Source organism: Peromyscus californicus, unplaced genomic scaffold (assembly GCF_007827085.1).
Source record: "Peromyscus californicus insignis strain IS unplaced genomic scaffold, ASM782708v3 Scaffold_23__1_contigs__length_62951481, whole genome shotgun sequence".
NCBI lineage: Eukaryota > Metazoa > Chordata > Mammalia > Rodentia > Cricetidae > Peromyscus > Peromyscus californicus.
The window spans coordinates 51,567,880-51,856,237 of NW_026294534.1; the positions used below are offsets into that span (position 1 = coordinate 51,567,880).

At 38.8% G+C, this 288,358-nt stretch overlaps 3 protein-coding genes and 1 pseudogene across 4 annotated transcripts; 2 read left to right on the plus strand and 2 right to left on the minus strand.

The window, feature by feature from the left end:
* Window positions 1-18,618: 18,618 nt before the first annotated feature.
* Window positions 18,619-19,625, minus strand: LOC128119413 (glyceraldehyde-3-phosphate dehydrogenase-like; annotated as a pseudogene).
* Window positions 19,626-71,527: 51,902 nt separating this feature from the next.
* Window positions 71,528-179,601, plus strand: LOC128119147 (probable ATP-dependent RNA helicase DDX60). 2 transcript variants are annotated; one of them, XM_052752348.1, is made up of 39 exons: window positions 71,528-72,035; window positions 85,808-85,914; window positions 88,248-88,355; window positions 88,514-88,580; window positions 88,924-89,113; window positions 90,862-91,203; window positions 93,170-93,286; window positions 96,542-96,703; window positions 97,746-97,904; window positions 107,478-107,619; window positions 108,506-108,661; window positions 112,394-112,499; window positions 112,924-113,039; window positions 114,246-114,406; window positions 117,630-117,882; window positions 120,305-120,471; window positions 120,966-121,124; window positions 123,136-123,285; window positions 125,896-126,015; window positions 127,320-127,415; window positions 130,396-130,511; window positions 132,340-132,482; window positions 132,604-132,713; window positions 135,365-135,469; window positions 135,994-136,122; window positions 137,455-137,579; window positions 145,549-145,707; window positions 149,506-149,653; window positions 150,878-151,030; window positions 153,178-153,282; window positions 154,824-155,024; window positions 163,967-164,071; window positions 164,629-164,770; window positions 167,478-167,599; window positions 169,571-169,718; window positions 171,116-171,258; window positions 174,236-174,387; window positions 175,927-175,989; window positions 178,870-179,601. In XM_052752348.1, the coding sequence occupies exons 3-39, from the start codon at window positions 88,328-88,330 to the stop codon at window positions 178,967-178,969; spliced, it is 5,160 nt and encodes a 1,719-aa protein (XP_052608308.1). In that variant the 5' UTR covers window positions 71,528-72,035; window positions 85,808-85,914; window positions 88,248-88,327; the 3' UTR covers window positions 178,970-179,601. The 2 variants fall into 2 exon arrangements, with proteins under 2 accessions (XP_052608308.1, XP_052608309.1); XM_052752349.1 differs by lacking the exon at window positions 85,808-85,914.
* A 4,433-nt stretch (window positions 179,602-184,034) lies between these two features.
* Window positions 184,035-229,547, minus strand: Anxa10 (annexin A10). Its single transcript, XM_052752742.1, has 13 exons — window positions 229,534-229,547; window positions 228,092-228,155; window positions 224,012-224,093; window positions 218,649-218,743; window positions 206,754-206,867; window positions 205,178-205,268; window positions 203,456-203,535; window positions 192,534-192,587; window positions 192,345-192,438; window positions 191,085-191,180; window positions 188,834-188,892; window positions 186,579-186,701; window positions 184,035-184,103 (listed from the first exon to the last, which is right to left on the minus strand). The coding sequence occupies exons 1-13, from the start codon at window positions 229,545-229,547 to the stop codon at window positions 184,035-184,037; spliced, it is 1,035 nt and encodes a 344-aa protein (XP_052608702.1).
* Window positions 229,548-237,222: 7,675 nt separating this feature from the next.
* Window positions 237,223-238,213, plus strand: LOC128119414 (elongin-C-like). The gene has a single exon (XM_052752807.1). It carries the CDS (start codon window positions 237,333-237,335, stop codon window positions 237,669-237,671), a length of 339 nt encoding a protein of 112 aa, XP_052608767.1. The 5' UTR covers window positions 237,223-237,332; the 3' UTR covers window positions 237,672-238,213.
* Window positions 238,214-288,358: the final 50,145 nt, after the last annotated feature.

The window sequence follows — 288,358 nt, forward strand, 5'->3', positions numbered from 1 at the left end:
TCTTATTCTTCTTGAACATAGACTTGCTCTTTTATTTACTTAAATTTTTTTACAACTATCTATCATGTATCATCTATCTATAATCTATCTGTCTATCTATCTATCTATCTATCTATCTATCTATCATCTATCATTTATCTCTCATCTATCTCTGTCTATCTCTATCTATCTGTCTGTCTGTCTGTCCATCTATCATCATCATGATCTATCTAGTGTTGTATGTAGATTTGGGTATGCATTCCTGCACATCTGCACATGTGCCACAGTGTGCATGTGGTGGTCACTGGGCAAACTTTAGGCATTGGTTCTCTCCTTCTACCATTTGGGTCCTTGGAATGACTTTAGATCTCATCACTCCTGATATTAAATGCCTTTGCCTGCTGACCCATTTTGCCGGCCCTGAAGCTTGCTTCTTGATTTACTGAAACAGCAGCCAGAGCGACTTGTCATGGATATCATGAATGTGTTTGTCACACACCCTGGTGCTACCCAAGAAGAGGAAGTGAGACCCAGGAAAGGAGGTGAGGCAACAACAGCAATTCCAGCAACCAGGGGCAATATCTCCTGGGTCAGCAGTACCAAGCCATTCCATTTTCTTAAGATCTAAAGCAAACGATCCAATAGTCTCATCAATGACGGCCTTCTGTTTAAACTACCAGAGAGATATTAGCTAACATTTTAAAGAGAAAATTCTAAGTGGGCAGGTATTAGACAGGGTTGAGAAAGAACAGATGGATAGGAGATAGGGCAAGGCATCAGGTAGATCATGCATCTTTTATCTCTTGGGCACAGAAACTGTGTGTGGAGAAAGCAGAGAGAAGCCTCAATTTCGGCATCTGAAAGGCACTGCTCTGTGGTTTACACCTTTTGATTTCTAGTTCGACAGTAATATGATGCTCTGGGGAACATTTATTGACCTCTGCAAAACAGACAGGCCTTATTATTTTCAATCAATGAGGAATATGGAGAAGGAAAGAAAGATGTAAAATAATGACAAAAAAGTAAGAAACTTAGGTATAACTGGGTAGAGGAGGAGACACAATGTTGGTTTTTGTTTCTTATGGATTCTGCCCTATTTGAAGCTTGCTCTAATTCAAATGACGGGATGAATGGGAAGCATTTGAACTGGGGGATGGTGATGGGCAAGTCTTAGTAGACTGTAGATTTAATTTGGTTAGTTGTGTAAAGGTACATGGTGTGTGTGTGTGTGTGTGTGTGTGTGTGTGTGTGTGTGTGTGTGTGTGCAAATGCAAGTGTCTTAAGGTTGACTTTCTCTTTGAATCTTCTGTAGCCAATAGCACGTGTAGACTATCCCATAAAAGGTCTTTGGCATGAGACTGAATACATAATATTTTAATGGAACATGACAAAAATCAAAACAAAATATGGTTTTAAAAGTCCACAAATAGTCCGGACTTCCCTTTTGGAACACTGGTGAGTGGCCTTCCTTGCCCTGGACCCCATCCCTGGGCACCAGCCACTCCAGGGAAGACCTGCCCAACTTGGCCCCAGGTTCTGGCCACCGGGCAGGTTCCCTGCTAGCCCCACCGGGAAGGATCCCCTTCTCCAAGACCCCTGGCAGACCCTGCAGTCTCCACGCCCTGCCCCCACGCCCATCCGCCTGAGCCCCAAGCCTCTTCCTGAGACTTAGAGGCCGGCCCCCAGCTCCCATCTTGCTCCGGACTTCCCTTTTGGAACACTGGTCTGTCTGAACCAAGTGTGCGGATAAGGCCAAGAACGAACCACAAGGAGATGGGCAGACGTCAAGGCAGAAACATATACAACAAAATGAATAGCAATACAGCATCACCAGGCCCTAGCCCTCCTCCAACACCTAGACCTGAACATCAGAAATTGGAAGAAGCAGAAGAAAACAGCCTTATGAATGACATCATGAAGAAGCTAGAGGCTTGTGTAGAGGAAAAGACAAAAAAATGTGAAGAACGCTGTAAACAACTAGAGGAAAGGGCAAACAAATTAGAAGAAATCAATAAAGTCCTGGAAGAAAACAATAAAGTACTGAGAGAAAATCAAGAAAAATCAATGAAACAAATGAAGGAAACAGTCCAAGACCTGAAAAGGGAAATAGAAAAAATGAAGAAGACACAAACAGAGGGAATGCTGGAAATAGAAAATCTGAGAAAACGAATGGGAACTTCAGATGCAAGTATAATCAACAGAATGCAAGAGATGGAAGAGAGGATCTCTAGCGTTGAAGATACAGTAGAAGAAATACATTCATCAGTCAAAGAAAACACTAAAGCCAACAAAGTCATGAACCAAAATGTCCAAGAAATTTGGGACACCATGAAAAGACCAAACCTAAGAATAATAGGGGTCGAAGAAGGAGAAGAATACCAACTCAAGGGCACAGAAAATATATTCAACAAGATCATAGAAGAAAACTTTCCCAACTTAAAGAAGGAAATGCCTATGAAGATACAAGAAGCTTATAGAACACCAAACAGACTAGACCCCCAAAAAAGTCCCCTCTCCACATAATAGTTAAACAACTAAACGTACAGAATAAAGAAAGAATATTAAGAGCAGCAAAGGAAAAAGGCCAAGTGACATATAAAGGCAAACCCATCAGAATAACACCCGATTTCTCAATGGAGACTTTGAAAGCCAGAAGAACCTGGACAGATGTAATGCAGACACTAAGAGACCATGGATGTCAGCCTAGACTAATATACCCAGCAAAACTTTCAATCACCATAGATGGAGTGAACAAGACATTCCATGACAAAGCCAGATTTAAATAATACTTATCCACAAACCCAGCCCTACAGAAAGCACTAGAAGGAAAATTCCAACCTAAGGAAGTCAGATACACCCTCGAAAACACAGGCAACAGATAAAGCCACAGCAGTAAACCCCAACGTATAGAAGTACACACACATCACCACCAAAAAATAACAGGAATGAACAATCACTGGTCATTAATTTCCCTCAATATCAATGGACTTAATTCACCTATAAAAAGACATAGGCTTACAGAATGGATACGAAAGCAGGACCCATCTTTCTGCTGCATACAAGAAACACATCTCAAATTCAAAGATAGACACTACCTAAAAATAAAAGGCTGGGAAAAGACTTTCCAATCAAACGGTCTTAAGAAACAAGCGGGTGTAGCCATCCTGATATCCAGCAAAATAGACTTCAAACTAAAATCAATCAAAAGAGATCAAGAAGGGCATTACATACTCATCACAGGAAAGATCCACCAAGATGAAGTCTCAATTCTGAATATTTATGCCCCAAACACAAGGGCACCCACATATGTAAAAGAAACATTACTAAAGCTTAAATCACATATAAAACCCCACACATTAATAGTGGGAGACCTCAACACCCCACTTTCACCACTGGACAGATCTCCCAAATTGAAACTTAACAGAGAAATAAAGGACTTAACTGATGTCATGACTCAAATGGACTTAATCGATATCTACAGAACATTCCATCCTAACAAAAAAGAATATACCTTCTTCTCAGCACCCCATGGAACCTTCTCTAAAATTGACCACATACTTGGCCACAAAACAAATCTAAACAGATATAGAACAATTGGAATAACCTCCTGTGTTCTATCAGACCACCATGGTCTAAAGTTGGATTTCAACAACAACAAAAACTACAGAAAACCTACAATCTCATGGAAACTGAATAATACCCAACTGAATCACCAATGGGTTAAGGAAGAAATAAAGAAAGAAATTAAAGACTTCCTAGAGATCAATGAAAATGAAGACACCACATATCCAAATTTATGGGACACTATGAAAGCAGTACTAAGAGGGAAATTCATAGCACTAAATGCCCACATAAATAAGTTGGAGAAATCTCACACTAGAGACTTAACAGCATACCTGAAAGCTCTAGAACAAGAAGAAGCACAGTCTCCCAGGAAAAATAGACGCCAGGAAATTATCAAAGTGAGAGCTGAAATCAATAAAATAGAAACAAAGAGAACAATACAAAAAATTAATGAAACAAAGAGTTGGTTCTTTGAGAAAATCAACAAGATAGACAAGCCCTTATCCAAACTAACCAAAAGACAGAGAGAGAGCATCCAAATCAACAAAATCAGAAATGAAAAGGGGGACATAACAACAGACATTGAGGAAATCCAGAGAATCATCAGGTCAAACTTCAAAAACCTCTATTCGACAAAACTGGAAAACCTAAAAGAAATGGATAACTTTCTGGATAGGTACCACATACCTAAGTTAAATCAAGACCAGATAAACTATTTAAATAGTCCAATAACCCCTAACGAAATAGAAACAGTCATTAAAAGTCTCCCAACCAAAAAAAGCCCAGGACCAGATGGTTTCAGCGCAGAATTCTACCAGATCTTCAAAGAAGAGTTAATACCAATACTCTCTAAATTGTTCCACACAATAGAAACAGAAGGAACATTATCAAACTCCTTCTACGAGGCTACAATTACACTAATTCCTAAACCAAACAAGGAAACAACAAAGAAAGAGAACTACAGACCGATCTCCCTCATGAACATTGATGCAAAAATACTCAATAAAATACTGGCAAACAGACTCCAAGAACACATCAAAACAATTATCCACCATGATCAAGTAGGATTCATTCCAGGGATGCAAGGGTGGTTCAACATACGAAAGTCTGTCAATGTAATACACCATATAAACAAACTCAAAGAAAAAAACCATATGGTCATCTCACTGGATGCAGAAAAGGCATTTGACAAAATCCAACACCCCTTCATGATAAAGGTATTGGAGCGATCAGGAATACAGGGAACATACCTAAACATAATAAAGGCAATTTATAGCAAGCCAACAGCCAACATCAAATTAAATGGAGAGAAACTCAAAGCAATTCCACTAAAATCAGGAACGAGGCAAGGCTGTCCACTCTCCCCATACTTATTCAATATAGTACTTGAAGTTCTAGCCAGAGCAATAAGACAACATAAGGAGATTAAGGGGATACAAATTGGAAAGGAAGAAGTCAAGCTTTCCCTATTTGCAGATGACATGATAGTATACTTGAGCGACCCCAAAGATTCCACCAAGGATCTGATACAGCTTATAAACACCTTCAGCAACATAGCAGGATACAAGATCAACTCAAAAAAATCAGTAGCCCTCCTATATACAATGGACAAAGAAGCGGAGAAGGAAATCAGAGATACATCACCCTTTACTATAGCCACAAATGACATAAAATATCTTGGGGTAACACTAACCAAGCAAGTGAAGGACCTATATGACAAGAACTTTAAGTCCCTGAAAAAAGAAATTGAAGAAGATGTCAGAAAATGGAAAGATCTCCCATGCTCATGGATAGGCAGGACTAACATAGTAAAAATGGCAATCTTACCAAAAGCAATCTACAGATTCAATGCAATCCCCATCAAAATACCAACACAATTCTTCACAGACCTGGAAAGAATAATACTCAACTTTTATGGAAAAACAAAAAACCCAGGATAGCCAAAGGAATCCTGTACAATAACACAACTTCTGGAGGCATCACGATCCCTGACTTCAAGCTCTACTATAGAGCTACAGTAATAAAAACAGCTTGGTACTGGCATAAAAACCGACATGTGGACCAATGGAATCGAATTGAAGACCCTGACATTAATCCGCACACCTATGAACATATAATTTTTGACAAAGAAGCCAAAAGTGCACAATGGAAAAAAGAAAGCATCTTCAACAAATGGTGCTGGCAAAACTGGATATCAACATGTAGAAGGCTGCAAATAGATCCATATCTATCACCGTGCACAAAACTTAAGTCCAAGTGGATCAAGGACCTCAACATAAATCCAGCTACTCTGAACCTGCTAGAAGAGAAAGTAGGAAGTAGTTTTGAACGCATTGGCATAGGAGACCACTTCCTAAAAAGAACACCAGTAGCACAGACTCTGAGAGAAACAATCAATCAATGGGACCTCTTGAAACTGAGAAGCTTTTGTAGAGCAAAGGATACGGTCAACAAGGCAAAGCGACAGCCTACAGAATGGGAAAAGATCTTCACCAACCCCACATCTGACAGAGGACTGATATCCAGAATATATAAGGAACTCAAGAAATTAGACATCAAAATGCCCAACAGTCCAATTAAGAAATGGGCTATAGAACTAAACAGAGAATTCTCAACAGAGGAAACTCAAATGGCTGAAAGACATTTAAGGAATTGCTCAACATCCCTAATCATCAGGGAAATGCAAATCAAAACAACTCTGAGATACCACCTTACGCCTGTCAGAATGGCTAAGATCAAAAACACTGAAGACACCTTATGCTGGAGAGGATGTGGAGCTAGGGGAACTCTCCTCCACTGCTGGTGGGAATGCAAGCTTGTACAACCACTTTGGAAATCAATATGGCGCTTTCTTAGAAAATTGGGAATCCATCTCCCCCAAGATCCAGCTATACCACTCTTGGGCATATACCCAAGGAATGCTCAACCACACCATAAGAGCACTTGTTCAGCTATGTTCATATCAGCATTGTTTGTAATAGCCAGAACATGGAAACAACCTAGATGCCCTTCAACTGAAGAATGGATAAACAAAATGTGGTACATATACACAATGGAATACTACTCAGCAGAGAAAAACAATGACATCATGAGGTTTGCAGACAAATGGATGGATCTACAAAAAATCATCCTGAGTGAGGTAACCCAGACTCAGAAAGACAAACATGGTATGGACTCACTCATAGCAGGATACTAGACATGAAACAAGGATGACTTGTCTGCTACTCACATCACCAGGGAGGCTACCTGGAAAACAGGACCCCAAGAAAGACACAGGGATCGCCCAATGACAGAGAAATGGAATGAGATCTACATGAACAGCCTGGACATGAGTGGGGGTAATGAAAGGCAAGGGTCGAGGGAAAGAGAGCTTGGGGGAGCGGGAGATCCCAGCTGGATCAACAACAGAGAGAGAGAACAAGGAATAGGAGACCATGGTAAATGAAGACCACATGAGAATAGGAAGAAGCAAAGTGCTAGAGAGGCCCACAGAAATCCACAAAGATACCCACACAACAGACTGCCGGCAATGGTCGAGAGACAGCCTGAACTGACCTACTCTGGTGATGGGATGGCCAAACACCCTAATTGATGTGCTAGAAACCTCATCCAACTACTGAGGGATCTGGATGCAGAGATCCATGACAAGGCCCTGGGTGGATCTCTGGGAGTCCAATTAGCGAGAATGAGGAGGGTTTATATGAGCGAGAATTGTTGAGACCAAGGTTGGATAAAGCACAGGGACAAATAGCCAAATGAATGGAAACACATGAACTATGAACCAATGGCTGAGGGGTCCCCACTGGATCAGGCCCTCCGAATGGGTGAGACAGTTGATTGGCTTGATCTGTTTGGGAGGCATCCAGGCAGTGGGACCAGATCTTGTGCTCATTGCATGAGTTGGCTGTTTGAAACCTGGGGCCTATGCAGGATTGTTTGGCTCGGCCTGGGAGGAGGGGACTAGACCTACCTGGACTGAGTCTACCAGGTTGACCTCAGTCTGTGGCTGTGGAGAAGGCTTTGCCCTGGAGGAGATGGGAATGGGGGGGGGGCGTTGGGGGGAAGGTGAGGGGGATGGGAGCGGGGAGAACATGGGAATCCGTGGCTGATATGTAGAACTGAATTGTATTGCAAAATAAATTAAAATTAAAAAAAAAAGTCCACAAAATGGACAAATGCAACCCAGAAAATTGGTTAACAAATAACTTATAATGGAAAATGGCTACGATCCAACCTTTCCAATTCATGTTGCTAGACACCAAAACATTTTCATGACGGTTTTCTTCTGGTGTTGGGACTGAACCCAGGGCCTTGAGTGTGCTGGGCAGATGCTTTATCACTGAGCTATATATGCCTGGCTCTTCTGGGTAGTTTTTCTGGACTAAATCACTCAGAGTATCAATGCATACGTAGTACAGATAACAAAGGAAAATGAAAGTTTTCGGTGTTATGCATTAAAAATAGCAACTCACTCATTTTTAGATACAAAATATTGCAGACACAACTGGAGCCTCTTGTTTCTTTGTCTCGGTCATACAGCATTTAATGTAGCATTCAGCACTTGTGTGCTACCCTGTGTTCTTACACTTCAGCAGGTCTAAGATGGTGTCTTAAACCATAACTTTAAGGAAAACATTTATTCATGCAAAGTGTATGTACTCATGTGGCCCAGGCTGGTCTCAATCTCCTTCTGTAGCCAAAATGACTTTTATAATCCTCCTGCTGCCACTGCCTGAGTGTCTGGATTATAGTTCTTTGCCGTGTTTTTGTTTTGCTTCCAGTTCTGGGGACCAAACCCTGGGCTTTGTACATGGTAATCAAGTACTTGGCTAACTGAGCCACTATGTACTTCTGTGGTGATTTGAATAAAAATGGTTCCCATAGTTCCATAGGGAGTGGCACTATAAGAAAGTATGGCCTGTTGGGGTAGGCGTGGCTTTGTTGGAGGAGGTGTGTCACTAGGAAGTGAGCTTTGAGGTCTCAGAAGCTCAAACCTGGCCAGTGTGCCCTGGTGTCTGAAGATTCAAATGACAAGGAGTAGGGGATAAATAAAAGAGAAGATGCCTTATTAGTACCTGCCAGGAGAGTGTATTTCATTCCTTGTGAGATAAGAAGTCACTGTATGCAATGCTGTGATGACAATTTCATTAGAAAGAACTATGGTGGGCATTGTGTAGACTGATAAATACATGTAGACCCAAGCAAGTCTATTAGAGGGCAGTGCAAGTATCTGTGAGAAGGGATGAAGACTTGGACTAGGGAACACGAGAAGCGATGGAATGAAGAATCAGATTTTGGAGATTTGAAGGGGAGAAGCAACTGGGTTGTTGGGTGGACTGGAGATGGGGTGTGAGAACAAGAGGAGTCAAGGGTGACTGCAATATTGTTTTCTTAAACTTCCAGAAAGAAAGTTTTGACATTTTACATTTGATATGGTTAAAATTCTACAGAGATGTTATAAAGAGGTTTTATGTATGTACATCTTAAACTCACTGGTTATCTCAAAATTGTGCTCCAAATTATTTGTAACTATGTTTCATATTGTAGTAACAACAGACATAATTGTCAATTATTTTCATTTTGGTAATCTGGTGGTATATTGCTGCCCTTATCTGTATATTCACATTTATAACCTACTGGCTAATGGTGTTATTGCTATATTTTTCCAAACCATCACAGTCCACAAATGCACTGGTTCCCCATACAGATACCCTTACCAAGCTAAAGATCCATGGTATATATTTGCGATTGTTCTTGAGGGAATGGGGATAGCCACAGACATTGTTGCATGGATTTTATATGAATAATCTTGTTACTTTGGCTTCTGATAAGGATCTAGGTCTTGTTCATGTAAATTACTTGGAGGAACTGGAGGTGATGAGTTTTAATTTTAAAAAGAAAGAATTTAATTAATCATAATTGTGTATATTAAATAAAACTTTACAGGGCTAATAAGGATGATCTAATAATAGGCATCAGTTATGAGGAAGTACATCTGGAATATTAAAGCATGTGCTGGATCGCTTTTTACTGCAGTAGGTAAATGTTTGTGGTAGTTTGAATGTAATTGGCCCCCATAAGCTCATAGGGATTGCCAGTATTAGGATATGTTTTCTTGTTTGAGTAGGTGTGGCCTTATTGGAGAAAGTATATCACTATGGAGGCGGGCTTTGAGGTCTCCTATGCTTAAACTATACCTAGCATGGACACAGATTCCTTCTGCTGATTGCAGATCAAGATGTTTAACTCTCAGCTCCTTTCCAGCACCATGTTCACCTGCATGCTGCCATGTCCCATCATGATGATAATGGACTAAACCTCTGAAACTGTAAGCCATCCCAATTAAATGTTTTCCTTTGTAAGAGTTGCCATGATCATGGTGTCTCTTCCCAGCAATAGAAACCCTAACTAAGACCCTGTTCGAAAGTAGTTTCCCTTTTCATGTATGTATACATTTACCTTACAGTTATCTGAACATGAAAGTATACAGGCCACTGTTCATAACTAGAAGGTTTAGCTTTTTTACAGCTGCTAAGTAGAGAATATGCACACTCTTTTAAAGTTTATGTTGACTAATGATTGTTAATGTATTGAAGAAAAGGAGGCACAATCATGAAGAACAGTGGCTTTCTTTATGTAGAAAATATTCTAGGAATATCACACTTGCATTTTTTTTTTGAAAATATTGGGAATGTGATTTCCTCCATGCCTCGATTTTTAAACAACGTGTTCCCCTCACTTCTACTTCTGGAGGTTGTCAGTGAGCCTGAAACAGCCATTCAGTGGTGAGGCCTTCTTATGAACCCAGACCACAGGAAAAGGAATAAGAACACCTGGCTTACATTCCAGGCCCTGTGATTAATTAACCAGTTTTAATTACTTGATTCATTATCATATAGTTTTGTATCTTAGGCCTCTTAAAATTAAGTGGTTTAAAAGACACGATTGTCATTAAGCATCATTTTAAAAGCAGAAAGTGGGCCAAGTATGGTGGCACACACCTTTAATCCCAGAACTACAGAAGCAGAAGAAGGCAGATCTCTGTGAGTTTGAGGCCAGTCTGGTCCTACATAGTCCTACATAGTGAGTTCCCGGCCATCCAAGGCTACACAGTGGGACTCTGTCTCAAGAAGAAGAAGAAGGAGAAGGAGAAGGAGAAGGAGAAGGAGAAGGAGAAGGAGAAGGAGAAGGAGAAGGAGAAGGAAGAAGAAGGAGAAGAAGAAGAAGAAGAAGAAGAAGAAGAAGAAGAAGAAGAAGAAGAAGAAGAAGAAGAAGAAGAAGAAGAAAGAGGATGAGGAAGAAGAAGAGGAGGACTCACTTTTATAATACCGAGAATCATTTTGAGACTAGATTTTGCTATTTTGCTCAGGCTGACCTAAGACTCCAGAGCCTTCTGCCTCTATCTTCCCAGTGTTGGGATAATAGGCACGTACCACAACCTGGTGTCGTCGACTACTTAGCCACTCAAAAGTTGAGAGGAGAGAACGATGGAAGGTAATTGGTGTGGGGTGCCTTGTCCCTAGGCTCCTCTGAAGGCTGAAAAAAGGGGCCATTAAGACAGGACATAAATAGAGAAACTGATGATGTAACAGTCCAACTTGTATGAGACTGGAGAGACCACTCAGAGGTTAAGAGTGCTTGCTGCTCAATCAGGAGCACCAGAATTCAGATCCCATCAGGTGGCTGACAGAAGTCTTTAATGCCCTCCTTTGGCCTCTAGGGGCACCACACATACATACCACACACACACACACACACACACACACACACACACACACACACACACACACACACGTGCACAGACCCATACCCTGAAGCAGAAGCACACACACATAAATAAATAAATGAAAAGAAATCTTTAAAGATTTTAAATTAAAATTGCTAACAAACAATTTACATGCCATTTAAATCCCACTTAAACATATCGTCTCTTTCCTTTACTTGCTGAGATCTTCCTAGATATGTAAGAATAAAGGAAAGAAAGCATACCACTTTCATGTCTTCCTTGTGACATTTGTAGCGGTGGGAGGTTGTTTGTGTTTACGGTAGGAACGTCTTGAAATGACTGGCTTCTCATTATTATTCCTCTCACTCCTCCTCTTAGCTGGGGCTGCTTTACCTAATTTATTAGTATAATGCTCACGGTTTTCTTCTGTTTTGTATTTTAGTACGGAGTTTCACCATATAGCCCTGACTGGCCTGAAACTCACTCTTAGTTTGTCTTTTTTTTTTTTTTTTTTTTTTGAGCCCAAGACCAAACCCAGGGCCTTATATTTGCTAGGTAAGTGCTCTACCACTGAGCTAAATCCCCAACCCCCTGAAACTCGCTCTTTAGGCCAGTCTGGCTTTGAACTCAAAAGACATCTACCTGCCTCTGCTTTCCAGTGCTGGCATGAAAGGCTGGCACTATCACATCTGGCCCAGGGGGTTGGAGCACTCTCTATTTAGGCCTTATTTAAGGATCTCTAGCTAGCAGCTCTGTAGCCTCGCTACGTCATTGTAGCAAGCTGTTTCCTTATTCTGACCCCAGCACAAATGCAGTACTAAATTTCTGCCTCATTTCATCAGGACTGAATGTCTACTCCTTGCACACACACCTCTTGTGTCCTTCTGGAGCCATGGTCTTGCTGTTCACTTGCTCATACTATTGACAATTCAAGTTTCTCACTGTGCTCTAGCCCTGACCTCTGGATCCTGGCACCTGCTGCCATATCGGCCAACGGTGCATTCTTTCCACCGGTCTGCCACCCAGCTACACCCTGTCCCCACCCAGGATAGCTGCCAACGACTCCATACAATGTGCCTGTGCATTCAGCAATTAGTATCTTTTGGGATTTTGCCCATTGATTGCTTCAGATTCCTTGACACCCCCTTCTGTTTCCCAAGTAGACAATCAGCTACTTCTGGATCCTGAGAAGGGGCCCTGCCAACCCACTAGGTCTTACTAATATACAGGTCACTATCCCAGACTGATGCAGGCTGAGCCAGGTTCCAATGCCCCAGTGTGAGCACTTTTTATTAAAGGTTTTCTTCCTTACACAAAATAGCCTTCACAGAAGATTTTCCATCAAGACCATCGTATGTCTCATGTGGTCAATAAAATTTAATGAGCTGGGAGTTTGGTGTGCTTCCAAATGCATGATCAAAATGATCACGATCCCTAGAACGGGAATTAAAACAGAACATCCTACCTCATTGTGCATTTAGACTCTTCTTCTGAAAGCAAAATAAAACAAAAATGAACTCTAAAGGATACAAAATGATCAGCTAACTGAACAATGGGAAATGCAGCATTTTACCAAAGATTTAATGACTGCAGAAAGAGACAGTTTGCCACGTCTAATGAACATTGCTCATTGGTTTTGGTATACTGGGGGATGACTTGAGAAAATCGTTAATGATACTGTTCTACTAACTAACTTAATGTCTAAACCTAGAAAGGTCTCCATCCCAAGAATCCCAGGCATGATTTTGATGTTCCGTTAGAGTTACCAAGTGACTAAGTGAATTTTAACATATAATCATGACCTGCTCATTTGATTGAATTCTTTAGTGCTAAGTGTCATGCTTTTGGTCAGTTTGGAAATGTCTCTATTACCGTTGGGAGAAGCTCTTTTGGACATGCATGTAAATTGGACCATATAGCTTCAAAACCAGCTGCACTGTTTTGAATCTCATATGGATGTATTTCTCAATGATTATTTGGTCCTAAAACTGATAGGTTTTTTCAAAAGCTGAAATAGAATCTGAAAGAAACAAACTGCTATGGAAAATACATAAACGCAGACTACAGACCAGCCAAGCAAACACATTAGGAAGGTTTGTACTGCCCCCTGCTGTCAGTTTCTTGAAAATAGCAAACATTACAGTAAAAATGGACACCAAATTCTCAGGTAAATAACACCACTGCTTTGTTCTGAGCAATGATTGTGAAGTAAGAAACCAATGCCAGCCATGTGTGCATGAGCACACACCAAAAGACCCAGAGTATAAAGTCTGTTTTGACTTGTAGCCACCCTTGTCTACTTCATTATTTTCTAAATTAAATTATTTGAATTTGCTTTTACACATTCACATAGTTAGGCGAAAACATTCAAATAAGTCAGTGAATGCTCATTTTCATAGTCTAATCCTGACTTGCAATTAAGAAAGGCGATATAACAAAGAGGCCGCGTAACAGCAGGTGCAAAGCCACAGTAATTGATTATTGTTTTGCATATGATTTAATTCAACCATCATAAAATAGAATGTGACTTCTTATTATATGTTCCACCTCACAGATGGAGACACCAAGTCCCCAAAGTGTCTTGATTTAAGGGACAGAAGGAGTCCAAGGAAGACTTCTGGTTGTAAGCCCTGCAATATGGGTCTAAGGTTCCTTTCCTAAACGTTTTGTGCACAGGAGAAGGTATACATCCTGCAATTTTTTGTTTGTTTGTTTTGTTTTTCGAGACAGGGTTTCTCTGTGTAGTTTTTGTGCCTTTCCTGGAACTCACTTGGTAGCCCAGGCTGGCCTCGAACTCACAGAGATCCTCCTGGCTCTGCCTCCCGAGTACTGGGATTAAAGTAATTTAAAAGGAAGAGTTTATAGAAAGGATAACGGACATGGTGTGAGACTTTTTGGACTCTAGGTCTGTGCTGAAACTCACTGTCATCTCTGGCTCAGCTCTGCTCTGGTGTCCAGAACGAAGCTCAGCCGTGTTTTATACTTGGTTTATTACTGTTCTTCCATACAGAATTTCTGCCCACTCTGGTTGCATCGCATTGGAGATGCGAGTGTTGTGTTTGTCCTTAGTCAATACGGCAATCGGGTCCATGCCTTGAACTGATGTCTATGTGGGGTTCATCTCTGCTTGGTCTCCGTACACTTTCCTCTCTGCACCTCTGGGTAACTTCTAGCCTTGGAATTAAGTTTTACCTTCTTCGGTGACTCATGACCAAAACCCATACTTTTCTCCATACTTGGATAAATCATTTTCGCATTTTACACCCCCTAGGTTCTGTGAAATCCAGACTCCTCTATAACAGCCTGCTAGTGTTTCTCACTGCCTCCTCAAGCCCATTGGCTTTTCTCCGAGTATACAAATTGGCCCCTGGCAACAGCAAAGTACGTCCCACGAGGGACACATGGTCGCTGGCTATTTGGTTTGCTTTTGTCTGGCAAGTGGCGGAGAAAATTCTACTGCAGAAACCAGAGGACTAGCAATGCAAGAACTCGCTCCTCCTCTCCCTTGAATTAACACCGGAAGTCAACAAAATCACTCGACCTTCATAATAAAAGAGTTCTTACCTGACTCGGGGAGTTGGGTTTCCCGTGACTCGACACTCCAGATAAACTCTGCTTCCTTCGGCCACTTCTTGGCTCCTCAGCTTCTGGATGAACCGGGGTGCAGAGGACAAGTTGCGGGCTTTCTGCGGCTGTGGGTGAGGGACGTGGGTGTGTGGCAAGGCCTCTTCGGGACTCTGATGGGCCTGGTAGCAGAGGCTGCCCTGGGGTAGCTTGCCCTCTGCTTCCAGCTCCTGTTGGTCTAGCTGGTCTCCAGTGGGGCTCTGGCTGGCGGAGGCACTCATCAGAGTCGATGGCTGATTTTTAGGAGAGAGATACCCACTGTCTGGTGACGAGGACTCACCATTTGGACTCCTGTTTCTTGGCTTGGCTGCTTCTCTAAATATGGATGTCAGTTCCTCAATGAAGCTAGCCGCCTTGTCGCACAGTTGGTTCTGGGGGCCGGCTTTGCTTTGCTGGGCAGCTTTGGGCTTTGCATTTGGGTTGGGAATTTTTGCACCTCGTTTTTCAGCCTTGCGGAGGCTCCGGATGTAGCTGGGGCTGGCCAGCAGGGGTGATACTCCAGGTTTCCTCCTTGAAGCTGGGGAAGTGATCCCTTCAGCTTGCTCTCCCGCCAGAGGCTGGACAGGTGCTGGCCTGTTATGCTGAGGTCCTTCGGAGGGAGTCTGCTCGCTGGATTTGGTCTCCTGGTGGGAAGGAGTTTCACAGAGGCTTACAGGAGACTGGCTGAAAATCTGCGAGATCTCCTTTTCCGAGTCAAAATCTTCAGGTTCAGAGTTGTCTATTGCTCTGCGGGCCAAGTCAAGACTTTTGTTTATTTCTTCCTGACTGAGAAAAGCGGAGAGCCCTGGGAAGAAGTCAGCACTTTTGCCCTCTTCCTGCATGTCTGATAAGGAATCATAGAAGGAGTCGTGGGAGGATGCCTCTGACATATTTGAGCGGTCTCCACACACTCGTTGCGTGTAGTAGGAAGGCTGGAGGGAGACCCAGGAAACCTGTGTTCTTGCTTTCTGAAAGACAACACAGAATCTCCATCAGCGCTAGGAATCCCTCCCTGACTTGTTTTATATCACTAGTAACAACCAATGGAAGAAGCATTAAGGTGAACCAATATAACCATTTTTCTTTAGTCTGTAAATTGGAAGAATGGTCAAATAGTCATGTGTTTACAACTAATAAATTATTTACTTTCGGTTTTTGAGATAGTATCTTGCTATGCAGTTCAGCGCGGCCTCGAACTCGCAATCTTCCTGTCTCACTGCCAGGTGTCAGACCTAAAGGCATGGATTAACAATGCCTGGCATTGTTTGTAATTTCAGGTTAACGTACACCCTGCAAGTGAACACAAAGCATCGCAAATGATTTAAGAAGATGAGGTCTTCAGCAGGCCCACAGCTTACACATACACCTCACTCATCACACACCTCATCAGCGGTCTCATTTCAACAATGCTTTCAGATAAGTGTTTGATAATAGTAGTAATGCTGACTGCCCTAGTTTGGTTTCTGTGGCTGAGATAAACACTCTGTGAGCAGAAACAACATGGGGGAGGAAAAGGTTTATTTGGTTTATAGTTCAAAGCGATCATGGAGGGAAGCCAAGGGACCGGGAGGCAGGAACCGAAGCAGAGACCATGAAGGAATGCTGCTTGCAGACTTGCCCTCCATGGCTTGCTCGGCTCACTCTTTTACACAACTCAGGACCACCTGGCCAGTCGTAGCCCCACCCACAGTGGGCTAAGGCTTTTCACACCAGTCATACAACAAGAAAATGACCACAGACATGGCCACAGGCCAGTCTGATGGAGTCGCTTTCTCCCTGGAGGTTGCTCTTCTGCAGGGGACTCTGGTTTGCGCCAAGTGTGATCAGCACACTGACTTTGCTCATATGGACCTACTCCGCAAAGGACAATTGGACGACTTCAATTTGCATTCATGTAATAAGGATAAATGGAAAGATCAAATATTTGTGTGTTTATAACTTCTGACGTATTTATTAATTTATCTATCTATCTATTTATTTATTTATTATGTCTCAATAAATTGTCTCACCCTTTCTTTGTGTGCAGTTATCTTCACTGTACACATCCATCCAACATTATTCTAACAGATAGCAACACTCACTGACTTCCAGGTGCTGAGAGTATGCGTGTGCTCCCTACTAAGTATTCCCAAACTGTCCTCTCAAGGGACGGGTTGAATGAATGGATTGTGTTTTAAACTGTGTGACTGTAGCACCCCTGGTATACACTAACTGGCATGTTAGCATGAAACCAGCCACAGATGATACAAAAATGGACAAGCATGACCATGCCCACAGACCTTATTTGTGGATACTGATACTTAAATGTTAATTTTTTAAAAGTCATAACTAATACTTCTGTTTATTTTTTATTTGGAGACTTGTCCAACTATGTAATCCAGGCTGGCCTGGGATTTTCATTTCTTCAGCCTTAGCCTATCGAAGGAGTTGGGATTATCGATACATGTAATGTCTGGCCTTCGGATTATTTTTTTTTTTTTTTTTTTTTTGGTTTTTTGAGACAGGGTTTCTCTGTGTAGCTTTGCGCCTTTCCTGGAACTCACTTGGTAGTCCAGGCTGGCCTCGAACTCACAGAGATCCGCCTGGCTCTGCCTCCCGAGTGCTGGGATTAAAGGCGTGTGCCACCACCGCCCGGCCCGGATTATTTTTTTAAGGATTTTATTTTATTTATTTACTTTTTTTTTTTTTTTTTTGTGTGTGTGTGTGTGTGTGTGTGTGTGTGTGCAGGTGCTCAGTGCCCTGATTGGCTAGAATAGGGTGTCAGATTCTTTAGAGCTAGAGTTATTGGGGTTGTGAACCACCCTATATTGGTGTCCAACTAGAGTCTTCTGAAAGATAGGTAAAGACTCTTAACCACTGAGCCATCTATTGAGCCCCTAAGGGCTTTTGTTTTTCAGTGAAAAAAAATCAGTTTTCAGTTTTGCACATAAAATACCAGTAGGGTGGATTAATTCCAGAGGGTGATGTTTACTGACTGCCTCTTGACCCAGAATCGTGACATAGTCATTCCATTCCAGAATTAAAATGTCACATGGGGTAATAAAGTGGAAAATATGAAGTCATTAAACCAGTGACATGAAGTTAATAGAAAAATTTGATGGCGCTTCAAAAGAAAGTTGAAAGGTACCTAGGAGTAATGGGGGGGGGCGTGTAGCCTAGTCTTAAAGGACATATAAGACATTATTCTTGCAATATCATCAGAATACCACAAAGGGTACCTCAGTATCTGGGGCATCAGTTTAAATTCTCCTTTTGCTCACTCTGAAGCAATGGGTCTCCTGTCACTCTGTGATGTTTTTTTTCTACATGTTGCTTATAGGATCATAAGAGGGAAGGCTGGAACGTCCCCAAAGTAATCTTTCCTTCACAATTGAGTTTAGAAGTCACCAAAGGAAGCTACATGGTGAACTTCAATGTTGTAAGGTTTGCCAGTAGTAACCTGGAGGGATATACTCCAGAAATGTGTCTAATGAGGCGGGAATTGGGCCAATACTCTTGAAGCACCTTTCTATCTAAGGAAATCTGATCTCAAAGGACATCCTGATGATTTTTTTTTTTATGGGTGCAGTGAACTTTATTGATGGTGTTCAAGAGAGTAGGGCTCCCTAAGCCCCTCCTGTTGTTCTGGGGGTCTGGGATGGAAACTGCGAGGGAGATGCTTAGTATCGGGGGCTGAGATGGTACAGGAACTGCTGAGCATCTGAGGGTCTCTCTTGCTGTCCTTGCTGGGGTGGGTGATCCAGGGTGGGTTTCTTACTCCTTGGAGGCCATGTAGGCCATGAGGTCCACCACCCTGTTGCTGTAGCCAAATTCATTGTCGTACCAGGAAATGAGCTTCACAAAGTTGTCATTGAGAGCAATGCCAGCCCCAGCATCAAAGGTGGAAGAGTGGGGGTCACTGTTGAAGTTGCAGGAGACAACCTGGTCCTCAGTGTAGCCCAGGATGCCCTTTAGTGGGCCCTCCGATGCCTGCTTCACCACCTTCTTGATGTCGTCATACTTGGCAGGTTTCTGCAGGCAGCATGTCAGATCCACGACAGACACATTGGGAGTAGGAACACGGAAGGCCATGCCTGTGAGCTTCCCGTTCAGTTCTGGGATGACCTTGCCCACAGCCTTGGCGGCACCGGTGGATGCAGGGATGATGTTCTGGGCAGCCCCACGGCCATCACGCCACAGCTTCCACGGGGCCATCCACGGTCTTCTGGGTGGCAGTGATGGCATGGACTGTGGTCATGAGTCCTTCCACAATGCCAAAGTTGTCATGGATGACCTTGGCCAGGGGGGCTAAGCAGTTGGTGGTGCAGGAAGCATTGCTGATAATCTTGAGTGAATTGTTGTACTTCTCATGGTTGACACCCATCACAAACATGGGGGCGTCAGCAGAAGGGGCAGAGATGATGACCCTTTTGGCCCTGCCCTTCAAGTGGGCCCCAGCCTTCTCCATGGTGGTGAAGACACCAGTGGACTCCACAACATACTCGGCACCAGCCTCATCCCACTTGATGTTGGCAGGATCTTGCTCCTGGAAGATGGTGATGGCCTTCCCGTTGATGACCAGCTTCCTGTTCTCAGCCTTGACTGTGCCATTGAACTTGCCATGGGTAGAGTCATACTGGAACATGTAGACCATGTAGTTGAGGTCAATGAAGGGATCATTGATGGCAACAATATCAACTTTGCCAGACTGGAAGGCAGCCCTGGCAACTAGGCATCCAATTTGGCCAAATCCGTTCACTCCGACCTTCACCATTGCGTCTCAGGAACGAGGCTGGCACTGCACAGAAAGATGTGGCTGTCTCTGGAACAGGGAGGAGCAGAGAGCCGACATCCTGATGATTAATCTTCATGGTCAACTTGATAGAATTGGGACTTGCCCAGGACACACATCTCTGAGCCTGTCTGTAGGTGTTTACTGGGAAGATTAACTGAATGAAGACCTAACAGAGGGCAGTACCTTCTAACTGATGGCCCAAATATAAAGAGATTCTGGGTAGAAGGAATGTTGCTACCTGCCATCACATCTTCCCCACCAAGTACATCTATCTCTGGTGTTGCCATCCTCCATTGACAACAAACTCCAATTTCTTTGACCCTTTTAGGAAAAGTAAGTATCAGCTACTCTCCAGAGAATTTCCAGGTCTTCTGAAGTGGTTTGAGACACTAGAATTTCTGAGGTTATCTAACTTTGATAACTGAGCAAATCCTAAAACTGAGCAAGTCCTCTTCTTATCATTGTACCCATTTTATCAATGCCATGTTACTTAAGTTCAGTGGTTCTTGAACTGTGGGTGATGACTCCTTTGCATATCAGATATCCTGCACTTCAAATACTTATATTACAATTCAAAACAGTAGCAAAATTGCAGTTATGAGGTAGCAACAAAATAATTTCATGGTTGCGGAGGCCACTACACCATGAGGAGCTGTGTTAAAGGGTCTCAGCATTAGGAAGTTTGAGAACCACTGCTCTAGTTCCTGTGTCTTGTCTGTGCTACAGGATGGAACCATCTTAATTGTTCTCTTCATGGAGAAAGTTTATGCTCAGTCCACTTTGAATACGTAAATGAATTTGGTTTATGAGCAGCAGGCAGTTAAACAATAATTTCGAGATGACAGAATTACGGCAAAATAATCAAGCATAAAACAAATATGCATGTAAGATTTTATTTAGCTAATGAATGCTGAAACCATTAAGAGTTACAACCACTTCAAAGAAGGCACTGAAGACTAGACACATATGCAAGTGATTATGAATGCTTAAATTTGTTGGTAGACTTGCAACTGGTTAATATCTATAGAACAATAAAATACGTGTTTGGAATCATACAGAAAACAAGTCAGTATATTTTCACTATAAAAATAATTTGTATATCTGTGAACAAGTATAATTTGCATTGCCAACAGATTTCTTCCATGTAAATGTAAAGATTTATAAGCTTGCCTAAAGATAATGCAAAGGCATAGATCCCCGAAGAAACAAATGTCTAGCAGCAGAGCCCACCCAGTGTTTTATTGAAGGAGAACCCCAAATACCTGATTATTTAAGAGACATTTATCATCTGTCCTGAGAAGGCAGGTTGGTTTGTTCAGCACAAAGCTCCTGAGTATGATCATCGAGTATTGTTGATAACATTTGGGCACACTCAGCTCTTACTGTCAGGAGGAGCAATATCAAACAATGTGAACCTAGAAGATTCAAGAAGATTGGAAGGGAGAAAATCTTGGGCTAAAAGTATGCTTGGGCATTGTGCTGACTAGTTTTATGTCATCTTGATACATGTAGTTAGAATTACAGGAGAGGAGGAGCCTCACTTGAGATCTCCATAAGATCTAGCTGTAGGCCAGCCTGTAGAGCATTTTTTAAGTTGCAATTGATGTGGGTGGGTTCAGACCATTGTTGGTCCTGGATTCTATAAGCAAGCAGCCTGAGGAAGCCATGAGGAGCAAGCCAGTAAGCAGCACCCCTCCATGAGCTCTGCATCAGCTCCTTCCTCTAGATTCCTGCCCTGTTTGAATTCCTGTGTTGACTCACACCTGAAAGTGTAAGAGGAATAAATACTTTTCTCTCCAAGTTCATTTGGTCATGGTGTTTGATCATAGCCACAGAAGGGTAACTAAGACAAGTACAAAGGCAAAATAGATTGTATTTTTGTATCTTTGATATTTTCTTTTTCCTTGGAAGAGAAGTCAATATGGTTATGGTCTGTGGAAAAAACGATTTTATTTAAAATATTGAGCTTGGGACTAGAAGAGATTGTCTACCACACCTACAACAAACCAAGACAAAAATCCAAGTGTGGTGATATTGTGTTCCCCTAAAATATTGTGCACCTTAATAAACTTATCTGGGGTCAGAGAACAGAACAGCCACTAGATACAGAGAACAGAAAATGGTGGCACACATGCCTTTAATCCATCTGGATCTCTGTGAGTTCAAAGCCACACTGGAAACAGCTAGGCATGGTAAAAAGAGCCTTTAATCCCAGGAAGTGATGGCAGAAAGCAGAAAGGTATATAAGGCTTGAGGACCAGGAACTAGAGCTGGTTAAGCATTTAGGCTTTTAGCAGCAGTTCAGCTGAAATCTGTTTGGATAAGGACACAGAGGCTTCCAGTCTAAGGAAACAGAATCAGCTGAGGAATTGGAGAGGTGAGATAGCTGTGGCTTGTTTTGCTTCTCTGATCTTCCAGTGTTCACCCCAATACCTGGCTCCAGGTTTGTTTTTAATAATAAGACTCTTTAAGATTCACGCTCTATCCAAGTAGATTATTGAAACAAGATTTTGATTCTTGAAGTGGCACACTTGAGACATGAACTAGGCGCTTTCATAGATGTGACTATCCATGAAAAAGATCCACCTACTTAACGTGTGTTTACTGCACACCGCCACCTGCTGGGGACATACACACTGTGTGTGTGTGTGTGTGTGTGTGTGTGTGTGTGTGTGTGTACATATGTATGTATATTTGAAAAGGATAAGCTTTTAGCTTTTAGCTTTCATAAGCTTCATGGATGTGATTCAATCATAAACACATACAATTTAATGTGCCAAGTACATGATACAAGAAAAATAAAATATTATGATGCCATCTAGAAGGAAAAGGACGTTTCCCGGGAGAGATGGGGTTGACAGAATGAGACACGGTGAGTGAGCACAGAGATGACACAACAGCATGGATCATTTCATCAACTTATGTGCCACCTGCAGAGAAATGTGTTTTAAGGAACAAGTTCAATTTTGATTTGAGCCTTTTGTGCTTGAGGGGTCTCTGGTCTTCCCCAGAAGGCAACATGAAATACTGCCCTAGAGCTCAGGAAAGGAGAGCTGGGCTGGGAATCCTCAAGCCACAGGGTGGGAAAGGCTGGGAAGAAAGAAAGGAGGAGAGAAAAGAATTCCCCCAGAGCTCTGGCAGAAAACAGGAGAACAAGGAATCCCAGAAAACGGAAAAGATGGTATCTCTTAGAGAAGACAGTGGCCTTTTGACTACACTGCTGGGAACACTAAGCAGTGCTGGAAAGAGCAGTTTGGGTGTCTGCAACAGAGACTGAAACCAGGCTGCTATAAAAACACAGAAAGTACAGACTGTAAGTGCACCCAGTGGCTTGGAGATTTACAGAGAAGAGAAAAGACATGAAGAAGGTGGTCCCAGGAGAGAATCTAGCTAGGGGTTTTTCATTTATTTATTTGTGTATTTATTTATTTATTTGTTTATTTATTTATTTATTTATTTTGGGTTTTTTTGTTGTTGTTTTAGTATATAGCATTGAATATGTTTAAATGTTAATGGGGTTAGTGAGCCCACAGGAGCACAGGAAGCACGTGTGTTAAGAAGATGATTATAATATAAAGGGGATATACAGCATCTAAGGAGAAGAGAAGATTGGAGAGGAGAGGAGAGGAGAGGAGAAGGGAGGGGAGGGGAGGAGAGGAGAGAGAGAAAGAGAGAGGATTAATATCTGTATAAATCTGTAACTTAAAAAAAAAGGGCCCCTAGCTTGAAATTGCTGTGCAGTTGAGAATTTACAAGGACAGGAGATGCTTGAAATACTGGTCAGGAAAGGAAGGAGGTCTGTGAGGATGATTTACCAGCAGAGGCCTTAAGTGAAGTTAGATGTAGTGTATTTATGGTGGCATTCATTGGAGTGACCAGGAAATTCTCTCTAGCAGAGTTCAGCAGTCCAGAGACAGGTGTAGGGGCAGAAAATCCAGGTCTTGACATTCAGGTGACTTGGAAGGAGAGTGGGCACAGTCCCCGACAAATCAATGCTCCATTGGGATTCATGGGTAGAAGTTTGATTTTTAGATTAAGGTGGAATAAAATACATGTGCAGTGAGAACATTAAAGGGAGATGCTCAGGAGGAGGTATGGGCAGAGCAATGCTGTTCCATACCTTAGAGAGAGAGAGCCTGCCAAATTGAATCCTGGTTTCAATTTTTAAAATAATAGTGTCATTCCCTTTTAAATGAGTAAAAATAAGGTATATGATGTGACAGTTACAATAGCCTGTGTTTAAAGTGTGGAATCTGAGATTTGATGGGGATGGACATGGTGGAATTCCTACAGTGATCAATCATTAAGTAGACTTATCATTTTGTGGAGTTCAATTTTCTTTCCTTCTTGCTGAGAACACTTAAATTTACTAACTTTGCTGAGGTAGTTTAGGACTATGTCACAGACAGCCTTTTTTGGGTAATGTCAGTGCTGAGTAGTTGAAACAATAGTATATATATTATATAATATATGTTATATATTATATATATACACACATATGTCTGTATATTCCACAAAGGTTAGAAGTTTATCTAGATTTTTATTTTTTAAAAATTGGCCACCCACTGCTAAGAACATTAGCTACATAGTGAATTCATACATAAAGACTAATAATACTCAATGGTGACCTTACATTTTTTTTATTAAGAGATTTTCTATTCATTTTACATACCAACCACAGATTCCCCTGTCCTCCCTCCTCCTGCCCCCAAGCCTTCCCCCTCAACCCACTCCCCATTCCCCACCTCCTCCAAGGCCAGGTCTCCCATGGGGAGTCAGCAGAGCCTGGTACATTCAGTTGAGGCAGGTCTAAGACCCTCCCCCCGCATCAAGGCTGCTCAAAGTGTCTCACCATAGGCACCAGGTTTCAAAAGGCTGGCTCCTGCACTAGGGACAGGTCCTGATCCCACTGCCTGGGGACCGCTTAAACAATTCAAGCTGAACACCTGTCTCGATTATCAAGAGGGACTAGCTCAGTACCAAAGGGGGTTCCTCAGCTATTGGTCCACAGTTCATGTGTTTCCACTATTTTGGCTAGCTGTCTCTGTACTTTTTCCAATCATGATCTCAATATCTCTTGCTCATAACATCCCTCCTCTCTCTCATCAATTGGATTCCTGGAGCTCTGCCTGGGACCCAGCAGTGGATCTCTGCATCTGCTTCCATCAGTCACTGGATGAGGGTTCTATGATGACAGTTAGGGTATTCAGCCATCTGATCACCAGAGTAGGTCAGCTCAGGCAACCACTTGACTATTGCCAGTAGTCTATGGTGGAGTCATCCTTGTGGATTCCTGGGAACCTCTCTAGCACTCTGCTTCTCCCTATTCCCATGGTGTCTTCATTTATCATGGTAACTCTTTCCTTGCTCTCCCACTCTGTTCCCATTCCAGCTCAAACCTCCTGCTCCCCTAAGCTCTCATCCCCTGTCCCTTGCCCTCCATTACCCCCCTCCCCCACCTCCAGTTTGCACATGTAGATCTCATCCATTTCTCCATTGCTGGGCGATCTCAATGGTGACCTTGCTAATGACAATGGTCATGGCTAATGGTGTCTCGCTCACCTGGAAACAGGCATTGCACCAAGAATCGATGTGTAGACTATTTTACTTGTGATTCTCACAGCAAGCACCAGGCTTGAAAGAAAAACGCAGGCAGATCTGCACAGGAGAGCCAACACTCAGCCCCGCATGGTTGCAGATACTTGTAATCCAGCACTCAGGAGGTGGGAAGCAAGTGGCAGGAGGAATAGCAAGTCTGAGGTCTGCCTGCACTACAGAGAAAGTTCCAGGCTAGCCAGCGATCCACAAGGAGACCCTCTGTCTCAACATCCGCCCCCCTCAGAAGAGAACCAAGACTCATGGCCAGTGAGTCCAGAGCCCAGCGCTAATCACGTACTTAAGCATGATTACATTGTAGTGCTACAGGCAAGATCACTAAACCATGTATCATATTAATAAAACAAGCTCCATCCATCACTAACTCCCTTATAATTTGGTATAAGATGAGCATACTGTAATGTGTTTTAAAGCTTCAGGGAAAGCATTATATAAGGAAACTTAAAGCCAACTGAATGATGAAAAGCAGTAGATTTTTATTGTTAAGCTGGGAGTGTTTGCTGCGGGCACATATTATCTCACCTGCTTACTAACTCATGTTTTTATTTTAAAGAGGCTTCGCCTGATGGGATCCAGTTGTTGGATTAGGCGCCGTTTAAAAACTGCTTGCACAGTGAAAAGTGAAATAATAACATGATTGCACACCTGCTCCGGATTTAATTTTCAGTGCAGTTACTGCTGCTGGAGCATGTACATGGTCTAGGAAAATGCTCACTCAATGTGGGTGACCAAGAGAGGTTTCCACATGGCTCGGGCTCACTGGAAAATTGTGCTTCAGAGACTTTTTGTGTCAGTCAACACCCCAAAATAAAAAGTCTTTCTTCAAAAGGAGTGATATACATGGCTGCAAACATCTCCATTAATTTCCCCGAGACTTCATGTCGGATGCTAAGTGATGCTTTCTAATCCGGGGCTGTGGTGAGAGATGCAGACTATGAAGCAAACTGAGAAGATCCTCTTACATTGCTTTTGCTCAATAAAGAGGAAAGGAGAGAAATGGCACAAAAAGCAGTCATTTTCTTCTTTTTCGGTGAGGAGCACAGACGTCTTGGGGAACAGAGGGGTCCTTTGTAACTTTTGGCTTTCTCTGGTCCCAACTACTTCCTTTTCGGGAGTTTGAGTTGCCCGGAAATGCCTTTCTTCTTTTCATTCCTCTTCAGTTCAGTTTAGCTTAATTGTCATCTCTCCCCAAACTCCCCAAAGCTATGATTCTTCTCTGATTTTTTGGGATGTGTGCAGTTCTAGGTTCTTCCCCACAGGGGAAATGGTTGTTCCGTGGCCCTGTCTACGTTACTCATCGTCATGATCCTCTCTTCCGCTTCCAGTCATAGATGATAGAGTTCAGTGACAGTGGTGTACTGGTGCAATGGAAGCTTTCAGGAGGATGAAGCGTGGCAGGAAGTTTTTCTCCTTCAGGGATTTTTTTAATGGTTCAGCGTTAGGGATTGACCAAATATTAAAAAAAAATAACCATGTGGAGGAACATGACAATTGGCCGATATTAAAATCGGTTAGGCAATTTGCAACAGGGATCACAGATTGTGAGTGAGACCATATTTACAAAGTCCATCTTGTCAATGCCTCCTCATGGTACTCCCTTGGCCCGTGTGAAAAGTTTCACAGCCTATCTGGGATAAGAGTGCTGACAGACAATATGCCCAATGAAGACTCTCCAGCACACCCTCCAGCAACCTCACACAGCCTGCTCCCAACCCAGTCAGCTTCTCCATTCCTTGAACATTCCATGTACTTTTATATTTTCATGAATTTGCATGCACTGTCCATTTTCCTTAAAATGCCCTCTCCTGTATTTCTCCGCCCTTCAGCTTTTCTCACCAGTTCACCTGTACAAAGGATTTTCTTAAATTCCATTTCCTTTAAAGAGTTTCTAGAATTCTCTGGTTAGTACAATTTGATTCTGGGTACTTTGAAGAGTATTTTAGCATTGCATTTATCTTATTGTAAATATGATAAATGCAAATCTTTCTTCCTTTCTTTCTTTCTTTCTTTTTTTCTTTCTCTTTCTTTCTTTCTTTCTTTCTTTTCTTTCTTTCTTTTTTCTTTCTTTCTTTCTTTCTTTCTTTCTTTCTTTCTTTCTTTCTTTCTTTCTTTTCTTTCTTTCTTTCTTTCTTTCTTTCTTTCTTTCTTTCTTTCTTTCTCTTTCAGTCCTGGGTATTGAACCTAGGGCCTTGAGCGTGCTAGGCAAGTGTTCTATCACTGAGTTATACCCCTAACCCCAAATAAGTGTATATAGATGTTGGAGACCCTTTCCTCACTGAGCTGTGAGCACCGTGAAGGCAGATGTGGCTGGGTTCTTCTCATGGCTAGTGTTTACCACATTGGACCACAGCCTCCGATGAAGAAAAACTCAGAAATCTCTAGTATTGCAAACATGTTTTGAACTTTGTTTTGGGATTGTGGGAAGAAGGAGTGACAGAAACCAAGGGAGGGGACTGGAATTCTGTTATATTTCCCATGCTCTAAGGACCAGAACCCCATCTGTAGCATTTCAAATATATCTTCTTCATTAAATGCTCTTCTGCTGCAGACCCTGAATTTTAAAAATTCCCTAAAATGTTTCCTGCATTTACTTATTTGTGTGAGAGTGTGTATGTGTAGAGGTCAGAGGGCAACTTCTGAGTCAGTTCTTCCTTCTGCCACGCGGTTCCTGGGGATTAAACTGAGGTTGGCGGGCTTGGAACACTGAGGCATCCACTCACCCTAAAAATGCATTTCAAGTGTCCTATACAGACATTAAAAATGTCCATTTAGCCAGGTGGTGGTGGTCCATGCCCTTAATTCCAGCACTTGGCAGGAAGAGGCAGGTGAATCTCTCTGTTTAAGGCCAGCCTGGTGTACAGAGAGAGTTCCGGGACAGCCAGGGCTACACAGAAAACTTTTATCTTGAAAAACAAAAACAAAATAAAAATGTCCATTTAAAGGATACCTAGTAATATTTGACATATTCATACATCGATTAATGTTTTAATCAGACTAAACCTGTTTATTAATACTGTGGTAGTTTCTTTCTTCCTCTTTTATAGTGTTCCTTGGTACTCATGTTAGTTAATGTGGTAGTATGCTTTGATTCCTAGTTTTTTTTTTTTCCTCATATAGATTTCTACTTTGTCATTACCACAAGGCTTATCAAATACACCTTTCTGGGACTGAGGGGATGGCTCAGTGAATAAAGTGGCTGCTGTGTAAATGTTAGGACAGGAGTATAGATTCCCAGGGCCCATGTAAAGGTGTCCTGGGAAGGTCTGTAGCTGTCACCTATAAGCCAGCACTCAAGAACCAGAGATAGGCGAATCCCTGAAGCAAGTTAGTTTGCTAAATTAGCTAATCAATGAGATCTGGGTTCAATTAAGACACCCCAATCTCAATCAATGATGGAGGAAGACTCTCCCATCAGCTTCAGAATACACACACACACACACACACACACACACACACACACACACACACATGCTATGAACATGAGTACGCACCAGGATTCACTTGTGCACCCCCACACATGTGAGCACACCACCCCAAATACACACAAAAATATTTTGTTCCTAGAAGTCTATTTTTAAATAACAGCAAACTAACATGATTATTGAGATACAGACAGAAACAAAGAACAAGAGGCAATAAACTAGTGGAATACGGTTATATGATCTTAGTTATTTTCTCCCACATTTTGAATTTTAGTGTCCCATTTTGCATTTTTTTCCTCCTGCATATGTTGGGGTTGTTGGTAAACACATGCACAGTGTGTGTGTAGAGATCAGGTCTTCCTTCCCTTTGAAACAGGTCTCTCACCAGCTTGGAACCTTATCATATATACCAGCTAGCTGCCCCCCAAGCTTCCAGTGGTCCATCTGTATCTACCTTCTAATTCCCCTTCACTGAGATTTGCTGTGGAATAATCCTGTACACTGTGAAAATGTGTTGTTCTCATTGTTAATAAAAAGCTAATTGGATGATAGCTGGGCAGGAAGAGAGTGGATGAGGCAGCCTGACACAGGGAGAATGCTGGGAAGAGGAAGGGCAGAGTCAGGAGAGAGAAACAAGGTGGACAAGCCCTACTGGGAAAAAGTACCAAGCAATATGGCAAAGCATAGATAAGGAAACATGGGTCAATTTAAATGTAAGAGTTAGTAAGTAACAAGCCTGAGCTACCAGCCTAGCATTTACAATTAATGTTAAGACTCTGAGTGGTTATTTGGGAGCAGGCGGTAGGGACAGGGAAACTCCACCTACAGAAATTCCAAGTGTATGCCATGGGCCTACTGTTTTACATGGGGATTATTTACATTTACTCCCATCCTCACACTTTTGAGGCGAGCACTTTAGTGACTGATCGATCCATCCTGTTTAGTCCCCATTTTACATTTCTAGGTTGCCTATTATGTATTAACATAGTTATTGTTTTAATTATATTTTTAGGCTCCATACTAGGGATGGCTTATGCATCTCATTTAAATATTAGCATATTCTGGGTGGTGGTGGTGCATGCTTTTAATTCCATCACTTGGGAGGCAGAGGCAGGCGGATCTCTGTGAGTTCAAGACCAGCCTGGTCTACAGAGTGAGATCCAGGAAAGGCGCAAAGCTACACAGAGAAACCCTGTCACAAAAAACTAAAAAGTAAATAAATAAATAAATAAATAAATAAATATTAGCATATTCTGAATTTTTATAATTACTCTGTCAGTGAATTTCCTATGCCCTCTTCTTAGCCATTAGCACATTCTTCCTTCAGTTTAAAGTTCTTCCTTCAATATGCCTTATATATACGTGTGTTGGAAATATTTGCATTTATTATATTTTCTTTATCTGGAAATGTCTTTGCCATTTCTAAAGGATAGTTTTGCTGAGCACTGAATTCTTTGTTGAAAGCTTTTTCTTCAGTACTGTGAAAAATCTCACGCTACTTTCTTAGAAGACTTGGAGACTATCGGGTTTTTGTTGGGAAATTGGCTGTCAGGTAAACTGGGACATACCTGCATTACTACCTGTTTCTCTTTCCTCACAGTCTTGAGTGTTTTATCAGTCTTCTTTCCTCGAGACCTTTAGGTTAAGATACCTTCATTATAAGATGTCTTGGGTTAGACCTCATTGAGTTACATTTGACCTGTGACCTCTGAACTTCCTGTGTGTATGTGTATATTTGTGTCTTTCTCCAGGTTTGGGAAGTTTTCTGTTATTATTTCTATTTCCCCTCTTCGGCATTCTCAAGTCCTCTTTAATCTGATGTAACTGATCACTGCTGTCTTCATGTTGTACCCAGAGCCATGCAGATCCTCATTCCTCCCCACATTTTTCCTTTGTCCAACTGTAAATCTGGGTAGCCTGCCCTTACCCTACTATTTTTCCTTCTGTTTACTCTCCCTCCCATGGAAGCCTCTGTTGTCCTTCAAATTTTACTGAGTGTATTCTGAAGCTCAAGAAGTACTGCTTGATTTTCTTTTTAATTCTTCTGTCCTTTAAGTTTCTCTTTTAGACTGTTGAAACTTTCCTCCATTTTCTTCAAGCTCATTGAGCTCCATAATGCTGATTTAACTCTCTGAGACTTCTCCCATACTGGTTACTACCTGGTATCTCATTTTATGTGTTTTCTGGCCTTATTTTGATTATTGAGTGAGGGGATGGTTTTCTTTTAAAACCTCAAGATTCTTGTTGTCATGTAATATTGTCTTTACATTTGTCTTCCTAATCTGCCATTTGTGTCCATCCAAAAAATTCTAAGTCAACTGCTTATTTTCCATGTTTCTGTAATTACTTCTGTATTTTACCACTGGATGGCACCCAGGTCCAGAGTTTTTAGGGGAGTGTTGTTAATGTGTTTTAGAAGAAAAGGACCATCCAAACCCAGGGTTCCTAATACAGAAGAGTACCCAGAAAGAGTAGTCTGATACTTCAAGAGCATCGCCCATCCCATCCCAAGGTAATCTAGATGCATCCAAGGTTACACCTCTGTGGTAAGACATGATGAGATTCTGTTCAGCTTTGGGCAGTGTTGCTGTATATGGACCGCGTCAAAGTTCTTGTGTCACATACATTACCATCAAAGTCACCAAACTGTGTCCATCCCTGAACAAACAGCTTTCCAATAGCAAGCAGCACACACTGGGGTGGAGCCAAGTCCCACACTGCTGTGGGCTGACTGTTGCTGGGGGTAAGTTCATGGGCCAAGATTGTTGTACTCAGTCACAGGAGATGTTAGTCGGAAGAGAAGCCCAGCAGACTGGATGGTGTATCTCCCTCTAGCAATAGTTCCAGAAGCCCCCTCTCCCACAGATCCAGGGGCTGTAAAAGAAGATGTGGTAGATGCAAGACTGGGATATGGCAGGTGTGCGGACCCATGTCCTGATAACTCATAATGAGCTGCCTCACCCGGGAAAATTGTCCCTGAAATAGACCTCTGCCCCTTTCCAGACTCCATTTCAAATTGTTTCTCTTGCCTCTGACACACACGGAACATTTGAAGCTGACATTCACACTGCCTGTCACCCAGACCTGCAGTGATAATGCTGCACTCTAACAGCTCTGTGCCTGCGGTTCTTATCTAGTCTCTTGCAGAGAATTCTTCTTGCGTCTCTATCAGCTCTCTGCCCTGACCTCCAGTGTGGTTCCTCTGAATAGTGCAGCCTCTTCAGCCTCTTAGAAGAGCCATCTTGTCACACATACTTTGCAGAACACATGTAAAGACATCTGTAGTCTAATACACCATCTAGCAACTATTGTAGTGATTAACACTGGGGACCACTGGGGCTGGGGAAATGACTCAGAGATTAGCTGTGCAAGCCTGATGAGTTTGAACCCTGGGCATCACACACAGTGCTGGCTGCAGTGGTACACATCACAATGCCAGCACTTCTGTGGCATGATGGAAGACAGACTGCAGAATCACCAGAAAGCTTGCAGCCCGGCTAGCCTAGAGTACGCAGAGCAGCAGAAGAAGTGAAGGAGGTCTTAGAAGGTAGAAGATAAGAACCAGCTTTTCACAGCCATGCTCTGACCTGCACCTGTATGCCACGGCACACACAAGACTCCCCCACCCCCATAAAAAATAAATAAATATCAAGGAGAAAAAGATTGGGGTACCTGTGTTTGCTAATGACCATCAATACTAATCAGGAGTACTTCCTCGGTTAAAGCCAAAGAAATTGGTTTGGCTTGTAAATTTATTGTTATTTAATAAAGTTCAACATTTTGGAAAGACAAAAACGTATCCATCTATGTCACTGACAGAACTTGCTTATGTCAGGACTGCTGACACTTTCAGGTAAGGTGCACACCGCTTGCTCATTTAGAAATGTGTAAGATAGTACACTGAAGGTTTATCTCTAACGAGTCTGACTTTTATATTTCTTATCAACATCCAAGAAAGATTCTCATGATGAAAAGCATCAGAAGCAGAAAATTACTTATTCTGTTTTCCAGAAAGTCTAGTCTGTGTTGAGCAGCTCTACCCAAAATTCTGAAACCCACAGCAGTCCAAAAGTCTAAAATCTTTTAAGTGCTGAGCTAACATCACAAGTAGACAATTCCTCACCACGAAATTCTGTTGTATGCATCAAATTGTTAAAAGTGATAATTAAAAACATCATTAAGAATATAATAGAACATACTTTCAGGCTACATGTACAAAGTGTATAGAAAGCATAAATGGTTTGGCATTTAGAGTTGGGGTCCATTTCCTAAGTGCCACATTATGTATATACAAATATTTTAAAAAGGAAAATATGTAATATCTGAGACATTTCCAGTTCTAAACATTTCACATAAAGGATATTCAAGCTGTATGAGACAGAGAGAACTGTGTAAAAAATGGTACCTCTCTGTGACATGTGTGGCATGGACACTAGCCAAATTAGAATGAAATCCTGAGCTTAATATCTCAGCATCTAGTTAATAAAGTGCCTACTATGAGTTACACTTCTCTTTATAGGATAAGAAAATAGCCTTCTGAAGGACTAACATCCCAACACTCCTTTAATTTTTTTTTTTCCACTAGCGGTCCTGGGAATTGGAGCTCAGGAATTCAGGCGTGCAAAGTTCTCCACCACAGAGCTCCACGCCCATGATCTAACATCGTAATAGAAGGGGCATGAGAAGTACATTAGGAAAAACTTGCCAGGTTCTGAATTTCTTATAATGTCCTTTTATCTTTTGTGGATTGACTTTGGACAAGTATACTCTGTTTTTATGGCACACAGCTACAAATAACACGAAATGCATTAAGATAAAATGTCCATTTATATTTATCTGCAGTGTCCGCAGACCATGGGTGATTGGAAGCTCCACAGTTGTTGGAGAAAAGGGTGGTGACTTCCCCAAGCAAAGGCTGGGCTCAGGCTTCAGTTTCTCTCAGTCTGTACCACAGAAGCAGTGGCGGCTGGTGTCACCTCACAGTGCTTTGCAAACAACTTCTTGCAGGTAAATTTTGGCATGTATTCATGATGTCAATTTCTTGCTCTTAAGCCAGTATTTGGTGTTGCAAAGCTTTGGGAGGTGTAGCCAGTACCACAAGGTACCAAAGACACTCATCTACCACTACTTATGAGCAGGTTACTTATCAGAATTCTTGTTTATTCTAAACAGATATTGTTTCGACATGAAAACTCCTACAATCACATATTGTATTAACTTCCTGTGCATATTCCACTCATTTTGTGAATTTTATAGCACTTAATTTGAAGATTATTTATATATGTAATTTTATGGCTCTCACAGTTTCTCTTTGAATTAATATCATCTGAATTCTGTGGAATTATGTTATACTGCAATTATAGAGCATATGGTGTTTATATTGAAGATTTGTATTTGGTACATATATTCACACATCCTAACACATGAAATCATAGCATTACAATCCTAGTATTTGGGGAGACATTTATTTTTGAGATCCTAAATATGCAGTGTATTTGCACATATGCATGGTTAACATACATATGTGAATATGCAAATAAATAAAAGACACATCTATAAATTTTGAATAGCCTTGGCTTTTAAAGTTGTTAAGTTTACGCCTTGTTTATCTAAAAATTACATTCACGACACTTGGGAGAATCTTCTGTATTGTGAGTAAAATATACACATGTATGTTATATATATATATGTATATATACTATCTATATTATGTGTGTAAATATATTTGCGGGAAACTCTCCAGAATAATCCTGTTGACACAAGGCACTACTAATTGTTGATATAAGAATCGTTTCTCCAGCTTAAAGACTGCAGGAAAGACAAGGCAGACACACACAGCCAGCGTGGAGTATAGCAAAGAAAATTTCCTTCACAAACAGTAGAAGCAGGGCTTCCCATGACTGCTTCTGAGATACGCATTTTCAGAGTAAATCATTTGACCCTATGGACAACTGATGGCATATGCATCATCTTTCTACTTTAGTATTCTTATTACTCAAAACTGAAACAAAAAGGCCCAAATATTTGACCCAATGTGTAGGTAGCACTAGAGATAGCAGAACTCAACAATGAAGCCTGCATGTAATTGCAAAGTTCCCTCTGCCCATTGGAGATACTATGAGCAATTATCTTAAGAGGAGAATGGTTGTTATCTGTGGAATATTTTGAGAGACACCAGAGAGCTGCTAGAATCTTAAAAGGAAAACTGATGTTAAGAAAGAGACTGACTCCTAGATAATTTAGTCTTGTCTACTATCTCCAGGTGCTTTGAAGACTTCAGAGATGTTTCAATAATCACCTAAAAATGCTCATGTGCACAGCAATAAATACATGAGAAGGACTGGAAGAGTGCAAGCCAGTTAATCAATTCTGGTTAGCTCTAAGGTGGGATTTAGATAGGAGATGGAAAATTCAAGTCATAATTCTATCATAAGTGATTTTGATATTTAAAGTAAGCACCCTCATTTACTTGTTTGTAGACACCTAAAAAGGAATAGTAATTTTTGATTAAACAATTCAATGTTGCTGATATTATTAATAAAACCTATCTATGAAGGTCAGTTAAGAACAAAAGCTCTGAAGTTTATTTTTGTTATTTTAGAATCATGGGCTAACATTTAGACGAATTTCCTGCTTATTATTTCCTTCTTCATTTCTTTTTGTCTCTTTTTTTTCTTTTTTCCTTTCAGTAATATTTTTATTGTTGCAAAGAGTCCTGTAGGACAAAAGCCAAAGGTGAAAATATTCATAAAATCTTATGTTTGATGCAAAATGACTTTAATTGTATAATCATTTCTTAATAAATATACAAGCTCTTTTTCTTTTTTGTTATTGAATGTATTGTCATTATAGGAAGATATCTCAAATTTACCTATGGTTTTAAATACAACAATCCCCTTTCCAAGGTAAGACACTTTATTTTAATTTCCAGAACAAAATATGACAGTTGAATCAATTCCATCACATATAACATGTTTAATGGGAGGATTTGTGTCTCCCCCCCATGCCCTCTTTATTTTATCTTCTTTATATTGAATCCATTGGGAATAACTGTATATTTTATTTCTAATTCATCCATTTCTGATTTAAATTCAAAATGTATTTACTAAGTATGCTCCTTTGTTCTCTACGATGATGATTTGTTAGTTGCAAATTGTAGTCAGAATGCTTTATTTAGTCTTTATTTTCTTTGCTTAAATTTCACCAGGGCCTGGCCATTCACTCTCCATGGCGGTGATCCCTAGATGGACTCAAGCATTGTAGTGTCCTTTGAAGGCTCCTGCCCACTCTGTTGAAGCACTGGGGACTCTTGTCCTGGCCGTGCAGGTGTATCAGTAGGTATATCTTAAAGAATTAGGCCACACTATTTGGTAAACACAAATATTTCCTTTTCACGCTTTTTAAAGATGAACAAAACAAAACAAAACCAAGAAGTCGCAATGGTCCTAGGGTGATCTGGAGCCTCCCTGTCTTGTCAAGTGTGATCTGTGGCAATGTAAATATCCACTTTCAGCTGCAGAACAAAGAAGCCCAGACAGAGAGCAGGCACAGAGCCCAAGATAAAGGGACCCCGACCTACACTGGATGGCAGAAGAACAGGACTAGGAATGTGTAATGACATATTACAGAGCGGTTATGGCTAGATAGGATCCCCAAACCTCCTCTCCAGTTAGCGACTTTAAGATTCTGAATATCTTAGCAGAATATTCAATTCCTTTGAGAAACAGTTGGCCAGTATCTTTATCATGTAAAAAGGACTTGATTTTGGTATACACATCAATTGAACAGATTTTAAATAGTTTTCTACTGGCAAGTAATTGACTTTGTATTTGGCCATAGTATTTACACTAGAAGGTAGTTAGTATTTTTAGAAAATGCTAAAAAGTAATACGAGCCTGAAATCACTCTGCACCACCGTCATGTATTGGATTCAAGACAGTTTCCTCTGTAACTTAAAAACAGCATGATATAGACTGTGTTCTGATCTTTATATCTGACAGACGGCACTGTGGATGCCCACAGTCAGAAGTATTTTACTCATGTGCATATTAAAATTATTTTGTACATTACCTGGTGTTATTATGCCAACTAACTTAATTATGTCCTGTGAGTTATTTAAAAATCTTTCAAAAGTTAACTAATAACTCAGAATGCTATTTGAAACCCCAAGTCTATTACTTTAATCCATCAGTTTTTGGCTTAAATCTGGATGAGGGTCAAGATGGCTACAGTTTCATTGACTATGAAGTATAACACATGAGCACCCTTGACAAATTTGACTCCATCCAGAAACATATTTAACCCTTTGGAATTGATCACAATGGTTTAGAACACCTAAGATTATAATACAAAGGTAGATGCCTGACAGTGTGGGCAGAGAAAAACCCAGCACATTTATATGGGACCTGTTTGGGGAAAAAAATACAAAATTAACATTACATTTCTTATCCTTGTGAAAGAAAAATCAAGCATTTTCCAAATGGTAACACGGTCCCAGGCAAAGTTGCTGAAATACTTCCAACTCTAAAAGTCCTAAAATTGTCACCCTACTAGTAAGTGTGTTAAGGGTACCGTACAGACCTTTCCAATGCTTGGTCAGTTTGCAGCCTCCCCAAGGCGATGGATTTCACAGGAGCTTTTCTTCTTTCTCCCGGTGAGAGGAGGCTGGTCTTGCCTGTCCATTAAGGACAGCTTGGTCTGTGGTACTGAGACAACTGTGGCCTGAGACACTCATCTGTTCTCTTACTCTACTCGGCTATTTTTGGTAACTGAACTCAAGTTTCAGCTGAGTGCCACAATCAGGAATCCCAGGAGTGGGCTGGGAAGCAGCCCCAGATCTGTGGCTGGGTTCTTAGAAATTAACACCACCGAGTGTAGAAGGAACTGTAGTTATGATTTCAATAAGCATGGCATTTAAACATTCCACTCTGACCTTAGAGTTGGAAGTCACCACCTGGCCTTTTCGCATACCTTTAGTTATTTACTAGAATATTTTATGATTCCCAATAAAAAAGTGACACTCTGGAGGAAGACTCCTAGGATAATCCGTTTGTGTGTTTAACTTTTAGTCATGTTGTGGGTTCGCCTAAAATAGTAAACCCAGTAACTACTTAAAAATTAAGACACCTGCCAAATTGAGTGGAGATCACAACTGCTTTCTTATTTAAGCGTGTTAGTTAAAATTTGTCACATGACTACAGTGTGTATTAAAGATGTAGTCCAAGGCATGATGAAAGGGCGTCTGAAGAGAACAAATGTACAGCACATGGAGACTAAATCTTATGGGATCCAGCACTGAGCCTTAAGCATCAAGAACATTTAGCAAATAATTCACTGGAAAAACCAAACAAATGGTGAGTGAACATTGTCTAAGACAAGCATGAACTTCCCACAGCTGTGAAAAATACATCACGAACCCTTTTGTTAATGATTCTGTAGCAGCCCATTGTGTTGTTCTCTTGTTACTAACACATAGGGAGAGGTAGGGAGAGCCAACAACTCCTCGATCTAACCAGGATCGTCGACTAGAGCAAGATCTAACCAAGATTGTCTGCTAGAGCATGGGTCAAATCACACGAAAGGTCCCAGGTAATTCAGAAAGAAAGCACTGAGTCTTTAATTGGCTGCCATAACCTTTGGTCTAGTTTCCTTTCTAAAGAAGTCCATTCCTGATAGTGGGAGTTCGTTCTTTGTTTCTCGTTCTGTTCTGATCCTTGACACAGTGCTTCCATGGCCAATTCACCCTTACATTCATCAGTCAGTGATTTCACAACGTACTCTTTGTAGAACAAAAGTGGAAATCCCTCTTACGTCCTATTGTCTTAGTTTATTTTTGCTGCTGTAAGGAGAGAGAGTACAGATGGGATAATTTACACAGATCAAAAGTTGACTTTGCGTATTTCTCAAGGCAGGGAAGACGAAGGTGCCTGCAGGTTCATTGTACAGTGAAGATCCTTTTACGGCTTCTAAACTGTCACTTGATTTCGGTGTCCTCTGCTAAAGACACTTCATTACACAGTACAAAGTGGAAAGCAAGGGTGTTTTAATAAGGGTATCTAATCCTATCCACGATGTCAAAACTCTACATTTCACATCTAAAGGCCACACTGCCAATGTTGTTGCATTGGAAATACATTTCAACACATTTTTTTTCAGAACTAAGCAATTTAATTTTAAATCAGAGTTCGAGACAATAAAAGATGTACACAGTCAGCATGTCTGCCAAGTGAACATAACAAGGAATAATTTTTTTTTTAACAGATCTGCTTTTACAGATCACAGGAGGAAGAGTGACTCAGGCTGAGGTGCCCGCCTCAACATGAAACACTTGTTCAATATGCTTTTTATCCTGTAAGGAATGACAAAACTAGAGAGGGCAGAAAAGGGGAGGGAGGGTGATAGAAGATGTCTGAAAGTGTTGGGAAAATGGTCAATGTGAGGACCAGTTCAAGTTACAAAGCTTAAATGCTTATAGAAGGAAGTGTTGATAAGAAAGAAGTGATTTGCCCTGGAATCCCAGAGGAACTCAACGATGGGAGGCTTCAGACCTTATCTTGTATATGACTTTAGTTGATCACTCCATTATTGTTAATAATAATGGTACAGGTCCTAGGATCTGTGTTGGTTGTTGTTTCTTTTCCTCTTTTGCTCTTTGTCTCTTTGGGGGCCTGCTACCCAGCTCCCAAATAAATCCACATGGAGGCTCATTCTTAATTGTAAATGCCCAGCCTTTAGCTTGGCTTGTTTCTTGCCAGCTTCTCTTGACTTTAAATTATCCCATCTACCTTTTGCCTCTGGGCTTTTTTCTTTTCTTACTTCTGTATATCTTACTTTTACTCTTACTCCGTGGCTGGCTGTGTGGCTGGGTGGGTGGCCCCTAGTGTCCTCTCTCTTCCTCTCTTGTTCCTTCTTTTTCTCCCAGATTTCTCCTTCTATTTATTCTGCCTGTCAGCCCCACCTATCCTTTCTCCCCTCACTATTTGCTGTTCAGCTCTTTATTAGACCATCAGGAGTTTTAGACAGACATAGTAACACAGCTTCAGAGAGTTAAACAAATGCAACATAAAGGAATGCAACACATATTTGCATCATTAAAGCAAATGTTCCACAGCATAAACAAATGTAACACACCTTAAAATAATATTCTGCAACAGATCTGGATTGACTTGGAGAATCCCTCTGGATCATTAAATACTCCTTTTCCATTCCTACTTTAGATGGCTAGGAGGCTCTTTCTCATGCCTGGGAAGGCAAGAGGCTGCTTCTCTGGGACTTTAAAGCAGATTCTAGTCGCAGAGATGCAAAGCACAGATGTTATGAAGAGACTGTGGGAGAAATGTATGACTTACTCATTTTTTTTTGTCTCCTTTCTCTCTCTCTCTCTCGGTAGTTCAAGAAGCTGTGAACTTCCCACATCTCAAGGAGTTGGTCAGCTTATACTCTTTATTGAACTTCTACCTCTTATTGGACACATGTTTTCTTCTCTCTTCATTCTAGGAAAACTCCATCAGTAAACAGGCATGGTATGGCAGCAACAGAAATAAATGAATGGATAAGTCTGATGAAGATCCAGTTTCTATGGGTAACAACACTGAAGTTCACTAATGTGCAGAAGAGGATAAACTCAGTGTATGCCATACTTGATTCTAGGAACATCATCTAAGCCAGATATAATGTGAGAGGAAGATGTCAAAAGACTGACTGGGTTTGAAGGATTTATTTCTAGGCCAATTAATAGATCATTGACTAGAACAATCCTGAAAGCTCTTCATGTCTCCATTTTCATTGTTTCTTCATCAGACTTATCCATTAATCTACTGCACATATGCAGCCTGATCCTGTGGGCAGTCTTCTGGGCACAAGGCGCTTGACAGTGTTGTGTACAAAATGATTAAAGAAAAAGGACCCAACACCAAAGTAATGAAAATAGAATTGAAATTGTATGTGAAAAGTGGGACCAGATTCCATACTTTATAATTATATGTGAATTTTGGGCACTGTTGGGTATTATATGCTTTTCCCCCACTCAGTGCTGGGAGTTGAACCTAGCACTCTACCATAAAGGTATATTTCTAGCTCCAGAAATCTCATTTCTAATCTGCCTAAAGGGAGCAAGTGTAAGGGAAAGTTCTACATAGAGCTGAAAGAAACAAATATTAATTTCAATAGACCTTACTTTAAAAAATAAGCACATGTCTTTATAAAAACAAAATAAAACCATGTATTCTATTATAATCACATCATTTACTGAGTAATGTCGAATTGTATACAGTAAAAGAACATAGTATAGTGTTTTGAAGAGTAATATGTAATATTTGAAAGAATTATCAATAAGTAGGAAGAAATTGTATATTAAACCAAAAATATACAACTTAAATTTATCCAAATTGTAATAGTTGTCTTACCATGCAAAGATAAAGAGTTTAATTCAATACATTAATAAGCCAAAAAGGAAAAGCCATTATGGCTATTTCTAAAGATTATTAGCAAGTTTTTGAACAAAATTCAGCGTTCATTTTCATTTGAAATATAATTTTGAAGAGTGAGAAAAATGATTCTAACTTATTACATTTAAAAGTATATATGCACATGTGTATGTATGTTCATGGTATATATGTATACATTTAATTATGTACATATATCATGTTACGTAGTACTTAAACATAAAACACCAATGAACATGCAAGTCTTTTTTTTTTAAAAAAGATTTAGTTATTTAGTGTACATTGGGGTTTTGCCTGCATGTATGTCCATATGAGAGTGTCAGATTCCCTGAAACTGGAGTTACAGACAGTTGTGAGCTGCCCTGTGGGTGCTGGGAATTGAACCTGGGTCCTTTGGATGAGCAGCCAGTACTCTTAACCACTTGAGCCATCTCTCCAGCCTCCTCACAAGTCCTTTTAGAAATTGATTTTATTTTTATTTATGTGTATGTATGTGTATCTGTGTGTGTGGGTATGTGTACATATGTGCGGGTTCCTACAGAGGCCGGAAGTTGGAGTTACAGGTGGTTGCGAGCCTCTGGTTTGGATGCTGGGAACTGAACTCGGGTCCTTTGAGGAGCAGCAAACGCTTTTACTCATCAAGCCATTTCTCCAGCGCCTACATGCAAGTCTTAACAAAAGTGGAAGATGGGGATGCAGTACTAGAAGACACGGAATGGTACATCCCGTTTCTATCAGAGGAAGAATTGATTTAGTGGCAAGTCAGTTTTCATAAGAAAAAAATCTACAAATAACATCGACTCAATCCTAAAGGCACTTTGTCTTGTGGAATCAGAAAAGCAATACAAGGTTTTATTCAGATAAATGTCCGTAGCCAAATATTCAGGAAGATTGTGCAGAAGGGACACCTGAAATGGCCTTTGGTGGGCCACAAGACACGGGTGAAGGATTCAGTAAAATGACATATTGGATGCTTATGTGCGAACAGTCCCTTGAAATGGCAGCTGTTTTTTGGGTGTGTGTGTGTGCATAATTCCATTGATCTCTCTTTTACTATAGATTAAAGAACTGGATGTGGGGTCTAAAAGTTGGCTCATGTGTTAGCACTTGCAGAGGATCAGAGTTTAGTTCTTAACACCCAGGTTGGGGGGCTCACAACTGTCTGCAACTCTGTCCCAGGGTTTCCAATGCCCTCTTTTGGCCTCCATGGGCATGCACAGGTATATGTGCACACACACACACTAAAAATAAATCTGAAAAAGGAACTGTATTTATATTTCACTTTATTCAGCAAATGGTCTATGGGGGAAATGGAGTGGAATGCATAAATAAGCATATATATATATATATATATATATATATATATATATATATATATATAAAATTGCAATTTCTTTTCTGCTCCTGGTATATGGTACACTCAACATCCACAGTGCTTCATTTTTGAGAAAAAATGCATTAACTGGGGCCGGGTGGATGGAAACCTTTACTGCAGTGTGCATGCCATGTAATTACTTCTTAATATAACATCATAAATTATCTTGACTATTACTGTTTCTTACTCCCCATGATTTTCCTTATTAATAGGAAATATTTTTAAAGTGCATCTGAAAATAGAAAAAAAGGCGATATAGAAAAGATAACTTTAATTTATTATCTAATAAGAAAAGTACTTTTTTTTTGCCAGTTATTATAGCTGGAAAGTAAGATTTGAGGAATCTTTCTATTCCCCTCCCCCCATATTTTTTTTCTTTAAAATCTGTGTCTGATTGCTTACTAAGAGCATGACAAGGAAAGATTCCATTCACTCAATAAGCCTAAGTCACGTCAATCATTAGAATGTGTTTCATCGTGGATTAACTTATTAGCGAATCATAATTTTTCAAATCCTTTGGCTATAAAGTAGAGAGTAATCATTTAAAGAAACTGTGGGTTTTACATGTGTTGGTGTGGGGATTAAAAAGAAACTCTGTTGATTTTAAATAGCTTGAACGAGGTTCCCTCTCTTGCTGTTTGGCCCCTGTCTGCAATATGAACATCCATCTTCATTTGGCTACCTTTGAAATGTCAGATCCTTTGACCTGCTCTATCCTAGACCTACTGAGGACATAGTCCTAATTAAAAGAGACACGTCATATAAAAATATGCAATTCTACTTTATGTATAAGAGCATCCCCCCCAAAAAAATACACGTGCGATTTATGGAATGGCTTAGTAAACTCACGGAATTTTTAAGCAACCATAAAATGTGATTTTTCTGGAGCTGTTTATATTAACAAAGAAAAAAAAACACAAAGAAGAAAATTGTGGTTTGAATATGAAACTTAAACATAAAGAGTCTTCGCATGATTAAACTTTAAATGCACAATTTGATGTTGTTAAAATAAGAAGACTTCCCTAAGTTGTATGAGCCCCCGCCCTCCCCCCTCTAGTTCTATTCACTGGAGAAAAAGGAAAATCTAGCAAGATGTTCAGAAATGGCTTGGGCAAGTCGTTTGACTTAGAGACAAAACCTCACTGTTTTGCTTCCCCTGAAGTTCGCATTTTTCACAACTCATGGAAGGACTTGGTAAGGGCACAGCAAACTTGTAAGGGCAGAGGTCACTGCTGGACAACTGTAGACAGCTGTGTGGGCATTTCGGCGGCTGCTTCCAAAGAAGTGCCCCGTCGAAGGACGTGGCTGTCACTCCCTAGGAAATCAGAAAGGAAGAGTGGGACAAAGGAGGAAATCAGCTGTTCGACAGTGAAAAAATTTAGACAGTGAAAAAATGCCAACCATGAAAGACAGTTGCCGGGCGACGAACAGCCCAGAGCCCCGCCCACCACGACTTGCAGGCCCAGCAATTTGCACAGCTCTTGCTATTTTGGGAAGGAATTTCCACAGAGTTGGCTTATCTTCAGCTCTGAGGTTTCCTCTGATTGAATGATCAACAGGTGTCGAAAAAGGCTGTGGCAGAAATGTCGCAGACCCAGTGTGCTCGTTTGACATCTGTGGCCGGGACCGGAGTGTCACTCGGTGGGTCATTTCTTAACCAAGGAGCCGATCCGGAGAATAAAGGCTAAATCCATCACTTCACGATCTACTGGCCATTACTGTTCTGTGTATATGCCTTTGCATTTGGTAATAGTATACATTATTTTCGGTTTATACATTGAACATTGCACTGTGATCAATGAAGTCTAAATGAAAACTTGAACAGGAGCATTGATAAAACTGAAGATCAGTTTCCCTCTCAACAGAAGCGCTTTGTGGCAGACAGTTGGTGTTTCAAACGCTCACACTGCATAGAATTACTGTTGGAAGCTTTTCACAAAATGAATTTAAACCTGTGTCCTCTTTTACTCGCTTTTCCTGTGCCCCCATGCCTCTGAGACAAAAGAAAGCACATCTATCTCACTTTAGAATTTCCCAATACACAGTATCCTGCATTCGTCTCTGCTCTTCATTTCTCTAGAGTCCAACCCTGTTCCCGTCCACTCCTTCCTATTCATCTCAGTGTATCTGATCTTGCCCCATTAATATTCTCAGACACATCTGTGCTGAATCACTATTCTGTCTCCTATAGACTGGGGAAATCGAAACCAGGAAGGCTATAAGGAGGAGAAAAGAAACTGAAGCTCTTCCTATATGTATAGAAGCTGAGGTGCTGGAGGCACCCGGACTGCTGGAGTCCAAGGTCCAGTGTCTCCAGGAAGCTCTCAACTGATCTCTGTACTTGGTCTCTTCTCCTCTACTCCCTCCCCATGTGTGTGTCCAGGAACTGGACTTCCAAGTGAGAATCGGGGGATGCATGTGTGAACTGGTAATTATAAGGCACTTTTCATGATTGTGGAAGTGAGGAGGCCTAGAATCAAGCTATCCGTCTTTATGGGTCAGACTAGGAAATTAGGAAAAGGAGCTCCCCCTCTCCCATTCAGAGAATCACTTCTATATGACATAGCTCTTCGGAGACTCAAATATACTTCCTGCATGTAATGAATCAAAAGTTTGTAGGTTTGTAGAAAAACACAGCTGCTGCACATGCAAAAATAACTGAGGATGAGTTTTTGTAGGCTCGTGTTGACCAATTCCAAAAGATACCAGGAATACATAGATGTTTACCCTTCCTGATTTTTTTATTTGAAAAGTATAAAAAGAGCTAGATGTGGTGTAGTATGCCTGTAATTTAAGCACCAGAAATGTTCAGGCAGAATTGTGAGTTCTAGGCTAGGCTGCAAAGACAGAAAGATTTATATTTCTGTAGCTTTTATCTTCCATCATTTATCTATCCATCTGTCTATTATCTATCTATCTATCTATCTATCTATCTATCTATCTATCTATCTATCTATTTACCTATCATCTGTCTGCCCATCTATACCAGTTATCTATCTATGCACATCCATGTCATCTACAATCTCTCCAAAAATTATTCTATTCATTGTCTGCCTGTTTTTATCTGTTCATCAATCTATCTTTCCTTATCTGTGCATCTGTAATTTATATAACTTTTAGACATCTGGATTTTGTGCTGGTGTGCAACATGCTTTCCACACTTAACTTGTTGGTACACACCAGTTTCATTTAGCAGTCATTGGATGCTATCTGATTGTATACCATATCATAAATGATTGGTTTCTATTTCAGGCAGAATTGAGGGCAATAAAACAAAAATAAACACTCTTTTCTATATCCCTTTTTAAAAGCTTGTAGGCTTCAAGTTTTCATTTTCCTGATGGTCATCACTACAAATACATACTGATAGCTTTATTTCTTAGTTGCTTATACATTATATATTTACAATCCTATTTATTGGTTTACTATTTTTACAGTTGCTGACTTTCAGCTCTGAAATCTCTTCAATCCTGGTTGTACCCTTGTAGAACTCCTCCTGAGGTAAGCTTTCTGGCTTTTAACAATGCAATAGATTTCTTATTAATTATCCTCTAGTGCACTTGCCAGGATAGATCAAAATCTCTATCCTTCTTCCTACTGCAGGCTCCTTTGCTGCCCCTCTGAGGATAGCAATCATAGGGACATTTTATGGGCACAGTCCTTTTTAGGACAGCTTATGGTTTATTTGGAAATATTGTTCTTTAAAGATTACTGACATCTGATTTTGTTTATTTTAGTTGGTGCTTCATGACACTTTTTACTCCTAATGATTTAGATTTAGATTTGTTAAAAATAAAATGTAAAATTATTTTAAATGACATGTATGTGTTTGCATCTGTTTTGGGTTGGGTCTGTGCATTTAAGGGCAGGTACTTGTGGAGTCAAGAGGCACTGGACCCTCCAGGAGCTGGAGTTACAGGCAGTTGGGAACCACCTGTTGTTACTGTGAACAGAACCCATATCCTCTGGAAAGTGTATCGAATTCTCTGAACTGTTGAGTCAACTCTCCAGCCCTGACATTTTTGTTTTTTATTCTTTTTTTATATTTTTCTTTATTAAGAGTTTTTTCCTCATTTTACATACCAACCACAGATCCCCCTCTCATCCCTCCTCTCGCTCTCCCACAGCCTTCCCCCACAACCTACGCCCCATTCCCTCTTCTGAAAAGATAAGGTCTCCCATGGGGAGTCAGCAGAACCTGGTACCTTCAGTTGAGGAAGGTCCAAACCACCCCCCCCCCCAGCCCCTTGCCCACCTGCATCAAGGCTGGGCAAGGTGTCCCACCATAGGTAATGGACTCAAAAAAGCCAGCTCACGCACCAAGGATAGATCTTGATCTCACTACCAGGGCTCCTTAAACATACCAAGCTACACAACTGTCTCCCTTAGATCATCCTGTTCCCTTATGTTCTCATCTTCCATCCCCTACCCTCTATTGTTCCCCCTCACCCCCAGCTTCCTCAGGAGATCTCATCTATTTCCCCTTCCCAGGGCAATCTATGCATCCCTCTTAGGGTCCTCCTTAGCTAACTTCTCTGAAGCTATGGATTGTAGTCTGGTTATCCTTTGCTTTACATCTAGTATTCACTTATGAGTGAGTAAAACGACAGCCTACAGAATGGGAAAAGATCTTCACCAACCCAACATCTGACAGAGGGCTGATTTCTAAAATACATAAAAAACTCAAGAAACTAGACATCAAAATACCAAACAACCCAATTAAGAAACGTGCTGCAGAGCTAAACAGAATTCTCAATAGAAGAATCTCGAATGACCAAAAGACATTTAAGGAATTGCTCACCATCCTTAGTCATCAGGGAAATGCAAATCAAAACGACTCTGAGATACCATCTTACACCTATCTCATTGGCTAAGATAAAAAACACTGATCTCCAGCTTATGCTAGAGAGATGTGGAGCAGGGGGAACACTCCTCTGTTGATGGGAGTGCAAACTTACACAGCCACACTGAAAATCAGCATGGCAGTTTCTCAGAACTTTGGGAATCAATCTACCTCAAGAATCATCTATACCGCTCTTGGGCATATACCCAAGGAATGCTCAATCATATCACAAGGACACTTGCTCAACTATGTTCATAGCAGCATTATTCATAATAGCCAGAACCTGGAAACAACCTAGATGACCCTCAACCAAAGAATGGATAAAGAAAATGTTGTACATATACACAAAGGAGTATTATTCAGTCGTAAAAAAACAATGACATCATAAGATTTGCAGGCAAATGGATGGAACTAGAAAATACCATCCTGAGAGAGGTCACCCGGACTCAGAAAAGACAAACATCGTTTTTCATTCTTAATTCCCAAGAGTGAATATCAATATATATTGATAAATTATCATGTGTGGTACGGGCTGAGAAGTTAACCCTGCAGGTGAAGCTGTGACCATTTGTCATCTCAAACCCAAGTATGTCCATTTCAAGGTGTCCTCCAAGGCTCCTTTTCTGAGGCTGAGCTGGTGCGCCCAGCTCTGTGACAGGGAGGGAAAGAAGTCGAGCAATAAAAATGCTGTGCCTTTAGAGCGGTTAGAAGGTAGACTGTTTCTAACTGATGTCACCATTGCTTATTGCAAGAAATCAAACCACCTGCGCCGGGGCTGGAGGGATGGCCCAGCAGGGAAGAGCACTTGCTGCACTTGCTGCACTTGCGGGGAACCCAGTTTGATTCCCACCCCCATCACCAGGATGCCCACAAACAATTTTAACTCCAGTTCCAAGGGATCCGGTACCCTCCCTGGCTCCCATAGGCGCTGCACATACGTGGTGAACATACAGGCAAGCAGGCCTACGCAAGCACACAGGAAATAAAGAATTAAAAACGTAAGAAGTGGTTGCAGTATGCAAGAGAAGCGGGAAGCTCAGCCGTAGGACATCCAGCCTTGGGAGGCTCAGCCATGGGGACAAAGCTCGACTGGGAACTCCAATCACTATTTTCTACTGCATGTGTGAACCCCCAATTAGATGATGTGATCTTGACCTGTGGCTATTCCTTATCTTCGTTTCGAAGCTCCACCCAGTGGACACTCTGCTCTGCCTGGGGACTCCTTCTGTTGGGACCTCCAGCTGTTTGCTTTACAGATGACTTTCCTCGTTGATTTTTGCTAGATGTTTTCTGTTCTTACTCTGATGACATGTTGCCATCTTCCTACCTATCTATCTGCCGCTTGCACTTAATTCTTTTACTTTGGCTTGCCATCTACTCAGCAAAACTGAAACTATGGCCACTGTTGACCCTCCTCCATACTCCACAGCACACCTTGCCTGGTGCACACAAAACCTTTTTCTGCTTCAGTGCTTTGCATATTTAGATTTTAGGTTTTTGCAAGGCTGTTCTGTTCTTGCTGAGTGAGTTGAACCTGAAAGGTCTCTTTTGGTGGTACCTTCTTTTTAGGTAAGATTCTTTCTAACACTTCTGTTTTCTTAAATAACACTAAACACAGCTTGTAAATACTTGCTTTTGGCTATCTTCTCCTGGCATATACATTATCTAAGTGCAGTAGACTGCTCTTGTCCTCATTGAATGCCTATCGCCAAGCACAACCCCTGGCCTGTAGCAGATGCAGAATAGCTGTTGATTTTTCTACTTCCTTCCCTTTCTTACTTAACAGTCTTGCATTATCTTGGAGAACTAACCCCATTTCACATTTATTTATTTATTTACTTGTTTATTTATTTATTCATTCGTTTGTTTGTTTATTTTATCCCTAATTGTTCATTGTTGCTTTCTCTGGGTCTCTAGAGAATCAGCCACATTATTCACTGTGCTCAGATGTCTGTAAACATCTTCACATTTTCTTACTCCTCCGGTAAATTCAACAGATGCCCAGGCTGCTGCTGGATTGGAGCCTTGCCCCTGGGAATATTTCCCTTCATCACTTACTCAGAGTTACCTGGGGAATGAATCACCGACAGTTACACACTCTTTTTTTTTCTGAGACAAGGTTTCTCTGTATAGTTTTGGTGCCTGTCCTGGATCTTGCTCTGAAGACCAGATTGGTCTTTGTTTTGGATCTACTTCTCATGGACTATGGTTATCCTTTGAAGGATGGTAGGAGCCAATGTTCAACATGTTTATTCCCAGAGGACACTATACTCTTCTGAGCATCGCCCAAACCATACTGTTTCTCTTCATGGTTTTCAAATCTCACCATGCTTTTCTGCCACCTCAGGAAAATAATCTTTAGGGTTCAAACGAAGGAAAAAGAATCGGTGAGACAGGAAGAGGGAGGAGTTAAGCCTATAATGGAAAGTGTTTTCAAATAGCATGTGTCAAACACCACTAAGAAGTGAAATAGGCCTGGAGGCAGCCTATCTCTGAGTGTAAAAATAATGAGTTTAATGTAACACTTTCAAATGCCTGGATCAGTTCCCCTTGTTTTTGTTCATCCCTACTGCCCCTTATCCCTCCCTCTTGGTGGTCTCCTTCCCTCCCCTAGTCTGCATATGAAAGGAAGCTTGCAATCAGTATTTGTCTTTCACTCTGTTGCCTACTCTCACTCCTTTACCCAGACTCCTTTGTCTCACCCCAGTGTCTTCTTTCATGTCCTCTACACATAAGAAATTAGATTCTCTCCAGGAGAGAAACCGCTCTAGAGGTGAAGCCTGATGCTTTTACCACAGTGTTAACACTGAATTGTTTGTGGACTGAGTGCATGGGTGAAGGACTGAATGGTGATGTCATCACACACATGGAGCTGTGATGATTAAGGGTAATATGAAACTCATAAAGAAGCGATTCTTCTGCAAGTTTTCAAATCCTATTTTATTATCTAGCTTTTTCTTTGCTTCTTAACAACTGATACATGCCACATGAAATAAAACCTATTATCTCAGCCTTCCTTCACTCCCAACTCCATGCCTAAAATATAGACACAGGACAAACGCTCCGTTATTTTTAGGCCTTTCAATTATATTCTGACATATTCAGCACAGGACGTCCAGGGAGTTCTCCTGCATAAGATGGTAGATTCCTTTATATGGTATACTCTGCTTAGGTTGGGTGAAGACAAGTTATCTTGAAGCAGTGTGAGTACAGTAGCTTGGAGTACTTGATGAGATCATCATTTTGGGTCATGTGCCTTTTCTATTTCCAGTCGCTATTAATGGAGTGACTGGAAAGCAGCAAAGCCACTCAGTGTGCTCTGACCCCGAATGACACCCACAGCTACGTTACTGTGATGCTAGTTAAATCTTTGCTCTTGTGTGCCTGGAGTGAAGACACAAGGGCGTGATTTAAAAAAAAAAAAACTGGCTAAATTTATGAGATGTGTATTTACTTAAAACCTCCACGTGTGTCATTTAAATAAGCAAATTGCTCCTGTTCTAGTAGGAACTTAATCAGATCACATTAATTTTTGTTCATTTATTTATTTTGCACCCCAATCAATGTTTCCCCTCCCCTCTTCCCAGTTCCTCTATCCTCCACCCCAGCCGCTCCTCCTCCACTGTTTCTGTTCAGATACAGGCAGGCTTCCCATGGATATCAGCCAGCCAGCCATGTATATCAAGTTGCAGTGAGACTAGGCATCTCCTCTCCTGTTCAGGCTGGATGAGGCAATCCTGTAGGAAGAATGGGTCTCAAAAGCAGACAACATAGTCAGAGACAGTCCTTATTCTCACTGTGAAGAGTCTCATAGGAAGACCATGTTATATAACTGTAACATGTAAGCAGAGGGTTTAGGTCAGTCCCCTGTAGGCTCCCTGGATGTCAGTTCAGTCTCTGTTATCCCCCTATGATCCCTAGTTGATTCTGTGGGTTTCCTTGTGCCCTTGACACCACTGGGTTCTATAATCCTTCTTTCCCTTCCTCTGCAGAATTCCCCTAGATTCACCTAATGTCTGGCTGTGGGTTTCCACATCTGTTTCCATCAGTTGCTGGGTGAAACCTCTCTGATGACAGTTGGACTAGGCACCAGTCTATGAACAGAGCAGAATACCATTAGGAACCATTTCATTGACTCTTTTTTTTTTCTTTTGCTATTCGTGTTTGGTTCTATCCTAGGTCTCTGCGGTATCTCACCTCTGGGTCCTGGCCCTCAGGGGTGACTTCCCTCTCAGGGCATAGGTCTCCAGCTGGGCCATTCATTAGTTGGTCACTCCCACAATTTTTTCACCATCTTTACCCCAACACATCTTGTAGGCAGAAAACTTTGTAGTTTGAAAGGTTTGGAGCTTCGTTCGTGTCTCAGTCCTTCTGGAAGTCTTGCCTGGTTACAGGAGATGGCCAGTTCAGGCTCCGTATCCTCAGTTGCTAGCAGTCTTACCTAGGGCCACCCTCATTGATTCTTGGGAGTTTTCATTGCTCTAAGTTTCTAGTTCATCCCAGAGTCCCCAATGTTCCCTCCTGTTCTCATTCTCATTCCCCCTTCCAGGACCCTCCCCCTACTACTGGAAATTTCCATTCTATTTCCCCTTCCAAGTGAGATTCATGCATCACCATTTGAGCCCTCCTTGTTACTTAGCCTCTGGCTATGTGGATTGTAGCATGGTTTTCTTTCACTTTATGGCTAAATTTCACTTATGAGTTTGTGAATACCATGTTTGTCTTTCTGGGTCTGGGTTACATTGCTCAAGATGATCTTTTTTAGTTCCATCCATTTGTCAGCAAATTTCCCAATACCACTGTTTTTAACAGCTGAGTAATACTCCACTGTGTATATGTACCACATTTTTTTTTATCCATTCTTCAGTTGAGGGACATCTAGATTGTTTCCAGGTTCTGTCTATTACAAATAATGCTGCTATGAACATAATTGTGCAAGTATTCTTGTGGTATGGTAGAGTGTCCTTTGGGTATATGGCCAGGAGTGGTATAGTTGGGTCGTAAGGTAGATCGATTCTTAATTTTCTGAGAAACCGCCATATTGATTTCCAAAGTGGCTGTACAAGTTTGCACTCCCACCAGCAGTGGAGGAGTGTTCCCCTTGCTCCACATCCTTGCCAGCATGAGCTGTCACTTCTGTTTTTGATGTTAGCCATTCTGACAGGTATAAGATGGAATCTCAGTGTTGTTTTGATTTACATTTCCCTGATGGCTAAAGATGCTGAACATTTCTTTAAGTGATTCTTGGCTATTGGAGATTCCTCTGTTGAGAATTCTTTGTTTAGCTCTGTACTCCATCTTTTAGTTGAGTTATTTGGTTTGTTGATGTCTCATTTCTTGAGTTCTTTATATATTTTGGGAATCAGCCCTCTGTTTGATGTGGGTTTGGTAAAGTTCTTTTGCCATTCTGTGGGCCTTGTTTTGTCCTGTTGATGCTGTCTTTTCCCTTACAGAAGCTCTTCAGTTTCATGAGGTCCCATTTATTAATTGTCTATCTTAGTGTCTGCACTACTGATATTCTAGTCAGGAAGTTGTCTCCTATGCCAATATGTTCAAGGCTATTCCCCACTTTCTCTTTTATCAGGTTCAGTGTATCCGGGTTTGTGTTGAGGTCTTTGATCCACTTGGATTTGAGTTTTGTACACAGGGTGATATATATGGATCTGTTTGCCATCTTCTACATGTTGACATCCAATTAAACCAGCACCATTTGTTGAAGATGCTTTCTTTTTTCCATTGTATAATTTTGGCTTATTTGTTAAAAATCAGGTATCCATAGGTGTGTGGATTTATGCCTAGGTCTTCGATTCGATTCCATTGATATACCTATCTGTTTTTATGTCAATACCATGCTGTTTTTAATTATTATATCTCTGTAGTACAGTTTGAAATCAAGGATGGCTATACTTCTGGAAGTTCTTTTTTTTGTACAAGATTGTTTTAGCTATCCTGGGTTTTTGTTTTCCCATATAAAGTTCTGTATTGTTCTTTCATGATCTGTAAAGAATTGTGATGGAATTTTGTTGCTAGAGTTTTCCTGCCTGGGCCCACAGTCAGGGCAAATCTCTCTCACCCGCCAGTCCCAAGCCGCTCAAACCCGATCAAGTAAACACAGAGACTTATATTGGTTACAAACTGTATGGCCGTGGCAGGCTTCTTGCTAACTGTTCTTACAGCTTAAATTAATCTATTTCTATTAATCTATACCTTGCCACGTGGCTTGTGGCTTACCGGTACTTTACATCTTCCTTATCCTGATGGCGGCTGGCAGTGTCTCCCCCTCCAGCTTCCTGTTCTCTCAATTTTCCTCTGTTAGTCCCGCCTATACTTCCTGCCTGGCCACTGCCAATCAGTGATTTATTCATTGACCAATCAGCAACACATTTGACATACAGACCATCCCACAGCACCTCCCCTTTTCTTTTCTTAAAAAGGAAGATTTTAACCTTTACACATCTCCAAAGTCAGCTTGGTATATTTGGGAATTTGGGCGTAGCTTCTCTTACTACTTCCTGCTGGAGGGGGGCGCTGTATCTTCTGGGGAAACAAAGAAAATTTTAGGATCATGGAGTAGTCCGTGAGGCTGTATCATCTGAGCCAGTTGTCTTGAAACGGTTCTGGATGTTGGATCATCTGGGCCATGGTGTCATCGGAGACCTTTCAGGGGGTCTTGGCTGGTCAAACCTGATGTATCTTACTCTGGAACAAATCCATAGCCTCTTGCTTTCTGTGGAAACAAAAGAGACTCTTTTCCAAAGCAACATATCCTTACATCCAAATTTTGAAGTCAAAGTATCTTTAAAATATACGTACTGGTTTAACTCAGCTTCCTTTACAATCAAACATCTCTCTGTAGTTAAGAATCCCAAAGACAACACAATCCAGACTCTCTGTGTAATAGTCATCTCTACGTGGCTTATTTTTTATATTAATCTTACTGTCTCTTTAAAGACTTTATTTTTTAAACCCATGTATTTGTTTCTATACTGTATATATCACCTTTTTTTTGTCTCTTTCAAGCCTACGTATATTTTACACACATTTTAAACTATTACATCTGAATCTGTCTTATTGTGAATCTATTGCTTTAAGCTGCAGCAGCTGTGGCTGCTGGCTCCGCCCACCGCAGCTTCCCAACATGGCGTGGTACTTTACCACCAGCTCTGGGAGCTATCGTGGGTCTATGCTTTTATCCAAGCAGCGTGTAGCCCAGAAACCTCTTTTTTTGTTTGTACTAGCAAAGGCTAAATCCACAATGTAGCTTAATGTGCCACTTGCAGAGGCCTCATTCCCGCCATACTGCAGGTCCAGCGCGCACGCTAGAAACCCACCAGTAGCTCAAACCGGCAGCTGCCGCTCATTTGAGAGAGACAATTAGGAAGCTGTTTTTAGCTCCGTTTTAGAATCTTTTTTCTCAGTTTTTAGGTGGAAACTCTTGCCACCACGTTGGACGCCATTTGTAGCTTGAGTTTTCCTGACTGGCCCACAGTCAGGACAAATCTCTGACACCCGCCAGTCCCACAGCCACTCAAACCTGACCAAATAAACACAGAGACTTATATTGGTTACAAACTGTATGGCCGTGGCAGGCTTCTTGCTAACTGTTCTTACAGCTTAAATTAATCCATTTCCATTAATCTATACCTTGCCATGTGGCTTGTGGCTTACTGGTACTTTACATCTTCCTTGTCCTGATGGCGGCTGGCAGTGTCTCCCCCTCCAGCTTCCTGTTCTCTCAATTTTCCTCTGTTAGTCCCGCCTATACTTCCTGCCTGGCCACTGCCAATCAGTGATTTATTCATTGACCAATCAGCAACACATTTGACATACAGACCATCCCACAGCAGAATTTTGTTGGGGATTGCATTGAATCTGTAGACTGCTTTTGGTAAGATGGCCATTTTTACTATGTTAATCCTTCAGATGAGCATGGGCAATCTTTCCATCTTCTGATATCTTCTTCAATTTCTGTTTCCAAAGACTTGAAGTTCTTGCCATTCAGGTCTTTCACTTGCTTGGTTAGAGTTACACCAAGATATTTTATATTGTTAGAGGCTACTGTGAAGGGTGTTGTTTCCATGATTTCTTTCTCAGTCTGTTTATAATTTATATATAGGAGGGCTACTGAATTTTTTCAGGTAATTTTGTATTCAGCCACTTTGCTGAAGATGTTTATCAGCTGTAGAAGTTTCCTGGCATAATTTTTGGGGTCATTTATGTATGCTATCTTATTATCTTCAAATAGCAATACTTTGATTTCTTCTTTTACAATTTTTATTTCCTTGATCTCCTTAAGTTGTCTTATTGCTCTAGCTAAAACTTATGCACTATTTTGAATAGTTATGCAGAGAGTAGACAGCCTTGTTTTGTTCCTGATTTTAGTGGAATTACTTTAAATTTCTCTCCATCTAATTTAATATTGACTGTTAGCTTGTTGTATATTGCTTTTATTATGTTTAGGTATGTTCTTTGTACCTTTGATCTCTCCCAAAATTTTATCATGATAGGGAGCTGAATTTTGTCAAAGACTTTTTCAGCATCTAATGAGATGATCATGTGGGTTCTTTTCTTTCAGTTTGTTTATATTGCAGGTTACATTGACAGATTTTCATATGTTGAGCCATCCCTGCATCTCTGGGGTAAAGACTACTTGATTGTGGTGGGTGATCTTTTTGATGTGTACTTGGATTCAGTTTGTGAGTATGTTATTGAGTATTTTTGTATCTATGTTCATGACAGAAATTGGTCTGTAATTCTTTTTCTTTGTTGAGTCTTTGTGTGGTTTGGGTATCAAGGTGACTTTGGCCTCATAAAATGAGTTTGGCAATGTTCCTTCTGTTTCTATTTTGTGAAGTAATTTGAGGAATATTGGTATTCACTCTTCTTTGAAGGACTGGTAGAATTCTGTGCTAAAACCATCTGGCCCTGGGTTTTTTTTGTTTTGTTTTGTTTTGTTTTGTCTTTTTTTAGTTGGGAGACTTTTTTTTTTTTTTTTTTTTTTTTTTTTTTTTTTTTTGGTTTTTCGAGACAGGGTTTCTCTGTGTAGCTTTGCGCCTTTCCTGGGACTCGCTTGGTAGCCCAGGCTGGCCTTGAACTCACAGAGATCCGCCTGGCTCTGCCTCCCAAGTGCTGGGGTTAAAGGCGTGCGCCACCACCGCCCGGCTGGTTGGGAGACTTTTAATAATTGATTCTCTTTCCTTGGGGGTTATGAGTCTATTTAAATTGTTTATCTGATTTTTATTTAATTTTGGTAAGTTATATCTATAAAGACAATTGTCCATTTCTTTTGGATTTTCCAATTTTGTGGAATACAGGTTTTTGAAGTATGACCTAACGATTCTTTGGATATCCTCAGTGTCTGTTGTTATGGCTCCCCTTTCGTTTCTGATTTTGTTAATTTGCATATTCTCTCTCTTGCCTTTCAATTAGTTTGGGTAAGGGCTCTTCTATCTTGGTGATTTTCTCAAAGAATCAACACTTTGTTTCATTTATTCTTTGTATTGTTCTCTTTGTTTCTGTTTTATTGCTTTCAACCCTTAGTTTGATTATTTCTTGCTGTCTACTTCTGGGTGAATTTGCTTCTTTTGTTATAGAGCTTTCAGGTGTGCTATTAAATCTCTGGTATGAGAATTCTCTAATTTCTTTACGCAGGCACTTAGTGCTATGAACTTTCCTCTTAGCACTACTTCCATTGTGTCCCTTAAGTTTGGGTATGTTGTACTTTCATTTTCATTTAATTCTAGGAAGTCTTACTTTCTTTATTTCTTCCTTAACCAAATAGTAACTCAGTAGAGAGCTGTTCAGCTTCCATGAGTTTGTAAGCTTTCTAGTGTTTCTGTTGTTGTTGAAATCCAACTTCAATCCAAGGTAGTCTGATAGGATACAGGAGATTATTTCCGTTTTTTTATTTTATTTTTTTTGGTATATATTGACTTGCGTGATTTAAGCTTTAGCAGTGTTTCCTTTACAAATGTGGGTACTCTTGCATTTGGAGCTTAAATATTCAGAACTGAGACATCATATTGGTGGATTTTTCTTTTAATGAGTATGAAATGTCTTTCTCCATTTCTTTTGATTAATTTTGGTTTGAATTCTGTTTTGTTAAATATCAGGATAGCTACATCATCTTGCTTATTTAGTCCATTTGATTAGAAAATCTTTTTTCAACCCTTTACTCTGAAGTAAAGTCTATCTTTGATGTTGAGGCATGTTTCTTGTATGCAGCAGAAGGAGGAATCCTGTTTTTGTATCCATTCTGTTAGCTTGTATATTTTTACTGTCTATTTGAGTGCATTGGTATTGAGACATATTAATGACCACTGATTGGTAATTCCTATTAGTATGTTGTTGTTGGTTTTGTATGGGTGTGTACCTGTATTTCTCTTCTTTAGGTTTTGCTGGTGTGGAGATTTTCTATTGCCTGTGTTTTTGTGGGTATATTTAACTTCCTTGGGTTGGAGTTTCTCTTCTAGCATCTGTAGAGCTGGCTTTATGGATAGATATAATTTAAATTTGACTCTGACATGAAATATCTTGTTTTCTCCATCTATGGTGATTGAAAGTTTTGCTGAGTATAGTAGTTTGGACTGGCACCTGTGGCCTCTAAGAGTCTATATGACATCTGTCCAGGCCCTTTTGGATTTTAGCGTCTCCTTGAGAAGTTGGGTGTTATTCTTCTAGGTCTGCCATTATATGTTACTTGGCCTTTTCCCTTTGCAGCTTCTAATATTCTTTTTGGTTCTGTATGTTTAGTGTTTTGATTATTATGTGACACGAGGGTTTGCTTTTCTGATCCAATCTATTTAGCATTTTGTAAGCTTCTTGTACCTTTATAGGCATGTCTTTCCTTAGTTTAGGAAATTTTCTTCTATGATTTTGTTAAATATATTTTTAGGGTTTTTGTGCTGAGATTCTTCTTCTATTCCTATTGTCCTTAGGTTTGATCTTTTTATGGTGCCCAAGATTTTCCTGGATCTTTTGTATGGGGATTTTTTAGATTTAACATTTTCTTTGACTGATGAATCTATTTCTTCTGTTATATCCTCAATGCCTGAGATTCTCTCTTCCATCTTTTGTATTCTGCTGATGATGCTTGGTGTCTGTAGTTCCTGTTTGCTTACCCATATTCTTCCATTTCCTGAATTCTCTCAATGTGTGTTTCCTTTTTGCTTCTATTTCAATTTTCAGGTCATGAACAGTTTTCCTTCACTAGTTTGCTCATTTTTGTCTTGGCTTTGTTGGCATTCTTTAAGGGATTTGTTTATTTGTTCCTCTAATTTTTTTTTTCTTCAGTTTCTTTAAGGGAGTTTTCCATTTCCTCTTTGAGGACCTCTGTCATCTTCATAAAGTTATTTTTAAGGAAGTTTTCTTGTGCTTCAGCTGTGTTGGAATGTTCAGGTCTCACTGTCGTAGGATAGCTGGGATCTGGTGGTGCCATATTGCTCTGGCTGATCTTGATTGCATTTTTATACTGGCATTTAGACATCTAGGTTTGGGATGATTAATTCTGATCTCTGATTTCTGAGTTTGCCTTTGTTGGATTTTTTTTTTTTTTTTTGCTCGTTGGTTTCTGTTTACTCTTCAGTTTTCTAGTCTTTGTGGCTTGGATTTCTGGTGGCTGGTGTGACTTCTGGTCTTTGTAGTTCTTCACAAATACTCATAGAGAGAATAATTGGATCTCTCCCCAACCTTTGTTACAGTGTGTTCAAGCTGGTTTAACAAATTACTTTAGACTGAAGTAGCTCATGAGCAACACAGATTTATTTCTCATAGTTATGAAGGCCATGGAGTTCTACTTCAGGGTACTGACGGTTTGATGTTTGGGGAAGGCCTACCTCCCAATTCATAGGTGGATATATCCTGTCATTTTCATGGTGGAAGCTGAAGGAGTTCTCTCTGACATCTCTTTTGAAGGGCACTGATCTCACTCATGTGGGCTCCCTCTGTTGTGTGACTCTTTTTGGGAGACGTGAATAAATGTCTGTGCTCCTCAGACGAGGCACTGGAGGCAAACAAAACAAAACAAACAAGAACAACAACAAAAAACCAATTCCATTGTCTAGGTTGGTGAAATAATAAGATTATTAGATTGCTTACAGGATCATGGATAAGGGGGTCACTTACAAACAGCATGAGTAATTGGAACAGCTACAACAGGCTCCCAGAATTTAACACAATTGATGCCATGATGGAAGTACTATTCAGGCCATGAAACCCAGCACATAGGCAGCACCTGCCAAAAGAAAAAGAAAGACAAGTCCATCAAAGGCCATAGTTCTGAGAAAAGTCTCTAAATGTACTAACCTTGGTTTTTGGCTTCTGTAGTTTGCTTCTGGCTACCTGTTCTTGACAACTGAAGTGTGTCAACCCAGGATGTGTTTTATGTGTGTGTGTGTGTGTGTGTGTGTGTGTGTGTGTGTGTGTGTGTGTGTATGTGTGTGTGTGTGACATCCTCTGTAAAACCCATGGCCAGCAGAGTAATAATGATTACTCTGTGTGGATAAGGAAGTGTGGTTCAACACAACTCAGTACCAGGGTTAGGTCCAACTTCTAGAGTCTTACACTAAGCAGTTTGTTTCAGGCATATTTAAATATAGTACAATTTAGAAAAAGTTTCCTGGTGTATACAATCCTGTGTGCATAATTAATCTTAAGGTATAATCACATTGAAACATTTTCAAAGTGCATGTCACCTCTTCCATGAAGATGGATGATGTAGATAGACTACATGTGTTGTCTTAAGAGCTCGAGGGGGGATCTGATGTGGTCTTGGTCATTCAGATTATATGCAGAGATCACCAGGCTTTAACCATCTTTGGTCCTGTCCACAAGGGTCTTGGGGGTGGGTATGTGTAGCCTGGCCCTATGGAAAGCACAGAAGTCACCTAGGCTATTAACTAGCTCTGGTCTTGACTGTAAAGTGTAGGGGAGCCCCTGGCCAGACAGAGAGCCCAGAGGTCACTAGGCTATTAACCACATCCATTCCCAGAACTCAAGGTGGAAAATAGACTATGCACTTTTTCCTTTCAAGAGACAACCTGTGTGTTTAACATACCCGGTTTCCCTAGGGATGATCGGTGAGCACAAGGACTTCTGTGCCCACCCACTTTTTGTGCTTAAAAGCCCACCCAGAGAAAGGCTCAGGATTGCACTGGGGTCCCAAACACTGGGTGTAGTCACTGGGTGGCTAATAAAGACTTCCTATTGTCTTGAACCTATGTCCGAGTGATCTTCTTCAGTAGACACCCCCAACACAGCTGCATCACCAAAAAGCCCATGGCAGCATGAGGAAGGACTCACCACATCTGCATCTCTGGAGCTCCCTTCGTGACTCATTGCTGTCTCTACTCAAGCTTCCTCTCCCGAGCAGTTGGTTATTGACTACATACTGGGGTAGTAGCTTTGTGAGTTTTTTAACTTCAGTGACCATTCTAAGTTGTGTTAGTTTCCCTGAGTCTTTTGTTCCCCCCTCACCCCTCCAAGGTGCTGATGTTTCAATTCAGAGGAAGCAATTACACAACACGAACATATGTACCAATCACCCATTAAAGACTGCCCACTCCTAACACCGTTATCTTCAGGCTAGTTTTTAAGCATATTAACTTAAGATAAAGATGACATTTAACCCAGAACAATATTGAAATAGCTTCCTTGACCCTTATAGCATTCAGATATTTCCTACATCTCTTCTCTAGAGAGTGAAAGGAACAGCAGTTTCTATAAGAAGAGCTAGATCTCTGGCCTAGTGAAAAGGAGAAGGGATTGGAATCGCAGAGAGAACAGGGAAGATTTTTTGCTAACAAAGGACCTTGGTTTATAGAACCAGCAATGGACACACGTGAGAAAGACTGCCAGCCCTGTGAACAACAGAGTATCAGGATTGCATGCCAGGGTCAATTCCTGGGAGATGAAAGGTAATGGAATATGATTTTCTTTCTTTTTGTTTCTGAGGATATTCTAAGAGTTAGGCAAAGTCAGAGGAGCAAAGTTCACTCGAGTTCAAGCTGTATATAGTCACGAGGGCATGGTCACAGGAGTTTAAACTCTATATAGTCAGGACAACTTGTGCTTGGAAATATCTTTGGATGACAAAAGTATGATGATGATGGGGAATACAAAGCAAACCTCACCCCTATTCACACCTGGGAGGGGCACAAAAGCACGTTCCAAGAACAACCCAAGCTGTGTGGAAGCGACATTACAGGGCTCTTGTCTTGATTACTTGGAGCCTTCTTACAAGTCATCAGAAATCCTCACACAGCTTCCTTCATGGACCCTGTTCTGACAACAAGCAGACAGACTTATGGAGAGGGTTATTTGCTATATAATGACAATCTGGCATCTGTCCACCAACTCCCTAATCACATGGTGACCACATGGTGATGGGTGTTATTTGTTTGTTTTTGTTTTTATTTATTTATTTATTTGGACAATTTTTCCTGTATTTACTGTCCCATTGTCTTCTGTAACAACTCCTGATGTTACCCTTAAAAGGGCCCTGTGAATCAGACCCCGGGCTGCTCTCTTTAGTCAGACCTAGGAGGCAGTTGCTGTCCAGCTCTCAGGTACACCCCAATAAAAGTCAGGCTTGCTTCAGATTTGCCTCAAATTGTGGTAGTAGTCTTATTCTTGCCTGGTGGGATTAACATGACCTATGTTTAGGTCCCCAGGACCAATATAAAAGCCAGATAAGGTGGGGTATGTCTCTTCAGCTCCCTTGTAAGGCTTATTGGTATTTATGTTAATTCCAAAGACGAGGAATAAGACTCCTACCACAATTTGAGGCAAACTTAAAGCAAGTTTGACTTTTACTGGGGTGCACCCAAGAAAGAGCTGGCCAGCAACTGCCTCCTAAGTTGGGTTAAAGAAAGAAGCCCCGAATCCATCTCCTGGGCCCCCTTTTAAGGAGTAATATCACAAGTAGTTTTACAGAAGCGAGACAATAGGGCAATAAGGAATTACAAAAAAATCTTTAAAAAAAAATCATGTGGCCACCGACCACGTGATAAGGGAGGGGTCAGGAAGGGTCAGAGAGGGTAAGGGTATTCTCAAAAACAAATCAAGATCACAGGTTGGGGAAGGTCAGGTTCCAGGAAACAGAGCAACTCAGCTGCCACAGTAAGCAGAAACTTTTTTTTTTTTTTAAATACAGCGTAAGGGTTCCCTCCTTCCAAATGGAATCAGGCCTGTCCCTCACTTACATAATGAATGAATTACTTAAAAACATCAGCATCGTTTTTATGGCTGAAGTTTTAACATTTAAAATTGAGTGAAAATAAAAGTCATGAATGTATTGAGTGAGATACTTTGATTTTATTTATTTATTTTTTTTTCAATTGAGGAGAAGAATAAATCTACCAAGACAAATGGATATTTGGAACAGGCTTTGGCACTTCCCTGCCTTAAATTAAAACTGTTCCCTTTCCTTTTCAGTTCGCCTTTGGCCCTCCTCATGGATGGACTTGGTGAGGCAATACCTAACTCTTGAGTACCGTGGCCACTATCAGACAACTGTAGACAGCTGTGTGGTCATTTCAGTGACTGCTTCCAAGGAAGTGGCCTGGGAAGTATGTGGCTGCCACTCCCTAGGAAACCAGAAAGGAAGGTTGGAACAAAGGAGAAAAATCAGCTGTTGGACCAAAAGAGGATTTAGATGCCGACAAAACGCCACCCATTAGGGACAGTTGCTGAACCTTACAGCCGGGAGTCTGCCCGCCCTGCTGCTGCTTTTGGCCAAGCAATTTGATAAAAACTATTTTGGGAAGGAATGTCCACAGAACTGAAGCATCTTCAGCCCCCACAGTTTCCTCTGAATGGCTGGTGAACAGGTGTTAAAAGAGCCTGTGGCAGAAACGTTCCAGACCCATGGTCGTTGGTCTAATTTTACACGTGCCTCGGTGGCATAGTTTAAATGTGTTGCTTCTTAATCAAGGAAGCATTTTATTTGTTTCTGAAGGAAAAAAAAAGCGGGGTGGACACATAAAGTGTCTGCACAATAGGGTTTCCATAGATACACATATGAGTATATTGTGACCACCGACATTTTTTTTCTTTCTGATTTTTAAGTTGAATATTGAAGTTGTGATTTCACTACTCAATACTATACAAATTTTGTATAGCATGGGGTCTCTCTGGAAGAAAAGATGTTGAAATATTTTAAATTTGAATGTCACATGGCACTATCTTGGCTTTCTAAACTCTTGTTACAGATGCAGAATTAAACAGAATTAATTTTTTTTTATTTTAACAGCAGTACATGTAAGATAAGCTCCTGAAATGAGAATTAGTGCAGAATCAGAAAAATGCAAATGCAAAAAAACTACAAGAAACTTGCTATTATAACACATTGTGTTAATTCCTGGTTTAACTGTCTCTCTGTCTCAGTTTATCTTATCCATACAGGGAGCCAAGGAAGCCTTGATTAAATGTGTAAAGAGCAGATGAAGTCATGAGGGAATGTGTTTTGTTCACATTGGTGCAGCCATAGCAAAGTCCACTGTCTCAGACCCATGAGAAGGGAGAAGCACCGACTTGGTCCGTCTCAGAGGGATGGCAAGGTCTTCCTCTGGTCTGAGTGCCATTGTTGACAGTGTGTACAAGTGGTAGTGTTGACAAACCATTGACTAGTAGGCACAAAATTCACAACTGCAGTTTCCTCCTGCTTGTTTTCAGCCCATGACTGCTCACCTACAGAGACTCGAGACCAACCCACTAAGACAAAGTGAGGATAAGCCCTGTAATGTACCTAATAAACATGCTGAGTTCTGGGTTGCTGCAGAGTTGGTCTAGCTGTATCAGACTGCACATAGCCCACCGGACTGCAGCTTTTCTGCACCTGTTTCTGTGTGTCTGTCCTTCCATTCACTTGCCATCTCTGGTCGGGTTTCCGGAACCAATCAGGGTGGGATGTGCTGCCTCTGAAGGGACACAAAGCACCTTTAGCAGATACTCAGAAACCTGCCATTATACACAGATGCTAGGGCAAAATTACTGTATCCACCCTTCTCTGTAAGCACACATATGATATTGCACCAATGACTTCATCCTTTAACAACATTAATTTGAAACACCCATAGAGGACACATAAGCATCTATAAATACACTTAGCAGGGGCCATTGTTTCACATATGTCTTAGTTGGGGTTTCTATTGCTGTGATGAAACAGTATAACCAAAACTTTAAGAGAAAAAGGGTTTATTTCACTTTTTCTTATAACAAGTTATCATCAAAGGAATCAGAGCAGGAACCTGGAGATGGGAACTGATGCGGAAGCCATGAAGGAGTTCTGCTTACTGACTTGCACCTCATGGCTTGCTCAGCCTGCTTTCTTATAAGACCCGGGACCACCAGCCCAGGGGTGGCACCACCCACAGGGGGCTGGGCTCTCCGCCATCCATCACTAATGAAGAACATAACCTTTAGGCTTGCCCAGAACCAGATCTTATGGAGGCATTTTCTCAGCTGAACTTCCCTCCTCTCAGACCGTGTCAAGTTGATCTAAATCTAACCAACACAACACGTAGGTGCAAGGTCCTGCCAAACTGGCTAAATTCCTCAGAGTTATTTACTGAAGTGATGGTGGTTTCATTTTTGGCATTCTCAAGATCTAACTGCTGTCTGTCTTGGGATCCACAATATGAAAGTCATGCACTGTCTAGTTGTTTGAGGTTTGGAGATAGTATGGTCTACATTTGCAAATCTTATTGTATTTTACTCATATTAGTAAATCAGCTCATTAAATGGGGGCCCTGTCTAACCAAATGTTATGAAAATCATCTAGCCTGAAACCAGTGAGCACTTCAGTTAGTACCTTCAGAGAGTCTGTCACCGCAATGCCATTCACAGCTTCCTCTGAGGACTCACTGAAATGTACCAGAACTTGGTCATGGATTTCTGATACAAAATATGACCTTTGACAGCCAAGTGCTACACCTTCTTGAGGAACATCGATTGCTAACACACTGGATACCCCTGGACACAGGTTTTATAGATTACAAATCTGAAACCTTCTGTAGACACTTGCCTGTGATATTTATGAACAATTAATTTTTGGGGGTCGGGGTTTGAGACAGCGTTTCTCTGTGTAGCTTTGGAGCCTGTCCTGGGACTTGCTATGTAGACCAAGCTGGCCTTGAACTCACAGAGATCTGCGTACCTTTGCCTCCCAAGTGCTGGGATCAAAGCCTGCGCCACCACCTCCCAGCTATGAACAATTAATTTGATGGAACACAAATCCAGTCATTTTCCTCAATGGTCAGGTACTGAAAATTGACTTATTCATACTATCAAACTGCAGGTAAGTGTCGAGAGAAGACATGAGGCACCAATGGTTGAGTGTGTTAAGTAGAGGAAGGTTGAAACGTTGGCTAAGGCAGCTCACCCTGATAAGACAAACACTCAAGAAGTCCAAGAGACTAAAGTTCAGGGCATGAAGTCAAGTGGAAGTGCATTGTGTGATCATCAGACCTCAGGAGAAAGTACAGGGTGGGGCACAGGCGCAGATAATGGAGGCAGAGAAACACAAACAGAAACCCCAAACGCCATAACATAAAACGCCATCATCAATCAGCTTCTGAGAGTGTTTCTACACTTTGGGGTATGCTATGGTTTAAATGTGTCACCCAGAGTTAAGGGGGAGGTATTGGCTGATTTACAAAGGCTCCACCTTCACATGGATTAGAAGCAACTAAAGGGCTATGAGGTGCCTGCTCCCCCATCCCCCACCGGCAGTTCTTAATCATGGGTCAAACAACCCTCTCACAGTGGCCACATATCTGGTATCCTGCATATCAGATATTTACATTATGATTCACAACTGTGCAAAATTACAGTTATGAAGTAGCAATGAAAATAATTTATTTTGTGTTTGGGGGTCACCACCACATGAGGAGCTATACTAAAGGGTCGCAGCACTGGGAAGGTTGAGAACCCCTGCTTAGATGCTACTAAAGAGGACGTTTTGCCAGATGCTGGCATTCTGAAACTGGACTTCAAAGTTTCCAAAACTATGATAAATACAATTTTTTTCTTGTAAATTACCCAGGGCATGGCATGTTATTGTTGGACCACAAAGCAGATCGAGACTAGTGTCTCTGTGAGTGCTAGGCGATGAATCAAAGTTTATTAAATTCTTACCTGACAAATCTGAAGCCACTGAACCATGAGACACCACAGCATTTGCCGACCCCAAACTGCCCACCAAGAAAGCCCGAAATGATAACAACAGCATATGGGTCTAATCAAAAGGTAAATAAAAAGAAAATAATTGTTCTACTAGCTGGAAGAATTTCAGTTCTAGAATGAGAAGCGTTTGTCAGGGATCATGTAATTGAAAATCCTATAAGCAAACTTTTGGTTTACATCAAGTTTTGAATCTCGGCACCATTTATTGCCTCTATGTCGCTTTAATCCTTATCTCATCTATAAAGCAACACGAAAGTACCCATCTTGTAAAATGGTGGTAGGAATATGACAATAAATACAAGGATAGTCCCATATCACTGAGCTCAGAGTACCCTCCTGGGTTGTAATAATCTGTTAGTTTTGCCACTGGCAAATATGTCATGGTTTTTCTAGTACATTAGCTTACAGTCTTGTATTATGATTTCATTTTTATTTTTTGTTTTGGCTCCAGTAATGAATTATCACACACTTAGTGGCTTAAACCAAGGCAAATTTATTCTTAGACAGTTCTGAAGGTCAGTTTTACTGGGCTCAAATCAAGGTGCCATCCGGAGTGGTGTAGCAGTAAGTTTCTCCGGTCCTACCTGGCCCCGTGGTCCTGCCTGGCCCCGGTGTCCTGCAGCCGCTTATAAAATAATCACTCAGAGGCTTAATATTATTTACAAATTGTATGACCTATGGCAGGCTTCTTGCTAGCTAATTTTTTCATCTTAAATTAGCCCATTTTTATTAATCTATGTTTTGCCACGTGGCCATGGCATTACTGGTCTGCTGGTATCTTGCTGCTCCTTGGGCAGTGGCTAGGCATCTCTCTCTACACTCCTTTCTTCTCTCTGTATCTCTGCTTGGATTTCCCACCTACCTCTAAGCTGCCTTGCCATAGGCCAAAACAGCTTTATTTATTACTCAATGGGAGCAACACATATTCACAGCATACAGAAAGGCATACCACAGCAGAGTGGCTTATAGAAGATCTAGAACGGAACACATTTTCTGTAACACTAACCTGTCAGACAAGATGTGCCCCCTGGTGAAATATTGACATGACTGCTATGGAGGCAAACAATCACTTTCTAATTTTAGGATTTCAGGTCTATTCTACACGAGGAATCCATACCTGGTAATGTAAACTTGGGCCAAAGCCCATGACTGGGGGAGTTACAGGCTCTAAGGGGGAGTCCATTCCTGTTGTTTTGTTATATGGATATGATGTCAAACTTCCTTCTAAATATTTGTATATTTATCTATCTCTCTCTATATATATTTTCTCACAGATTTGTGCTGCTCTTAGTTTTGATCAGAGTAGCTTTTATTTGCAGTGGGTGATAGCTAATGCAGAGATTAACCAGTGAGTAAGTGACAGCCGAGTGCTCAGCATGAAATGAGACATCTATATCTTCCCCTCCAAGGCTCAAGGAACATCATGGAAGAAGGTGTGGAAAGAATATAAGAGCTCACAGTGGGAAAGAGTGCTGTGACACACTGTATTCTGGACACGACGTGGCTGTTATGCCTGTGACCTGTGAACTCACAGCAGCAGAGTCTACCTGCACAAAGACAAGGACCATCAATGTTCCATCATGGATGAGAAAGAGGGGCTCATGAGGTCTCCTCTCTTCCTGAGGACCAGCAAGCAGTTAATGTTTCCTGGGGGAGTCACATTCTTCAGCGGTAGCCACAGATAATTTGCCCTTGCTCCAGTAAATATCCTCCATTCATGCTCACTCCGGAAATCCCAATTAAATGCTGGGGGTCGGGAACAACAACAACAACAACACGACTGAAAAACAGGATGGGGACTCGGGAAAAAGACAGGTTCAGTGGGAGTTGAAGGACCTAAGAGTATAATATGACCCAACTAAGCTACATATATAGTTAATGAATTTGTGAAATAACAAGTTGAAAAATAATAATAGTGAAAAGGAAGAATCGACTCTGGTTGTCCCAGCCACTCAGGCTTGTATCCTCTATGTTCTGAATGAAGGGATTTTGTTTTCTATAAACCAATTGAAAGAGTCAAATAAACAATGAGAAACAGAAAAATCAGATCTATCCATTATGCCACAATGCAAAGTTTGACAAAAAGGCCCAGTGAGTGACAGTGAGTGTCCAAGTCCACCTTCACGGTAAGGTGTGAGGGTAAGGTTTAAACAGAAGGCGAGAGAAATACTCAACCAAGCAGTATAGCCACAGTGTGGTTCTCTGACCTTTCCCTCCCCCTGCAGGCTGTGTCTTCTGCAAGGCCTTATCTTATGGGTTTAGACCTTTGGAAATCCCGGAGGCAACCCTAGTTTCTTGGGGTTTCTCATTTCAATAGTCGGATTTCCTTATCCTGCATGTAAACAAATGGTATTTCCTATCTTCTAAACAAAGGGATTTCTCCTTCACTGCTGGGACACTTGGACACATCCAAAGGGTTATTCCTTACATGGCATTTTACATATCTAGGGGTCCCCCATTTCGTGTTTTAGGAGGGTGCATTGTAAACTATCCTCAGCCTGTACCCTGTGTGGTGTGATTGCAGCCTTTTGACTTTAAAAGCCCTACCCTGGCCTGTTTTCTCTTCCAAGAGCTTTCCTGAGGTGCTAGCTCACTCTTGGGCCTCCCAATGCTCATAGTTGGCTCAAATTGTGGTGATTTGTCCCCTTCTCCAGTGGATTATTTCAATTGATTCCTTGACTTGTGGTCTTTCCTTCTTCTCCACAGACTGTTGTTAAATGACTCCATTTGTAATCAGATTACCAGCCTGGATTCCCTGTTTCACCATGGTGAAACTCTGGTTAGGATTACTTTTGGCCCACCTGGGATAATCCCCCTTTCTCATCATCCTTCCTGTAGCCTAGTCTGCACAGTGTCTGTTAGTTACCACAATCCCAGGGAATTAGGACACTGACCTCTACTGGAGGAAGCGGGGAAGGGCAACATTCAACTTTTCAATACTATTGAAGAGTGAGTAAGAACCGAGGTTTGTTTAGAAAAGGTCAGATATTAATTCCAAGTCCATTGCTTTTCTTTCTCGATATTACCATGAATGACCATCCCTGATTTCCAAATAAACAAATACCATAAACACATAAATGCTTGATGGACCTAAGCAATGCCCTTTTCTTGACCATTCCTACCTTTCTTTATTGAAAGGTTGACTTTCATCATTCACTGGGGAACCAGGAGTCGTCTATTTCAGGATTCCCTTTTGTGGGGTTTCAGTCTTATTGATAAAGGAGTCTTAAGGATCTACTGAGAAGGAAGCTCAAGGAACATTTTATTAGGATTTGAGAGAAAAACAAGAGGATAGGTGAGCTGTAAATACTGGGCACAGCTGAGAAGAGAGAGGACAAAGATTTGCCACTCTTCTGAGTGAGCGTGTGTGGACTGGAGAGACAACAAGGAACACAGAAAAGAGTGGAGAGGTCTGCCAGTCAATGCCAGACAGCCCCGAGTTTATTTCACAGCCAGCTTATATACAGTTCTGAGGGACAGCACAGAAATTCACCAACTATCTATCCTGCCTTGCATCAAGGAGCAGGCAGTTTCATTTCCTATCTCAAAGTACCTCCAGCTGGCATCAGCAGACAGTGTGCTCCTACCTGTGGGCTAATCAGGACTTTCTCACAGCCCTTCAAGGAGACTTTGCAGGCTTGTCAGGACTTTCTCTCGGCCTGGAGCAAACAAGCTGGAACTCTATTGACTCAGAATAGACATCAGATTCAAACTGGGAAACTGAGTCAGTTGTGGGCTCCCATAAGAGAAACTGTGAGAAAGTCCAGAGTTTGAAAGCCAGTATGCTTAGGGTTTTGGTTAGTATCCAAGTAGATAGAAAGGCCAAAAGAAAAAGTTAATGCCTATTGAATTAGAACTCAGAAAAACAGACACTCTTAGAAGCAAAGATCTGTGAACAGCTGCATGTGGACAGGGCTACTTCAAAGTACAGTATCTTATGAAGGGGATGATTATTCCTCCCATCTTCCTAGAATGTCCTTGGGTGAGTCAGCTTTATTGAGAAGAGGTCTTCTAGCCAGGTAGTAGACATACTAAGACATTAATTAAGGTATTAACTCTTAAGAAGGAGACAATAATACATAATTTTCCAATCTGTGGGATGTATCAGAACTTCATGTCTCCACCCAGGCTCAGAGGAAGAACTCAGGTCGTGTTTTCTCAACCAGAACATAGCCTTCTGTGAATGGACCTTATACTTCCACCTCTTCATGTGGTATTTTAATGTTGAGGAGGATCAGAGCTGATGCTTCCCTTTCTGTTACCAAGGAAACAGGAGGTGTATGGAAAGTTGACCATGAGGGAGGGCCCATCCTTAATGACTTTCAAAGTGGTGAATGTTTGTGGAGCTAGGGAACATGTTTATGATTTGGAAATTTATTGCTCACTGCATCCAGTGCTCTTTCCTTGTGGAATAGAGTTCTGTCAGTTCCTTACTGAGTAGAGAGCCCAGCTTCTAGTCCCATCTTGGTCAAGATCACCCAAATGCAAGACTTCCTCACTTTCTAGAATCAGCATATTTAAAGCCTTCCCAAAGTCACAGGGATACTAAGCAATCCAGCTATCCAACCTAAATTGCAGCCGGGCAGTGGTGGCTCATGCCTTTAATCCCAGCACTTGGGAGGCAGAGGCAGGTGGATCTCTGTGAATTCGAGGCCAGCCTGGTCTACAAAGCGAGTTCTAGGAAAGGCACAAAGCTACACAGAGAAACCCTATCTCGAAAAATCAAAAAAAAAAAAAAACCCCAAAAAAACAACAAAAAAAACACCCAACCTAAATTGCAGGAATCAACAGGTGAGAGAGAGAGAGAGAAGAGAGAGAGAGAGAGAGAGAGAGAGAGAGAGAGAGAGAGAGAGAGAGAGAGAGAGAGAGAGAGAGAGAGAGAGAGAAGAGAAGAGGAGAGGAGAGAGAGAAAAGGAAAGGAAAGGAAAAATCATTAAGGCAGAAATAAAAATAAGTAGGCTCCATTTTCAGCTTGTTTAGTGGTGTTTATTGGCCAAAGAAGATCCCAAATAGACTAGTCACCGGCTTCAGTAATCAACTCAGGCATTCTCAAATTCCTTCCTGCCCCCACCTGAGGGAGCAAAAGGCACCACATCTGGTGTTCTGCTTCTATGGCCCTCTACACTGTAGCCAGGCTTGGATGTCCTCAGATTTCTCTGTCACAATTCCCTCCCTATTTACCTCAATACTCTCAAAGCCTCCGTTTTCCTTGTCTTACAGTTCTGACTTTACAGAGCAATGCTAAAAGCTACATTTCCCAAATCGGCTTCTCTGATAGGCGATGAATGGAAATCGAAACTTAAGGCTGCTTCTGGGAGCAGAAGGGAAACCGAAACTGTTCTTCAGGCATAAAAGGCGGCCAGCACAGCTTAGAAGCTTGCACTTTGAGGAGGGAGCAGATCCCAGGTCTCCCAGGAGCGCTCGCCCTCTCCCAGGAGCGATTCTGCACTCTCTCAGCACTCTTGCTTCCAGCAGAGCAGTCCTGCCGCCGCTCTCTGCAGGCAGCAGGTCCGTTCCCGGTGTGGGCTTTGCAGGGGATGCTTCTGGTCTGGCCAGGGGCTTGCAGGGCGTGTCAAGGTCAGAGGTGTCCGGAAGGAAGGAGGGGCTGCTACGGAGCTGAGGGAGCTGAGGGGACAGGACTAGGAGGGGCCTTCTTTAAAGGGGCAGTGGATCACAGACTTACTTGCCTATGCCAGAGGCCACAGCCCAGCGGATACAGAAGGAAGGGACTTCAGTGGTGAGCAGGAGGGAAGAAGAAGACATCGCGCCCAGGCTCTTGAGTGTTCTTCATCTTAATGGGGGACTTAAAAATAGGGATAAATGAGTAGGGACCTCTGATGTGTGCACAGCCAATGAAAGTCTGGCATTGGCATCAGAAGTCCTTCTCCTGGGTGCAGAATCAGGAGCCCTACTCCACACTTGCGGAGTGTGAATGTGGTGCAGAATCTCCTGGGTGCAGAATCAGGGGCCCTACTCCACACTTGTGGAGAAGCTGAATGTGACCAACAACTCAGATGAGTTCTAGGCGCTCTTAAATTTCAGTGGCTAAGACAATTTACGTTTTTACTGCAACAATACCCCACCCCCTAGCATGCTTCCTTTTTGAGACAATTTCCCTGTATAGCCTGGTACTTCCTCTGGAGTCCAGGCTAGCCCTGAACTTGGAATAACCCTCCTGCCTCAGTCTCCCTGTTTTAGTCATCTAAGATCTAATGTATTCATGTGTAAGGAGCAGGTATTGGTTTTGTTTCCGCATAACTAATTAGCACACTCTCAGTGACTTTAAACAAAACGAAAGTATTATTTTACAGATCCTGTGCAGGCACAGATGAACTCTTTTGCAGAGCCCAGGTGTCGCACCTGCCTGAACTGAAGGTGTCTGCTGGGGCTGAGCTCTTGTCTGGGGTGCTCATTCTGGTTGTTTGAGGTCAGCAAGAGGACTGGAGTTCTCTGTTTTCTTGCAAGTTGTTGGATATGGGTTACTCAGTGTCTAAACTTTGCATTGTCATCCCTCACAGGTGGCGGTGCCTTCCAAGCATCTAGGAAACTTTCTGTCTCATCTAGCATGATGGTAGCCCAATCACTAGGAAGACTGTCCTGTTAAATAAGGGTGGTGGGACAGACGGAAGGAAGTTATACAAGGCCAGAGTAGCAAAGTGGCAGAGGCATGGTGACCATCTTAAAACTTAAGGGGGACGAATCACCTCTTCTCCAGGTCTTTTATAGGAACTCAGTCCTTCTATCAGCAGCTCCAACATTCTGTTCCAGTATTTATGATTTCCTTGACTTCCCTGCAGCCCCTCCCCTTTCTTCCCCCCTCCCTCATTTTCTTCTTCCTTTTATTGAAGATTTCTGCAAGCATAATACAAACATAATTCTGAGAACACGGAGTTTAGACGATATGTCTTTTGGGTTTCCTCTATCCCGTTCTGATTTATAGGTCCTGAGTGGCAGGTGTAGTGTCCTGTAGACATCCCCTGCTGTGTCGTTTGTAGGTCTCTCTTCTCTACATGTCCTGTAAATTAGTCGTTGTGGCTAGAGTTCTGGGTGTCGACGTTTACCTCTATGTTTGTTCTCCTGTCTCAAGATCTCTTCCTGCCCTGGAAGAAGTTGTAAAATGGTGACACACTACTGATTCTTCCCTGTTTCGTAGCTGGAGTGCTTCCAGGGAAGGGGCTGTCCCTTACAGCATTTAGTAGCTTATTTACATAGTCCCTTTCAGGAAGGCAGCTGAACAACTTGGTTTTAGAAGTTGTTTCCAGTCCATTATCTTTAGATACTGTCCCTACTTACTTCGTGGAGGAGAAGGCACTTAGCATCCTTTCCTCCCTTTCTTCTTTAGTGATCTCCTCAATTCTGTTGCTCTATTACTATACATACACACACATATGTAATAAATATACACAGATGTACATTATATATTATAAAATATAATTTTTAATAAATTTTATAATTATATATATATATATAATCAAGATCTATCATGTTTTGCAGGATTTTGTGACAACTGTAATTTGTTTTCCATAGTGAGTCAAAAGTGGAAACCAGTATATAATTTTTAGATTTTATTTATTTATTTATTTATTTATTTATTTATTTATTTATTTTGGTTTTTTCCGAGACGGGGTTTCTCTGTATAGTTTTGGAGCCTGTCTGGGAACTCGTTCTGTAGACCAGGCTGGCCTTAAACTCATAGAGATCCACCAGCCTCTGCCTCCCTAGTGCTAGGATTAAAGGCATGTGCACCACCACCTCTCGGATTAGATTTATTTTTAATTGTGTGTGTGTGTGTGTGTGTGTGTGTGTGTGTGTGTGTGTGTGTGTGTGTGTGTGATGTGTATGGGGATGTGCATATGAGTGCAAATGTACTAGGAGGCCTGAGGCATTGGATCTCCTGGAGCTGGAATTACAGGCAGTTGTGAGCCTCTGGACTGAGTTCTAGGAACAGAACTGGAGTCCTCTACAACAGCAGTGCACAGTAATTATTGTGTCATCTGTCACCTTTCCAGCCCCTATGTACATATTTCTGAAAGGCACAGTGTGCTTGTGGGGATCAGAGGACAACTCTCAGGAGTGTGTTCTCTTCCTGTATCATATAAGTCTCAAGGATGGAACTCAGATCATCAGACTGGGTGGCAAGCACCTTTATCTACTTACTGAGCATTTTTATTGGCCCAATTATGGAAATATTATTGGAAATAATTTGAATAATTCAATATAATAGAAATATTGTATTAGAGATGCAATCTTCTTGTTTGGCTGGAAAATGGAGTTTTGTATCATTGTGACTACCACTGGAAATAGGCTTTTACAACATTTAAACTATGTACATAGCTCCATTGGATCTTTTTAATCTTGCATTGTTTCACTGTTTTCTGAGAATTCTCCTACTTTCTTTAAATAAAATTATAATTCAAGATACATAATTGGTGGAATTTCTCACTTTTTAATGACAAGTTGTATCTTTTTGCATTCTCAGTGAACTGAAATGTGTGTTTGGTGCAGAATTCTGGCTCTAAGGTACTTTCTTTTAGAAATTAGAAGATGTATTTTTTCCCATAAAACTATCCACCAATATTGCTTATTTTAATTCTTTTGAATAGCCTGCCAGACACACTTAAAACAGTTTTTTAAATGTGTACATATATTTCTACAGGTTAATACATAGAGAAAGTAAATAAATCATGTAAGTTAAAATTGTATAGTCTGATTGGCAATAAGTCTTAAAAACTAGGTGTTTTGTCTAAAATATGGATACCTCTGTCCACTTCATTAGGGTTTTTTTTGTTTGCTCATTTTTGTTTTTCTTGTTATTTTTATTGTTTACTTGTCTTTTTCCCCTTAATACGTGGGGAAGCTTTTCAACTGATTTTTTTAAAGCTCTATTCTAACAATGAATATTACTTTGAAACTACATACTTGACCAAGTTTATTCCTATTCATTTTGGTTTCTTAATCTGTCATTTTTTTTCTTAGTATTTTCCCCTGTTCGTTTTTCCACTTTCATTGTCTCAGAATTTTCTGTATGTTTATCTTCAGACTATGAACTCTGGGGAGGGGCACTTTTATATTTCATTTAATGGAGGTGCTTTTTTATTCCATATTGTAGAACAGAACTTATACATACATGTTGTTAATAGTTTGCCATGTATTAATGGCTTGCTTGGGATGAGTTAATGCTCCAGTCCAGGTGATTCCTGGAGGAGTACAGGCTTGACACTTGTAGACACTAACTAGTCTCAGTGTCCCAAGGAAGGCCTGTATCAGTGAGACATGAGTGAGATCTGGGATGACTGTCTGTCTTGGCCTTTGGTCTGTCTATCTATGAGGCCTGCTGGTTGGAGATGTGATATAAAGCAGTTTGTTTTTAGGGTGATAGCCAGCTGCCTTTTATATCACCAGCTCAGAATGAAACACCCGAAAAACAAACTTCAGAGATATACATGTTGACACACACACAGCAATCCCATAAAAACATAAAACCAGAAGCTATATTACATATGCGAAGGACCTGTAAGATAGAAAATAATTGCTTTGACTAAACATTATAAAGCAAAGAACCCCAAAGATGCCTTGAGTTTCTGTTGGCTGTCTACTGCTGGACATGAGATCTACCCTTAAGACTGGATTGTTTCCACAGTGAGACCCCCTCAGAGAAAACCAACTTTTCATTTGCAAGTGACTACCTATTAGGGATAGCTTCTATGTTAAGGATGGGGCCTGTGTTCACTTTTCTAGGACCCCATTTGGTGAAGACTCATGCAGGCCCTTGTGCATACTGCCACAGTCTCTGAGTTATATGTGTACCAGCCCTGTCGTGTCTGGAAGGCCTTGGTTCCTTGGTGTCCTCCATCTCCTCTGGCTCTTACACACTTTCCACCTCCTCTGGGAGTTCCCTGAGCCCCGAGAGAAGGGGTTTGATGGAGATACTCCTTGTAGGGCTACGTGTTCCAAAGGTCTCTCACTCTCTGCACATGTTTGACTGTGGGTCTCTGTACTTGCTCCCATTTGCTACAAGAAGATGGCTGCCAGGCATAGATCTGTGAGTACAGCAGAATGTCCTTGTGAGTCATTTTATTGCTGTATTCCTTTAGCAGAACAGTAGCATTTTGTTTTCCCTAGATCCCTAGCCTGTCTAGTCTCCTCTTCTTGGCCCTCATGCAGCACAGGGCACGAGTTCTATCTATCTCATGGCGTAGGCCTTATTGTTTGGTTACTCCTATAAGCCCCTATTGCACTAGCATATTGCACTAGCAGGTCACTCTTGTAGATCAAAGGGTTTGTAGCTGGTTTGGTGTCTGCCTTTCTCCTTTGGTAGCTTCCAGAGTACCTTGCAGTAGCATGACAACTAGCTCATAGAAATGAAGCCTCTAAGTAGGCACGAGCTTGATTTCTCCATGTTCATTGAGTTGTTTAGAGGTCGTCTTCAGCAGCAGGGCCTTATTGTCAGTGTGTGGAGAACCACCAACAGCCTTGGCAATAGCCTGGGTTATTTGAGGGTTCCCACGGGACTTTCTGACCAAGAACTAGATTAGCTGTAACCCATTCCTGGTACTGGAAGCTTTATTTGGTAACAGGAGATGTCAAGTTGTGGCTCTGTCTCCCCCACTGTTTGGCAAATTCATTTAGATTGACTTCATATATGCATTTATGATAGGAAGCTTATAGTGTATTAGGTTTCCATATGACCCCTTCAAGTGTTCCTTGGTTTTAGCTGTCCCTCTCCATTTTCTCTCTCTTGCCCCATCCTATTCCAACCCCCCAACCTATCCATCCATAACTAGCTATTCATTTCCCTTCCCTAGGGAGATCTCACCTTCTTCCTAGTCCCTTACTCTCTACCCAGGCTCTATGGTTATATGGATTGTAGCTTGCTTATCAAAGACTTAACAGCTAACATCCACATATGAGTGAATACATATCATATTTGCCTTTCTGGGTCTAAGTTACCTCACTCAGGATGATTTCTTTTCTAGTTCCATCCATATACCTGTGAATTTTATTTTTTTTATAATAATGAGTATAAATTCATTCTGTAAAATGTGAGTAATAATTCATTCTGTAAATGTACCAAGTTTTCTTTATCCATTCATCCATTGATGTTGTTTATTAATAGGTGGCAATTATGAATGCAATGAGTATGGTTGAGCAATTGTCTCTGTGGTAGGATGAAACATCCTTTGACTAATGGTTAAGAGAGGTATGACTAGATCTTGAGGTAACTTGATTCTCATCTTTCTGAGGAACTGCCACACTGATTTCCATAGTGGCTGTACAAGTTTGCATTCCCACCAGAGGTAGATGAATGTTCCCCTGTTTCCATATCTGTGCCAGCATGAGCTATCACTTTTAAATTTGATCTTGACCATCCTGATTGGTGTAAGATGAAACCTAAAAGTATTTTAATACGTATTTCTCTGATAATTAAAGGCATTGGACATTTCTTTAAGTGCTTCTCAGTCATTTGAGTTTCCTTTTTTGGGAATTCTGTTTAGATCTGTCTCCATTTTTGATTCTTGGTATTTGTTTTCTTGATAGTGTTTTGAGTCTTTATGTATATTGGATATTAGCTCTTTAGTTGGTAAAAAGTACTTTTCAGTTCTGCAGGCTGCCATTTTGTTTGAATGGTGATGTGCTGGCCATATAGAAACATTTCAGTTTCATGAAGTTCCATTTGTTAATTATTGTTCTTAATTTTTGTGTTATCAGTATTCTATGCAGAAAGTCTTCCTGTGCCAATGAGTTTAAGACTATTCTCCATGTTCTCTTCTATTAGGTTTAGTGTATCTGGCCTCATGTTGATGTCTTTGATTCACCTAGAGTTGAGTTTTGTGTGGGATAATACCTATGAAAATATTTGTTTTTTTTTTTTTACATTCAGCCATCCAATTTGACCATCACCATTTGTTGAAGATGTGTTTTTAATTGTTTTTGTTTTGATTTTAGCCCTGAGGTTGATACCATTCTGTGTCTTTTTATTGGAAAATTGTGATCATTGATTTTGAGAATTATCAATGAGTAATGTTTGTTGATTCCAGTTACTTTGTTATTGTGGTGTGGGTTTTATTTTATAACTTTTTCTCGACAGGCATTGGTGGCACACGCCTTTAATCCCAGCACTTGGGAGGCAGAGGCAGATGGATCTCTGTGAGTTCGAGGCCAGCCTGGTCTACAAAGCGAGTTCCAGGAAAGGCGCAAACTACACGGGGAAACCCTGTCTTGAAAAACCATCAAAAAACAAAACAAAACAAAACAAAACAAAAAACAAAACCTTTTTTTCTCCTTCTTTTGATCTGATATTATTGATTACTTATATTTTCTCAAATGTGCTTAAGCTTTTCAGGTTGAATTTTTCCTTCTAAAACCTTTTGTAGGGCTGGACTTATAGATACATATTGTTAAAATTTGCTTTTATCCTGGAATGTCTTTATTTCTTCAGTATTGTGACGGAATGTTTTGCTGGGTGAAGTCTGGGCTGGCATCTGTGTTCTCTTTGGACTTGGAGAACATCTTTCCAGACCCTTCTTTTAGAATCTCCATTGAGAAATCAGGTGTTGTTCTAATATATGTTTACATATTATTTCTTTGGTAGGGTTGCTAGACTCTAGAGGAGATGTATTGTCCTTGCTGTTATTGATTATGCTTTTACAGTGGCTTATAGGCCAGTTTGGGATCATTGTAATTCTAGGTGCTGATAACTGGTCTTGTCTTTGTTGAGTGGGTGTTCCATTCCTTGTATTCTGTTGCGCTCTCTGGGTGGTGGTGTGTTGCCTGGTAGGAAATGCTTCTAAGATCCTGCTTGGTGTGGCCATTGAGGGTTCAAGTTAGAATGTGTTTCTTGGTATTGGGGGCTGACACTTAGGGATGAAAATGGGCTGGGGAATGGGCTAATGGGGTCCCCAGGAGGGAAGAAATAGGCGATGCCACCAAGGTCTGCTCATTCCTCTGGGAATGGGGGCAGAGAGGGAAGAGTGGCAACATCCAGCAGTCTGCTACAAAGCTGGGAATGAGACTGGGGGGTTGGATTTGGAGCAGAGGAATGAGAGTGAAGATCTGGAGGCTTCCTAGCTGTCTCCCTGGCCAGCATACTTCTCTATATTATTTTTTGAAATCAATATACCAATGCTTCAGGTCTAGTCTGCCATCACTAGACCCAACAGCAAACTTCCTGTACACCTCATACTACTAGATACTCTTTTCCTTGGTCCAGAAAAGTTTGCTGTTTCCTCCAGGTCTGGAGAGGAACAGATATCTTTTGTATCCCACGCTGCAACTACAGGGTTATATAAAAGAATTTTTGGTTCTGTGTGTTTCTCTCTCCCGCCTCCCTTCTTGCCTGTGTAAGGTCATTGGAAACTTTGGTATCTGGGCCTGCTCTTGCTGGAGTATAACATTCTGTAACTCTCAGACTCATGTGAGTATATAATATATAAGGGGGATAAAATGTGTGAGAATCTTAAAACCCCAGAAGCTCTGCATAGGGACAACAGCAGCCTGGGAGTGTGGCTGACTATGGACAGATATTCTCAATTTGTTGCGTCATGTCGTAAGTGAGACTTGGATCCCCTTCTACTTTAATACAGTTTGTTATGTCGTTCTTTCTCACAGAATTGAGGAAGTCAAATAAAAAGGATTCAGTGAGTAGGAGAGAGAAGGATAGAATGTGAAGAGGGTGCATTTTCCATAAAAAAAAAAACAGGTCAAAATAAAAAGGGGATTTTTTAAAAAAAATTAAGAAAGATATTTGACACGGAGTAAAATACCATTTTATCCTTGGGCAAAGACTAGATTATTCCAAAATGGAAGGGGAGAGATGAAGGCATTATCAGGAGGTTCTCTTGACACCACAGGACAACCAAATGAGTTGTGAAGGCTTTGTGGAGGATGAGTCACGGGATGGATGCAGTGATTACTGAAGGTTATTAATTAGCAGATTGTATTTGTAAACTTATATGCATGTATGTAACAATTGTAATTAAAGAGTAAGAGGACATGGATTTGAGGGGGGGGGGAAGGGACAGAGGAGGAATTGGGCGAAGGAGAGGGCAGGAGAGGGGTGTAAAGAAAGTATTCATGTATGAAATCCTCAAAAGGAAAGTTTAAAATACCCCTAAGGTCAAGTCTTAGCTCGTTCTTATGAAACTTGAAACCAGTCATTTTTTAAAAGTTGGGTTAAGTTATTTATCTTCTCTGCTAACGAGTGGTTTAAAAAATCAGATTGTATGGTTAATCGAGATGATTATGTTTTTTGCTGTCAGACATTTTGGAAAAATGACTTTAAAGAAGTCGTTTATTTAAGGATTTGTTTTAATGGCTCAGCAGATAAGGATACTAGCTACCATGTCTGAGAACCTGAACTCCATCCCAGGACACACTTGGTGGAAGGTGACAGCTGACTCCAGACGTTGACCTCTGACCTCCACATTTATATGTGCACAGATGTGCATATACTCAAAACACAGAAATAAAATTCAATGAAAATTTAAAGAATCTCTTAAATGCCACTTTATAAACAATGATTTTGGTGCCACTTTGGCCAAAGATAACTCTATTGCTTTGCTGGTTCCTAAGCTTCCTGTAAAACCCTCATGGCTCAGCTAAGTCTATGTCATTCACTACATCTAAGTAAATAAAAACTACATATAAACAAACTAACAAATATAACTCTAATGAACATTTCTTTTCCAAGTTAGTTTTTACAAAATACTTGAACTTATTGGTTTTATTCTCCTTTTCAATCTTCGTTATCAGTCTGTTGACTTTCTACAGAAGTCCGCCCCCATGAGAACAAAGTGGGGTACACTTGGAAGGTGCTGGGTCATCACGCACCATTTTGATACTAAACTCAGATGTCCTGAGAATGGTGCAAGACAAATGGTGTTAACCAGAGAGGGAGCACGCATCACTAATCTCAGAAGTGTGGTTGACTTCCCAATCAGAATGGCAGCCTGAGCTCTGGAATGATCGCCTGTTTTGCCCTTCCTGTAAGGCCTGCTGGTTAGAGATGAGATGGAAGGCATCTTCAGATCCCTTTTCTCACATCACTATGTGGCTGTGAGGCTGGCCCCTGGGTTCTCCTCCTCTGACTACTTCTTTATTTTTTTTTCTCCCAGATTTCTCCTATATATTTCTCTCCTGCCAGCCCTGCCTATTTCTCTCTCCTGCCTCATTATTGGCCATTCAGTTCTTTATTAGACCATTGGGTGTTTTAGACAGGCACAGTAACACAGCTTGACAGAGTTAAACAAATGCAACCTAAAAAAATAACAGACCTTAGAATAATATTCTATATTTCCCCCTTTTGTCTAAATAAAAATAAAAGTTTTAACTTTAACATATTAAAATTACAAAATACAACAAAAACAATTATCAAGTAGGAATTACATTTACAAAATTCTGTCCATTTGTAGTTAGCCTATTCAAAGAAATTAACGCATTAGCTATCCTTTCTTAGTGAATCCAAAGTTTTACACCTAATTTACTTTCTATCATATCTGAGGAAAACTGCAACTATAACTATGTAGCCTCCATCTCCATCAAAGGCCCAGAAGGATGGGATATCACCTAACAACAGGGACATTTGGCTACCTGGACAGTGACCCAAAGTTCCTCTGCAACATTGGTGTATCCATCTTCAGCCTACAGGCCCAGAATATCTGGCAGACTTTTCAGTGAAGCAGGAAATTTGAAAGACTGCCCTTTGCCAAAACAAGGAAGGGCAGTCCTTCAGGTGTCCTGAAGAATATCTGGCAGACTCTTCTGTGAAGCAGGATTTTGAAGGCCTCTCCTGCCTTGCTTTGGCAAAGTTCAACAGTTTTTTTCCTCTGGGTCCTGCATGTCCAGTCTGCATAGCACATAGCCAAGCAGTCAAAGGCAAGAGCAGTTTCTTTGCCCAGTGGATAAGCTTGCCACAACAAAAGCAAACTCCATAAGGAGTTTCTTCAATTCTCATCATCTCTGAAGTAAATTTGTGCTGCCAGGAACAGATGTGTCTCATTGTCATGAAAAACTTTATGTTAACAAACCGTTTTAAATGCTACATTCTGTAGGTCTTTAAAAAGTTTGAAGATCATCTATCTATCTAAAATATATCTCTATATGATCTGGAAAGCATACCTAACATATCTACAAATTTGATTATTATAAATGACTAATCACTAACCTGTGTTTCCTGATTAGCCTATATAGTTTATTATAACAGCTTTCAAAAATGAGAAATTTATCTTCCATTTTAAAATAAACTGCATAGGTACAATACCTTAAACAAGAATAGAAACATATATACAATATGTTGTAACAAAAATAACCTTAAATTCTTATTAATATGCAAAAATTCTTTAAACAAGAGTAGAAACATATACACAGTGTAACAAAAATAACTTTAAATTTATATCAATATGCTGTATTCCCCTAAATGATAACAAACATCTATAGCCCACCAAATAATTAAAAGTCTCCCACACTCCTCTTGGGGATGTGGACATTGTGTTCTTCAAACTGCTACCTGCTGTCTGTGAGTGAAGTATCCTTAGGGGCCCAGAGAGAAAAATTTGAGATAATGACCAAGTCCTGGGAAGATCAGCAGTACCCTTTGCTAATAAATATCACCTGTCACGTTTTAGGAGGTCTTGCCTGATCAATCCTGATCCATATTAATGCTGAAAGAACCCACAGTCTTTCATCTCCTGTGAGAACAAAACTCCAAAGCATTTTTTATTTCCTCTTCACAAATATATTTTTTGACTTTTTAAAAGATTTAAGGCATTCTTAAGGTATACAGGCTGATGTATTTCAACAGTCCCTCTTTCAATTTCAGGTCTCTCTGCAGCTGTCCTTTGCTTTTCAAGAATTAAAAAAAAATCAAAATCAACACAATAACATACACTATCCAGAATTCCTGTGAATTTCCCATTTTACGTGGCTTTTTTCCTTTTATATTCCTTTTACTCTCTCTTTAAAGACTTTATTATTATTTTTAAACTGTTCATTTCTTTCTATGACTATACCCTTTTTCTTTTCTTAAGCCTATGCACATTGTTAAGCACACTATAACCTGTTCAGAGGTTTTCTGTCTGGACCTCTTTTATTGCACATCTTCAGCCTCTTTGACTATGTGTGAGTAAACCTTTTGACTGCTCACCTACACCTGGGTTCTTTGAATGCAGCTCTCAGCTGGCTTGGCCTGCTTCTCAGGTCCTGAAAGCCAAGCCTAAAGCTCATGGCTCAGTTGGAGTTTCTGACAGAGAACTGCCTTAAACCTTCCTAGCTATGGAATGCAGGTACCTGAGCTGCCACAGGTGTATTTTGCTTAGCTTGCCATTTTTCTTTAGCTGCTGCCTTACCGGCTGAACAGCAGCACCTCTTAAAGGAACCATGTCCTTTTTCTTTTACTTTTCAGGTTTCCCATGCCCTGGAGATATTTGAGGGCTGTGTTAATTTGCCAAAATGTTGTTGTTCGTTTTTGTTCATTTGGGGGCCCCGCCACCCAGCTCCCAAATAAATCACACACAGAAGCTTATTCTTATTTCTAAATGCCCAACCTTAGCTTGGCTTATTTCTGGCCCACTTTTTTAACTTAAATTATCCTGTCTGCCTTTTGCCTCTGGGCTTTTCCCATTCTCTTACTTGTGTAAATCTTATTCTTTCTCTGTGGCTGCTGTCTAGCTGTGTGGCTGTGTGGCTGGCCCCTGGGTGCTCCTCCTTCTCTGACTATTTCTTTCTTTCTTTTTTCTCCCAGATTTCTCCTTCTATATATTCTCTCTGCCTTGCTACTGGCCTGTTCAGTTCTTTATTACACCATCAGGTGGTTTAGACCGGCACAATACCACAGCTTCATAGAGTTAAACAAATGCAACATAAACTAAAGTAACACATCTTAAAATGATATTCTATAACAAATTAGTGTGTGTGTGTATGTGGGTGGGTGTGGTCTCTGTGTGTGTGCACACACACACACCTGTGCAGTGAACTCATTTAGTAGTTATTAGAGGTATACAGATAGCTGATTTTAATTTCCATAGCATGTCCCTTAAATGAGAGGGAGGCATAGGAGAAATGGGACAATGATTGGAAACATCTGTTTGCTTGTTAAGGATTGCATATAATTTCTTACAGAGCTCACTAAGGACACTCTCGCATACAGTATGTGAGAGAAGATTAGGCAGGTAGGTTGTGGGATGAATCACTTAATTGTAAAATTAAACATGATTTTATGCTACAAAATGGCTATTTTAATAGCAGTCCTGTGTTGGAGGCACCTGTGTCTCATTGATAGTTAAGACTATTTAATTAAAACTCTATTACTTCCTTCAATTTAGGTATTTCTTTAAAACACTTCTTTAAACAATTTCTGTGATGTAAGGACGTAGATACATGTATAATAATTTGTTTGGAATGAAACTGTCAAACTACTCAAAAAAATGTCACACTTGGCTCCTCATTTTGTTAGAACAGTTCCATAAAACATTCGAAATATACCATAGACATTCTGAATATGTAGGCACTTATGAACTGGCTTATATTATTGTATAGACAGAATTAGACGTTATCCTTTCTTGAAACTCTTTTCATTAAAAAAAATTGTGTATGTGTGTGTGTACAGATGTATGTGCAAGCTACGTGGTATGGGTGTTCTCAGAGGGTGTCAGATCCCCAGAGCTTGAGTTCCAGGCATTTGTGAGCTGCCTGAGGTGGATGCTGGGCACTGATCTAGAGTGCTCTGGGCTACACCATTCTCCAGCCCCCCCTTTTTTGTAACCTATTTAAGGCTTATTTTCCTTTGCCTGTTCAGTTCTCACTGACTGGTCATTCTCCTTTTGAGATTGGTACAATGTGGAGAACTCCATCTGATGCACAGTTACCAAAATTGAGACTGTATAGGTAATGGAGACTTTTTTTTCAGGAAAGTGTCTGGAATCCTTAACTTGAGGTACAAGATTCTTTAAAATTTGATTCTTCTTGTCTTTCCAATCTCCAACCAGTCACCCTGTGCTTTGCCATATAGAATGGACCTCGGAATCTCCAAATTCATGATGTAGTGCCAGATTCTTGTGTCTTAATTAACATGATGCTCACTGTTCTCCCCAGACTGCCATGCCTTACCTTCCCCAGCAAGCTTCCGTAGTTCATTATCTTTACACCGATTCTCAAATCCTCTGAGTATAAGGATCTGATTTTGCCTTTCTTATTAAAGAGCTCCTCGGTTCCCTGTGCCCTTGCTGTTGACACACTCAACACTCCATACTGTTATGCTTAACTTGGTTTCCTCTGATCTCTACCAGGGGCTGACGACCTGCTTTAGATACACTTGAGTACACTGTGGGCAAGTATGGCATGTGGTGATGAGTGATGCTCTATGAGACTCTGAAAATACAAGTAACTGGGTGAGGTAAGAGACCCATGCCTACACTCCTGCCCAATTACTTCTTAAGTATCCTGGGCCACAGCCATCCCTTCTTTCTTCAGATTTAATCATTTCCCCAGACACACATTCTCAGTCATTTTAATATTTGGTATCAGTGTTTGGCTCACCATTATATGTTCCTGTTTTAATATTATGGAATAGAAATCTCTGTCTTCTGACTTATTTGTTTATGTATCTCTTTCTCTCTATGTATCTGTGTATCTATCTATCTATCTATCTATCTATCTATCTATCTATCTATCTACCTACCTACCTATCTATATCTATATGTGTATCTTTCTATCTATCTACATAATAAAATCTACTTATTAACAGACTTAGACATACTCTGCAACAGATATCTGAGCATTTGGCTATGCTTCTAAAATATTTCTTTCTAGGTTATCTTTGCAGTCTCCTCTTTCTTAAAATTTATTAATTATTAGTAATCCTTGGATTTTGTATTTAGTCCCTTCACTTCTATGATGCTATATCTCTGTGTCCAAGCAAGCTCGTTTGGTCCAGTGGCCATTTTTTAAATCACTAATGAGATATCATTACAAATCTATTCCAACATGGTTGAGACCTTGTGTTTTATTTTATTTTATCAAGACTTTTTTTATTCATTTACATACCAATCACAGATCCCCCTCTTCCCTCCTCCCAGTCCTCCAGCCTCACCCCCCCAACCCACCCACCCCCATTCCATCCTTCAAGAAGAGAATTGACTCCATGAGGAGTCTGCAGAGCCTGGTACATTCAGTAGAGGCAGGTCCAAGCCCCTCCCCGTGCCTCAAGGCTGTGTGAGATGTCCCACCATAGGTAGTGGGCTCCAAAAAGCCAGCTCATGTGCCAGGGATGGATCCTGATCCTACAGCCAGGGAGTCCCTTAAGCAGATCAAGCTACACAACTGTCTCGCTTTATGCAGAATGCCTCATTCTGTCCCGTGGAGGCTCCACAGCTGTTGATCCAAAATTCATGAGTTCCCACTAGTTTGGTTTGGTCGTGAGACCTTGTGTTTGATGTCTAAGCCTTCCACATTTAAGAATCTACATTACATGGCATACAGTAAGTCTCAAAGCCAGTCAAATTTAGGTGGATCACACATGTGTTCATGACCTTGGCTTGACTTGTGTTCGTATTCCAAGATTCGGGCATCAGAGAATGGCCTAGTAATCTATGCTGTGGCATGAATTACAATGTGTGTGTGTGTGTGTGTGTGTGTGTGTGTGTGTGTGTGTGTGTGTGTGACTGTTTGTGTGATGCATGCTTTTTGCATGATTGCATCTATGTGCTGATGCACATTCATTTGGGGGACCAAGGAGGCTATTGAGAGAATTTCTTTTTGACTGCCTTGAGACAGGATCTACCACTAAACTAGGAGCTTGCTATTTTGCTTAGACTCACTAGTCAGTGGGCTCCCAGTGACTGCCTGTCTCCCTTCCCTAATGCAGAGCTATGCAGCTGTATCTGTGTTTTCACATGGGTGCTGGAGATTTGAACTCAGTTCTTCATGCTTTCCTAGCAAGCACTCTTGTGTATGTAAACATCTCTCATCCCTGAATTAGAATCTTCAGAGTCTTCCTTGACAGCCCATTTCTCTGCTCTTCTCTGCCCCCCCATACTGGGTTTGTTAATGACATCTTACTTACCTTTTAACACCTGTCAAATAAACTCACACCTTCCCAGACTTGTTACCTAGACCTCCCATTCAGCTGTAATTTCATCAAGCTGCCATCATTTCTTTGCCCAGCAGCGGCTTTCTCTCTCCCTGCCTGCTGACTAGAACTTTGCTCCTACCGCTGTACTGTACTGGAGTAATCTTTACGAAATGCAAAGCCATCACATCTCCTTAAAAGCCTTAGTAGCTAGCTATAACACATGCTCAAAGGACCTGCATGCTTCTTAAACCCTCTCCTGAACAAGCACACTTTGTCCCACTCTCCACTCCAGCCTCCTGGCTCCTATGGGAACCTGGTTCCGCATTCATTCCTTCAAGCCACAGGCCACTGCGTGTTACATATGACAGTGGTCTGCTCTTCTCTGCCTGGACCCTCACTTTTCCTTGTTTTGTTTAATTCTTGTTTAATCCTCTAGAAATACTCTTTGGCATTGCTTCTGTAGAGAATGTTGCATCTCTTTGACTTGGTCACATCTGTGATTTTTTTGGTTGTATGTGCGATCATATGATGAATGGTTCTTTTCTTGATTTTTGTTCCTCGAGAACAGACCACACACTGATTGTGGTCATTCTTGTATGCCCGCCACCAATGTTCTGTTGAAAGGAAAGTTGATCAGTTTTTCTTTTTCTTTGCAGATTTGCCATCTCATGAATAATGACCGTTTAGAGGAAACAGAGTAAAGGATATTTACATTTTTAATATTTCCCAATTCAGAATGGAGGCACAGATAGCAGCCAAAATGGGTAACTTTCAATTCAGAATGATATTTATAGCATTACAAAATATATGCTTCACAGATTGAACAGTTAAAATAACTGCATTACTGTTTCTTGTTTCTCAAATAATAACCCTGAGCTCCCTAAAATACAAGTAAAAATATCCCTCTTCTTTCCCTTTTTAGAAGAACATTGCACAGTGATTTTAGAGGAAATGTCACAATTAATCCTAGAAAATATGCCAAAGGCTGAGTAAGTACTTTTGTGGTAATCAAGATTTTGGAAACCATGTGTAATATTCCCCTATTCTGCTAGAGCTGTTTGACCTTATATGGTAATATTGATCTGTACCTGCATCTGTCTCAGCGTGTGTGTGTGTGTATATGTGTGTGTGTGTGTGTGTGTGTGTGTGTGTGTGTGTGTGTGAATGTACAATACATACATGATATAAGTATATGTAATTATTTGCAAGTATGTATTCATCAATTTAGGTTATTAATAACAATGAAATAATAACAACACTACTATTTTGGGGTATTATGCCATCCACATGAATTTTGTTTTAATACTTTGCTTTCTTTTGTTTGTTTTTTAGCTACTCCAGCTTATTCAATGATTTTGTTGAATCTGAGTTTTTCCTGATTGACGGAGACTCCCTACTTGTCACATGTGTGTGTGAGAATTCACTTCAGCCAGGACAGAGTCTCCATTTCTTCTACCTGGTTGAGCGCTATCTGCTGGATGTTATTAGCAAAGGAGGACAGTTTGCCATAGTTTTCTTCAAGGTAACACAGACCAGCTGAGTTTTCTAGTCTCTGAAGACTGAAACCAGAATTCATTAAAATAATTGATTAGGCACAAGGACTCTTATAGCAGAAGTGGCCTCGGACTTATGATCCTCTTGCCTCTGCCTCCCAAGTGAAAGGATTTCAGGTGTGCACTACCACACCTGGCTATGACTAAGATGGTTTTTATAAAATTGTATAAAGATTTCGCCTCTGACTGCAAAGTAAAATGCATTTTGAAAAGTTTAGAAGATGAGATGGAGGCTAAGGCACAGAGGATCAAAGTTTGAAGCCCATTGGAGCTCCCACAGTGAGTTGATGAGTAGTCTAGCCAACCTGGAAAGACCTTCTTAAAAGAAATAAAGATCTAGAAATGCAACTTAGCAGTAGAAGACTTGCCTAGTATACTCAAGACTGTGAGTTCAATCTCCAGGACAAAACAAAACAAAACAAACAGCACAAAATAAATAAAATTTCAAGGGAAGAAGAGAAGAAAACAATTACCCAGCATTGCAGTGTTCAGGAATAAACACAACTAGATTATTTTGTAATGTGTAATGATAGAATTTTACTAGATAGAGTCACAAGAGTTGGTCAAATTCTCAGCAGTGGACCCCCCTCCGACCTCAATTCTAGTCCTCTAACCCTGAGACCTACTCTGCCTTCAAAACTCAACAGGCAGTTTATTTGAGTACATTGTTAGGTGTACCTGAGCCCACATGAACTCACTAACTCTGTTTTGCTATTGTGTGCTCTGTTATAAATATCAATGAGAGAATACCATATTTGGTACAATTAATAAAATTTTGACAATTTCAAATACAGGTATATGTACCTGCTACCATATCTTCCTGTTCCTATACTCAGGGCAGCTAACGCTCTGCTCAAGGATTCTGGTGTGGATTTGTTCAATCAGTTTGCAACTCATGTGACTGTATATTTCTGAGCATTGATAGCCAGCAGAATTTTGTGCAAGTGGCCAGGGTTCTGCCCTATATTTGCAATTTGTTGTACCAATTTTGGTCTACTGAGAAAAACATATGCTATTTAAGAAATGGGAGAGCACTCGGGACTAATTCTGTAGAATAACATGTTCCCCTTCAGTTCCCAATTCCAGAAAATTTATAATTACAAATTACAATTTTCATAGTTTTTTTCTATTCTTTTTCTTTTTGAGGTGAGGTTGGACAGGAGAATGACTAGAAAATAGAAAGGCAAAGTGTAATGAATGCTGGGTACTACGGGCCTGCTTACACTTAAGTCCAAAGTGTAATGAACTCTGGGTACTGTGGACTTGCTTTCCCTTAAGTCCAAAGTGTGATGTACTCTGAGTACTATGGACTTGCTTACTCTTAAGTCCAAAGTGTAATGAACTCTGGGTACTATGGACTTGCTTACTCTTAAGTCCAAAGTGTGATGAACTCTGGGTACTGTGGACTTGCTTACTCTTAAGTCCAAAGTGTAATGAACTCTGAGTACTATGGACTTGCTTACTCTTAGGTCCAAAGTGTAAGGAACTCTGGGTACTATGGACTTGCTTACTCTTAGGTCAAAGTGTGATTTATAGCATATATTTGTGATACAACAAAATTCCAGGGTCAATTTACTGACTAAAGGGCAGAAAAAAAACCCCAAACCCTGCTGTATGATATTTCTTCAATGACCTTAATGATAGGTGTTAACTGCCTGAACTAATAAAATACTAAATGATACTTCTCCAATAATGTACTTTACCTCCTTCTCCATAGGATGCTGAATATGCATACTTCAATGTCCCTGAACTTCTCACCCTGAGAACTGCTCTAATTCTGCACCTTCAGAAGAATACCACCATGGATGTTTGGACTGACTTTTCTGGATGCTTGTCAGAAGAGTGGAATAATGTCTTGGGTCAGAGTTGCCCATATTTCTTGATTATTGCTGACGAAGGCCTGAACAACGAGCAGACACACCTTTTCAACTTCGTAGTCATTCAGTCTTGGGCAGTGAAGGTCAACATTGTGCTCTTTTCAGGGCAGAGATCTGACATCCTCCGCCTTTATGCATATTTTATGCAAAGCTCACATTCAAAGCAGATGTTTTTCGAGAAGGTAATGTATATCTAAAAGATGATGTTCTGAAATTTTATAAGCATTTCTAAATTAATTCAGGAGATAAGGCTCAGTGGTTAACTAAGAGTGCAGACTATTCTTGCACCCATGTCTCGGGTAGTTCATAACTGCCCATAACTCTGGCTCCAAAGGGATTTGACATCTCTGACCTCTGTGTATACTACACTTACATACACATACCTACATAGATACATACATATATACAGACAGACAGACAGACACACATACATACTCACAAAACTAAAAATTAAATAAATCTTTAAAAATAACTATCTTGATCCAATATTGACTCAACCCACAATATAGAAACTATTATAGATTTAGTAGGATGATATATAGGTTAATAATGATGACAATAAATTAATAGTAATGACATATAGTAATTTGCTAAGGACTTCTTGTCATATAATAGTTCTTAACACTTACGAATTATTTATATTTAATATTCACAGAAGTCGTAAGAGCCAGGCATAAAAATTGTCTATATTTAAAAATGATGAAATAGATACTTGAAAATGTAGCCTGTTCAAAAACACTACCAAATGAGTGATATAAAGGAATGTAGAATTGATGAGAAGCAGTGTTACTCTGTCCCCTGTGTCCTCAAATACGTGTGGTGTGTGAAATCCAAGTTAATGAAGGCCAGAAAGACATGAAATCAGAGGCAAAGGTATGTCTCTGTTGCTGAGATCTACTAGTCAAATGATACATTATGTGTTTGCCTTTAGTGAGAACACACCAGAGCAAAGTAAAATAAAGAAAAGAAAGTGATGGATTTACTTCTTCATGAATAGCTTCAGTCAATAATTCATTGGCTTTTCAAACAACCAGAATTCAAATTCCGTGATGGTATTATTTTTTACCTATGTTGGTATATTTGAGAACTAGTTTGTTGAAATTTTCAGCATAAAGAATGTTTTCTAACTTTATAAATAAATATAGTTTGCTTATTTTTCACTAGTTAATGATATATGAATATCATTCCATAGCTCATCAAAGTAGCTTTAGAACCAGTTAACGTGTGTCCCTCTTTGAGAATTGCATCATGCCCATCATTGCACACTGAATATGTGCAAATAGTTGTTATGACATGACAGGGTAGTTTATTCTGCTTTTATTAGGATTCCTATCATTAAAGTATTCCTAACTCTGACTGCCAATTGTGAGAAGAAATAGGCCTAGGCTTTATTTTATACCTGGGACAAATATTAAATACTGAGTTTATGTTGTGGTTATTTTTTCTTTTTGTAGACCGCGTCTCACTGTATAGCTTAGGCTGGCATGGAACTCACAAAGCTATACTTTCCTCTGCATCTCTGGATGTTGGGGTTGAAGGCATGTGCCACCATACCCAGCCCGAGGTTATAGTATTCTGTTCATAGCAGTTTCTGAATCAGAGTTCTGAGAAATCTTGCAATATTCTGCCTAGAATAAATTTTAATGGACAATTTTATTTATATATTAATTTATGCATAATTAATTAAAATTCACCTTAAAGAGGCTTTTTTTTTGCATTAACCAATTTGAGGGGTATTTAGAATTTAAAATACAATGAAATACATCTTACGACTCCATGTGTAGACTAGTAAATGCCCTTGAGACTGCTGGCAATGACTGTTTCCAGCACCACATGCCCATGGGGAGGAGAGTCTGGTCTCTTCTCAGGTGCTTGGTTGAAATGTGTCATAGTGAAACACACTGAATTTATATTATTTGTAACTTTGTGAAACTGCTAAAAATAAGGTGCTAAATTGCCAGATGAGATAAATAAGTATTACCTTCTTCCAAGGATTTCTAAACATTGCTGACCATCATCCTCAATTGCATTAGTGTAGATTTTAAACTGAGGACTCTATTGCAATATAATTATTTCTTAAATTTCTGAGTTTTATAGCTGGGAAATAGTAATTTTATTTATAGCAATTTATCATACTTTGTTTTGCAGTTTAAGAAGGTGGTTATGATTGCTTACAAAACCCTGATTCGACAGTTGGAAAAATATAGAGACCTGGATTTAACAACTCTGTTTGGAGATTTAAAATTCAATAATATGGTGGGAAAGGTAATAGAACTTGAAAAAAATGCTTTTTAGTTGAGCTATCTTTTCAAAAGTGTGTGTGTGTGTGTGTGTGTGTGTGTGTGTGTGTGTGTGTGTGTGTGTGTGTGTGTGTAGGTCAGAGTATACCTTGTACATCACTCCCAGTGTTTTGCCTTGAGACCAGCAAGCTTCCAGGATTTCTCTGGTCTGATGGGCATGACTACAGGCTTACTGTAGCAGTGGAGAGTGGGAGAGATACTAGCCATCTTCCCCCTGTTCCTGGTCTGAGTAGAAATGTCTCTATTTCCCCCTATAAGTAGGACTAAGATGTAGATGTGTCTAGACTCTGATGTAAAGAAGATGACCCCGAGCTTCTCCTACTGTTCATACCGTGAACACAGTAGTGTGAGTAGACCTCAGTACTGTTGCTTCCCCTTAGGTTCATTGTTGTCCTGTCACAGCACACGTTTTCTAAGGCTGCATGCCTGGTGTACGTCTACTTCATCATGGTGTACTGTTTTCTTAGTATGGTGTTGGTTCTGTTTGCTGTATTTCCTGTTGAATTTCTGCCTTGGTTGACATCCATGATACTGTAATATAATTTTCAGGTTTTGTCTTGTCTTACATGTATGTGTAAGGTCTTATGTGCTTCATAGAAAAGATCAGAATATTCACACTTTCTTTTTATTATTCTGAAATACTGTCTAGATCAGTGGGACCATACAGTCTTTGAAAATTCGGTAGAGTTCTCTGATTGAAGATGGTGCTTATTTGTTGGGATGGTTCCTTAGTCATTTTACCTACATCATGGATCTTGGTGTACTTAGGCCTACTAATACCAAGAGAATCAATTCTGTAATTTGTTCTGGGAAATCAGGAGTTTCACTCTTTCAAGTTCGTTTCCATAGAAGTTTCTAAAGTAGACCTTTGAAATGCTTTTCTGTCTCGGTGTCATTCTCACTTATTTTTATTTCATACACTTGTGGTTTCTCTTATTTGTTTAATGATGTTTATCTAATTCCAGCTTGAGTTTGCAACTATTAACAAGATATACAGACTTCTACTCTCTTAGTTTATGATTTCATCTTTTACTTTCTTTTGATTTTCTTGTTTCTTTTTATCTATTTTTTTTGAGCAGAGCATCTAATTGTTCTATTTTCTCACTCTTGATGTTAAACATTGTTTAGTCTGATATGTTTTTCTCTGAACAGTGCTTCCATTGCACGACATAGATTTTTATATACAGATAATAATCTTCATTGTATTCCATAGATTATTATATTTAATGATTTTATTATAATTTTTAAGAAATTATTTAACTTCAGTCTGCATTTTTTTTCACATGAATGACTTAATAGAAAGTTTAAAAGTTTGGACAGGAATGATGGGATGGTGGTTAAGAGCATTAAGTGCTCTTGCAGAGGACTTGGAATTTAATCCCAGCACTCACATGGTGGTTCACAACCATCCATAACTCCAGTTATACGGGATCCGATGCATAACATCTATGGGTACGAAGCATATATTACGTACAATTGTATGTGCAGGCATATACTCACACCTTAAAGTAACATGAATAAATCTAAAAAAATGAAAATTAAAAATTTCAGATTAAAAGATTACTTTTAAAAATAGCCTTTGCATATCTAGGGCAGATTCATTATTTCTTATGATTGTTCTAATTCACTCTTTATTGATATCAGTCCTTTGTATTTCCCATAAGATTGTAGGATCTCTTTGGTCTCTACAAAGTCTTGAGGTATCACAAGTATGATAGGGAACTGGATATATTCTCCAGATGGAATATATTATTTCTTGCTTATACATTTCATCATTGTTGTTTCCTGGTACTACTATTTTTCTTTTAAACTGATGCAGAAGAGGAGATTTGGTGCAAAGTATCTATAAAAGTACCCAATACATTCAGAAAGTTGATTGCAATGATATGTGTTGCTTCCAGTCATGTGGATTAGCCACAAAATTATATATGGATATACTTTAAGAAAATATAAGATGAGGGCTGGACAGTTGGCTCAGTGATGCAGAGATCTTACTCTCTTGCATATATACATGCAGGCAAAACCATTCATATTCATAAAATAATTTAAAATATAGTGTAAAGAGCATAAAATTTCTTGTGAGTAATCCAGTGCCTTGGTTAATATAGGAATGCGGGAGGATAATGTATCTCTAAATTTCATCAATAGAATTATAGTATTTAGATTCAAGAATGTGATGGTATTATTCTGAATACATTTCCTTATGTCTTACTTGCTTATATTGTCAACACTCAGAGGCAAGACTCACATATTTAGAATATATCCTTTAAGTGACATCATGTATTTTACAGTATTAATGGTATGTTAGATGCACACCCTTTTATTACTTTTCAAAATTGTTACATACATATTTTATGATTTCACTAAAATTCTAACAAGTAATATTTTTATGGACATATGGTGTTTCTTGAATGCTAGACATTTAAATTGTTTGAAGATTTGCTTTTACAAATCATTCTGTGATGAACACCTTGGTGTACATACATGTCTACAGGCAGATTTTGGATTGTTCCTCTAGGTTAGGTCTCTAGAACTTGAATGAAAAGTATCAACATATTGACTGTCAATTAAATGTGTTGTCATATGCCTTTGCTTGTTTATAACTTCATTAGCAGAGTGTAAGGAGTGACAAACCATGATTTCTGGTGCTGTCTGTTATTGAAGTAGTAAAAGATGAAAAAGTACTTTGATATCATGGAAGTTAAAAGTGCAATTTTTATATTACTAAAGAATATAAGCTGTTTTACTATTTTTCTCATTATTTGAGTTTCATTGGAGAATTAGTATGAAAAGAGTCATGTATTTCCTTGTTGATTTACAGGTGTTATGCATGTATTTGTTAACAGTTTTTTGAAATAGTTTTTACCACTCAAAATTTTTGTTCATAATTTTCTTAAGCTGAAATAGCTATATTCTTTTTTTTTTTTTTTTTTTTTTTTTTTTTTTTTTTTTTTTTTTTTTGGTTTTTCGAGACAGGGTTTCTCTGTGTAGCTTTGCGCCTTTCCTGGAACTCACTTGGTAGCCCAGGCTGGCCTCGAACTCACAGAGATCCGCCTGGCTCTGCCTCCCGAGTGCTGGGATTAAAGGCGTGCGCCACCACCGCCCGGCAGAAATAGCTATATTCTATATGGTCATATTCCCCCATTTCTTACTATAGGATCACTTATGAATAAATATAGTTTTCTAATTATCCTGACATTATAATTTTCTGCTGTGACAGGCTTGTGAGACTCTATCTCTGCTTAAGCAGCTCTGGCCAGAAGGATCTGACATCCGACGGGTCCTCTCTGTCACTTCGTGCTCCCTCTCCTTGGAAATGTACCACCATATTTTAGAAAACAGAGAGAAGAAAGCATCCAAGCAGACAGGCCAAGTCCAACAGGTGTAGTTGTTACACTGGGATACATGACTGCTTCTCTGTTTTATTGTTTTTCACCCACCGTTTTCCCCACTTGGCACTGGTATTTTCTCTTGTGTATATGAACTTTAGAAATAGGAAAATCCCTACAATTCATGTTATAGAGAAGTATGTTGCTCCATGATTTAGTGTGTTACCTACAGGTGTTTCATGTAGGATATATTCAGCCCCTGTCACCCACAGGCAGGCAAAAGGAGAAACCACCTACCATGCTCCTGTGCTTTGGGCTTTTCTGTGTGCAGTGTATGGAATGCTCAGGAAAGCCTTTGCAGGACTAGCTGGGAGAGACTACTGTTCTTAGGTTTCTTTATTGCAGAAAAGGTCAAGAATTTTGCTTTGCAGTATCTCCTTAAATATAATTTTCAATGAAACCTTTCTACATGATTAGTCATCCAATTTTAAATCATCCCTAAATCATGATAGTAAGTCAAACTTTTCTCTCTGGAACTTCTAACCATTAGACCTTCCCTGGGATCTTAGAAGTGTCCCAATGAAGTCTTCTTGCTCCCCAAACAAGTCAAATGTTTGACAATAACAAAGATGTTCTTGTCCCATAATGCTAAATATATCTACTTACTTATTCGTCTTGTCATTGTGAACTTACACCTTTTAGCTACATTGCTACCCTGCTGTCCTCATGCTGACAGTTCATAATATTGCCTTCAGAGTAGGTTGCTTAGACAGAAGAGAGTATTTAGCATGTAGCTTCACCCAGCCAAGGTCTGTGAAACCTCCCCTTCATCACCTGGTTTATTAGCTTAAACCTGTGGTCTCTGAAAATACTGAATCATGTCGTATACCAACATCTGCAAAGCTTCCTTTCCCCTCTATCTCAGACATGTTTAAACACAGCCTAGTTTTTGGGTAAGTGCTGTCTCCGAATTGGAGAATGTATAAACATGGAATTCTCACATAGAGGGCTTGGCTTCAGAGTTTGTGCTTCCACAAATTGAGTGTGTAGTCTCCCAGCCAGCTCTTCTCTACTCACCTTCTTTAATTTCCTCAGGAAAAGGGTAATTGTTTAACCCTGAAGGACATGGAAGACTTCTGTAAGCTACATTGCCTCAGTGTGGCTTTTCAACTCCATCTACCTCTTTCCCAGCGAGCTCGCTCAAGATTCATCACTTCTGGTTGGATTCAGGACCTCAAGACTGTCTTTAAAATGGTAAATATACTCTCCTTTCACTTCTACTTTTGTTTTAACTACTTCAAATATATGGACCACATTAACCTTCAAAACAGATTCATAGAGGGCAGTGTTAAATTTTGGGGGTCTTCAAAAGGTCAGCTTGCTTACATCAGTCACTTGACTAGTGTTAACAATTATATTAAGCAGAAATAATAAGCATCATGGCATGTATCCAACCCAAAGAGGAGCTTCTTAAAATTTTCCTTCTTAAAATTCTGTCAGCATTAGGGTTTTCTGTCATTAACAAGGAAGTTCCCAGTGACTACCACATTCTGCTTTGAGAAATAGCTGAGGAAATAAATGCAAGGCTTTATGATTTTTGTCATTACAGATTATGTATGGATAGAGAGATTTTGGAGAACTTGGGAAAACTGAAAGCAAAAATCTCTTTAGTCTTCCGTGTAAATCAGTGCAAGACTCCGTTAACACTTCAGTTTATTCTCTTCATTTTAAATGAACAATATATATATATATATATATATATATATATATATATATATATATATAATTTATATTAGCCATATATACTCTCTTTTAGGATCCTGAGATAAACAGTCAAGAAAAGTGTCTTATGCCCAATGGAATTAGGAATGTGCTTTTCCAACTTGGAAGTGGAGTGAGATAAACATCCTTCGTCATCCGACCCCAGCTCTTTCAGACAGTTACATTTTATAGAGAAGACACATATTAAATTTTAACAATTATCATGAAGGAAGAACTAGAGTATTTTAGAATTTGATAATGAAAAGATCTAGCCAAGTTTGCAAAGGTTTCTCTTAAGAAGTTATATGACTCAAGTCCTGGAGGATAGATAGAAGTTAGTAGGGTGGAGGGAATGGAAACCAGATTTTGGGAGAAGAAACATTATGCGTGATTGTCCTAACAATAGCATGGCCAAGGAACTGGGGTCCATCCAGTGTATCAAGGACAGAGAGTAATGGGGTTAGTGATGAAGCTGATGTAGTGGGTGAGAGACAAATCAAGTAGACAAGGGTACATCAGGGTAGATAAGTTTATCATAAGTTCATTGGTGCCTACTAAATGGTTTTAAGCAGGCTAATGGGACTTCTATTTTTTAAAAAGTGTTTTTGAGTTGTAATGTAGACCACACAGTGTAGACACAAACCTTGATTTGGGGTAATTAGGGGGTTATTTAGCCACATACCTATCGATGGTGTAGAGACTAAGGAAGTGACTTTTGAACACTCTAGACTTAAGGCTCTGAGTATGTGTCTTCTGTAGCATTCTGAAGAGTGACTTAAGCATAACTGGAGGCAGCTGAACTGCATGGAGAGTGTCCCTTTCTTACTCAAGGAGGAACAGCATTTGCATAAATGCCCTGGTCAAAGTACAGCATGGGAGATGTGGAGGGAATTCATGAAGGGCATTGATTTGAGTGTGACTAAAGAGGCGATTAAGTTACATTAATTTTACTTGGTAGTGCTTGTGTTACATTCACTACTACTTATATACATACTACTATATTAGCACAGTGTGAACTGTGGTTGGAAACTGAAGGTCAGGTATAGGGCACAAGAATGATGGTTCAGTTGGTAAAGCACATGCCTCGCAAGCCTGAGAACCTAACTTTAATCTCCAATGTAGAAGCATGTCTGAAATCAAGTCAGGTGCAGCAAGACTCACTTGTAATCCCAAGGATAAGCAGATGGAAAGAACACTTATTGGCCATCTAGCTGACTTGGTCAAGGTCCAGGCCAATGAGAGACCCCTGTTGCATACATCAAGTGGGATATATGTGGGAGCCCGTTCTCGGGTTCCTCGTGGCTTTACCCAGCAGGTCCGCATAGAGGATGATTAGACCACGGGCCTGAGTGCAGGTGTCTGAGATGGTCTGCACTTGGCTGTGCTGGGGGAGGAGGTCTTTTGCTCCACCCCTTGGCGTCTCTATAAAAACCCTGGGGCAGAGACAGTCGGGGCCGTTGGAAAAGGTTCCAGGCCCTCTCGAGGCTATCCTTTATTTTCTATCTGTTTATCTCCGCAAGATTCTCCGCAATAAATCCTTCTATCTAATATTTCCTGCTGCTCGCACTCAAGAAAACTCTGGGGAACTGTGGGGGTGGTGGGTAAGCGCCCCACAGAATGGCGCCCGAACAGGGACTAAAGAAAAAAGAAAAAGGAACTAAAGAAAAAAGGGGGGACTAAAAAAGGGGGGACTAAAGACAAATGAACAGGGACTAAAGATAAAGTAATAGGGACTAAAGATAAAGGAAAATAGTTTTATTACAGAGTTTTTGGCGAAAGTGCTGAGTCAGCCCTGCCAGTGGATAAGGCATGCCGGTGTTATGGAAAATATATATTTTTTATATATATTGAGAGGCAGGGGTTTTATCCTCGAGAGAAAAGGAAAGCGGACTGGAAGGATGTCTGATGCTGCAGCGAAATTCTCTTCTGTCAAAATTTTCTATCTTCTATCCCTTTCTCAATTTCTATCTGTGAAAAATAAGCATAAGGCATAGGGTAGTAAAATAGTGTAGGAAAAACTTAGAAATGTAAGATTGTGTAGGAAAAAATAAGTAAGGCAACTAGACAGAAAAACTCTACAATTTTCTAACTTTGGGGGCTATGAATGCAAACTGGGAAAAAAATCTTTCTTTGGGCTTTATGGGTAGTAAAAAAGCTCTTCTCTGAGCTTATGGGGAAGAAAAAGTTTCCTATGGAAGCTTTTGTCCTGGGGACAGCTGAAATGCAAAGTCCAAGCGACAGGAGAAAGTGATTTCTCCCTGAGGCAAAAATGGGGGTGTAAAAAGCCAAAGTTTAAAGTTGGGAAGTTTTGGGAAAAGTTGGTCTTTCTCCTGGGGAAAAAAATCTTTCTCTTAAACTATAAAGCTTTTCTTGGAAAATTTGGGGGGAAAATTTCTCTAAAAAGCCTTCATTTTTCTCAAAAGCTCTGAAAAACTAAAGCCTTTAACTTTCTCTCTCAGAAGGACAAAAATTAGAATCACCTGAAGATATTAGTATGGGGACCACCTGTGACTAGCTCAAAGGGAAAACAACAAGCCTTAAGACAGCAAAACCTCTCCAAGTTCTCTTTCAAGCTTTAAAAATCCTCCCTGCAATGCAGGAGGCAGGGACAAGTTCCTAAAAACCTCTTCTAAGCTCTGTCTCTTCAAGCTAGTAAAAGACAGTGGGTCAGAGTACCCTGAGGGAAACACTTGGGAGAGTGTGGGTAAAGAGCTACAGAGAGCCCAAAAGGGCCGGAAACTTTACCTGAGAAAAGCAAATGCCAAGCTTTTCAGTTACAGCCCAGTTGAGGCATCAAGGGTTTTGTTTCTGAGTGAGCGTCTTTGAAAAGGTGCTCTTAATCTTCCTAATGCAAAGATCCCCTGAAGCATGCAAACTGTTAGCATTGTATCCTCGCTTCTGACCAAAAACCCAGAGGTGACTGGCCAGCATCTCTGAGTTGGAGTGCGTTTCGGGGATTCTAGGGTTCCTGCAGTTGCAAACTTCCTGGAGCACAGAGCTGAGGCAGGAAGGTGCAGGACCCTGGGGAAGATTGCCAATGAACAAAGCTAAAGCCGGTGTGAACGGCACAGTTATCCACTTTCCTACAAGTCCCGGCTTGATAGGTCCACAGCTGAAAAAAAGAAATCCGAGAAAAAAGTTTTTCTATCAAAGTAAGGACCTTTCTGGGAAAACTGTAAAGCTGAACTGTGTCTGAAGCAGTCGTGCTACTGAGTCAGAACGCTGTCTGGGGAAAGAGCCCAGCCAAGGCAGAACAGAACTATCCAGGAGAAAAGATTTCTTTTCTGTCAGAGAAAGCAGCTCTTTGAGAAAAGCTTTGTTTCCACTGACTCCCGTGAGATGAGGGGGAGTGTAGCCCTGAGGAGTGATTGCCTCTGGCATAAGCTCTGTTCTTGAGCACCCAGACAAGCAAATGCAACCCACTGGGGGACTGGGCCAGGTGAAGGCCTGATAAGGCAAAACACCTGTCCTAATGGGAGTTTAGAAATGGCAAAAACCTCCCTTGTTAGATTTTCAGTCTGTATGCAAACCACACAGACCCCTTCGGTAGCAGGGAAAGCCGCCACTGTAGTGTCGGAAACTGTTTCTGGGGTATCGGGATAAACTGAGATCGAACTGGGAACTGTCTGGGAGAAAGACTCTAAAGAAACAGAAGGGACATAATCCTCCCCAGAAAAATGCATGACCTGAAAAAGCTGCTAGAATTTGAGGCAGATTCTGGGGGAGAAAAAAAAAAAAGCCCCTACCTCCAAAAGCAGATAGCAGAGGAACAGAGCCGCAGACAGATACCTGAAGCTCTGCATCTGGGGAAGGAAGGAACAAGCAAAATGAGATCAGTGGGAGAAAAATCTCTCCGAAGGAGCTATGGAAAAACTGTTGTGAATGTTTTTCACTGACTGGCTAAGACAAACACAAGCCCCGAGGAAAGTTGCTATCAGAAATTGCCCACCTCAATGCTTGCTAAGGAGGCAGGTACAGTTCTGATTTGGGGGCCAGTGTCTGATGAAGGAGAGACACCTGTTAAAGCCAGTTGAGGAGAGAATAGAAATCTCCCAATGTGCCATAGTTGAAAATGTAAAATGCTTGTTCAAATCTCCCGTTGCAAAAGCAAAAAACTTTGTTCAAACCTCCCGGGCAAGAATTTGTAAGCAAGTCTGGTAAAAGAGAACCAGTTGACTCTCAGACCCGAAAAGAACTATGGGAAATGACTGATATAAGGGAAATGATATAAGGGACTAATATAAGAGACTGATATTATGGACTGATATAAGGGAAATGCATTCTGGGAAAGGTAGTTTTTCCATTAAAGATGGCGACATTGCCAGGAAACACTTGTCAGCTCGAAAATACGTTCATGGTAAACTTAAAATACAGCCTTTAAAAGAATAAGAAGGAAAATCATCTAAGAGTTTAAGTGTCAGTTCCATTGGAAAAATTGAAAGGATATGGAACTAGGTGCTTCTTGGTTTGGGGCTCCATTGGTAAAATGCCTTATTTACCCTAATAGCTGTGCAAAGTTTTTACGGTAGTTGGATGACAAAAAGCTACCTTTAAGAGCAAACAAGCCACTTTAAAATCCTTAAGAAAGCAAGGGAAAGCAGTTTATACACTGAACGTTGTCTTAGATATGAAGAAACTTATGTTGAAATTAAAAAGTTCTTTGCCTTTTGAACAAACAGCCTGCAATGAGTGATTCCTTTGCAAATCTAATTAAAGGGATAAGAAACAGGCATTCAAAAAGAAATGACTGCTTTATAGATGGGAAACAAACTTCAGAAAAGCTGTCTTACAAAAGAGTTGCTTCACCTGAAAGTTCCTTGTAAAAAATCAATGCTAAATATTACAGCTGCTAATAACATCAGGAGTTAAAGCTAATGAAGTGAAAATACTAAATACAGTTCAGAGCTGTGCCACTTGTGCCTTTACTTGCTCCTTTAGAAAAATACTTCATATCACCTAATAGCTGTGCAGTATTTGGTGAAGAGCTTTACAGCAGCTAAATACGGTAATTTCACCATCAGCGTAAAGTGAATTTTTTCGGTAGAACAAACCAAAAATACTGCTGTAATAGAAACGTTTGTCTGAATTGAAGCACTTAGGGGAGCTATTATGAATTTGGGTGAAGGGACAGCCTCTAGTTAAAAACCGTCTACTACTGACAGTGCATCTCTGCCGGTCCGGAACGGCTGAGAGAACTGGCAACTTTGGAGTGTGGCTTCGTCCCGAAGATGTTACAGTCCCCTAGCAACAACTATCACAATTCTATGACAACAACACTCACTAAATTCCCAGTGCTTTATAACAAAGCTGACTATAAACTCTAAACTTTAGAAATGATGTACGTACTTCCTGTCTAGTTAAGAGAATCTTTCTAATAGAGATAATAATTAAGAGTAAGAAGTAGAAAATACGTAGAAAAAATTCTCTTGTTAGATCTCTGTGTTAAGAAATCTTTAGGTGTTTGCTGAGTTAAATATATGCTAATGGTAGCCCTATATAAGTTTGTAAAATAGATCTATAGAGTTCCTTTAAGAATATAAGCTTGCAAGAAGTATCTAATGTAGTCTTAAGACATATAGTAATAAGCTTGTAAAAAGTAAAGATGCTACTTGTAAATGTAAGTTTAAATAAGAATAAGATGGAGTGAATATAAGAAATATATAAGAAGTAATAAGAAATATATTTGCTAAAGTAGTTCTATAGTTTCCTTAAGGAGTATAAATAAGTAGATGATAATATGTTATATGTGAGTTTGTAAAAACATGTAAATGTTGAATGTGAGTCTAAATGCTTTGCAAAAAAAGTTATATGTGAGTTTGTAAAAAAGTGTAAATGTTAAGTGTGAGTCTATTCTTAATGTATATGGTGAAAAGAACCTGAGATACAGAAGTTAGTGTCCTAGCAGACTGCAAAGCAGGCAGTCTGAGCGGTTTGCAAAAGTTCCAGAAGCCGCTAAGAAGCTAAGAATGGCAGACGCCAGAACCAGCACAAGGCATCCGCAGCTGAGATCGTGGAAAATCAACGCAACACAGAAAAACCTGAGCTAATATCAAAAATGGTGCGGTTTAGAATACTACTGTACCTAAAAAGGTCTCTGGCTTGAGAATAAGTTCAGAGACGCTTGTTTGAACAAAAATTGTTAACTGCAAAAAGTTTTGGTTGAAAAACGTCTCTTCATATTTGGAAGTGAAAGCCTGATACTAGAATTTATTTCTTGTTTGAACTTTTTGAACTTAAAATGAGATAAAATTACAAAAAGATTTTGGTTATGGATTTCTCATATTTGGAAGGCTCGTACCAGAATTTATCATTTGTTGTAGAAATTGTATAAGTTTGGGTTCCTCTAACTAGGTTTGAGATTTTGTTTAAAAAATTATAAAGAAAAGGAGGAGTTATGAGATTGAATTACGTTTGTAGAAACCTATTGATATTAATACACCCTGATTTTGTGGAGTTAAGGAATATTTAAGTTTGATGTGAATACAGTGAAGTTTTTCCTATGTTCTGTTAGCAAGAAAATTCAAATGATTGAGTTAAAGTTGTAAGACGGAGAAATTGTTAACTATATATAGCACCGTATATGCTAATTCAAATGGTTCTGTTAAGAGTTTGCTTTGAGTTGTAAGATTGAGAGAATTGTGACTATGTATAGCAATATTTATGTTAACCTGTTAATGGTAATGATGAAGCTAAGGGATTCTTTAAGTTTGTAGTCGCCTTAAGAGTTTTTGGCTTAGAAAGGGCTTGAGGCAGCTAAGACCGCTGTGGTCACCTTGGACCTAATTCAAAAGAGAAATGCCATCTTTATCATCCTCTACTCCCATATTGGGAGGTGTAACAGCTATAGAGATTGCTGTAAGCCATTAATAGTTATTTTTTTATATATTAAGAAAGGGGGACCTGTGGGAGCCCGTTCTCGGGTTCCTCGTGGCTTTACCCAGCAGGTCCGCATAGAGGATGATTAGACCACGGGCCTGAGTGCAGGTGTCTGAGATGGTCTGCACTTGGCTGTGCTGGGGGAGGAGGTCTTTTGCTCCACCCCTTGGCGTCTCTATAAAAACCCTGGGGCAGAGACAGTCGGGGCCGTTGGAAAAGGTTCCAGGCCCTCTCGAGGCTATCCTTTATTTTCTATCTGTTTATCTCCGCAAGATTCTCCGCAATAAATCCTTCTATCTAATATTTCCTGCTGCTCGCACTCAAGAAAACTCTGGGGAACTGTGGGGGTGGTGGGTAAATGCCCCACAGATATACGAGGGGAATGTCTCCTGAAGTCATGCACACTCCTCCACATACCTGGACAACACACCCACACTACACCCATATCCATACAAAAGAGTGGTAGGATATATTGAATATCTGCATTTGTGAACATTCATAGCTATTCTAATGGCATTTTGAAAGAGTTTTGTGGTGCCGTAAATACTAGACATGACGAAGATGACTCTGTGTAGGTTCTACTGATTCATGAGAGAAAATTCTGTATCCTAAACCCCATAGAAGGTCATTCCTCTAGGTGCTTTGTTAGTCCCACAGGGGGCAACAGACTATATATTATTAATGAAATGGATATTAACAGATCCACTTCTGGATCCCATTTTCATTTAAACACTTTAATATGGGTCCCTTCAGGTTAATATAATAAATCTACTGATGTCTGAAATTTAAATAAGCATTGTGGCACCAGGAATGTGCTTTGGATTTTGTTATAAAATTTATTCCTCAGTTCTATTAATTTTTTTGTCACCTTTATGTAGTTGAAACCCTGGAACTCAAATGGGAGCTGGAGTGAGCACAATAGGTGTGATACAGACTTGTATGGATGCTATTGGTGAAATTATTAAGGCCACTCCATGTAGTTAAAAGGAAGATTTATTTAGTGGGTAACTTACAAATGAAGGGATAGGTAGGTGGCAGGTTCTGGAAAAGACGCAGTGCAGTCTGGAGGTGTTCTCTGGAGAACTCCCCTTCATCTACCTCTTGCGTCCAGGTCCAGGCAACAAGAGCACGCAGTGGGTCTTCAGAGCCCTCCCTTAGTCCTGCCTTGTAGGCGTGATAGTTACTGAAGCTTCAATGGGGGTTGGAAATTCCAGACCAAAGCTGGAATTGCTACCCACTACAGGATGCCTTCGATATATAACTGTTATTAGTGAGGAACTTTGGACTTTTTTTTTTTTAATACACAAGGAAGGTTAAAAGACATTACAAAAAGTTGTTCAATGTTTGACGACATTCTAAGATGGCCTGGCAGGATGTACCTGGAAATTCTAGCTGATCATGAACAGCAGCTTCATTTCCCTCATTTCATTGGGAAGCATTAGATTTTAACACCAAGGGAGAGTGGATGAAGAAACCTCCCACAGGAGGCTCTCACTTTAGCACTGTAAACCATACCATTGAAGAAGACTCATGTCTACCATGGCCAGAAGTAAGTGCTGTTAGTGCAGACATTCTGCCAGTGTTAAGATGGAGCATCCCTGCATAGCCTTAAGTTGGTGGAGACCTAACAGCTCAGGTGGATGGGAAACATTTTGTTGTTTCTAGAATGCTTAGTAGTCCAACACTTGGCAACTCAAAAGTAAACAAGGAAACCTAAATAAAGAACAGAGGCATATTCAAAAGCTGAAGAAATACGCAGTTTTTGAGATTTCAAATCACAATGAAAGGAAACTATCAACAGTAATTATAGATATTTCTTTAACTCATGAAAACGAGATTTTTTTGGAGACAGGTTCTCACTGTGTGACTCAGGTTGGTCTGAGACTGACTGTGTAACAGAGACTGGTCTCAAACTCTCAGCAATCTCTTGCCGTAGCCTCCCAAGTGCTAGGATGACATTCAGTTTAAATTCATTTTTGAGTCAGGGTTTTATTTTATGTTAATGCTTCAGTTTTTAAGGGACAACATAATCCATATTCAAATAAATGGGTTTACATTCTAATGAGAATTGGGACAGTCCTGCTGTTTACCTTTCATTTGGATTGTAGATGTATATGGAGTCGTTCCATGTATTACTGTGGACAGGAAAGCTGTCAATAACTTTGTTTTTTTTTTATTTTTTATTTTCAGAAAAAATGGTGCGAGTATTTCATCCTAAGCAATGTACATAGGTTTGAATTTGAGAGTCTGAATTTCCTTCACCTTTCTGATTTAAGTGATAAGCCTTTGTTGAAGAATATTGCCTTTTACTATGAAAATGAAAATGCAGAAGGTATCAACTTACTATATAATGCACATCATCTTCCTTTAGAGAGAAAGCTCATGAAGAATTTTAAACTTCAAAACCATTTCTTAAATGTCTGTTGTTTAAATAATAATTATTTTCCAGTTTCCCAGTCTTTGTTTATGATTTTTATTTATGGCAACAAGGATGAATACAGCAATTCAAAATATTTTTCAGCTTAATATTACTCCATGCGTATTTTTGCTAAAAGCATGAGTTTATGACATTTCAGAACAGTTAGTTTTCATGCATGGTACATAATTATAAAATTGCTCTCATGAATAGAAATATTCATTGTTAATGGATATTTAGAGATTTTAAGTTTTTCCAAGAGATAATCTCTATTCTTTCTTTGTGTAATTTGTGTTTTTTTGTTAGAATAACTTTTCTTGTGTTTTTATAGTCAAAGGAACAGAAAACACATTTTGATTGAGTGCTTAATTGAGTAGTATTGAAATGTCTTTGACATCAAGATTTGGTCTCTTCATATTGCAGGCACTGGGGTAAATTAGTTACTTATAAAACAACAATTCTTCCTTAATCTTTATTTTAGTTTTATTCAGTGTTAATGGTTACAAAGTTATATGTGGTATAATATTTTTATTACCTTAATTAAATCTCCACTGTTGGTTATCATTAGTTAAGACATTATTTTTTTAATATTATGTTGTCAAACAGAAAAGCATGATCAATTTTAAGACGTGTCATGGCATTGTCCACAGCCATGATCATTTTCATTTACATTCAGTGAGAAGCCCACTGAAAATCCCACTGCTTGCCTCATATTTCAGAACCTAGTGACTTTAGTGAAGTTGTGTGTTTCTATGCATTTGTCGATGCTTCTTAATACAGAGTATTTTTACTTATGATCCAGGCCTGGATTTGGATGTAGGAGATGTCATCATGAAGGAATATGTACATCTCTGGGACACTGTGTCGAAGTTGGTCAGAAACTTTGATGTGGGTAAACCATTTCCTTTGAGAACAACAAAATGTCATTTTCTTAAAAAGACCCCATCGCCAATTAAAGGTAATTTATTCCTAACTTAAATTGAGGGAAAAAATGTTTGAAAACTCTAAGTAGAAATAATTTTCTAGCATTTGTGTGTTTAAATAATTGTCATGTCTATGTGGTGGTGTGCTTTGACTAATATTGAACATTTATATGTAGTTTATAATTAATATTGCCAATTTAAAAAATCAGAAACAAATGGGTGTGAATTCTATTTCTAGCAATGTGACCTGTGTCAACTGAAAATTTCAGTATTCTATTACAGAATGATAGTTCCTCTCCAAACAGTAGAATGGGAGAAGCCTGCAAGAGCTTCTAACTAGAGCAGCTGAGAACCATCTAAGCCAGCATAGAGACTAGCATGGCACCATAATCAGCATCTGTCTTATATAGTAACAAAACAATCAGTAGGCATGTGTTGGGCAGACGATGATATGCCAAAGAATAAAAAGGAAACAGCAGCCCCTTTAGAAAGCCTTTGCCCAGATCACTGTATTTGCCTTCTCTGTGCTACAGATATGCAGAATGTCTCTGGTGACAGGTACAGGAGATGAGGCCAGAACCAGGAAGTGGTAGAACAGACAGTCTTCATGAAGACCAGGTCCATAGCAAACCCCAAAGTTTAGCTCCCCTGGACCTGCCTTTTAATGAACAGAAGTAGCAAAGGAGTCACACTGGTTCTGGAAAATGATAGATGGCTATTGAGAATTTGGAATTTAAGCTGAGGCCACAAGGCCACTCTAATCCTGTAAATGAAAATGATCGAAGAGATCTGGCAAATTATTATGAGGAACAAATCACAAACATTTGTTTTATAGGATTATGTGTCAAAGATGGATGTTGATAGAATTTATGAAAGAGCTGAGGAATAACTAAGAACACAATTAGCTGTGGACTTAGAACTGATAACTTCTGTATTTTTTTAAAAAATCATCACAGCTATTATATACCTTCTGAATATAATTTGAAAACATTTAAGAGAGATTAAATATTAAATTAGAAATGAGAAAACTAATAGAAACTCTAAACCAATATTCATTCCTATAAGCAAACTTGTAGAAATCAAAACACTGAGTGGGTTTAAAAGCTGATTGGATATTAATAATGGGGGAGTTTGAGCAGCATAAATAAATAGAAAAAAGAGTCACACTTAGGGTTGGAGACATTCCTCACTTTTAGTGTGTCCAACCATGTATGAGGCCATGGGCTCAATTTCCAACATAAGAAAACAAAACAGGTTAAAAATACCATTATGAGAAATGACTTAAGCTGGTTACAGAAAGAAAACTACTGTGTGATACCATTTACATGCACAGTCTTAAAAAATACATAGAAGTAGAGCAAAGTAAACAGGTAGTTATTGAGGGAGCAGTGTTAGGGGATGGGAAATGTAGGTCAAAGTGTATAAATTTACGCTTATGGAAGAGAATAGATCTAGATTTGATGTACTTGATGAGGGTAATGTATTCTATGAGGGCTAACACTGATCACATTATATATTCTATTATATACACTAGTGATTTGGGAAAGTAAAAGATTTTAGGTAATCTTAACACCAAAATACCCACAAAAACTTACAAGGAAATACAGAAATATTTAATAGAGTGGACATGTTGTTTTTCCTGACTGTACCACTAGTTTACTCTGTATATCCTTTTGTTTTCATGGTGTGTGCTTCTTGAGATAAGGTGCTGTGTAGTCTGGACTAGTCTTGAGCTCACTCGGTAGATGAGGATGATCTTGAGTTCCTGATCATCCTGCCTCCACCTTCCAAGTGCTGATATCACAGGGATGCACCACCAGGCCCAACTAACATTATGCACATCCATCTATCCATCCATCTATCCATCCATCCATCCATCCATCCATCCATCCATCCATCCATCCATCCATCATCTATCTGTCTGTCTGTCTATTATCTACCTATCATCTATGTCTTAAGATAAGTATATTAAAGCATAGTATATACCTTAAATAAATATACAATTAAAATCTGACACACATTAAAAGATGTGAAGAATGAAAGTCAACCATTGGTTCATTTGGAAACTTAGAAGGAAAGAAGGAACTGATGTGAGTGGAGTGATGTTTGAAGACATAATGACCTAACATTTACCTGAATTAATGATGACAAGTTATACACATTGAGGCTCTCAAATGGGGTAAATGAAATGCAGGAACATATTGAACTGGACAAATACATTCCTTAGACACACAAAGTGAAACTGTAACTTGTGAAAAATACAGAACATCTCAAAGGAATCAGAATGAAATACAAAGGAAGAAAAGTTAGTTGTGACAAATTTCTCAATGATGACGAAATTCAGAATGCAGCAAAATTATATGTAATTATTAAATTGTCAAAGGGTGGAGGGTACTATGCATATTTGCATAAAAACAAAAATTTGTTTAGTCATAATAGCGTTCTTAATACTGTAATGAATTTCAGGAAATATGGTTTAGAGGAAGTTTCAAAAGAAATATTTACTGAGAACTTAAGATACATGCGTGTGTGAGTTTGTGTGTGTGTGTGTGTGTGTGTGTGTGTGTGTGTGTGTGTGTGTATTCTTGTCTTCTATGACAATGAATCCCACGAGACAAATTCCACTGGTGTAAGGAGGTTACTGGGACAGTCAAGGAGTGGGTCAAGTGAGATTAGGGCAGGAGATGAAGAGCACTATGCAGAACCTATCTATGGGTAGATTTCTACTTGGGGAGACACAAGGTGAACTGGGAACCTTGGAGTGAGGTGCACATTATCTTGGAAACATTTCTTGTGAGGAATAAGAGAGATGGAGTAATTATTCTCCAGTTCCTATCATGGCTTTGGATGAGGGTTATTCTCAGGGCTTCTGGTTTGATCTCTGTGGGCTACATGGAGAAAAGTACTTAAACTAATTGTTGCAGAAGGTATTCTGGGAAAACACAGAACTAGAGAGCATCAGGAGAATTATGAATAATATGTTAAATAAAAAGTATTCATTAGCCAATTATCTCGGCTAAAAGATGTATCTGATCTCTATCTATCTATCTATCTATCTATCTATCTATCTATCTATCTATCTATCAATCATCTATCATCTATCTATCTATCTATCTATCATCTATCATCTATCTATAATCTCTCTACCTATTTATAATTTTTCTATCACCTGTCTGTCTATCTGATCTATCTTTTTTTGGTCATCTATCTACTTGTTTTTGTATAAGCTTGTATATAAATCAAAAGGGAGCTCAAAGGGAGTATTATAATGATATCAATCTCATCACCTTTGCTTTTTTCTGTTTTTAATTTCATTTTGACACTCTATATGTGATCTTTCAGATTGCTATCTTTAGATACTTTATCACTTAGTAGTCAAAAATAAAAGGATTAAACATTTGAACATAAGCACCACAGGAATCATCTATTATGTGTCTCCCTATCATCTGTCAATAATTTGTCATGTTCACCATCATAATGAATCTATACAGACATATATCTATCAATTCATTTATCTAGCCACCCAGCCACCTACCTATTTAATCTATATACCTATTTGCTTGGTTATTATTTATCTATTTATTTTCTACTATGTTCCTAAAGACTAATCTAGGGAAATAACTTTATGAGCAGGATTGGAATTAAAATATAACTGAAGTGAATATAAAATATTTTTAAATGTGAAATTTTAGAAAACAATGTATTTATTGTCTTTCTTTCTGAAAGTTTCACATTTAATTTGATCATTTTTTTTTGTTTGTTTACAGAAAGTTCCCAGGAGAAGATGCCAAATTTGGGTTTTATTCCAATGTCATGTAATTTGGTTGATGAATTTACTGGAGACATTTTGAAAGACTTGCCTTTCCTAAAGTGGTAAGGCCTCCATATGTTTTAATAAATACTTGTTTGGAATGGATAATATTTATTAAATATTCTTTGAGAAAGCCTTTTCTGAATAAACTCCAGAAACAAGCTACTTTTATGATAGCAAATTACACATAATATATATTTGCATCATTTTGCCCATTGACCATCTTTATCACATCTGTATGATTTTAGTTGGAGAACAAAGCACTCTCCCACTATTTTTAAATTAATAGAACAAGGAATGTTTGAGAGTGTTGGAGACATGATAGTCCTGGCTTCTGAAGCTTCTAATAAAATGCCCTTTGCATTCTACCACACATGCTGTGTCCCAGGAAGAGGAGAAGGAACTATAATTTTTCAAAGTTACAAAATGTGTTGGATTTGGAGACATGAAATTTGAAATATGCTTGTATTTCTTTTTGTCTCACAGTGATGACCCCATCGTCACCTCACTGGTTAAGCACAAGGAGTTTGATGAACTTGTGCACTGGCATTCCCACCGACCCCTCAGTGATGATTATGACAGGACAAAGTCCAATTTTAATGGTGAGCTTGCTGATTCTGTTAAACCAATATAAATCGACCTCACTCTGCCCTTTATTTCAAAGTGAAAAACACATTATGAATACCAATCAGAAGTTTTGGGGAAGAACAGTCAACAAGACATTCAGATGGACACCAGGAAGGATGTTAACAGAGTTCTCCATTTGTTTCCTGGTGGTTATCCATATGGAGGTTGTAGGTGTCTTAGGCAGAGAAGCTTGACACTGTGTTAAGGGAAGATGGTTTGTGGTTTAAGAAATCTGGATGTTCTTTGTTGAAGTCTAATATGTAATGGTTAAACTCTCTGCTCTATGGCTGTGGCCAAAAATGAGGGCCTTGTTTTTTCCTATCCAATACTTCAAGGAACCAGAATGTCTCAGATGGTTTTCTTCTTGATTTTGTCTACTGAAGCTCATTCACAGGGCACACGACAGGTAAAGCTCAGAGTCTGTCTCTAAAACAAAACACTACCACCCCAAGCACCCTGGAAGGGTCCTCATGGGTCCGTACTCCTTACTGCTAATTCTGATGGATTCTGGAGGAGAGATGGCCATTATCGTCAGTTGTGTATCCAATGACGCGCTCATAGTGCCCCACTGGCAGTTGTTCAAACCTGTGGACAAAGCATAGACCTGATTAAAATTAGTGGGTCAGGAATTAAAAAAAAAATAGATGAGTTTGGGGAAAAGACTTGTAGGGAAGTGGGGGAGATGACAGGTTCAAAAGGATATAAATGAGATGGTGTAATTAATTAGAGTGCATTACATCCACTGCCAAAGAACACATTTAATCAATAAAATTAACTAACATTCTTAGTATTCACTTTTGGAAGTAGACTGTGAAAAATTGTTTTGAAAGTATTTGAGCTGCTGGGAGTTGTTGGCCAGGGGCAGAACACTTGACCTGCATGAATGAAATCCTAGACTTAATTCCATATGTTACATAGCCTATGGAATTAAATATATTTTATTCAAATATATATATTTATATTCATATATATATATATTTGAAAAGTTGCCACCTTTTTAGATATGTTGAAAGTTATTCTATGGATGAGATTTAAGATACCTTCTTTGGTCAAACTGATCAGACAAAATTGCTATTCTGTACTAGAAAGGAAAGTGCCTGTATTTGGAATGGTGGGAAGAGTTAGAGGTACATCTAAGAAATCATAGTCATTTTGCATTTTAAGTTTTTTTCTTTTCTCAGTGCATTCAAAAGACCCCCGTCAACTTAGAAATTTGCAGAAGTATCATGTCTTTCAACGATTTTATGGGAACTCGTTAGAATCAGTCTCTTCCAAGATCATCACAACTCAAGGTGTTAAGCCAAAGAAGGATTTTAATAAGTCCAGGGGCTCGAAGACACATGTAAGTTTCTGTAAATTCTATTATAATAAAAAGCTCTTGCTGCTGTTCTTTATTAAAGTGGTGTTTGCTCATCCCATTGATGTTTCTTCCCATGCGACATCTTCCTTTTTTATAAGGGTCTAGTGGTTTGAATGAGATGTCTCCCATAGTCTCAGATATTTGAATGCATGACTCCCAGTGAGCAGCACTGTTTGGGGAGGCTCAGGAGGTTGGCCTTGCTGGAGGAAGTGTGTCACTGGAGGCTGGCTTTGAGATTTTAAAGCCTTGCCATTCCTGCTTGCAGTTTAAGATGCAAACTTTCAGTTTCTAACTCCGGGTGCCATGCTTCTGCACTGCCATCATGGATTCTTATTCCTCTGGAATCATAAGCTCAAATAAACTCTTTCTTCTATAAGTTGTCTTGATCATGGTGTTTTGCTACACAGAAAAGTAATAAACACAAAGAGTAATCACATTTATTATGATATCCGCTAAGAAAGTCTAACATATATAAATTATTGCATATGATCCCCTCTATTGCAGTGACGTATACTTATTTAGTGAAGCAAATAAAGCATTAAGTGACTAATGGCTTGGCTTCAATATAATATTAAAATGTAGGTTATTAGCTAATAACAATCAGAATGTTTTTCACAAATGGAGCATAAATAAACATGAAACACATGGGCTTCTTTGCTTGACTTATATAGATTTTCTGTACTTGCCTCAAAGTATTTAAATAGTTAATTCAGTCACCATTTTTCGAGTACAACGTTAAAGCTGTTCATTTCCTCTTTCTGTACAGATTACTTCCCTCTAATTTTACTATTTATCCTACTGGTATGGTTATTTTCTATCAATTCCTATCCAAAGGCCATAACTGAGGATAAAATACAGGCGATCAAAGCTCAATTTATTTCTAGAGTAAAATACTAAGATGTGAGAATTAAATGTTAGTATTTCTGATAATATTACCATACAAGTATAGATTACATTTGAAAACTGGACTTACTCATTTGATGAAGGTGAAGGTCATATTTTAAATGTTTGGCAATTTGTTAGCATTTAGTGGGCTCCAGATCTGAGGATCTGAAGAAGGCGCTTATTTCATGGAAACTCTCTGAATGGCAACCGTTTTAATATATTGTAGAGAGAACAACTTAGCATATCCAGCTGATAGGAATCGTGACAGGTGGCCTTGTCAAAGGCAGCCAGTGTGGCAAAGTCATCAGAAGTGAAGTCTATGAAGATCCCACACAAAACACGAAAACAGTTTTAGATTATCATTTCTGGATACTTAAGTTTGGGAAAAGTTTAGCAAAACAACAACAACAGCAAAACAAGTGCTACTTCTTTGCCAGGTATCCAACTAATTAACAAGCAGGGAGTTCAAGTTCTACAACTCTTCAGGACAGCTACCAGCTGGGTGATTAACAAACAGCTCTCTCATATAATTGTTAAGATAATGCAAACAATCACAGAGTCCCTGATGTTCATGCTGGTGTGAGTTCTCTCTCCTTGACCTGCTTCACAGGTTCGCTGAGCATTGGTGACTGGCTCAGCTTTTGCCTGACTCATCAAATAAAGCCTCATCAGCTTCCACTTGCCGTCACTGCCTCTCTGTTAGGAGGTCAGGACCTGTTCAGTTTTATACCCAAATTGGTCAAACCTTTGCCTCTTCATTTAGGAACATCAAGAGGAGGAGGAGGAGGAGGAAGAGAAGGAACAGTCTTCCTTTCTTCCTCTTCTCCTTCCCCTCCTCTTCTTCCTCCTCCTCTTCCTCTCTCTGGCAATCTCCCTCTTTGTCACAAAAATAACAAACTGGCAAAAATTCTCACCATACATCACAAGTAGACTGAAAAGTAGTATAAGCTTCACCCTTCCCAATATTAAAAATTAGATGAGTCATCAAGGACATTCAACATCATTAGTACTTTATGAATGTACTCTGTGACCAACAGTGTAATAAATCTTCACATTTGAGATAAAGGGACCATCGTACTTGACCAAAGTCTGAGGCTTCTCATTGTTCTGTGTAGAAAAACTTTGGCAAATGGGTCAATAGGGGACACTTACTTGAAAGTTTAAATGTTCAGAAACCTCAAATGTTATTGATTGGAATTAAGTAGTTTGAGAATGTGACAACTAAATGTGATCTTATTATAGGTTAATGTTTAGATATTAATCCCATGACTAACCTAAATAATGGAAAGTTATTGTCAGAATTCTTTTGCCAACATAATTCTATAATTTGTCCTTTAAAGATTATTTATTTTTTTTGTGTGTTTGTATGATGAGTATATGTGGTGGGTGCCATGGTGTATATGTGGAGGTCAATGGGGGTTGCCATGATACATATATTGAAGCCTGAAAAGTTTTGTAGAGTCCTCTCGTAGCACCTTTCCATGGATTCTGGGGACTGAACTCGAGCTTCAGGCTTGTAAGACAAGCACCTTTACCTGAGGAACCATGTCATTGGTCCTCTAATTTGACCATGTAAAATAAAATAAATAGAGTTCATAAAACCACAGTAAAAGAGGGTCCATATTATATTTAATTCATTTGAAGACACTTATTTAGGTAGGCAAATCATTCGTATATATGATGATCCCTGTCCACTCCTTGCTTTCAGCTCCTGTTTCTTATTCACTCAATCAATATTATGGACTAAATGTTTTTGGCTTAGGGAATCCAGGCAACTTCAGTGCAATTTTATCTCCAAGATCTCAGATTAGGGAGGATAAATGGTGCGTGTAGGTACAGGCATAGTAAACCTTGGTGAATAGTTTGATAGGTGCTTGCCAAGGGAGTGATACAGTATCATTAGGCATGAGATTCAGAGAGTGATTCATGATAGGAACATCATGATCATGTAGGGAGTTGGAAGGCGACTTGGTAGAGAAGGCAGCAGACATGCAGTCCCAGAGAGGATAGCAGATATCACTGCATGGAGACGTGAAAGAATCTTTGCAAGGTCTCTTTGACATTGATTACGTTTACCCTTTTATATTTGACACTACATAGATATTTAGGAGATTCTACAGCAAGTCTTTATATTCACCAAGTTGAATTATTATGTTTTCAATCAATAGAGTCTTAATTAAAAAACATATTTTTATGACTATTCAAGTAGGTGATGACGGTCAAAATTATCAGTGCATACTTAAAAATACCATTTCACTCATGAAATGTCCATTTGGAATAGCTCTATCTTGTCACGAAATGTTTCTTTCCATTTGGGCAGGAGACCAAGGCTGACATCATTGCTAGAGAGAATAAGAAGAGGTTAATTGCCAAGGAAGAACAAAAAGAAGAGGAAAAATGGAATACCCTGTCATTTTCTATTGAGAAGGAGATGAAAAGGAACTTAAACTCTGGGATGAAGAAGCTGGAGGAGTTTTTGAAATCGTGTAAAAGTAATTCAGTGAAAGCTCAGGCTGAAAAAGTTGGGTTAATGGCTGGCTTGAAGGCATGGAAGGATCACTGCCGAGCTGAAGGTGAGTGGCCTATGGTTCTGTTGACTTACCTCGATGAACTAGTGAGTTCACAGTGATGTGATGATGGTGGTTTGTCACCTGCTAACCAGAAATTTGCATAGTAGGTCCCCTAAAGGATTTTTGCCTCTGTTTTTTATCAATGAGCAATGACATCTCAGAGCGGTGGCCAACGGCAAAGACATAGCACATTCGTAAGCACAATTAAAGATAGGTTTAAACTAACTGCTGACCAGGAAGAGAGCATTGTTAGCAAAACCGATAACAGTGCGGCACAGAGCAAGAACCCGTCATCCATTTTTGAGTTCCGAAGTATAAACATTTTCTTTCTGGATAAGTTGTTGCTTATGTTAGCCTCTTAAGTTAGTTTCCTGTTGGTTGTTGTTATAAAATACTTTGACAAAGGCAACTTAATGGAGAAAAGGTTTATTCTATCTGACAGCTCAAGGGGACAGTTGATTGTTGGGGAGGGCATATCAAAGTAGCAGGAGTTTGAAGCAGCTGGTTACATCCTATTCCACTCACAGTTCAGATGGGTTTTCTTGCATCAGTTAGCCTAATAAAGATAATCCCTTACAAGCATGTTCATAGGCCCATCTTCCAGGTGATTCCAGATCTTGTAAAATTTACAATCAACACCAACCATATAGACTTCAACATTGATCATCCCTAACCATACAGACTACTTCCAAAGTGAGCGAGGTTATTCCATGTACTCTCCTTTACATTTCCATGGAGGGAAATAAGATGAGACATAGAAAGAGGATGATAAGGATAAAGTAGGACTGCTTAGGTAGAGATGTCTAAACTGGTTAGAGGTATATGATTTACCTTAGCATATATTTATCTTTCTTTCCAACTAAGACACTGAATAAGGATTTGCAGCTGGATACTACCAACAGAGATCAGAATTTAGAGTGGCTTAAAGAATATAGTGCTTTATTTCATTTGAGATTTCTTGTAGGTACTGTAGACAGATAGCAGAGTTCCAGCTGGGATTTCCAGGTTCTTCTGTCCAGCAACGAGAAACTGGGCAGGACCCATGGTTAGTGGTAGAAGCAGAGACAGTCTTTTAAGGAACTAAGTACTTCAGGAAAGGTCAGAAGTTTAATATCCTAGTGCCTATGCCCAGAGTTGTGACCTTTTACAAGTCATTTACATAGCTCTGTCTTACACTCCATCAGCACACTGAAGTGTCTTCAGATTTATTTTTTTTATTTCTGTGTGTGTGTGTGTGTGTGTGTGTGTGTGTGTGTGTGTGTGTGTGTGTAAGGTGTCCACAGATGCAGGCGAAGACATCAGATTCTCTGAACCTGGAGTTCCAGGTGATTGTGAGGCTTCTGACATCATTGTTGGGAACCCAACTCCATAAGAATGGCAACTACCCTCACCACTGACCCAGCTCTCCAGCACCCTCTCTCTCCTTTAATGTACTTTCCTGGCCACCAAAATCTTACACTCAGATATCCTTAGTCAGAATTTAGTCACAGGGCACTTTAACCACAAGGAGGACCAGGAAACACATACTTTTACCTAGGTATGTAGAATTCCCAGTACCAAAGAGACATAAATAAGGAATCTTTGGAACTACATGGTAGATAGAGAAATTAAGATTAGTAACTGCCAGAGATGCTCTTGTTCTTACTTTTCATACAACCAGATTTTACCTATCCTCCACATCCAGTTCATGAACTATCTCTCCATAAAGACTTCCTCTGGAATCAGCCCCATATAATGTCTGTAGTTTCTAATGCTCGGTGTGAACCAATCGCATATCATATACTGTGTAAGTGAACTTAATGCTCCCGGAGTGTAAGACCTCTGTTTCCTTTACTTGGCTTCATCTTGTATAATAGTTCTCAATATGGGATTGGTAGTACTTGTTTAATAGGTGAGAGTGGGCACCAACTGAAGGAAAAGTGGAACCAAAACAGGTATGAGAATGAAGAGTTTAGCAGCGGGGAGAAATAAACAGTGTGTGTGATGCCAGAGAATTGAACAGGTTGTCAGAGTCTGGATGTGGTAGCTGGAAGAGATGGATTGCACTGATCGAACTGTGGATTCAGGGCTCACAGCCAGTATTTCTCTGTGGAAAATAGGGCAAAATTAATGTTGCTAAGATTATAGTCTTATATTTAAAATAATGCAATTATTTTTTTTAACGGAGGAGACATGGCAAAAAGAGACAATCTTTATAATTCACCATAATATCCTACAAACTTCAATTTTAATAATATTTTTATTGTGAACTGTAAGATTTTTATCTAGTCCTTTCTATTCTCAAATATCAATTGATGGTGAGTAAGACAGTGAGTTTCAATAAGTGTAGTGAAGATTGATAGGCTAGGTAATTGATCTTTATTAATAAACATTTGTAATGTTGATGGCTTTTATAACAATTTTATTATTTATATTTTGTGCCAAGGTAAAACCTCAAGAGACTTAAGCATAGCTGTTGATATGATGAAGAGAATCCATTCCTTGTTGGACAAATACTCTGAACTTCTGCAAGAACCAGATCGGAAGCTCATAGCCAGAAGTCTTATGTACTTAGGGTTTGAGGAGCTAGCAAATTCTTTGTATCCAATCCAGGTAACATATTGTGATAGATTAATTTTAACTCAACCATTATTTGCTCTATATAAAGCGCATGTCAAATAGAGTCATCTCTTCTGTGTATATTTTTAATAGAAAATATCATCTTAGTTAATTCAACTGCCAAAAGTTGAATTAATCAAGAATTAGAAATTTTTTATACAACTTGGCTATCACACTAAATGTCAGAAGATTTCTGAAGACTTTTAAAACTAACCTGATACTTAATTTAACAAAACAGCTCAAATCTATAATGGTGTTGACTTATTTTAAATATGTCAGGCTGTAGCTACAAATATTAGAGTAAATATTTGAAAATCTTGACATCTACTGATTAGTTTGTATTTCAGAAAAGTCATAATGTCTTCATGATATTTGAAGGATGATTAAAATTGTTTTCATATAGAAGAAGCTCAGTATTAAGCCTTTTTATTATTTCAATGATGCTATAACTTAAATTGCTTTCAAAATAATCTTTTAAAACAATACAGGATGAAGCAGATGATATAAAAACAAGAAAAAAGAATAAATATTCTGTTGGAATTGGGCCAGCCCGGTTCCAACTACAACATATGGGTCATTATTTGATACGAGAAGAAAGAAAAGATCCAGACCCAAGGGTCCAAGATTTTATTCCTGATACATGGCAGGTAAAAATTTGAATAAAAATAATTCTTATATGTTGTAATCTTGTATGCATCATGGAGTTTCTTTTTGCTACATCTCTCTCTCTCTCTCTGTGTGTGTGTGTGTGTGTGTGTGTGTGTGTGTATGTTAATATTTGTATTTGTCATGGACTTCATGATATTGAGTTATTTCATTTAAAAGTCATTTCACTTAAAATTCATTGTTATTTAAAATGTCTCATTTGGACTAATTCTTCCATTTAAAGAAATTAAAATTTTCATTTACTATGTAGACCATTTCCTTGGTGAGGTATTGGATGAATTCACACACATAGATTCAAAGCTTAAAGATGTCCGTGCTATTAGCTATTCTCATTCTGTACCAGGCTCCAGGTTTTCTCTCTGTCAATAGAATTTCATACGTAAACAATATAAATACTCGTGAAGAAATTCAGGTAATTTAGACGTGGAAAAATTGTTTATGGATTTACAGACTGCACACACTACTATTCTAGCTATATTTCTGTAAACACATATAAGATAAATATTGATAGCTACACAATTTGCAAGTAACTACTGCACACAATTAAATATATACATATATATAATATATATCTGATAAAATGAACATTATTTACTTATACAAATGCAATTTTGTAGGTTTAGTCTGACTTGTTGTCCCATTCAGTTCATGTTTTGTAAGCCATTTTTCACTAATGTAATGAAAAACGCGAGGCAGCCTAGCTTTAATGTAAAGATGTTCATTTACCTCCCATTTCTGGAGTTTCCACACCCGAGATTGGATGGCTCCATTGCTCTGGCTCCCAGTGCCAGCTTGACAATAGAATGGCATCACATTATGGTGGGGCAGCTTGTGTGAGAAAGCATAAAACACCGTGAAAGCAAGAATCAGAGAGAGCTAGTTGGGCTGAGGCTTTATAGAACAAACCTTTTAGAAAGGATTCTCATCACAATCATTTCCCAAGGCTGGGACTCATAGTGACCTATGGACCTCTAGGTATACTCCGCTTCTTAAACTTCCCAAATGCCTCCAAATAGCTTCACCCTGGGGACAAGATTCCAGGACTCCTGGGGGACATGAAGCCATATGCAAACTGGAGCATGGACCTTTTCCTAGGCTGTTAATGTTGGGGTTCCTTTACAAAATGCTGATTTTCCATAAGCCGGGGATCAAGTACTTATTTCAGCGTAGGCTACAGAGCAGTCACATTTACTCCTACTTTTCATGCACCTTCTGATTCTTTCACACCCCGTCATTCTGACGTGTGGCATGTGGGGAGGACTAGATTCGCGAGGTGGACAGGCTGGGATTTTAGAGTACTTCCTGTCTTCTGTACTTCACGGAGGTATTCCTTTCTTTGGACTACTCATCATCTTGATGGACAAAATCATAGGATGCAAAGAGAATGCTCCCACATAGTTGCCCATCGAGGGTAAGCAGGAAAATGATGAATTTGCTATTTCTGCGCTTCAACCATTTGCTGACTGCCATAAAAATATGGGTTGACTGGTTCCAACAACTGTATTTCTCGAAGACACTGTGTACTCCTAACTATTAAAAACAGCCTTCCTAATAATAAGACCTTTTTCTGACATTATTTTTGAGTGATTTTTCTTTATTATTATTATAAATTCATTATATAAAAGAACATGTTTCATTATGGTCTTTTCCTCCATGCATGTTGTGTACTTTGATCACCTATCCATCCATCCACACACTTGCTTCACTGCCCTCCTCATTGTCTCCTTTTTCATCTCCCTTTTCTGTGCAGCGCTTTTTGGACTTTTTTACTCCATTGTTGCACATGAGACTCATCTCTCAGCTGCTCAAAAGCAAGCAAGTTGCATCATTTGAGAGAATGAGTAGTCTATTGGAGCTTCCTTTTAATTTTTTTCTGTGTGTCTGCAGCACTCCATCCCTGAGGTTCAGATAAATCATAATGGAAAAAGACTGATCTCTGTGGGTAGCATAGGGCTTGTTTGATTGACACAAATCATGATCTGATCCCTGCAGCGAGAGCTCCTGGATGTGGTGGATAACTATGAGTCTGCAGTGATTGTTGCCCCAACATCCTCTGGGAAAACCTATGCTTCCTACTACTGCATGGAGAAGGTGCTGAAGGAGAGCGATGAAGGCGTGGTTGTGTATGTTGCACCAACAAAGGTAGGGATCCAGTGCATGTATTATTTTTCTTCATTCCAGAACTTACTCAGAAATATTAGACTTTGGTTATGTGGTAGATCTAGTTCCCTTTATTTATTTTCACCAGTTAAAAATGATCATGCAAAGTAATGGGCTTTATAATAGAATGTTTGTATATAGTTTTTTTTGGACCCTCCTTCACCACTCCTCTCTCCTAGGATGTAATCCCCCTCCACTGCTCCCCTTCATTCCCGTGTAGCCCCCATTCCACTTTCAAGTCATGAATATTCTTGTAGACAAATCTTAAAAGGTCTCATTAATAAAAACAAACCCAGGAGCCAGGTATTGGAGTGAATTCTGAAAGATCAGAGAGACAGAGCAAGCCACAGCTAACCTCACCTTGCCAGTTCCTCGGCTGGTCCTGTTTCATCAGACTGGAAGGTTCTGAGTCCTCATCCAAATGGATCTCAGCTGAACTGCTGCTAAAAGCCTAAAAGCTTAAGAAGGCTCTAGTTCCTGGTCCTCACGCCTTATATACCTTTCTGCTTCCTGTCATTATTTCCTGGGATTAAAGGCGTGTGTCACCATGCCTGGCTGTTTCCAGTGTGGCTTTGAACTCACAGAGATCTGCATGGATCTCTGTCTCTGGAATGCTAGGATTAAAGGCATGTGCTACCACTGCCTAAACCTATGTTTAATATAGTGGCTGTTCTATTCTCTGACCCCCAGATAAATTTATTGGGGTGCACAATATATCAACTACACATTCTATTATTTTATTTTTCTTCCCCTTTATGACCTATTTTTCCTCTCATAATTCCCTTTCTAGTTTCATGACCTACACCCATTCTCACCACATTATACATATACATATTCTAAAAACTAAATTTTATTATCCAAATATAAGAGAATACATGTGGTGTTTGTCTTCTAAGTCTGTGTTATTTTGCTTAATATAATATTACCCATTTTTCTGTGAACAACATTGTTTCACTTTTGTTTATATTTGAATAAAATTGTGTAGTTGTACATGTTCTATTAATTTGTTCATGGATGTCAAGGCTGCTTCCATTTCCTAGCTATTGGAGTAGTGGAAATCTGAACATGGATGTGCACGTATCTCTGTAGTGAGACTTGAAGATCTTTGGGTATATACCAGGGAGGAGTGATGTAGTTAGGTCATGAGGTAGTTCTATTTTTAGTGCTTTGTGAAACCTCAACAATGATTTCTGTAAAGAGTGTACCAGTTGGTCCTTTTCCCATGGTGACTAAGGGCCCCCTTCCATATATTCCCCCAACTGTTAACACTTGTTTTCTGGATTTAACCATTCTACTTGGAGTGAGATGGAATCTCAAATCTTTCTCAAGGTTCCTGTTGTTATCCAGTGAGCTTCTGCTACACTCAGAGGCAACAGAGTTTTTAGATGGGCATTTGGTTGTACATTTTTTATATTTGCATATTTAGATGTGTATTTCTCTGAGTAGTGATTTGGGTGATTTATTATGCATAACTTGTGATATTTCTTTATTCGCGAAGTGCTTGATGAGGATACATTTGCCTACTTTTCATAACAGAAGAGTTCGCCTTTTCACTAATTCATCAAATTTTTCTGAACCACAATGAAATACACATTCATGGATCAAGCTTTTATCTTACATTATGAATGACCAGAGTTATCTATTCCAACGATAATACTAAAATTCGTGTATAATTAGCACTATCCACATTTTCATTTGGAGGCTGTCTTCTTTCTTGTTCCTATTGCTGTGATAAAACACCATAACCAAAAGAAGCTTGCAGAGGAAAGGCTTTATTTCAGCTTACACTTCCACAGCACAGTCCATCACTGAGAGAATCAGGGTAGGAACTCAAACTGTGTAGAACCTGGATGCAGGAATTAATGCAGAGGCCATGGAGGAGTGCTGGGTGTTGGCTCTCTCCTTCATAGCTTGCTCATCCTGTTTTGTAATAGCAGGCAGGATGACTAACCCAGGCTTTCCTGTGCCCAAATAACGACACAAGCTTGGGTCAAATTAACATAAAACTAGCTGGCACCAGGGGATTGTGTGTTCAGATACATTAATGTCACTGTCACTGGAATGTCACTTTTCAATATATTTATGGATATATAATAAATTTTACACTTTCATCTATATGGTGTGTACATTTGGGAGTATAAAGCATGTAACAGATGTTTTAAGGTTTATGGATGCCACTGGCCATGCTGTCTGCTTGATCCTAAGGAGGCTATACAGATTTGTGCATGTAGTCAAGCTTCTGACATCTGGGGAAGGTTCTGAAATAGGAGATACTAATCTATTTGTGCTCTTCCTGGGATAGACTCTGATTGGAAGTGGTGATCATTCAATTGTTGTGCTATGCATGTTAATTCTTCTGCTGTAAAGGACACATTTGCCATTTTACTTTCTGAAATCAGTAATCAAAGAAGTTCAGATATTTAGTCAACAGCTCAAAGGGAGAGCTTTTCAGTGTAGTGTAGGTAGAGGAAAGGGTCTGTCAAGTTTTCTGCATTCATGGCAGAATAGTTTTGGATATCTCCATAATTCCATTAAATTTTGCTGATTTACACTTTATTATGTAGCTAATACATCTGTTTTCCTGTCAACCAGGCTCTTGTTAATCAAGTGGCAGCAACCGTTCAAAATCGTTACACCAAAATTCTGCCAGCTGGTGAAGCTCTGTGTGGTGTTTTTACTAGGGATTATCGTCATGACGCTCTGAACTGCCAGGTTGGACATACTATTTAATAAATTTGATATCAAGTTATATAACATTGTTATATCCTTTTGACTAGAAATCAAACATCTTCACAAGGCCTGTGGAAATAATTTCCTTGAATTTGTGAAGGACAAAACTGCTTCAGAGAAAATAGAAATTTGTTACATTCTAAAGAATGTGAACAATAGAACTCATTTTCTCTAAAGATGCTTTTGTTTTGATTTAAACTTTTAGTTTATAGCTCATTCATCCTGTTGCTTTACAGTGGGATTCAAAATGATCCACAGATCTTTACAAGCTACCAAAACTTAGTGGACAGCATCATATTATCATAACTACTTTCTCTTGTTAAAGATACTTATTTTAGTTAAAAAAATGTTGTGTTGTGTTGTAATTAATGAATGTGTTGTAGTGTTAATGAATTTATGGTTTTCTTTCTTATTGAATTTTCAGATCAATAATTAGGATACAATGAAAAATAAAACATGCTTGTAGAGCATGATATTGTAGAATTGGCAGTGTGCTGCCTGGATTGCCTTTCATAGTAACATTTTCTAACACAAATTCTCTGTTACTGTTAGATTTGAAAGAATCAAAATAGTTAAAATTAATGACTTTGATTTTTCTTTCTAAAATATTTATTTAGTTATAACATTTTTATTTATTCTTTGAGAATTTATGCATTTTAAGGTGCATTATGATCATATCCACCCACCCTCATTTTCTCTTTCTACCTCTCTTTCCGCCTTCCAACCCACACCTCTCCCAGTATCATGTTCCTTTCCCAGCAACCACTAAGTGGCAATAACTCCTCTGCAGGGGTGTGGCCTTGTGAGCTGCTTCCTCATTCATGCTGGAATTTCAACTGGTTTGATTTACTGCAGGTCTTGTACAGATAACCATAGTTGCTGTGAGGTCATGAGGGAAACTGCCATGATTTGTGGAGAAGATGGCAGTCCACAATACTCTACCCCTTCCCCTGGCTCTCTCATTTTTTCCACCTCCTTTACTGACTGTTTCCTGAAGGGGTTGGGAAAGAGGTCAATATTGGTGTCCCATTTAGGGTTAGACACAACTGGAAGGCTCAGAAACAAGAATCTGCACTTCAAATTTGATATTTTACTATTTTGTTTAATAAATTGAAGTTTCATGTGGTTTAAACTAGTACATCACAAGTGTAATGAGTCTAATTCTTAGAAGTAGTATCGGATTTCTAATATTAGAAGATGCATTCAGGATTCATAAGCTTTACCTCATGTAGTTTTATAACTATGCACATTCTAAGTGTTACTTCACATGATACTGTTGTTTTTAGGTGCTTATTACTGTGCCTGCCTGCTTTGAAATTCTGCTACTTGCTCCTCATCGCCAAAACTGGGTGAAGAGGATCAGATATGTTATATTTGATGAGGTAGGTTTGATTTCACTTCTCAGGCTAAGTTCCCAGTGTTCTTAAATACTTTTGCTGCTTTGGGACATCTGCCCCTTGGATGGAGTTCAGTTTTGGAGGCAATTTCCTTCGGAACATTTTCCCCAGTTGAATTACCCCTTTGGCTCACTTCTTCTGCTGTGACTCAATAGTGTATATGGGTGAGAGTTCTACATGCGTAAGAAACCAGTCTTCATTGGGGATGCTGTTGTGGAGGAAACAGAATTAAACTCATGACACAAGTTTCCCTTGATGGAAATCCAAAATCAAGTCTGGTCTTCAAAGCAAAAGTTTTTTTATGTTCCACCAAGTGATGCTGATGATACAAACAATTCTGTCCGTTATGACTGTTGTATTTTAAAAACAGCGAGAAGGAGTCACACCATACAACAGGGCCCACATGGGAGGTTTATTGAGGGGAAGGGAGAGAAGGGACCAAGACTAGTCCCTGGGGATCAGAGCAAAGGAAAAGAAAGAGAAAGAGATGGGAGGTGGGCAAGGTCCACCTTTTATAAGGAAAGGTAGAGAATACACACAGTGGGTGCTCTTATTGGCTGCAGCTGAGTATATATCCTGTCAGGACTATAATACTTTTGTTTTGTTTTTTGTTTTTTTCAAGACTTTTTTTTTTTTTTTTTTTTTTGTGAAACAGTCCTGGCTATTCTGGAATTTAGTCTATAGGTCAGGCTGGCCTTGAACTCAAGAGATCCACTTGCCTCTGCCTCCCGAGCGCTGGGATTAAAGGCTTGCACCACCACTGCCCACCTAACAATGATCTTTAAGGAACACAAATAGCCCAATCAAAATACGGTTTTAAAAGTATGTTTTTAAAAAGACATTTGTGAGGAAATCCAGAGTGAGGAACTTATTGTTAGACCTAAAGGAACAAGGGAAGGAAGTATTTGATTCAAGTTCCAAAAGAGAGGAGTGTACCTTAGCTGAGGTACACAGCTGGATTGGGCAACCTGGGAGGGGGCCAACAGAAAACCAATCTCAGCTCAATCCCTCAGTAACCACAGCTCAGAAGTTGGTCAGAGCTAGAGATTCAGAGAACAAGGGAATCCTGTTGAAGTAGTATTTATTCATCAGTTTTTCTCTGGGCAGAGAGAGTGGGTGGGAGTGGGGGTGGAGGGGGTGGGGGGTGGGTAGGTGGAGGTGAGTGGGGGGGGGTGAAAACCAGTGTAGATGTATAAGTTCTAATCGAAGCTACAGAGTAAACTTATATGGCAATACCATTGAGTATACTTATTCACAGAGACCTAGAGCATCCTAGGAAAATACATTTTTTTATTCCTGGATTTTAAACTGAGAAGAAAAAATGAAGCCTATATTTAGCTAATCTTTGCTTCATTTCAGTAATAATAATAATAATAATAATAACAATAACAATAATAAATAGTTTTTAGTCCCAGAGACTAAATCCAGGTCTCTGAAGTGGTCCGCCACTGACCCAAATTCCCAGCCCCTTCCTTTCTGTTGTAAACTTGAAATTACCAAACAAGCTGGGCTTTTATATTTTGATACTGACTTGTTATTATTTGTGTCCTGGGGACTTTGGATAGTTTTATTTAAATAATACAAGGCCATACATACATGTAGATCAAACACTCATATGTATAAAACTTTAAAATATTAAAATAACAAGAGGATCTAGAACACCTAGTTGTAGCTTGGATTCCAAACTCTGAAATGATGTAATATTGGACACTTCAGATCTTCCAGTTTTATATGAAGGCAACCCCTAAAGGCTTTGAAGGCTACTGTCTATTCTGTCAGAGTCAGGGAAAACTGCTAAATATTGCAAAGCTTAAAGTTAATATTTAGCAGAAAGGTATGTCATCTGACCAAGACAAAGTCAAACAGGCAGTAGAAAATATGCACATAAGCCTTTCTGCACATATATGTAAAACTGCTTGACTGATAGTAAGTCTTTTAAAGTTTGTTTCCAAGTGTCAAACTTAACTTGTTTATTTAAGATCACAGTCAAAAAAAATAAAACCTTTTGTCTGTCTAATTGAGTTTGGTCATGCATTCATTTACTCGGCTTCATTTGAGAAGTGCCTCCCTGTGGGAATGCTAGAATCATTCAGATTTGAAGATAAAGATTAAGTGAGAAAGATAAGTTAAACCAGGGAATACAGATGTTTGCAAGCTGCCAGTAGTGCTACTGTGAAGACCAGGAGTGTCAATCACAATTGCAACCATGACAGAAGGCAGGCTGGAGGACCCCTCTGGAATGGATGGATGGTCGGCAAAATCTTTTTAAACTAGTGACACCAAGATGAACTTCACAGATTAAGAGTCTGTGGTTGTATTTGTTGGCTTCTTACTTTATTGATAAGACTATTTTATACATGGAGATAGCAATGTGAAAGTTCTGGGGTGTCAAATGTATGCTGAGAAACCAAGAAATGGCTGATGTGTCTGGGGTCGCAGGAAGACTGGGGATGAGTGACTTCAGATGATGCTGGAATAGTAGGAGTGGGCCCAATATGCCAATCATTGTATATCCCTTTAAGTGCTTAAATTTGTCCCACAACGAATGGAGAAACATTAACTAGTGACATGACTGGATATGGCTTCTCTTTGAAGCATATCATTTTGTCTGTGATGTCAAGAATGTAGGTGTACAATTAGGGCAATAGTCACAAAGGTACTGTATAGTGACTGAGATGTGGTGGTGCTTTGATTGTCAATAGACATGGCAAGAAATACATAGGCCTGGAAGAAAGTTTTGAAAGCAAAACAAAAAGGAATCACAGATGGGTTGGTTAAAAATACTAAGCAAATTTCATGTGCCAAAATGTCCTACGTCTGGATTTTTCTAGCACTTCTTTAAACTTCACGTGGTTCATTAAAGGTGATGGGAAATACTTATGACCAACTTAAGATTCCACATATTATTTTAATTTTCCATTCTTAAAGCTAACCTACCAATTGAAAACCTTCTTTTTTCTTATAGGTACATTGTCTTGGTGGAGAAATTGGAGCAGAAATCTGGGAGCATCTCCTTGTCATGATCCGATGTCCTTTTTTAGCTCTTTCAGCTACCATAAGCAATCCTCAACATCTTACTGAGTAAGGATTAGGTTCTATTTTGGACAGAATGTTTATCTGTTTTTATTAATATTTATTTATTTATTATGTGTACAGTGTGTAGCTCAGTCAGTAGAGCATGAGACTCTTAATCTCAGGGTTGTGGGTTTGAGCCCCATGTTGGGCACCATTTGTAGCTGAAAGTTTTCCTGTGTCCTGCCCAGTCAGCAGCAGCTCAGACCCAAGTAAACACTCAGAGTCTTATATTAATTAAAAGTGCTTAGCCATTAGGTCAGGCTTACTACTGACTAGCTCTTGCATTTAAACTCAGCCCATTTCTGTTAATCTGTATGCCGCCATGTTTTCCATGGCTTTACCTGTGTGCCATTACATGCTGCTCCCTGCATGGCAGGCTGGCATCTCCTGCCTCAGCCTTCTTCTTCCCAGAATTCTCTTTGTCTGCTTATCCTGCTTATACTTCCTGCCTGGCTACTGGCCAATCAGTGTTTTATTAAACTAGTGTACAAAAGCATTATCCCACAGCAACAGTGTTCTGCCTGCAAGTATGCCTGCATACCAGAAGAGGGCACCAGATCTCATTATAGATGGTTGTGAGCCAACATGTAGTTGCTGGGAATTGAACTCAGGACCTCCGGAAGAGCAGCCAGTGTTCTTAACCTCTGAGCCATTTCTCCAGCCCCTGTTTATCTGTTTTGAGAGTTTAAATTTTATACATCTTTTACGGGCTTTAGAGTTACCTCAATTTTTGGTTAACTCATAGCAATCCCTGAATTTTCAAGCTACTCTCTGTTGAGTTCTTTCTGATAAGTCTTAGCTACTCTCTACAAAGAAGTACCCAGCACTCCTTGGGTCAGATCTGCAGTTGAATAGGAAGTATCATATCATAACTCAAAAATAAAATGATAGCTGCATATTCCTTTTCTTTTTCCCCACCCCCTTCACTAGGAAACAAAAATCAGGTGATAGAATGATATATTCAGCCATAGATTCCAAGATCATCCCATTCTGTAGATATATTTGTTTAGAAAGGGAGCAAACCTGTATTAGTTGAAAGCCACACATCTTGTCATTGGACTTGAAAGTTGACTACTGATAACAATGTATCCCGTAGCATCTCCCATGTGTCACATTCCTTGCTAAGTATTTTGCATATAGTAATTTATCTTAAATATCATCAATATTTGATGTACTACTATTTCCGTTGTATTATTAGATAATAGTACTTTTACTACTCTATTGATTTTTAAACATGAAAGACAGTCACATAAGTATTAAATGATTCATGCAGGATTCAGAATTAATAGTAAGGAAGCTATAATTTTATTTCAGGTTATATGGCCCTAGAATTAATTCCCTTCTGTGAAAATTTTAAGACACATGAACCTTTTGTAATTAATTATTTAATTTCATGTAAGTTGTTTCTATTTTCTGCTTAAATAATGTATGAGTTGCTTTTGTGTTGATGTGAACAAAAATACCTTAAAAGAGGTACACCTTTATTTAGACTCATGGTTTTAGAAAGATTTCAGCCCATCACAGTGGGAAAGGCAGGGAGAAGAAGCTTCATCCATGGAAATGGAAGCCTGAGGTGGCTGCTTGTTCACATGGCAACAGACAGGAAGCAGAGACAGCCAGATAAGAACCAGTGGCTAGTATAACCTTTGTGATGGCTTATATTGGTTATCAATTATAATTCTTCAAATTTCCCTGCTAGTGACTGGTTTCTGTTGTGCAGCTCCCACCTTCTAATGACTCCACAGCTTTCAAAATAATACCAAAGACACTCGAAACATGAACCATTGGGCGGATTACTTATTACAATCTTAAGTAATATATCTATGTTTTAAAGGTGGCTCCAGTCAGTAAAGAGGTACTGGAAACAAGTAGACAGTGCAATGGGAAAAGGAACTTTTTCCAAAAGAAATGCTGGCTCCCACGGCAGTCATCACAAAGACCAAGTGCGAGCCAGACAGTCATACAAAGTTAGACTTGGTACGTATGCTCTGTGCATTGGTATTAATCTTGTTTTTGTTTGGTTTGGCTGCTTGATTTAAAATTATTCCACTCATCACATTTCTAATCATTTGGAAAAATCTCCCTCTTCCCCTTTTAGTGCTCTATGGGGAGAGATACAATGATCTAGAGAAGTATCTGTGTTCTGTGAGACAAGATGAGGTTTGCTTTGATCATTTCCATCCATGTGCTTCACTAACCACAGATCATGTAAGTAACAGCCTTTGCCACAGTTTTCCCACAGAACAGCACTGCCCGGCTAACAACTGAATATGTAATACTGTGCAGATAGTAACGGAAGCACAGCCTGATACTAGCATGCAGAGGAAACACTACGACTTTGATTTAAAAATGAACAGCAGTGTGCTAGTTTCCCTAGTTTCTCAATGTTATGATGCTATCAGGATCCTTGAAGTTCAAAAACTACTGAATACTATAACTTGATGGTTTTGTAAGTTTGGGGGCCCTATTTCTCCCTACTCTCCTCTTTGTTAGGCACCCATGTCTGCTTGTCTCTCTTTACTAGCTCACGACTGCACCACTAATGAAACGCTGAGGACTTAACCTCTCCTCTCAGTGCAGCTACAGCTACACTAAGCTACAGTAATGGCCCAGTTCAAACTCCAGTTTCAACTGAAATATGGAAGAAATCCAGTGCCTTAACTTATACTAAGAACACAGATGCTAAGCCAGCCATCAATAATAAAGAAATCCTTTTGTTTCCTCCCTCTCTTCCTTTTCCCCTCTTTCCTTCCTTGTCCTCCGACTCCCTTTCTGGTATCTACAGATTTTCAGACATTCTCAACATTATCCAGTATCTGTAAAAGTAGCACAGTGCTTTAAAAATTGCTTGTTTTGTGTAAAGTGAATAAGACATGTTATCTTTAAGCAGCCTCAAGTATACTGGTTCAATGCTTGCTCCAAGTCCCTTCCCCCTCCACTTGGTAGCTATTAATGTTGTAGTTGGAAAGCAATAGCGTCGCTACAGTGTGGTCTGACCCTACATGACTTCTGCAAAGGTCATGCTGTTGTATGAGCCTTAAGAGTTTTAGAACTTGGTAGCAAGAATACAGAGTAAATGCTAGGCTTAGGCATTGTTAAATAAATTTTTAACAACCACTTGCACAATATGTACTTATACAGGCCATTTCCTATGGAAGAAAAATAGAAATGAGTATAAATTCCAAATGTGTAAATAATTCTGAACATTTTTATTACACTTAGATTAAATGAATGAACTGAGTGGGTTAAAAATACCCCAGAATGTGATAAATTGTAACAACATAAAGAGAAGAATCATCTACCTCTGCTTCCTTTATGGCTATGTCAGAAAAATGATTTCCAAAAGCAAGAGATAGGAGAGTTCAAATGAACTGCCCTGAACCCAACAGAAGCAAGGGATCACCAGTGAGGGTTTGCCCTCAGCCATCTATGTCTTGTTTCTGGCAAACTGCGGCCTTGTTTGACCTTTGCCCTCAATTATCGTGCCATCCAGGCACAGCTGCTGCTGTCTGGAGAGCTGTTGGCCTGGGAAACTCTTGAAAGAACTACCATCTCTTGCTCAATGTAGAGTGATGGTTAAGATCACCCGTGATACTAGGAACACTTGGATTTACAATATAACGAAAGGACAGAACACCGCTGTATGGTGATTCACTGTTACTTCTCTTTGCTCTCTGCCTAAATTGGTTCAGGTTTTGCCTCTTTGCTGGTTTGTTGTGGGAAACAACAAGATTGAACCCCAGCTTGGACCATAGAATTATTAAATTCTTTAAAAATTATGAAATATGAACTTATTAAGTGATAAAACATATCAGTGGATGGTGAGCCAATCATGTGCCAGACATTTGGCTAAGACCCATATCTATTATCAAGTTTATTTCTCACAACAATTTAGTGACACAGACAAAAGAAATGTTTTATCTTTAGAAATGAGGAGACGGTAGTGTAGCTGGAATTATCTCTGGTCCTGCCGGCCCCACAGTCCCATGTTCCTCAGGTCCTACCTGGCCCTATGGTCCCTCAGCCACTTATAAAATAATCTCTCAGAGGCTTAATATTATTTTCAAACTGTATGGCCTATGGTACACCTCTCGCTAGCTAGCTCTTGTATCTTAAATTAACCCTTTTCTATTCATCTGTGTTTTGCCACGTCTTCCGTGGCCTTACAGGTCTGCTGGCTCTGCTGCTCCTTGGGTGGCAGGCTAGCGTCTTTCCAGACTCCTCCTTTCTCTTTCCTGTCTCTCTCCTTGGATTTCCCACCTGCCTCTAAGCTGCTTTGCCACAGGCCAAAACAACTTACATATTAACTAATGGGAACAACATATATTCACAGAGTACAGAAAGCTATCCCTCAGGACTGAAAATGGTGTAAAAGGGTAAGAAACTTGAGAAATGTCAAGCCTGTGACTCAGCAGAAGATTTCTATTTTAAAACTTGCAAGGATTCTTAGATTAATTTTTGTTTCATTTTGGTCTGGCCAAAAAGGTCACCACTCTCAAGCAACAATTAAAAAGAGAACACAAGGCTAGCATTGGCTGTGGGGGTGGATGGATGTCTCTGCAGTTAAGAGAACCCTGCAGAAGACCTGAGTTTTCTTCCAGCACCCACACTGGGTGATTCACAACAGCCTATAACTCCAGCTCCAGGGTATCTGTCACCCTCTTTTGGCCTGGAGGGAGGGGGCAGAACCCCCCCCACACACACACATAATTTATAAAAATTCTTTTTTAAAGGCAATATGCTCAATGCAGTCTTCACCGTTTTTCCCAGCTCTTAATGCTCAAAAGTATTCCTTGTAAATGTTTGCATCTTGTAGGTAAAATAAAATATTAATAAATTTGATTTAATTTTAATCATAGATTGAAAAGTATGGATTCCCTTCTGATCTTGCCTTTTCACCTCGAGAAAGCATCCAGCTCTATGACACTATGCTTCAGGTCTGGAAGAGTTGGCCTCAGGCCCAGGTAAACAATCTTCATGGAATCCATGCTGTTATGGTAGAACTAACTCACCATTACTGTTCAGAATCACATGGTCACCATTTCTACCACTTACATTTGGTGATTTAAAATGATTGGCAGACCTTTTCCTAGAGGAAATGGCCTCCTTATGCCTTCCCAGTTAAATGGGCTAGAAATGGTATTTTATGTCAACTCCTGAAAATGTCCCTTCTTTCTCCTTCCCAGACACTGTGGTATCTGGGTCTCCTTTCCCACTCTGGGTTTCTAGTCTTCAGATTCTTTTCACCTCATTTTGTTCTCCGTGTCCTGAGTGCTGGTTGCTTTCCCCAGAGACCTGTTTGCTCTGTCTTCTTGCCTTTGAAGAGTTCATACATAGTTCTATATACTAGAAGGTATGGGGAGGTAAGAGAAGTCCACTGCCTCTAACCTAAGAGATCGTAAAACTGTCAATGAAAAAATATAATTGAGAAGTACCTTTAAGTTTTCTGGCATTATTTTTATAGAATTTTATGTTCTTCCTTTCCCAGAACCTGTGTCCAGAGAACTTCGCTCATTTTAAGAACAAAATCGTCATTAAGAAGTTGGATGCTAGAAAATATGAGGAGAGCTTAAAGGAAGAATTCATGAATTGGATTAAAAATGGAAATGAGAAGCAGGTAATTTCACACGTTTTGGGCAAAGCATTCTGTTTTTTCAATGCTTATTTTAGAATTTTAAGTTTGACTTGATGTGTGGTGATTCTGAGCTGGAACAAAAAAGAGAAAGGAATTTTTTTTTTAATCTCTTCTTCAGTGTCTCCTAAACTTGGCAAGACACCATGGGTTCCTCATGGATTTGATGGCAGACAAGAGAGAAATACAGGGCTCGTGGTTGGGACAATTGATGTTTTTGCAGTTTAGAGATGGGACTCAAGGAACTGAAACACATTGTCACCTTTCTTCCTTTCTTAGTTTTGGAGTTTTATTCTCTTTAACAAGTTATCATTTGGGGATTTCATGTGCATGTGTTTTCAGATCCACTCCCCAATCCTCCCCCACCAAGTCCTCCTATATCCCTCCTACCATCCCTTCCAACTTCATGCACTCCTTTCAAACTCACTGAGTCTGCTCAGTGTTGCCTGTGTACGCGTGGGTGCAGGGCCATGTTCTCCTGGAACATGGGCAGCCTATCAGCATATGAGAAAAACACTGACTATCTCTCTTCCACGGAAGACATCATTTGGCAGTAGCTCCTCAGCGAGGGTTTGTGAGCCCCTCCCCACTCATGCTGAGATTATTTCAGACTTGATCTTATGAGTTTGTTTGCAGGTATCCACAGCTGTTGTGAGCACATGTGTTCCATGTCCCTGTCGTGTCCAGAGACACAGGTTTGCAGCTGTTTTGGGGGTTTTATTCCTCATGATCTTTATTTTAAATGGTAAGGACTCTTTAAGTAAAGAAGTCTTACCCTAGAACTAGATGCTTACACATTTATTTTGTTTAAATTTATCATCAAAAATTGAGATTTCTGATTTTTTTTTTTTTAGGAATAGTGTACATGATATCTTTTTCCTGTGATCCTGTCCCCACTCCTGTACCTTGATTTGTTTTTTATTTCATTTGGAAACATAATCTAGTTAAGTTACATTTTCCTTTGGCTATCTCGTCATTCAAAACCTCTCAGTCAGGTTTAGTATATTTTCCTATGCAGTGTGGAGAGGACTCCTTTCTCCTGCTATGGCGGAAACATTGCTGACCGAGCAGTGCTTTTCATCCTGCTGGATTTGTGTTGTCTCAAACAACTGCAGGTGTGTGCGTGCAGTACACCAGAAGTTTGTTATCAAGTCTGCGGTTTGCATGTGTCTTTGCTGTGGCTTACCACAGTCCTGTGGTGTAGTCTCATAAGATTATTTTGGAGAATGACAAAAACAAAGATTAAACAACTATGAAAATAGTTTCTTTGCTGTGCACATTTTAATACAAATACTTTCCATTCACTCACCATCACAGGCCAGGATGGTGCTGCAGAAACTGAGTCCCGATTTCCATGACTACTCAGGGCAGATGTTGGACTTCTTTCCGAATCTTGTTGAGAAGCTCAGGGAAATGGAGAAGTTGCCTGCACTGTTCTTTCTGTAAGTTATATAACATTGTGACATAATTTGTATTAGGCTCCTTCTTTTTTTTTTTTTTTTTTTTTTTTTTTGGTTTTTCGAGACAGGGTTTCTCTGTGTAGCTTTGCGCCTTTCCTGGGACCCACTTGGTAGCCCAGGCTGGCCTCGAACTCACAGAGATCCGCCTGGCTCTGCCTCCCGAGTGCTGGGATTAAAGGCGTGTGCCACCACCGCCTGGCTAGGCTCCTTCTTTTAAGGTACAGGAAATCATATACACGTTACCACTGTGGTCTAGTACTTATTATTACTTTGGGAGTTTGTTTTCTTGTCAAAATCATATGACTTATTTAAAGTCCTAAAATTGTCTAGATCCACTTTTTGTTGTTCTGGTTCTGTTAGTTTGTTTGAGATAAGATCTTGATATGTGCCCAGGCTGGCCTTTCTGCCTTAGTCTCCTCTCTGCTGGGATTAAAGACATGCATGCACCATTATGCCCAGTTTTAGTTATGTTCCTAAAAAATATTTTTAGTTAGCCAGGCAGTGGTGGTGCACACCTTTATTCCCAGCACTTGTGAGACAGAGCCAGGTGGATCTCTGTGAGTTCGAGGCCAGCCTGGTCTACAGAGTGAGATCTAGGACAGGCACCAAAACTACACAGAAAAATCCTGTCTCAAAAAAAACAAAAAAAAATTTTTAGTGTTCTTTTATTTTTTATTAAGTTTGATACCTCGTTTTCTTGTTTTACTATAAAGTATTATTTTTGTTTGTCTTAGGTATTACTAATAATTTTCAGTACAGATCTTGATTCTTTGCAAAGCCCATTGAACATAGCCATCATCGTTACTATCCTGCACAAAATTTAAAGTTTTTATAATATGGTACATTATATATTGGTAAACTATTAAGCTATTTCAAATGAATTGTAATGAGAACTATAACCTAGAGCCAGTGATAGCTTGCTAAATTTCATGTTACAGAATGTAGTAGCTTAAAATGTAATATACTAGTTTAATGGATACAGTTCTGATAAAATGGCACCAAGGATAATTGTTTATAGATTAACCAATAGATTATCCAATAAATAAAACCATTGTATTATAAACCTTAATACTTATGCACATGCACAGAAACATATAGTAATGAATCATAACTGGTGATAGAAACTCAAAACAATGGTAGTAGGTGAGGCACGGTCCTATTTGATTATTTTTGGAGATTCTAGTAAAGTTGTTCCTTTTGCCTGTGTATGTAGAACAAGAGAAAAACTCCTTCCTGTGCCATGAAAAATTCATACAGTTATCTGCTTCCCTTCCAAGTACAGCCATGGGTATTGGAAGCAAGAACCATTCTCTGTGTCTGAGATACGTATGCAAGCTTAACCGCAGTGTTGAAATCACAGAACAATTCTTTATCATTTATATATTCGTATGCATAGGGATTTGAGCACATGCAGTTTTTCTTCAATCCCGTTGAAAGAATTCAATTGGTCAATATGGGAAAAGCATACTCACTGATTTAGGATAAATAGTACGTGGCATGGGAGCTTCATAAGGAAAGGGTGACCCAATGACATGAGGAACAGACACTTCAGCCTGAACTGAACTGCAAGTTGTACAAGTGTGACACACTAAATAGGCATGTGCCATTGTCGTTCATGAAGGGGAGAAATAGATGCCCAGGGAGAAAAGCCTTGAGCACACTTCTCTCGCTCTCAACTTCTCATTCTTACTAAAAGAAGGGCCATTCTCCTTCTGGTACAAGGGTGGCATGTTCTGAGCTGTACGCTCATAAGGTATCTGAAAAGGCTAATAGTAACAAAATATGACAGGTAAAATTCTGTGTGTGGAGTTCCATCTGGGTACTTTTAAAGGTACCTTTGAAAGACAAACTGTGGAAATCCTTTCTTTTTTTTTTTTTTTTTTTGGTTTTTATTTTTTTATTTTTTTATTTTTTGGTTTTTCGAGACAGGGTTTCTCTGTGTAGCTTTGCGCCTTTCCTGGAACTCACTTGGTAGCCCAGGCTGACCTCGAACTCACAACGATCCGCCTGGCTCTGCCTCCCGAGTGCTGGGATTAAAGGCGTGCGCCACCACCACCCGGCCAGGAAATCCTTTCTTACATGCTGTGTGAGTGTTAGTCTTTAGCGGCTTATCACATATTGATAGCCCCAACATTCTGTACCCCGATGTTTGGGAAAAAAAAATGTGTGGAACGTGTTTAGAGGTTTGGAGGTTGGAAACGTTGATCAGTGCTTAAGGGTATACGTTTCAAGGCCAGGGCTCAGCGTAAATCCCACTTCTCTCCTTGTAGCTGTGTCACTGATTGCCAGGTACCCAGTGACAGTAATCAGAGAATTTTGGTGAAACCAAAATCCAAAGGTCATGGGTGTGTAGTCCAGTGGTATAAAATATTAACTGCTGATGTGCCATTTCTAGGTCATTTTCATTCTGTGTAATTCTGTGCCAGAGAGACTTGGGAGGCACAGTTACTTTCAAGCGATGTAGTAGTTTTTTTGTTTTGTTTTGTTTTTGTTTTTTGTTTGTTTTTTTTCTTCGAGACAGGGTTTCTCTGTGTAGCTTTGGCGCCTTTTCTAGAACTCCCTCGGTAGCCCAGGATGGCCTCAAACTCACAGAGATCCGCCTGCCTCTGCCTCCTGAGCGCTGGGATTAAAGGCATGCGCCGCCACCACCGCCTGGCAATGATGTAGTAAATTTTTGAAAAGAGGTACTTTGTGGTGGAAATGGCTGGAACTTTCATGACATAAAAATAATATCACAATCGTACAGTCAGAAACGTGGATTAGAAGACACACTCTGTTACATACAAGCTGTGCATACTCATGGGTAGGCCCTTTAATCTATTTATATCTTCATTTTCTCATCTGTAGTACGGGAATGATAGAGTTGGCATAATACTTGGTATAATGGTTCTTGTATCAAATGAGTTATTACATTCAAGGCACTTAGAATTGTCCCTGACAACAGTAACTATAATCCATTTATTCTTCTTCTTATTTTGTTACCTGATTTAGTCAAGTAGCATTGATGGCCATTTCTTAGTTCCTGCTTCACCAGGGTAACTCCCTCCATCACTGTGGATTGTATTTTTCTAATTCATTTTTGTGACATTGACTGGGCTCAATCCCAGGGCCTCACACACTAGAAAATCATTCTACCACTGAGCAATAGCCTCAGGCATTTTTTTCCCTTTCTGTTTTCTTATAAGATCTTACCAAGTTACCCAGGCTGGTTTTGAACACATTTATATATTAGGCTAACCTTCAACTTGTGATCCTCCTGCCTCAGCCTTCCTCCTAGCTGGGATTGTAGTCAGGCCTGTGACAACAGGCTCAGCCTCACAAATTTTAAAATACTGGGCTTGCAAAGTTTTGCTTTTTTTTAAAGAAAATCTTTTGTCCCACACTTTAAGCTTAACTTTATTATAAAATTCCAACCTGTCATGTGCTATAATATAGTACAGCGATGTTGCCCAGTGGCTACTTCAGACACAGTGTTTGGCTCCTAGGCAGTGTTGAAATGAAATGATTTTTCTCAAGCCTGCTTGTCATCAGAATCTCTACATTCTAAACATTGTGAAATTCATGTGATGCAAATGAGGTGTGTTTGCTTTTACTGTTTCTGGAGAGAGAATTTGACCAGCAATGTTTGTCGCTCAGATCTCAGAAGTCTAAATGGTTGAGATGCAGACAAGGTCCGCAGGGTGAGCCCCAATGTGCCAAGAATTCTGCCCCTTTAGAGTCCTAGGTATTTATATTTTCAAGGTATAAAGGCCATGTCTAGCAGACCTTCTGGCTTGTAAAAGCTATGACCTCCAGGGCTTCCTCCCTTCTAGAAAGAAGTAATCATGTGATAGTGAGAAACTATGCCTCTTTCCATTTTGTCAAAAGAACAAATTTTTTGGGTTGACTAAAAACTTTTCTCATCTTTCAGGAAGGTGTGTGAAAAGTGGGGGTGATTTTTTTTTCTGTTTACAAATCACTGCTTCGGTTGTTCCTGGGCATGTCTGTCCTGTGGAGAGTTTCCATGAGCTCACACTGCAGTGTAACAGGAATATGGCATTGGAGAAACTTAAGTTTCACTTCACGGTCGCTAATTTGGAGTATGTGGACCTAGAGCACCCAGAATTCAGAATAAAATTCACAAAGGTGGGCTTCAAAAACCCACAGGTATATGTCACTGTTGTGGTTTTCATGTGACATGCTTTCCACCAGTGTGTGTTTGGACAGTTGGTGCTAGCTGGTGATGCTGTTTTGGAAGGTTTTGGAAAGTTATGAGATGCTACCTTACCCATGGACCTGGTCTGGGATGTCGTCATTTATACTTCTCAGATCAGAGCTATGAATTAAACAACAGACTTGCAGATTATATTTGGGCCGATACGTAAGCCTTTCTGGGTACCTTAATGCTTTTCTATTGCCATGAAGAGACATCATGGCCAAGACAACTTGTAGAGGAAAGAATTTACTGGGGTTCACAGTTCTAGAGAGTTATAGTCATTGACCATTATGGCAGGTGGATGTGACAGCAGGCAGATAGGCATGGTGCTGGAGCAGTAGCTGAGAGAGTATATCATTATCAGAAAGTAGGGTTCAGAGAGAGATAGCTAACTGGGAATGGCATGGGCATTTGATACCTCAAAACCTGATCCCAGTTGCACACCTCCACCAACAAGGCTACACCTCCTAATCCTTCCCAAACAGTTCCACCAACTACAGACTGTATTCAAATACATGAGCCTGTTGGGGACCATTCTTAGTCAAACTACCATCCTGGGCCACTGGGGTCAAGTCGTGAAGTCTTACAGCCAGCCCCACTTTCTGTTTGTGTGCCGCCTCCTGACTATAGGCACAATGTCTATAGTGAATGGCCACATTTTGTCACTATGCTTACCTTATCCCAGAATAAGTAACTGTGTCCTTTCAAACTGTAAGCCAGTTTAAACCCTTCCATAATTGCTTCTTGTCAGCCATTCACTCATAGCCAGGAGAAATGTAACGCACAACCAGAAAAGATGGAGAGACCTAATCTTATGACAATATGATATTTTATTTTATATTTTAAGCTTTTAAAAGAAGCATTTATTTGTAGTATGTGCATTACAGGAAACACAACACAAGAAGCCAAGAACAGCCCCCTAGTCACAAGCAGCTCAGCTTGATGTGTCCTTCTAGATGCTGCAAGTGTACATTCATTTAGGGAATTGAGATTATACAGCATGTACCATGCTTTCCCCCACATTGCGAATATTCACCAACTAAAAACCCCACGCTACAGGAGTATTTTGATAACCAAGAATACACCACGCTATCTCAGTCTGTCAGACAAAACTGTAATCCTGTCTTCCTTGGCAACAAAAATTTCATAGAAGACAAAAATGGCAGCAGGCTTCTAGATAGAAGCACTGGCGAAGTTACAATTAAAATTCTGCATTCCTCAGTGCTCAGCTTACAAGAAAACAAAGCCACAGACCACATGAAGTACAGCAGTCCTAAGTTTATCACCAGATCTATATACTAAAATATGAGGAAGAAGGCGTGTTCCTGCCCAATAAATGTATTCCTATGGAGTAGCTGAAGATTCACCTATGGCAGGGCTTCTCAGGATATCAGTTTCTTCCCTCCTACCTCCTCAATCCACTGAACAAGTACAGCTAGTGCACTGTTCTCAGAGGTGGGTTAACTATTCTAAACATAGTATCTCCAGTTTTTCAAAAACTATTTACACAAAATAGTATTCTACTACTTCTACTTTTAAATGTATCAAGCACTTTTAAATATGTAGAAAGACTAGGGATTTCATTAAGACCTTATCTGCTATTCACACTGCACTGGTAGATAACTGTTTGCAAAGCAAAGGTTATAATCTGAGGTATCTTCTAAACACAACCCTCTGGGCTTTGATGACCCACTTTCTTCCTCCTCTCTGCCTTCAAACCAGTAGACAAATACAGGTATATGTAATGCTTAGAAATAGCTGAACAAATTCATATTCCCAAATCATTTACAGAACAATCTTTCCTATAAATTTTAACAGGGTACACAATGTGTTAATTTTACTTTGTCATAGACTGGCAACCTCTCTAACATCTAGAGACTAGAAGCTGAAGATTTCACAGATTTGTCCATTATTTACAGTATACACCCAGCAACACAAAATGCAAATTTACAGAAATGGCATCTGAAAGGTCCCATATAAACACTAGCACATGACCGCGCTGCCTCCCAGTACTTCCTCCAAACCACTGAGCAAGTACAGACAGTACTGCTCACAGAGGGGTTCAAATTCTACTCCCAAAAGGCAGTGTATCATGAATTTTAGCAAAAAGATATTTACAAAGTGATTATTTTACTACCTCTACATTTAACATACGTTGGGCACTTCTAAACATCTAGATAGACCAGATGTTTCAAGTAAGGACTGTTGTCCACTATGTACACAGCAATCCAGTAAACGGCACACATGTAACAAGAGTAATAAAATTTTTTAACACAAAAAGAAAAAAATTTAACACAAAAAGTACAAAATGTATTGTTCTACTACCTCTACTTTGTCATACCCTGGCAACCTCTAACATCTAGAGCGACCAGATGTTGTAAGTTAGGACTCCCATGTCCTTTACATGTACTGTGTACACAGCAAAGCCAAACACAATAGGACAGTGGTTTCTTTTCCACCCATGGAGCACAATGGCTTGAGCTCTGCGTGTCCTTCTCCCAGGAACCAGGGCCCAAACACAATGTGGTCAACTCAGGAGGGGTGTGGCTATTCTTCCCCAAATAATATTTCAAATGAATCCTAACAAAAACGTATTTACGCGATGTGTTGTTTCGCTACTTATAAAATACGTCAGGCACTTTAGAGCATCTAGAAAGATATTTCCAAAAAATACTTGGCATTGTCAAACACACACACACACACACACACACACACACACACACACACACACACACACACGGGTGGGGGTGGGGAATGAATAAAATGCATACACAATACAATAGTTAGAACATCCAGCACTTGGGAGGCAGAGGCAGGCGGATCTCTGTGCGTTCGAGGCCAGCCTGGGCTACCAAGTGAGTTCCAGGAAAGGCGCAAAGCTACACAGAGAAACCCTGTCTCGAAAAACAAAAAACAAACAAACAAACAAAAAAAAAAAAAAAAAAAAAAAAAGACGACGTCTTCACACGACCAATCTGGCTCCGGACCTCTTCTTCCTCCGGCTGGCTGGGTCCTCCAACTACTGAACAAACAAGGACGAGTGTTGCTCCTGGGTCTTTCTAGAGGTGGCCTAAACAATTCCTTTTCAAAGTCACTTCTAGAAGACACGTCTACGATGTTTTCAAAGACGACTGGGTACACACCTGATTTCCGATTTCCTACCTCTAACTTTACCCTGCATAGGCAGTCTCTACAGCTAGATGTCCAGATTTAGCCAAAGGTCTCTCTAAAAGGGTCGGGGATAAGGTTGAGAGCAGCTTTTTCATATTATGTACAAGGTCTTCTACCAGCGGCGGGTAAATCTTCGCCAGCTTTGCTGAGCGAGGGCCGCATGCGATGTCACGTCCCTTCCTCCGCTCACCTCCCTCCAGGACCGTCGAGGCCTCTGTTCATCCAGGTCTGGGGGTTCTCATCAACCGGGCGGTCTCCTCCCAGCGATGGCCCAGTGTTCCTGCGCAGACCCGCCGCCTCAGGCTGCAGAGGCCAGGAAGGGACAAGCTTGGCCTTCGGGTGGCCGTCATTCTTTCCGCCGTGCCACGCTGGAGAAGTCCTCGCAGGCCCGGTTGGGGCATCTCCATGGCCCCGTCCTGGAGAGCAGGGGCCCGGTGCAGTCCAGGAGGCCGTACAAGAGGTCACCGCCAGGATGGAGACCGAGGCTGTTCCCGGGGCCCCCCCAGGCTCACCCAGCACAGGCCGGAGGCCACGGGGGGGCCCGGAGTAATATGATATTTTAAATACACGTTCGTTTGCTTCCAGATTTAGATTAGGTTCTGTAGAAAACTGTGCTGAGGCTGCCTGCGAATTCCTGGAGAAGAAACAGGAGGAGAAAAGGCCTCCCAAAGCTGATAAAGAAGCTCATGACATGGCTAACAAACTTCGAAAAGTTAAAAAATCTTTGGAGAAACAAAAGATAATGTAAGTATTTCACTAAGCAAATTGGCCACATAAAGGTTTGTTGAGCCCAAATGGCCTAGTAGGAAATGCTCATTTGAAAATGCTTTATAATGAAATTCTAATTATGACTTGGATTGTTTTTGTTTTTAAATTTCAGAGGGAGAATTGGGTGGAGATAAGTGACCAGCAGCACATATTCCTTATTTGAATAAATCAGTTTAATATACGGTTGTTTGAAACAGGTCCAGATTCTCTCAGTCTATGTGTTTTACAGAACTTGACAAGATCATCCCACATTGCCCATGTGACTCTGTCTTGACTCATGATACATTATCACTGTGTGAGCCATAGACTGAGTTTTGGACTGGACTACAACGCCAATTTTACACTTGGAAGGCCATTGCTCTCAGGGTGTAGCTAATGTGTCCTCCTCATGGTCCTCTCCACCTTCAGTGACTGTGTGGGTTGGAAACTCTTCTTATTTCTGTTCTCTGAATCCTGTGCTCATTCCTGGACTTATACCTATGCTTCCTTGTTCTACTTTGTTTAGTTAGGAGATAAATTGTTCTGTATTTTTAAAATATACACTCTGACCATACCTAAAATGAAAAATGTAAAATCCCAAATCCTTCAAAATCTGAAACTTTGACTGCTCAGGTAGTACTGTATGTGGAAATTTTTACATGATAAAAATTTGCTTTATGTACACATTTATTTAAATTATGTATAAAATTGCCTCCAGGTTGTATGTAAGAGTAGTATAGATAAAATCTAAATAAATTTTCTTGTTTAGACTTGGGGTGCCATCCCAAGATATGCTGTTATTTTTTGGCCAATATTTCAAAATCCAAAACCTAAAACTCAGTTCCCAAGCTCTTTGTATATGGGACACTAAATCTTTATTAGTTTCCCTAAATCCTAAGCTTCTTTACAACAGGAGGCATACATTTTTCTCTTCTCATCTCCATAGCCTGTCTGATAATAGTTGTTCCAAGGATTTTTACTTTAAAACTATTATAAAAACATATTATTACTATTGGGAATTTTATGCATGAGTATTATGTTTATATCATTCCTCCACACACTCTGACCCCTCCAGCTCCTCTCCTCTCCTGTCCCTTCCCTTTCAAATTCATAATCCCTTCTTTTGTAATTAGTACACACATACACACACACACACACACACACACACACACACACACACACATACTCACTCACATACTAACAGATTCTATTGATTCCATTTAGTGTGCATATATGATTACGTGTTTAGTGATGACTACTTGGGATTGGATAAGCTATCAGGAGGCTAGTAACTAGAGAGGACTGATTCTCCCTCTTTTGCCAGCCAATTAATTGCCTATACCTTTTCATCTAGGGGTGGGTCCTCCTGAGATTTCCCACATTCGTGTTTGTTATGGACTAGAATTGCCACTGTTCAGGTCTTGTTTGGGTGACCATATAGTTCAGATTTTGTGGACACAGCTTCTCTGTCATTTATAGAAGACATTATCTGACAGCAGATGTCCTGATCCTCTGGTGCTTACAGTCTTTATGCCCCCATTTCCTCAGTGTTCCCTGAGCCTTACGCGTAGGAGTTGTGTTGTAGATGTATCAAGTGGAGATAGGCACCCCATGGTCAGTTGTTCTCTGCCTTCTTGACCAGCTGATGATATCTATGATGGGATTTGTCTTCTGCAAACAGAAGCTTCTTTGATGAGGGTGAGTGCTACACTTACCTGTGTCTGTAAGAACAAGTATTTAGAATGCTGTTGGTGGTTATACTGGTTTAGGGATGTGGTAGCAGTAAGTTACCCTTTGTGGTCCATTATTTCACCAGTGACTTGCAGTTGGTTAGGTTTATAGTACCAGGCATAAATATCCCACTACTGAGTGAGGCCTTAAGTCCAACCAGTTGTTGGTAGTTACCCCGGAGATGTAAGTGCCACTATTGCACCACTGGAGATATACTGCCATACTACTGTTGCAGTTTGTAGGCTTTACAGCTGGGTAAGACTTTTCATTGTTTTGTTCCCTTGGCAGCTTGGATAGTACCTTCAGGTGCTAAGAAAGCTAGTTCTTAGGGAGGTCTTGAGATTTTTTTTTTAAATTTAATTTAATTTTACACATCAGCCATGGATTCCCCTGTCCTCCCTCCTCCCTCCTCCCCTTGCCCTCCCCCCTGCCCACCCCCAATTCCCATCTCCCCTAGGGCAAGGACTCCCCTGGGGATTCAGCTCAGCCTGGTAGATTCAGTCGAGGCAGGTCCAGTCCCCTCCTCCCTTCACCCAGGCTGAGCTAAGTGTCCCTGCATAGGCCCTAGGTTCCAAACAGCCAGCTCATGCACTAAGGACAGGTCCCGGTCCCACTGCCTGAACTGTTTGAGATATTTTTAATGAAAGAGCTAGAACTCTTTTGAAAGTTGAAACAAACTTTTAGAGCACCTCTGATTTTAAATATTCCAAATTTTAGAGAAAGCTAGAGTTTGCTCTGGATCTTTTCATGTAGGGTGACTCTTCATGTTTTGCTGTTTCCTGGGTAGTATATTTCCTGGGTAGTATGGAGGAAGTGGACTCCCAGGGGAATGTAGGTAGGAAGTGTAAGATTTCTTGGGAAATGATCCTCCTTAGGATATCTCTGCTTCAGGGTTTCAGGAGCCACATGGTCAAGGTGGGTTGGTGACCAGCAACTCAAAGCTGTCAAAATGAAAGGTGTTTAATATATTCAGCACTCTCACTGTAAGGAGGATGGGGACCCTACTTCATGCCCTATGCATTGGAGGACAAAACTCTGACCCTTCTCTGACTTCATCCATTTCTATAATAAAAGAACCCCTAAAGAAACACACACACTAAGAGCTCACTTTTACAGGGTCATGCGTGTTGAGCGGGAAGGACATTTTGTCTGTTTTCTTTAGCAGTTTTTATTTATTAACAGTGATTTACTTAATAGTTCAAAAAATTGAGTTAGACAACATTCTGTATTCCTCTGTAAGTCCGTTAGCATGTGTTTTGAAAACATACAGCTGGTCATAATCATGACATTTCCTTCCTCATTAAGGTTAATGCTACTTGGAGGTGATGTATTCTAGATGTGTGTTGTATACCACTACATGGTAGAATGCAAGTGACCTCATCTTCCTAGGTTCAGAAATATCTTATTTGCATGGTTGAGACAAAAAAATGTGAAAAAAAAGTATACATGAACCTAGTGATTGTAAAAGCCTGGTATACTCAGAGGTCCTGGAGAATATAGAGTGATTACTTAAGGGTCTCAGCCAGGTTATGTAGCACATGATGAGAAGGGCTGTCCATGTGTGTACATGCCTTGGTGAAGGGTGGGCACATAAGGAAATCATGAGGAAGACCAGGAGGAAAGCAAAGTTAAGAAGGTGTGGCTTCTGCTATATGATAGCCCAGACTTGGCCCCTGCTTGCAGTGTCTACCACAAGGAGGAAGGAGAATATCCTGAATTGGCAAAACAGAGAGAGGAGAGCACATACCTCCCACCTGAGTGTGAGAAAGGCTGAGGGAGAGAAAATGATCATCACATTAGCAAGATGAAGCAAGGTCATCTGGGGAATGGGAAATAATGGAGGAGAACACTATAGAAAAATGTCACATCCACAGTGGTTTTATCTTGATGGATCATAGGCTCCAGGGGCTGATGAGTAAACACATTAGGTGCAAGGGACCAAGTCATGATAATATAAATGCAAGAAACAATGATTCTGGCTGGTAAACATGACTTAAGATACTCTGGGATACTGTGGTGATTGGATATAAATACTGATTTTTTTGAAATTTTGTTCTTATAAAGAGATGAAAAAAGCCAGAAACCCTCCAGAAGATTGGATCAAAGCATCATTCACGAAGCTGAACACAATTACCTCCTGAAGAGTCTGGAGAAGAATCTGGCAGTTCCTCAGGACTGCACGTATGCTGATCAGAAAGCAATAGATGATGAGGTTAGCACCCAGAAGGGACCGGTGCTCCCAGAGAGTATATTGTTCTTCAGAGAAGCCTCTTCCATGCACACAGTATTGACCATACAGCATGAAATTGCTCCCATCAGGGAAGTCTCTATGAAGTGGAGACATTGTAGACAGGACCTTTGCTGCACAGAACATCCAAGTACCTTGCAGTGCACACTGAAGATAGGCTCAAGTTTTGTAGTCTGATTTTGTCCTGATGACAAATTACCCAAGTGGCTGTTTTTGCACCATGTCTTCTGTAAAAGTCTGTATATTAGGGTCAGAATTTGTACCCCTGTAGACTACTATATTTAGAAACTGACAGTATTTCTTAAAATCAGAGTCTTTCTATATTGCAGTTAAAAATTTTCACCAAAGAGTCATTGGGATATCTAAAATTGGGTTAGCCCATCATCTTTAAACTTTTTGTCCTTCAAACTATTCCTGTTTTAGACAACATATTTAACAATAAATGCAATGTCATCACACACACACACACACACACACACACACACACACACACACACTCTCCCACATACATTTGCATGTTTTCATTGTATCATGATTCTTCTTTTGTCAGTTTCTTGGTCTGTCTAGTTTTCATGACCATGTATGGACACCATTGTTTTAATTGATCCTTGACATTCTGTCTTATAGACAATCAAAATATCTAGGCACTAGTCTTTTACTTTTGGAGACGTAAACTTGTCCCTTCTCTCCGACTGTTGATCTTTTTATATATTGTAACACTGGACACAACTGGAATTCCTCCTTATTATGTGGGTATTCTTAAGGCCATTAGTATGTCATTTGCAGTGGGAAGTAGGCATTTCTTGACCTTACAGTATAAAGGTTTTGCTTTACTTTCTGGAGAGAACTTTAGAAAAGATTTCATAGTCACTTGATCTTGTTTAGATAGAAGTGGGCCACAGTCTTGTACTTCCCTTGGGGCTGTCTACTACACTGACAGAGTTTTCTCTCTCACAATTGAAGTGAGATTGCCAGGAACTGAGAAGACTTTTCTTGTGACTGTTTTGCCATAAAACATTATTTTGTTGTTGTTGTTGTTGTTATTGATGATGATGATGTGTAGAGGAAAGGCCAAACAGTGACATCATTTGGCCAACATATTATGTAATATGTATATTAGTTTCATTGAACATTTTTGTTTGATTGAGGATTAGATAAACAATACTCTAAATCTCTTGTTTCTTTTAGTCGTTGCAGATGGTGTTTAGTCGAGTGAAATTTGAAAGAAAAGGTGCCATACTGAAGAATTTGGCAAGAAGAGGAATTGGCTATCATCACAGCTCCATGAGTGCGAAAGAAAAGCAGCTAGTCGAAATTCTCTTTAGGAAAGGATTCATTAGGGTGGGTCAATTTTTCATTGTAAAATTTGAAATTGTGAAGATATGAAGCAGAATGTTCATGAAATGAGGAAATACAGCCACCCCTTTACTTTTTTCCCCTCGTGTAGCTATGCCTCTTGGGCTGTAGATATTGTTTACTGACTGTAGCATCTTTGCATATGCTCCATGTCATTTAACTGGGGAAGAAGGTTTGACTGGTGTCACTCACGCCATACCCTTACACAAGGAAACGAAGCATGTCTATGCTGATCTCGGTGCTGTATCTTACTCTTTTGTTATTCTATGTAGGGTTTGTTGATGTGTTTTTGCTACAAATATTACCTCTAAGAATTTAGAAGATATTTATATTTGAAGCTGGAGCAGATCTTTTCCTAGTGTGGTAGCTGAAATCAGAGCACAGATCTCTGCTTTCTCAGGACTTCAGCTTATCTAAGCAGAGCTTGTAGACATGTCTATACTGAATGTCGTTTCTCCTGTTACTGATGGGGGACAAGAGGAAGATTGCCATAAATAACTTTCTGGCCACATCCTTATCGTGTTTTCTTTAGTGCATCCTGGGAAGGTTCATGGCAATAATCCAGACAAGTATTCAGAGGACACTTAGTATTTCTGAGTCTTGAGTAATCTTTAAAAATTGACCCTGACTACTAAAAATTATCAACCTTAAATTTTGTGTGGCATAGGCTAAAAGAAAAAGGATGTAAGGAAGAGAGAGAGAAAAATAGAAAGAGAAGTGACTGAAATAGTATCTGACAGTAATTTCTTTGTCACTAATAAAGTGATGAATAACTTGACTGATAACAGAACAGCTACTAGGCAAACAGTAATAGTTTCATCAGAGAGTACATTTTAGGAAGGCATTTGTCCTGTTCATTTTCTAAATGTAAAGCTCCTACTCTCTCAATATTTGTGCTTGTTAAAGAGATTTGAATTTAAAGGATTTAATAAGTACCATGTTTCATTTTGACAGAGGCATAAGCCTCAGTTACAAAACAATTAGAAAGCATCACTATACATCCTTAAACATCATCACAAACCACAGCACAAACAGCCATCAATCTGAAGAAATAGTGTGGATGGATTTTTCTTCAAGCTACCAGCTCACAAAAAAATGACATAGAGACTTATTATTAATCATGAAAGCTCGCCTATAGCTTAGGCTTGTCTTAACTAGCTCTTATAACTTAAATTAACCCATTTATATTAATCTACGTTCTGCTATGTGGTGTTACCTCTATTCCTCTCTTGCACCTCCTGTTTCCTCTCCATGTCTGGATGGTGACTCTGCTTTGCTTTTTTGTAGAGTCCTCTCTGTCCCCAGAAGTCCCTCCTAATCTCTTCATCTCTAGCTATTGGCCATTGAGCTCTTTATTAAACCAATCAGAAAGCACCCTGACAAAGACACATCTTCACAGTGTACAAAAAAATGATTCCAAACAAGATAGGACAAGTCAACATATATTAACCACATCAGGAAAAAAATGAACAAGAAGTTAGATTATGTGAATAAACTTTACATTCTTTTCTGTTTCTGATTAGTGATCATGCAAATTTATAACAGAAAAAGAAAATGCACTTTGTTCTTATGTCATTTCTCAATGAACTTTACTAGATCAAATAATTACCAGGAAGTAGGCTTATAAAAGATTTATTGCCCTCTTACAGAGAAATTCCTCTCTTAATATTTTACTTACCATGTTTATTGTAATACTTAATCCCATGCCAGATGTTCTACTTGGCTCTGGAGATACAACAGTGAATGATGCTTTGACTTTAGTGTTTGAGGGAAAATAAAATCACAATGATATTGAGGAACATTGAGGGAATAATGCAAAGAGCAGAGAGAGAGATGGTGATGAGAGAAGATAAGTATTTTAGATGTGGCCTCGAAGTTCCTCTGTGACATTTGCACCACACATTTGAGGTTAAAGTATATATTCCTTGCAAAGTGATGAGTATTATAATGATTCCATTAGAGAATGTGCTGTCAGTGTTTGCAAAATACGAAGAAACATTATGTGCCTCATCTCCTTAGTTTGCCCGCTGCAGTTTTATTGGAATTTCAATACAGTTTTTAGCAATTGCATGGAAATACTTGTATTCTACCAAAATGCCGGTTTGTAGAATCACTGTTTTGTTCCTTTTTAGGTGGTGACAGCTACTGGAACACTTGCTTTAGGAATCAACATGCCTTGTAAATCTGTGGTTTTTGCTCAAAACTCTATCTATCTGGATGCTTTAAATTTCAGACAGGTATTACAATATACATTAACTTAATGTAGTAATACTACACAACCCTGAATTAGTGAAAAAATTACTTTAACTACTGATTAATAACATGCTCCAGTTCATGGCAGAGCACTGTAGGTGAGTAACATAGGACTATGAGATTATGTGTGTGATCTTGGATAAGACATCCAATCTCCTGTCTTATCTGCAGAATATGGGTAACCATTACGACCCCATGACATGCACACAAACTAAATAAAGCAATTTGCAAAAAAAGGATCCATAAAAAAGATTATTGGGAAACATTTACTTTCTCATTTACTGAGCATGGGTTTTTCTACTCTGGAGCCATCTTGAATACTTTTCTTGACTCTCGGTACACAGTCTGACTCCAAACCAACCTCTGTGCTCTCCTGCGGTGTTATTTCATTGCTTCCTCACAATCTGTGCATTCATTATTGCCATGCTCTGCCCAGCTCCAGACACAGACCTAACTGGGGTGGCAAGGTAGTGAGAAAAGGACAGATACACAGACACACAGAAAAGCTGGGATCAGGTAGACTTGGCTCTCTGATGGAGAAATTATGTCACTTGGAAGTTCAGTGTGCTTATTAGACAAAGTTGAACAGAAAGCAGGGTTATTGCACACAGCTGAAAGAGGAAGCAGTTTAGCTAATCTTAGGAGCAGTGTCTAGAGGGGAGAAGTCTTCAGGCACAAATATCTGGGAAGAGAAAGCACGATGGACAGTTTCTGCGTACACCATTAACATCCAAACATGGATTAGAGGAAGGATTTCCAATCCCTTTGGGGGAATAAAGGTACTTTTCAATTCCCATGGGACTGAGGCATTGGGTCCTTGACATACCCATTCCTATGTCAATGGTATACATAGAATGTCACTCATTTCTCTCAGGGCTTCCTCAGCTCTCCACACATTTATCATTCACCACAAAGTCTTGACCTTGTGTATTAAAGCATTTTCCTTGCTTTTGACTCTCCTTGTTCTATTATTGTTCTGTAGACAATAGAGTTTGTCTTCATAGAGTTTACCTTCATGGAAATGTTTGGTCAATATTTCTGCTCGCATCGAATGTAGCTGTATCCACTAACATTCAAATCATATGGAGCATGTATAATTAATATTAATAAAACATTATCATGTAGTGTTATATGTTATATCATATATTATGTAATATTATATATCATAGGTAGAATATTTTATCAAGTAAGTAATTGCCAGAAGTGACAATTATATAATTATACAGCACATAATATGTTCATAGTATTAGATATATGATTTTATAAATAGATGTAGTTCTGTACAGCATTATATAAATACTTAGTATGATTAATGATACATGGGAATGACAGATATATTACTTAAAATAGCTCTGCTTCAGATACGATAAATTTTTTAGATTTTTCAATAGCAGCCTATTCATTTTAGCTAACCCCTGGGCACAGCATACTTGCTCTAAAAGCAGTGTAAAAGGCTTAGCTCTTTACATTCTCTTAGGAAAAACATTCAGGTGATTCTCACTGCATGATTCTGCTCTGTTTCCAGATGTCTGGTCGGGCTGGAAGAAGAGGGCAGGACCTGCTAGGTGATGTCTACTTTTTTGATATCCCGCTGCCCAAAATAGGAAAACTCATAAAATCCAAAGTACCTGAGCTGAGAGGACAGTTTCCTCTCAGTATCTCACTCATTCTAAGACTCATGCTGCTGGCCTCCAAGGCAGATGACCCAGAGGACGGCAAGGCAAAGGTGCTGTGTCCCTGTGATTAGACCTCTTTCTTCACCAGTGGCTTGGCTGAAATCAGCTCTCCTGTGCTTTTTATCAGGATTTTGATGCTTCTCAATGTTCTCTAGGGAGGGATGGAGGAAGCTGGGGGAAATGATGATAAGTTTTGTTTGTTTCCATTATCAGACAGAATTTGTGACTGAGTGGCCACTAAGGTGTTCCCATGATCACTGTCTTCTAGTATGATAAATAATATTGTCTTGTACCAGAAGGTGCCACATGTTTCTACCATTCAGAAACAAGAAGACTTTTTTTTATAATTATAAAGTAATAGTTTATTTTTTATAAGACAAAAAAATCTTTAAATTCTTTAAAAATGTTTAGAAAATGTAGAAAGTTGGAAAACAAACAGAAAAAAACCCAAACCAAACCAAAACAAAAAGGACTCATGCCTAGTTCTACCAAAATGATCTCCTTACTATTTTGGTTTTTGCTTTTCAGACTTTTTTTTTTTGAGGTATGATTACACACTTTATAAGGGTGTAAGTAAGTGGACATGGAGACATAATCAGAACATTGTCTTGATGCTTTAGGGTCAGATAAAACTGAGTCTGAGACCATGAATTTGAAACTCACAATTAGGTGATTTAATTTCCATTTTTGTGACAATACACTGTAAAAAGGACTTGTGTTCATTTTCTGTTGGCTGTAACATAATACCACAGGTGGAGTGAATTATGAAGAAAAGAGGTTTGTTTTGGCTCATGATTCTGAGGTTAAATGCTGAAGGGTATTATCTAGTGAAAGACTTTCTTTGAAGTGTTCCAAGTCACAGGACATTGCATGGTAATCAGGAAGCATGCAGGCCTGTCTGTCATCTCCCTTTTGTTCCTCTTGTAAAATCTATGAGGATTCCACCATGAGAGCCTTCTACTCTTAGGACTCCCTCTGGTTCTAGTTACTTTCCTAAGTCCCAGCCCTCAATACAATAGACAGCATGGAGATTAGATTTCAGCATGATCTAGGGACCACATTAAGACCACAGCAGGACCTATTGTTTCCTAATTCTGTGTATTAATTATTACTGAAGTGAGAATTCTGGCATTTCCCTAATCGGTTTGCTGGCTTTACAAAGCATTGTTTCAGACCAAAGTTTCTTCATTTTTGAATTCTTTTAAAATGACTTCTCTCTCCCTCTATCTCCCTCACTCTCTCCCTCCTTCCATTCCTCTGTCCCTCCTCTCCATCTGTCCCTCTCTTTTATTCTTTCTGTGTGTGCATATGTCATGGCACACATGTGGTGGCCACAGAACAAATTGAGGACGATTTTCAGGAGCCTGTTTCCCTCCTTCCCCATTCTGCGTCCTGGGTCCTGGGTATCCAACTCTGGTTGTATGTATTGGTGACAAGTGCCTTTACCCACTGAGTCATTCTATTGGCCGATTTTTCAGTTCTTAATTTTTACTTCTCTATAGAGACAAGTACATCTTCTAATAAGACATATTTTATTACTATTTTGAATAATAATATTAAATAATAACATAAAATGTTTTATTTTACTTATTATCGTGTATGATATGCATGATGTGAGCATGTGTGTGTGTGTGTGTGTGTGTGTGTGTGTGTGTGTGTGTATGTGTGTGTGGTGTGTGTGTGCATGCAAATGCCAGAGAGCACATGTAGAGTTCAGAAGACAACTTTGTAGATTCTGTTTTCTTCTTCTTACCTTTCCATGGGTTCAAAGGATGGAGCTCTAGTCTCCAGGCTTGTACACAAGCACCTTTATCCACTGAACTATCTCTCTGACCCCTTATTATTTTTTCAGAGAGATAATTGGGGGATTCATTTTCTTGTGTTTCGGCATATTTGAGAAGAGTGATATGATGCCTTTGCTTACTGGGTCCACTTGCAAGTATGGGCAGAAAATCTTCAGAGTGTGCTTTTTTTAAACTATGTATTGTTTATACAAAATGATGTGTTTTGTCATGACACTTCATGAGTGTACATTACATGCTTTAGATATCTCCTCCATGTCTCTGTTGTACTTCTCCATCCCTACCACTGGTGTCTTTCCTCATCTCAAACACTCTCTCTTCTACTTTCATACACATATATGTTTAAATCTAAAGATTTAATGAGAGAAAGCATGGATCGTGATGTTCTGGCTGCCTCTTAGCCTTCAGTACTGGGTATTTCATATTTTTTTCCATCTTCTAACTATGGCAACCAGGCTAATCTCTGCTGGCAGTCTTTGGGAGAGCCTGCCTCCAGGGTTTGCAAAAAAAAATCCATGAATGTGGTGAGGGCTAGATGTTTTATATCTGAGGGGTAAATAAGGAAACACACTCTATCTGATGGTAACTTTCTCTTTTACTTCATCTTAAAAATCTCTTTCTGAAAATTCTCTGTCTCCACACAGCTACATGTCTTTCCACTCAGTTACATTCTCTACACAGCTACATACCTTCACACTTCTTTACATAGCCATGTCTCTCTTCTACACACATTTCTTCTCTCTATTCTGCTACATTCCTTCACACACTACTGCATCATTCACTCACTCTTTACTCACTCCCTCTTCTTCTTACATCTCTCTCACTTTTCCTCCTGCATACTCAGTTACATCTCCTTTTCAGTGTGCATGCGCATGTGTGAGCACGTGTGTACACACCCCCCCCCAACAGCTGAACTCTGAACAATTAATTTTCAGGGTCTGACCCATTCTCATAACACATAAGTCACACAGTTTCTTTCAGGATAGAGAGGTCACACTGACTGGCCAGTGAGTAACACTTGGCTCTGCACATAATTCTAGGTGGTTAGGGTTCCCAAATAGAAAGTGACATTGAAATTCAGGACTTAAACAACAAATAGTTAGTTGGATGAACCTTGAGGTAGGGAGTACATGCAGAAAGCCAACTGCTGAGAGGACCTGTACAGGGAGCCGTGTCTCAATGTTATTAGCCTGACTTTGGTTCAACAGACATGTGGGAACTTGTCCTTACATATTTTATTTGTAGGGGCAGGTAGTCTGTTTTGAATTTGTTCTGTCTTTGACAATTAGCTGTCCTTGACAATACTGTTACTTTCCTATGTCAGTTATGAAAAATACCCTAGTATTATTTCTATTTATCAAAATTACACAGCTTAAGCAGAAGTCATCTTCCTGACCATCTACGGCTGTATGTGTGCCCAAAGATGAGATAAACACACAAGCAGTGGGAAAAATACCCATAGTTGTCTTTAGGGAATAAATGTGGTGGCACATGAGAAAAATTAGAGACAGAAACAACAGTGTTCAGAGCTAGTGGTCCTGTAAACCTTGCTTGAGGGGATTCCTCCATTAGGGAATTATTTCTCTGGTGGTAGGTTGACACCTGAACTATAAATTGCCATCTGTTGTATTTTCTTGTGGCCTCTGGTAAAGCCATTGCTATCAGCAGCTCTCAGGAAATCTCTTTCCTCATACAGTTAATTTGACATTTTTCTGCCTTCATAGAAATATGTCCTTATGCTTTTTATTTCAAATTATTTCCCTAAGCTCTACTTTCTGAAAGTAATTATTTATTACTTATTTATTCATTGATTATATTTTTTAAGAAAGGTTTTCTCTGTGTAATAGCCCTGGCTGTCCTGGAACTCACTTTGTAGACCAGCTAGCCTTGAACTCACAGAGATCCACTTGCCTCTGCCTCCTCAGAGCTGGGATTAAGAATGTGTGTCACCACTGCCAGACTTGAAGTGTATTTGAAAGGTGACTCTTTTGTTACTTTGTAAAGACATTGTTCCATCTTGCTATACAGGTTGTTTTTATGGTGAGGAGCTTTACATATGTTCTCCACATTGGCCACATTATACGTACAGCTCAGTGGTGTTAAGCATATCCACCATTACCGTGCTACGTTCAAGTATTTTTTGAAGTAAAAAACTCTCAAATTATAATTTTGGCAATTGCTTCTTTTATTGTTTCTTCTTCAATAAGTCATTATTTTTTCTAAAATTGCAAGTCCCATTTCCCCCTTTTGTCAATTACTGTTTTTGATTATGAAAGAACATAACATTTGTCTTTTGCATTACTGATTCAGATCTTCAAATTGTTGATCATGCTTACTTTGTTGTTGTTGGAGATAGGGCCGCATGTAGTCCAGGCTGGTCTTGAACTTACTACAGAGCTGAGCATAAACTTGAACTCCTTCACCTCCTGAAGTCCTGGGATTATAAGCATGTGCCACTGTGTCTGAATCAACTTGTTCTTTAGTTAACACTAGGGTAGATTTTAATTATACTTTATTTCTGGTAGCACCTGTGGAACTCTCTCTAGAGAAAATCTGTCTATGGGACAGCAATGTCCCCAAATGAAGGTGGCATTATCCAGTATGCTGAGGTCCTTGATAGAACAGGAGTGGAAGTCTTTTAATGCAGGCTGGCTGTGAGGTGAGCAGCTGCAGTGTAATGGAGCCAGGCAAGTTATGGATTGAAGCTACTTTTAAAAAATGTGCCAAAAATAAATTGTTCCTCATTTAAGTTGCTCTTCTCAGGTATTTTGATATAGCAGTGAAAATATTAATACATCAGGGTAGTATGCCTTTTGTCATAATGTCTGTAATTCCAGGACACAGGGAACACTGTTAGTTCCTTTCCCCCAAATCCCTTACTACTTGGCTGCTTTCCAAATGCTGCCTTCTCTAATTCCAGCACACAAGGAAAATGGGGTGGTAGTAAAGGCACCTTTTGGTTCTCTTTGCAACCCACTGTAGAGCGGACGGGGAGTTCACCCCTTTTATTTTTCCTCCTGTTCCACTGTTAGGTATATTGGACTTAAATACAGTAGTAGCTGGAGATATGTCTCAGGGGTTAAGAGCCTGCAAGTTTGTTGTAGAGGACCTGAGGTCAGTTCCCAGCACCCATATTGGGTGTCTCACACCATCCTGTAACTCTAGGATGTATGACGCCTTCTTCTAGATTTCATGAGTACTTGCATGTCCTGCCTCCCCCCACCCCCATCATGTACATACATAATGAAAACCACAATAATTCTTTCTGTTTTTTGTTATTTTTTTAAAAGACAGTGGAACATTTTCCTGCTTTCTATAATCTCTCCACCTTAAGGGCAGACAGATTGACATTGAGTGGTGCTAAGAAAGTTTGCTTTTATTTTGAGTTCATAGATATTTTGGTGAGTTGAATACTACACATACAACAGTTCTGTTTGACACTAGAGATGAAGGAGTATTTTCACTCCTTTGGTTTCAGTCAATCTCCTTCTAATCTTTTTTCAATAACATTATAGACACAGAATAGTATATCTAGTCGTCCCCCCCAACACACACTCTCCAAATAACTTACGTGCTGCAAGCTCTGAAACTGATAGTCTTCTATGCTCAGACTGTTTGAAGATAATTTTGTTTCTTCCAATTTGGTTTTCTATGCTTATCTTAGGCACTTTTGTGTTGATGTGATAAAACCATAACCAAGGAAACTTATAGAAAAAAAGGGTCTACTGGAGACTTTTGAGTTCATGACCATCAAGACAGGAGCAGGGCAGCAGGAAGGCAGGCAGGGGACTGGAGTAGTGGTTGAGGCAGGACCACAAAATAGGGACAGAGAGCTAAGTGGGAATGGCATGGGCTTTTGAAACCTCAAAGCCTACACTTGATATTCCTTCCCAAACAGTTTCACAAACCAGGGAGTCCCTTTTTTGTTTTATAAAAAGAAAATGTGTAAATCACTCTTAAGGCAGTGAGTAATGTGGATAAATTAAAAATCTGAAGATGATTGGAAGCAATATTTTAATGATTTTGAAATTAATAATAATTACTAATCTATTAATATCTAATCAATATTCATACTAATAATCAATGTTTATAATTTATAATCAAGAAGTATAATTAATTATCAATCATGTATATTGATGGCAAGCTGAGAACTAGTCTAAACACCTTGTAGGTATAGTTGTATATGATTTTAGAACATCTCTGATCCAATAAAGGGCAGAGGAGTAACATAAAAAATCTATTATTAGTTAATATGACATGATGTTGTAGAGTATGTATAAGCATTTGAATCTGAGTTATCATAAAAATAATAGCTTTTTTAGAACATTAATTTTATCTATTAATCTTGGATAAGTTTGTTTTTGAGTGACCAACTACAATGAAACATTTTTAGATAAAGAGTATGCCTGAATAGCAGTGTGTGTTTGCTGAACCAAGGCTGTGGCTGAAGCTATCAAGTATCTTTAAACTTGTAATAACAGCAATTGATAAACCATTTTGGCTATGAGAGGGAACTAGTAATCTGTCTTAATATATACATAGCAAGATTTTCATACCAGAACAATTGTCAGAAGTATATAAGGAGACTATCTGATAAAGTGTACATCTCAGGATCATGGGCAAAATTTATACAATCAATAATAGAACATTTTTAAAAGGCAATCCAGAGTTCAGTATAGAAAGAAGGGAGAGTGACAGAGGGGTGTAGAAATTGATCATGGTTTCTTTCTGTTGACATGGGGGCAAAGCTGGGGGTCCTGAAGGTTGGAATGCAATGGTATGCAGGCTCTGTGATATGTGTAGGTAGCCTTGATGCAGTTTGTATTAGGAGGGTACAGGCAGTGATTAGATCAGTCTGTGTTGTGAGATGGCCATAGAGTGCAGTGGGGTGGGGGTGGGGGAGCTGAAGTGTGAGCTGGAGGGAAGAGCGCAGGGCTATAGCAAGACGATGTCCAAGAAGATGATGGGGGAGCCTGTCCCCTTTTTAATGATTAGAAATCTGCTGGAACAAATATATATTAATGAGCAGAATATGAAGTCTAAGAAAATTTAAAGAGAAGATTTTTTCTAGGTGTAATTCAAAATTTCCCATACTTAGAAAGAGAGAAAAAGAGGTATCATTTAAGAAAATAGGCTGATGGAGAATAGAGAAACAAACTGCAGCTTTGTAGTAATTTTCTTAAGTTAATCTTGACCCATCTTTTCCTGATACTCGAGATCAGGGGATCTGCAGAATCCATGATTGAGGTCTATCTGAGGCTAACTATTAGGGAGTGTCTCTCTCCAACACTCCTAGAAGGTGCTACTTGGGCCTCTCCTCCATGAAAATTTCTTCTTCTCCCATGGATAATTTTCTGACTATCTATATATAGGTCCCTGTTCCAGTGCCAAATAAAGTATGCCATGGAGTCCAGCTCCAAGGCTATACAAACAGGGTTCAAAGAAAAGATACACAGCAAAGTGAAATGAAACTTATGACTATTTTATCTGAAGGGTATTTCTAGAGCATCAAGCTTTTTTTTTTTTTTTTTTTTTTGGTTTTTCGAGACAGGGTTTCTCTGTGTAGCTTTGCACCTCTCCTGGAACTCACTTGGTAGCCCAGGCTGGCCTCAAACTCACAGAGATCCGCCTGGCTCTGCCTCCCGAGTGCTGGGATTAAAGGCATGCGCCACCACCACCCGGCTGCATCAAGCTTTTTTATCTGAGGGCCTTAGGAATAAGTTTTTATCTGTCTGAGGGAAAAAGACTCACACATTCTGAGTGTCATTTTCTTTCATTCTTCTTCAGCTCTAATTCTACAGCTTCTTTTAAGCTCTAATTTTACATCTCCTTTCCTCTACGTGGCTATAAACATTTCTAACAGCAGACTCTTTGGAATACTAAGAAAAGTTATAAGACTACCTCTCAAGGTCATAGCACATTCCTTGAGAGACGATAAGGAGCAAGGCCATTTACCATGCAAAAAAATAGGTGGTGACATGGTGCTTGGCACTTTCCTGGCCAGTGACATCTGCATTTAGCTGGACATAAAATTGTTTATCTCTGGAACTGGCTAATTGTTTAGTTATTTGGGACCTAAATAATGAACAGTTAGTTGAAGCTTGAGTTTTATATCATTAACTGAGGTTAGAATGTTCGTACAAAGTGTTAATTGCTACAGGGTCAGAGCAGGTGAATGTTGTGAGTTTTGTTATCAGCTGCCAGTGGGGGAAACTCAGGGTCATGTAGGTCTCCTTTATTCTCTGAAGGACTTTGATTCAACAAAGCCAGACACTTCATAATTTTGTCCTCGTATATAATCTGTGTAAGTCCTGCTTGTGATCTATTCACAGAGACACTTCATCTGGTCAAATTGCCCTGTCAATAAGCTAATTATGGAGAACAGGCTTCTAAGTGTCTTACAGTTCATGTGGAACAATAGATCTAGTTATGAAGAATACTTTAAAATATTTCTCTTCATCAAAGCTATACAGCTGAGTGAGAAGTCATCTTCTTGACCATCCACAACTATAAGTGCCTGTGAGACTGAGATGTAATCATGGGATGACATGTACACATTACATGAAAATGCATGTTAATGGGGAGATACCAAGCTGTTACTAAAGTACATGGCTTTGCAAGCCTTGCCTGACAGGGTTCCTCCATCAGAAAATATTTCATCTGGTGGGTTGACATCCGGATTGCCATCTGCTGTAACTGTGTCATGGCCTGTGACAAGGGAGCAGGCATCTAAACACATGAGCCTGAGAGGCCATTTTCATTCAAACTGCCCCAGTGCTCTTTTGTGTATTAAGGGATATATGCACTATGTTAGATGATGTCATATATGATGAAGGAAATTGTATTGTATTAAATCTAATTGGACTTTGTATATTGCTGCTGTATTTTATTATACTATTCATATCCTATACAGTGGGTGACCAAGAGCACCCTCTTTTCCTTGTGTGCTGTAGTCAGAGGAGACAGAGTTTGGAAAGGAGTAAAGTGGTAAAGGGGGGAACCCACATGGTTGACAGTGCTCTAGAGGTACGGAGCTTGTAATTCACATTATATGTGCATAAGATAAGTGATTTTACATATATATATATATATATATATATATATATATATATGTTATTTAGCCTGTGTTATCTCTTTCAAAGACATTTCATTCACTTAATTTTGCTAAATCAAAACACTTTTCTTTGTAGGCACTGTCAGTGCTGAAGCACTCATTGCTATCCTTCAAACATCCCCGAGTCACAGACATGTTAAAGCTGTACTTCTTATATTCTTTGCAGTTCCTGGTGAAAGAGGTAGGAACCAACTCTTCCCTCTCTTGCCCTCTCTCTGGGGTGTGTGTGTGTGTGTGTGTGTGTGTGTGTGTGTGTGTGTTTAATAGATATTCTACTACCTAGATTTTTTTAAAGTAGCAGACTTGATTTTTTTTAATTTTTAAAAATTTTTATCTACATATGTATGTATGTATGAGTAGATGTCATGTGTGTAGGTGCCCATGGAGAGACAAGAAGAGGGCATGAGAAAACCTGAAACTGGAGTAGTAGCTAGCAGTGAGGCACTTAATGTGGATTCTGGGAAACTGAACTCAGGTTGTCTGCACGAGCAGCAAGAGTTGTTGACTCCTGAGCCATCTCTCCAGCCCTAGATTTTGGTTTTTAACCACATTGCATTATTGCAATCTTTAGAAGACAATACCCAATGAGTATTGCTACTTGTAATTCATGTAATTATTAAAATTGGGCCAGTTAGGAACATCTTGTTGATATGTACTGTTTTAAACTGATAATAAATAATCTACTTGTTACTAATTCTGCGAGTGGAGCCAAACTAACAAATTACTTTTGTTCTTTAGGGATATATAGATCAAGAAGGTAATCCAACAGGGTTTGCTGGCCTGGTGTCACATTTACATTACCACGAACCATCCAATCTTGTTTTTGTCAATTTTCTTGTGAGAGGTCTTTTCCATAATCTTTGTCAGCCAACTTATAAAGGTAAGTTTAAGGGTTGCATTGTCTGTGTGTGTGTCTGTGTACCATTGAAATAATATTATCATATCATATGGCATATAAATAATATATCATTATTAGTATATAGGCATATATCAAATAATATATGGTATAATGTGATATATATTATATACATGTAAATTTGTGTGTGTGTGTGTGTGTGTGTGTGTGTGTGTGTGTGTAAAATCTTCCCATGGTGGGAAAAAAAAACCTGATAGATTTATAAAAACTAGAACTTCAGGAATACCTTTACTCAATAATCACTTGAGAGAGTATCAGTTAAGTTTGATAATATATGTATGAAAATCTTATTATTGTTCATTTACCTAAAAGGTTAATAATAAAAATGAGAATGTTAATTATATAGACAAATTATAGGTTCACAAATAAGATAAAGTTAAATAAGTATTAATAGAGGTTCTATTTTGTGACAATGATTTTAAAATATTCACCAGTGCAAGTTGTAACTTGAAAAGTGTGTTACCACTAGGATTCTGAACATGCTGAATGATATACAATATTTATAAAACATTTCCTTGTAATTAAATATAATATATGGTCAGTTTTGAAGAACAGTTCAGGAAAGCATTGTTAAAATATAAAACCCAAAATTCTACCCACAGATAATCATTACTAATGTCTGTGAATATTGTCTGTAACACTATTTTCTTTGAATATATGTATACAGTATACATCAATAACTGATATTGCATTAGTTATGTGTTTAAAGTCAATTTTACATATTAAATTTTTGCCCATATTGGGCAAAGTCTTTAAAAATAAATCCCATACAGCAGGGAGTGGCACTATTTGAAAAGATTAGGAAGTGTGATCTTTTTGGATCACTAGAGAGTGGGCTTTGAGGTTTCAAAAGTCAGTGGCAAGTCTAGAATATCACTATAATTTGAATCTTAAGAAATATATAGGCACAGGGAATAGGAAAAAAGAAGGGAGAATGTTTCAAAGCAGGGAGGTGAGAGTAATTATGGTTCTTCATTTTCCATATTACCAAATCAGCTTTTTCTGATTATCGAGGAAGGATGTTTAAATTACTTGGGATGGTTGAGCACATGATACGGTTATGATTCTATTGATCTTTTTACCTTTTCTTTTTTAAAATTAATGTTTGGTTTAAATCCAGTAGGAAAAGGGGCTAGATTTATATAGTGAAATAAATGAAAAAAATTTGTCACTAAGAATAAAAGGTTAAAAAGCATTCATATTAGAGAATTTGTTTCAAATTCATTTCCTAAAGTTTGAAAATTATTTAAAACATTACACATTTTGATTAAATTTTGAGTAACTTTGGAAGCTCCTGTGAAGTTATCTTTACCAGAACAGTGGTAAGGATTTTAAATTATTGCTGAAGAACATTACAGAAATTTTACTCACCTATGTCCATAAGCACACGGGAAAAGATGTTACAGTGATGAGCAGGTAGTCAAGCCGCTGATGGATAGGACACAGATCCCCATCAGCTTGGCAACTAGCAATTACTATAGCAGGGTCTCTGTGGTGGTTTGAATAGGAATGGTCCCCACAGGCTCATGTGTTTGAATACCTGGTCATTTGGGAGTGGCGCTATTTGACAGGGATTAGGAGGTATGACCTTGCTGGAGTAGGTGTGGCCTTGTTCCAGGAAGTGTGTCACTGAGGATGAGCTTTGGGGTTTTGAAAGCTGAAGCCAGGCCCAGTGTCTCTTGCTGTCATCTTGAAAAACACCTTGTAGCAGAAATCTTAAATGGTCTTATTAATAAAATCAAACCTGGAGCCAGGTATTGGGGTGAATGCTGGAAGACCAGAGAAGCAGAACAAGCCACAGCTTCCTCACCTTGCCAATTCCTCAGATGATCCTGTTTCCTCAGACTGGATGCCTCGCAGCTGAACTGTGCTGCTCAAAAGCCTAAAAGCTTAACCAGCCAAATGCTTAACCAGCCAAAATGCTTCTAGTTTCTGGTCTTCACGCCTTATATATCTGTTTTTGCCATCACTCCCTGGGATTAAAGGCGTGTGTCACCATGCCTGGCTGTTTCCAATGTGGCCTTGAACTCACAAAGATCCAGAGGGATTTCTACCTCTGGAATGCTAGGATTAAAGGTGTGAGTGCCACCATTTTCTAGTCTTTGTATCTAGTGGCTGTTCTGTCTCTGACCCCAGATAAGTTTATTAGGGTGCACAATATTTTGGGGAACACAATACCACCACAACACCTATTAGATTTCGTGTTACATGCAGATAGAGAACGCTCAACAGCTTCTCCAGCACCATGGCTGCCTGTGTGCCACCATGCTCACTGCCATGCGGATAATGCACAAAACCTCTGAAACTGTCAACAAGCTCCAGTTATCTGACTTGTTATCAGAGTTGCCATGGTCATTGTGTCTCCTTACAGCCACAGAGCACTGACAAAGACAGTCATAATACATAAAGACACAGCCATAAATTTGGTCATCCCCTGGGAGATGGGTCAAAGTAAGCAAAGTCTAGATCAGAACAGAAGGTAATTTGTAGTAGGTAAGATAAGGATGTTAATGAAGGTAAAAGCAGGAATAAAAAAGTCTCAGGTGAGAAGCATGTGCAGCTGAAGATAGGCTACAGTTGCTGTGAAATGAACATAACATTTATTTTAAACATGAAAAAATTGATATAACAATTTTCTACATATATAACATGGAGCTTTTGTTTTGTACAGGCTCAAAGTATTTTTCTGAAGATGTAATGGAAAAGCTGGTTTTAGTATTGGCAAATCTTTTTGGAAGGATATATATTCCGGCCAAGTTTCAAGATGCTAACATCAAGTTTTATCAATCAAAGGTAAAATCTTCTGATAAAATTAGTTAATAATAGTATACAAATTCTGCCAGAAATGATTCAGTAGCAACAGGACTTTATGAATATGGGGTAATTAATGTATTTTATGTACTAATGTTTCTTTTAGAAATAGTGTGGTGATATTTATCTGTAATTCAAATGTCACTCTGTGAATGTTCAAAGGTTACATGCCTTAAGGATGAAAGTATATTCATGTTTTTAATTGATTGCATCAAAATACAGCATTAATGAAAGGTGTAGAGGGCTGGGAAGATGACTTTATACCGTGCTTGCCATGCAAGCGTGTGGATCTGAGTGTGGACCCCAGTACCCACATGAAAAGATGTACATGGTTGCACAGTTTATAATCCCAGAGCTGAAAAGGCAGAGAAGTCTGGAGCCTTGGAGCTAACTAGGGCAGGCTAGCCTAATTGGAGATAACTCTAGGAATGCTGAGAGACCTTGCTTCAAAAAATAAGGTGGAGAGCACCCACACACATATTCGTGTGCATACACATTGAAAATGAAGGTATTTGGGGGCAGTTAAGCCCCAAAGCCATCCTCATTGTTGAATGTGTGTCTTGAGATATGACTGTATGTCATAGTGTCATCCCTGAGAAAGTTTTACAAAGTTATCTGGGAAATTGTCCTTTGATTCCTAGAGTCTAAATCTTAGAAAGAGTTTTTCATCTTGCTTGGTCATTTTTGGAAAGGTACATTTGTCCATTTAATTAAAACACTTGCATTTGTTTCCAGGAGCTCATTCGTAGCACCCTTTCTGCTCTTCTTGGTGATTTGAGCTGATTCTCTTAGGATGTAGCACCGATGGCATGGCCGAGAAAGGCAGAATTCTTTTCTTCACAGTTCCTCAAATCCAGAAGTCTTAGATGAAGATGCTTTGTGAGGGCATGCTTTATAAGTGTTGGACCCCAAAGTTTAGGGTCTCAAGTGGCCGCCCCAAGAACCCAGACTCCAGTCCAGCTGATGCAACAGCACGAGGATTTATTAAGCTTCTGTATAGAAGGGCTCCTCTGCTCCCAAGAGCAAGAGTCACAACTTACTGCAGCCCCATAAGGGCTTTTAAAGGAAAAACCCATAAAACCCACAAGATTACAATTCCCATACAATGTCACTTTGATTGATTTATGTCTAGAAGCTAATTTCATAAAATCATTGTCTGGTTACAGTGATCACAGAGGGGGATACAGTTACGTCAGTGTGCACATTTTTCTTGAAACCTCAAGGGGGGTATCAGGGCGGGAGTGGAGTTTACACACAGGTCACAATGGTCCTTCCTGGAACACTTGCAACTATCCCAGTCACAGTTGAGCACATCTCTTAACAGAAATCTTTTTACATTGTTACATTGTTACAGGGGTGATTGAGTAGTGGCTGAATCAGGTGGCCCTTGGAACTAGTTTTCTTTTTAGTTCCTTATTTCCTGGAGCTTGGGGGGTGTAAGCCTGAAGGGTTAGGGTCTTTCAATAAGCTGTAGTTTACTATCACAAAACTACAAAAAGAAGAAACAGAGATACAGCGCTTTCATGTGTACAGACTGAAAGTGACTAACAGTGTTAGCATACTGAATACAGTGAGAGTGTCAAAACCTCTCAACTAGGTGGAGTTGATTCCAAGCCTGAAAATACGCTTTCTCTTCTTTTCTCTACAAATGTGTCCCTAGATTCTTTGAAATTACTCATGAGTCCAGTGGCAGTTGAGGACACGCTTCTACTTTAGCAAAAGTCACTTTGATTAAGTAGCATCTGAGTAAACATTATGAGTAGAGTATCTATTTTTACAAGTACAAATAAGAACAAAAAACGTTTAACCCCAGTTTAATCAAGAAAAGAAGAAAAAGTGGCTTTATTGAAAACAATTGAACTATACCATGTGGTCTTTTTCCTTCACTGCTCCAAATATTCAGTTTTTAAGGCAAGTATTCTCCTCTCTCTCTGAAAAACCTTTGGCTTTTAGGTGTTCCTTGATGACCTCCCTGAGGACTTTAGTGCTGCCCTGCATGAGTACAACATGCAAGTGACAGAGGACTTTGCTACTTTTCTGCTAATTGTGTCCCGATTGGCTGATATGAAACAGGAATATCAACTCCCCTTGTCAAAAATTGGTAAGTGTGTTTTAGTTCCACTGTGAAGTGATTTAGTAATGCCCAAGCACATGTAATGTGGATGTTAGGGATAAGGTCAGTGGTAGGGCTCCAACTGTACCATTTTTATCTCAGAATGCTGACATTCTAGAAAAGTCAGCATGCCTTAGAATAGTTGGGTTCTTTCTACTTAAAAAAAACCAAACAGACAAAACAAAACAAAACAAAACAAAAAAACAGAAGTTGGAGATAGGCATTTAAAAGGGCAGTGGAGAATGATGCTAAAACCAAATTGAATTATTTATAAACTGTTTTGATTGAGGGCTGACTTTGGGTCATTCCTAGAAAATAGAGCAAGTGTATATCTGAGACAAGAGAAACAAAGGGAATTCTATGAGCACTTTTTGGAGAGGCTTGATGTTGACTTTGGGCAGATTCCCTGACTCTGCTACTTCTTACTTATGAAATTTGGGATTAAAGGCATGTATGCTTCCCAAATACTAGTAGCAGAGGTATAAGATCTCAAGTGCTGGGATTAAAGGTGTGTGCCACCATTGCCTGGTTCTGTTTCTCTCCTAGACTGAGTCAATCTCATATAATCCAGGGTGGCTCTGAATTCACAGCGATCCAAACAGCTCTCTGCCTCCTGAGTTCTAGGATTAAAGGTGAATGTAGTGGGTAGCTGTTCCAGCTTTGACCTGGAAGTACTACCCCCAGTGAGGCTTCTGGTAACTGTCATGCCTACCTGTGACTTGCCTCTGAGGCAGGCTGAGATGGGAGCCCTTAAGACCTGAGATCTGGATAGCCAGCTCTTTGGTTCCTGGATGCTGAATGGTAGACCGAGCAGAGTTCTCCCCAGAGAACCCAGCTGGACTGTACCTCAACTCTCCCAGATCCTGTAACCAACCCTTTTACTAGCTGTAAGTTACCCCCCAAATAAACCTTTTTAACTACCTCAATAAATCCCCCAATAGGTGTGTGCCACCACTGCCTGGCCTCTGTGTTTAGTCTAGTGGCTAGTTCTGTTCTCTGATCTTCAGGCAAATTTTATTAGGGTACAACAAAATATCCCCACATGTATCCCTTCAGAAATTGGCTTGGCTGTTCAGCATGTGTTATACCAATTTGTTGTCCTTGTGATGTGGTGCCTGTTAGGTCCAATGGCTTCCCTTTTTAGCTTGGTTTAGCTCTCATACAAGGAAAAGAATCTTCCCAGCATGGTGGCACCTGCCTTTAATTCCAGCGCTCAGAGGCAGGGGAATGACTAGAGAACACGGGGATGTCTATGATCAGTCTGGCTTACACAGACAGTTCTAGGCCTGCTGGAGATATGTAGGGAGACCTTTTCTCAAACAAACAAGCCAAAAAACTAAAAGAAGAACAGCAAGCAGGGCTCTATCTCAACTTTTTCTGGCCAGACTTCACAGGTGAAGAATGTGAAGATTCACCACTTGTGTCCCACTTGATGAGCTGTGGGGAAGGCCGGGTGGCAGTTTCGCCATTTGTCTGTCTGTCTGGAAACTTTGATGTGGATTTGCTCTGTCCAGGAGTTCCAAATAATGTAAGTGAAGAGTGGATGTGTATTAGTTAGTCTCTGGGGGGCTTTTGCTCCAGTCTAAGTGGTATATTGTAACAGACAGCTGTGAAAGCTGTGGAATGCAAGCATACAGATGATAAAAAATTATACTTTCTATTGTAAGAAAAATATTTTTATTAATTAATTTTCCCAACCCGATCACAGATCACAGTTTTCCCTCCCTCCCCCCTCTCCTCCCAGTCCCTCCCCCAACCTATCCTCTTCCCCCGCCAGCCATTCATTCCTTCTCCTTTCTTTTCAGAGAAGTGCAGGCCTCCCATGTAGATCAGCCAGCCATGGCATATCAAGACAAATAACTTTTAAGAAAAATGTTTTAGGAGTTTTGATTTCTTTATTTTGTATGGATGACTATAAACAACTAGTTGGATATGTAAGAGACTGGTGGTTAAGTACATTGAAAAACCAATATTAACTTTTAAGCATTACAGTTTTCCTTTCCCAAGATGGATGTGATGGCTCATGCCCGTAATTCCAACACGGGGGACGCTGAGACAGGAGGACTGCTACAAATGGGACTGTTACATAATGAGTTTCAGGCAGGGCTAGAGTGTGTTCCTGTTTCAAGACAGGAAGGGGGTGGAGGAAGAGAGAAGGAGGGAGAGGAGGATATCAAAATAATTCCCCTTTCCATTTATTCTGTAATGACCTCAATTTATGAAGTGTAACAATCACTTTTACTTCCTTTTTACATGTAGAGTTTCCATGGCAATTCAGAGGGGTGCTGATAGAATAAACTAGAAAGTCTGTGTCTTGCTGCTGCAAAATCAGCATTAGAAGAGGCATAGGTATATGCATGAACTCGCTCCCACTCACCCTTGCTGCTCATGGAGTTCTAGAAAACAATTTCTGCTTCTCTTTGCTTCATTTTGAAGCATCTGACATAGGTATTTGATCATACCCTGCTTTTTGCTTGACCCAATTCACTTGATATAATTTTTATTAGGGTATATTGTAATATCTTGAAATTTCACTTACTTGTATTATTTATTACCATTTGATGCTATATTCTATTGCTTCTGGGTGGCTTACAAAGAGAGGAATACACATAGTGGGTACCCGTGAACCTAGAACTCTTGCCTCACTTTTATTTCATTTCCTTGTGTTCCACTAAAGCTACTGAAATTTCCAAATTCTTCTGAAAATAATTCATTTTACAAATGAGTATTTATTAATGCTTGCATTTTATTTTAGAAGAGTAAAGGAATGGTTAATTGTATTCTCCTGAAAGTATCTTTTGCTGTCTTTAGTTTTATGTCTGCTGTGGGATGGTCTGTATGTCAAGTGTGTTGCTGATTGGTCAATAAATAAATCACTGATTGGCCAGTGGCCAGGCAGGAAGTATAGGCAGGACAAGGAGGAGAATAAAGCTGGGAAGTGGAAGGCTGAGAGGGAGACACTGCCAGCTGCCACGATGAGAAACAGCATGTGAAGATGCCGGTAAGCCACGAGCCATGTGGAAATGGATTAATTTAAGCTATAAGAACAGTTAGCAAGAAGCCTGCCACGGCCATACAGTTTGTAACCAATATAAGTCTCTGTGTTTACTTGGTTGGGTCTGAGCAGCTGTGGGACTGGCAGGTGAGAGAGATTTGTCCTGACTGTGGGCCAGGCAGGAAAACTCTAGCTACATATGTCTGTAAGATTCATACCTGTTTTGCCATGAAGTTCTAGTTTATTTTCCACACAACATAATACTTCATAATATAAAACTATACATTACTCTGTCTTCTGTCGATGTTTGATCAGTTTATAGTTCTCTGTTGCAACAAACAGGGTTGGTATTAATATCTGGTGCATGTGTGCAAATTTCCCTTGGGTGGAGATTTTCTGGGTCATAGCAAAATAAAAATATTAAAATGTTCATGTCTACTACCCATGACTCCCAAACCACCCTAGTGTTGTAGAATATTAGTTAAAGATGTGTTACATTTGTTATGCTGTAGAACATTTGTTTAATGATGGAAAGATGTGTTGCATTCTTTTATGTTGCATTTGTTTAACTCTGTGAAGCAGTGCTACTTTGCCTGTCTAAAACACCTGATTGGTCTATTAATAAAGAATGGCCAATAGCAAGGCAGGAGAAAGGATAGGAGGGGCTGGTAGGCAGAGAGAGTAAACAGGAGAAAAAATCTGGGAAGAGAGATTGAGGAGGAGGATAAGGAGGAAGACTCCAGGGACCAGCCACCCAGCTACACAGCAAGCCATGGAGTAAGAAGTAAAGGAAGGAATTAGAATAGAGAAAGATAAAGGCCCAGAGGCAAAAGATAGATGGTATAATTTAAGTTAGGAAAAGCTGGCTAGAAATAAGTCAAGCTAAGGCTGGGCATTCATAAGTAAGAATAAGTCTCTGTGTGGCAGGAACCAAGAAGCAAAGAATAGAGAGTAAGAAAAAAACAAATAACTACACTCTAGAATGTAGTTGGGCCAGTTTACAGCATCACTAGCCCTATATCAGAATTCCTGTTGGTCACATGAGGCAAAGTTTGCAAAACAAATAGGCACAGAAAAACTACTTACTTGTTTTCTTCCCTTTTTATTGTTTTTGTTCTATCCTCTCTCTACTCTTTATTCTGGCTGTTGATTCTGAAGACCATTACACTTGTTCAGTTGAATAGTCTCTTGTGACATGCAGGCCTCCAGTTCTCTGAAACTCCATTTGCAAAGGTATTCTCTGAATTGTTAAGGAGACTTAAAGTTTTTCAATTAACTTTTCTTTCCTAGTCTGGTGGACTTGCCATCAGCATGCTGTGGGGATAATCCTCTTCACAGGTGGAGCTAAGCCATGCTCTAGGATGCACCATCTCAGTGTGTGCAGAAGGCCCCTGCTCTTCTACCAACAGAGTGTTCTTGAAAAGCATCAATGAATATGAAATGACTACAAGTTATAAGTCACAATCCTTCTCTCCTTGTGAATAACCATTTAAAAAATCTATTTCTTTAGGTCATTCTGCACACAATTGGTATCAATCACAATCAAGCCCCAGTGCTGTGGCCACACAGATTGGATAGTAGAGGAAGAAAAATGCCTCTTAACGCATATGCACTTGACTTTTATAAGCATGGATCCCTTGTGGGATTAGACCAGGACAATAGGTATGTTCTTTCCTGAAAGTTCCAAGAAATGGTTAGTCCTGTCAAGCATATTAGATTTTCATTTCCAGACTGATGGCAAAGATGATGACATACTCTATACTATTTTTATTTCTAGTTTATCAGCAACAATTTGGCCTTTAGGCCAACTCAATTGCCCTAAATATGTAGTCTAAATGTATCTTTGTGAATATTCAATATATTTTATATTACAGTTCTACTTCGGCATCATTTGGTATTTTAAACATAATGACAAATAGCTATCTGGTATTGCTTAATGCCTGAGAGAATATAAAGTATCTAGTTTACATATCCGGTTCTGAGAGAATTAATTTAGCTTGTTGTCAGGGAAGCCAGTTCTATAAGTGTAAGCAGGACCAAGCATTATTTAGGTCACTCTGCACACAATTGTTGTGGACACACTGTTTTGGCCACAAAAGTTGGACAGTCAAGGAAGAAAACTGCTGCTTAGCACATATGCACTTGACTGCTGTCAGCGTGGATCCCTTGTGAGGTTTGACCAGGCCAATAGGTATCTTCTCTCTTGATAATGTCAAGAAATAATAAGTAATGTTAAGCATATTAGATATTCACTTCCAGGGAAATATCCCTGAGCAAGGGAGATATTGGTCCAAGTGCTAAACACATACATCTAGAGGCAAATACACTAAGGAATTAAACATACAGTTGACATAAAAGTTTAGTAATTCTTGTAAGTTAAGGAATAAACTGTTTTGATAGTCCTCAGAACCTGGAACACTCTTGTTTATTAAATTTTTATTCACTATTTTTTTATTGTGAGTAAAGTAGCTGTTGCATTAGTAGATAATATTTTGGTTTGTTTTTAAACCTTATTCATTTATAATTCATAATTGTATATAAACTATTATGACTAAACTCCCTCCCACATTGTTGTATTTCTTCCCAATTGTACTGCTTAACTCCAGAAAATCAGCCTTCCATTTTTGAGTCTTTGAGTTTCGTTTTGCTTTCATTTTGGGACCCACTGAGTTTTACCAGGGCTGCCTGCATGAGTGTGGAGCACAGGGGACCTCACCAGTGACTACAATACCAAAGAAAAATGATTCTCCCTTCTTCAGCTCATAGGGCCCTGTGCCTCCCTTGGGAAACTAGTTGTCCTATGAACCTCTCATGCATGCCTGAATGTTAATGGTCCCAATCTTGTGCAGACCCTGTGCAAAGAAACTTAGTTGCTGTGAGTTCATGAGTCACACCATGCCCCAAAGAGAGCATGTCACAGCACTCCTCTCAGATCCAGCTCTTAGTTCTTTTTGTGTCCTCTTCTGTGATGTCCTGCCTTGGTGGGGTAACATAGATGTTCCAAGTAGGTATTAGTGCTCAGCAGTCACTTATTCTCAACACTGTGACCAATTGTGAGCCACTCATTGTAAAACAAAACAAAACAAACAACAACAATAAAAACCCAGCTTCTGTGATCATAGCCAAGATAGCCCTAATTTATGGGTGTAAAAAAAAAAAAGTAAATAATTTTGAGTCATTAATTTGTCTTTCTTTGTTTAGGTTACATCAAGGGGCAGCTTACTACTTGTTGAAAGATTTTTCCCTTACCATTAAATCTATCAGGTATGTTACATGTTGAAATATTACTTTGCTATTTTTCAAAACTTTAACTGTAATTTGAAAATGTTGAGATTTTTTTCTTGAACCAAGGTTGTAAAAGTATCATCAAGCCTGTTACATATCATGCATTTCAACTTCCCAGAGAGTCTATAGAATTCCCCATCCCTACAACCTCTTGGTTATGTTCTGTAATATCATTAATTCCATACTATTTTGGTGATTAAGGTCCATCCACATAAAGTCCCAGGCTCAGGCACTACACACTAACAGAAAATTATTCAGGAGCATTACTGACCCCAGATCCTAATATTCTCAATGATCTCAATTGTAAACTCATGTCAAATATATGATGTTTCTGAGGTGCTTGCTCTTGAGTCTCTTGCTACAACCTATATTTTTCTTCAGGGATTGTCTGACTGTCAATGCATGGTCACTTCCTGTTTTGATCTGCAACAAAGCCCGGTTAATCACAAGCATTATCAAACTTTATGTGAGCACCCCATCCTTAGGCTCCATTGGCCATATAATGTCAACTCGGTATATGACCATCATACTAACTCTCTAATCTAAATGCATTCCAGCACTTTAACAGTGGTTCTTTATTTTTTCACAGGTGTATTCAAGTGGCCATAAATCTCAATATTGTTGCATCCTTAATAAGCAATTCTTTGTTTTATTTCATTGATCAGAACCAAATTAGGCCTATGAATTTTTATATACACAGAGTGAATTTGAAGCATACAGGAGCAGAAGGGAATAGCTTTGTCTATCTATAACAGTGGTTCCCCACCTTCCTAATCCTGCAACCCTTTAATACAGTTCTCCCTATTATGGTGACCCCCAACCATAAAATTATTTCATTTTTTATTTCAATTTTGCCACTTCATAACTGAAATTAAATATCTAATATGAAGGATATCTGATATGTGACCCCCAAAGGGGTCATGATCCACAGATTGATAATCATTGGTTTGTAGTATCTCTAGGCAAGGTGCCTCATAGTTACTCAAGGTATAATCTTAAGAGCAATCCAGAAGCATCCAGAGATACTAGAGCTGTGTCCAAAGTCAGACTGAAAAATAAACATTCATTCATTCATCTAACCAGCATGGGTGTTATTATTGGTTTGAGACATTTTTACACTCTTGAGGTACAAGGATTTTTAAATCTATTCCCACCCTTTGGGGGAAAAATAAACCTTATAGTCCTTGTATTAGTTACTTTTGTGTTGTTGTGATAAAACACCATAAACAAGGCAACTTGTAGAAGAACGTATTTCTTTTGGCTTATGGTTCCAGAGAAGTTTGAGTCTGTTTCAGGAAGATAATTCAGTGTTATGGTTTAGAATTCTGGCTGCATATTTTGAGCATCGTGAAAACAGGGCAATAAGACTGAGTATGGCATAGATCTACAGTTTGAATATGTGGTAAAGATGTGTCAGATTGTCTCAGAGTCTATAACAGTAAGGGTGATCAGAAATGAATGAAGGTCTGAATTAAGGAAACAGAAGGAATAATTCAGAATACTAATTTGACAAATATTTATAATTGAGACATTAAACCTGAAGTTTATATAGTGGGTTAAGATGACCAAGGTTTAAATTGTTAATGAATCCCCCCGCCTCTCTCTCTCATACACACACACACACACACACAGCAGAGTGAAAATGACTTTTGTGGGGAAGTACAAAAATAGTGAGTTAGAATTTATATATGTTGTGGATATCAGAGGACATCATTCTGGTCTATATCTCTGGCTATCAGAAGACATCATCACAATGATGAGTCTGTAACTCAGGAGAAATAAGTTAATGTTGCAGATAGACATTTCATTTTGGTGGTAGATCACTAAAGATGGATCTCTAGTAGGGACAAAACACTAAATAATGAAAGGCAAATAAGATGTCAAACTGTTCTTGATTTCAGCCAAGGCTACTTGCTATGAACCGTTCAGTTTTGTGTTTCTTCTCCATTTCTTCATGCCTGTGTACCAGTTTTTTAATGCTGATGGGACAAGTTGTCACTTAATGATATAAACCTATATATATATATATATATATATCATCTTACCATTCTGGAGGTCAAAAGTCAAGTGTGTTCCATTGGGTAAAATTAGGTGTCTGAATACTCTAAGGGAAATCCTTGGCTCTTTCCCAAATTTAGAGGCTTTGGCTCACCATTTCCTTCTGTCTTTGAGGCCAGGGATGTTCAGTAGAGAGAGCTGAGATTGTGTAACAAGTGTCCACATTTCACTCCTTTGATGTCAGTTCTCTCCTTCCTCACACCCATGATCACCTTTGAGAATTTCATCAGTTCTATATAGAGAATCCAGAATCCGTGTTCAAGATTAACTATGATCTGTGATGGTAATTCCCCTTTGCCTTGGAATCTAACATGACTTATAGGTTTCTGGGGATTTAGGTGAGGACCTCTGAATTAGATGAGGACCATTATTCTACTGACCACATCCTACTTTCATTTTCTACCTAGAGAAAGAAAAGAAGCTTTTCTTCTCCATAGTGGATTATAGTATATTCTGAACACAATAGCAAAAAAAATGTGCATGAGGTATGCAGAGAAAAGAAAAGAAATTTGTGTTGTACTACCCAAGGAAGCAAGGATCAAATGACATAGAATTTGGTAGCCTTTCAATTACCCTTGGGTAATAAAGGCACTGCATGGAACACTTTGTCTTAGTTTCCTATTTCTTTCTCTTTTGTGTGTGTGTACACATTATTTGGTGAATAAATCTGTTTCTTATCAGTATTCCTTATAATTTGCAAATCCTATCTCATCACTTTTCAGGACAGTCTTTTTTTTAATAGTACTCTATGTCACTTAGTTGACTAATAGTATGTGTATATATGTGTTCTTCTATTTGTAGTGTCTCCTTGCGTGAACTCTGTGAAAACGAAGACGACAACGTTGTTCTAGCATTTGAACAATTGTCTAAGTCCTTTCAGGAAAAGTTCGAAAAAGTGTGAAAAGAAAAACTACGTAAACCACTTAAAATATCACCATAGAAGCTTTGCAAGTTATACATCTTTTATTCTTATGTCTTGATCAGAAAATCATGCACAATGAAATGGGATGAGGAAGCAGTTTGGAGTTAAAGAGTTGCCATCAAACTTGCTGGGCTTGGCTTTGAGCACCCTTGGCCATATTACTTGGTGTGCCTAAGTCTTGGTTTCTTTAAATGATTGACTAAAAATGCTTATGTCTCCAAATTATTGAGGATTGAATGAGAAAATGTGGGGTTTTGCATATATATGTTTGAAGACACTTTTCTACTCTGTGGGAGTAGAAAATATAGAAAAAATATTGTATTTAAATATTTTCACTGTTAATATATATATATATATATATATAAAGTTTATTGAAACTAGAAAAGAAATTATTACAGTATCTTGAAAGTGTAATATATTCTTTCCAATCAACATGAATGGATTGCACTGCTTAGATTGTTAGCTATTGAAATAGTACATCTTAGTAAATAAGCTACTTATAAAAAAGTGAATGTTTTCATCCAATTTTTAAAAGGAAACATATAGCTAATGTTTTACTTCATTTTAATTGTATATACATGACTGCTGAAATAAAGACTTCATTGGTTTCATTTGTGTGAAATATACTCATCTATTCACGTGCACACTACCATTCATTCTGTGTGGTCAGTTACATAGGATCATTCTGTAATCGGGGCCTTGTCCTCATTCTCAGCTCTAGAATCTATTTGAAACCCTCAACTCAAACTTACATCACTGAATCCTCAAAACAGAGGGTCAGTCTTTTCTGATACACTAAGCCTATAGGCTGAAGATGATGCCCCAACACTGTGGAGAAACCTCAAGTGACTGTCCAGGCAGCTGGCTGTTTCTGTCAACTCACATTTTTTTTTGGAATTTGCTTGCATGTACTTCCTGTTTTTATTTTTTTATTAGGTAATATTATTTTCCTTCTTGGATCTCTGAGGGAGTTGAAGATTAGTTAGTTATAGTTGAAGATTAATCAGGATAGAAAGTGAATTAGATACATTTTGGACTTACCAAAATAGGATAGATAATGGAATTATTTTCTCTGAATTTGTCAAATATAAATGGACTAGACATTGTTTAGGTATTTATTACTTGTATATATTGTATATAGTTATTGTACTTTTGTATATAATTTTTCTTATGTTAGTCATAACCTTTCACTGAACAATGCTCTTTTTGGTGTCACTATAAATAGGTTGCAGTGGCTTAAAAAATCTGTTATGGTTCATTGATTTCTAAAGCAGAAAATTTCTGATTATTGGAAATGATGTACCATTTCATGAGTGATGTTAGAAATCTCTTCCTTGGTGGTGGTGGTGGCGGCGGTGGGGTGCTGTGGGATGGTCTGTATGTCAAGTGTGTTGCTGATTGGTCAATAAATAAATCACTGATTGATCGTGGCCAGGCAGGAAGTATAGGCGGGACAAGGAGAATAAAGCTGGGAAGTGGAAGGCTGAGTCAGAGAGACACTGCCAGCCACCACGATGACAAACAGCATGTGAAGATGCTGGTAAGCCACGAGCCACGTGGCAAGGTATAGATTAGTAGAAATGGATTAATTTAAGCTGTAAGAAAAGTTAGCAAGAAGTCTGCCACGGCCATACAGTTTGTAACCAATATAAGTCTCTGTGTTTACTTGGTTGGGTCTGAGCGGCTGTGGGACTGGCAGTTGAGAGAGATTTGTCCTGACTGTGGGCCAGGCAGGAAAACTCTAGCTACAGGGGGGGATGCAGTTTAAACTCTCTTCATTCTTTAAATGCTACAACAGTGCTGTAAACCAAGACTCTTAGAAAACAGGATCCTGCCTAGCACCTCTTAATTGCCACTTAGTGGAATGTTATATAATGTGAAATATATCATCATGTTAGCTTTAACTTAAAGATTATACTTAGGAGTACAGCTGGGAAATGAAGATTTCCTCCATCTCTATATGTATAAACTAATCTGGCTTCTAGATTTTTAGAAGAGTGAGGTCGTTTTTTTGCCTGCAATCTGGAATCTTCTTGAAAGTGTAGAATTATATACAACATCTTTGAGGTGGGTCCCCCTCGAGTGGGAGAGGGCTGCTTCTTTAGTCTTCAGCTAAATCTGAAGAGTAAGCAGGAACAATTTCTCAAGAGTGAGTTCAGGAGATATATATCAGCAAAAAGGTGGAGCTCAGAAAACCTACAAAAACTATGAACTGGCAAGATACTTTCCTAGTATACTTTAGAACTAGGTAGAATGTATGAAGATTCCCTGGACCCCAGAGAAGAGAAAAACCAGACAATAAAAGAAATGGGTATCCTTAGCTGTGATGCTTGTCCTTCCAAGTTTGTAGGTTTCACACATGGAATAGAGTCCCAGATTTAAGTGGGTTCTTCACTGGAGAAAGTGAGTTCAAGGCAGACATGCTTTACCCTGTCTCCTGGGTCTCTTTGCATGGAGTTCACTCCTCCCACTGTTCTCAGAAGTACTGCCTATATTTCTTCTAGTGGTTTCAGGTTTCACATTTAGGTCTTTGAGCCACTTGGAATCACTTTCATGCAAGGTGATAGATACAGGTCTAATTTTGTTCTGCCACATATGGACATCCAGTTTGCCCAGAACCATTTGTTGAAGATGCTGTCTTGTCTTTAGTATCTGTTTTGACATCTTTGTTGAATATTGGATGTCTATAGTTATATGTGCCCATGTTTGGGTCTTTGATTTTATTCCCTTGGCCTTCATGTCTGTTTTTGTGTCTGCACCACATTTGCTTTTATTACTGTGGCTCTGTACTCTGTCTTGAAGTCTAAAATGTTAGTCCCTCCAACATGGTTCTTTTTGTTAAGGGGTGTTTTAGGTATCAGGAGTTCATTGTGATTCCATGTGAATTGTAGGATAGTTTTTGTATTACTGTGAAGAATGAGATTCAGATTTTCACAGGAATTGTGTTGGATCTGCAAAGAGCTTTTGGTAGAATGGTCATTTCTGTAGTATCAATTCTACCAATCAATAAGTACGGAATGTCTTTTCATTTTCTAGTGTTCTCTCCATCTTCCCTCAGAAATTTAAAGTTTTTATTGTATAAGTCTTTCACCTATTTAGTTAGGTTTATTACTAGACATTTCTTTTTTGAGGAGGGGTGTTAATGATCTCTTTATCAGTATGTTTGCTTCATGTGTATAGAAAATCTGTCTGTGTGTAGCTATAAAAACTGCTAGAAGAAAACATAGACAGAACCATGTAGGATATGGATGTAGGAGATGACTTTCTGAGTAGAACCCCATTTGCCCAGGAATTGAGACCAACCATCAACAAGTGGGACTTCATACGCCTAAAACACTTCTGCACAGCTAAAGAACACTATTAACTGAGTGAAGAGGAAGGCCAAGTTGGTTGCAAACTGGTCCAGCTGCCCTAGAAATCAGTTTGAGGAACCTCAAAAGCTAAAAATAAATCTCCATCTGACCTAAGGATACGACTTCTCAATGTAAGCCCAAGGACTCAACAGTGCCCTCCACAGTTCCTTGCTCAGACATGTTCACTGCTGCGCTATTCACAAGAGCTAGGAAATGGAAACGACCTAAATGCCTTTCACCTGATGTGTGGACAATGAAAAATCTGTATGTATTTATTGGGAAATACTATTCAACTTCACAAAATTTGACATTATGACATTTGCAGGTAAATAGATGAAATTAGGAAAGATCATACTGAGTGAGAAAACCCAAGTCCAGAAAGACCGAGGTCATCTGTTGTTCCTACCTTCAAATCTTCATATACAAGTGTGGATATATCTCCCTTGCCAAAGAAATGTCTCTTTGCCACAGAGACTACTACAGAAAACCTCAACCAATCAAAATGCAGGGAATAAGTGATCACGTGGTACACAGCCCCAACTGACACATCTACAACACAACTCCTGCATCTAAGGCTCTGGGATCATTACAGAAGATGAGCAGAAAGACTGTAAGAGCCAGAGGATCAGGAAGTTTGCTGTGAGATTGTGTTTCTTAAAAATGTCAGAAGCTATGATCATAAAGTTCCATCAAGATGCCTGCCTAAAATGATCAGAGCAAGGACACTAATGGACATGCTAACATGAAAGGGGAAAATCTCATGAGGCCACAGCACTAGAAAAAGACTGTAGGCAACTAATTAATGTTGAGAGCAGTAGAAACAGGCTTCCCCTGGGAAAATCCCCCTAACTGGACATCCAAGGCCGAGTGGCTAGGCCTCATCTCATATATCTGCAAGTAACATTATATGGACTGGGCAGATTGTATTCATATATTGAGGAATACACACACACACACACACACACACACACACACACACACACACACACACACACACACAAACAATTAAAGAGGCCATGAGTTTGAAGAGAGCAAGGTGAGCACATGTGCCATGGTACATATGTGTCCAGCCTTCCTCCAAAAATTAAAGAACTTTTAAAAAAGTATCTTAGTTATCTTTACTGGAGTGACATTAGCACAATCAAGGTATACACACAGATTCATGTGAACCCTTACTCTTCCTTCTAAATATCTTGTACAACTAAATCTAGTAAGTATATCTCTTGGTACACTTTACTTTCGACTACTTTCATTGACAGGCTGTTCTAGGGCCTCATTTCAGCTTTATTGTGTTTGTTCAAGAGTGCAGGCAATTCCCATGAGGGTGGGCACACCCTTAGTAGTGTGATCACACACTTCAATGCTATAGATTTCAGGCTGATACCAGAGACAGTCATGATCAGACTTTCTTGTAGGTACTGACAGTTCACATTTAAATAAAATCAATTCCAATGCAATGTTTTTTCTTATTTTATCACATGCAATTTAATTAATTACTAATTGAGGAAGGGGTGCAAATCCAGGATTACATATTTTCAACAGTAGATTTTTTTGTCTTAGAATAATTTTAGAGATAGAAGAAAAATATGATTTTATAGTTTTGTTTCAGTGTCAATAACAGCACAAGTTCAACAGTTTGTATCTGAGGTGTCTGTAAAGAGGGTTTCAAGACCTCCAAATCTTTACTTATTTTAGTAGTCTTCCACATCACCAGCACAGATGGCAAGCAGTGCTTTCTCATAGTGCCCTGAAGCAAAATTCTAAAAAGAAAAAATAGAGGATCTTGAAATCAAATCTCTCCATGTTTCTAAAAATCAGCTGTAATTCTAATTGCAGTATGAAAGATTTATGGACTGTTAGTCTTCACAAAATGACTTATGTTTTTGTCTAAAGATTTTCTGAGTAGTTTCCAACGTGAAACTTAGTAAAAATAAAGCTGTGGTTATAGCCAATACAATATATCTTACATAAAGCTGATAGAACTTTAATGTGTATTTGTGAGCACAATAACTTAGGGTAAAATGGATCTTCTCTTCAGCTCTAAAAGTTGGTAGCCTAATATTATTATAGTAATCAGTGTAGTCTGGACATTGCCAAAGATCTGAAAATATTTATACTGTTTAATTCAGTAATCCTATACTAAGAAATGCATTTTAAAATTATTATCAATTATGAGTGAGCACAGAGATTTATGTGAAACACATATGCACCATAATGTTACATATCAGTGAAACATTACACATATCAATGAAACATATCACATATCAATGAAAAGTTGAAAAGCAGTGTGTAATCATGTAAGATAGTTTTTCTGCTTCACAGTATGTTTTATACAATAGGATGTCCTGGTTTAATAAAATCCTTCCTTTTGACAGCAAAACATTATTATTTATGTGCTTTTAAAAAAGATCAACAGTGGCTGTCTTAGTCCCCTAGGGATTCCACAAATGAGGTGGCTTAAAGTATGAGAAATTTATGTCTCTATTAGGCAGGATAGAAAATCTAGGTGACAACACTTTTTGTGTCACTGAGAGCATACTTCTTCACAGACTCTAACATGACATGGCAGAAGGGACAAAGGAACATCCTGGAGCTTAAGCAAAGCAACCCTACTCATGGGTTCCACCTTCATGACTTAACTCTCAAAGGCCAAGCTCCTAACACCATCTACATAAGGTTAGGGTTTCAGTGTAGTGATCTGGGGAAGCCATAGCAGGCCCGACAAAATCTCATTAGTGGGTATCTACCCAAGAGAATTAGGACAATTTTGTTTCCTTTTTATGTTCTTCCATTGTTCCTAAATATTCCAGAACATATGGCTGAATGAATGTCATTCATAAAAATCATTTAGCATATTAATGTTTTACACAAAGCTGTGTAATTAAGACTCATAAATTTAAAGATACATAGTAGCATTGCAGTATTCCAACTTGTCTTTGAGGTAGCTAGGAATAATGACAAGTAGTGTATGTGAGTTAGCTTATTCACTTAGAAACTGAGTTCTGATGATTTCTCAATGGTGCCTGTTGATCACCACTAGTAACTCTGGATTTTCTCAGTGGTACATGTTGGTCATCACTAGTAGCTCTGGATTTTCATGCTAGATATAATGATTATTTTATCAAATATTAAAAAATACAATATTGAGTTTAACTAATTTATCAGTTTCTTAGAACCACTTTGGTTCCTACAAGGGCATAGGAAATCTTCTCGATTTTGTGGCGTTAATATTTGAGATGTTGAATCATATCTTGAATAATTCAAAGAGCTAAAATGTTCTTTTTGTAACTAGGCATTTCATTTAAAAGCAATGTGAATGTACAAAGTATAAATTAAGACATAGTCTCAGGTAACGTGTGTGTTCTGATGCCCTGTTCTATCCATTCTTAAAACCTATTAAATTTTTTTTGGATGAGAAATTAAGCATTTTTATTTTCATACTGAGCCCTCAAATTAGATAGATGACCCCATATATTTCAAATTTTGCCAAGTTTTATAAAATATTTAACAAAAGCTTAGAAAGATCGGAATAAGACATTGGTTTGCTTATTTTTGAATTATTTTCTTGACCTTTGCTTGCTGAAGTGGTTGGTCGTGTAGGGTTTTACATTCAGTAATAATTCTCTAATAATTCTCCAAATTAGCAGCTACTGACTGTCTTGCCTTCTATGATGCTATGAGGAGTGCCGCAGTGAGGTAGGAATCCTTCTCACAGTTAATTCATTCTTGTGGCAAAATACAGTTTCCCTGATCCTCAGTTTTGTTTTTTTGTTTGCTTGTGTTTTGAGACGAGGTTTCAAGTAGCTTGTCCGAGTCTCTAGTTGCTTTTTAGCTGAGAGTTGACACTGAAGTCTTGATTCTCCTGCCTCAACCTCAGTAGCTCTAGTGTGAAGGTTGCAGGTATAATCACAGGTGAACTGCCACATCCAAGTGGTCCTGTGCTTTTCAGGTGAGAACTGAACCCTTGAAGCACAGTCATAGGGAGTGACTATTCTCTACAATTACAACACATTTTTTTAAAGCAAAGAACAAAAGGTTTTATTTTCATGATGCAATGACTTCCCAGTTTAACTTTGTTAATTCGCTGAAAGCTGTCTGAATTCGTAAAGTCAATCATCCTTATCAGATAGGTAGCTTTCTAGATACCAACATCAAGTTGTTTACATTAAAGCTTTTATTTACGACCCAGAAAGAAGGAAATGTGAGTTAAAGTAAATCATGAAGAGAAGGCTTACTTTGATATCATGAAACAGGGATTTCCCAAATCTCTCTTTGTAGCGTTTCCTTATGGTCATTAGGTCTATCTCACTTCTGGCAATCAGAATCCTGATGACAGTTTTATTATGGAAGCCAAAGTCCTAAAAGATGTAGAAAGGTGAGTAGGGAAAACAGGACTTTAAAGGTCTGTCCAACATCGACAGACTTCCGTTTCAGTAGCAATTTTCTTGCAGGTCCACATGTCTCCAGTACCACTGCAGTGGGATGCCTGAGGCCTATCCGCAGGGATGGTGCAATGTCTTTGAAATGGAATAATGATGACATCTGGTGGCCAGTTGCATAATCTAACTTGATTTCAGAATGTTTTGAGTGTCAATCTACTAATGGACTTTATGATTTGAGGTGATTAAAACAAATGATCTAACCAAGTTTTTATTTTTAAAATGTAGGTCATTTTGAGTTTTTTTTTAAATAGAAAACAAAGGGTTTTTTTTTGGGTGGGGGAGGGGTGGTAAAAACAACTTTTTGACAATTGTTTGATATTCCAGCTCTTCATATATGAACTTTTGGATTACTTATACGTAATCTTCATGAACTGCAAACTACTTGTCAATACAAGAATATTTTTTCTTCCTTGAATACACAGAGTTATGTTTTAATTTATAAGTTATTAGAATGAGTTTCCCTGAATCAGGGCATAGCTGGAATCGGAATAACAACTGTGATTATTTGTCCAGGGTAATTCCCAGGGGAAACTTTAGTTTCTTGTTGCAGTCATGGCTCATTGGAGAGGAATTGCTGAATTCTCTTACAGCTTTTCTCAGGATGCTATTGTGCACAAAGCAAAGAGCTATGAGCAATGATTTTTCTCCTGAGTTCTGAGGCTATGTAGATTCTTATGCATAAGTTAGAGAAAACTCCTATGTATGTAATACATAAGAAAAATGTTCTTGACTGTTAACATGCTTTCCCAACATGCTGGCAAATATCAAGAAGTTGGCCTGTAAAATGTTTTGGTAATACTTTACTTACATGTATGAAAAATATCATAATGAAGCCTGTTATTTTGTACAAATAATATATACTAATGTGAAATAAATTGCTTTAAGAATAACATATTCTGATTATCAAAATTCTATACTCTGTTCAAATTACTATACTATTGCATTTAGTGAAATTTTATTTCAAGGCTATGTTATATGTACAATAGCCTATGTGAGATATTTTCTTTAAAATTTTATTACATTTATTGTATGTGTGCATGTGTGCCTGTGTGTGAGAGTGTGTCTGTGTTTGTGTGTGTGTGTGTGTATTTGTGTGTGTTTGTGTGTGTGAGTGTGTGTCTGTGTTTGTGTGGGTGTGTCTGTGTGTGAGTGTGTGTCTGTGTTTGTGTGGGTGTGTCTGTATGTGTGTTGGTTTGTGTGTACGTGTGTATATGTGTGTGTTTATGTGGTGTGTTTGAGTGTGTGTGTCTGTGTATGTGTGTGTGTGTACCACAGTGTACCTGTGAACATCAGAGGACAACTTGGTGGAGATGTTCCTTACACCATGTGGGTGCCAGGGATTGAACTCAGGTTGTCAGGCTTGGAGGCACTGAGATGGAACCATTTCACGAGTCCAGGCTTTATTCTTTAAGACAATTTCAGAACATAATGGGGAAAGCGTCTATCCACTATCTGATGAGCGTAAGTGTTTGTGTCCTTAATATGAACTGTACAGGGTGTGCAATTGAATATCACAGTAGAGCATCGACAACTACAGTGTTCTATTGAACATCACACCAAGACATGGACAGCATTATCATTTAATTATAAAAATAGCTCTAGAATTTATTGTTACTTAATTATATTTTACAGTATTTTTTACATATAGTACTTTAACACTGAAAATAACAAGTTATTTTGTTTTCAAACTTGAAAAAAATATAGCTATTTTTTTTGGCTGAGAGTTTAAAATGTTTTGGCGTTTTCTGCCCCATATTTTGTGCTTGCATGTATGTGATGTAGGGTCTTTGAATATGTCCAAATGTGTTTGGATTATCAGTTGATGTAAGTGCTCAGACTCTAAACTGCATGAAAGAGACATACCCTGAAGCGCAATATGTCTTATGTGCCCATACTGTATGTCTTATGTCACACATGACTTATGTGTCTTATCTGCATTGGATAAATTTTGCTTTGGTATTTAACTTGTTTTTTTTACTTGAACACAATTTCTTTGAAATAACAAATAATATTAATTTTAGATGAGTTTTAAAACGTGTTATACTTACATGGATTGCCCTGTATAATTTATAAGCGAAATAGGTTGCTTTGTCCTGGACACAGTGAACTAGAGAGATAGGGAGCAAGGAAGATATCTGAATGATAAGATGCAATTCTTCAGAAGTTTAGAAACAAATAGAACATTTTCACATTCTGCCAAAATCATCACATTATAATTTCAATACTCAGAATAATGGTAACATGCCCACGCAGTGGAGCTGGGACCTGTCCTTGGTGCATGGGCTGGCTTTTTGGAGCCTGGGGCCTATGCTGGGACACTTTGCTCAGACCGACTCCCCAGGGGAGACTTTGACTTGGAGGAGGTGGGAATGGGGGGTGCATTGGGGAGAGGGCTGGGGGGTAGGAGGAGGGGGAAGGGGGAATCCATGGCTGATATGTGAAATTAAGTTAATTATAAAATAAAGCAAACAAAAATAAAACAAAAAAGAAAAATATAAACTGTCAGCATTATATTTTAAAATAACAAATGATGTAAGGTGAACATATGACCATTTTTAGTAAATGTTTAGAAATGTGGTGCTTAAATATAAAAGCCAACACATACAATCTGTTCATCTTCCCGAATGTCACCTATTCACATAGTCTCTAAAACTGGTCTAGCCTAGTTGTTCTTCAGGTAGCATCGGATCCTTGATAGATTTGTAACTAGATTGGAGATCCTTTAAGGAGAAGCTGTAACAAATATAAAGTGTCTCCTCCAGCAATAGATATTATTTGACTAAACTTGTCATGGCTTTGAACCGCCTGGAGCCTTCCCAATAGCTGTGCCTGTTAGTATCTGTTGAGACTGTAGACCATCAAATAGTCACATTTGAAAAAGTAAATAGATTAATTACTTAAATGAGCAATAAATGAGGAGCTATACTGTTTCTTCAAAATAAAAGCATATTCGTTTCTCTTCAGTTCAAGTAAATATTTTAGATCATGATCTAATTTTTTATACTTATCTTCATCTTTATCTTATTTTCATTATAGAGAGAAGTAAACCTAACAACAAATCTTGAGTCGCTTCTAAAAAGCGAGCTCCCAGAGGGCAGGGGCTTTTGTTGATATTTTTGGTTTTGTTGCTTTGGTATTCTATCTGCAGTACCCAAATCAGAGACACAACAGGGCTCGTTCTGTATTGATTGATGGAATGAACCAGATGGGACTTTCCTGGTGTTCCTGATGTCCACTATCTCTTCCATCAAATCCATTGTTTTGTGGCAACAGTTTGGGCTGCCTTGAGAATTGGTGACTTGAGTTCTATTCTGACTCTGTTGCTAGTTAGCTGACATGTGATGTATGCCTAATAAATTTATTAGAAATTTGATGGAATATACATATATTTTGTCTCAGAAGCATTCACAGACAAAAGCCACTTTATCACTTTATCACTTATCTTTAGGGGTTTCATAAAACCCATCAAATCATTTTCATAGGATGCTTGCTTACTAAATAATCCATAAAAATGCTGTAACCCCTTAGCTCCATATCAAGACATACTTGGAATGGAAAATTCACAATGACTGTTTATTCAGCACATATCTAAGTATCCATTTGATGAACCTATTACGGGACATTTTACAATGACTCTTCATGTACCTTTCCTGAAGTCTGTGCTGCCAAGCCACAGAGTACATGGTAAACCACGGTAAGTACATGGAATAGTCTCTATGAATAAGAGTGATGGCCTTTTCTACAATGGGCATATCATTTTGGAGAACATTCAGGAGGCATGCCTGTAGAATTCACTACTAATTAACAATTTAGTTTCTTTTGATAATACAATTTATCCCTAAAAACAAATTTATTAAAAATAGTAAAATTAAAAAAAAACATCAAAAGCAAAATTTTAAAATTCCCATTCTTCTTGGAGAAAAAAAACAGTCCCACTGTTAGTATTTATCTGCTCCTGAAAAGGGGGTGAACATCAATGATGCTGGCATAGATTTAAAGCTGTGAGAAGTTGATTCCTGAGGCAGGGCATTTGAGACTTCTCTTTTCTCATACAAAAGTTGAACCTGTTCTTAGGGAATGACGCCAGTATATTAATGTCTCCAGGTTGCCAGTTCATTGCATCAAACCATGAGCTGATAGACTTTCCTGGAGTTTATGGATCTTTCAAATAATTTCATTGAAAAAAAATGCTTCAATCAAATTCTACTTGTGAACATTTAATCCAGTCGGAACCAGTCAGACTTGACTGTGGAAGGTGAGGTCTGTTGTTCATCACACAAAATTCGTCATACACCTTACCAATTGCAACCAGCAGCTCCTGGAAGTAGCCATCGTAACAGTCATTGAGGGCATTCACCAGGTCTTGGCCAGAAATATTTTGAAATTCCTGGAAAACTTCAAGAAATTTATGTAATTCAAAAGAGATTTTCATAGCATCATAAATTTAAAGCACACACCCTGGCTATTTTACTATACATGTAAAGTGTCTTCTCTGAAGTATTTCCTAGTACTACTACCCATTGTATTGAAGAGTCTACTCTTTACAACAAGTATAGATCCTATGAGATGCTAAAACTTGCATGAATCCTGGACTCCCAGGACCTGCTCTTGCTAGGCTGGGGAGCAATGGTTACCCTCAACTGGGCCTCACTGACTCAAGTGCTGATTTAGATAGAGGGGAAGTACAGCGTGAGCTATTGTCTATGAGACATTTCCAGAGGACAGACATAAGGGTCAGTTTAAATTTATTTGTCAAAAGGAAACTTTCTGCTAGACCTTAGATATGAAAGCTAAATACAAAAATTCCCTGAGTAATGTTTAGTAGTGGAGATTGGAAGAACGATTTTGAGAAATAGGAGATTACCATTGGCAGCTTAATTTACTAACATAAAATAATGTTCAACTAAACTTCCCTTTTAAAGAACTTACTCAACTGGCTCTATCCTTGGCAATGTTTAGTTCTCAGCCATTTCAACTTAGATGTGAACAAGTATTGTTATTGTTAGTATTAATCTTAAACTGACAAAGTAAAAGAGGCATAGTTGAATTAGAGTAGGCTGTTGCTTAGATAATTGATATGACTTTACCTTTCATTTAATTATATTTAATTTGTTTTTCTAATATGGGGAAGGAAAGGTGCAATTTAGAGAAAGTCAAGTGTAGGTTAATGTGAACACATCTCAAAGACCAATAGGAAGTATGGATGTCTCATAAATCACAATGTCTGTACAAAGACCTTGACTCATGGGCTAGCCACACTAAACTCACTGGAGATTATTCAAGACACAATGTAAAGTATCTGGTAAGAAATGGCTAATGAGTCTAAATAGGTAATTTTTTAAGAGTTGTTATTAGAAAGCTATGGGATTTAGTTGTTGGAAAAAATTAAATAGTGGCAGAGCTGTATTCTTTAGCAGTGCTGTTAGATGAGACATACTGTCTAGACATAACTCAGGGCACTAACTGGCTTTTCTCTATTTCTGGGTGACATTCCATCTTTTATCCTAGTTACTTGTACTCAATTGGTTAAAGAGCTGTAAAGAGCCTGTTTCTTATTACCCAGCCAGAGCTGTGGGTAGCTCTTGTTGCATAAGATCATCTGTAGCATGGTTTTATGTTCCCCAGTCTTCTGCTGGCAGGCTTCCCACAGGACCTGCAACATCACACAGTCAGGAAGAATGATCAGACCCAGCTCCGCTCACCCCATCAAAAGCACTGTTAGTCAGGAGGAGAGTCAGGCTTAGTTACCACAGCATCCTGAGCAGCCATCGCAGGATCTGCGTATCCTTCCTCCCTGGTTCCCTGTGAAATAAGCAGGGGTTTCCTTTTAGATGGTCTCAGTACACAGAACACATAGTGAAGGCCTTATCTAACTATTATTTATCAATAAAAATTGGGAGTCAGATATCAGGGTAAGAATCTGAATGATCAGAGAAAGGGTAGAGCAGCTACCAGTGACTTCTATCTCTTCATTCTTCCATCCAAATGCGTCAAGACCTTCTCTAAGTACTGCCCTACTACTTTCTGTCTCTCTATCTGTCCTCAGTCATCTAAAACCTCTATGATTAATTTTGGTCAGCTAGTAGCTAGCTCTGGCCCCTGACCCAAAACAAACTTTATTGTCAGTCTTGGGAGCATCAGAATGCAATCAAAATATCACAAATAAATATAGGATTATTGGGACAAAAATCCCTGAACCCCCAAACACTGGTGGTTCCTTAGCAATCTCCGTTATTAATTTGGATACTTTGACACATGAGGAATTGGTGTGTAGTCTTGTAAGGAGTTTCATTTTTGAGTTTTTCTTTGCAACAGAGGAACTTGGTGAAAAATGTTGAGATTCTTTATGCTTTTCATTTCTCTGTGAGGTATTTTGCTCCATCAAGATGAGCATCCATTCCTTGTCAGAGGTGGTAGTGATGGAGCTTAACACTGTTTATGCAACGGTGTAGACATAGCAGTGTCTGGCTTGTAGAACAGAAATAACGCAACCACCAAATAGTGATGAAGTATAGGCTTTGTAAATGAGAACTTTCCATAAAATCTTTTTTTTTTTTTTTTTTTTTTTTTTTTTTTGGTTTTTCGAGACAGGGTTTCTCTGTGTAGCTTTGCGCCTTTCCTGGGACTCACTTGGTAGCCCAGGCTGGCCTCGAACTCACAGAGATCCGCCTGGCTCTGCCTCCCGAGTGCTGGGATTAAAGGCGTGCGCCACCACTGCCCGGCTCCATAAAATCTTTTAACCCCCACTCCCTATCACATAAATGGTGGAGGGTCTATTTGATCTTCCAAACAGAAGAAAGGAGTACTAAATAATGCAAGACCCAGTAGTCTCCAGGGTCAAGCAAGAGAGGAGAGAGATGGTAGAGGTTTGTGATTAGAATTTATTTCATTTTTTTTTGAGCTGAAGTATGGAGAGGGAGATTACTAATTATGAGAGAACACTAAGGATACAGTGCCTTTCCCTGTCATGAAGTGGCTCATTTGAGTGAAGTTAGTTAGATTTGAAGATGGACAAAGGTGTGTGTGTGTGTGTGTGTGTGTGTGTGTGTGTGTGTGTGTGTGTGTGTGTTTGTGTGCATGCTCATGTGCATGCACATGCACATGGTGGGGATAATACTGGATTTCTTAGTCTCAACTTCTAAATAACATGAATAGTACCTCAATTTTCTTACTTGCTTCTTGTTAGAGGAACTTACACTTTGGCTGAGGAACTAATGGTGAAGCTTGAATAATTTGTTTGTTTATGATCATTACAAGGGCAGTATTTCAAAAGTTATAATGAGATAACATTGACTAGACTTACATAGGAGACAAGGCTAGACCTTAGGGGGACTCCTCAGATGCTAAGAAGGTAAAGGTGAGGTTAATTAATTTACCTTAGCTTTGACCAGACAGAGACAGAGAAAGCATCATTAATAAACTCAACGTCATAAAGAGTGCAGAAAATGTCTATTATTTGAGGACATCATCACTGTCCTTTGCAAAGACATCTTATAAGCCATATACACATCTTTCCACCTGGTAGCATCTTGGAGAGAAGAGGTGATGGAGAGAACTTTGAGAGTTGAGTAGTCAACTCAATAAAATTATCAAAGGGATTGAATATGTACTCATACAGTTCGACTGTTCAAAGTATCGTAGGATTAAATTTACCATATTAAATTAAATTAAATTAAATATTAAGCATTTTTGTTAATCCAAACCTAGACACATCTAGGAAAGTTTAATTACTCATAGAGAAATAAATTCACATTTTCTTACGACTAAATTTGTAGTCCTGAAAATTTAGGAACAGGAGACAGCATCTAAAGAATGAAAGTGATTTTACTGGCCAGTGGGATTATGGGTGTTACTTTATCTTTAAGTCATGAACGTGTGACAGTGCAGGATCCCAAGAGGTCTTACATTTCTTCCTTATTTTGGAGATGAAAAATGAATGGACTTAGAGATATTAAATCAATTGCCTCAGGTCTGAGAGTTACAGAAGGGCAATTATTAGATACCACTGGCTTTGTTTGCTTTGGGATCTAGGTATCATATGGGAACTCATTCTTTACAAATGCTGACCTTGGGCTCTGTTTCCAACTTTCTCTAAAAACTTTAATTTATAAAGAAGGAAAAACAATTACAGCCTTATGTCTTCTGTGAATGGGTACTATTCATTTGGGAAGCTCATCCGAGTAACTGTTAGCTTTCGTCTTATCTGATGTGTCTGGCAGGCTTTGGTGCCATTTCTCTTGTTTCCTCTCAGGGCCTCCATTACTGGGCTCACGTCATCTTTGTTTCTTTGCTTCTGTTTCATTGAAAACTCCCCAGTCTTGGGGAAGTGCTTCCTCTGAATAGTCAGTCTCTTAACTTGGTGAATCTCCTGCACCATGCTGCCCATGTCTTCTTGTCCGTCTTTATTCTCCCTTTTCTTCTAGTCTCAGCTATTGATATGGGTTCAGATTCTGTCTGCGTTATAGTAACACTCAAATTCTCTAGCTGGAGTCTATTACAGAACTTTGCATTATGTATGTCTGTTCCATTAGCCAACTCAATGTCTCTCCTTGACCTTTTTCTATGTATAAAATTCAAGACAATCAACAGCCGGCTTCTGTTACCTCTACCTCAATGACCCTTTCTAAGCTTTCCACATCTCAGTGGCTGACCACTTCATGCTTATTGCTCAGAATGAAAACCTGAGCCATATTTCATTCTTTTTATTTTCTTTCATGTCTCACATAAAATTCCTCAGAAACTAACATGAGCACTGCCCCCCCCCAAACACACCCATGAGCACTCTAGATCCTTACTATGCTACCACATGGCTCACAAGTAACATTATATCCCTGGTTTCTGCTGTGACCAGCTTCATTCAGGCTTTTGGTTCTATGCTTGTTTCCATAGTCTTTTATTAAAAATGGAATTTATTGTGAATTTCATGGAGTTTAACATCACATTAGTCATCTATTCAAAACCTAGAAAATGCTTACCTAACCCCTATGCCACCCGAAGTAAACTCCAGGTTTCATAAAGGTGAAGGATTTGCCAGAACCTTAGCCCTTGCTGCTTCTTTGGCCTCATCTGGTTCTTTTCTTGCCTTAGACTTTTTCTCTGCTTTTATATTTTCACTGTACACCCAGTTACATCTACTTGTGGCTTGATTCACTCTTTCATTTGTATTTCTTGTGTGTGAATTAAGTTTTCATTTATTAGGAGTAAACTGATTAAGAGTTTAACTTTATAAAATGCTATCAAATTGTTTCTTATGAAAAAATATTTTTGGGATGGGGGAAACTAATCAGAATAAATCCCCTATGTTTAATGAGATCTACTCTGACCAACCTATACAACAATTCAACATACTGACTCTGTCCAGGCCTGTAATTCCTGTCTCCCACATCCTGATTGGATACATTTGGTTATCACTTTCAAAAGTTCTTAATAATGTCTTTATTCATCATTGTCTAATCATTTAATTTGCTTTGATAGATGTGAAATTCACCAGACCTAAAGACTTTGACTCCTGTGTTTACTGATGATTTCCAGTTGTCAGAAATCATATTTGATACATTGTAAGAGACAAAGAACTCCTCGTAGGGAAGGCAAAGAATGTTTTTTGGATTGTAGCCTTTTAAATTTGCCTTCTAGATTTTTTTTATTTCATGAAGACATAAATTTTATTTGGTAATGAGATAAAATATAATAGCTACAGAAGCCTGAAATTTCAAAACACCTGACAAGTGAATTACTGTTTTCATGTCAAAAATCTTCAAAGTGACAAAAAAGAAGCTGAGTATTTAGTAACTTTAATAAAAAATTCTGCATAGAGTAAAATAAAAAATCTTTAGATTAGAATTTATGCTTTCTAGTGCTTGTTTCTAAATTGACTACTTATAATCCACATATGTACTTGATATTCACTAAAATATAGTCTGTAAATATTAACCCACTAGGTTGTTTATAATTGTTAGATATTGTCATGGTTCTATTGTCAAAAGCACACACTTAGCTTCTAATCATTTTATAAATGTGTCCATAATTGTATCCTCCCTACTATACTTGTGTACCAATTAATTAATTCATTAGGTAGATAATACTACCTTAGAGAAGAGATTCAAGTATGTGATATAATTGGATGAAAATGAAGTAATGACCACTTGTTCTTGATGTTTTATTTAAGACAGAGAAAGACTGAAAGAATTAAAACATCAAGAACAAGCTTTCTGGATTTTTGAAATGCGATCTTTAACTATACAGCTAAGTAAACTCCATCACTTGCAAAGATTGGGAGAGCTATTTAGAGATTTTCTGCAGTTCTATTTACCTGAGCTTTTGCATAGAAAGGTGATAAGCTTGCATATTTAACTCACAATGGTGGCCATCAGTATGTGAGTATAGGATTTGAGCAGGAGGAAAGATAAAAAGGGAAGAAATTAAAGGCATGAAAGTACTTGAGCAGAAAAACTGACTATAGATGATTACAGAAGGATTATGGTAGTAATGCCCTGGATGTCTGCCTCTACAGATTTCAGAAAGGGCCCTCAAGAGAATCCAGAAAGCCAAGATGAGGAGTGAGGCTGACGTAGTTAATCAGGTTGCTTCCCATCTTTTTGAGGAGGTACTTATCCACAATGTAATTTGCACATGTTGATTAATTAATCTCCAAGAGACTAATCCTTCTTTATTTGACAGATAATTAGACCCTCCACAAATCTAGTGCAATAAAAGCATGCAGGAAGTGTTGTGGGCCAGCTTAATTACTGGCATCAGTTTTTTTTTCTTTCAAGAGGAGTGTGTTCCTCTTCAGTTGCTTCTTGGCAGAAAATCCTGGGTAGACTAAAGACAAGATTTTCTCCCAGCAATCATAGCAGTGATTTCTACCTTCGCAGCTCACGAACACCTTCAAGCTCCTATGTCCTAACTCCTTGTCTTCATTCAGATGCCAAAATGAGGGTGTCTGAGTCTTAATGATGTTTGAAGAATGAAATCTATGCATTATCTTTCCTTTGATTCTGAAAGTGAGGATGCACACAGGATGAGATGCTGTGATTGCTACAAGTGAAGAATGACAGAATATTTGTGTTGTGCAAGAACTGGGAGAATTACCTCATATTCATGAATTTGGTGAGCAGCAGTCTGAATCTCAAAAAAGGCAAGTGATAAACCCAAGGATATACAACTAAGTTATAATAGAGCAAGATAAAAAGATAATCTATCCATCTGTCAGTCTTTCTGCCTGCCTATCTATCTATCTATCTATCTATCTATCTATCTATCTATCTATCTATCTATCTATCATCTGTCTATCTATCAATCATCTATCTATCTATCTATCTATGTATCTATCTATCTATCTAATCTGTCATCTCTCCATCTTCTTTGTGTGTGTGTGTGTGTGTGTGTGTGTGTGTGTGTGTGCATGTGTGTAAGAGAGAAAAAGAGAAAGAAACAGAGGCAGAGAGAGCATGGATATTTACTTGGGTGTGGTAGAGAAAAGGGTAGGGGAGATTAATCTAAATTGTAGTATTCTAAAACTGTCAGGTTAGAGGCTATCAGCTCACAATGTAGTCTCTCAGAAGAAATATGCTCCACAAACATTGGTTCAGAGACCTGATCGACCCTCAACTTGCCAAATCACTTTATGGAAATCATAAATTCTAAATCAGGGGCTCCAAGAAAAATAGTCACTAAGTGTAGAAATCAAAAGGGGCAGCTTCATGTTGTGTACTCACAACAAGCACTCCAAACCAAACCCAGCCAAACAAACACCAAGCTTGATAAAACAAGTTCTTGATTTTGGTTACAATAATCTTATATAAAATGAAAAATTTAGTTTAACTAATGAGTCAATAGAGTTGCTTGGTAATATGCCTCACTTTTAAAAACATTTAATTTTTCTTTTATTGAAATAGATTCTTCTCTCCTACAATACATCGCGACCACAGTTCCCCCTACCCCCGCACCCTCCACCCTCCTTTTCTCCCAGATCCACTCCTCCTCCATTTCCTCTTCAGAAAAGAACAGGCCTCCAAGAGAAGACAGCCAAACCGAACAAAACAGGACACAGCAAGACAAGGCAAAAGCCCTCGTATTGAGGCTGGACAATATGCCTCACTTTTTTAAACTGAGAAATTTAAAAGACTCGAATTGGTCACCAACAGTCTTCCTCAGTGTTAAGTTACTAATATTTGGCTTCTTTATCAGTCTACAAAAAAAGTGTTTCTCCATTTTCATGCCTTTTTCAGTGAAACATTTTAGGTCAGGATATGGAGGAATGAAATCATCATGGCATATTCATGCATATGCATCATTATACTTTGTTTTTCATTAACTTCTGCTGTCGCCCTTTCTCAAACTGTCTCTATTCTGAACTGGAAATTGACAATAACTTAGAAGAAAACGTGCCCACAAAAAGGGATATCAAAAAGTCAAGATCCTTGCTGAGTATAAATGAATAGAATTACTGATTTTTTTCTTATGTATGTATTCTATATTTATTCAGCCTTTAATTGAACAATATAAAATCTGTAGAAAGTACAGTATGAAGTTTAATTATAATAAACGTTCACTAAAGGAAACCACATCTGCTGATTTGGGCATTCTAATACATCCATGGAGTTGTAGAGCTGCACACCAGTGGGAGAGAAGGGAGAAGATGAAGTTGCAGTTTACAGACACAGCAGGTTATATTGAGGGATGTGTGTGTATGAACATGTACATACACATACACACAGAAACAGGTAACAACAACTAATGAAAAAAGAGGTCGCGGATTTGAAAGAGTGAGGAGGGGTATAGGGAAGGGCTTGGAGGGAGGAAGGAAAAGGGGAAATGATGACGTCATAATCTCAAAAGTAAAAGAGGTAATTAAAAGAAAACAAAACCCACCATGAATAAAAACTTGCACATTGTCATTGTTTCGAAGGAGCAATGAATTCATAAAAGCCAGTTTTCACTTGGGCTACTTTTGGCATATAGATCAAGGTAGAAATGATTCTTAGTGCTAAAATTTTTGCTCGCAAAACCAAACTAACCAGCAAAATTAATAAAACCAGCTGTGTGTGTGTGTGTGTGTGTGTGTGTGTGTGTGTGTGTGTGAGAGAGAGAGAGAGAGAGAGAGAGAGAGAGAGGAGAGAGAGAGAGAGAGAGAGAGAGGGAGAGAGAGGGAGAGGGAGAGAGAGGGAGAGAGAGAGAGAGAGAGAGAGAGAGAGAGAGAGAGAGAATGGTATGTGACATGAAGCTAGAAAGGGAAACATGAGATCGAAAAAGTGGTCTTCAGGAATAGAGGTTGTAAAACAAATTAATGGAATATATTTGCCATGGAAGTGGACAAGAGGGGTCCAAGGATTGCTCAGTGGGTAAAAGCACTTGCCCTGCAGGCCTGATGTCCTGAATTCAGTACCTGGAACCCAAGTAAAGGTGGAAGGAGAGAAATAACGACACAAAGTTGTCCTTTGACCTCCATACAAGTTCCATGGCGCATGTGCCCTTCATCTCACACACAACAACAATAATGAGGAGAAGGAGGAGTAATAGAAAATTGGATATGTTTTCAATTTTTATGCTCACTGTATATGATCACCAAGCTTTTTTTAACCTCCTAAAAGACAGAACCAATAGGATAACATGTTCAGCCACTCTCAATACTAAATAGGGCTGGCTTGACCTAGATTTAACCAATGAAATTTGAGGGGAAAATTATACCCACTATAACAAAGCCCTGAATCTCCCACAAACAACCCTCTGCCATATTGTTGATTCTGGAGTGATTTAATGAACAGTGAACGTGTAGCTAAAAAGAAGGACTGAGCCTGTGGGGGAGAGGCTTTCATCAGAAGCAGCTGTCCTGGTCTTCATGTGGCCCTGAGAAATGGAATTGGTCCTTTGCTTTTAAGCATGTGTTCGAAGCAGGAACTGAACTCAGTAAGGAATTAGTTGTTTTGCAAACAGAAGTTAAAGAGGAGAGAGAAAGTTTAAAAATCTGATTCTTTTAAGTGTTGGAAGGGGAAAATCCTTGTAGATGCCCAACTGTGTGACTTGAGAGTTGAAAACTTGAAAGGGAAGATGTAGTATAACTTGGCCTTGCAGTAATAACAGGTTCATTTTATTGTTTGAGAGCCTTGCAGCTGTGAAATAAAGAGACATAATGAGGATGCAAGAATGCACAAAATAAGTCACTTAAATCATACATCTGAAAAAGTTTGGTGTGTGGGTAATTGTGCATGAATCTAACTGTGAGCGGGTAGGTTGTCATTCTTCCAAGTTTTCAGGATTATTAATTTTCAAAGACTTCAGAAACCTGTGCTCAAATAAAGCTGGCTATGCAGTTTTGAGTAAGCTATTGGCCCTTGTAAGTTTGCCAAAACTGAACTTTCAAGGAGGGTTGACTCCATGGCAGCCCACAGGAAGCCAAGAGTAATAAAGGGCAAGGGGAAAACAGCCCCAGAAATGTGCAGGTTAAAAACAATTCAGGGAGCTGGTGAAGTGTCTCCGGGGACCGACATGGTGGAAGGAGATAACCAGCTCCCACAGGTTTTACTCTGACCTTCATACTGGTACCGTGGTATGCGTGTGCTACCCCATAAATAAATTTTAACTAAAAAAAATCTAGGAAGGGCACAGTAATCAACAAAAGAGCTTCACAGATAAGAGAAAGAATATGTGAAGTATACTGCATTTTCATCTAGTGATTCTACAGAAAGAGTGTGGGTCTGGGTAGCCAGTTGGTGTGTTCTTCCGTAGTTCTCCAGCCCCATTCTGAGCAGGTTGTATATTTAGGAACTCCACACACACACACACACACACACACACACACACACACACACACACACACCCCAAATATTAGTGAGAAAGAGGCCATGACTCCAAATACAAACAAGGAGGGTATATTGGAGGACTTAGAGGGGAGAAAGGGAAAGTGGAAATGTTGCATTTATATTAATCTCAAAATATATAAAAAAAATTAAACAACAAGAACGTGTGTCCCCTGTACTCCCCTCCTTACTTGATTGTAAAGGGCACTCCTTTACACTTCCTTCTTCAAAGGCGGTGGATTATTTTCTCCATTTCACACTATTATGTATGGAATTCTATAACTTTTAGTGCATTTTTTTGTTTCTATGGTTAACAAATTTGTTTTGCTAATTATTGAGATATGGTTTGATTTATAAAGGAAAAGTTTGTAGATTTAGAAATGATTACTTTACTTTAGACACACACCATAAAACACACACATACACACACACACACACACACACACACACACACACACACACACACACACACCCCACACACCCCAGAACACACACAACACAGCATACATACCAAAGCATTCTCACCATAACACATACTTCATAAAATGAAAGAAAAGCCCACAGCCTTCAAGACGTTTTCTGAACATGTGAGGTTTCGCAATTTCTTTTACTATTTAAGTGCTGAACACTGACTCCACTTGAATTCCTGAACACCTTTCCTTGATAGGATGACTAGAACATTCAAAAGCAGACATTAACTAAAAGGAAATTATACTTTAAAATAACACTGTTATTACAATTAAAATGTGGAATGTTTTTGAGAAATGCTAATTGGATCGAAATAATTACATACCATTTAGTCATTATAGAAAAGAAGATAAATGACAAAATATAATTTTAATTAGAAGTAAGGTTCCTCTTTGGTAATGTATAGTATAATGGAATTTATACAGATTATATTGAGATCTTTTGCTTACAGTAAAATACAATAGTAGCAAATTCAATTTTGCATTTCAATGTACTGACTTCTTGGACAATCAGTACATACACACACATGCACACACACACACACACACACACACACACACACACACACACACACGTGCATTTTTGTGGTGCTGGACATCAAACCTAGGTGCTTGCTCAGGCTAGGAAAGCACTTTGTTGCTAAACTATGTATATCTCAACTCCCATACCTTACTTTTTTTGATTCTTTGCTTCTTTATTTGTGAAGTACTTCTAATAATAGTTTGTATCATACTATTTTGTTATATTAGATGAGAAATTAATTCACTTACCACATAACACTAAGTACAGAGTGTCAGCCCAGGAAATTTAGTATGTCTCCAACCCAACTACTAGTTAAAAAATGTGGAATACAGGTTGGATAGATAGTTTAGTTGTTAAGGGCACTGGTTGTTCTTCCTAAAGACTTGGATTGAGTTCCCAGCATCCACATGGTGGCTCATAACCACTGAAACCTCAGTTTCAGGGACTCCTATGACTTCTTCTGGCACCTGTTGGCACCAGGCGTACATGTGGTGCACAGATATACATGTAGACAAAACACCCATACACATAAATTTTTTAGTTGCAAAAAAATCAAAGCTCAAGTAGATTTCTAATTTAAGTTATAAATTAAAAAGTAAAGTCTTAAGTTTTCTAAATAATCATTTATGTGTGTATATGTGTTTATAATAATTTGAAATACAGTAGATTTAATGTTTTAAGGCATAACTGGTACACATTCATGCTTATAACATGTGGAAGTCAAGTTTTAGATTAAGTGACTTGTACTTGGCTGATGGTAAATGTTATTACATAGGATGTATGGGTGAACTGTAATATACTGGACTGTCTGTCATGTTTTGTGAGAATGAAATGTGTCTATGTTTTAAAGAGTGTAAAGTGTTATGGTTTTCAGTGTCATACCTGAACCAAGTTCATGAGAGTATCTCTGAAGTGTCCCGAAGTCTCTGAATAAATGTCCTCTTGAAGGTTATTGCTGTATTCTGGGCAATAAAATATGCACGTTAAAAGCATGTCTTACTATAGAACCCCATATCAATGGGCTTCACATAGCTAATGCTTCTTAATGTTAATGATGAGAAAGCCATTAGTCAGTTTGCTTTTTCTTGGTATCATAAACTATGTCAAAGACACCTGTATCCTAATGGTAGCATCAAACTCGGTCTGTTTTACTGAAAAGATAATTTTGAGCCAACTTTGAAACAGAACATTGGAAATCACTTCACAGTCTCTCATTCTGTAGGTCAGGGTTGTTTATACCATGCTGCAGACTGTGAGCTGGGCTAATCATTCTCCAAAGTGCCTCCATCTCATTTTAATATTCCAAGTAAAAGTCCTTATTTTATTCCACTTGGAAAAGTCTTGATTTTCTTGAGAGCATGAAGGTTGACTGTGCAGAATGCTCAACGTTCTCAATACACATTGGGTCAGAAATCAAGGCATTACACATTTTTGATATAAAAATTATCATCTTTTTTATTTTAAAACGTGCAAAGGTTTAATTTTTGAAGCAACTTGTTGGGATGGTGACATTTAGGTAAAGTAAAAAGATGTATTTGGTGAGCAATGGTCACTGTTTGCTGTGTTTTGTTATATTCAAGGTATCTCCTGAGTAAAGGATCACACACCTCCAATTCGAGGTGCTAGGCACTTCCTGGCATACTAAAGCATTCACTCCATAGATATTTGTAAACACATTTAAAAATTAAAGGAAAATTTGCTAGATTTCCTAGGGAATTGTTTCATTTTCAGCATGATAATAATTTTTGTTTAAAGAGGAAATTGGTTTTGAGTGTGTTGTATTCATTGTATTTATTGGCTTCCATATTTTAGTCTTTTGATTGGTATATAATTGTTATACATATTTATATGGTACAATATAATGTTTCAACCCATGAGCACACTGTGTAATCCTGCCCACTAGTTATTATTATTTGATACAACCACTCCTCTCTGTTGGTTACATTGAGGTTTAAAACACATTATTATTATTATTGTTCTTCACTGTCTTGTTCAGTAGGCTGTTAGAACTTATTTCTCCAATATATGACAGTGTACCAGTTGATCAGCCTCCCTATCCTCCATCCCACCTATTCCAGGGCTCCAAGAAAAACCTCGTTCTACTCCAGTGAGTCATATTTCAAACATCATAGTACCTGCCGTGACTAATCTTGGTTTTTATCTTGACATATCTGGGAAGAGGGACCCTCATTTAAAGAAGTGATTCCTTCAGACTGGTGTGTGAGGATGTCAAAGTGGAATTTTCTCGACAGCTAATTGAAGTAGGAGGGCACAGCTTAATGTGGATGGCGCCTTCTCTGCACAGGTAAGCCTGGGCTGGACAAGATAGGTTATTGAGGAAGGCAGGGGAATCAAGCCAGTAAGCAGTGTTTATCCATAATCTCTGCTTCCATTCCTGCCTCAAGGTTCCTGTTTGAATTACTCCACTGACTCCCATCAGAGATAATGGCCCCTTTTCTTTTGGTCTTGCTTTTGGTCTGTGTTTTATCAGAGCAACAGATAAGTAAATCAGAATGGAATGAACATAAAATGGAATACTTTTATATGTTACTTAAAAAATGTGGTGTACATGCACCTAATATATGCATTTATGTATTTCCTTACGTAAGCAGTAGGCTTCTCGCATCTGGAAAATCTCCCCACTTGTTCTTGAAGCTAATATTTCAATGAGGCAATTCTCATCAGTGCCTGCACCCTAAAAGTCAGAGAGAAACATGAAGACACTTTTATTTAGAACAATAGACTACTTTCTGTACAATAAAAGAACAAAGCATTCATGGCATTCTTAGAGGGGGCGGAGGGGAAAGAAAGTGCATTCAGGATCAAAGTCAGCTCACTATCTGGTCTGTGTCAATTCTCCACTGTTTGTTGTGCCTGGAAAGATGATGTTGTCTGCAGGAATTTTGTCCCTTTACTTAGAACAACAGTATGGGCACTGCTAATCAGCATGGGAAACACACTTTCCTCTGGAGTAGAATTTGAAGCTCCACGTTCTGCTGGAATATCAGCTCCGAAGCAGTTTGAAATTAGAATGCAGGTCTCATAATTGATCAGGTACATCTTGGTGACCTGTGCTTACATTCCCCTGGCTATGGAACTGTGCTCAGATTGCCTCAACATTGGAACTGGCTGTGTTTGTTCTGTGGCATCTTTTAGCATCCAAGGTACTGATCTGTGGTCATGGGTCTTGAAGGTCTTGAAGCACATCTCTTTCAGAAAGTCCTTGGGACTCCTTACCATTTTGTGAAGTGCTGAGAAAGCTTGCTGGCTCCCTCTCAACAGTCACATATGACCTCATTCTTGCAGATTTCTTCCACATAGTTTCATAAGAAATGGGGGATTGGCATGTGAAATTTTGAAAAAGTGTGATTGGTTGGAATTCCTCTGGATTTTATAAAATCACTATTCTGATCAGGAAATATTATGGCTAAAATCCATGTATCTTTAATTTTTTGTCTCTTGCCTCATCTCTGCCACACATTGTGGTGATCTGATCTTTGGCAAGCATATTATGGAAGGATTTTTAACAGTCTACAGGAGTTTAATGCCAGCATTTGAAAGAAGTCAAAGGACCCCCAGTCCCCATGTTCTCATACAATAAAATCTGCAACAAACCTGTAATTTATTTCATGAAAATGACTTTTCTGTAAGATCTTAATTCTTTAGAAGTAAAATTTTATTGCATCCGAGCAATACTTTCCATATGTATTTAATTTAAATTGTCATGGATATTTTGTCTCTGATTCAGTATTTTACTTTGCTCCTGAGTTAAATGTTTATAAATAATTTTAGAAGATTCTTGTGATTTTAAATTTCAACTTGAGAACACATATAGAAGAAAGACATTGTGAGCAGCATGGAAGGCTAACTTACTCATTCCTGCTGGAGCTGAGCTTGGAGACGACTGAGCTTGGAGACTATTTATGTTTGAGTCTCTACACCCAAAGAATAGGCTGGTCCCAGCCTCTTGACTCAGAGACTCCCTTTTCTAAGAAAGCCTCTTTTACCAAAGTATTTCCATGGTTACATATTAAATATTCTTCTTTACCTCCCCAATCATATAAACTGCAGGAGCATCATAGGGAAGTCTCTCTGTTGAAATCTGAGTCTGTTCCTGTCATAGGTGTATTATTGGATCAGCCTGCATCTGATGCACATATCTTATTGGGTCAGTCACTACCTTCATGGCATGCCAGAGTTCATGAGCGTCGTAAGATGGTGGCGGGTACATCAGGCCCACCATCACTTCTTTGAAGTGGGATGAAAGTTGCTCCTTCAGATCTGTAATCAGGTCCTATGGAGAAAAAGTTAAACATAAAAACTGTAACACTCACCAAATGCACACGAGAACTTTGACTGTGAGGCATCTTCTATGAAGATGTCCTTTCTATATCATCCGATGATAAGTGTGGTTTTGACACACATATACCCTTGGGTTACACCAGACAATGGATTCAAGCATTTGCAGTGAAATGACTGCTTTAATCACATCTATGAATGACCGAGCATGTGGAAATTTTAGTCACATCAGCTACTTCTTTTTATCCTCCTCAACCCACATGCCTCTTTTTGTTTACTTGTGAAAATAAACATTGAACCTGACAACATTTCAGCTTGGAGTCTTTGGTTTTTTGGATAGAACTAATGGAACCATCAATCCTAAAATTATTTCCTCGTTATAGAAGTCTCTTTTAGCAGGGTGTACTTGGTTATTTAATAAACTAAAAGCTGACAGAAATTGATTTAATCATATAACAGTCACATTATTTAAGATACTGAATATTAAATACTTAAAGAGAAAAATAATTCTATGTTCTAGATCTTGGAATGCAGGTATAAAATATTAAATGAATACGCTAGATTTTGCTTTCTGTTTTTCTGATATACCAAAAAATTAAAAACTGCTAGAATCCATTTCTGAATGTTTATCAGGACAATTGAAAGATATTTAAAGTTTATTATGTTTTGTTAAAACCTGTCAAGTGTATCTAGGTCTATTGAAAACTGTGCAATTGTATTTAGTATTTCACACTATTACTAAGGCATAATGAGCTCTATTAGAATAAATTCAAACTAGTCAGACTTTATTTACAAGGCTAAGAGGATATCAGAAGACATAAACTTGAAGGACAGTGAAGACATTGGCCAGGGTAAAGCAGAATGTACGTATGAAGTCCTCAAGCTAACTTTAAGTCAATATCAAGTTGGTTTGAAATCTAAATGTATATGGAGACTCAGGTATTGTTTATTCCAACATGCTTTCAAGTGCACAGAGGTATGTTCCTGGAAAAATGGGGATCTGAACAAAGTAGATGGGAGAGTGTGAGGGTCTAAATCACCACCGTTTATTGCTGCTATCTTCCAGAATGGACCTTGAGGATGCGAAAAGAATTTTGATTCACTACATCCATCCTATAATTAGCTGCAAGTAGTGCACTGTGTACGTGAGAAATAAGAGAAAGTGCCTGGATGGTTTTTTTAAACAGTTTTGCTGTATAGCCTAGGTTGGCTTTGGATTCACTACCCTCCTGGATGCTACGATTACAGGTGAGTGCCACCATGCCTAGGTAGTCTGTTCTGTAATGGTTATGCAGGGGACTGGGAGCCTAGATGGTGAATACAGCATATATATTTGAATGAGGGGCTTGTGATCTATGAGATATGATGCAGTGCATTGAAAATGCAATTGCAAATGGACAAACTGAATATGCCATTTGGAAGAGATAAGGACGCTCAGGCAGGTGATGCAGCGGTATAACACTTGAAATGGTTCCTGGCCCCCCAGCCTTCCACTAAATCTCAGTTGATTCCTTATTTGACACCCAAATAATTTTGAATTTATTATATTATAATCATCTGGGTATTTGATAAAACTTTATATGCGTATATTTTTCCACTGTCTATCAACACACGAATTGCCTCAAAAGACTTTTAAACTCAGCATTTAGCTATATGGCAGTGTTGTGTATACAACATATAAATAGAACATATGTAATATGTAAATTAATCCATAAAATGAAAGAATAAGCAAATACATGAATAAATAAATGCGGAAAAAGAAATAGCTTTCAATTATGTGCAGAGAATAAATGTACTATTTAAGTTGAAGATAACGTGAGCTTTCCAAGTCTTTGATTTACTCTTTAAGCACTTTTGTTTGTTCTCTGAGATCCCTGTATCTCTGTTCTCATCCCATATGTATATAACAGCATCTTCAGTTTATACATTATACATATTCTAGACAAATATCAAATATGTATTTCACTGCAAACTGAGGTTAGAATTGCCACTAGATGGCGATATATATCTATATTTTCAGTGTGTGTGTGTGTGTGTGTGTGAGAGAGAGAGAGAGACAGAGAAAGACAGAGAGACAGAGACAGAGACAGAGAGACAGAGAGACAGAGAGAGACAGAGAGATAGACAGAAAGAGCTATAGTAAGTTAGTTTTTAAAAATTCAGTTGAATAACAGTTTTAGTGAAAGAAGCCATATTAAATACCCTTTACAGTCACTATGCTATAGTTTCTAATCTTGTTTAAATTATTAGCATGAGGATCAAAGAAGATTACTAAATTTCTTTGTATTTTTATCCCTCTGAGTAAAGAAAACAACAGCCCTTCTCACAAGATTAGTATAAGCATTATAAGACTTTAGTCAAAAATATTTTTAACACTCCAAAATGTACTCCCAAAATATTGATCAAAGCTTGCAAGTCAGTAATCTCTATCTATAAACAATGGCAATACAGTATGGCTTCCATCTTCTCGTCTTCCTCGTCTCCGACTCTTACTGTCTCCCTAGCTCAGAGCTTTGCCTGTTATCTTCCATTTCTTCTCTTTTTACCGTATCCCATTGTCAGTACAGTCTGTTGTCTCTAAGTTAGAAATACAACGTGTTCTGTGGGCTGCACATATGGCGATTCTGTAAGAATACAGCGGAGATGAGACGTTCCCATCACTTAGTGACTCTTGGTTTCCTCACTTGAGGAAGTGCAGTCAGTCTGCGTTGTTCCTGCAATGACTTCGTCTAATGCCTTGCTCGGCCCCTGCGCTTGTTAAGCAGCACGTGCTTGCGATCTTAGAACTGGCCAACCATTGCTGCTTCCACTTCTGTAAGCCTTGGCCGGGCCATCATCGTCTTTCTTCTACAGTAACAGAGCAGCTGTCTGATGAGCTTTCCTTCTCTGCTTACTCTCTATATTCTCTTTAAACATCTGATGATAATGTTCTGAAAAAACGCAATTCAGAAAAATCATTCTTCTGCCTTAAAGGTTCCCCCACGTGGAAGTAAACATCATCATTCTTCTACATGGCTTACGGTTTGTCTCTGAAGAAAGTGGGCACTGGATATGTTTATTGCACATAAATAGAAGGGAAGGGAAGGGAAGGGAAGGGAAGGGGAGGGGAGGGGAGGGGAGGGGAGGGGAGGGGAGGGGAGGGAAGGGAAGGGAAGGGAAGGGAAGGGAAGGGAAGGGAAGGGGAGGGGAGGGGAGGGGAGGGAGGGGGAGGGGAGAGGAGGGAGGGGGAGGGAAAGGAAGGGAGGGAAGGGGAAGGAAGGGAAGGGGAGGGGAGGGAGGGGGAAGGAAGGGAAGGGAAAGGGAAGGAAGGGGAAGGGAGGGGAGTGTGCTGTGTTACTCTAGAAGAACATTCATCATTCTCATCGGACAAAAAAATGGCAACCCATGCCTCCATTAAAACCCAAGGCCTTAAATGAAATGTGACAGTATCTGTGGGGGTGCAGCTGTTTGGAAGAACATTCTCTTACTGCAGCAGCAAAGTAACACAACAACTTTTGCAAACATCTTTGTAATGAAACACAATTGTGTGTTTGCACAGAGGTCACACAGTGAACAGAATTAAGACAGATTCTGATTTTCACTCTATGTGCTTGCCTTTGGAGTACTTCAATAATAGGCTGCATTTTATGAAAAGCATATTAAAGAGTTCCCCTGAGTCTATCCAAACAAGGAAGATGTCATATTCCCACCTCTGACCCCATTCCACCCATTAGAAGATGAGACTAAGAGAAATCACAGATGAGAAACTGTCGTTTTACTTTTAATTTAAGCAGAGTGGTCAGACGGTTTGGAGGTGGCACCGGACAGCTCAATTTGAAAAGCAAGCACTCATTAGCTTAATGGAAGGCCAAGCTGTGATTCCGGCAGAGCCTGCTTCGGGGCAAGGCTTGAGAAAAGAGGAAATCAGAGGCAAGGAAGCTGGGGAAAGTCACACTCCAAAGGCTGCACCTGAGAAGTTATTTATGTAACTCCAAGTGAGAATTTAAGGCTCTAATTAGGAAGCCGATTTGAATGTTCCTCTTTGAACTTTCAAAGTATACTTATTTAAACATACAATTCAATATTTATCTTCACAGCTGAAGGCACAGTCTCCTTCCTGGTGCCCTGATAATAGCATGCTTTCCCCACCTCCATAGGCCTCGCCCTGCTGGGCACTGTGCCCTGGTTATTATACTGATTTCTGCACCCTCCACTCACGGGAGGCTGCTGGGAGCAGAGATTGCTTTCCTTGTTTATTTTCAAACTGCCAAGAATGACTACAAACAAATCATGGTTGAATTACATGTTGCCCTATCCATTCACTTGCTCTCTTTGTTCTTATTTTATAAATACTTAGTAGTTAGCAGGCACCGCTCCGTGGGCTGATGAAAGAGCCATGAATAGAGCAGATCAAACCTCTGCCATGACGGAGCCATGCCATGGCTCGGTGAGAAGGACCATGACTTGGTAAAATAAGTCAGTTTGAAGACGGTGGGTACTGTGGAATAAAGACAAAGCTAGATGAGATATGTGCGGAGTGCTGGGGGCCTGCCTGCCTAAGTGGCTTTATGAGTTTTTCAGAGAAGGCTGAGGGCTGAGATATACTGGGGAAGAGCATGAAAGGAGGAATGAAGGTCAAAGTCAGATGCTGGAGCAGATCTGCTGTTCCTGAAGCAGGGAGGAGACCACATTGCTAGAGTAGACCAATTGGGAGCAGGGAGAAGACCACCATGGCTGGAGCTGACCAACTAGGAGCAGGGAGAAGAGCAATGAAGGCCAAGAAGCGATCACAAAGTGTCATGAGTCTTGTAAACCTGGAAAGAATTTACACTTCTATTTATGTGCAATAAACATATCCAGTGCCCACTTTCTTCAGAGACAAACCGTAAGCCATGTTGTATTTTAGGTTTTCTGGACTGACCATGTTATGTGTTTGTTTGTAGTTTTTTGTTGTTGTTTTTATTTTGTTTTGTTTTGTTTTTTTTTTTTTACAAAAGCATGCCAAAATAGAGTAGAATCCAAATATTTCATAGACCTACAGTGTTCTCCACCAGCTATGTGCTCTTAATTGATCAACCTAGTAAGAATTCTGACTCTGTTTCCCTTCTTTCCTTTTGATGTGCTCAGCTCAATAGGACATTTGGTCCCCAGGTACAGTAGTGCAAGGGAAAAGTATCATCTCCTTCCAGTCTCCCCTTGACAATGCTCATAACGAGGGGTAGCGAGGTTATGCAGATTCACACTTCATATTAGATATCCTAACAGTACCATTCCTGAGCCTGATGTTCATTTTTTTTTCTCCTTGCTGACCCCTGGGAACAATGTTTGGCCTACACTTTTATTCTTACTGGTAGCCTACCCAAGGTGGGCACAAGGATTCTAATGTGATTCTGCTTTACCTACTTCCACTCTGTCAGGATTCTTGTAGTCCTGGACTATGTAAGAATAATTTCTATTCTGTTGAATATACCCTCTCTTTGTAGGACATATTGGCTTTATGGAATATTCTAAAATGACCTTGTCCCTCCCACATTTAACAATTCCAAATAATAGTCCTAATTATATGTTGGAGATAATACAACAAAAGATAAAGTTAAAGCTACTGAAATGGAAGTTGACAGGCTTCTGTTGGTAAAGCAAGAACAATAGCCTTGCTACCTTGAACAGGGTTGGACTACAGTATCTTGACCTTGGAATGCATTCACAGTGGCAATAGCTAAGATTATTACAGATGATAGGCCCACCTTAGATGTTCTTCTTATGGCCAAGGTGAAAACAATTTCATATCTAATACACCACACTGAATGACCCAGATGAAAATCCAAGCCAAATAGAGAGTCCGTGTTAAATTTGAAAAGAAGAACACTTGGAATTTTCAGATTTATCCCTGATGACATGTGGAATTGTTAGCTCATTGGCTCTAGGACTCAGTGAAGGTACTGTTAAGTATAATATGCCATCTTACTTTCTGTGTTGTGGAAAGTCCTGTTTATAGGAGCTTTAATGAAGATTAAGACAAATTGATAACCTGGCAGATTTTGTTGTTCTGAGTAGTCAGAACGGACTACATTTGGTACAATTGTGACATGGATCAGTTGTTGTCAGAGTTGCATAGAAACTGGGGTTTAAGCAGGGAGGTGGCAGTCCTCTCACAGTCTCATATTTATAAATATTATGAACAGTGAGGCCCTGGCAGCCCTTCCTTTTGTCCTGCTTCTCTAAGGATGTTTACGTAATGCTGTGAAGACAGAGGTAAGATCTCCCTAAAGAGTAAAGGTAGTCATGCATTCTGCCCATTTTAAAGACTTTTCTTTTCTGAATTCCTGTGTTTCTTGGCTACAATGCAACCCACCACATGAGAGCATCTTCATATAGTTAATGGAACTACTGCAAACAGCTGAGACGTGTGTAGTGGGTAGTCATTCCGGCTTTGATCTGAAAGTTCCAACCCCCATTGAGGCTTCAGTAACTGTCACGCCTACAAGGTGGGGCCGAGAGAGGACCCTGAAGACCTGAGATCCAGTTGGGCCAGCTCTCTTGGTTCCTGGACCCTGGACGCTGGAGGTAGACCTAGCAGAGTTCTCCAGAGAACACCGCCAGACTGCGCCACACCTTTCCCAGACCCTGTTACCTATCCATTCACTTGTAAGTTACCCCACAAAATAAACCTCACTTTTAACTATGTGGAGTGGCCTTAATAATTTCACCAATAGACGTGTTTGACGGTTACTAATGATAGCACTGAAATTTCTTTTGTCTTTCATTCAAGAGTCTTCTGTACCAACATCCATGTCATCTTGGTTGATTAATTTGCTGTCTTGTAAATAAATTAAAATATTACACCTTTTGTAGTTCTTAGTGCATATCTCTAAAATATATAGATGTATATAATTTAATTATATACATCTATATATAATTACAATTACAAAAATAATCATCTTATATAAAATATAACTATGTATTTAAATAAAACATTTTCAGTCTATTAGCATAATCTCAAGAAATCACTAATATAAATAAACAAATGCCTACATATCAATATAAAAGTGCAAAATGCTGAAAGAAAAACATATAAAGAATGCAAAGTGCTAATGGCAAAGAGGCAACGTCTTGTTTATAAAAGAAACATGGAAAGATACCCACCATTACACTTGATCAGGGAAAAAAGGTAAGTTAAAACTGCAGTGAGCTTTCGGTTACAACTGTATCATGGAGTGGTTAAAACTGCAGTGAGGATTCAGTTACATCTGTACTATAAAATGATTAACACCGCAATGAGATTTCAGTTACACCTGTATGACAGACTGGTTAACACTACAGTGAGATTTCAATTACACCCTCAATGATGAACTGATTATGCTGCAGAAGCTTCATATAATCCAGTGTTACTGATAACTTAACTGTTACTCTATGCCTTACATAGAGATCAACTGAAGCACAGTGGGGCCACTTTTAATGCAGGAATGACTGTATGGTCAGTTTTCCACTCTTTCTTCCCCTCTCCTCTTGTTCCTCCTTCCTGCCTTAGCAGATACTGTTTAAGCCATTCCAAAGAGAAATAATTTCAATAAGGAAACTGCAGAAGTGGAAACTGCAGAAGTGATTTTCTGAATTTGTGGAACTTTGATTTTTTTAGAAATTAGAAATTATTTTTCTTGTCTGTTAACTTTCCAGTTTTTTTTTTTTTTTTTTTTTTTTGGTTTTTCGAGACAGGGTTTCTCTGTGTAGCTTTGCGCCTTTCCTGGAACTCGCTCTGTAGACCAGGCTGGCCTCGAACTCACAGAGATCCGCCTGCCTCTGCCTCCCAAGTGCTGGGATTAAAGGTGTGCACCACTGCCTGGATAACTTTCCAGTTTTATCAGAAGGATTATTTAACTCATCTTAATTACTATTAGTTATTTATAAAATATTTATGTGTGATAAACTATATAATGAAGTTCAGTCTTTGGGCTAAAACTACATCTATTGCCCCTTTTCAAACTAGAAGTGAGGTCTGAAGGAGGAAGTACTCTTATAGGAAGGAGGACCATGTATAAAGTAGATCAGATAATTTTTTTTTTTCGAGACAGGGTTTCTCTGTGTAGCTTTGTGCCTTTCCTGGAACTTGCTTTGGAGATCAGGCTGGCCTCAACTCACAGAGATCCGCCTGCCTCTGCCTCCCGAGTGCTGAGATTAAAGGCATGTGCCACCACCACCACCACCACCACCACCCGGCATGATCAGATAATTTCTAGAAAACTACTTCCTCGCTATATTACTCTGTAGGTATTGATATTTTTAACCATGGAACTCAGAGACAAAAGGGGAAAGTGTATTTCAGAACAAGGTGAGTTTGAAGAAATGAACTCTTCATAATTCACATCTATGTTTATAGTACCAATGGAACTAGACAGCTTGGACTGCCATAGCAGGATACCAAAGGCCTAAATATTAGAGCTTCTGTCTCAGAATGTGGAGGGCAGAAAGTCCAAAGTCTTGGTATGCAGGTTTGGTTTCTATAGAGGTCCATTTTCCTGGTATGTAACCAGCTACCTCCTTTTCATCATACACACAACCTTGGTCTCTCTTTCTGTTATGAAAGAAGTCCTACTGGACTAAGGATCTACCTTTTTTTTTTTAACCTCAACATCCTTAGAAATCTATTTCCAGATATAATCACACTGGGAGGTAGGGTGCTGACATATGCATTTTAGGGATCATGATTCAGTCAATACTGTCAACCATTTCAATGAGACTGTGGTGGGTGCTCTGGATAGACTGGTGAATAAAATATTCTTTCCTTTCTGGAGATTGCATTTCAGAGGGAGGTGACATGTCATGAACAAGAATGGGTTGATATATTAAGATGGTAATTGTTGTGGACACACACATACAAGAACAGGAGAGGGAGTTATGGGTACTAGTATATGCCTTGGGGTGGGTGACTTTGTCAAATATATTAAACTTGCTGGAGTAGTTGACATTGAAGAAAACTGTGAAGAATGTGGGGTATTCACTGTCTTTGACAATTCTGGTACATTCTTAGTTGAGAACAAAGAGCATTAAGGAGAGGCTGTGGAAGGCACAGTTTAGTCACATGACTTTGTTCTGGGCATGCACAAAATTATACAACCAATACTGTGCTTAAATGATCGATAGAAATCAACACATTTCAGAGCTGACCATTCCTTTTACAGCTGAAAACTGGGAACAGGAATTGCTTTAATGCTCCAGTTGAACTCTTTGAGGAAATATTGTCTGGCTGTCACACTTGTCATGGATGAGCAAACTTCTCCCCATCTCTTGGGTCCTGTTGCATTGTTAACAGTCCAACACTTGCTTTGGTGGGAAAGACCAGTGGGTAATCTCATTGTTTATTCTGACAACTATGCCAAACATAATTTTCTAGGCTGGCTTATACTCTAAATGAAGAACTTCTTCCATATTAGACCTCGGACTGAGTTCTAAAGGGAAGGTACAAAATAAGCCAGTCTATTTTTTTTTTTTAGATGTTACAGTGAACTTGGTAAAACATAAATACAAAGCAATAGCCAGTATCTTTATATAATGTGCAGAGACCCCGGAGACTCAAGCAGGAAGCACCTAGTTTAGAGCAGAGAGCACATGGTGAGATGGACAGCTTTTCAGGAGCACCCAATGTCTGATTGCAACTTATTGGAGGAGCTTAGCTATGAGGTCACTGCCATTCAACAGACATTGATCAAACAGTCTTGGTGTGAAGCAAACATTATGCTCTGGCAGAACAAAAGTTATTCAAGTTAGCACAGTGGTAAAGAGGAACAGATACAAACAAATTCATGGGTTAGGTTCTACTGGATTTGAGGAGTGGGTGTCCGGTGTCTGGAAGTTTTATGGGTACGGTTATGGGTAGAGTCATTGTAATGAAAACCGAGGCTCCTGAAGACAGATGAGGCAGCATGACGAAAGATGAGGAGTCAGGCAGGAGTGCTGTGGTGGGAAACTACAGATGTTTCCTGGAGAATACATTAATGGTAATGTGTATATATATATATATATATATATATATATATATATATATATATATATATATATATATATATATAGTGGTATAATAGAGAGCAAGAGTGAGAAAAGGAGAGGGAGAGGAAGAGGAAGGGAGACAGGGAGAAGATGCAAAATAAAGGTGAAGTAAGAAAGGCTTCTCATACCATGAGAAAGGATTCAGGCTTGTGCCGTGCACACATAGATATTTATGAGGGAGAGTAGTAGAATCAATGTTAGAAGAATTTTAGATTTTGCTTCATTTTGGATTGAGGTTGGATAGTGGACTGGTCTAGGCACAGAAGGGAGGTGGAAGAGAGACTAGAGGTTTGGTAGAAGGAATCAATTAGGATTAGTCTGGGCAGAAAACCATGATGATCTAAGTCAAGAATATGTAGTGGAGGGAAAGAGAAGAATGTGAGGGGAAGATAAATGGCAGGGCTTGACAACTGACGGAATGACAATGGTACTTCTGAGGTGACAGACAAGCCAGGATCTGTGTTGTCCTACTTCTTCAGCAATTTAGTGATCAGCCATGAAATGGCAATTGTCTAGCAAAAGAACAGGGTAAACAACTCTAAGATCTTAGTGAAAAGGGTTTCACTCCAGTGCAAGTTATTTTCCAATGGGTTTTAAATTCCTTGCGTCTAAGGACTCATGTCTTATTTTAACCTGCTTTGTCATGATTTTGCAGTGCTCGATACACAGAAGTTCTTTGGCCTAAATTAACTTGTCATATGAAAAGCTAGGTTGTAGATACACCTTTGGATTAAAAAAAAAATGTTCCCTAGAAATGCCATCACTTACAGTCCTGTGCACATTTAGATCATCTTAGATTAACAACTGTACTATTTTGATTATGTTTACATTTTATTTGCAGGAAAGTTATTCCTGGGAGCACATGCTGAGGTAACAATTTCTTGTGGACAAAAGGTATACTGTCTCCTCCTTTGGCTTAATTCAACATATCTCGCCACTCACAGAGCTTTCTGGATCATTAACCATTCTAAAACTCAGGGCTACCTTTTGTTGTGAGTGTTATGGTTGTTCAAAGGCTGAGCTTTAGAGACAGAGTCAATTTATATGGACTAACTCTGCAGAGAAAGTTTTATGAGAGCGTTTCATCGATAATGTTCAGTTGACAAAGTAATTGCTATTTCAGGCCCTTTTGGCCTGAAGAGTTTTTGTTCTGAATCTGTGGTTTAAATGCATAACAAAAGCAAAGACTCCTTAATGGTACTTGCTTTGAAATTAGAATGTGATTACTTTAAAACATGGATAGTTTTATTGCCTTAAACTATTTTTAAACTGCCATTCGTTTTTTAATGGTCTCCATCACTGCATGCTGCAGAGAAGAAAAGGTGGAAGAAAATTCACATTGGCTCAGAGCTGGATGAGGACCTGCAGAGAACTGGAGGAAAAGATATTATTTTTTGACCCTGGTGATCATTAGTTCTCTCTATGCCTCCCCTAAAGCTCCATATAGGCGTTCCCAGCTCAACACTTAGAGCGTAATTGGACCAAGTGGGATAAAAGGTTACCCAGCTCCTCATTTGGGGGAAGCTCTATGAATTGGAAAAGCGCAGGTAGACACTGTGTGAATATACCTCATGCATATATACGTTTCACGATATGCTCGTACTCCTTGAAACATGTAAGAACCAGACAGACCGTTTTTAACTAACGTGGAGTTCAGAAATGTGAGACTGAGGAAAATAATAGGTCCATTTCTCTGAGAAGGGTGTTGGTGCTCAGGCACTTGTCCTAGTAACGGGTCAAGGTGAAGAAGTCTTACCCTGCCATACATGCTCTGGTAGGCCCCAGCTATCATCTGCCGCTGTGCATTGCTGCGTTGCGTTAGGATGTCGATCAGCATGTCCTTGTTGCAGTCTAGGAAGGAATCAGAACAGAAAATTCAGGAAGTTCTTTGACAGTAGCTAGGAAGACTCCACCCTTTACGGATTAATCATAACTAACGGGAAAGTGTTATCTCTGTTAGTATTTTACCTTTAAATACAATTGGATATCACATAGCAATGCTTGCTGAATTCTTTTTTTTATTTTATAATTTATTTAATTTTACATATCAGCCGCGATTCCCTTGTTCTCCCCCCTCCTGCCCCCCCACCCTGCCTTCCCCCCAGCCCACCCCCATTCCCATCTCCTCCAGGGCAAAGACTCCCCTGAGGATTGAGTTCACCCTGGTAGATTCAGTCCAGGCAGGTCCAGTCCCCTCCTCCCAGGCTGAGCTAAGTGTCCCTGTCGTGAGTGGGGGTAATGAAGGGCAAGGGCTGAGGGAAAGAGAGCTCGGGGGAGCGGGAGATCCCAGCTGGATCAAGAACAGAGAGGCAGAACAAGGAATAAAAGACCATGATAAATGAAGACCCCATGAGAGTAGGAAGAAGCAAAGTGCTTGCTGAATTCTTGATGCTCCTCTCTCTCTCTCTCTCTCTCTCTCTCTCTCTCTCTCTCTCTCTCTCTCTCTCTCTCTCTCTGCAATTAGTGCTACTTATATACACTGCACTCCTTCCATCTAAAATCCCATAAGAAACATTGGAAGGTAAGGAAAATTTAGCTTTTCTTTAGCTATCTGGTCTACCCGCCTGAAAGAGAGCCTCCCTGACTTTCAGGCCCATGAGTAGTAATTGAGCGCCACATCCTTCCTATGGTTCAGTCAAATACATGGTTCGTAATGAACACGTGTTCTGAAAGCAGGACTGCTTTTGTAGGACCCACAGAAGAAAGGGGAACAACCTAGAAGGAAATAACGAAATCACAAGGTGTCTGCGCACTTCAGTTGGGTGAAGTGAGACTATCAGACTTTGGGTGGAACATGGTCTCTCACTCATCACCTAGGCCGTCTTTCTGGGTTGTGCATCCTCTACTTATTCATATCACAGTATTGCATTATCATATCACATCACAACATTCATAGCAGTCGTATATCATGATTGTTTTTTATTATGTTGCATTTCAGAATAGAGTGACTAAAATAACTTTAACTTCTGCACCAGCTTGACTAAAATATAAACAGATTAATTTCTATCTAAAGCCTCATGAACTCTTTTTTTCTTAGGGTATTTATCTTAGAAAACTTAGAAGTGTAAATGCCTTCTTTGCTATCTATCTGTCTATCTATCTATCTATCTATCTATCTATCTATCTATCTATCTATCATCTATCTATCTATCTATCTATCTATCTATCTATCATCTATCTATCTTTCTATCTTCATCATCATCATCTATGTATCTATCATCCATCTTTTTCACAAGAGAATAGAAAGATGGATGATTTAGAAGGAGATAGGAGACTGTAAAGATATTTATGAATAATAAATAGAAGATTTTTTCAATGATTTTCACTGTGTTCTTATAATCATAACATTTATTGAGTTACTATACTCATCTGTTTTTGTTGCTCTGTTGAGATTACACACAAACTATCTCTCTGATTTACTTTGTGCTTATTGGTTTCTATAGCAGTTTTTGTTCACTTTTTATGAGATATTGTATAATAATTTTAAATGGATCTCAAAATTTTATTAAAGTGTGTTAATTAAAATACAGAAACAAAATACTGATAAAAAAATGAAAGAGAGTCCATTACTCATTTACTTCATTAAAATGATAATAAAGGGACATTGTAAATAACTCTATGTTACAAATTTTAATTGTCTAGATAAATGGATCAGGTCCTTCAAAGATATTATGTACTCAAACTTATACAAGGAAATTGACAATCTGAATAGATATATAGCTATAAAAGAAATTGAATCAATGATTAACAGTGTGTCAGAATAAAAGTATTAATATTAGATGTTTTAATAACTAATCTGACAAATTTTAAAAAAGAAATACCAGTTGTCTACAATCTCTTCCACATACCTGAAATGTTCTGAGGCCAATCAGTATTACTCTAATATTCGAACAAGAGACAGATATTACAGGTAAACTCCTGAACAAAATCCTTCATGAACAAAGATGCAACCCCCCCTCAAAAAAAAAACCCTAGAAAATTGAATACAACAGTATGTATGAAGAATTATTCATAGGTCTAACATTAGACAATCAGTGTAATCTACGTCATTAACAGTTTAAAAAAGCAAATTCATATGACTATAAGGAAAGATATAGAAAAGGCATTTGACAAAATTCAATGTTGTGGGACATTTTGGTTGCACTCTGACACTCCACAGACTGACAATAAAATTTACTTTGCTACCAGCTGACCAAAATTGGCCATAGAGCTTTTAGAGGACGTATAGAGAGATGCAGAAAGCAGTATGGAGGGGCTTAGGAGATTCTCGGATCTTTTGGATCAAGAAAGGAGAGAATGAGAGAGAAAGAGAGAGAGAGAGAGAGAGAGAGAGAGAGAGAGAGAGAGAGAGAGAGAGAGAGAGAGAGAGAGAGAGAGAGAGAGAAGGTAACTGGTCACTTCTCTGCCACTTCTCTGATCGATCAGGTATTTACCCAATATCTGATAACTGAGTTTTTATTGATAAAATAATAATTAGATAAACACTTCAATGAAACAAAAGTTCTAACCAAAGTATGAATCAAAAGAAGCTTCTTCAGTTTGAAAAAGCTCTGCAAAATCTATTGATTATTATCATGATGAGAAAGGTCCTTCAGCTGAGTCGGAGTATTTCAAAACAGATTACTTTTGACTTGTGTACCCCTTTGTTAAGTTTGAAGGCTATAGGTTAAGAATGGTTTCAGTTTTCTAGTGTCACATGCAGATTTGGAAAATATACATGCTTATGGATTATAAAAACAAAAACAAAAAAACCAGGCTGAGCAAAGTGCCCCAGCAAAGGCCCCAGGCTCCAAAAAGCCAGCCCATGCACTACGGACAGGTCCCGGTTCGGTTCCACTGCCTGGGGGCCTCCCAAACAGTTCAAGCTACTTGACTGTCTCACTTATCCAGAGGGCCTGATCCAATTCCATAGGGGTTCCTCAGCTATTGGTTCACAGTTCATGTGTTTCCACTAGTTTGGCTATTTGTCCCTGTGCTTTTTCCAATCATGGTCTCAACATCTCTCCTCTCTCTCGCTGCTGATTGGAGCTCAGCCTGGGAGGAGAGGACTGGACCCGCCTGGACTGAATCTACCAGGCTGAACTGAATCCCCAGGGGAGTCCTTGCCCTGGAGGAGATGGAAAAGGGGGTGGATGGGGGGGGGGCTGCGAGAGGAGGGAGGACAGGGGAATCTGTGGCTGATATGTAAAATTAAATTAATTATAAAATTAAAAAAATACACAGTGGAAAATTCATACCAAAGTTGGTGAACACACACACACATACAAAATAAATAAAAACCCAGTTGAAAACTTCAAAAACAAAACCCAGAAAAATCAACAATGACAACAAAAACAGCTTTTCTGAGAACGTAAATGTAGGTAAGTAGCTATTAATGGTGATGAGTTGAGAACTGATGGTATTATCAGGAGATGCATGCCTAAGAAGTGCTTCCTTTTAGGTTGAATAAGTACGTATTTAAGCACCTTTCTACAATTTTTGCTAAAATTACTTATCTTCATATGCTTTAGAGTCCATTTTTGTTTACTTTCAGAGTTATATACTTAAGAATATCTGGACAAAACATTGATATTGGTCTTTTCCAATGGCACTTGACCCAAGTCAGCAAAATTGCAGACCCTTAATACATTTGAGACTATATTCTTGCTCTGGAATGCTTCTCCAGATACTATGCCATCTGACTCCAGACACTCTGAAATACGTCAGCCTAAATCTCACAAGCAAAATATTGTGACAGTCAAAATTAATCTGTGATAGGAAAGTTGAAACTGGAGAAAAGAATTTATTTATTCATTATTATTTGTGTGTGTGTGTGTGTGTGTGTGTGTGTGTGTGTGTGTGTGTGTGACCAAATTGCTCTGCACTTCAGTTTTAAAGGAAAAAAATCACAGTTGAGAATTCTGAAGAAAAACTTGTTTTGTCTCTGTAGTTTTTCTAGTGATCATTGATGTTTTAAAAGGCATGAACTGGTTGCCAACTCCTAAAGCCGAATTCAGGAAACGTATTTAATACTCCATTATTTTCCTATGTGTGATATGCTATTCATGATTGAAACATAAAGATATGCAGGTTTGTAGTGTGCATTCATGTAAATGAGAGAGGGAGAGAGACAGAGACACACACACAGAGATAGTGAGATAGAGACAGAGAGGAGAGACAGAGATAGAGTCACAGAGAGAGACAGAGAGAAGAGGGAGAGGGAGAGATTCTGTAAAGCAAGTAACCATGTTCTGAAGTTAAGAGTTTGCTTTCTTATGCATAGGTTTAATTTTTTTCTGTAACTATTTCTTCTATATTGTCTGTGTTTATCTTCCTGCTCATTTAGAAATGTTTTAGAAATGGGTTTTGTCCAAGGAAAATACATGAATATTTAACAGTTTTACATCAAACCCTAAAGATTAAAGAATTAAAAACAAGCTAACTCTTTTCCTCCCTTTTTCTTGTAAATTCCTTTCCTAAACTCTGATCTTATCAGATGAACATCAATTTCTTAAGCCAAATACACCAATCTAGGAACTCACAGGCCAGTCTGCCGGTGCAATGGACAGGCAGAAGGCAAATGATTATCAAGGAGGATGGGGTTAGAAAGAAAGATGCCCAGGATGGCACAGTTGGTAGAGCCTGGGGTGCTCAGAGAAAGATGCAAAGAGGATGTTCATTTGGAGAATTTAGGTTAAAAAACAGACCAGAGAAAAGAATAGCATCCCAGGCAAGAAGTACATTGGGACAATTTATGAGGTGTGAACAAACAGAGCCATCTGGGAGAGGAGGATGCTAGATTTGGCTGCAAGAGTAAGTAGCAACAGAAATAGACTATAAAGAAAACAAGTGCAGAGGTCAGGAGGATGCATTACTTCCGATTACATTTACTGCTTTGGAATTTTACCCGAGAGTCCACAGTGAGGCATTTGAGGGCATGAGGACATGAGGGATTCATTTCAGGATTTCAGACTACACAAACTGCAATTTCTCTTCGGCATCATAGTCTCCTATTATTTTCTTCTCCTTCTACGCTGTTGTGTCTGTCTTCTAGGTTTTTTTTTTTCACTCTTGATATCATGTTACCACGTTGTAGAGAAGGACAACACAATAACCACAGCAGGAATTTCCCAAGCTTACCAAATCCTTGGAGTGCTCCTCCCAGCATTTGGGCATCCATCACAGGATTGAAATTTGGAGCTGGGAAGATGGTTCCTTGGACCTGGTGGGAAAAGTCAACACATTATACTAATTGAATGAAAAGTTGCAACAAAATTTTCTATATAAATGCCTGCAGAACATAGTTTAAACTACTATACTACACTGACATTTATTAAATGCTGTAGTTGTGTGTTAAATATAGAAAGCTAATGTGGCTGAGTGTGTTTTATTCAGTAGCTTCCACTATGTTGGCATTCACCATCCAAATAAGAAGCTGAGATTTTAGAACTAATAGTAAAAAGATATAAGAACCATATTAAAATACGCATTTTCTTAGGAACTGAAGACTACTTCATAGAAGCTGAAAAGAAAACCATATTGTAAGATTCATGCTATTCATCTGAATTATAAGTGTCATTCACTATTATAGCTTTTTTGGCACAAAAGAGAATCTATATCATATGGGAAAAATTAAAATTCTTAAACATAGATTATGGAAGACCTAAAAATTTGAGGAATGTAGATAAGATTGAAATTACTTACCTGAAGCACTCAGCTGGAGAGAAAACATAAAAACTGACCCTCTCATCTCTGGACAATAGTAAAATAGCAGAACACTTAGGGAAGGTTTCTGACTTCAGACAGAGCCAGCAGACTCCCTGCTCTATGCTCATCCTCAACACAAAAGAGCTGTCAATCAGATATTATCAAGAACAAGGTCAGCTCTCTGCATTTGTTGGTGGTGTGTCTGGAACTCTGGAAAATGAAAATGCTATTTCATAGTGAATGAGCCTGTGAGGATTTCAGAGCTCCTTCACTGAGCTGGGGCTTTGGGAATACAATGTTAAGTGATTATGTAGCTCTCTAGTACTCATTGTCTAATGGAAGGTTAATCAGTTAAGCAGAACAAGACTGGCCATAGTTAATTGTTAGATAAGTGTTAATCCATTGATACCAAAATATATACTAAATGAGCACTAAATGCTCTGTTTCCTTGAATTACATGTAGATTTAGTTTTAAATGATATTAGTAAATGTGTAGTTGTGAATTTGAAGTAGATAACCATAGAGTAACTATAGTGTAAAACAGTCATATTTTATGCTAGAAGTACATTTATGATGGTAGACTATGCTCCTTCAGCATTCCCATGGACAGATGAATGCCATTAAAATTAAGAACTGCCAGATACAGTGGTTCATGCTTGTAACTCTACCACCTGGGAAGCTGAGGCAGAAGGATTATGTGAGTTCAAGGCCAGCCTTATCCTTTACTGTTTGTAAACTCCACACAGCCTGGGTTACAGAGTGAAACTCTTTCAAAACACCTCCTGCAGCCTTGAGGCAGGGGGAGGGGCTTGGACTTGCCTCTACTGGATGTGTCTCCCCCCGGCAGGCCTTGTCTTCTTGTGGGGAGAATGGGGGGTGTGTTGGGGGGAAGGCTGGGGGTCAAGAGGAGGGAGGAGGGGAATCTCTGATTTGGTATGCAAAATAAAAAAAATTCTTAATAAAAAATAAATACATGAAATAAAAAGAAACAAAGTATCTAGTACTATAAAATCCATTCTTCATCTACATTGCTCCAGTGCATTTTTTTTTTTTACAAATAAATTTCCAGTTAGCATCCAAGGTCTCAAGTTTATTGTACATGACCTCATGACCTCAAAAGAACATTCTCTTAGTCAATTCCCAGTTATAGAGGCTGTTTAGTAGGTGAAACAAGATTTTAACGCATATGTCCACCAAACTGTCATGTGGTGGGATTCTGTTAGGAGACAGACAGATATGTCTTTCATTTACTAAATTAAACCCAAGTAGCAGATTTTAATGTAAATACTTGAATCTTCATTTCTCAATCATTTTTATCTTATTTATTTTGTTTTTTGTGTATGTGCTTTGAATATATGTATGTGCACCATGTGTGTACAAGAGACTTCAAAGGTTAGAAAAGGATATTAGATCTCCAGAAGCTGGAGAGGGGTTATGGGATACCTGTCATGGGTGCTGGGGAGAGAAACCAGTGTCTTTGCAAGATCAGCCAATGCTCTTAATTGCTGATCCATCTCTCTAGTTTCCAAATTTTCTTTTTAATGTTTCAACGCTAGAGGAATTTAAGATTTAAATATTGGAAGCAACAATCACTTTGCTTTAACTGTGAAATTATGCTGCTATCACTACATTTTATAAAATGCATGTATGTATGTATTTCTTTCACCAAGAAAAGAATTTATAACAGTGTATTGTTTCAGAGTAATATTAAGTTCACAACATATTTAGCAAAATGGGTATTGATTTCCCATTTCTCCCTACCTCCCCCTCTCTCATTATCAATATCTATCACAGTGGTATATATGCACATGCTCTCTCATTATCAATATATATCAGAATGGCATATTTGCTACATGGACCTACTTGATACATAATAATTTTCAGTCCATATTATGGGTCACTTGTGGTGGTATACACTGTTTAAGTTGAAACAAATTTATAGAGGCTTGTGCTTATCATTATAACCACTGTAATAATACCACATAGCTGCTTCAATGTCCTAAGAGTCTTGCACATTTTCATCTTTGCTATATTAAATTTTTTTTGAAGAATAATTGAAAGGTTCCTTATTTTCTGCTACGGTAACAATTGAAAGTGAATTTGTCACTGCAACATTACTATTTACTACTTTAATGATCTTAATCTTGCTAAGTGTTATCAGCCAAATGAAAACTTACTTTGAGGTTTAAAAAGAGAAAACACAAAGCATTAAAAAAAAAAAAAACAACAGAAACAAAGCAAGAATTTCCAGTATGTCCATTTATATTCAGAATATTAAAGTCTTAGCTAGAGTAATAGGACAAGTGAAGGCTATAAAGGGGATATAAATAAGAAAGCAAGAAGTCAAAGTATTCTTTATTTGCAGACAACATGATTCTATACGTTAAACATCCTTAATACTGAACCATAAAACTTCTATAGTTGATAAACAATCACAACAAAGGAGCAAGATGCAAAATTAATATACACAATTCTGTACCCTTTGATATGCTAACAATCAATATATCAAGAAACAAATCATGGAAACAATACTGGCTTATTTACTTTTCTATTGCTGTGGAGACAGTGTGGCCAGAGCAACTTACAGAAGAAAGAGGTTATTGGGGGTTCACAGTTTCAGAGGGTGAGTTCATGACTTATCATGGTGGGGAGCGGGATAGCAGGAAGACAGGCATGGCACTGGAGCAGTAGCTGGGAGCTCACAATCTGAGATGGCAACTGCCAGTTAACTGGGAATAGCATGGGCTTTGAAGTCTCAAAGCCCTACCCCAATGCACACACCTTTTCCAACAGCGCCAAACCTAAGCAGCTTCACCATCTTAGGGCCAAACTTTCAAATATATGAGCCTATGGAGGCTATTCTGATTTAAACTACCGCAAATCCACTGCCAATAGTACAAAAAAAAAGTCTTAGAAAATGAAAGACTTGCACAATGTAAATTTTCAGATGATGAGGAAAGAAACTAAAGAAAATACCAAAATATGGAAGCCCCCCCCACCATGATCATGGATTGGTAGGATTCATATTTGAAATGTCTGTCCTATAAAAAACAATCTGCAGATTCAATGCAATCCTCATCAAACTCCCAACACAGTTATTCACAGGAATTGAAAAACATAATCTTAAGATTCATATGGAATCACAAAGACCCATCATAGCCAAAACAATCTTGAATAACAACAATAACAACAATGGTGATAATAATGGAATGGGTGGAAGTATGTCACTCCAGATTTCAAATCATATTACAGACTTATTTTGGTCCTTATTTCTATTTCTGATGAGAAAATACTGCTGGAAACGATACGATACTGGGGAAAAGGAGTTCATAATGTCGGCCCTACCTCAGGGAATAAGGTGGACTCTCATTAGAAACTGGAGAAAGAAGACTTTAAAAATATGTAGCATATTGCTACATAACTGTAAGCTGGCTATGACAGTGAACCAAGAAAACCTGTATGGATGTGAGGTTGTCTTTAGCACTGTTTTCCATGGAGCAGGTTCCGACATACAGTTGTAGAGAAGTAGTTCTCATGGAATTGCAGAATTACAGATTTTTCTGGAGATTTAATAGTTCTACAAAGCAAACATTCATATTTGTACTGCACAGAGTAAACCATCTGCAGGTACCTATGTTCAAAGGTTAACCCTACACTTTGTGTTGGAACAAATGTATCTCAGTGAATATTACATGTGTCTTTAGCTGAAGGTCTAGTGGCACTTTGGTTATTGAATAAGCCAAATTTTGAAAACATTACAGCTTTCAAACAATTCCCTGTGGTTTACAAAACATGATTACTGATAAAGAAAGCATATTGTTTGTTGTGGCCCATAACAAATTTCTTACACTTTAAAATGTGGCAAGAGTAAAGCTTGTTCACATTAAAATAATTATTGCAAGATATTAGGAGACTGTGTAAATGTTTTGTCTTGGACCCCAAAGAGATTTGAATTTAAGTTTCTGTGTCACTAAGTGATTGTATGTGCACAGAAGTTCCTTAATTTCAGTGTGTCTCATTTTTCTTCAGTTACAAAATATGGATAATATGACCTTAATATCATAGAGTCCTCTAGCAATGAAATATGATAGTGTGAACTAGAGCTTGGGGAGGTGTTTAGCACTTTGAAAATGGCAGCTATTACAGTAATTACAGAAATTCCACAGAAGAAAACATACTTAGAAGTGACAACAACAAAAGACCTGTGAGAGAGACTAACACATTGTGAAAAAAATGTCTCCACAGAAAAAAATTCAGTAAAATTAATCTACTACTAATAAAATTACAAACAAGCATGAAAAGTATGGAATGCATCCAAATATTAGAATTTTTATCATCTTTTATTCATTATACAGATATTATTTTTATTACTTAGCTATTGAGTACTAAGTTATAAAATGTGTAAGATAGAAAACATGAATAGTAATTTTTACTCCAGGATATTATCTATTTTCACATAAAGAATAACCAATAACCAGTATCTTTTCATGTTAAGAGTCCAAATGGAACTCATCATAGAAGGAACATATCTCAACACAATAAAGGCTATCCATGAAAAATCTACAGTTGCTTCTGTGTGAAATTGGAAAAAAAAAATCTCAAAACATTCCACTAAAATCAGGAACAGGAAAGGGTGACAGGGAGGTTGGGGCTGAGACTGGTCAGTGTGGGTGTCATCAACATGAGAAAGTTTTAAGTTTGGTGATCAGAAAATACATACAGAAAATCAGGTTTGGTTGGGACACTGAACTGTAAATTTCAACACACAAAATTCACAGGGCAATCAAGATACGAAGGTCCAAGAACAAATTAAACTAACTAAAGTTAAAGTATATATAATATTTCTACTAATTCTTTGTGAATGTATTACTATATATGTCTTAGTTGGACTTATGTTGCTATAGAAATGCAGTGATTAAATCTAACTTGGGGAGGGAAGGGTTTGTTTGACTTACAGGTTGTAGTCCATCATCGAAGAAGCAAGGCAAAAACTCAAGGTGGGAGTTAGATGCAGGAAACGTAGAAGAACATTGGTTATTGACTTGCTTTCCCTAGCCTGTTCAGTTATCTTTTACTACAGTTCAGGCTCTTTTGCCTAGGGAAAGTATTATCCAAAGAGAACTGGCCCCTCTCACATCACTGTCCATGCTTCTCACTTGTTGGTAGGGATTTGGGACCTTTTTCTACTCCATGTTATCATGTTAACTGGCTTGATCTTGTGCATGCAATCATGGATGACATGTATTCATGAGTGTATTAGTCCTGTCATATCCAGAAGAGACTGTTTCACTGCCAGTCTTCCCTGACTTCTGGTCTTTACAATCTTTCTGATCCCTGATCCCTGGACCTTTGGAAATGAATGAGATATACATGTCCAGTTTCTGCCTGAGTATCCACAGATATTTGTTTTCTGAACTTTGTTACTTGTGACTTTCTGCATTAATCACTGTCCACTTCACAAAGAAACTCCTCTGATAAGTCTGAAAGTTGCACTATTCTATAATAAGCACAGAGTTAGGAATTTAGAGGGCATTTTGATAATATGCAGAATTACAGTAGTAGGTTCACACCCAGGAATGATGACCTCCCCAACCATAGATTCTTAGTCAGATTTGCATGTGTTTCCTCATGTGGAATGGGCTTTAAATCCAATCAGAAAGTACTTGGTTACTCCTAGAACATTCATGCCACTATTGTCCCCAGTAGTAGGCACATCCTGGATGTGGTTCATAGGGTTCACAGCTGAGTGAGAGTGTGAATGACACCCCCCCCCCCCCCCCCACCAGCCTCCTAAACAGCACCTTCTGGTCCTAAACAATCTAAACACCTTAGAGGAAGTTTTCTGGTCAGAACCCATTTGATTTCTTCAAGTCATGTGACAAATATGTGTAGCCTCTTCAGTCATATAGTTTTGATACATACACATCAGTTTTGATAGGTAACCACAACAATGGCAATAACCTGTTTTGTTTTGGGAGTCTAACTAAAATTTTTGAAAAAAATCACCAAAGAAACAACGAAGATATTCTTGCATACTTCAACATATCCAGAAACATTTTATATTTTCCATTAAAAATACATGCATAAACACATTCTTTAAAAATATGTAATATTCAGAAACATTTTATATTTTCCATTCAAAAATACATGCATAAACATTCTTTAAAAATGTGTAATATAATTAAATGGCTAGTGAGGAGAAATCTTCTCTAGCACTAAACATATTCTGCAAGGCTTTAAAGCTCTCCTTTGGGTGAAATACAAGCCAGGTTCTTAGTAATGCAGGAATGGTTGGGAAAATGTCCTTAGTATGACTTATTAGAGCAGACAGGACACTAGTCAAATTATAGTCTCCCTTTTCCTGGAGAGCAATCACATTACAATCATGTCTCCTGCAGATTGGCCCTAAGGGGGTTTTCGGGAGCTAAAATCTCAGCATAAATCAAGGTGATGGAGAACCTGCAGAGTTACAGTAGCTTCTGCCTCAGTATGGAAAACACACTCACTGTGAGAATGAACACAAGACATTCTACACGCTCACTTCAGCTGAAAGGGAGGGAATGTTTATGCTGTTATTTATTCTGCATGAAATGAACATGAGACATTCTACATGCTCACTTCAGCTGAAAGGGAGCAAACGTTTATGCTTCTCTTTAATCTTCATGAAATCTTGCTGTGTAGTATCAAGACTCTCTACTTTGCTGTTCCTCTGATAAAATACCAGGACCAAATGAATTTAAAGAAGGAAGAACTCCCTTTGCCTTGTGGTTCTAAAGGGACAGAGTCCATCAGAGTGGGGAAAGCATGACAACAGATTGCAGGAACAGGAAACGGGTTAGCTGCCTTTTCATCCACAAATAGGAAGCAGAAGGGAACAGGAAGTAGGGATAGATATAAATCCCCCAAACCTATCCCCGGTGATGTTTATACACCCTTCAGCAAGGCACTACCTCCTGAAGATTCTATAATCTTCCCTGAGTGCCACCAATGGGAGCCAACTGTTCAAATACATGAGCTTATGGGGGCCACTATCACTGAAACCACAGGAGTGTTCCAGGTTAGTAAGGCTAAGAGCACATGACACTCCTTTTCTTCATAGCTTCACCATAGTCCCTCATCTTTGTACTGTGGGATAGCTACATAGATTCAATGGGAGTTGGAAACACATCTGATGCTATCAAGTGAGTAATATAAAACCATGAAATCATGTCATTTATTTCTTCTAAGATGAAAAGAGCCTAACAAATATTTGTCTAATTTATTAGAATGCATTTTTAAATGTAGGTATTTGGGAAATAGGATTCCAATTGTTCAATATTCTGGGATATATATTTCAGATTGACTTTAGAGACACTTGAATATATGTTAACAATGGATTGGATATTTATAATTAGCCAAAGCTTGAAATATATATATATATATATATATATATATATAAATATATATATATATATATATATATAGTCTGTTTAACACCATTTAATGTATGTGTTAAAAGTACATTAAGATGTTAATGTATCTGGATTCAATTTTTAATTTGAAAAAATTGTTGACAAATTGCATGTTGGCTTTTTTATCTTGTGAAATCAAACAACCAATCTTTATGAAGAATGTGGGTTTATGAAAGTAGATGAATTTGTCTTCATCTACCCTCTATTTCTGGAAAATTATTTGCTTGTTTGAGCTCTGACTCAGTTATTTTATATGAAAAATAGTTCTGACTTATAATGTAACCTTCAAATGATAGTGGACATTTATTTGTTACCTTTTTAGAACATCTGATAGTTACATATCATAGAATTTTCTCTTGAGTATAAGTAAAATATATGCTAAAGTGGAACCTTTCAATAAAGTTAGGAAAAAGCTCAGACATGAATTATTTAGTAGCTTCTGTACTTTGGAAAGTCTGGGGATTTTTAGAAGAAAGATCTGGAGATACTAATTGTTCTTTTTTTCTATTATTGTCATGATGAGGAAGATGAGTTAATTTTGCATATCTGTAGCATGAATCTTCAAAGGTCTTATTAATAAAAACAAACCTGGGGCCTGGTATTGGGGTGAAAGCTGGAAGATCAGAGAAGCAGAACAGCCACCTCACCTTGCCAATTCCTCAGCTGAACCTGTTTTCTCAGACTGGAAGCCTCTGAATTCTTATCCAAATAGATCTCAGCTGAACTGCTACTCAAAGCCTAAAAGCTTAACCAGCTAAAAGCTTCTAGTTTCTGGTCTTCATGCCTTATATACTTTTCTGCTTTCTGGCATCACTGCCTGGGATTAAAGGCTCACTTTCTGGGATTCACCATGCCTGACTATTTCCGGTGTGGCCTTGAACTCACAGAAATCCATGCCTCCAGAAGGCTAGGATTAAAGGTGTGAGTGCCACCATTTTCTAGCCTCTGTATCTAGTGGCTGTTCTGTTCTCTGACTCCAGATAAGTTTATTAGGGTGCAAAATATTTTGGGGAACACAATACCACCACACATATCTAGTGTTTGAGCCCATGTATACCATAATTGGCCAGCAGGGAAACTGTCAATTGGTTTTTCTATACAAGAAGCATAGATTCCAAACTAAGTTTCAGTCTTTGAACATTATAAACACTTGTCAAGAGGCCACTTAACAGTGATTCCTCATACATAGTTTTGAAAAGTACTTTTTGGCACTTGTCCCATCTATTAGGATTACATTGTCCCCAAACTCAAAACTCAGTTCAAGCTCCACCAATTACATGGAATCTTTTTAAATTTTATCAAACAGCTTTCCACTTGCACCTCTGTTACATGTGGCCCTCTTTGCTGCATTTCATTATCTTCAAATTGTAAATTTCCAGCGGGCAATTGCATTCCTGTTTTGCCTTTCAAGCTACTAATGTAGTACCTGAAATATAATGTGGACTCAAAGAATTCTTAGCCATCATAAGGATTCCCAAGTTCAACAAGCACATTAAGTTACTATTTTTGCACTAAACACCATGACCGAAAGCAATCTCGAGAGGAAAGGATTTAGTTTATCTTATAGCTCATAGTCCATCATGAAGGGAAGTTGGCAAGCCCTCCAGGCAGCAACTGGAGGCAGAAACTGAAGCAGAGTGCATGGAGAAAGGCTGTTTACTGGCATGTTCCTCAGGGCTAGCTCAGCCTGCTTTTTTACACAACCCAACACATGCGATACTACCCACATCAGTCATTAATCAAGAAAATATCCCACGGATGTGTCTATGGGCCAATTTAATAGATGACTTTTCTCAATTGAAATTCCTTCTTCTCAGATGGCTTTGGCTTGTGTCACATTGACAGAAAAATCTGATGAGGACAGAGTTACTCAATTTACCCAGCAATCTTTTCTCAAATCAGTTACTCATGTAAACAGGCTATATTTTATTTTATTTATTATTATTATTATTATTTTTTTTGGTTTTTCGAGACAGGGTTTCTCTGTGTAGCTTTGCGCCTTTCCTGGGACTCACTTGGTAGCCCAGGCTGACCTCGAACTCACAGAGATCCACCTGGCTCTGCCTCCCGAGTGCTGGGATTAAAGGCGTGCACCACCACAGCCCGGCCTACAGGCTATATTTTAGAGTGTTTTCACCTGCATTCCACTGAGCAGTCTTGAGGGACCGACTCTACTCATCATCTTCATATACAAGGAGTCTATGAAGCAAAGTTGCTTGAGAGCACACTGAAAATGTGCCATGATGAAAATTCTCAACTTCAAGTTTAACTCCACAGTTAGTGGCATATCCATATAGCAATAATTGTTATGAAGTGAAATAAATAACATGTTCTATTGAGGAGCCTTTCTCATCTATGTAAGAGACAATATATTTCTAATTCTAAAGGTCCCTACAGGGAAAAAAAACAAAATTACATAAACAAATTGTTATGTTTATGTTATCTCATACTGTTTGGTCAGTTTAAAGTAAGAGAAGATAGCAGCAATACGTGTGTACATGTGCATGTGTGAGTGCCTGTGCTTGTGCATACAGCTCTTTCCCTCCCTCCCTCCCTCCCTCCCTCCCACCCCCTCTGTGTTAGAGAGAAGAATGGAAAAAAGTAAAAAAAAAATAAATGTCTAATAATTGGGCTCTTAACATTTTAAAACACATAATATTTAATTTTAAGTTACCTGTAGAATCCCAATGTGAACTCATCTGTTGTCATGAGTTCCCAGTAGATTGGCTGCAGACAGTTTTTGATGATGGCATTGGAATGAATGAAGGCTGCTCCATAGCAGTATTAGGCGACATTAAGAAGGCGTGGCATGGTCCTTTCCTTTGAGAAGGTCATGCCAGTGTTCCTGGATAGTTCTTATTTTTTCCTGACTACTTTTCTTTCTCTCAACCCTTGGGGTTAAAATCTATATTAAATTCTCTTAATAAACTCCAACTCTGCTTCAAGGAGAAAGCAAAAAAGCAAAGCATGCCTATGCTGGCTGAATATTCCCTAAACTAATTAATCTCAGGAAACAGAAGCATAGTTTCAAGTGAGAGAACAATTAACCCTATTCTCTGCATTCTCAAAGCTACGATGATTTTTAGCAAAGCAGTCACTGAGATGTGATTCGTATGAATCTAAGTTCTTACTAAAAAGGCAAAATGACTTCAGTTTATATCTTTCAAAGATATACATATATAATCTAATGAATATATACATATAATATAATAAAAATAAATTTGATCAACAGATAAATAGTTCATTAATACTGACACAGCTAGTTTTATTAAGATGGGACATTCATATTGGTTTTATTTCCAGACTGATAGAAAAGTATTCGTAGACAAGATCCCATTACTAGATTAGCGGATATAAAATTTTTGTAAGTTAGCAGTTAGATGTTCAGGAACCTAATCTACACAGCCTCTTAACAAGTAAGATGCAAAATATCTTTGCTAATTTCTAGGAAACAATTTTCAGGAAGACGAATTGCAAATAACGTTAACTCAGTAGAAGACTACTAAACTTAAACTAATTACAGTAAAAAAAGAAAACTTCAAATGCTACTTACTTTTAAAAGCATATGACACCTACTTTCTAATGCCTGGAGCCTGTGACTTTTACTTTAGACAAAATGGACTTTTCTAATACAATAAAATTGTTTTAGGTGAAACAGTTTTCTTCGGATTATCTGAATAAGTCATATATGTATGGCTGACTTTATATGGTAGAGATAAAGGGAGAATTGACTTTTAAAAAAGGCAACAGGATCATGGAAGCAAGAGCTTGTGCTGCTATCTTTGGACATGAAGGGAGGAACATGACTCAGATATAGGTGTCCTTTCGAATCTAGGAAAGGCAAGAAAAACACTTTCCACCCTAGAGTCTCCAGCAGGAACCAGTCTTAACTTAAGTTCGGGTTACTGGAGTTGACTGTAAATTTTTAGACCCCTGGAACACAAGGGACATGAAATGATATGGGTCTGAGCTCTGGAGTCTGTCCTCTATCATTTGTTATAGGAACTCAGAAAATTAAATGATTTGCTTGAAATCCTTGTCTTTGTGTCCATCAATCCTAAACTTTCACTTAACTAGTTGACCCAGGCCCAAGTAGATTCCTTGCATCAACCACAAAGGATATCTACATACTGGAAATGAGAGAGCTATGAAAAGAAAAAAAGGATATAGAAAAATTCAGATAATAAAAAATCACATCATTAGATATGAGTAAATCCTTTCATATTGGGGAATATTAATGAAAAAAACTAAAGTTAACATATGCAACATTACATTTAGACACATTTAAGTCAATTACAAAGGAAATAAATTGACACCACAACTCTGTTCCTTAATATTAAATGTGGGAACACACCATATTCCTTCGAGAATCCAGAAGAAAAGATTTAGAACTCAAAATTCTTGAAACCAGAAAAATGACAAGTTAAAAGACAGACAAAGGAAAATACCAATTTTATATTCTCTCATAAATAATACTCAAGAGTTATTTCAAATGAGAGCAGAATCAGAGGACAGAAGTAAATGGGAGAAACACTTCGATTTTAATAATACTGATGTCCAAATTTAATCCAAAGTAATAGCCAACAATAACTGAATTTTGACCACATAATGCAACATATGCTAAATAATAGGAATATTTTTTAAAACAGATAATCAATGAGTACTTAATATAATCATTGTGGTAAATGAAGAAGTCTCTGAAAAACAATTAAGCAATTTCTCTTCTCATTATCTAGAAAGAATTGTTAAATATTTTAATTGAAGGCACTGGAGGAAATAGCCTATTAAGTATTCTTCCATCCTTTTCATATCTTGGGATTTAGTCATGTGGAATTTGTTCCCTAGTCGAATTACTTTGACATCTTAGTTTATGATCCACCTGTTCTTTCATTTTATAAAATAATTTTTAATGCTGCTATTTCCTTGTCTTTGAAGATACCACGGAATACCATAGAATGGCTCTAAATATGCTCCTCAAACTTTCTTATGAGTGCTCTAATACATATCAACAGGCAGTATAAAGTGAGTGTTCTCATTCCAACATATTATACATGCAAAAATGATATTTCAATATACATAACTACTGGATTAATAATTGGTAACCCAAAACAAGAGAGTGACGACTTTAAGCCAATTGTACTTGTTTCTCTTTTTTGATGATTAGTCTCCTATTAAAAAGAAATAGTGGGGTTAGAACAACAACGCACTTCCTACTGACATAAGTTATTTGCAGAGCGTGTCTTCGCCTTGCCAGGAAACTACTAAAGTTCCTGTGGGATCAAGTAGAATTTTATAAGAACATAATGGATGGAGAGGAGAAATCCTATGGTGGCTGTGAAGGCCCTGACGCCATGTATGTCAAATTAATATCTTCTGATGGGCATGAATTTATTGTAAAAAGAGAACATGTGTTAACATCAGGAACAATAAAGGCCATGTTGAGTGGACCAGGGCAGTTTGCTGAGAATGAAACCAATGAGGTCAATTTCAGAGAGATCCCTTCGCATGTGCTATCGAAAGTATGCATGTATTTTACCTACAAGGTCCGCTACACTAACAGCTCCACCGAGATTCCTGAATTCCCGATTGCACCTGAAATTGCACTGGAGCTGCTGATGGCTGCGAACTTCCTAGATTGTTAAATAGAATAAATTATAATAAACTGTTCATTTTTTCAGTATTTAATACCTGTAGTTCAGTTAGTCATTTTTCCACATATAGCATGTTGCCTGTATGAAATTGAACTCTAAAGTTAATTGCTGAGCAGATTCCTACTGTCATTTGCATAGCAGAGTTGAAATTTGTTTGCTACATCAACAAATTAAGGACGTTCACAAGCCAAGAAATAAACAAATAATGCCAGTTTGTAGGTGGTTTGCTTTCTCCTTTGGATGTGACCTTTAAAATTATAAGTAATATAGCAAATTATCCTGGAATGTAAGCATAAATGAGCATATTCTACAGGTAAATACAGGGGCTAAGTATTTTAAGTATTTTTATGTTTTTAGTGTTTTTTTTAAGAACCAGTTCTGATCTTACAGCCACTGAGCATTACTAGAGTTATGCAAATAATTACATGAAAAAACATGTTTATAACTTAGCCAAACCTTGATTTTTGTAACTCAGAATAAGAGTTGAAATTTCTTATGTGTTTTTTGATAAACTGCAATATTGTTTAATTGCATCTTGTGTTTTGTTTATTGCTACAATTTAAGAACATTATTTAAAAGCAATTTTGGAAGATTATCAGGTACAACTTTTGGAATAGAAACTGTTTGAACTGTAGCCATCTAGTGAAGTAAATGATAATTTACGAGTCCCTGTGCATTGTGCGTTTTGAACAGTCCAAAGCATGATTTCCGCTGGCCTCCAGGCTCCCTTGCATTCTCATTCTTCGTGGTCTCTTGGGATTACACTTGTATGTGTTGAAATGTGTCCTGCAACACTTCATGAACTGATCTAAACTTAGAATCTAGGTATTCTGAGCTCTTCCAGTCTTCCTGCATTATTGGAATGCTGTACAATAGAAATGAGGGAGGTGGTGGGAACCCTGTAGTGCATTAGCTAGCCCCCCTCCACTAGCGTATGTTCCATTGATATAGTAAAGCTGTAGGTCTTCTGAAGTCACCTCGTGATGCAGTCATTCAGCCTTTTTCTGAGCTGACGAAACACCCGGAAACGCCGAGGAGTCACTGAAATGAGTGTGATGGACAAGCCGTCACTGAGGTTTGTCATTGCAAGCCTTCACTTTCTTCCTAGGACTGCTTTATTACCGGTCAGTTTTCCTGGAAGCTTCGGAAATCATAAAAGCAACCTTTACTCTTAAAAACCTGCACATTGTGCTGTCTAGCATATTGACAATAGGTTACATGTAAATTGGTTATTTTTAGTAATGTTTCAAGGCATACTGGCACATAGTTACAGATGTAAGGAAAGCACAGGGTTGTGTTCTGGGCTGGGGGTATTTAGAACTCAGTGGTAGTGCTACCATGACAAGGCTCTCCAATCAATCTCTAGCTAACATGGATTTGCTCTTTGTATCAAATAGGTGCAATCAAAGGCCAAAAGATGGATTTCAGGGGGCAATAGCTAGAAATACAATTTAGCCTGGGCCAGTATTTGTGGGTTACTCTGTGTGTTAAGTCCAGAAGTAACCTTAACTTCAGGGCATCAGAATTGCAACACACTAGGCCAATTTGTATACGGTGCAGCAAATGGTACTTTGTGTTAATAAAGGCTGTGTTGACTGAAAAAAAAAAAAAAGAAATAGTATCGAGTTCCTAAAGAGGACATTTTACATTCATTTCGGCACGTGCAGACTGGAGCAGAAGGGGAGCGGTTGCATGAATACTTTGATATTCCACCATTAGGTATGATGTCTGTTCAGCTTGTGTGAGTATCTTTTTTTTTTTTAACCAAGGTAAGAAAATTGGTGTCTCTAAAGTTTACTGGGAACTTTGAGCACTGATAGCATTAAACTTGTCAAATTCTATTCTTACACCTTACATTTTGAAGACCGCAAGGCTTTCTTGTTTTGATATGTTAATAAGGTGAGATATAAGCATTAGTCTTCGAATGTTGAGACAGCCTTGCTCTATTAAGACAACCCTCGCCTGACCTTTCTAGATCCTTCTTTTTATATATTGCCACATTCGATTGTTTTATTTAGAATGGATATTATTTGCAGCTATGTTCACAAACACTCCTGTTCTTCAAATTTCTTTTCTTTTAAATGTTGACTAACTTTCTGCTTAAGTGTTTCTAGCTCCACAAGATGAGTCAGAGCTCTGCTTGTCACTAAATAGTAGATAACCTGTACAGCCTGATAATTCCAAGGAAATGGAACTACTAGTTGGAAAATCTGTCAGCAAGGAAAATGCCAGGCCTACAGAGTTCCACTCAAGGTTGCTTTTTCAAAGAATAAATAATACCATTGCTGTGGACTTCCTTCTAGAAAAATAAAGGGGGGAAGCACTTTCCCACATTCTGGTCAACTTTGGAAAATGGTGTTTTTGACTAAGATGATAAGATAAGAGTGAGAAGGAACTGTTGTTTCCAGGAAAATAGCTTAAAAAAATTTAAAGTACATGTATAGCTGGGTTGAGAATATAAGCAAATTGATTTCAAATACTGATGCTCATGGTCTTAGTTGCCTGAGAAAGAAGTTTAAAAGAATGGGAAGACTGAAATAGTGACACTGATTAGATTAGAGATATTAGAAGAAGATACATGATGAGTAGATAGCTAGAGAATGGTGTGTAGTCAGGCAGATACATACAGACATATGTTTGTGTGCATGCACAGAAGTGAATGTAGTTATATGTAGATAAATGGGTGCATTGTTCTTTGCCTTATTCAGTAAAAGGCAAATCAACAGTTACTCCAGTAACAATGCGTATATTTAATATACAGATTTTCAGATATCAGTGTTACATTCAATGAATCAGAAAACTTTAGGAAAGCCGTGAATTCTATGTCAAATACAGAAAACAATAAGAGATGAGATTGTTACATCTTGCAGTAGTAGCAACAGAATGCTCAGAAAATAAAAATAAAAGGCATCTAGAAATAAGAGTCAAGGGCCACTGAAATGGCTCAAGAGATAAAGGCACTTGCTAATAAATCTGTTAAGCTGGGTTTAGTCTCTAGTACTCACAGGGTGGAAGGAGAGAAGCAGCTTCTGCCAGCTGATGCTCACATCCACACTCACACACATGCATGTTCACACACAACAAATGTAATAAAAAATAAGAGTTGACTTCATTTGAGGAAACTAGCAAATGCTTGTAGTAGTATGTCATTATGCAAAGATGGAGGGAGAGGCATTTCCACCTTTAACATATTAATATGTCAATAAATACTATGTTCCCATAGTTCTTCTTCAAAAACATTTCCAATTAATAGATGGAGAAAAGAGAAAATAAACCCCAATTTGGATGCTGAAGTTGGCAAAAGAATATTGAGAAAGAAGATCATTGAATAGTCCTAAACAATTTATTACCTAATACATAAGATACTTATTGTACTTTTGTGAGAAATCTGTACACCATCCTCTTACCAAGTTCACCACAACTAAGTGATCCTATTGGGGAATGATGGGTTGACACTGTGATCCCCCTGATAGGATGCACTGGAAAGGGTACATTGCATCCATACTATTCTTTTGAACAAAGGACATGTACAACCTTAACCAAGAAAAACATCAGGGAATGCTAAGCTGAAAGACATCTTATTCATAATTGAGTACTCTTCTAAAGAGTCAAGGTCAGAAAATTGAGGGCAAAACTGAGCAATTATTAAAGATTGTAAGAGATGAAGAGATATAGTAACAAGATTCAACATGTCAAATTAACTGTTGGTACAGAAAAGGATAGTTATGAGGAACTAGATATAATCTAAATCATATTGGTGGTTTAGTTACTAGTACTCTGTTGTAATATTCTAGTTTTAAGGACTTCAGTAAATACAGAGAGATGGAGAAAGGATAACTGGTAATCCAAATCATTAAAAAATTTAGATTTATTTATGTTCATGAGTGTTTAGCCTTGAATTTGTAATCCCATGTATATGGTCGGGATTGGGGGCGTGTAGAGATGGGGTTGGCCAGTCAGCACAATGGTCAACAAGAGATCCTGTCCCCAAAACAAGATAGATGGCATCTGAGAAATAACAGAGGTTGTCCTGTGACCTCCACGGTATGTACATGCATGTGTATGCATGTACACATATGTGCACCTCACTATATATTTATATGAGAATGTATATGAATATATATAAGTACACACACATAAATGCATAAAGAAAGAAAACAAAATGAATCCTAAATTGTACTCCTATATCTGTTTTGAGAAAGGAATAATGCCTAATAGATGAGAAGGGTCAAACCTACCTGTTTCTTTATTACTGACAGACAGATGGTATGTCATCCTGCTCACTAACTTCTGAACTTGGAAATCACTGAAGAAAGATCTGAAGTATCCAGAAACAATAATCCTAACCTTTGTGATATCTGGGAGGAAAGAGAATCAGCATTGTAGGGGAGTAGAATAGTGAGAGTCTCCAGTGACTAGCTGAGAGAGGTTCAGTTGTGACATTTGTTACACGTGTACCATATCCCACAACCAAACCCCTAGTTCCTGTACCACTGAAGGTTCAGGAACCTGTGTCCTTGTTGCTGTGAAGGGACTCCTGTATTAACAGCGAATATTTGCTTTTCTATATTCCAGCTGCATGCCTGATTAAACAGCCAGAAGTCAGCACAATAGCAAACGAAAAATCCACAGAAGGAACCTGCATCCCCAGGTACCAGTGCCTCTGCCGTCACTGCCTTTGTCCATTTTCTTACTTACCCTTTGAAACAGGGACACTATGAGACTGGCAGCTAAATGCAGGCCTAGGAGAGTGTGTACACATATTTTCAGTGTCTCCAAGGAGGTGAACAATGATTCAAGAAGATTGCTATTGCAATGATGGCAGTATGAAGAAGAATGACTTCATTTCAAAATGTATTATGATTTGCTTGTTTATCCAGAACACAAACAACACATAGTATGGCAAAGATGAGTCTCCTGGGGTTAAAGTGTTTTCCTTTTTCATAACCTGCAAAATCTAACCATGGGCTTTCTTTCCAGCTTCTTTTAAATAAAATAGCACCAATATTCTATTAAGAAGCAGGATGATAAAATACCCAGAGATACCCTGTTACTTTTTTATAGATTGCCATACTATAAAGGTGAAACAGTGATAGGAAGCACTGAATGAAACTGATTCTCACTTTATTCATGGCAGCAGTATAAATACACACACAGTCATGTGTACACGTTACTCTTATGTTTTGTACATAATGCTTGTCATGGTATTATAATTTTTTATTTCCTTCTAGCATAGTTAACTGGAATGTCTGAAGGACTTGAATGAAGCCATAACTGACAAAGAATGTACATGTGACATTGGATCAAGAATATGAGCCCTAACTTTTATTCCTTTTCAGATAAGATGCATATTTGTAAACTGTAAACAAATGTTTGTGAATTATTGAAGACAATTTAAAAGATTAGACTTTTAGATTGACAACACGGACTCCAAAATAGGTTTTTGTTTGTTTGTTTGTTTGTTTTCTTGAGACAGAGTTTCTCTGTGTAGTTTTGGTGCCTGTTCTGGGAGTTCCAGGAAAGCTCCTTAGACCCGGCTGGCCTTGAACTCACAGAGATTCACTTGCCTCTGCCTCCTGAGTGCTGGGATTAAAGGTGTGCACCACCACTGCCCAGCCCCAAATAGTTTTTTAAAATGCCTGCAATCTCTTTGTTTTTGGTGAGTCAGCCTAAGCTGCTCCTGATTATAAGGGACTTCTGCTGATAGAATATAGTACATGGGAGTTGGGCATTGATCTGTGAGATTAGGTTACAAAATGGAAAAAAAAATCAATGAGCAATATCCTGTAGCAGACTCTCTCTGCTTTTACCACTTCACCTAATTACAGAAATGCATGACTCAGTAAAGTAACTGTGACTCTTATTGGCCAAATACAATTTCTCAAGACTTTCATCTTACAATTCAGTAGTTTTTAAAAGTTCATGATTTGTGACAACCCAATTACTTCTTTCCTGTACTGTTTGTTAACTGGGTTGATTAATTAGGAAGAAAGAAATAGTAACGTGGTTATACATACTTTCTTCATTCAAACTGAAAACTAAAACTGACATTTAATAATAGTGGAGGTATAAATTCAAAATAAATTTCTCGTCTGGCAAGGTGGCCCACACCTTTAACCCCAGCAGCTTGGAGTCAGAGGTAGACAGAGCTCTGAGTTTGAGACCTGTCTGAGATATATGGTGAATTCCAAGAAAACAAAGACTGCCGGTAAGACTACCTCAAAAACAAAAACAATCCTCTCTCCTCCCCCCGCAAAATAAAATGATTTTGCTTGGAAACTTCAACGTTCTTAAAGAAACGAATGGTGTATCTGGTTTATTTGGAAATATTAGAATTCCAGGAGACAAAATGAATTTAGAGATGCGAGCACCAGTTTTCTGCAGAGATATGACGAGATCCCAAGTAAACAGGATCTGGGAAAAATGAGTCTACAAATTTAATTCTGATTGGTTTCTTATTAGTATAGATGCTCTAAGGGCTTCATCCCTGAACTAAATGTTTGCAGGCTTTGGCAGTCTTATTCACTAAAGACCAGGTAGGTAGTAGTGAATAACACCAGTGAGTAATGGCTAGTAAGTCACAAAAGAAAGACAGAAGCTGTCCCTGACTTCAAGTTCTTTGCTCTTATATTCATTTATTCTTGCTTGCAATCATAAGAGGGTGGCGCTCACTCACTTAGTAGACACATGGTTCTATATTTGGGGCTCAAGACCAGATGCTAGACTGGTGTATAAATTGAAGATGGACCTTTTGAAAAGATAGAAAACCACCTATGACTTTACTGCTATGGCTAATGAATAGGAAAGGGAAGAGTTTTTTAAGAATTTAGCTTTGGCTTACTTCCAGCAAGCGAACACCTTACATCAATTAACATAAGGAGTGAGGATTGGACACAGTGTGCAGAAAGATGGAGGTCACTACTTTACTTGAGAGGAACAGGTGAAGTACCTTTTGGGAAAAATCTAATGAGACTTGATTGAGAGAAAACTGAAGGAATGAAAGTCGATACGAGTGCACATTTAAATTTTTTTCCCAGAAAATAAGTTGGTAACATTTGGGAAAATAGCTATACAAATATTTTTATGGTAGGATCTTTATACAAGTAAATATTATGCTTAATTTAGAGAAAATATACTTCTACTCATGAAGATTTTAAAGCCATTTGGATTTGCTTATAAAATTTGGGTAATTCTAATTATAATCACACATGTATATAATCATTAGATACAAGTTAAATCTCTCCTTCAAATGCAGTATTTTGTGTTGTTGAAAAACCTAGAGTAGCTGATTAAGGAGAGTTCGATATTTATATCTAATAAAAATCAAAGTCACTTTACGAGATGTTTTCTATACTTCTTGTACCCTTCTTAGGCTTGATATATTAACTAATTCTCAAGAGTGAGTGGCAGGTGCTATTTTGAGATGGCATCTCAGGTAGCACAGGCTGGCTGAAACTCATTATGCAGTGCAAGATTATCTTGGACTCTTAATTCTCCAAGGCCTGAGATTGCAAGCATGCAATACCATCGCATAATCATATCCTCTAAATAGTTAGAGAAATTGAGACTAGTTTCAAAGGACAAAAACAGATTGTCCTGAACCACTTGGATTCTACATTAGACTTCTTTGATTTCATGTGTATCTACATGTGGCCACCCTCATGTTGTTCAGCCTTTATATTAAAGGCAACCAACAGTTGATAAAACAAGGGGTTTTTTCTTTCAACAAATATAACAGAATTCCTACATTTTACTGCAAGGAAAATGTTATTGCTCTTATTTTTTTTTATTCCAACACTCATTAATTCCACCAAAGCTCCAGTAAAGGTTGAAGTCATAACCAGCACAACTCCCAACTTTTGTTGAATCATGTGTGTAAAGTTCACACAATGTAGTCTTGTGATAGCGAAAAGCAATCTAAAGTATGAATAACCTTTTAATAATATTTGCTCAGTAAGTCATATTGCAGTTAAACAATCCAAGTTAGATATCTTTGAGGGAAGTTTCTCTCAGGAATAACCCTTCTACTTCTGCTTTGAAAATAATCTTACCACTTCAACAACCTCTATTCCCATCTGACTTCACCTCAGTCTGCTGTTACCTCTGGATAACGCACCTTGAATTGTTTCTGGTTTATGGATTTCATTGTCAAATGTTCATTTATTCCACTCTCATTGGACTAAAATATTGAGCATCTCATTGTCTATATAGACACCGGTTCACTTTTTGTTACTTAATGTTAGTGCTCAAAGTCATTTTGAGGCTTATTTAGAAGCAGGAACATGGCTATAAAAATATTACTGTTACTTTTTCTACCTTTCAGTTGGATTCACAGGAAGTCTTTTCACTGCCTGGCATGTGCACATATGTAATTCCTGGTATTCTGGAAGCCGAGCCTACTCAACAGGCTGAGACCTATTCAAGAAGGTCACAGATTTTGAGGCTGGACTGGGAAATTTAATGAGACCCTGTCTTGAAATAAAATAGAGTAAGGGCTGTGGGTGTGGTTTAGTGATCATGGGTTTATTTTCCAGTATCACAGAAAATTGATAGATATGTCAATCAAGCTACAGAACAGTTAGCCTACTTTTACTAAATAAAGCTGGCAATTATGTATGCTAACTATATTGGCTTTTCTCTATTTCCCTATTTCTTCCTCTTTATCTTCCTCCCACCCTTCCTCCTCCCCTCCTTCACTTTATCCCCTCTTCTCTCTCTTATATAAACTGTTTTGGAGTTAGTTAGACATGATCCTGTGTCTGTCACTTCCTGGCTTCTAAGTACTTAATGTCTCTGAGTCTCTGTATTTTAATCTCTGATATAAGGGAGGTTGGTAGTTTCCGTGAAGATAGCGAAGTCTGAAATCCTATAGCTGAAATCACTAAGAAGAAGGTCTAGTAATGCTAAGAACTTTAAAAATCCTTACTCTATTAATTTCTCTTCTTATGAAATACATAAGTGTGGATATCAAATTAGGCAAAGCTCTAACTGTAAAATGGGAGATACTTCAGTAGATATGCAAGAAAGTAGAATAATTTCTCAATTTTCTGCATACTATATAGTGTTATTTCAGGCATGGGACATATGTATATTTGGTACAAGTATCAGAATGCTCTATTGTTTTTGTGTTGCTGTGTTTAACGTTTTTCTGTCAATCAATAAATGTGGTAGAAATGTGTAAAAGTCTCAAAAGGAACAGAAAAGGTATAGAATTAATGAACTCATCATCATATCAATGAATCTATAAATAAAATCTTATGCTAACAAAACACCTGGGACTGGTTAAAGACAAGACAAAATTAGCAAACATTTTCCTAGAATAATCAGTGTAATGTATTCTAAAGGGACCATCTTAATTTGAAGAGTTTGAACTCTCTGGATGTTGGAATGCCTGGGTTTGAATCCTGTTTTGAGCAGGATTTTAATAGTCTGCTATACAGATTCCTTTATTCCTCCTGAAACATGACTTATGCCGAACTAGTAAGTCAAATGATTTCAGGTTTGCAGTAGCCAATTTAATCTTATGTTCAATAGATGTCTTACATATAAGCACATAAATAAAACACATTTATTATGTCAAAGGTAAGCCTAACTTCTGGCCATAAGAAACATACACAAATTGCCTTCATCACTAGGAGACACCTAACTCCATACTTCTAGAAATAATGGAAAAAATATTACACATGCATTTTCATAGCAAAGTAGCTATTTTTCTGTTATTGTTTCTTGGTTGACGTAGGTATGACAGTACTGTACCACTCTGCAGATCTCAAGAATTTTATTGTGTGTTTATCAAGCATGTATTTTCAAATATCAGAGATTATAAATCAGATCTGCCAAGTAGAGGGTTTAGGAGTCTACATTTAACTAGCCACCTAGTCATTTGCCGTCTATACTAGAAAATGGTAACTCTCTTGAGTGCTGGAGAGCTTGTTGCTTGTTTGAAGATACCCCATACAGAATGGAGACTGAATAATGAATTAGCCCGTACATGTTGGCTCCCTAGACTCTTGGACCACGTATCTTCAGAAAGGAATTTGGTTTATATTACACCATCAATGATGTAAAACTTATGGTCATTTTACTCTCCCCTCATAGTGTGATTATAATAAAAAATAACTAACATTCGTATACAACACATCTAAGCAAAATATTTAAAATACATTTTAGATAAGTTTAAATCTAACACTTTAGTTTTCATTTTTATTGCTTCTAAAAGCAAAGCAGATTGGATTACTTAAAATTTTTATGTAATTTTATCTCTTAATCTCTAAATTATAACAATTACTTTATAAAAGTTTATATAAAAACATTTGTTAAAATGGTGTCAATGGTGGTATAAGACTGTACAGTGCACAGAAGTAGCATTCAGTACCTTCAAGTAATTTTACTCAAATAAAAACGGCAGAAAACTAAATATTTTTATCAGATTATTTGTTTATGTTTTGGTCTTCAACTACGTAACACTTAATTTCTCCATAGTGAAGTATAACTATGTCATAACCAATAAAATGATGACAGCTCCCATGAGATCTTAAGGTTCCAGATGTAAATTGCTAAACCAACAGTGATAGAAAATAGCCACATTTGAACTGCTCATTAAAATTTCTAGGAATTACCACTGTGTAAATGAGTAAAGAACATGATTTTATTCTACTAAGTTCATAAATTTTTCTAGGAAGTACAATTATAGTATAAATTTAAGACAATCATTGTCAATATACATACATACTTATATAAAATTACCATATGAAATGGATACTTTTTTCATATATGCATATGCAGATAATTCCCTCTTGGTTCTTCTAAAGACAGTGGACTAGCAAAGGGTTTGTATTGGAATAATTCATATAAAAAATGGAACTATGTTAAAATTACACTAAGATTAACAGATACTAATTCATATTAAAATTATTTTAATTTCCTATATTAAGAAATAAGCATGAAGACCAATTTTTAGTATAACCAGTCATGATTCTGAGTCAAACTACTTATTAAAATGGAGGCAATTTAATTATAATAGAATAATATACTAGCATGGATTTAAGGCTTGATAATATTAACTCTATTTAATAGTTATGTTGGACAATAACTAATTAAAATTTTAATGAAGACAAATTAGAACCTATATTTCCTCTTCAAAATACCAAGAAACTCAAATCTCAAAAGACTAAAAAGTTTTATAGAAATAATTAATGTACTCACGTATTCCCCGCCAAACATTTTGAAGAGAGTGAGCAACCAGAGTAGATCACAAGAATTTCAGTAAAGGACCCAACTCACAGTTTGTTCCCTGTGAGGCTGGAATGGCTGAAGTTCACTGCACTGCCAAATTTAAATATGTGCACCTGATCAACCCAGTATCTCAGGTAAGAAAATGCAGAGGCAAATCAGGAACATATGACTCAAGGCTCAGTATTTATACTTGGCTATCAATCATATGTAAATAGAATTATTACGCAAAATAAATAGAACCACTAGTCCAACCCTTCCTTATGCATTGATTTTAAGGAACATACATTAGCCAAATCATGAAAAAGGGTAACCTTTTGTAAAACCTGATGACTCACGGAAAGGTAAGCCAATGAGGCACAGAGTTAATGGTTTATTTTCTGATTAATTATTATTAACACCCAGACTCTTTGAGGTCCTCCAGCCCTAGCTCCATTCTTTTTCAATTTCTAGGTTGTGATTTTATTGAGACTTTCACAAGAAAAATATTTAGAAATATTTTTGATTAATTATTTGAAAATTTCATCCTATTCATTTTGAACATATTCACCGCTGTTACATACTCTTTCCATTCTTCTTCTTCCTCCCTTCCATCTAACCCAGCTTTGAGATTTCTTCTTTCTTTGTTTGGTTTCTTTCCTTTCCCATTGAGTACAGTTTGTGTTGACTAAATCTTGAGAGTAGAGCAGGTCCTGGTGTGTCCTTGGCCTACCCGGAGTTATATTATTGAAAAGAGGTATCACATGCCAATAGCTCCTCAGATAATGGTAAGATTTCATGTCTACTTTCCCTGGACTATGATGGGAATTTTGTCTGTCTGGAGCTTTCTCAGGTCTTGTGCATGTTGTCATGATAGCTGTGGGTTCATATGTGCCTGGTTGTATTTGACAAACACTGCCTTCTTGACGTTGTCTACCACATCTGGCTTTTGCAACCTTTTTGTCCCCTCTTCCAGGAATATCCCTGAGCCCTTGGTTGGGGATGTCATGTAGATGTCCCACGTAGAGCTGAGAACTTCACAGTAGCTTATTCTCTGCATGTTGGCCAGTTAGGGTTCCCTTTGCTAATTGCCATCTAACATAAAACTTCTCTGATTTGAGTTGAGAGATGCTCTGATCTGTATCACAATAAATCACTAGGAGTCATTTTAATACTATGTCCATTTAGCAGAGTATAAGTTACTGCATATCTCGTCTTTGCTAAAGCATACTGTACTTAGGACCAAAGTGACTGTCTGGTAATAGAAATCTCTGAAGAAATACAGTTGCCATTATTTTCCACATTTCTTTGTAAAGTATCTTATTTTCATACTTTATTACATCTGAAGGGAATAAGTGTTTAAAATTCTACAAAACAAAGATTGTATTAGGAACTGTCTATCTTCATAACTTCCATACACTATTCTAAAAATAAAAAAGTATTATTTTACTGCTAATTGACATTTAGTGAATAAGACACTGTATTCACTTAGATTTTGAAGGAGTGAATATTAATAATTCTTTGCCGAAGACCAGAATATAATAACATAAATACAAACAGGAACAGACCAATATCTGTAATTCTAGAAATGCTTCTCCTCAAAATAAATCAGATGTTAAAATATGGATAAAAATAATTAAGCAAGACACATTAATGTAATATATACATTTTAACATAATAACCAACAAGATATCTAAATTATCAATCATCTAATTTGCAATAGAATCTGGTTTATATCTTTGTACTATGAGATACATAAAGAATCTTGCTGCTTGCTTACAATGAGATCATTATAAATTCAGACTGCATGTGTGTTTGTGTGTGTCTATACTTGAGTCTAATGTAGATATTCCCCATGTATATGTCTAGAGAGCATACAGTATCTGTTAAACAAAAATTGCAATTATAAAGCATAGGATTCAGAATTGGAAATGAAAGAAAATAAGTTTTTTAAACTAATATTAGTATTAGTGTTTTCTGTAATAATTTAAAAAGTTGTGGGTCTTCCAGTTTTAACTGAAGAGTTAATGTTTCGATGTGAAATGATACTTGTCAAAATATGTGAGTCCAAAACATTTTTTCTTGTATAATTAAATAATGTAGAGGAAAGAGACCAGACATTTCCCTCATTTCCACCCAGACAATGGATACTTAGCATGTGTTTTTATTCATCATTGTTTTGTGATTTAGCTTTTCAAGACATCCCTGGCAGAAACAGTGACTTCTGGGATTTGTCTTAGGTTTTGCTTTATGTCAGGGAAATAGATTTGTGACTCATGAAGCCAGCATGTTGAAGTCTGAAAAAAGTAGGGAAAAGGAAGTTTATTAGATAATTCTATTTTTGCATAGATTATTTTTTCATAATAGAAACATTTTAAAGGCTTAGGGCTAACTCACTTGAATTTAATTATGGATTGAATATTTAGCATCTATTAAAATTATAATTGGAAATGGTATTTGAGATTTTACTCCATTGTAAGCATTGCTTCCCATGAATATTTCTATATAATTGAATTGAATCACATGAAAAACTCTGAGTAGGTAGTATGACATACATTATAGTGAAAGAAAAACAAAGAGATGTGTATTCAGAACATCTGAAAGTCATGTTGCTGAAGTGATCGAGTGCAACCTGAACTTAATCCCACGGACAGAATCTGCGCTCTTAGCCTGTAGCACAGGTACTATGTCAAAGAACAAGGTAAGGAAACTATGGCAAGGCAGAGTTTCCTGATTCAGAAAGATTTATAGCTTAGCATGTAGAGAAATGAATAGAATAGATGAGAAATGGTAAGTGCCATAAGCAAATCACATAAAACATTCTGGACAGTTCTATAGCAGTAAGCAACCCTAGGCAGTAAGTAAATGAGGAAGTCTTCACAGATGAGGAGCTTTTGAAGTTTGACTTTGAATGGAAGGAAAAAGCCTTCCAGATGGAGCAGTCAAGAGAGTAGCACTAGCAGAATATTAGTGAGGTGGGAGGGCACATATATACTAAATTTTCTTAATTCCCAATTTGACAATGTTGTTGTTACATAGGATGTAAGAAAAGTTCATAACAGAATTCTAAAAACGTTCTGCACTAATTATCCATAATTTGCTTCATTAATTTGTATTAAAATTCAACCTGGGGTTAAAATTCAACACAAGAGAAATAGCAGCAACTAATAGATTAATATTGTCTGCTATTCATAGATCAGCAATATGGAACAGGAGCGAAAATTGCAACTTTAACAAAAACGACTTCTGGGCTAGCAAGGTGGTTTGATACTTAAGTGCTCATGGTGCATGCATGAGGACGTGAGTGCAGATCCCCAGCACCCATGGAAATAGCTGGGTGTGGTAGTTCATTCCTGTAACCCCAGTGCCAGAGCATCAGAGACATGCAGGTCAGGTCTCACTAGCTAGCCATCGAGCTCAAACACCGAGATCAGGATCAGTACGGAGACCTTGACTCAGGAAAGTAAAGTGGAGAGCAGAACAGGAAGATATCTAAGATTGTTTCATTTTCTTCCTTTGCCTTCATCCTCCTTTTCTTTTTCTTCCTCCTCCTACTTTTGCTCCTCTGTCTTCTCTTCTTTCTCCCATCTCTCCCCATTTCTCTTCTCTGTATTTCAGGGTTTTGCATTCTATATTGAAAGCCAGCCAATTTCATTAATTTGTTTGCAGATATTCACTTTTTCCAGCATCATTCATTGAAAAGATTATCCTTTCCATGTTGAGTTTCCTAATCTGTTTGTAAATAAATTAGGTATAGAATTTGTGCTTATGGGCCAGCAAAAGAGTTCAGAAGGTAAAAGCATTTTGTTTAGCACTGGAGAGGTGGTGGGACCTGGGAGAATCGAGGCAGACTGAAGTCTCATGTAGTAGCCAACTTTATTCAGAACATCAGACAATTTATACTCTAAAGGTTAAGAAGAGTCACGTGAGTAAAGTGTCCAGTCACAAGGCAAGCCACATGTGATGGACAAGCAGCGTGGGGCAAAAACAAGTTTTTCCATAGAGGCATACAAACAAATAACAATAGTTGTAATGTGTCAGAGACCAAACATGGACCATGGAAAAGTACTAGCTAAGCCAGAGAACAAGCCCCTACCCTAAACCAGATGCCCCCGAAGATAAAGAACAGGTCAGGCAGGTCAGGTAGCATAGCAACAGAACAATGGGCCCTGACCAGTGACCTTACCACCTAGCAGCCTCACGACTTGCACGACTTGCACGTAGCCCCTCACCTGCACGTCCCCCTTCACCTGCACGTATGGCACGTCGTGCACCCCTTCCCTCCTCTCCTCCCCCTCCCATGCTATATAAGCCCTGCTGAGGAGAATAAAATTTGCAGCTTGATCAGAACACACTGTCTTGCTGTCTTCTCTCGTGTCTCCCCCATCCCTCTCATTCTCTCCCACAGGTGGGTCACCCCCGTTGACACCCCGCTGGCCGGGGCAGTAATGAACAATCTGAGGTAAAGTTGCTCCTATCTACTACACCTGGGAGGAGTCTGAAAACACATTCCAAGAACAGTTCTGTATTTTGAAGAAACTGAAGTCACAAGGCTCCTGTCTTGTTTTCTTAGAGTTTTCTTGCAGGCACTCAGATTTCTCCTTGTGCAAGACCAGTCCTGGACCATGTTCTGTCAACACTTGTTTCTCAAGCCTGAGGACCTGAGTTCAATCCCTGGAATGCATGTAAGGGTAGAGGAGAGAATGAATGCCATAATTTTGAAACTGGGTTACATGATTTCTTTTCTTTTATTCTTGTTCAAGATTATTGTGAATTATATTCACAACATAATTATTGAATTATTTGGTGCCATTGCCAATTCCATGAGTTTAGGATTATTTTGCTTATTTCTGTGAAAAATGCCATTACTATTGTGATTTGGGATAATATTGAGTCTATAACTTGCTTTGTTTTATGTTGTACAGATATGTTGACACTATTAAATCTTCCAACTCATAGATATGGGATAGATTTCTATTTATTTGTGCTGTCTTCAACTTCTTTCACAGCATTTCTTAGTTTGTAGATTTTAGACTTTTACTTCTTTGGTTGAATATATTCTATGTTAATTATTTTTCAGTGTGTTATTGTAAATTGATTTTTAAATTTTTTTTTTCAGATAATGCAATGTCAGGCTTTGGTATGTTCGTTTTATGACCAGAAACAACTAACCTTCAAGTCAGCCCCCTGGATATGGCAAGAGAGGCAGGAATGTTGCTGTGTCCTTTAGATTCTTCTTAACTTTCAGAGAAGATGAGAGTCAGTGTTGCTCTCCTCATTCTCCTCTACGCCAGACGCTATACGAGGTGCCTATACTCTATTCAGAACACATGAAGCTGGGAAGTTAGCTGTGAACATGTACAAATTTAAAATCTAGATTTGAATTACTCTCTGAGTCTAGGAGTCTAAGTGTCTACAGTCCATCAATTTCCAGAGCTAAGAGATTTATCAGCTTGTCCCTCAAATAGGAACTTACAGAGTTGGTATCTAGATATCTAAGTACTTCTGGTATAGTCTAAAAATCTGGGCTTGCTTCTTGATCAAGCCAGGGAAGAAGGTGTAGGCAATGTCTGCTGTGGATATTGCTCTGTATACTGTGAATGTGTTGCTCTGATTTGGTTGATAAATAAAATGCCAGTAGTCAGGCAGGAAATTTAGTATAGGTGGGACAAGCAGAGAGGAGAATTCTGGGAACAGGAAGGCTGAGTCAGGAATTGCCAGACAGACACAGAGTAAGCAAGATGTGAAGGCAGAACTGGGAAAATGTACCAAACCACGTGGCTAAACATAAATAAGAATTATGGGTTAATTTAAGTGTAAGATCTAGCTAGCAAGAAGCCTGAGCCATTAGGCCAAACAGTTTTAATTAATATAAGTGTCTGCTTGTTTATTTGGATCTGAGCAGCTGTGGGCCCAGGCAGGACTGGAAAAAACTCCAGCTGCAAATGTCTACCATCCTATTCAAGCAAGCAGACATCTTATATCATCCTTACCAAGGAGGCTTGGGATTTTAGGTTATGTTAGAGCAAGGAGGCAGTACAGTTGTGGGGAATGTCCAAAATTTCCTTCAGCCATAGAGAAGTTCCAGACTCCAGTATCAGCCAACTTTTCATCACTATGACAAAATACCTTAGCTAAATCACCTTGAAAGTGGAAAGGTTAAATTTGGCTACATGCCTTGAAAATTTTATTCCATGATTGTTTACCTGTGTTGTTTTGGACCTGAGATGGGGCAGTATAATTTGACAGGGGCAAGCAGGCTGCCGACCTCATGGTGGTCAGGAAGGAGAGAGAGGAAGGGGTTAAACTTGTATCCCAGTATTCCTTTCAATGGCCCAATTCCAAGGACGGAACTTCCTTTATTCTATATCCTATTGTCCCAATAATGCCACAGGAGGTGACTAAGCATTTATCAGTTGGGTCTTTGAGAGTCACCTGAAATCCAGAACATAATGTCTTCCACTGAGAGTCTTCAGGGGGGTTTTACTAGAGCCACTGAAGGAAAGCAGTGTAGAAAGTGCTGACCTTTCTGCTTAGATGTGCGGTGATCTATTCTATATTTGTTTTCAAATACAGGATTATTAGAGGCCAGAACCACCAAGAGATACTGAGAACGTGCTTATCCAAATCCCTTTAAGGAGGAAGTTGGAAGCTGGATTGATTTTAGGAATTACACTATATAAGGAATATTCATGAGACCCATAATCTCCATTAGTTCTTATGTTTAAGGAGAATCATCTCAAACCCTGTCTTTGATGCTCAAATAAGGTGATCTCAAAGCAAAGCCATCTGGCAAGGCTTGGAAAAGATGGCAGCTTGTATATGTGATACAGACATTGCACCCCTGAGAATCCATCTGGAGGTTGGGGATTCCTTTCTAATTTTAATTTGTGGAGTTTGGGGTGAAATTAGTGTCCTTTAGTACCTCTGCTTTTTCTATCATTTTAATTTTTGAGATAGGGTCTCACCGTATAGCACTGAGTGGCCTGGAACTCACTATATAAATCAGGCTTGCCTTGAACTAACAGAGATCTGCCTGCCTTTGCCTCTGAAGTGCTGTTTTTTCATAGCAGTTTTGATGTGGTTGTTTGGTCAGTTATCACTGTAGGAGTCTTCAAAGTAGATTTAGCATTCTTCTGTAGATAATTACTGGTCTATGTTCAAATGCTTATGGAACAAGACTGTTGGAGGAGGCAGAGTCAGGAACTATCTGCCAGATGGCTGATGTCAGCTTCCAGATAATATCTGAAATCCTCTGGTGTACCACATTAAACAATTGTCTAATCCTTCTTGGATTTGTAGTCATGTAACTTATTAGGAAACATTAGACAACTGACAGTGTGATAGGAATTTGACACACTTCATTGAACAAGACAAAAATCTCTGCCTTATGTTTCTTAATTAGGGATTTGGAATATTTTGTACATGGAGAAATAGTATGCTTCATACAAGTAAGTTATACACCATTGACAGGGCCTCTTTGAGGACTGCAATTCACCTCAACTATTAATCATGAGGAGGAAACTATAAAATAGTAAACAGAAAATATAGACAGTTACATCTTCCAAATAGACATAACAGTTTGAATTGCTGCTACTCAAAGAGTTCTAACAAATTGTTTACCTGCTTATTTCTTTTAAAGTTGACACATAAAAGCATTTTTCTTCAGATTTAGATACAATTTATTTTTATCCTCCTAAAGCAGGCAGTGGGATCCAAACATTAGCAATTCAATATCTATAATCATTAATATAAAAGAATAACTCAGGTATAATCCTGAGTCCTCACTAGTTGATGAGTGGGTGAGTGACCTGCCTGCCAGGTGGACAGCCCCAACCTCCTGCATTTTGTTCCCCTAAGACCCTCTCTGCCACTTAACACCTCCTACTTCATCATTCTCCCTTGGCCATCTCTTACCCACAACTCTGGCAGACTCTATTGACCCAGATACAGTCCATACCAGTTGGAAGAACAGATGAGTGGCCAGCTTCCCATAAGAGCTGCCCCACTCCCCAGATCCTTATTCCCAGGGCACATTCCCTGACCCTCCTCTTTGCCCACAGTGGCAGCTTTACCAGAGGCCAGGCTGGTCCTAGGGACCCTAGGTAAGATACTGCCTACCACCAGCTAAGACTCCTTAAAACCCACCCAACAGACCCATACTGCACCCCCTACTCTGGGCTCCATGTTCTGGCCTACAACTTTGGAAGAAGACCTAGGCTTTACCAGATGGAGGCCAGGCTGGTCCTAGCAACCACAGGCAAGATACTGCCTACTGCCTGCTAACACTCCTTAAAACCCACCCAACCCCATACTGTACCCCTCCCCTGGGCTCCATATTCTGGTCTACAATTCAGAAGAAGACATCAGGGCTGAGGCCAACAAGATACCCACAATTACCTGGAGAAAGACCGCAAGGCATCTCTAGCCCAAGTCAGGCTTAAGAGAGGAAGAAAAAAATCATAGTAAACTTAGCTTGTCCATAGTGTATTAGCTGTGGGACAAGCCTTATCAACAGCAGCTGAGACATGATCTGGAGATGACTTGGACCACTGGACCATGTGACATCAGCAGATGCATATTCATCAGACCTTCCCCCAGGGTGGGGTGAAGGATATATTAGCCTTGTGTCTTCCTGAATAAACTGAACTTGTTGTTTCAACATTCTCCAAGAGTCTCTGTCATTGACTCTGTGCCTACTTGGCCCCCTCCTCCAAAGGGAGCAACAGCACAGGACCCTGCCTCATCTGGTACTCGAACAGGGACTGTTTGTCTCCCTTTCCTCATGCATGGCACTAGTTGAGCAGCCCCCTTCAGCAGCAGATTTTAGTGAGTAGGCCCCTCTACATTGTGTAATTTCAGTCCCTTCAGCAGGTAAGTGCTGAGACCCCCCTGCCCCCGCCTTTTCTTCTTGTTTGTCTTGTTTATGAGTCTATTTGTACAGTAGGGTAGCACATACTTTTGTTCATGCTCACCTGGTGTTTCTATGTAATGGCTGGACCCTCAGGAAACAGAGCCACAGTCTATTTTCAGGTGTGTATGTGTGTGTGTGTGTGTGTGTGTGTGTGTGTGTGTGTGTGTGTGTGTGTGTGTTTGTGAATGCATGCAGATGCTTGTGGTTTGTGATGCCTGGAGAGATAGCTCAGCAGTTAATGGTGCTTGCTCCATGGATCTCTTTAGAGAACATGTGGGAACCTGATTTTTGGATGAGAGTTCTGTTCCTGGTCAGAAAAAGGGAAGTGGCCTTGGGAGTAACCCTCTAATTGTTTGTTATGCCCATTTTGTTGGCTATAATCGCTGGACTGAAGTCCTCCCCTACTGAGGAGGTCATTAAGGCCCACAATAAGCACTACCAGGAACAATGTAACACTTATCTCTTACCTTTATTCTATCCATAACTGATATTTCTTCAGCCTCTGCTGACAAGGAGATAGATGAAAATAGGCATAAAGTAAAGGAAAGGGATGGAAAGAGAGAGAAAATGATTTCAGCAGCACCCAAGCCTACACTGGAAGCCCCTCTCTCTGCTCCCCTCATGCCTGAGTGGCTCCCCACCACCACCACTGTAGTATCCACAGAGTGACTTGCTTGGATGTCTGCCTGCCTAACCAGCTGCTCCACATACCTCCCAGCCTATTCCACCTATGGTGGTGCACATGCCCACCATAGTGCTTCCAGTTAATGTGTGCCCCAATGTAGCCTGCAAGCCATACCCCTCTTGCAGACCCATCTTTGGTCCATAAGGCTGCTAATGAATTGGGTCCTGACTCAACATATTTTGAGCAAGTCCTATGGCAATGGGCAATGCATTTACAAACTTATTATGATTGGTACTATTTGATGAAAGCTGTGTTGGAGCCTGTGGTCTTCATTAACTGGCAAGCTGCCTATGATGACCAGACCAAGGCTCAGGCCTCATTTTAATATACAGTACAGCATCACTCTTTCTCTTGAGATGCTCATGGGTTGAGGACTATATGTTAACCTTGTCACACAAGCCCAAATTGAACAACATGCTTCTTTACCTGCCTCAGGAGACACTATTGCCCTTGGTGGGTTGGAAGGATTCCATCACCTTTCAATGGCAATACTTTGATCTCCTATTAACCCAGGGGTGAGGTATGCTTGCATGCTTGCATTTTTCCCCAGAATACCACTACACAGATATGGATACCCCCCAGAGATATGCATCTGGCAACAGATCAAGAAACATTGGCCAAAGAAGAAGCTCCAGAGGGGTAATGTGTGATTTGCTCTGCTACTGTAGCATTAGTAAAGGTCATGTCATTACTGTCATTTGACCCTAGATATAAAGCAATTGTCTCACCCCCTACAAGGTTGATAATGCATCACCAGAAAGACTTTGATTGGCACAATAAATATGACTAGGGTCCCATCCATGTCCTTGAGACTGAATTTTTGACTAATTCTTCTCTTGTTCAAATGTCTTCTGCAACAGGTTCACCAACAAAAGATGGCCACAAAGGCAACCCAACAGGTTTTATTGGCTCTCAGACACCTAGATCAAAGTCCTCCTAGAGAGGTAATACATGCATGGCTCACTGAGATACAGAAGGCTACAGCTTAAAGCCCACCACCTAGACAGTTCTCCAGTATTGATGCTCTTCGAAGGCTGGTAGTCAATGATGGGTACAAGCTTCTTGGCAAGTCAACCTAAACCAAGCACAGTCCATTATGCTGAGCTCTCTTGAGATGGCATCAACAAGGTTAGGGCAATGCACCCTAGCTCCCACTGAACATGTCCTATAAAATAATAAAAAGGGGTGGATATGTGGGATGACTCATCCCTAACGGGCTTGAGGGTCAGGCTGCCCAAAACAGTAAACAGATACTTTCTGAGAGCCAACCTGGATCTGCCTAAGAGCCTTAGCAGCAGCAGCTGATATATGATCTAGAGATGACTGGGACCAATGAAAGGCAGCCATATCACACCAGCAGATACATATTTATAAGACCTTCCCATAGGGTGGGGTGGAGGGTATATAAGGCTTGCCTCTTTCTGAATAAACTGAGCTTATTGTTTCAACATTCTCCCAGAGTCTGTGTTATTGGCTCTGTGCCTACTTGGCCCCTTTCCCAAAAGGGAACAACAGCACAGGACCCTGCCACACAAACTGAAAGATAAAAACCATGTGATTATTTCATTAGATGCTGAAAATGTCTTTGACAAACTCCAACACCCCTTCATGATAAAGGTCTTAGAGAGATCAGAGATACAAGGAACATACCTAAACATAATAAAGGCAATATACAGTAAGCCAAGAGTCAACATTTAACTAAATGGAGATTAATTAACTCAAAGTGATTTCACTAAAATCAGTAACAAGACAGACTGTTCACCCTCTCCATATCTGTTCAATATAGTATTCAAAGTTCTAGCTAGAGCAATAAGCCAACAAAAGGAGATCGAGGGGATACAAATTGGAAAGAAGAAGTCAATTTTTTGCTCTTTGTAGATGATATGATAGTCTACATAAGGGACACCCAAAATTCGGCCAGGGAACTCCTAAAGCTGATAAAATATCTAAAGTCATGTGGCAGAATACAAGATTAACTAAAAAAAAAACCTCAATAGCCCTCCTATTTATACAAATGATAAACTGGCTGAGAAAGAAATCAGAGAAACATCACCCTTTACAATAGCCACTTATAATATGAAATATCTTGGGCTAACTCTAACTAAGCAACTGCAAGATCTGTATGACAGGAACTTTAAGTCTCTGAAGAAAGAAATTGAAGAAGATATCAAAAATTGGAAAGATCTCTCATGCTCATGGGTAGGTAGTATTAACACAGTAAAAATGGCAATCTTACCAAAAGCAATCTACAGATTCAATGCAATCCCAATGAAAATCCCAACACAATTCTTCACAGTCCTTGAAAGAACAATACTCAACTTCATATGGAAAAAATAAAAAACACAGGATAGCTAAAAGAATCCTGTACTATAAAGGAACCGCCACGGACATCACCATCCCTGACTTCAAGCTGTGTTATAGAGCTATAGTAATAAAAACAGCTTGGTATTGGCATAGAAACAGACATGTGGATTAATGGAATCAAATTGAAGACCCTGACATTAATCCACACACCTATGAATACTTGATTTTTGACAAAGAAGCTAAAATTATACAATAGAAAAAAGAAAGGATCTTCAACAAATGGTGCTGGCATACTGGGTGTGGGCATGTAGAAGAATGCAAATAGATCCACATTTATCGTCATGCACAAAACTCAAGTCCAAGTGTCCCAAAGTCCTCAACATAAACCCAGTTACATTGAACTTGATAGAAGAGAAAGTGAGAAGTGGCCTTGAATGCATTGGCACAGGAGATCACTTCCAGACTGCTTAGGTCACCATCTTACTACATCATAAGAATATTCAAGTCTCTGGTATTTAATTGTGGTTCTAAGTTTTAGCCTTTGATTTATCTATTTGTCAAGAGCATATATTAGCAAAGACATTTTAATAAAATACTTTATAAATTTAAGATGTCTCATAGTCTTATAAACTTAAACATTTAAAAAGTTGTTTCTTAAAATATCTAGTCTATTTAAACCTTTTGAAAAACTATAAAAATTTTTAAAGAAGTTTAAAGTCCTTTAGCTGTGTGTTCCTGCAATATTAAAATAAAGTGCCTTTCTTATTTTAAGAGTGAAGACATGGAACACAACCATAATGTGTAGAAGGCAAAACTAAATTTTAATAATATAAACAGTCCAAAATCAATACCAAGTGAATTGGTCTTATGTTACAAAGTTTGGCTTCCAGCAGGATACATTCTTGTATATGAACGCATAGAGGTGCATCTTTAATACCTCATTAAACAAATATTGTTTTAAATCCTATCTTTTATAAACCTGGTTATTAGGATAGGAATTATACAAAAATCTTATCCCAATTAAAAATTATCTTTTAAGACCTATTGTCTCATTGACTGGCTCTTACCACATGGTTGCCCTTAGTTAAGATGGAGGTGGAACCATGACATTCATCTTCTCCAACCATTGTCAAAATGGCGACCACCCTTGTGGCTGCCCTTAGTTAAGATAGCAGCAAGCCACATGTTTCCTAGACCAGCTCCAACTCTGAGTTATGTGTTTGAAGTTAATTTCGTTGCAGATGTTACAGATTTCTAATAACTTCATAAACCAATAGTCCCTTGGATGTTCTGTTCTTGTTCTTTCTGCCCTCTGATTTTTGACCTTGGACATAAGGATTTTAAAAGCATGTCTGGGTCTGAAAAAGGCTGAGCCACAACCCAGTCTCAGAGTCAGCTTTTTAATAAAGTAGAACAGCATAAAACAGCTTTAATATTATTTATACCCAAATGACATATGAATTCCTGATATTACATCAGATTCAGTGGCCAGAAAGCCCAGAGGTAAATTTTGAGCCTGGCGGCTAGTTGTAACAGTAGCAGTTGAGCTATCACCAAGTCACATGGAACATAGCAAACTTACACATTCTAGACCAGTCAGAAACAAACATCTAGTGGCTACACATTTAACTGAACCCGACACAATACTGTGGGGCTCTGTGTTTGCAACAAAACTTACAGGCACACATCTGTTCATACATACAAAAATAGACAACATAGTTTTTACTTCCTCTCATGTTGGAATTTTAGCTGTAACCCTGGTCAACAAGACTTGAGCCATCGAGCACTGGCTACAGAGGGAGCGGGCACGAGTGCAGACACAAAAGACCAGGGCTTAAGGGTGCTCAGACCATTTGTCTACGTGCCTGAAGAAAAATTTAGAATCATGGAGAATGTAAAAATCAAGAGTGCCCTCTGGTGGCTATTTAGACTGGTTATCTAGAGTGTACTGAGGCGGGGCCTCAGAACAAAAGAAAATCAGGCATTTTGTGCTTAAGGTCCCCCAATTTGGATAAATTTCATAGTAGGTACCCTAGGGGTGACTAAGGATGGGGTTTAGATCTGGCATTGTCCATTCTTGAGCCTGTGGCAGAGACTGAAGACTAGAACAAGGTGTACCCTGAGATAGCCTGGGGTCGAGCAGTGGGGGTGGGGTAGCCTGGGAGGGATGTTTCCCAATCCAGCAAGCCTCCCTGGAACAGGGACAATTTCAGTGGGCTTGCCCTGGCTCTATTTGAATTTTGGCCAGGGGCCTGGGGTCCTAGATCTGGAGAGGTACCCGCTACTCCTTACCTTGAATCTAAAGTTGATTGCATCATTGAGAGAGAGAGGGGGAAGGAGGAGAGAGAGAGAGAGAGAGAGAGAGAGAGAGAGAGAGAGAGAGAGAGAGAGAGAGAGAGAGAGAGAGAGAGAGAGAGAGAGAGAGAGAGAGAGAGAATCCCAGGTGTGCAGGGTTGGGTCTTCTGGCCTGGGGACTCAAGTCCTCCTGGAATTTGGCACCAAGTGATATGTTTTCTGACAATGCAAAAGGCCAGATTAAAAACAGATAAATGCTGGTTTATTTGCAGTTGCTCCAGGGAGGGTTCACCAGTCCCAAAGGACTGGGCCAGGGAAGTCAAGTCTGTGCCCAGGCTAAGGCAGTGAGGTTTTATAGAACTTAGGTGAAGAGGGATGACATGCTAGTCAGGAGCTGGGCCTGTTCCCTAACATGCCCAAAAGCTAAGCTCCTGGATAGGTATTTGGGTGGGCTGGTCATGTCAGAAAAGCAGGTAGTATTGACTGCCAGAAAATGTGGAATTGGGCTTTTGGTGCCATTTCTTTGTTCAGAGTTAACCACTTTGGAAATCAATATGGTGGTTTTCCAGAAAATTGGGAATCTAACTACCTCAAGACCCAGATATATCACTCTTGGGTGTATACCTGTTGTGGAATAGAATAATTGTTTAACTATATAAAGATGTGCTGCATTTTTTTGTGTGTTGCACAATAATTGTTTAATTATGTAAAGATGTGTTGTATTTTTTGTGTTTTCAAATAATTGTTTAACTATGTAAAGATGTGTTGCTTTTGATTATACTGCATTTTTTTTAACTATGTAGAGATGTATTGCTATGTTACCTTGCCTGCGTAAGGCACCTGATTGGTCTAATAAAAAGCTGAATGGCCAATAGTTAGGCAGAGTAGGGATAGGTGGGGCTGATGATCAGAGAGAAAAGGGGAATGAGCTAGCCAGGGTCAAGTCAGCCTGGGGTGGGGGGTGGAGGGTGGGGTAGGTTGAGTCAGCCAGCCAGACATGAAAGAAGCAGGGAAGCAGGATGGACAGTATGTAGATGAGGTAAATGAGGCTCAGGGTAACTTGGTCCACTTGTGGGACTCCTAACAGTGGAAGTCGGCTGGCTTTTGGGAATCTATTCTGGGTTGTGTTGTCCAGCCTTAATATAAGGGAGGTGCTTTGCTGTGGGATGGTCTGTATGTCAAGTGTGCTGCTGATTGGTCAATAAATAAATCACTGATTGGCCAGTGGCCAGGCAGGAAGTATAGGCGGGACAAGGAGGAGAATAAAGCTGGGAAGTGGAAGGCTGAGTCAGAGAGACACTGCCAGCTGCCATGATGACAAACAGCATGTGAAGATGCCGGTAAGCCACGAGCCATGTGGCAAGGTATAGATTAATGGAAATGGATTAATTTAAGCTGTAAGAACAGTTAGCAAGAAGCCTGCCATGGCCATACAGTTTGTAACCAATATAAGTCTCTGTGCTTACTTGGTCGGGTCTGAGCGGCTGTGGGACTAGCAGGTGAGAGAGATTTGTCTTGACTGTGGGCCAGGCAGGAAAACTCTAGCTACAGTGCTTGGTCCTACTTTAATTTGGTATGTCACGCTTTGTTGATATCCATGGGAGGCCTTCACCTTTCTGAACAGAAATAGAGGAGGAGACGGGGTGGGGTGTGGGGAGGGGGTGTTGGTAGTCCGGGAGGTGAGTGGAGAAAATGGGAGGAGAGGAGGGAGGGGAAACTGTGGTCAGAATGTAAAATAAATAAACAAATTTAAATACACACACAAAAAGAAAAAAAATGTCAGTTTGGCACATGAAAGTTTGAGATCCAAGGATTAATTTTTACTTGAAACTGTATTTTCTAAAGTTTTGAAAATTTCCAAAGATACTATATTTATATTACTTAAATAACTTCAGAAAAAGTAAGATCTAATATTTTATCAATAAAATTGAAACAAACTACAATAAAGATTAACTCCCCCTCTTATTTAATAGTTGAATATTTTATAAGTTTGAACTCTTTCCATTTTATTTATTAAATTCTTAAATTATTAAATAAATACATAAAATTATTTATTTATTAAAACCTATCAAATAATATACTTATGCCTAATATTAATAAATTAAAATAATCTATTTTTAAAATTAATTTATGTTAATCAATTTAGTTAATTTATGATTGCATTTCTGGGGAATTTACCTTATCATATACTTACAGATTATATGTATATTTTCCCTTATTTTGTTTGTAAAATTTTCAGTTTTTAATCCTTTTATGAATACTTGTTACTTTTATAAAAACATCGCTTCTTTCAATTAATTCCATTAAGTACACTGTCACCAGTGTACTTTTGAAGGTTTACACATCTGTGAAACTAACCTTGTGATCCAGATCTACAGTTTCCCTTTACCACTAGGATTTTCCCATTTATTTTTGTGGTCTATTTGTCCTTCCCCCTCCTGTCTCAGGTCACTTCTAAGCCATGTTCTGCCCTACTGATTGGTCTGCTTCAAACTGAACACCATATGAATCAAGTAACACAGGGTATTGTTTGTTTTAGTTCAGTCTACCGTTTTAACGATTAATGTACATTTGTGTCATGAGTTCTTAGCACTCCAGCGTATGAATACTCTACACGTGTACTTACTTACCTGTTGTATATCATTTAACTTTTGTCAGTAAAGGGGCTTTCATTCTAAAATGACATATGCAGTCTTAAAATCTTAACCACTAAATTGTTGTGCAGAGGGGCTAGAGAAGTGGGATCAGCAATTAAAAGCCCTTGTAGTTCTTCCAGATGGTCAAAATTCAATTCACAGCACCCCATGGTGAGTCACAGCTAATTCCAGTTCTGGGGGAACTGATACCTTCTTTTGGCCTCCACAGGCACAGGTACACACAGGGTGCACAGACATACATGCAGGAAAAACTCATCCACATAAAATAAAATGAGTCAATGTGTAAACAGATCACCTTGTGACTCTAATTTGCAATTTAATATTTTATACTAAATTGATATTTCTATACATTCTTATGTAAATTGTTAAAAATTTGTCTTCAATTTATTTCAACATCCATTGCGTTATAAAAGTTTTGTATGTTTTTAGAGTGAAAATCGGTGTTGGAATAATGTGTTAAAAGTTAAAAGTATTCACTCCTCTTGCATGGGACCAAGGTTCTATTCCCAGCACCTACACAGAGGCTCACGACCCTTCTCTAACAGTTCCAGGAGATTGAGGACCCAACAGCCTCTTTGGATCTCTGTGCGCATCAGGTTTGTATGTGGTATAGCATCATATATGCAGATAAAACATCCACACAAATAAATAAAAATAAATATACCTTAAAACAAAGAGTGGAAATCACCTTTATTTGGTCACAAGGTCAAAGCCTCCAACATTGCTAATTAATTGTATTGGCATTTTTCCAACATGATTTCTAGCTGACATCTTTTTTTCATTTTTAATTCATTAATTTTTTTCTTTGACAGTCTCATGCAGGGCTACATGTATTGTTCATTCTTATCCTCCCTACCTCCTATCTCCACCCCTGTTTATTCCCCAAATCCTTTGTGCATATCACTTTCCCACATTCTCTTGCCTTTTTGGACATTTTAATTTTAGCCACGACTGTTTTTCTGGCCACTGATTTGGAATGATCCACTGGATCCTAGTGGACTCACTGGTTTATGACTGAGGCGGTTACTGGAATCCATCCCAATCTTTCAGTTGCCAATAGTTCAGCAGAGAGGGCTTCATTACATATAATTCTGTATATACACTTTTAATCACTTTTATTTATAATGGCTGACTTTCATACTATGGCTTGTTTCTTATTTTTTAAATGTGTATTATGAATAGATTTGTAAAAATTATTAATCAGGAAAAATACAATTAATATTTTGATTTGCAGCTTTTTTGCTTCAAGAAGATATTGACCTACTAAGGTCATGATGCACCTTGAATATTAAGTCTATAATTATACCTTTTTATAAGATATCTGACCAATTTCTGATCGGTTTTAGGACATAAAGGCTTTTTTCATTTTGCCATAAGAATACCTAGTTGTTATGACATTTTTGCCTATTTATTTGTATGTATCTATGTCAAATGTGTATACATACATGTGGAAGCAGTCAACAGTGGGTGCCATTTCTCAGGAGCTTTGTTCCTTAGATTGTGAGACAGGATCTTTCCCTGCTATCTTTGAGAATTTCATGCAATATAATTTGAACATATTCTTCACCTGCAATTTTCTCTGCTGCTAGCCGCAGGAAAATGTAATGGAATTCAGATACTAATCACAAAAGCTTCTACTTGGAAAAGTCAAGGACTTTTCTGAAGGTCAAGTCATGGTTTAAGAAATCTTGGTGATATTTTAGCTTTTGTATATATATTAGCTGGTTCCTACAGTGATTTCCTTGTAATGCTGTATGTGCTTCCAAGAACTCCTAACAGTGTATTTATCTAAAATACCTATCAAGCATCCAAGGCCAAATGAGCTCCTGAACTAAGGTAACACCCTTGTGGAAAGGATGCCTGTTTCCTAGTTAGGCATATAGCTTTATTTCTTGTGCAATCTGAGACCCTCCTTTTCTATTACTAACATTATAGACTCCTAACTTCTTACCTAACTACTTCTAGGAATGTAGACTGAGCACATAGATCCCCTTCCTGATATACTGAGTGATCATTAGCTCTCAATTGACCTCCTTTAACCACGCCATTTTCAGGTTGTAAAAGAAAGCCTGAGGTCACTGACTGAGGAAAATTCTTATCTGCCTTTATGACCCCATAAGAATTCAAGCCTGGTGACCTTGCTCTGCCAGAGGATCACTATTGCTCGGGTTATATAACTGAACACCTAAGAGACGTGAGAGGACTTAGAGGTACAAGGAGATGGAGAAGAAGATAGGACCAGAGAACTAGAAAATGAAGAACTGAGGGGTATAAGGAGATTAAGAGGAGAAATTGGAGAGGAGGACTTGAGGACGAGATGGAAAAGAGAAAAGAGAATGGAAGAACTAGATGGGCAAGAACTGGAGAGGAACTAGACTGAAGGGCTATACTGGAGGAATGAGATGGAAGATGAAGGAGAGCCAGATGGGGAAGAACAAGATGAGAAAGAAGGAGATGAAAGAAGAGCTAAAATGGAAAAGAACTAGATGGATGAGAACCTAGATGGGGCAGAACTAATATGAGAGAATTAAGATAGAACTTAAGAGAGGACAGCAGATAAATGTAGAAAGAAATAAGGCAAGAAAGGAGCTAGGCATGAGAATAGAATAGAAGCTGTGTAGAGAGAAAACTGACACAGAATAATAAAGTGTATGGACTAAGGAGTTTTGTGTACATAGATTCACTTCATTTCATCAAGGATTAAATTATCAACTGGTTGTAGATCCTTCCTGGACCCTGGGAGGGGACTATAGAGGGTCTGGACCCCCATAGTCCCGATACTTCTCCTTCCCATACTCTAAACTCTCACCCCTTCCCACCCAACTTTGAGATTATTTTCTCTTAAATTCACTTATGGACATAATTAGAATTAAGTTTTATAGCTTGGCAATTGTTTTGAAAGTACAGGCCAGGAGCCGAAATAAGCACGGAAACCGGGATACTGCTGCACTCTTGTGATGACTATTGGTTGATTATGTTCTAGTCGATAGATAATTTTCTTAAATGCCCACAGACAACTGTGCTGTGGCTTCCCCCTACTCTCACTAACTGATTGTTTCCTCTGATTTTATTAGTTACAGCTGCTATTTTTCTTGTCTTGTTCCTGAGGGGTGCTTCCATTTTTCTGTATTCAGTACTGTCTCTTTTAGTCAGAGTTTATATTCAGTATGTGATTGCCTAATCTGCTTTCTTTTTTTTTTCCCTAGGAATTCATACCCAGCTCCCACTCCTGCTCTGACCCCAGCTTTCTTCTGTTACTCTAAGCCAATATGGCTCCTCTTTGTCACTCCAGCTGTGCATGATACAAGAATACACACATTCAGATGAGCAGGAAGTAATGTGTCTTTCAAGAGTGGATGGCTTTCTAGTTGCTGTCTGACTAGTTATTGTGACATTCTTGCAGTGGGTCTTTACACAAATCCACTTCCGCTATATGATTGCTTTTAGCTCTGACCCCCAGACAACTTTATTTATTAACATACAAATAAAATCACATTTCAGCACAAATAAAATATCACCATAGTCTCTAGCCCTGAACTTGCCTTAATCACACTGTCTCATTTTTCCTCAAGAACTTCATGTCCGTAATGGTTTTTTTCTCCTTGGTATTATTACCATATTCTCCTATCTCTAGAAGGTCCAGATCTTAAGAGAGTAAGATTTCAAAAGCAAGCACCCAGAAACCAAGTTGCCAAGTTCTGTTGGTGCCACATTCTCTACCAGCTGAGTCTATTTTTCTCTTCTCTTTCGGATAGAAAACTCCTTCAAACAGTTATCCAAAACCTCCCTCTTGACACTGGTGTCCTTTCTTGCCCCATTCAGTCAGGGTTTCCCTCACAACACTAACTTTGCTGGCACCATGAATGATGAGCATGTTTTTAAATCCTTTGATTTAGTACTGTTCTCTTCGAGGCAAAGCTGAGAATGTACAGTCCTTCTTGACACAAGTTCTCCTTTGGTACCACAGCCTCAGGTTCAGCAGGACTCTATTGGTTATTTATTTATCTTTTCCTTCATCTTTACTGTAATTTCCACTTAAATTCCATTTCTACATCTACCTTATTTATTTTATCTTTTCACTAATAGAAATTATAATTTTGTTATTTTTTAAATTTTGATTGCGGATTTCACATCACGCATTCCTATTCTACTTATTTCCCGGTGTCCTCAGGTCTGCCATCTGCCCTTGCAACCCCTCCTCCCAAATCAAAACAAAAGTAAAAACTGAACAAAACAAAGAAACAACAAAAAAAAGAAGAAGAAGAAAAAAGAAAGAAGAAGAATCTTCTCGTGGAAGCTGTAGTGTGGTCTGTTGAGTCACACAGTTTACCACTTAGTCCATTTATCTTTACTTGCAACTGTTCATGGCCAGGAGTCATTGGTCTGGCTCTAGACCTCTGGTTTCCGCCACACCAGTGATAACAGGCTCTCACTGTGTCTCCTCTTGGGTATCCTGTTGTTTGTGTCCTGGAGATCCTGTTGTTTTGGATCTGTAGTCTGGTTATTTTTAATGTATTTCAGTCACTAAAATAAAATATAAAAGAACAGAAAATTCATTGGTTCTATTTAGAACTACAGTCAAAGCAGTATCACATTTTTTTTTAAAAAAAACTCAGCAAATAGTTTTTGTTTGTTTGAACTTGAAGATGGGAGTAGGACCACCAACCATATTGGTAACTCCATTAATCTCCTGGTCAGCAGATTTTCTTGCAGTATTCTTGACCTCTGATAAGCATAACAGGTACCTGTGAGTTTATGGGCCAATGCTAGGTCACTGCAACCCATTAATTCATTCTTTAAAGAACTCTAAAATATTATCATCCTAGCCTGATAATCACTTTAGCCTCAGTATTTCTATATTTCCAGTTCTTTCTGAAGCAAAATGGCAAAGATTATCTCTTTTGACTTGTTCTGTCATTTGCAATTATAGATTTTTATTTCAAATAGCAAAATGTGTCACTATTATTTTTTATCAACTGGCAAAAATAATTGGTGCCAAATGTCAAGCAGTTTGTCAGTTAAATCTATATATAAGATATAATAATATCCATGGTTTAAGTAAATGAACCAAATATGTTTTTAAAATATATATGTTCATGAAATTTGTACCTATTGTGATATTTAAAAGTTCATTTGTGATTCATTCTCATTGCAAATTTACATTGACCATTTCCATTTTAAAGCAATAGAATTGATGAATAAAATCAACCAGTTTTATTTATTGTCTAAGTCATATTTTTAAATCCCTGTAGATGAAATTTAATTAAAAGTCAAAGAAAAGGGTAACTTAGTATAAAATTATTGTCAGCAATTTGAAAATTAGATTCTGGCATATTAGTCATGTATATTAATTTGAAACTAAGTTCACAGTCCTGGAATAGTAATTTCTTATATTTTATAGACGTCAGATGTCAGAATTGTTACTAAGGACTAAGAAATACTTGTGCTGTATTGTCCTGTTGAATATTGCTACTATTGAGATATACTAATGTTAAAATCAAAACATATTATAAAGCAGCATCAAAGGTTTCTCTGTTCTATTTCCCTTTGGATTTGTGTATGCTTTTATCTTTTATTTCACAACATTCAACTTGGGGTCATTAAGCTAGTCATAGAGAAGAATACATTCTTATGGATCTAATGTGGATGAAGAACATCACATTTACCAGAGTTTCCTTGTAATCAGAGAAATGAATTCTTATAATATGAAAATAATCTGTTTTCATTGTGTAAATATTATAACTTTTCATTAATATAAGAAACGTCTTTTATAGTACAATTAAAGACTTCATTATGACATGTGGCCATAAGTTAATAATAAATACATTAAAATTTGTATATCTAAGTATGTATTGTTTGTTACTTCAAAGATCTTACATGAAGTACTGTACTGATGCCAAGGTTCCATTGATAAATTATGCTGTTCTAACACTGAATATCCCAGTCCTGTTCTAAATATTTTAAGTGATTTTGTTTATTCCTTTGAACAACCCATGAAGCAGCCATGTTCATTACTCTGAAATATAAACATAAACATAAATATTGCACAACATGACAATTCCATGCAGATAAATGCTGAACAAAACAAGGTTGCATAAGGCTATTTATTTTTTATTTATTTTGAGATTATAATTATAATATCTCCCTTCTTTTTTCTCTCTCCAAACCCTCCTTATATACCACTATCCACTCTATTTCAAACTCATATCCTTTTTTTTACTAGTTGTTATTGCATGCATCTATGTATTTGTATATACATATATATTCTTAAATATAACCTGTTCAGTCCTTATAATGTTACTTTGGTGCATGTTTTCAGGACATGCCTTTTAATAATGTTTAGGGCATGGTACAGTAATAGAGAATCCAGGCAAACACTAGGTCCACTTATCAAGGACCATTCCATTCACACAGGACGTGTTTCAGCTCCATACTGAACTGTCTTTTATGAAATAAGCCTTGCTTAGGGAAAGTTAAGATGATTGTTGGTGGAATCTCCTTCCTTTCTATTTATGTGGCCAAGCCAGACAGACTAACATTAGTAGCAACTTTAGTGTTACTTAGGGTTGCTATGTTGTCATTGCGACCTTCACTATTTTAAGAAATTTCTTGATGTGGAGGCCCATGCTCAACTGCTTTGACCATCTAGCTGTACTGAGCTTTCTTTGCAGACTAGATTGTAATTACATTTGCTTCTGTTCCCAGATGGACAAAACTTAGGAGTGCAGCAAGAAGATGGCTGAGGAAGACAACTCCAGTGGTCATCTCACAGAAACACAAATCCAAGTTGGTTTTTTTGTGTAGCAATTTAACTTTATAAGAGCAAAAAAGAAAACAAACAAATAAACATCAACAAACACAACAAAGACCATAATACCTGGTGTTGTCCTCATAATAAGAAAAGCAATAGATAGGACCTCTTATCTGTTATCTCCAGGTCATTCCACATGGATGAAGGTTGGGCTTTTAGCCTGATGTCCAAAGGACATCCCCCCCCCCCCCAGCATACGTAGCAAAGACTTCATCCATAGAGTAAATAGAGCAGGAAATTACCTGTATAACCATGCCTGGGAATTCAGTTCTGTGCTGGTGAATCCCAACATACTGGAACCAGTAAGCACCATCAAAATAGTTGTTTTAATGAAACTCAATGAATTAAAGAAGACACAGCCAAATTGTTTAATTCTTTATCAAGGAAACCTAATAAACAAACTGAAATAATCAAAAAACTATAATAGAAGGGAAGCTGAAATAGGGGATTGCTATGAGGCAGAGGCCAGTATGATCTACATAGTGAGCCTAGGCCAGGCTGGGCTACATTATAAGACCCTGTTTTCAAAATATAGAATTCCTGGAGGTGAATGGCCCAGCAAACAAGATGGACAGAGGAGGTGAAACAGGAAAGAATGAGTGACGATGGATGGCTATTTGAAAATACACAATCAGATACAGGCAAAGCAACAAATAAAGCAACAAACAATCCAACAAAAGGACCGAGGGAAGTTCATAAAAATTTGAAAGAAAAAAGAATGAGGTGTTTCAATTAATGGTTGAAGGACTTTTGAGTACAAAATGAATAAGAAATTACTCAGAGATAACAGAAAACCATCCTAAACTAGAGGAAGACCCAAACACCCAGGTTCAGGAAGATCAAAGGACTCTAATCAGATTCAACACATAGTATAATAGCATGCTCAAAGTTTAAACAAGAAGAGTAGACTCTTGAAGCAGCAAGAGAAAAGGTATAACATTCCAGGGTTTTGTAATTTGCATGATAGCTGGCTCCTTGGCAGAAACCTTCCAGACCAGAAGGGAGTGGGTTGAAATGTTTTTCACAGTATGGCTGTACAGAAACTGCCAATGGAGATACTGCCTGCAGCAAAGCTATACTTTAGAGAGGGAGAGAAAAAGACACTCTCATACAAACAAAAGCTGAGAGAACCCACCTCCTACGTGAAATAATGAAGAGAGCCTTTCACAATGAAAGCCAGGCTGGTAAGAAGGAAATATTAGAAGGTGGACTATTCAATGGAAAGAATAACTACAGATGAATTTAGAATCTAATATTGTAAACATGGTGCACTTAATATGAAGACCAAAGAAGACAATTAAAATAACTATATTCTTATGTTATGAGATGGGAAATGTACAAAAAGGAACATCAAAAATTTAATTTTATGAAGGAATGAAGTATACATAAAGTTTTCAATGTATCTATTTTCTTTATTCTTTACTTCTGTTAAGTGCTCTCATCTCAAAATAGTTTATTATAATCAACTTTTTTTTTGTAAGCCACATGGCAACCATAAAACATGAATCTATGATCCACAAAACAAAAGCAGTAAGCTAGTATCACAGTATACAACTGGAGAAAACCAATTAACCACAGAGGAAGACTTTATGACAAGGAGAAAGTGAAAAGAAACTACAATGAAAGTAACAAATTAGTAGCAATAGAACTTTAACTATCAGTAACTACCTTAAATGCAAATGCATTTCATTATGCAATTAAAAGTCATGAATGAATGAATGGGATATACTGTTAACAATACACCCAGTTCATCTGTTAGCAGACCCGTAGGCCAGACAAAAAGAGATAGAAAAGGATATTCTGTGCAAATGAAATCCAAACAAGGAAGTAATATACATATTTGTATGAACAAAAAGACCAAAGACAAATAAGAGACAGAAAAATTGGGAGCTCACATCTGATGTCACAAAAGGTCAGTAATGGTTTTTGAAATAATTACCTTCTAACAAACTTAGAAACTGAGATAGAATCAGTGAAAAAGAGACCAAAAGAAGGTCTGAGATATTGTGGCTTTCTCAGTGCTAGAAAATATTTAAAGAAGATCAAAGAGTAATCCTGAAATTATTTTATAAAATTTTAGAGAAAAACTCTTTCAAAATTGATCCTACCAGTCTAACATTACGTGGATACTAAAACCAAAGACATGAGGAAAAGAACAGGCCAATATCCTCATAACCATAAACACAAACATTCTCAATAGAATTATATGGAATGGAATCCAATAGAACATTAAAATGATCACTTACCATGACCATCTGAAATTTATATTATGAAAGCAAAGATAGTTCAACATGAGTAAACCAACAAATTTGGTTTGTCACTTCAACAAAGAAAATTACCTCAATCTAATAACACTAGAATTAATAAGAATAAATCCTAATTGCTATGATTAATTATAGATGAATCATTGGAACAGTAAATACATAAAGAGCCGCAGTGACAAATTTCACTAAGACCAAATGGATGAAGCTGACAGTCAGAGCATTTCATCCAACAGTTTTGCAAAATATACATTACTCTTAGAAGTAGGTGGAACATTCTCCTGTCTAGAGAACCTGCTAGATCACAAGACTTAAGAAATGAAGATAAGACAGTTGATATGCTAAGATATCTCCAAATTTAGTATATAAAACATACTTCCCAGTAAGGCTATCTACAAGGTTCAAATCTATCTTTGCATAGGATGGAGAAAGATGAAAGTCGTCCTTCTAAAATTTAACATGACACTGCACAATGTCATCACATTTATTAATTGTACTGGGAATCTTTGGTAGTGTATCTAAACACCTTGAGTCAACTGACTTTCATGAAGATTATTACAAGCATGTATTGGAGAAAGAGCAGTCATTTTAATGAACACCTCCAGGTGAACTGGGTATCTATATGCAGAAGAACAAAATTAAACTGATATCTGCCACCACTCACAAGAACCAACTTAAAATGACACAGTGTGAATGTTATGCGTACAACTATGAAGCTACTTAGAAGAAAACAGGTGGAGCATTTCAGGACATTGGAGTGCTAAAAGATTTTTTTTTTTAACCCAGTACCCAAGCATAGAAAGTAAAGCAAAAATAGACAAACAGGATTTCATCAGACTTAAAAACTTTTGATCATCAAAGGAGACAGCCAATGGAATGAAGAGAGATGAAAACAGGATTAAATATTGCAAACTATTTCTACCAGTGGGTTAATATCTAATACACAAAAGACACTAAAAAAATTCAATACTCAGCCTTATATTCTGCTTTTAAAATGGGCAACAGACCTATGTAGTCAGAAGATTTATCTGGTCCCACCAAGTTCCTGCAGGTCCATGGTCCACTTATAAAATAATCATTCAGAAGCTTACATTAATTATAACTGCTTATCATTGACTAGCTCTTACATTTAAATTAAATTAATTTTGAAGTCAAGATATCATACATATGTGTATATATTTATATATATACTGAATTAATTCAGCAGCCTTTACAATCAAATATCTTTCTGTAGTTAAAAATCCCTAAGACCACATAATCCAGATTCTCTGTGTAATACCCATCTTTATGTAGTTTATTATATTATATTTTTATATTATCTTTACTGTCTCTTTAAGTACTTTATTTTTTAAAACTTTCTTTACATGACTATCTATATTCATTTTTCTCTTTTAAGCCTATGTATAATTTTATACATATTGCCAACCATTTAAAGTCTTATTTGATCTAAATCTGCCATATTGTGAATCTATTGCTTTAAATTGCAATGGCTAGTATTGAAGCAGAAGCCTTGGCTGCTGACTCTGCCCACTTTAGCTTTTCAATATGGCAGTGGTACATTTCCCGCCAGCTCTGGGAGCCATGCACATCATCGACTCTTGGAAGCAGTGGGTCTATGCCTCCATCAAAGCAGCAGTTAGCCCAGAAACCTTTTTTTTTTTTTTTTTGGTCTGTACTAGCAAAAGCTAAATCCACCATGCAGTACACTGCACTACTTGAAGAATCCTTTGTGCAACTCAGCAGGAATCCACCATGCTGTAGCTCCATCCTGAATGCCGTGAACCAGCCACAGCCAGGGGATATGTCATTGTACCTTGGCCCACCATGAGTGACATGAACTAGGAAGATGCTCTTAGCTACACTTATAATAACTTCTTAAGTTCTCTCAGGTTTTAGGTGGAAACTCTTGCCTCATGTTGAGCTCCATTTGTATCTAGAAGATTTCTCTGGTCCTGCCAAGCCCCCGCAGCTCCATGGCCTGCTTATAAAATAATCATTCAGAAGTATATATTAATTATAACTGCTTGGCCATTAGCTCGGGCTTATTATTGACTAGCTCTTACATTTAAATTAACCCATAATTCTTATTTATGTTTAGCCACATGACTTGGTACTTTTTTTCAGTTCTGTCTTGTCATCCTGCTTATTCTGTGTCTGGCTGGTGACTACTGACTCTGTCCTTTTTCTTCCCAGCATTCTCCTCATCTGTTTGCTCCACCCATACTTCCTGCCTGGCTACTGGCCAATAGGTGTTTTATTTAAACCAGTGTACAAAAGCCTTATCCCACAGCAGACCTACATTAACATTTCTGAAAATTCACAGAAATAGTCAACAAGCTCATGAAAAAGTGCCTAACATCACTAACCATTAGGGAAATGCACAATGAAAGAACCACAAAATACCATGTTACTCTGGCTAGAATTGCCAATGCTCAAAAGACAAAATATCAGGGTTGGTGAGACTGTCGAGAAGAAGATAGAGATATAAATTTGTTTAGCTGTTGTGGAAAACAGTTTATTGCATTTGAGAAAATTAAAAATAGAATCATTCCATGGTTCAGCTATGCTTTTATTGAAGATATATCTAAAGACTATGTGACTAGATAGGTAGAGCCTGATACTCCCAATGTTATTCTGCTAATTAGACATCTACTGATAATGACTTGTAGGATATGCATAGAACAATGCATCTCTCAACTCTCGTCAGAGAAGCTTCTTCTTGCAGTTGATGGCAGTTAACATAGCAACTCTCATCTGGCCAGCTTTCAGAGACTAAGAGACTGTGGAATGACAAGTGGACATAAATATCACACACCTTCCCCAAAATGTCAGGGACACACTGGGAAGAAATTGTAAGAGCCAGCATGGAGAATGACTTCAGAAAACTGTTTCCCAGACCCAGCAGGGGAGTTCCACATATGAACTCAAGCAATTCCAACAGTATTCAAAGGGAACCTCAAGACAAACAAAATCTCACCTCTAGCTGAGGAGATATTGGCATTTCATAGCAGCTAGCAGGGGAGAAGAAGAGTATACTTTCTTAATTGACCCGACCCCTAGTAGGCTGAATATACTGAATGACATGCTCCACTTCAAGAGTAGTTGGTCAACACAAACTGGATTTGATGGGCCAGTGGCATGGGGGAAGAAAATTCGAAGTTGTGTGTATATTGGGAGGTAAGGCTTAGGGTGTGGATATTTGAGGACTTGTAGGGTGTGTGGTGTGAATTAGTTAAAATACATCATGTGGAATTCTAAAGAAATTATTAAATAAAACATTAAAAATAGAAATGGACGGTTTACAGTGGGAAAGATAGGAAAACAAAAGAGGAATCAATTAAGGCATGAAGGGCTAAAAAAAAAAAAAGACAGTACATATGCCCAATAAAGTCCTAACCGTTGAGACAACACTGATGGTGTACATGCTGTGCTAAGTGACTTAAGCCAGCATAGAAACACATGGACCACATGATCACACATACACACACACACAACAACAACAACAACAACAACAACAACAACAACAGCAACAATTAAATAGATCAGGTCCAAAAAAATTTATAGGTGTCTGTAATAAAAACAGTTTCAACAAAGATTCAAATAACAGTAGCAAACCAGTATTTTTCGTCAATTGATGATAATTTCAGATACATAAACATAGTTTTTATCATATCTCTCTCTTACCCTCCCCTCTAGTGCTGAGCTGCTTCTCAACTAGACCCCTTCCCACTAACCAGTAGCTGCATTACTGAAGAAAATGGCACTGCCCATCCTAGCAACCACTGATTGACAACCGGTCCTTCAAGGAGCAGTAGAAGATCATGGCCCAGCCTTGTGCAGGCGGCACAGCTGCCTGTTCGGTCATGATGGCTGTATTTTATTAGGAATAGTGTTTCATGACACTCCTCCTTGTCCCCTATTTTACATTATTTCTACCTGCTCTTCTGAGGTGTCTGCTGGGCCTTGGAGGGTGGTGTGACATAAATGTCCTATTTAGAACAGTGACTCTTGTCAAATTGTGTTGTTGTTTTTTAATGCTATATTTCTTCCCAGTCGAAAATACCTGCAACGACCTCTGGGTGTCAGTAACAACTTTTGTTGAATGCTCCAGTCTTCCCAGCTGGAGTTTATGAGACAGTATCAAATTTATTTGAGCTTGATGTGTGTGTGTGGTAGAGGGAGTTAAACACAGGCACAGTTAATTCACAAAACCTGCCACGTGGCATGTTTGAAACATTAAGAAAGGAGTTATTTTTTTTTTCTCTATTTTTTACATTTTCTGTTTCACTAAGTTCCACTAAAATTCAGGGTATTTTCGCTCTTGTTTTCCCCTGGATACTTTTGAGAAGAAGCTAGTACATATGTTCTGTGTGATTTATACTCAAACCATAATCTGCTGCTTGTTTTGGGAAAAAGCAGAAAATGATTTACTTTTGGTTGTTGAAGGAATCCCTGTCCAGGGACTATGTAGGTGTTTATCTTTTTTTTTTTTTTCCTGGGGTTTGGGACTTTAGTTAGGTTAACCAGCCTTTCTATGGGATAATGTGATTAATAACCATATGTAATTTGGTTTTGGCTTTGTGTTCAGATCAATCTATAAATATTATCTCATTAATGTAATGAGTGACAGTATTTTCTGATGCATGAAGCCTTGCCACATCTCATCAGGCACAACAGAAAGCAGGGAACGTAGGGAATGTGTGTTTTCATCCATCTCAGGTGAATGCAAATTTACTTTTAATTTCTTCATAAGTTGAGATGAAAAGAAAGGTATTAGCTAAATTGGTTACAGAATATTAGGTTCTTTTTGCTTCTGCACAGCTTGAATAGTTAATACAATACAATACAGTGTTCTACTTGTCACATGGTGTTATTTATTAATATCTCTGCAATGTAAAGTGAATCTCAAGGATTTCATCAGCTTTTCTCACGGGTCATTAAGCAAGGGGTTTGTGGATACTGATATACCCACATCTAAAAGATCTCTAATTGAATCCAAGGTTCTTCATGCACCTCAGGTATTCAACCCTAGCCCATTCCTTACTATTCTTTAATTGTTTTAAATTAGCCACTCGAGTGAGCTTACATAATTCTAAAGCTGCCCATTTGCTACGCTCCATTAAAGGATGATGAAGAACAGATTTGCAGAGCACGTTTTTTCTCAATCATTGTTGGCAAGTTAAGAGTCTTTCAAAGCTAAGAGTCCTATACCCAGCGTCCATTTCAGCAGGGTGAGACAGCTATGGACATCTTCGGTAATAAACCTCTTCTACCTGATGTCCTATGCAGCTGCTGATCACTTTATCTAGATTGCCTGGCATCATTTACTGATTAGACTGATCACATTGCACTGGGAACAAAGTGCAGCATTCTGACTATGGTTTCCTCACACCCTTGTGCCGTTGTTACCTCATTAGAGTAAACAGCCTGGGGCCTTTAGCTGGGCAATGAACCAGGTGATGAAGGCCCTCAGTCAGTCAGATGCACATCCCTCACTTCTGTGCTCTATCATTATAACTGGCATCGACTTTGATGGAATTGTAAATTCTTTTCTCTACCATAGGGACATTTTTAAGAATTTATTAAAACGAGGGAGGCCCAGAAGCTCTATCATAGTTCTCAACAAGTTAGTGACCTGGCATGGCAGCTAGACTACCCAGTTTTTACATGGTGACTCATTGCAGTATCTCTCTATCCCATCTCTCTCCTCTTTGTAAAGTCTACTTTACATCAACCTTTCGAACCCTTACATTAGATTAAAAATTTCTGAATTTTTCAACGTTTTAATGCCATTTTCCTCTCTTTTGAATAATTCAAACAGTTTATCATCATGATGTATGATTTTCAGTAGCCAAGCAGAGCCTCCTCCTGGTAGTTTCCTTCACCAGTGACTGCCCTTGCAGAAACAATCACAAATGGAGTCTAATAATGTACAGAGTGATATCTACCGTGTGACCAGAAGTGTAAAATCAAGAGGATCTTTAGAATTGCTGTCATTTATAAAAGTTGTTTTTCTCTCTCTACATTTTAGCTGCCTATTAAATAACCCATTTAAGACAAAGGACAATTTAGACGATTATCCATTTTAAAGATATGTTGTTTACATTTGCCTTTGTACAGCTTAACAGATTTGTTCACATCTCTGAAAAAGCTGCACTCAGGGAGGGCCCTGAGAGAGCACTAATGGCCTTGACCCTTTCTTTACCAAATCAGACCTGAGAGAAATAGTGAGTTGATTGCTCATGCACAGCATTGATTTCCACAGGGACTTGGAGATGAGTTTGTGATGGTCTACAAGCTAGATGACCCATTTCTCAGAGTATCCTTGTATTCCTATAATATATCAATCCTGTCCTGGTGATACTGCGCCGAGTGATTCTTATTTGTACAGTCATCTATCCTTACAAAAACTAAGTCAATAGCTCCTCAGGAAAAGGTGTGGCCTCATGGGTAAGGAGTATCTACTCTGTCCACGATGTGGAGGGTGCCTAATCTTTTGCAGGTCTTGTGTGCGGAGATACGCATAGCTGCTATGTGTTCATGACTGCAATGCTATGCCTTTCTGAAAGGCAGTGTTTCACAGCACTCCAACCTCTGGCTCTTAGGTCTTTCCCCCTTGCCTTCTGTGGTATTCCCTGGGCTATTAGATGTCCTTTTTGTGGATGAGCAATCAATAATTATTTATTATCCACATTAACCAGATATGTCTCTGTTTTAACCATGCCCTCATCAAAGAAGAGTTTTTTTGCCAAACGTCTAGAGCAGCACTAGTATTTGGATATAAATTTCACTGTTTAGAAGGCAGTTTGGCAACATGTTCATTTACCTAAAGAATTACAGTAGGTTTGCTGCTAGGGCCTATGACCTCTGTAGCTATAGTGTTTTTGACTTGGTAAGCCAGGCATGTATTCTCTCCTTGGAGCTGGCCTCAAATAAAATGAGGAAGTAGTTGGTTGCTCCCAATATAGGCACCCTGCTATTGTATCAGTGGGTGTATCTTGCCTGACAGGTTGTTACTGCCATTTATTTCCTAGAAGAGAAAGGCTTTAGGAAGCTCGTTTGTAATCACTTTAGCTTCCTCTACAAGCTGCGCGTTAACCTCTCTGAAATCCCTGACTCTCATTTCCTCTAAACGCTGCTGATGACCTAATGGATTTGTACCACTTTGTGCCAGAGATGGACAAAAAGTCATTCTGGTAATGACAGTTTCTTTCTTTCTCTTCATCTTCAAAAGTCCCTGTGAAGACTTCACTGTTACATAAGTGATCGTTTACAATGCTGACGCCACAGATTCCGTGATTGAAAGGAATCAAGACTTGTGTGATAAAACATGGTTCTTAGCAGATCTCTCCAAAGTTCTGATTAGGGTTATTTCATTTCTAGACATTTAATAAATTAAGACTGTGTAGAAATACTAGGAGTTAGCCATCAGAACTTTAAATAGCACATTGCCTTAGCTAGGGTTTTTATTGCTGTGAAGAGACACCAGGACCATGACAAATCTTATAAAGAAAACATTTAATTGGGGTGGCTCGCTTACAGTTTTAGAGGTTTAGTCCATTATTATCATGACAAGGAGCATGGTGGCGTGCGGGCAGACATGATGCTGGAGTAGCTGAGGGTCCTACATCTTGCACGCAACAGGAAATTGACTGACTGTCACACTGAGGGAAGCTTGAGCAAAATAGACCTTGAAGTCCGCCCCCACAGTGACACACTTTCTCCAACAAGGCCATACCTCCTAATAGTGCCACTTCCTTTGGGAGCCATTTTCTTTCAAGCCACCACTCACATCATGAATGACTAGTGGTAATGTCCATGTTACCTTATTTTAACCAAGAGTGTGTTCTTTTTTTCAGCTAGTCCTAGAGATGAATAATGGAGGAAGTTTATCCTAAGTATAAATGGAGTCTTCACTGTAGATATAATTCTAAACGGTCTATTAAATAAGAAACACAGAGCCAAATGCAGAGTTAAAAGCCCAGAGATCAGAGAGCAGTAGCCAAGAGCTAAGACCACCTTCTTACTTGCTGCTGTCCTTCCCCTGAGAGAGAGACCTTCTTCCTGTGTCCTGTCTTTTTATTTACTTTCTGTTCTGCCTTCTCATTGGTTTTAAACTCAACCAGATGACTTCTTTGTCATTGCCTGTCAGTACAGACCTCCAGGTCTCTAAGGCTGGTACTGGGATTAAAGGCGTGTGTCACCATGCTGGCTATGTCCTTGAAGACACAGACTCTGCCTGCCATGTGATCAGATTAAGGGTGTGTGCTACCACTGCCTGACTTCTGCTAAATGGCTATGACCTCTGATCCCTAGGCAACTTTATTTATTAACATACAAATAAAACTACATTTCAGCACAAATCAACTATCACCATATCTTTACTGATGCTCAGATGTTTAAATAGTTGATAGATAGAGCAGAAGTTTGATGCAAATGTCCTGGTTTCAGCCTGTTGTGGGCCCCTGGTCTCCATAAGCCCCTCTGTAAAGCATGTATTCACTTTCAGAGACACTTATAATCTCCACAACACCAAAATCATTGAATTGTCAGACTTTTTTTTTTTTTTTCAGAGCTTGAAAATGTCTAGTTAACATCTCAGAAACACCACCTGGTGCTTGGCTCAGAGTCATTTATATTTGCTACCATGTCATTTCCTTGTGAAATGAACTAGTGCTGCTTAGTTATACCAAAGGAAACAATCTATCACTTGAATTGCCTATAAATACCTATTAGCAAAATTTATGGTGAACAAGAGCTACAACTTAATCTTCTTCATATGCTAAAGTAGTACAGTGTCTCACCTATTATAGGAAACTCATGTTTATTGCAATTAATTGAAATAAAGTCTATTACTTTATCTTTGCACTTTCTGTTATAAACACCTATGAGAGCGTCAGTCTGTTTTTGCTAATCAGGAATAAATAAAGAAGGCATACAAACGTTTTAGGCCCTGGGGTCTGTTCTATTCCCAGCATTCATTTGAGCCATGAATTCAAGTGAAGTGATTCCTTTTGGAAGGTGGAACTAGTTGTTATAGAATCCTGTGAGCCTTCTTTACTGCATGGGTGGGCTCTGTGAAGGAGATATTCCCAGCTTTCAGCTGTAGAGTGTGTCATTCCAGAATTTTGTACAGAGTGAAAAACATAATACAAGTATATGTTCTTTGTGTGCGGTATGACGGTGCCTCTTATTTTTCAATAAAAATTATTTTCTCATGCACTTAGTACAACGACACAAAGATGGATGTGTATAATCATTTTTAGTCATTATAAATGATTAATGTTTTGAGGCTATGCCAAGTTTAAAGGAGTCTTATTTTGGTGAAGTGGTCTTTTGCATTTTTAAAACAAAGCCTTCAGTGTCCAGGCATTATATAATTTTAAAGTGACAAAACACACACAGCGCAATGGCATTGCTTTTCTGAAAAATTCCTAATGATTTCCAGCTTTAAGCGTGTTTCCCAAGAGAATGTAGGGAATGTTCAGCAACCAAGCAAAAACAAATAATAAGATATTTTTCTAGTCCAGTGTATATTTAAATTCTGCTGAAAGATAAGTGTCATAGGCACACAAATCACTAACAAGTAAATATCACCCTAGTAATTGTCATTTCATTCCCTTTGGAAAAAGAAGTGAACATCCTTATGTCTGTAAGTCATCCTCTTAGGTCCTTGAATGTTCTATGTAATACTAATTTCTTACAGGTCACACATAACCTTTTACTAACAAGGAATTGGGTAAAATACAACTCATGTAGTTAGCTACATGTACGATAATTTCATAGGGAGAGGGATGAACAGTATGAACAAGAGAAGTTACATGAATCTATTAGCGGCTCTTCCTTAACTTTTCTTTGCAAATTAGAGGCAAGTTAGTTATGGAGAAATTTATAAGGACCAGCCACAGAGCCATGTAATGTGATCCAAGACTTATCTAAGGACTTATATAGGTGCTGTAAAAGAACCACAGAAAAATTCCAGATCTTGAGCAGAGAAAACATTGTTGTCAGGAGTGCAGTTTACAACAGAGTTGATGCATTTCTCACGCAAGTCATGGGGTCAGGGTTTGTCATCGGTAGATGGAATTATTGTGCATAATAAAAATTGTTCTTTCTCGTTTATAGGAAAACAGAGTAAGATGCTGGACAACACAAAACTAATGTTATTTTTAGCTTGAGAGGCTAAAAAGAAATCCTATAATGAATAAAAATATAATAAGATGGTACAAAAGTGATCCTTGTATCATCAACAACACCAAGAGAATTGGAGACATTGCTGGAAAGGCTAAGCTTTCTAGATGAATTCCAGTCTCCACTGACTCCAAGGTGTCTGTGTTTTACCAGCTCTTCAAATGATTCAAATGCAGAGTCACGGCTGTAGAGGATTGATTGTTGAGAACTGGTGATTTGTAATTCAAGAGGATCTGCTCTTCTTTTCCCATTTCTACAACTCTTCCATACCGTATTTCTCTTGAGACTCTTCTCAGCATGAAGTTGATCAAGGACAAGCTGGTGTCATTGTCTTATGGCACTGCCATCTGGAAGACTGCACAATGACAGTTGTGTTTCGGGATGAGGAAGAAATGGGTGTGTTGTTACAAACTAAGGTAAATATCTTAAACTTGGCTGTGGTTTCATGAAGAAGCTTTTGTTCTCAAGCCAAGCACTTTCTATATAAGACAAATGAAGAATAGAAGGCTAATATACATATGATACATACTCTGTATCATTGGCAATTTCACCTGGGCATCTCAACCACTTCAGGAAGTGTTTGGATAGAATAGATGGTAATTATGTTGACTGTTTGTTGATGTAATGCAACATCCCAAACTCTACTGTTCCAGTTCCTTGAAACATACTATTGTGTACCCATCAGCTGATTTATTCTAGGCTCTTTAGCCTTATTTGTAATCACACAGCTTACTTTTATTAATCCATTGCAAATTTCAGAGCCTATTTAGAATAACATGCATGGACATCTATTTATACAACAAACTATTATTTATAAAGAATTTTGACATGTATCATTTTCACTGAGTATGCAAATAATATGTTAGGGTAAGAGGCACAGTTAGCAAAACTACAGTGCGGGAAGATAATTTGAATTTTGTGAGGTCTCCTTTTGATTATTTTGTTTTATTGTGGTAAAGATGAAACCAAATGTTTAGAAAATATTAACCAACAATTTTAAGAGACAAGAGAGACAATTTAAGATATAAGAGACTTTTGTATACATTTCATTTTCAATTTTACTTTATTTGAAGGGAAAAAATGAAACAACTATCTTTCTCTGTATGAAAACATGCTGAGTGACACTTTAAGCTTTAATTTGGTGTTTCTCAATCTGTGAGTCACCAACCCATTTGGGGTTGAATGACCCTTTTACAGAGGTCACATATTGGATATCCTTCATATTGGATGTTACAATTCATAACAGTAGCAAAATTACAGTTATGAAGTAGCAATGAAATAATTCTGTGGTTGGGGGAGGTCACTACAAAGTGAGGAACTATATTAAAATGTTTCAATGTTTGGAAGGTTGAGAACCACTACTTTAATTAATTAAATGTTATTTCTTTTTTCATATTAACATATATCATAATTAGCTTATTCTTCTTGAAAATATATAGGAATATGGACTTTTCTTATAGATTTATTTATTGCTCCTCCCAACATCACAAAGAGTTAAAAATATAGACTTTTGAAATGTGCAAATGAGCCTTTTAATCTTGTTATCTTCAGAATTCTGGAGACCATATGGGAAGCATATTAAGAATTCTGTACTCATTAATTTAACTGAACTTGAATGAACACATAAATAAAACAAAACAATATTTTATTTATTTATTTTCCCTTTTTTGAAACAGGATTCTTCAATATTGGCCAAACTAACTTCAATCAAGTATACTGAAAAGTTTGAATATATATGTTTTTGTATATTTAAGATTTCTGATTGATTTCAAGTTGTTTATAGTACTTTTCAATTTTGTGCTTGTTGCTTTTCATTTGTTGAACTCTTTAAATGTGTGAATTTATGCAATCTGAAAACTTTTGGGTCACTTACATTTGAGTACTCTTTTATAGATATTAGATTTTTTTTCCTTAATTTTTGCCCAGTTTGTTTCCTCAAATAATAATGAAATATCTACATAGATGATTGAAGTCTAATCATTAGATTTTGGTGGAGGCCATTAATGACCTCTGGGAAAGCACATTTTTGGGAGTTGAAAGGTAAATCCCAATTAAGCAACTTCAAAACCTCGTAATTCTGGTCATCAACAGTCAATCCCATGAAGACCCAGGAAGGTGCAGGAGGCAATCAAGGGCCACTGTTTGTTGACATCTGTCTTTCTTCAGTGAGCTCTCTTGTACTTCCTACATTTGACAAACTGTAATCTTATGTTGTCTTTGGTTGTGGTGGAAGAGGAAAGTCAACCTGTTAAAAGTTAATCTCACTGTAGTAATAAGGTAAGTTCTACAGTAAATTGAAATTTTTATGACACTATAGGAAAAAGGCAATGACTAACACGTAGAAATAATTTACAACACAATTCAGTACTTAGGGCTCAGGAAACATTGAGGAAGAGGAGTAGAAATATTGTAAGAGCCAGAGGACCAAGAAGTCAACTGTGAGATTGTTTCTTAGAAAAGACTCAGAAGCTACACTCGTGATGTATCAGTCATGCTACTGTCTAAGCAAAATCTGAACAGTGACAATACTTGACATGTAATTGTAGAAGAGGGGAGTCTCAAGTGTACCCTCTCCTAGACAAAGAATTGCAGGCAACTAGAAACTGCTGAAAGGAGGAGAATTAGTTTTCCCCAGGCATGAGCCCCCTACTTGGTTATCCAGCAAGTGGTCAGCTCTGAAACTATGTATGCCATCAACACTAAAGAGACTCATCAGGTTGTATTCATGGATGCGTGCATCTATATATGCAACCAAGTGACATTAATCATGAAAGAAAAAGGGACCATGCGTTTGAGAGGGAATGAAGGGGGAACACTGGAAGACTGGGGGAATGACAATGGGGAAAATAATTATATTTTAATTACATTTTTAAAAGATAATAAAAATAATTGCATTTATTCTACTTAAAAAAAGCTTTGGATCATTGGGAGAAGGTTGTTTTCAAAGGAAATGGTTCCAGAATTTTTTCCTTTCAGACCATCAGGAAATCATGACTTCCACTCTCACAAGGAGGCTGATTGGTGACCCCAGTAAGGCTGCATCCCAGATACTTGTTTTCACTTCTAGTCTTGTGTAGAAATATGAAACCCATGTAAAGTCAAAGAAAATTGTTAAGTTTGTTCAAATAACTTTCAGTTTTCTATCAAACGTATTTTTTTTTCCTCAAAATGTCTGGTTTTCAATGAGTCATGTCATCAACTGGATTGTCCTTTGTGTTGTTGCATAGCTTTGTATGAGGCTCTATTTTGTGAAGCATGGGGTACTACATACACTTATGATCTCTTCTACTCAGTAAGAATTTATATCAGTAAGAAAATTATGTCTTAATGAAAGTGATTTATTTGCATT

Excerpts from the sequence above, each read along its gene's own strand:
- Anxa10 (XM_052752742.1), bottom strand. Across the intron at positions 224,094-228,091 it reads AGAACTACTTCTCTACAACT|GTCCAAGGAACCATCTTCCC; the intron begins GTATGTCGGAAC and ends TTTTCCCACCAG. Across the intron at positions 203,536-205,177 it reads GCGAGAAGCCTACTGCTTAC|AATACAGCAATAACCTTCAA; the intron begins GTAAGGAAATAC and ends TTTATTGCCCAG.
- LOC128119414 (XM_052752807.1), top strand. The coding sequence starts at position 237,333 with ATGGATGGAGAGGAGAAATCCTATGGTGGCTGTGAAGGCCCTGACGCC.
- LOC128119147 (XM_052752348.1), top strand. The coding sequence starts at position 88,328 with ATGGAGGCACAGATAGCAGCCAAAATGG. Across the intron at positions 88,581-88,923 it reads GAAAATATGCCAAAGGCTGA|CTACTCCAGCTTATTCAATG; the intron begins GTAAGTACTTTT and ends TTTGTTTTTTAG. Across the intron at positions 107,620-108,505 it reads TGAAAATGAAAATGCAGAAG|GCCTGGATTTGGATGTAGGA; the intron begins GTATCAACTTAC and ends CTTATGATCCAG.